Below are 278,413 nucleotides of genomic sequence, written 5' to 3' on the forward strand. Positions count from 1 at the left end.
AGTCGTAAAGCAGGAGACACAGAAAAGGACATTAAAACTGGATAAAGCTGTAAGAAGCCATAAAGAAAAGCAAGCGCCCTGGCAGCTCCCGTATCTACGTGGGCAGCTCTCACTCCCAGGACTGTCTCTGGCCAAATCCCACAGTGCAGAGGGCAGTGAGCAGCTCTCGCGCTGCGTGGCCTGAGGGCGCTCAGCCCAACCGATCTCCTTCCCAGGCGAAGCTGCAAACGAGTGTGTTTCAAATCAATGTGACATTAACCACGCTTTGGTGCAGAATTCCCTTCTACCCCCGTTTCCTCAGGATAACACGAAGCGGCAGCAGCACTTGTCCGTCCTTAGGGACGGAGAGGTGCTGCGGAGCTGTCGCGGGGACGAGCAGGAGGTCACTGGCCTAAATCCATCACCAACGCGAGGAACCGCCACCATACGGAAGGTGTGCCTTGATGCGAGGCTGCCCAGAGACGCTGACGCCAGCCCGGTGACACGGGGACACTGTAAATCCCACTCCCACTCCTCCGCACCAGCCCCAGTTACACCTTCCCCAGGGCATCATCTTGCCTCCACCCCAAGCCTTGTCCAGAACCAGACCTATGAGTTTGGGGGCTAAACATCTCCCTCCTGGGCAAGCAGAGAAGGAGGGTCCCCAAAACCACTGCCACCCACCAAGGCAGAGTGCAGGCGGGTCCCAAGCACAGTCCCAGGGGGATGAACTGGGATGCTGCCACCTGGGGGTGTGGGGACCTTCCCCCCGACCCAGTTCAGCTGCCCAGGAGACTCGTTCGTCCTTACCATAGATGCCACCATCTAAAATTTTCTCCATTTAAAATCTTTTCCCTCCTGCCCGTAGCGACACCCCACCATCCCTCCTTCCTCCTGCAGCAGCTTCGCTGCCGATGCTGAATTCATTCTGCATTCAGCTCCTTGCTTTGTTCCTTTTCATTAAAAAAAAATATAATCATCCAGCTTATTAATGGGTTTCTGGCAATGGGAACGGGAGAGAAAGCCTCAGGCGGAGCCACATGAGATTTGGGGGGCGAACAGGGGACGTCGGTGCCACCTTGCACCACGACCCGGTGGCTCTGTGCACGCCGCGGCACCACTGCCGTGTCCCGTTTGCTCCTTCCCCGACACCTCTGCTTAACGGTGACGCTTGAGGCAGAAACGTCACAGAAATTGAATGGGGGAGCAAACACGGAGCGATAGGACTGAGTTCAGAAAAGCAAAGTGTTTTCTTGCAGGAAGGAAAGGGACGGAGCAGAGTGGGCGACTCCGGCTCTGCGTGCAGCTCCTGGGATGGGCTCGCGGCGCACACCGGGGTCGGGGGCTGCCTGGCTCTGCCCGCCTCATCCCAACCCACAAGGAAAATTCAGGTTTCCGTGGTAACTTTAGGGCGGCTGGAAGCATCGCCTCACTCGCGCCTGCCGGCAACTGGCCCCGCATCAGCCCCGCTGCCTCCCCAGGAGCCAGCGGCAGTGCAGGGTGCACCGGCAGGGATGCTCCTCGGGGTGACGGAGGGATGCGGCACGGCGGTCCCTGCAGCCAGCGGGATCCCAGTCAGGCACCTGCCACCAGCTGAGCGGCTTTTGTGGAAGAGAAACCCGCGTTTCCCGACTGCCGGAGGAAAGTGAGGCCGGGCATCGCCGCAGCCCAGCAGAGGAAATACCAGCAGCTCCTTCCCCACGTCCACTGCCGTGTACGGACACCCACTGGGAAAGGACTTGGGCTCTGGTTAAGCCCCAAGAGGTCCCAGGCAGGCGCAGACCCCCGTGAGCACCGTGACTCCTGGGAGAGCCCCGGGGCGTGAAGACAGGTGCAGACCAGCCTTGGTCCTGTCCCACCACCAGCAGCGGTACGAGCATTAGGGATGTAGGCTCCCGCAGCATCTCCACACCGGAGGACCCCCCTGGTCCCACACCCCCATGACACGGCTCAGAGCAGGGCAGACCCCTCCAGGAGCTCCCCGGGGGGCGGCGGCGGCCCCATGAGCTCCGTCCTACGGGCTCTCCTCCTCCCTTCGAAATGAGCACAAAGAGAAAGGCGGTTCAGCTCACACCTCGCTAATTGTTATTTGTGATACACCAGTAACATTTTAATTAATCTGAAGTCTTCAGCATAACAGCCACCCAAGGTACAAAGATAAACCAGAATAAACAGGGCTTGATTAAATACATAATTAATGTTCCACTAAACCCGGCATATATGAATATTAATTAGCAGGAACAGTCTGCAGTTTGGCATCTCCTGTCATTATCAATTTATTCTTTACATTGCCAGCCCCAGCTTTGGAACAAATTAACAAACCTTTCGCTTGCCGGCAGAGCCCACTAAATACAAATGGAGTGCGCGAGGCTCGTCTTTACGTTCAATTATCTCACCCGCACATTAACCGGCTTCCAGCACATTTGCCTGAAACCAAAGATAGACCCATTGCCAAGACCAAAACATGTTCATCCTTAAATGGGGCTCAAAGTAAATAAAACTTTTTCAAAGTAAATAAAACATTCTCTGCTGGCAATAAAAGAGGGAGCCCCTTCCCCACCAGTGGAGGAGAACAGGGCCAGACCCGGTGCTTGCAAGGGTTTTCAGCTCCGGATGGAGGGATTTGGTAGAGTTTGGGCTCAGCGGTGAAACACGACAGGTTTCAGAGGAGGAAGACCACCTACAGTCCATCAGAGGCACTTGGGCAGACCAGAGGTCTGGAAGGTGCCCATGGCCAGGAGCAGTGCCCTCCCGGCCGCATCCTCCTCGCTGCAGCAGCCCCAGTATCGCATCCCACCCCGAGGCACGGGAAGCTTTATGAAGACACGGCTGGGACAGAAAACCCTTGGGAAGCCCCTGGACAACCTCTGGCGACATGCTCCCCGTGAGCGCGTTGGGACCGCAGGGAAGCGGAACCAGCACCAGACACAGCACCAGAGCCGTGCGCCGCTGCCGAAGCCAGTGCCAAGCGATTTTGCAAGCCCAGGGGCCGGGCGAGCCGGCATCCCGTGCCTGGGAGCCGTGCCGTGGCGTCGAGCATCCTCAGCTTCTCGGCTCAGCACCTCCCACCTCCTCCCGCAGCACCGGCACTGCCGCCCTGCATGTGAACCGAGGTGTCATTACGCCACAGGAGTCGGCGCTAATTATAGTTTCAGCCTTTCCGCTCGCTGGGATGATAATTGAGGGAGAGCATTACAGTGTTTCCAAACCCGGCTCTGCAGGCAGGGGCAGCAGCAGATCGGAGAAGCGCCGCCGGCGCTGCCGAGGCTTTGCTGGGGAAGCCAAGCCGAGCCCCGTCCCGCTGCGCAGCCGGAGCCTGGACCACCTTCTGCTGCTTCACGCAAGAAAGACCAGAGCCCTCAGCAATGAGCAGGGCAGGACACAAAGCTCCCGTTTGCCTCACAATGTGAATCATTTCTCAGGGTGAAGCGGGTGCCGGCATGCGGTGACCTGCGCTGGGCAGCACCGCGGCAGACGTGGGCTCGAGGACAACCTCAGTGACCTGGAACCTCTGGATGACTTTGGGCGAAGCCCCGTGAAAAGGAGGGCGTTGGTGGCCGCCATCCGCGAGCGGCCGCACCGAGCACAAACAGCCACTCTCACCCACCCAGCGCTGCGGAGCTGCTGGAAAGGGATGTGGCCAGCACCAGCAGAAGGGGGACTTTGGGGACAGGGTTTGGCAGGGACAGACACCCCGCGGCGACCCAGAGACCCCCACGGAGACGAGCCGAGCCTCCGGGCAGGGGCCAAGCAGCAGAGCCATCCGTGGGCCACCACTCTCACACACCTTCTCGGGATATTAAGCTTTAATATTGTGACCTTTAAGATGCAAAAGGGAATTTCTGAGCCTCTGTAGCCGTCCGAGGGTGGCTTTGTGCTCTGACAGAAGCGATGACAGGTCAGACGGGTGTCTCTGTGGCAGCCAGGGCCGTGTTGCCATTAACCTATTGCTACGGGTGATGCTTTCTCCTCTCCTCTACGAAACTTCCTTTTTTTCTTTTCCCCAGTGACAGAGGCCGGAATCCCCAGCCGACACGGCCAGAGGCAGAAGACGTGCTCACCACCCGGCCCTTCACCCCGCCTCCCCGACACTTCGTTTGAAAGATGAAATCCAATTACGGTTCGCTCGGTGCAAACGCTTCCCCTTTATTTTTTGTGTGCATGTGGCTAATTTAAAGCTCCCTGCTTGCCTGGTCTGCCAGGCATCTGCCTCCCCCGGCAATACATGGAGCTGAACTAAAGCATCTGAGTTATCCACCTATAATTAGAAAAAAAAAAAGGGGGGATGAAAAGAGGAAAATCCATGGGACCAGGAGCACCCAAGGGCGCTGGGAACCAATGAGCGGCTGGAACGAAGCAATTACTGCCCAGCGACAGGCAAGCAGCAGCGGGGCTGGAAGGGGGGCAGCTCACAAACGCTCGAGGAGAAGAACACCCATGCGCATCCCGACTCGGGCTCCACGGCAGCCCACCGCGTGTCGGCTCTGACTCCTTCCTGCCCCTCAATCCGGGGGTGCCCGTGCAGGGGGAGAACCACAGGCTCCGTTACAGCCCCGTAACAGAGCCCTCTCGCCCGGGAAGCCTAACCAGTGATGGAATTTAAGACGGCTGCCCTGGCATCGGATAAAAGTCGCACTCGGAAAAGCACATGTGAGGACGCCAGGCAGCTCCCCGTCCCCGGCGCTGGCGGTTAAAGCGAGCCCCGTGCCGCAGCAGCTCCCACGGCTGACAATAGCCACCTCTTCGCCAACAAGCCACGCGTTCGCACCAGCTCAGAAACCACGGCTCTTCCAAAGGCGCTCCTCGTTTCTCCCCTAGTTTAGAGATCCGAGTTATGCAGAAAAGCCTTTTCCTTTTCCCCCTGCACACCCTCCCCCACAGGCTACAACCTGAGACAGGCAGAGACTGAGCGGAGATGGGAAAAAGAAAAGGGGAGGGGAAGGAGAAGAGGAGGAGAAGGGAGGGGAGAGGCAACCAGGACAGCGAGTGCTTGAAAAGGTTGCCTTATATTACTTTCAACATCACCAAGAATTGCAAAGCGGCTGAGCGTCCTCAGCTATTACAAATTTATCTCATCTTTTTCCTTTTTATCGCATCTTTTTCTGTAGTCTCAAAGCCCAGCCCCTGGCAAGACGCAGCCCTCCAAGACTCCGGCCTCTGCGGTTTTCCATCTATTGGCAAACTCCATCCCTTGAATACGAAAACCCCAATTGTACGTGCTCCCGCAGAGCGGCAGCGCTTTAAGAGGCATCCCTTGCCAGTACATAGACCAGGCGAGAAATGAAAAGAGAGCAGAATTTGTTGTCTTTACAGCGTCATCTTTCTCGGTATACTCTCAGATTTGCAATTTTCGCCCACGACAGGCTGGCAACGGCGAGTGGGGCTCCAGATGTTCACAGACGCAGTAACGAGCCCGAGCCCCCAGGCTCCCCCCGAGCCCCCGCCTCGAAGGGGGGTTCGGCTGCCGAGACCTTACCTGGCTCAGCCCTACCGAGGGCGCGAGATTTGACCCGATAAATCTCACCAAAAGGCACCCACTCAGCAAGAAAAAGAAGGCAGAGGAAGCGGCAGCCCCGTGCGCTCCTCCCGGGATGGCAGCGGGAAGAGGCTGTCCACGAGCTGGGATGGAGGGACAGACAGACAGGACTTACCTGGGATGTTGTGGATGGTTATGGCGAGGATCATCAGCATAATCCGCCTCCAGCTGCTGCTGCCGGCTGTCGGGGCACCGTCCCTGGCCGCGGGGAGCACCGGGGGGCCGTCGGGCAGGCTGGACCCCACACCCTTCCTCCTCTGATAGGGCTCCCCGTTCTCGCCTTTGTCTGGGGGTACAAAACACAGCTGGGTCAGCCGAGAGGGAGACAGACGGACAACTGGGCATCTCCCACCTCCCCTCCCAGAAGGAAAAAGCAGAGAGAAGGAAAAACGCTGACTGAAGCAGGGCTGAAGGTGTGTTGCCCCCCCACAGGCTTCGTTTCAGGTTAGGGTAAGGGGTTTTCCCCCCCGCAGACTACAGAGCCCATAGGTCAGGGAGACCCTGAGGCAAAGCAGAAGTTCACCCTCTGCCTCCTCCGGGGACCCGCTCCCGGCCCCGCACAGCTCCCCAGCATCACCCCCGCCTGCAGACCCAGAGTCCTGGTCTGGCCGGGACGAGCTCTGGGGCCAGTGGCTGACGAGGATGAGGAGGACAGAGCTGCTGGGCAGCAGCCGCAGGGACCCGCAGTGAGACCGTGTCCATCCGTGTCCCCCCAACCCCAAACCTGGCAGGTCTTGCAGCATTGCCCTCGCTGCTGAAGGAAAACCCTGCAACACTTCATTTTGATTTCACCCCGGTCACAAAAAGGAGTGAGCTGAGCTGTATTTAGCAACTATTTGTTCCGCTACCACAAGATTTGCTGCTGCCATTTGCTCAGACATCCCCAGATAACCCCGGGCTCTCCCGGACCTCTGCTCCCAGCAGGACCATCACTATCAGCTCTATTTCAACCAGTTATTTAAAAACACGCCACTAAAACCCGAGCCCCGGTTAGGGCTGTGAAGGGCGGAACGAGCGCCAGGCAGCACCGCGATAAAGCCGACATGCGCTGAGCCCTTCGCTGTCCACCTTCGGTGCGAAAAGGTGAAGGGAAGCCAAGAAACGAGCACAAATTCCCGAACCTCACACAGCAACAGCTACAGCTTCATGTTAAAGATGATTTGACATTTAGACCAAACAATTCTCTCCCCTCGGATTCACAGAATTCTCTCTCCTGTCCCTTGACCAACCCACCCCAAGACTTTTTTTTTCGCAGACGCAGTGTAAGGAGCCGTCTGAAACCGTTTTGACCGAATGCCAACTGCTTCCCCCGCCGTTTGGAGGCAGGACGATGCCCGACCGTCACGCTGCGCGTTGCACAGTGCGCGTTTCCAGCGCCAATTAACAACCGCAGCGTTAAGAGGGCTCACGCAAATTGACACAAGGGGTCACCTTGGGAAAGCGGGGGTGTCAGCGGCACTCCGCGGCTTGCCGTCTGTACTACAAAAACGGACATGCAAAGGCATCCTGAAACAGTCCTCAACAATGCAGAAAATAAAAACGAGAATTTAATGTATTTTGGTACTGAAAAACCAGGGCAAAGACTAAAATGCCACTCGACAGCAGTGGCAGCAGGCGGCTCTCCGGCAGGTTCCCTCCTGCCACCCCCTGTGCCACGGGAGCATCCCCGCACGGCGTCACCAGGGCTGCAAACCGCGACACCCGTCACTCTCATGCTTTTCCCCAAAAGGCCACAGCCGCTCTGCAAACAGAGCAAGATGCCGCACAGATAAATATTGTCCTTGTCATTAGCCGTACGGAGCCAGACACTCTCTGTCCCCAAATCCTAGCCCAGTCAATAACGCGCAGTAACATTTGATGGCAGAGCTCCATTCCAGCCCGCGGGGACAAAGATAAATATTTTTGTTTTAAGCAATGGCAAGGACAACCAGATCCAGCGGAGCGGCTTGCCCAGTTCACCACAGGAATGCCGGCGCAGCTGTACCGCGGCACGACGGACCCCCGGCAATGGGGCAGCCAAGGCTGAAGCCACTTATAGATGAAATTCCCTTCTTCTGCCAGAGCACCGGATTACTTTAATTGCTTGGCACGCATCCCTCCGGCCCCGCAAACAGCCTTGTCCTCAGCTGCCCCGGCCACCGACGCTGACCCATGGACCTACACCCAGCGCACTGCCGGCAGAGCAACGGGCAGGCGTTCACACCACGGCACCGTCCCTGGGCTGCCCCCGGGCTCCCGGCACCGCTCGCGCTGCAGGACCACCTACGCGCAACCCAGGGCACCGCGAGGATGCAGAGAGGTGCAGGAATCCCCCTCTGGCGTCAAGGGCTGCCCAGGGAGGAGGGAAAACGGTTTGGGTGACATAGAATCACAGCATCTCCCAGATTGGAAAAGCCCTGTAAGATCATCTAGTCCAACCCTTAACCTAACGCTGACAACCCACCACTAAACCACGTCCCTCAGCGCTATATCTACACCACCCTTAAACCCCTCCGGGGATGGGGACTCCCCCACTGCCCCGGGTAACACGTTCCAACGCCTGATGACCCTCTCAGTAAAGAAAACCTTCCCAATATCCAACCTAAGCTTCCCTTGGCACAACTTGAAGCCATTTCCTCTTGTTCCGTCACCTGTAACTTGACAGACCAGGTCGACTCCCCCCTCTCTGCCCCCTCCTGTCAGGGAGCTGTAGGGAGCGAGAAGGTCTCCCCTCAGCCTCCTCTTCTCCAGCCTCAACCCCCCCCAGGGCCCTCAGCTGCTCCTCATAAGTTCTCCAGACCCTTCTCCTTGTGCTCCAGACCCCTCACCAGCTCCGTCGCCCTTCTCTGGACACACTCCAACACCTCAACGTCCTTCTTGTGGTGAGGGGCCCAAAACTGAACGCAGTACTCAAGACGTGGCCACACCAGTGCCGAGTACGGGGGTAAAATCACCTCCCTGGTCCTGCTGGCCACACCACTCCCGATACAGACATTTAGAGAAGAGCACTTACGCTCAAGTAGCAAAACACCAGTGTTTCTCCCTTTATAGAAAGCAACAAGTGTTAAATAAAAGCAGGAGCGGCCGCGCCGCGCGACAGCCCGGGCAGCGGAGGCTCTTGAGGCAGTTTTTGCGAGGTACAAACGCAGGACGCAAGCCGAAAGCAGAGGTTTCGGTGTCTGCTGGGGCAGCTTTGCTTTTTCAAGTATCTGCTGGGGAAAGCGGGAAAAACACAGAACGTAATGTCAGCGAATGTTCTTAAATCAGGCCAAAACCGCCGCCCGCTGACAGTGCAGCGGCGCCTCCGCTGCGCTCTCCTCTCGCAGCACCAGCTAAGAGCAGCGGTGCTGCCACCAGGCAGGACTCTCCATCACGGGCAATTTGCTTCTATTTTGTTTGTTTGTTTGTTTGTTTTGCTTTTTCTTTTCGCTCATCCCACAATGTGACCTGGTCCAGTCTGTCCGTAGCATTTCTGACTTCAAAACTGCGCTTAAAACCAAACCCAGCCGCTGACTCGAGAGAAGCACGTGCCATCCAAGCAAGTACGAGACTGCGTCCAACACATCTTCCTCTGCGATCTTAGATCTTCCTTTTCCTCTTTCTCACCTACCCCAGTTCCAGCTGGGACAAGGCTTAGGCTGGAGCCTGCCTCCTCCTCCTCTTTCTCCTTCTTCTCCTCCTCCTCCTCTTCTTCCTCCTCTTCCTCCTCCTCCTTCTTCTCCTCCTCTTTCTCCTTCTTCTCCTCCTCCTCCTCCTCTTCCTCCTCCTCCTTCTTCTCCTCCTCCTCTTTCTCCTTCTTCTCCTCCTCCTCCTCTTCTTCCTCCTCTTCCTCCTCCTCCTTCTTCTCCTCCTCCTCTTTCTCCTTCTTCTCCTCCTCCTCCTCTTCCCCTTCTTTCTCCTCTTCCTCTTCCTCCTCCTTCTTCTCCTCCTCCTCTTCTCCTTCTTTCTCCTCTTCCTCCCCCTCCTCCTTCTCTTCCTCCTCTTTCTCCTTCTTCTTCTCCTCCTCCTCCTCTTCCTCTTCTTCCTCCTCTTCCTCCTCCTCCCCAGATTCATCCAACCTCTCCTTCCAGCTACAGCAATGCACGTAACAACCCACCAAGTCAAGGAACCATCCATCCCCCCACGTTGCTGCTCCAGCCAAGTCCTTGACCACATCATCCCTCATCTTCTCTGAGATAAACTCAACCAAATGAGTAGATCCAGGGATTTGCTTTATCATGGGAAGATCATTACCGTAGGGCTGGTGCCCGTGTGCTCCCAGGCAGGGGGTGGGCATGGGAGGCAGGAGAACCTCACCCAGAGCCCCGGCTGGAAACCCCACACATCCCCACGGTTTAGGCAGAATAAGCCAAAAAATGAAAAAAAAAAATCAAACCCTCCCAGCTGCTCTTCACTTGGCACTTTGCAGAACGCAGATAAACCAAATGTCATCAGCCTTTCCAAAATCTTAACTTTTGGGCTCTGAACAAAACAACTCTGCCTCAGCATCTGCTCCACTCGCAATGACGTTAATTCGTGTGTCCCCCGTCCTCCCCTCTCCCTTTCGGGTGATTCTCATGCACCGTTACCTGGGGGATGGCAGCTCTGCCCAGACTGGTGGCAGGGAGGGGACACTTGCGGTGGCACGATGCCCAGGATGGCTCGCTGTCCCCTGGGGATGCCCGTGGAGCCCCCGGGAAGGGAAGAGCCCCCTCCTGCTCCAGCGTGGCCCAGCAAGGGCGATGCACTCACACACGGAAACTCCCAGCGCTCGGAGCTGTTGGTTTATCGGGTTTTTTATTGCCTTATTCCAGTCGCACTTTCTGCTTATTTCCCTTGTCCCCGGATTTGATGGGTTCACCGCGAAACCGCGCTGTCCCCCAGGACAAGGCTTTTGCCAACGTTTAAACATCAAAGCGGAGCTTTTCCAGCTCCCTCCTCCAGGCTTTGAGCTCTGCTCCCTCAGTTCCTATCTGTGGGTGAATTTTCGTTGAGAAAAAACACGGTTTGCTGAACGCCGGGCCACGAGCACGGGGGAGAGCCCCGGAGAGGAGCTCTTGAGCGCCACGGAGGGACGCAGCTGCGCCTCAGGACTGTCCGTAACTGCGGAGAGCAGATGGCCAAGAGCATCAGACACCAACATCCCACTCAGCCCCACAGAGGAGCAGAGCGAGGGATGCAACAGCCAGGGTTCATCTCCTTGGGTCGCGTAACCAGGGAAGCTTCGGCTATATATTGCCCTGGTGGCCAAGAAGGCCAATGGCATCCTGGGGGGCATCAAGCAGAGTGTGGCCAGCGGGTCAAGGGAGGTCATCCTCCCCCTCCGCTCTGCCCCGGGGAGGCCACATCTGGAGCACTGTGTCCGGTTCGGGGCTCCCCGGGTCAAGAAGGACAGGGAACTGCTGGAGAGGGTCCAGCAAAGGGCTACGGAGATGATGAGGGGACTGGAGTGTCTTTCTGCTGAGGACAGGCTGAGGGACGTGGGGCTTCTGAGTCTGGAGAAGAGAAGACTGAGGGGGATCTTCTCAACGCTTATCAATCCCCAAAGGGCGGGTGCCGGGGGATGGGAACAGTCTGTTTCCAGTGGTGCCCAGTGACAGGACAAGAGGGAACGGGCACAAACGTGACCATGGGCAGTTCCATCTCACCCCGAGGAGGGACTTCTCTCCTGTGCGGGCGGCAGAGCACTGGCACAGCTGCCCAGAGACGGGGGGAGTCTCCCCCTCTGGAGCCATTCCAAACCCGCCTGGAGGTGTCCTGTGCCACTGCTGGAGGTGCCCCTCCTCTGGCGGGGGGTGGCACTGGGGGGGCTCCAGAGGGCCCTTCTGACCCCACCACCCTGGGATGCTGGGATTCCCTTTCTGTTGAGAATTACCACGGTGCTTCGGCAATGCTCTCTCTCCATTATCAAATTTCCAGAAAAGATGTGTATTTCACGGATCTCACTAACGAACGCAAACGCGCGGCCCAGCTCCGCCGCTTAGCTCCAGCCTGCCGCCTGCTACGGCATCCGCGCAGCCCCTGCGTGCAGCTATCGCTTCTAGTAAATACAATATCATTTTTTTAATTTTCCTCCCAAGCAGTCTACTTGTCCTATTGAAAAAACTCCTGGTGAAAATTAAGACTTTTCACAAGTGTGTTCGAAGCAAGCTGTAAAACGGGAGACCGCCGCAGCCCCTGGCTCGTTCGCTACGGCACACAACCCCGCACAACAAAAAAAGGCACCGACGAAGCACCGGGCGCCTGACCCCATCCTTCCACCCACAGCGTACCTGTAAGGACCACGAAGCCACCAGCCAGCTTGTCCCCACTGCCCCTTTTTTGCTAAAACCAGCCGAAAAGGGTCACACGCGGCTGCAATATCCACCCTCGCTTGGCAACGCGCCTCCGAGGACAGCGGTGACAAAGGCCAGCGGGGATGTCAACGGTGCCTACGGGGGGAAAACTGTGGGAAATAAACTGAATAGATGCAGCTTTTATAAGGGAAGCGCAGAGGGTGGTTTAGATGGACATTTTGAAGGCAAAATTGCCTTTCATACAAATTACCGGTGCATCAGCAGAGGATAAAGGCAGCAACACCCAAACCAGGGAGACAACCGCAGCCTAATTTTCCCAGTGGTGTCACATATAACAGCGAGACTACAAACCGCACATGGGTCAAGCACTGTGTTTTGCTTCCAATCGCTGTGGGGAAAGGGGGGGAAAAAAAAAAAGAAAAAAAAAGAAGAAAGAAAGAAAAAAAAGGATAATTACAGTGGAGTGATGATACCAGCTCACGGCGTCGGACACGGCACGGGAGGGGACTGTGCGGCTGTCACACAAAATGCAGCACCCAGAGCGCTCCCAGCTTGAAACGCCGCATCTTGTGCAGGCTAAGGGGAACAAAACAGTAATTACGGCTAAACACGGACTTGGCCGGGAATCAGGAAAGCCTCAATAGCAAATTGGAGTAGCGATAAGAGCAGAACAAGGGGTGGTTTTTAAAGAATAGCTGACACAATCAGACAAGGGTACTTGCAAGAACGTTGCCAAGACAATTATGTGGCAAATAATTATCTGTGCCACATACGCGATTTTAAATCTTGTTCACAAAAAAGTCCTCTATATATTCTACTCAATTTATCATTATTGAATTTCTTAGTAAAGCTGTAGGGCAAAGATTCTGCCAAAAGTTTAATTACATATGTGCAGCCTGCTGCATTTTTCATATCCTCTGCAGCCAGCACGGGAAAAAGATAAATGGCTTTGAGTATGGCTTAAACTGCTGGTGAAATATACAAACCAACTGGCTTCTTATCAGCATGTGAAATGGCTTTTTATTTTTGATTATTTCTTAATGAAAACTGTTTGCATTAGCCGTGAGCTCAGCTTTATTGCACTCGCAAGCGGTACACAAACAGACGATACACTATTTATTCTCTGTGCTCAAAAAAACCCCTCTCTTTACTGCAGCACTTCAGCTCCTGAACTCAAACCAAAGCCTATGGAGCTCTCTAGCTTTCCACATCTGCTTTACAGCCCTTCTCCTCCTCTCTAATCAGCTTTAGCCGTGCCTCTCTCCTCCTACAGCTCTCTAACGCTTCAAGCTCAACGTGCCCAACCAGGCTGCCGAGCCGGCCACGGGGCTACTTAACTCCCCCCTCAGCAAATTCTCTGTGTGAGGAGCCCACACAACCCCTCTCAGGTGGCCTGAGACCCATTTTGGTCTTAATTCAGCTGCAACCCCCCCCCTTCCATCCCAGCCCCACAGCAGTGGGGAGCTCCAGCGTGCCGGGGGGGAGAGATGGGCTGGGGGGCTGGAGGAAGCCGGTCCCCCCCGGCAGAGGCACACTCTCCCAGGCAGCATCCCCGCCTCTCCTTCAGTATCCCCCCATCTCCTTCAGCATCCCCCCATCTCCTCCTTCAGCATCCCCACATCTCCTTCAGCATCCCCCATCTCCTTCAGCATCCCCCCATCTCCTTCTTCCTCCACGCTGATGGGAATCCAGAGCCTCCCTTGGCTGAAGATGCTGGAAGGAAAATCATTTACAGCTCCAAAATCCTTCTGCATCTTGTCCCCATCCATTTCCCCATCAAATTCTTGCAACGAGACTCTGCCTCACCACGATGGGACCTGGACCAGCCAGTGGCCGAGGGAGGGACCTCTGGGCTCTCCCAGCAACACCAGTCCCTCACCAGGGGCTCCAGGGTTTCTTCCTTCAGATTGAACTTGCAAAGGATAAATTTGTAAAAATTCATTTATCAGAATTTGTCAACTCCCATCTCTAAAGCGCGGGAGAAGGGAAGGAGTGACAGTGCCAAGCGCGGATGCACAATAGACTTATTTAAATCTGTGATTTAACGGCCGCGCGCCGGCTATTTGTAAAAATCGTTTGGTGTTGATGTGCATGGGAACAAGGCGAAGGAAGAAAAGCATCAAATGCTGTTATTTTGAAAGCCTCCACCCAGCCGCATCTCCGGCTCTCTCTTCTGTTTCTGTAACATCCATTACAGCTGCACCCCCTAAACACAGGTAACAACCGGGCTGCCGAGTCCCCCTCGGCTCCTCCACACCCCACACCCCCCTCCTCGTTGCTGCCAGCGCCTGGAAATCTGTATTGCGCGTTACGGCCACTCGGTTAGAACCAGGAGAGCCGAGCAAGCCCGGGCTGACCCCTCGTGGGGGTGGGGTAGGGAAGAAAAAGAGATTTGCTAAAGAAAACGATAACACACGTAGCTGACATCTCTTCTCAAGGCGCAGAAAATAATTGCATGTTAAATTCTCTCCCCTAATGGCTGAGATAAATCAAAATTACTTGGAAAATTTCTAAGATTCCCAAAGGCCCCATAGTCAATCCGAGCCCCTTACGGAAACGCTTGCCCAAACCGCAAACGTGCCGCTATTAACAGCTCTCCCTTGGCAAACCCAAGCCCTTTCCCCGCTCCACTTGTCTCCATAAACCCTCGACGCCCCATTAATTTTAAGCAGGTGTAACAAATGCTTCGTGGCAGTTGGGCTTCAGCCCTGTGCCACGCGGGTCCCATCAGCGCTTCCACCCCCGACTCCACCTCTGCGCCGCCCGCCGCGGCATCGCCGCTCGCCCGCGGCGCCCACGGCCGCAGCCTGGCAGCAGAGGCACCGCCGCGGCTCTGCGGGGACCCTGGCGGGGGGATTAGAGGGAGAACCAGCCCGGTACGGAGCATCCCTCCTCCGTCTGGAGGCTGCAGAAGGCGGCCCGTGCTGCCGGTGGGAGGCCGGTGGCACCGTCCCCCAGCACACCCCTCCAGGCGTGGACCAGTGTGCACCATCCCTTTCTCCCCAGCCTCTCATTTTCCTTCGTTTTTTGGACCATGAGGAAACCCCAGAAGAGAAACTGCATCAAAATCAACAGCCGCAGCCCTCGGGAAGCGGAGCCAGACACGCGCGCGCTCCCAGTGGCACCCACGCAGCGCTCCGCTCTACAGCATCTGTCTGCCGAGGACATCACCCTCATCTTTCTTCCTCTTCGTTTCCTTTTTTTTTTTTTCGAGGCTTTTTTTCAAGGATTACTGGCAGCACCTGTGCCTGAAGCCATCGGTCCCACTGCTCTGCCCGGCACCGAGTGCCCATCCCATAGGGCAGACGTAGCGGCAGCTACTCCTGGCGCAGGCTGGCGGCCAGCCATGGGCTCCTCCTCCTCCCAAACCTCTCCCCGTCCTCGTTCTCCTCATCCTCCCTGTGCCGCCGCCGCCGGAATTTCAGGGAGCACAGAAGGTCCTCGGTGCTAAAGAGCAGATGGGTGTTAAGAGCATCTGCTCCCTGCCGCCGCGCCGGCACACTGCTCTTACCTGACACCTCCATAAGAGCTTTTAATTACTGGAAGTAATTAAGCACAGCACCTCTTAGGGGATAACCGCTCTCCCCTTCACAGACAGGTACGGGGAGAGGCAGCGAGCGCTGCGGGCTGCGAGGGAGGCGGAGGGGAGCCGGCGGGAGCCCTGGGGTCGCACGTCTCTGCTCCCACCAGGGCTGACGGCCCCGATCAGAGGGGCTGGGAATAAAACTGCCAAGGGAAAAGGTTCTCTTTGAAGGAATGAGTCCCCAAAGCAAGGAAAACCCAGCTCCTGGGAAGTCTGCACGCAGAGAACAAAGCTGCTGAACAAAGAGGTCCCCACAGTTGTCCATCTATGGTCAAAATAAGGGTATTTTAAAAATAACCCAGCATTTATTTACTGCTAGCACAAGCTCGGTCTGCTCCAGCAGAGAGCACGGGCTGCCCCGGTTGCGGGTGCCCAAGCAGAGCCCAGTGCCACCAACCCCGCCACCGCGCCGGCTGTCGTGGTGGGGATGGGACACCCGTGACGCCCATGTGCACGCTGCGGTGACTGCAACCCCTGCCCGTTGGCATGATCTCACCCCTCCAGCCCCCCGTACGTAACAAATTCATTTTCCAATGTTTCTGGCAGATAAAAGAGGTCCCCGCATCTGCTCAGGCTTTCAGCAAGGAAGATAAATAGAGTGTCATGACTCACTGTCTATTAGGCGCCTTCATTTATCCAAGCGTGCACAGGAGCTTTCATAAAAGGTTGTTTAATTCAGCATGACTGACTACCACTTGCTCTCAGACACACGATTATTGCCGGGATCCGTCTGAAGTTTGGAGTCAGGAGGACGCCGGAGCACGCCAGCCCGCCCCACGCCGGCACCAGCCCCACCACATCCCTCCTCCACCCCAGTTCCAAAGAGAGCATCAGCTACTGCATCCCTCTTCCACCCCAGTTCCAAAAAGAGCATCAGCACCCAGCAAAAGGCAGCCTGATACCCAAACCCCAGCTCAAACATCCCACCAGTAACATCCCAACCCTAAAAAGAGACCTTTCAGCACTCCCCCGGGACCCAGGGCACCTCCTTCTTGCACAGCTCCCTATTGCTCCAGAGCATCCTTGCTGGTGCCGCACCACTTCGTGCCCCTTCCCAGCCTCCCCCCACATTGCAAGCACCACCTTTGTCCCTCCAAACATTGATCCTAACGCACGAACTTCTCCCCCGCCGCTCCAGTGATCCATCACGGAGCCTCGCGTGAAATGACTGCTCCAGCCCTCTGTGTGCCATCAGTTATCCACAGCAGCCTGAGAAAGGCAGACACGCCACGCATAGATCTTGCTTGCTGCCCCACTTTATCTCCCACCGCCGGTGATCCTTCAAGCTGCCGTATAATTCCCGTACCTGGGAAAGCTCCCGTCGTCCCAGAGAGCTGCCAGCGTGCATTTGGGTGTGTTTTCCTATGGGAAAATGAATGTGTAACGCAGCTCTTCCTTCAGAGGGAAATGCAATAGAGAGAAGGAACAGCACAGGTTGGCCAAAGTCAGCCCGGACAAACCAACCCTTTGGAAATCTCAGTTGGGTGAATTAAAGCAGCACCTTATTCCTCCAGAGCCGGAGGGATTCACTCTCACAGACCCCAAACCCCTGTTCACAGCAGTGTCGATGGCACAGCAGCTTTTTCCATGAGGACGTGGGGGACGGTGGCCGCGGCACACGTGGGGTCTGCTGGAGGAGGGTCCCTCGCTGCACCCGCTGTGCCGGGGGGATGCTCGGGAGGGAGATCCCAGCACTGGGAACCACCCGAACCCCACCACTGCATCACTGGGAAACGTCCCCGGTAAGGCACGGGACTGCACAGTGAACAGTGCCACCGCGGCTACTGCCCGGTGAAGGACCGAAAGCCGAGTGACAGAGGTGACACAGCATCAGCCGGGCACGTGGTGGCTGCCCGCAGTGACGACAAGGCCAAGGCACCGCTCACCCCTCCGGCGACACAGGCTGTCAGAGGACAGGAGGAATGCCAAAAACCTCACCCCGCGACGTTTGCGGTGTTTAACGATTAATTTCTTGGGCAAGAGCGACAGCACGATGTTAAATGTAATTACATGCACCAGGTCCTTTTAAGCAAACTAATTCACGCTAACTTCCAAGAGCTCTTTAAAGAGTTCCCAGTAGATAAAGTGCATCGCTGAATCATTTTATGCTGAAATTTTACACATTTGAGTTAATTTAATCACTTCATTTCAGAGAGTTGAGCTATGTTCGGATCTCTGATCCTCGGCAGAGAACAGCTTCTGATCTGAGCAAGATCAGACGCAGCAAATCTCTGAAGGAAGGAAAAAAAATAATCAATCTCATTCCCTGCTTAAAAAATAAACAGGAATTTTTATCAGGAGCTACAAGGGGACCAGGCAGTCCTCCTGCGCCAGGTCCAAATGTTAATCTTGCGGCGCCGGGGGCGGCCAGGGGGATGGGGCTCACGCCGGCCCTCCTCCGAGCAGCCCGAGGCGCGGTGGGACACCACCACGCGCTCAGCGGAGCCGTCTGCTGCCGTCACCGCAGGGTCCCCCCATCGTCCCAGCAAGCCAACGAGGCAACTCTGCCTCCTGCCCAAGGATGCTCCGGCATCATCCCGCTCCGCACACACCTGCATCTCAATCCGCTTCTTACCGCCACATCATACTCCAGCTCACCTTCCCGGTCCGCTTCGCTCCCGCCTATTTTTTTTTTTTTTTAAATTAGAGCTGAATGAAAGTATGGAAATCCACGGAGCAGAAACTGAGGCCGGCAGAGTCTCCAGGAGCGGTTATCAGTACAAACGTGACCACGCTGTTGGCATCCCAGAGTGAACAGAACGGCCGTTATTGCCGTTCGCTTTTTGTCACATCTCACAGCACCTCCAAGAAGCCAAATTAGAGACAAGCAAGATGAGCTGCTCAGTTCCCGCTCTCCATCATCCCCCTTATCCTTTCACTCCAGCATAACCAGCGTTCAAAGTCACCTCCTCCTCTTACATTCAGGTTTCGGCTGGAGAAACTCTCTTTGCAAATTAATTACATTTGTTGGAAAATAAAAATCAATGAATAAATGCATCAGTGCCCAGAGGTTTAACTAGAGCTGGACGCGACACAGTGGAGCGGTGCCCGTAACCACAGCCGAGCGCCACTGGTACCACCAAGCTGGAGGCAGGAACTGCCCTGCCCCGAACCCAACGTTTCTCCAAGCAGCATCTTTCCCAAATTATCGCCTTTCTTTTGCTGACGAGGCTTCCTGGCGCAGGGCACAGTTGGGAGATATTCTAAAGCAAAACCTCTTCAAACCCAGTGGTGTGGAGACTGTGACGGGCTGAGCGAGACCCCCCGAAGGGCAGGGGGCTCCGGGGGGGCAACTTCACCCTCCCTCACCTGCTCCGCGCCGTGGGGTCCGGTACCCACGGACCCTCCTCGGCCATGAAGGCATCTTGGGGGGCTCCACCGAGCAGTTTTGGGGGGCTCTGGTGCTGCAGGCGCCATCCTCTGCGCCTCGGCCAGCCGCTCCGCAGGGGAATTTACACACCGGGACAGGGGGGCAGGATCCGACCTCATCCCCCCGAGCTGCGGAGCCACGCACCAACCTCGGGCTGCCCCCACGCTTAACGGGATGGGGTGCCCGCCGCGGGGGATGCATCCCGCCCCGGGACCCGGCTCTCTCCCCTGCAGCGACATACAGGGTCTCGGGGGGGATCCTCCCCTTGAAGCTGAACAGCTGTTAGCCCAACATCCCAAATTACGAACGGAGGGTACCCAAATGACCCCCACTGCCACCCAGATCCACCAGCACAGCCTCCAGTGTTAAAGGAATAATTACAGGTGGCACCAGAGGTAATGACTTTTACGCCAGATGTTTCCCCAGCACGCGCCGGGCCCCGGCAAGCCAGTTCCCGGAGAGGGTTTCCCCCGTCAGCGGCTTCACGCACCACATAAATAATAAAACCACATCTGGAAGGAACACATCTGGGCTTCCCAGCCTCTCCCCCCGCCAGCCGCAGCCCGACGTGAGGGAAAGGCACCGATCCCTCCGGATCCGCGGCTGTCACGGCCGGGCAGCCCGAAGGCACGCTGGGGAAAAGGGGCCATTCGCACAGCCTGAAAATAAAACGAACAAATAATCGATTTCTGAGGAAAATAAATAAAGCGCTCCTTTGTTCTCAGCAGCTCAGCCCTCGGACTTACAAAAATCAATCCCGGCTCCCCCCCCACACACACACCTCCTGAAGGGACAAGCTGGTTGGATTTTTGCCCGCTCTCCTGGCAAAACCAAAGCGCCACACTGATTTCAGGAGCACCATCCATCACCCCCTGTGCACCGCGGAGGGGGGAGAGTTTCGGGGGGTGATATCCTGACGGTACTGCACACACAGAAGCTACCCCCGTGATCCACAGAAACAAATTCCAGCAGAAAACCAGTTTGTTTGGGTTTTTTTTGTAAATAAAGCAGATTTCAAACAGATTTGGGGATGGAAAGGGATGTGGCAGCACTGCCCAGCACTGCCACGGCTGGTGGGGGGCTCACGCCGTGGGACCCCACAGGGGTTTTGTTCCTCCCACGGGACCTCACTGCATCCGCATCCCCTTCCCAAACCCCGCAGCGATGCTGAGACAGCGGGGCTGGATCCCAACGGCACTCCCAGGCACGCTCCCACCCCAACAGCCGGTCCACAACCCAGGGATGCTCATTAGCCGGTATGTAATGAGCACCCGGGAAGGTGCAGGAGATTCCACTTCCCGCACTCCGGAGGCACCCGCCCGCTGCAGCGGGGCAATGCCCAAAGGGAAGAAAGCTGATTTGAGCTGAGCCCCACCAGAAGAGCAGCAGACGCGTTCCCACATTAGCGGAAGGATCCCAGCCTGTTTCTTCTGCCTGACAGCACTATCCAGCCTACTATTAAATTTTTAATTTTCCTATTTTAGGTAGTCCTTAGGGTAAAACCAGAAAAGCAAAACCGGGGGCTCAACCCTCGGCGCTGTATTGTGAAACGGAGGATTCATCAACAGCCTCAGCTGCAAGATGAGGCGCTTCACTTCGGGTCTGGGCTTTTTTCCCTTCAATAAATTCTGATTTATGGATCTGGGCTGAACATCTCAGAAAAGAAAACTCCTGTCTCTAGCAGAGACTTTAAGCAGAAACAGGCTGTGTAGCTCCAGCCTTCGGCTCCCGCCATCCAGGACGGCTCAAGGGGGTCATGACGGCCCATCTCGCACCGGGAATCCCCTGCGCTCACCCCAAGCCCTGCAGCAAGGACGTGCCAATTTTCCAGGGGTTTGACCACATCTGCCCCTGCAGAGGGTTATCACAAGCCCTGGCCATGCAGAGCACAAAGCCGTGCCCATCATCATCCTCACCACCCACCAGGCTCGAGCTCACCGCAGTCGGTGGGGATGGAGCAGAGGGGATGCTCCGGCGGGGCTCCGGTCCTCAACATTTAGAGGATCCGCAGGACCCCCTCTCCCGGGGATCGCTCTCTGCTCACACGGAGCCCTGGAGCTGGGGGAGGACAGCAAATACCTCTCGAAAATCAATTTAAAAAAAAAAAAGGGATCTGAACCACCACCGGCGTTTATGACAGGAAGGAGCTGGGTTCTTTTTTTTCTCCTCTGAATCCAAAGCAAATCGATCTCTGGCAGCCCGGGGTGGGAAGAAGGGGATGACTCAGCCGGCAGAACGGCACTAAGCTCTCCTTCCTCCACCGCGGTGCGGGAATTCAGCTGGGAAGCGCACACACACACACAAAAAAAAAAAAAGTAATCCATTTCTTAAATTTTCCTCTAGTATTTCAGTAAAGGATTATTTTAAACAGCCTTTATCTGCCTTTGCATGGAAAAGCCCTCAGCGCTAAGCCTCCCAGACAACTCCTGTTTCCAGTGGAGGGTATTCCTGATCCTTACACCAGAGGTACCCTGATGCCTACGACACGTGGAGACACAGCGCTGGGGCTCATCCTGCTCTCCCCAAAGACCAACCCCAGAACCAAACCAGCAAAACACCGATGCAGCGCAGAAAACGACGGACATTTTGCAGGGCTCTCGCACCCGGCGGCGAGGCACCTTCCCAGGCACGGCCAATACCCCCGAGGCCGGCGCGGCGGCGGCTCTGAGCAGGCTGAGGTCTCCTCTGAAGCTAAGGAAATGTTAAGAGGCAAGCGCGCCAGCCACCTCGCCACACGCCGGGAAAGCTGCCAGGGCTCCACCTGGAAAAGGATGCGCAACTTCACCATAAAATGTTCTTCTACAAATTGCATCTTCCTGGGATGGGATACCGGGGGACAGTCCCCGTTTGCACGCCGGAGAGAGACTCCCGGGCAGAAAGAGCCTAACAAATATTTTACTGATTATTTTTAAATTTGAGCATCGCTTGCGGACGCCCTAAACCCCCACTGCCCACTTCGCTTGCCGGGAAAGCACCACGCCGCAGCCCGTGGCCACAGCCTCTCCTACAAAGGGGAGAGCCACCCCTTGGCAGCAAAATAAATAAATAAATAAATAAGTAAGCACCGTTTTAATTACACGTAATTGGGAATTCAGTGCTATTTCATACTGACTTTAAGGCGGTTCGCACCATCTGCTGTCGCAGATACATCTCAGGGCTTTGAAGGGAATCAATCTCAGCTTTGCTGCCTCTCTCCAGATGCCCTCGAGGCCGGAGCTGTCGCGGAGCAGCGTGTGCCACGGAGGGCATCACCCGCTCCGCTCCCACCCGCGAGGGCAGAACGGGGGCCCGGGGCGACTGCTCTGCTGTTACGTGGAGACACGCAGATGGCAATGAATGCGCTTGAGCTGCAGGGCTCGCAGATAACAGTTTAAAGAACAGAGAGTCTCAGTTTAAGCTCACAAGAAGCACAGATGAGAAACCACCAACTCTTTAAAAAGGAAAAAAAGGACCTTTTTCTGCGGAGGTCCCAAGCGAAGCGCTACGCCGCACTGCCGCCTCCGTCCCCGCAGCGGCTGCGATGCCTTCAGAGCCAGCAGCGGGTCCTGCCGGGCTGCCACCGGTGTCCCCCCAACTCCAGCCCGGGCCATGGTGATGGGGACGCTCGGGGGAGCGCGTCCTTGTCACCCCTCCCTCGCAGGCAGCTGCCAGGCTTGGCTCCTGCTCTGCGTGCTGGGGCTGTTCCAGTCCCACCAACCCTCCCGCTTCCACAGCCTACGGAAAAATAAGACAGAAAAAGCCCGATTTGAGATCTCTGCTCAGATGCTGCAGCTTTTCTGCATCCAAACCCGGACGAAGTAACTCCCACTGCAGCCGCCGAAGGGGATGCTGGAGGACACAGCGCTTCCCCGGATCCTGCTCGAGCCGGGAACAGCCTATTTCTGTGCCGAGCAGCCAAGGGAAAAACACCCACGAGCCCAACAATAACCCACCCAAGCCAGGCTGAACGCTGTTTGCCCCCCGCGTGGGGATGAAATAAAGCCCTCATTTGCAGCAGCCCACCGAGGGGGACGTTACGTGCCGGACGGGCTGTCTGAGCGGCTAAAGCATGGCACGGGCTCAGCTTGAAACCAAACGTCATTTCGGTCCAGCGGTGCCTATGTGAAAAGCAGAAAGACACTCTCTGATTGGGGTTATTTATGCGGCAGCTCTCCCGCCGGCCCCGCAGCCCGGCACGGCTGGTGTGCACAACCTGCCCCAGCCCGGGGGGGGGCTCCCGGCCGGCCCCGCATCCCCCCCTCCCTGTGTCCCGGCCACAAAGCACGTTTCCAACCGGGTCCCCCGGGCATCGCTAAATGGCTTTGGGATGCAGCAGGCAGCAGCAGGCAGATTGGAGGCAGAGCAGCTGCTTCAAAGCCCTTCTCCCTTTCAAGGAAACAGGCAGATGAAGGAGGAGGAGGGGGGGGATGCTCTGCTGTTCGGGTTCCCTCCTCAGGAACGGCGCCAGCAGGAGCTCCCGCTCTTTAGATGCTGAAAACTTCAAATTAGAGCTATTGCAGAAGTCCAGGCGCTGAGACAGCTTCAATCACGGTCTCTGTCTTATTAGGCGGCGGGGACCCGGCGCGGGGCAGGGGGGGCTGGAGCGCAGCCCTCATTACCTCTGCCCTCGCACAGCTTTTTGCTTCAAATATGTAAAAATCACCCTGTAACCATGTGGCATCTCCCGCTCCAACCCTGGGTGCTGCCGCTCCAGCCAGCCTGGCGTGGGGGGAGCCACAGCGCTGTTCCCCAGGGAGCGCTTTGAACCCATGGTCATCCCAGAGCCATGGACCAGTTCCCGGTGGTCCCGGGTCTCCCGGTGGCCACGGGTGGTGGCACAGAGCCGGGACCGGGGTGCACTGGGGGAAACGCAGCCTGGGTTGGTTGAGGAAGAGGCCACCAACCCCTGCACAGCACTGACCGCACCGGGCATCATCGTCGTTCCCAGAGGTGGGGAGAAACCAGCTGCCAAAAAGCACCCCAGGATTTTGATGGTATAAAATCACGACTTGGAAAGGCCTTAATATTTCCTTCCTGCATCAGACACCCTCTGTGGCTCAACACCACCATCCTGCAGGGCCGTGGGCAGGAGCCGTCCTCCCGCATCCCACGGGGACTGGGGCAGAGAGGACACCCATGGGCTCCCCACAGGCTGAGTGCCACCTCCCAGCACAGGGACCCCGGGAAGGCGCCCACCTCTGCCACGGAGCATCGCTGGCTAGTTGCCATGTCACAGAGCAGTGTCTCCCTCCCTCCCAGCTGTCCTGTCGGGATCACAGAATCACGGAATGGTTTGGGTTGGAAGGGACCTTGAAGACCATCCAGTGCCACCCCCTGCCCTGGGCAGGGCCACCTCCCCCCAGCCCAGGGTGCTCCCAGCCCCGTCCAACCTGGCCTTGAACACCTCCAGGGATGCACATGGACAGAAGATGACGTTGAAAATCTTGATACCGCTGAAGTCATCCCGGTGGCACCGCAGCGCAGGAGGCGACGGCTGCGCCGCAGCAGCTCCCTGTTCTGCAGAACTCTCACAACAGAAGAGGCTTCTTCCAAATATGTTCCAAACCCTTCCGATGAGCGACACTTGGCATGTCCCTCAACGCCTTTGTCCCAGGAGCACCTCCATCCCACAGCGCCCACCCAGCACCCACCAGCCCCGCACTGGTTTAAAGAGCAATTTTAACATAAGCCCACCAGCCCCACTGATTTAAAGAGCAATTATAGCATAAACGTGGCTTTTATCCAAACAATCAATACTCGTATCTGGGAAAGCTTCCTGGCAGGGAGGGAGGAAATAAAACATTGATTTTTAGTGAAAAGGCATATTCCATCATCCTGTGCCATATACCACGTGGAAAAGGATAAAAGAGAGGCCTGGACACGAACAAGTGTCTCAGGACACGGTGAACTGGAATGAAAATGTGTTGAAATCAGATGGGAAAGAAATCATCAGCACAAATCACATCAGAACCAGTGATTAGGGAAAGTGAAACCGCTGCCTTCAGAGAGAAAAAAAGGTTCCCGACCCTCCACGCTGGAAGGGCGATACAAACTGGAGCCAAACTGGTGGGAAAGAGCAGAACCCACTGGGCACAGCCTCCTCCAGCAGCAGCGGTGCGGGAGACCTCGCCAAATCCCCAACCCGCCAGCCCCAAAGCAGAAACAAGATCAAAGTCTTAATGAACCCATCTTTTGGGGGCACAGGCTCAGCTCCACAAAGGCATTCGAGCACCCGAACACCCGCCGGTCCCAGCTGGGACACGGGGCCCCGGCCCACCACTTTCTCACCATCCCTCAGCAGCTCAGGAACCGTTTGCGCAGCCCTGCAAAGAGGCAAAGCCCCGCACAAGCGCTTCATGCTTTTAGGCAATAAAAATACGGTTCACGGTGTTCCCGGCGCCCGGAGAACAGCTGCCGTGCCGCTGAGGTCTGCGCTTGCGCGGAGCAGAAGCGGAGCCGGGATGCTGCCAGCGCGCCCCAACCACCGTGGCACAGGGCGAGGATTAAAAATCCCAAAGCAGCACAGGCTTTTACCTAAATCGATCCCTTGACGGCTGCATTGCAGAGAAGAGAACGAGTCACCTGAAAGGGTGACCAGAACCACACAGCAAATTACCATATATATATATGGATATATATACACACACGTATATATGGATATATATACACACATATATATCTATCTCTGTCTCCGTAACATGGTCAAACTGCCCTGCACGGACGCCCTGGGGCTGGGGACCACTTCAAGGCCCTCCCCTCGCTCTGTTTTGGGATCACCCCAATCTCTGCCCCGTCGTTGCAAACCCCGTAACACGCACCTTCACTCTCCTGAAGCCACAGTCGATCCGCAATGACACAGCCGGGCTATGGCTTTCTATACACTTTGTCATCCTTAAAAACATCTGTTTAGTTTGAATGTGGGGAATAGCCCTTTTTTTTTTTTCTTTTATGCAGTCTATTCCTTTTCCTTCAGAGTAGTGATGATGGCCTTCCGACACTTCATGGTACATGCCCTGGCATCACGCCTTGGCTAACATCGCTGCCATAGCGCAGAGTGACTGCTAGAGCTCCTGATTGTCATTTCACTCCTCCAAAGCATCCTTAGGGTGACTAAAAATTATTCCCATCCCCATTCAACTAAAGAACCATAGCTAGAAAATAAATTAATTACTGCGCTTATTGAATGAAGCCAAAACAACATCCACTCCAGAGGCAACGATAGTGATTGTTAGTTCAGTTTAATAAACCCTGAAATTTAAGGTTTTCCCGAATACAGCTGCAGTGGAGCGGTGGTTCTCCCAAACTCCACTTGTGCTAATTCCCTTCCAGCCTGGAACGGGGCTGAGACAGGATCCGAGCCCTCCAGCCAGCTCCCGACCCGCAGGACGGCCACTCCAGGAAGACGCAGGTTTGATGCAACACACATCTCTGCAGATGTTCCTCAGGGGCCGTTTCAACGCCCTATTACCTCGCTGAGTAAGAAGAGTTATTACTAGAGGACTAATTACAGCACCAGCGCCTGTCCCCGTACACGCTCGCCCGGCCCCTGCAGCATCACCACCACCGAGCGCCGCGCCGCAGCCGTCGCGCTACCCGCACCGACCTCCCGGGGATGGGAATGGGTTTGTGAGGAGCCTATTCCATACTGCCGCAGAATTAAAAAGATTTTGCAGATTGTCAGGTGTAGCCAGGAAATGCAAGCTCCTTGATAATATTGTATAGAGTTAACGAGGCTCAATTTGGGAAATGACTCCTCTGATGAACGGCCGTAAGCACCGCCAAAAGCCTCTCTGCAGCTTCCACGCTTGCCGACGGAGCCGATTTCAGCGCGTGGGTCCTAACCGGCGCATCATTCAACAGGCTTTAATAAGCCTCGCAGATTAACAAATCCCCCTGAAGCAGAAGGAGCGCAGAGTGGAGCAGCGAGTGCGTCGAGCACGGTGCTGCCCCCGTCCCCGGCACCCCCGGGTTCCCCGGTGCGCACGTGCAGGTGCCGGCGCCGGCTGAGGTCTGCCAAGGAGCCGCCCCTCCGGCACCCTCATGTGCAGCAGGCACGAAGATGCTTCAGATGAGGAACCTGCTGCGTGCACAGACTTACCCTTCCCTCTCTGCTTGATAACTGCATTTTTACAGGCAAAAGTCAGGGGTAGACCCTCCAGCGGCCAGCAAAGCAAGCCACGTCCTCGTGCTGTTAAATCTGTGCCCGTGTTGACACAGGCAGGATGAGAAGCTTACAGGAAAAGCCACTTCACAGAATCATGGAATGGTTTGGGTTGGAAGGGACCTTGAAGATCATCCAGTGCCACCCCCTGCCCTGGGCAGGGACACCTCCCCCCAGCCCAAGGTGCTCCCAGCCCCGTCCAACCCGGCCTTGAGCACCTCCAGGGATGGGGCAGCCACAGCTCCTCGGGGCACCCTGCGCCAGGGGCTCACCGCCCTCAGAGTGAAAAGTTCCTTCCTTGTATTTAATCTAAATCTACCTTCTTCCAGTTTGAAGCCACTTCAAAGACAAAAGCCCTCTCAGGTCCCAGGTAGTGTCCGTCCCCTCCCGCGCGAGGCATTGCACATCCTCCACAGTGGCTCCTGCAGGGCACAACTCAGTCCTCCAGCGATGCCACCAGCGTGGGTGGGCACCGAATCCCTAGCAAGCTCATTTTGCGTTGGCCTCTTCCACCCACACCATCTCCCTTGGAAAGCTCAAATGCCACCCGCAGGTCCCACAGAAGGGTCCCCATCTTGACAAGCAGACAATGGAAATAAGGCTGTAGCTCTCCTGCAACTCTGATAGTTGAAGAGAATGAAACCGAGAAGCCTGTAGCTAGACTAAGCCCTTCTGGACATGTTTCATTCAGGAGGACGCTGGATGAAGCCCAGGAAAGGATGCGTTAACAAGAAGCCATGAAAGACAACACTTGCAAAGGACAGCAGGAAGCGGTACGAGATGCCAAGAGCACATTTCACAGGCGCAGATGTCAGCTGCGGAGAGGGACGGTTGTTTCCTCTCAGCCCAGTGCTTCTCCCTGCCCAGGCGGTTGTGAAAGCAGCAAGTGTGGAGGCAGCTCATGCCTCCACGGGCAGATAAAGCAGCTGTCCACACTTGCCAGCAGCTCTCACGCTCATTACAGCGCTGTTCAACCAAGAATGAAGCAAAGGACAAAGCAACAAAATGTTATGCCAGGCTTATCCTGAGAAGCTGTTCCTCATGCGCCCCCAAGCTCTGACAGCCTTCCAGCTCAAGACTTCTCTTCGAAAGGTCCAACAACCTTCCAACTCCAACTCAAGGCTTCTCCTCCTCCTCAAAGGGTCCGACAACCTTCCAACTCAAGACTTCTCCTCTTCAAAGGGTCTGACAACCTTCCAACTCCAACTCAAGGCTTCTCCTCCTCCTCAAAGGGTCCGACAACCTTCCAGCTCAAGACACCTGGTCTTCAAAGGGTCCAACAACCTTCCAACTCCAACTCAAGGCTTCTCCTCCTCCTCAAAGGGTCCGACAACCTTCCAACTCAAGACTTCTCCTCTTCGAAGGGTCCAACAACCTTCCAACTCCAACTCAAGACTTCTCCTCCTCCTCAAAGGGCAGCAGAACTCTCTAAAGACATACTGCTAACTCAAGAGTATTTTGAAAAAAAACCTACCCAAAGAATTTGGAAGTCATTTTGCCGGTGCTGCTGCAGCCTGGTTCTCCTCCTCCTCCTCCCTATTAGTAATAACGTGAGCAGCATGATGTGTGAAAACAGGCTCCACTCCCCCCGCAAGGTGCAACTGAGCAACAGCCACCAGATGGGATATGCAACAGCAGGATCCCCATCTCGAGAGCCCGCGGAGGTGGAGAAGGGCAGTCCTGACACAGCACGGGTCACCCAGAGCCGGGGCGCTCTCCCAGTAGGTCACAAGCTGACGTTTCCTTAGGGATCAGGCTCTTTGGCGTTGGAAATCCTAACGACTCACAGCCAGAGCACCCCACTGAATGGGGTGGTTTATTTGCTGCAGGCTGCGGTAAGTGTAGGAGTGCAGAACTGGGTCCTCTGCAAATATAGCCAAGACAACAGAAGACACTGACGCCCGGTGACAGTGCCGACCAAGAGCAAAGCAGAACAAACCACCAGGTCGCATTTAGCCCCGTAAAGTCAAAATTCGTAATCCAAGGAGCAAGGCTGCAACCGGAGCAACAGGGGTACAGCCCTACGTGCGAAGAAGGCATTTCATCAGTTTATGAGGGATTATGTGCCCCGATTTTATTTATTTTTTTGAAGCTCTGCGTTCATAAATTCCCGTTTAGTCATGACTATAAAAACCAACCACGGAACCCAGCCTGACAAGGGTGGTCAATAACCATTTGAAACGCTCCAGAAAGGGACATTAGGATGTTTTCAAATCAATACAGACATTGCTAGAGGCATTCATCATCGAGGCTGGCTATTAAACCTCAAAATGAATTGATGCCTTTTGAAAGTGGCAGTTTTCCAGACCAAGCACGGTGTGAACATGTCAACGTTTTTACAAATATAGTCGGAACCACCTGAAACCAGTGAACATCCCATTTTGCAGAAGGAGCCTCGTGTTATATAAGTTGCGACGATTTAATGAACCTTTCGGATGCACACGCGAGGCTCCGGCTGAATATTAACCCAATGAATCACGACGGGTTTCATGGCTGGAGAGGCTTTATACATCATCCCTCCTTCACGGCCTCCGCTTCTGCTCAGGGAAGGAGGGAACGAGGAGAAAATTTACTGGGTGAGCATCAGGAAACCACTCGTGCTCTTATGATGGGAACTGGCCATTTCTATGGAGGAGTTTTCCCCTCGGCAGCGGGGGACAGCGGCAGAGCGGGACACCCTGAAGAAGCTGGGACGAGGCTGGACTTTCTGAAACCAGCCCGTACACCAGCAGTAACAGAGCAAAAAAGTGAATTTTCTGGCCGCAAGGTCACAACCGGAGACAGAGGCAAACCATACCCCCGCGCTGCCTGAAGCGTCGGTACCAATCCCGCAGCTCAGCTCACGTTCTCCCTTTCATTGGTCTCTAAGGGGTTTCGCCGCCTCTTTTATCTCCCCGGCTCCCTTCCTCCCTTTCATCAGGAGTTTACTGCATCATTACGGGACTTGAACTGCCTGGGCACTGATGAAAGAGATGCTACGTGAGCAGGGTCTGCTCCCTCTGCTCTGCAGCCCCTCCAGCAGCCCTGGTACACGATAACGTCCTTTGAAGGGGAAAAATAAAGCAAAAATGGAAAAAAAGATAAAAATCACAGCCTTGAGAAGGAGGTAGAAAATTAGAGCAGAGGCTGAGGGATGCTGCCGAAAGGGGCCCAGCGGGTCTCAGGCAGCGCAGCAGGATGGACCCACGCCGGGCCTGGCCTTGGCAGTCCCCCGATTCACTCCGGGGCTTCCCCAGCCGAAACACCGCCGGAGCCTCCACAGCATCGCAGCTGGTTTGGTGCAGCAGCTCAAATTTAAGGAAAAAGCCATAAATTCTATGTCATGAGTTTTCCCTATGATACCCCCAAACCTCACGGCTCATTTAAGCAACAAGTTTAATGAAATTTCATTTCTTAAGTACACTTTTTCAAACACCAATTTTCCAATTACTAAACCCATCCGGATTTCCTTACTGAACGTCTACGCAGGAACACCACAGTACCACTTCCTAAATCAGGCCCCACCGAAAGTCGATCGAGACATTAAAACGAACCCCGATTCCCCTTAACAACATCAGTGACTTAACAGCGGTGGCAGCAGGACGCCAGAAGTGCAGCACATCCCCTCGGCACAGGCGTCCGTGCGTCTGGGAGGGCCGATGAGCGAGCAGAGATGCTGCCAGTTAGCCAGGTACTTCAGAAGACATTTATTTGAGGCGTGGGTTAGCAGCCAGCTCTGAGACTACTACTCTTACCCCCCTCGGGCCAGAGCTGTGCCGGCCATGGAGGATGCTCCCAGCTGAGCACCAAAGGGATATCTGGTATTTCACTCCGGGCACTCTACGGCCACGTCGCTGTGAACTCACTCCTCTGCCCCGGCGCACCGCGAAAGCACGTCCTTGGACACAAGATCTTCCACCTGCAATACGGCAGCGGGGATGTTAAAGCGAAGAGCGGAGGCGGCTGCTGGGGAACATCGTTGCCCTCCCACTCCGCTCCGTAATCTGATTTAGAGCGACGTGAATCATTCGGCACCAGGACACGGTAAAGAATCAACACGCCTGACTGTTAAATATACAGTTTGTGGGAGCATGAGTCACAGCTCAGGTTTCGAGGTGCAATGCTGTATGTAAAGCCTTTCTGAGAACTACCCAAGAACACCGCGCACGTAGCCGCGATTTCAGGGGTCAGACCTGGTCTCCCAGCCCCGCAGCCCACGGTCACCCTGCCGAAACTATTTCCCCCGGTTTCAGCGTCGAGGGGTTCACGCGGGCTGAGCCGGGGGGCTTTGGGGAGCAGGGCAGCCCCCCGGCAGGGAGGGCACAGCCGCCAGGTCCCTGCGCGGCACCCAAAGGGGCTTCCCTGGCACCCCAAGGGATGAGCAAACCCTCCTCAGCTTTATCCCAAGCCGTTCCAAGGGAGGCAGAGAAAGCCGGATTACATCCCTTGCGTAGCCAGATGTATTAAAGACAAGGCTGGGTTCGCTTTCGTTTGTCGTAATTAAAGCTTAGTGATTATCCCACTCGTCAAACACCGAGTCTAGACACAGCCTTTTCGCTGCAATTCATACCAAATCCGCCCATACTCCATTCCACACGGATACGTGTGCCGTACTTCACGCTTCCACCAGGCAGCCGCTGTCGGCAGCGCCCGTAAAGATCCCGTTTCGTTCAGCCTCGACACCCGCAACAGCTACAGCAGCAGCGGGCAGGAGAGGAGCTGGAGGAGGAGAGGAGAGGAGAGATGCGGAGGGAGAGGGGGGGTCTCCCAGCCCTGCCCGGATGGCACCGTGCCCCCTCCCTCCCTACAACCAACTGGCAAGGGATGGGAAACCACGGGAGCTGGGGTGATGGGGAAGAACGGAGGTACCCAACCATGCTGCTGACTGCGGGGGGGGGAGGGGCAGAACGAGACTTTTTTTTCTCCCAACAGAGCAGATAAAGGATGAGTCTAACTACTGCGTTCCCTCCACTTCCCTTCCCACAGGTCTAAACCAAACCTTCTCACTTGCTGAGCGCGGCGACAAGGACCCCACCGCCCCAGCGGGACCGCACAGCCGCTCCGGCTCCAGCCTCTCACGCAGCCACGTTAAACACGCGTTTACCTCTCTCAGCCTCGGGGACGCAGGGCCCCGGAGAGCTGCATGTTTACACGTTCTCCGGCCACCTCCACACCACCTCCCCTGCTCCCCACCACCACCCCCGGGCAGTAAAGCCAACTGCAAAACAAGGCAGCCGTGTGCTTTGGGATTTGTTGTTGTTGTTGTTGTTTTCACAGCTTTAGCGATTTTAAAACATGTAAATATGAAGGAAGGGTCAATGATTCAACAGTGATTAAGTCTGAAATATTCCGCTTAGTACCCATTAAACTTTGAAAATACCCGTTATGTTCCCAGAGCGTTCCCCAGAGCGCAGCCAAGCGGTACCCAGAGCTGGGGAAAGCCGCCTTCTCGGGAGGCTTGAGGTATCTTGTGAAAATACCAAGTTCGTTTCAGGAAGCACGAGACAATAAAAGAATTAACATATTGTAGATTTTTAACACCATTTCCCCAGACAGAGGAAAAACAACGAAGTCTAATGGAAATTTTCTATTCTCAAAACCATTTGCACTGTTATTGTTTGCAACTAAGAGAAGATGAAAACACAAAACCCCAGCAGCTCCAGCTTCTGAAAATTGCAGGGCTGCCTACTTTTTTTTTTTCTTGAAGAATAAAATTAAACCGCACCTGGGATGTAAAGTTTCCACCTTACAAAAATATCGAAAACCTTGCAAGAGGCTCTCAGCCTGCGGGGCGAGAGCAGCCTTCAAGCTCGCACTCGCCCCAGGAGCTGGAAGACACCCAGGACCCAAAGCCCATTGGGTCTCGCACAAAACTTGTAGCACGGAAATCCAAGCTGCTATTTCAAGGCCCGAAAAATACTGCGGATTTGAAACACTTTATGAAACATGCAATTAAGCAATGCAGTTAAATAACGGAGCCTGATTTAAGAGCCTAACGCTATTCTTTGCGAAAAGAAGGATCCTTTCTCCATCTCAATCTGCTCCCAATTGTACTCAAGATATTGTAAACCGCTATTTCGGTTTCTCTCCAACCAAGAAAAAGCAGAGGAGCAAAAAGATTAATTCACTAAATTACGTTTTCTTTGTCTACTGAAACTCTGCTATTAAGCAGAGGAAAAGCAAATGGTGGTGCCTCAGAGGCAGGAGGTATCCCCACGCAGCCGGGTGCGCCGGTGGCCACCACCCGTCCCATACCCACACCCGGGACCTGGGGGAGCCTGACGAGGTTCCACCACTTGGACTAAAAGGTTCCTTCTTTAAAAATCTATTTAAGGAGCAAACAGCTGCCAACAAGACATTTTATTCCATACTTTGGCAGCTACAATTCTATTAACCTCCAAAATGAGGAGTGACAGCGTGACTGCCAGTCCTAGTCTATAATTAGGGAGGGCCACCGCGGGTCAGCGTCGCGGGGCACCTTCAACGTGGCGTAAGTTGGCAAGGGTAGGGCTCGGGCAAGCTGCGCCCACGCTGAGAAGAAACTTATCTCAAGCTAAGCTGATGATTTCATTTCCCCGGTGAATGAGATATCTAATTATCAATAATTCATAGGCACAGACAGACGTGCAAGTGGTTTTGAGAACTGAAGTAGAAACAGAAGTAATGATTCTTGGAAGAAGAGCCAGCGGAGAGACAGATCCAGAGAGGGAAGGGAAGGTGCACTTTGCATGCACATGTCAAAACCAATCTAATTTCAATCACATACGTGACAGTCTAGGTGCCAGTTTAAGGGGGGCATTTTCCCCGTACACTCTGCGGTTGGTATATGACAGGATGCTTGCCTGCATGGAGCCCAGCTCTACCTATCCGGATGGACAGCTCGCTCTCGTAGTCCAGCTGATGGGCAGGTTCATGCTCATATTTTTCTTTCACCGCTCGTTGGTCGCAGCTCAAGGCAAACGCTGCGTGGGGAGGTCCGCTGAAACCCTGCAAGGCAAGGCAGACATTGTAAGGCTTTTCCCGCATTTCCCCATCAGCCTTCTCCCAGCCCCATCCCTGGGGACCGCTCCGGCATCTGTGTGGTTGGGAAGCCCACGGGGGCATGTGTCACAGCAGCTTCCCACAGCTGCATGGAAACACATCTTTCGGGTTCCCTCCTCCCTCTGCAGACCATCCAGCCGGTTAGGTCTAAATGTGCATTTCCCGCAGAAACATCAAGAACGGGGTTAGGAGGAGCTGTGGGCCAAGGAGCACGGGGCTAAAGAGGGAAAGCCACAACCCATGTGCGTTAACAGCAAGAAACGCAGTTCCAGAAACACAAAGAAATGCGATTCCATAAACGCAACTCCCTCCAAAATCAACCCGGAGGAGACCAGCAGACAAGGAGGGATGTTCACTGCTCTCAACGCTGCCGAGCCGCTCGCAGAGGGTCGAGCTGCTGCGTTGACCTCTGCAGAAATCTACTTTGCCGCAGGGCACCATTTCTTCAATGTGGCTTGAGTCTGCGAGGGGAATGGTTCGTTCAAAATTGAACCCATTTGAGCAGCAGATGAAACACTGCGTTCACAACCACCCTGTGTTATTTCAACGGGACTTGTCCAGATGGCCCGACGAAACTTCAGACTCACTTGGAACATGTTCCTGCACCATTTGTAACCTCCAGAAAGCAGAGAGGGACGGCCAAAACCAATACCGTCCCGCTATGCGCCAAGTCTGCAGGGAATCGGAGCAGACGCCCTGTGGCAAGGGGGACCACGCTGCTCCCATCACAGCTCGCGAAAACCCGCCGCCACCGAGGATGTGCCAGAGTCTTTATCGACATTGGCCAAAAAAACCTGGCAGACACCGTTTGTGCCTTTCCCCCATGGTGCTGGGCAGGCGGCAGGAATGCCTGCATCTCTGGATGTCCGCAGGCTGCTCAAACCCACCCAGAGACAGCTACAAACCCCATAGGGAACGCGGGGTTAGAGGCGTCACTGCACAGCTGAGAGAAGGGAACGCGTCCCACGGCGGTGGCTGCCTGACCTGGTGTAAGCAGCTCTACCCAAAACACAGGGAGCGGGACCCCGAGTGCCCGTCTCCTCGCAGGGTTGGGAACCACCCCCCGGGAGCAGCCGCAGGGATGGACCCGGCGCCGCCAGCCGGGAACGTGGGTGTAGCTGTTGGATTGATGGAGCAGAATAAACGAACATACGCTCAACGGCCGTAATGAGAGACTTGATGGGTAAGGTCACGTTAAACAAAAATAAAGGTTAAAGATGAATATCTAGATCATCTATTCTCCCATCATTTGCATAATACAGTCTGACCAGTGCTATTAATACTAATCACATATCTGCTACCTGCTCTCTACTGCAGTTTAATCAGGGTGCTTTCACCTCCGCTCACCCAGCAATTACAAGATGCACCGATGAGGCACTCTCGTTTAACTGCCCCTGGGAGAAGGGAGACCCACACCACCCCACGGGAGACACCACCACCTCCGCACCGCATCTCACAACCAGGAGCTGGAAGAGCAGGTAGAAATACAAGTGTTTTCCAGCAAAACCTGGATGACAGAGGAAAGAGGGGAACTTCAGCATCACGACCTGACTCAGAAAAGGCAGGAAGAGACCAAGAATGGAAACTCCCGGGCTCACTCTGCTGCCACACCTCTGCAGCGTGGTCTCCCTCCGTCCAGGAGAGTCCGGTCCCGCTGAAGCTAAAGGGGTTTTCATTTCTGGAAAGCGAGTAGCATCGCTTTCTGGAAAACACCAGCCTGAGGAGAGGCAAGGATGGGAATTTGAAGCTGAAGAAGTAAAGCCTCAGCTTTACACACCCGGGAAGGGCGTGCAAGCGTTGCACGGGGCTCTCCAGCCCTGCCCCACTGCCCTTGTCTCGGACTTTGGGAACGCCAGGTTTCACAGAGCAGAAGGCTCTGCTTCCACACGGCTCCTACCAGCAGTTGGTTAAATGAGCTACAAACACTGCACCAGCAGCTTTGGAGGCTTTATCGCCACCAGATTTGTGGCTTCCCCCCAGCCCAAAGACAGCTGCCTCTCAACTGCAACATCTCGGCTCAGGCAGGGAAGCGAGCCCGGGGCACGGCCAGAGCCCGCAGGACTCTGCAAGCCACAATAACCCAACCACGGGGAAAAGAAATCACTCGGAGGAGCACGAGCAGGCGGGTGACATTCAGCGTGTGCCCTCTATTACCATTGCCCGGCTACAGATACAAACAAGCAAAGTCCTTGCCAGGATGAGACCCCTCGTCTCAAGGTCTGCGGTCCCGGCGAGAAGCCTCCCACGGCTATTTTCTGTGCCGCCGTCCTCAGCACGTCAAACTCTTATCGACGTGGGACCCGCGAATCTGCTTGCACTGCAACGGAGGCAAACTTGAAGATACTGCAGATGCTTATTGTGCGGTCAGGTCATGTCCCTGTTGGCAGGCACAAACGCGCACTGCCGGCAATTCGAAAAAAATATTAGCGACCTTCAGTAAAGCACACGATTTATTCCAACTGTGATTGCTCTGAGTCATTTCAGTCCGGTCCCTGCATGAGTCCCATAATTGGAATGTGTCAGTGGGTTAAAAAAGCATTAGAAAGAGAAGAGGAAAGTCAACCCACATTAATTAGTTCATGCCACTAATTAGCGTTAACTGAAATAACCACGGGGGCTGATTATTTCAAAAAGCCTGATGCAATGAGAGATTTGGACAGGAAGACCCGTGGAGCTTGGAGGGAAACTATTCTGGGATGCGGGAGTCCCCACCGCGCTGGGTTCTGCTCGCAGAGCTACAGCCGAAATGTCATTACATTGTTGCGGCCCCGCGAGTAAAAGCCAACGAGAAAAAATAGGTATCTCTGCAGACAGCAGAGCAGAACCCCACACTCCACACATCACCAGCCTAAATGGGCAGATCTGCTTTTGTTACCCCAAAACTGCAGCAATCCTGGATTAATCTGCACGGAAAGGTGCCCCTCTCCTGCCAGCATCCCGGGATCCATGGGATCACCCCAGTGCTGCAGGGCAATGGGGTGAGACGGGGAGGAGGCAGTTGCTGGCTTTTAGATGAAGCGAGGATTTGGGATTGCATCCCACTGCCCAGCCGACCTCCGGCACATGTCACCGACTGAACCGAATCCAATTTCAAAGAGAAATGAAGAGCGAGTGACACCTTTAAGAAATAATCTGCTCTTCCCCACCTGACCGGCGAAGGAGAATAAATTAATAAAGAAAACGTGATGACAAAACCTGACAGTCCGGCTTTGGGTAGATCATTTAGCACAGAATCTGGAGGTGCCGCCCGTCAGCGGGGCTCGGGGACGGTCGGTGACACCGCTCTTCCCATGGAACACCTCCCTGGCTTTAACCCAGCACCCGCCTGGGCAGCGCTGGAGCGGGATCCGCAAAGCCACAGGAGACAAAGACCGTAACGAACCAAATAATGGCAGAAAGCACCTCAACATGAAAGAGAAATAGAATAAATATTACGACCTTATTAAAAAAGAAATTAAAAACGTTCCTAACGTGTCCAGGAGCTAACACAGGGACAAGAAGAGACAGTTACAAGCCGTGCTTTGATGGCACCCACAGGCTCCCATTTCACACTTATTAAAAGAGAGAAAGTGATAACGGATCAGCGATCAGAAAGCGATAAGAGAAAGAAAAGAGGGACGGGGAGCAAGGAGAGGAAGGGGAGACGCTGCCCGTCCCCAGCCCATCTCCACGGCCGCAGGGATGGACACAGTGTCTCGGCGTGTCCCCCCCACGCCCCTGGCGAGCTCGTGGCGAGCTCTGCGCATCAGCCGCTCGCTCGGCTCCGCTCCTTCTGCACGTCTGCACAGAGCCCGACACCTCTGGGGACGGAGACAAAGGCTGTGCAGCAACAAAGCAGCGAGTCCCCAGCTTTTCCGAGGCAGATAAACGCTTTTATGTTAAAAACATGAAATAAGACCGGGTAGGAAGAGCGCTCCCTTAGAAAGCTCTTAGTTATCAGAGAGCGCCCATTTGCATGTAAAACATCGGGCTGGTATTTTGTTATTTGAAACAACATACGAAGGGCTCGACGCTCCCACGTGAACCCCGCCGGCTGTGAATCCCCGTGCCGGCAGCGCTCAGTCGTAACCCACCGGCGGCTGGCGAAGGCGCGAGCGATGGCGACCGCCCCGCGCTCCCCCACCCTCCCTGGGCACCCTTCGGTCTCACCTCCCCGGCCCTCGGCCGGCCACGCTGCTCCCACGGTCCCCGCAGGGTGGCTCGAGGGCAGCACCAGCAGTCTCCGGGGAAGCCGGTGGTCCCGTGGGACCAGCCCTGCCGCCGCGGGGGCAGAAGGCAGGTCCTCCATCTCACGCCCGCGCTTCTCCAAAGCCCTCCTCATCTCAAACCACTTTTTTTTTTAATAATAACAATTAAAAAAGCCAACCACCACCTGGCTCCATTGCTTCCCATCCCAGCAGACTGCTGGAGCAAACGCCAGGCTGGGGGTCCTTACAAAGGCCCCGCGGGGACCAGAAGCTGGTGGTCATCAGAGCAGTTGGGTGGGTGAGGACAGACCAGGGACGGGGTTTAAAAGCTGCGGCGAGTTGTGCTGCCAGAAGCCACGATGCCACCAGGCATCCCTCTAAAAACTCATCAGCCAGCTCCACGTTTCCCCCAGCACAGCATCTCCAAAAACAACGCATCCCCCCACCTCTTCCAGAGGGAAAAAAATTATGGGTTTGGTCAATATTGACGCGGCAGGAAGGGACGGGTGTCGGGAAGGGGCTAGCAGTCACGCGTCTAAGAGGACGTGAATTGCAGCTCCTCTCAAAGCCAGCACCACTGGCAACCCCCTGCTTAAAACACTAAAATAAACAATTCAAGTGCAACCTTAAATCCTCCATGCACTTAAAAGGCCCTTCTCCACGCTGAAGTGGGTGCAGTCATATTTCTGATTTATAGCACCCAATACTCAGCTCCGGGACACAAGCACATCTCCCTTATTTCTGTTCCCGCGGTGCCTGGCAGCCCCGTGCCACAGCCCAGCTGCGTCCCACCAGCAGCACCCAACCAGCGGGTTGCTCAGACTGTGCCCCCATAAATTGAGGATAAACCCGGGGCCACCCAGCACGCCCCGGACCACTGCTCCGGCTCTGGCTGCCAGAGGCACAAACAGCAAGCAGCCCCAACCCCACGTCAACAAAACCACACGTAATGAAGATGGAAAGCTGAATCTATTCTCATATGTACGTTTAAGGGTCTCCGAGTGTTTCAGGTACATCTCGGTTTGCATTTTAATTTGGAGATTGCTAATGACGAAGCAGCGGTAATGGGCAGTGCAGACAGAAAGGCACCTCAACGGCAATTCATTTGGGACTTCCCAACGAAGCCGGGTCAGCGCCGTCTATCACGATGTGAAACGGATTTGCCCTCCAGAGTTCAACTGCCTGAAGTTTCCCAAAACTGAAACCACAGCGTGTGCAACCAGAGGCCGCGGTCAGGACCGTCCTCCAAAGCCTCAAAGTGCTGCCAAACACAACGGCAGGAGAAGATTAACAGCACCAGAGAAAGGGAATGGAAAAGATTAGCACCCAGGAAGCACCGCAGGAGGACTTGCCCTGGTGGTGGGCATCAACAGCTCTTGGGGGGCTACGAATCCAACTCAAGCCCTCATCCCAACAGCCAGGTCCCATATATGTCCTTGTCCCCCTGCAATGCCAGTGGCAGAAGCGGCTCCAGAGCAGAGAGCTGCATCACCGGTGGGTCAGGATCCCCTTGCCACCAGTAAGGGAATTGCTCTGTGATCACGGCCAGAGCCCCTGTGGAAATTCGCCAACTCCGGCTCACTCAGCACCAGGCGGGAGTGGGGTGACCCCGAGCGGGGTTGAAAACTGGCTGGGACAGAGCTCAGAGGGTTGTGGTTAGTGGCGCTGTCGTGGTTTAGGCCAAATCCACCACTGGGGACCCGCAGAGTCTAGTTGGAGGTCTGTGACAAGTGGTGTTCCCCAGGAGTCAGTACTGGGTCCAGTCCTGTTCAATATATTCATCAATGACCTGGATGAAGGGATGGAGTGTACCATCAGCGAATTTGCTGATGACACAAAACTGGGAGGAGTAGCTGCGCCGCCATACAGCGTGACCTGGACAGGCTGGAGAGCTGGGCAGAGAGGAACCTTATGAAGTTCAACAAGGGCAGTGTAGGGTACTGCATCTGGGGAGGAATAACCCCGTGCAGGTTGGGGGCTGACCTGCCAGAGAGCGGCTCTGTGAAAAGGGACCTGGGAGTCCTGGGGGACAACAGGATGCCCATGAGCCAGTGATGTGCCCTGGTGGCCAAGAAGGCCAATGGCATCCTGGGGGGCATCAAGCAGAGTGTGGCCAGCGGGTCAAGGGAGGTCATCCTCCCCCTCTACTCTGCCCTGGGGAGGCCACATCTGGAGCACTGTGTCCAGTTCGGGGCTCCCCGGGTCAAGAAGGACAGGGAACTGCTGGAGAAAGTCCAGCAAAGGGCTACAGAGATGATGAGGGGACTGGAGCGTCTTTCTGCTGAGGACAGGCTGAGGGCCGTGGGGCTTCTGAGTCTGGAGAAGAGAAGACTGAGGGGGGACCTTATCAACGCTTATCAATCCTCAAAGGGAGGGTGCTGGGGGGATTGGAACAGTCTTTTTTGAGTGGTGCCCAGTGACAGGACAAGAGGGAACGGGCACAAACGTGACCATGGGCAGTTCCATCTCACCCCAAGGAGGGACTTCTCTCCTGTGCGGGCGGCAGAGCACTGGCACAGCTGCCCAGAGAGGGGGGGAGTCTCCCCCTCTGGAGCCATTCCAAACCCGCCTGGACGTGTCCTGTGCCACTGCTGGAGGTGCCCCTGCTCTGGCGGGGGGTGGCACTGGGGGGGCTCCAGAGGGCCCTTCTGACCCCACCACCCTGGGATTCTGGGATTCCGTGAGCACGGGTTCAACCTCAGAGCCAAATGATCGATCCGGCAATCGCTTACCGCGAGAGCATCCTCCTGAAACCCAACTTCCTAGGAGGAACAGACCCTGAGGGCCTGATCCTGCCACCTGCCGAGCACCGCAGCCCTCCCCGCGGCTCAGCCGTGTGTGATCCCCGCAGTGCCAGCCCCGCTGCCTGCACCAGCAACACCGACATTGTTCCGGAGCCGTGGCAGCAGGCATGGGGGGGAGAAGCCTGGGGGCTTCCCGCTTCCCACACCGAGCATCTTCCATCTGGCTCCTCCAGCCCCGCGTCCTCCCCCGGCCCGGCAGGCAGCCCTGCCTGCAGCAGGCAGAAGGTTTGTAGCTATGGCAGCACTGCCGCGGGAATTGGGAAGAAGGAAAGGTTCATCCGCAGACAAAAATTGTGGTGTTTTCACGGCAGATCGGCTCCAGCGGCATCTCACGAGCAGACCTCATCAGGCTGGGAGGCCTTTCTTGTCCTGACGGCACAGCCAGTGGCACCACGAAACCACAGACTTCCCCTAATATCCGCGAACAGGGAAGCTTAAGTGAATATTAAGGAAGGCTGGTATCAGTTTATCTGTAACTAATGTCATATTATTGCAAGTACATTTTATTCAGTGCTAATTACCAGCCGCTTTGATAACTCATCATTCTTGAAAATTGCAAACAGCATCTTTAATCACCGGCCTCTGCTGACGAGCGGTGAGGGCAGGAGGAATAAATCACCTGCCTCCTGTGTCACCAGGAGCACGGGGACAGCCGGGGTGTCCCCAGCGCAGCCTCGGCCGTGGGGGCTCCCCAGGAACTGCCTCATCCTACAGCAGCGATGGGGAGACCCTTGGCCGTGCTGAAAGCCGCAGCTCTGTCACGATCTGACAATGCCAAGCACAGAAACACTAAGTCTGGCAGTGCAGAAGAGAAGGCTGAGAGGGGATCCCATTGATGCTTATCAGTATCTCCGGGGCGGGTGGCAAGAGAAGGGGGGCAGACTCTTCAGTGGTGCCCAGTGACAGGACAAGGGGCAACAGGCACAAACTGGAACACATGAAATTCCATCTGAATGAGAGGAAAAACTTCTTTCCTTTGAGAGTGGCAGAGCACTGGCACAGGCTGCCCAGAGAGGTGGGGGAGTCTCCTTCTCTGGAGACTTTCAAAACCCGCCTGGACATGTCCTGTGCAACTGCTGGAGGTGCTCCTGCTCTGGCGGGGGGTTGGACAAGATCATAGAATCACAGAATGGTTTGGGTTGGAAGGGACCTAGAAGATCACCTAGTGCTACCCCCTGCCCTGGGCAGGGACACCTCCCCCCAGCCCAGGTTGCTCCCAGCCCCATCCAACCCGGCCTTGAACACCCCCAGGGATGGGGCAGCCACAGCTTCTTGGGGCACCCTGCGCCAGGGGCTCACCGCCCGCACAGTCAGAAATTTCTGCCTCAGATCTCATCTCAATCTCCCCTTTTCCAGTGTAAAACTATCACCCCTCATCCCATTGCTCCCCTCCCTGGTCAGGAGTCCCTCCCCAGCTTTCTTGTAGGCCCCCTTCAGATACTGCAAGGGGCTCTGAGGTCTCCACGGAACCTTCTCCTCTCCAGGCTGACCCCCCCACCTCTCCCCGCCTGTCCTCCCAGCAGAGGGGCTCCAGCCCTCCCAGCAGCTCCGGGGCCTCCTCTGGCCCCGCTCCAACAGCTCCGTGTCTTTCCTCTGTTGGGGGCTCCAGAGCTGGAGGCAGCACTGTGGGGGGGTCTCCCCAGAGCAGAGCGCAGCAGAGGGGCAGAGTCCCCCCCTCGCCCTGCTGGCCACACTTCTGCTGAGGCGGCCCAGGATGCGGTCGGCCTTGTGGGCTGCGATGGCGCATGGCCGGCTCATGCTGAGCTTCTCCTCACTCAGCACCCCCAGGGCCTTCTCCTCAGGGCGGCTCTCCCGCCATTCCCCGCCCAGCCTGGAGCTGTGCTCGGCATTGCCCCGACCCAGAGGGAGGACCCTGCACTTGGCCTGCTTGAACTGCGGGAGGTTGGCACGGGCCCACCTCTCCAGCCTGTGCCGCTCCCTCTGCGTGGCATCCCTCCCCTCCAGCATGTCTACCTCGCCACATGTGGAGATGATATCTTTATCAATGACCTCGATGAGGGGACCGAATTCACCCTCAGTAAGTTCACAGATGACACTAGGCTAGGCGGGTGTGTTGATCTGCTTGAGGGTAGGTTGGCTCTGCAGAGGGATCTGGACAGACTGGACCGATGGGCCAAGACCAATGGTATGAGGTTCAACAGGGCCAAGTGCCGGGTCCTGCACTTGGGTCGCACCAACCCCATGCAGTGCTACAGGATTGGGGCAGAGTGGCTGGAAAGCTGCCTGGCAGAAAAGGACCCGGGGGTGTTGGTGGACAGCCGGCTGAATATGAGCCGGCAGTGTGCCCAGGTGGCCAAGAAGGCCAACAGCACCCTGGCCTGTATCAGGAATAGTGCGGTGAGCAGGACTGGGGCAGTGATCATCCCCCTGTACTCAGCACTGGTGAGGCCCCACCTCAAGTACTGCATTCAGTTTTGGGCCCCTCACTACAAGAAGGACATTGAGGTGTTGGAGCGTGTCCAGAGAAGAGCTACAAAGCTGGTGAGGGGTCTGGAGGACAAATCTTATGAGGAACAACTGAGGGAACTGGGGGTGTTCAGCCTGGAGAAGAGGAGGCTGAGGGGAGACCTTATCACCCTCTACAACTACCTGAAAGGAGGCTGTAGAGAGGTGGGGGCTGACCTCTTCTCCCTGGTGACAAGTGATAGGACGAGAGGAAAAGGGTTTAAGTTATGTCAGGGCAGGTTTAGATTGGATATCAGGAAACACTTTTTCACTGAAAGGGTTATTAAACATTGGAAGAGGCTGCCCAGGGAGGGGGTGGATTCGCCATCCCTGGAGGTGTTTAAAAAAAGGGTAGAGGTGGTACTTGGGGACGTGGTTTATAAGTGGTTTTATCAGGGTAGGTTAATGTTTGGACTTGATGATCTTAAAGGTCCCTTCCAACCTCAACGATTCTATGATTCTGTGATCTCCAGAGGTCCCTGCCAACCCCTGTCAGCCCGGGATTCTGTAACCCAAGGGAGGGAGGAAGGCAAATTGATCAAAACCCACCCCAAACCCTCAAACAAACCAAACCTGCTCTCCAACAGGAACAAGAGGGACGCATCCCGCAGCCCCAGGCAAACGCAGCCCACCCTTCCCAGCGGAGGATGCTGGTACCCACTCCCAGCCAGGATACGGCACGGCCAGACCCCCAAGAGCATCACTGCAGGGGAGCGGGCACGCACCGCCGGCGCCGGCACCAGCCCCACCGAGAGCCACGCGAGGGGAGCCAGGCACCGGCAAATCCATCTTTTTGGCCAAAGCAATGTTGATACTAAAGAGAAACGTACCGATTTTTTTCTCGTTGGTGCGTTTGGGGCTTTGGGCTTTCCAGGAGGGAGGAAAAACACAGCAGGAATGTTGCTGGCACCCGGTGTGGGAAGGCGACGGCACGGGGCCGGGTGAGCACTGCCCGGGAGGAGGGAAGGCACACACAATTCCCAGGCTCCCCGGGACACCCAGGGGGTTTGTTGCAAAACGTGATGTTTTGCAATAGTGATGTTTTGCACGGCAGAAAGGAGGTCGTTTTTGTAACCTTTGCCATTACAAAAAACCAAAAGCACAAGAGTATTTTTGGCTGCTTTCACCATGCAACCTCGCAAAAAAAAAACAAACAAAAAACCAAACAACTTGTTAAACCAACAAAACCCACCTCTGTGGCAGCGGGAGACGGGTTTCGTGTCACCAACCTCCTGTCGACCAGGACGCCTGGAGAAACCTCAAAACACAACCAACACATTTATTTTTCAAAGGACCGGTTGCTCCAGGCAGAGTTTTTGAGCACACGAGTGCTGTCCACCAAAACCAGTTAGGACGCATATACGCTTCCAGCTGTTTGCTGGGAGGAAACTCGCCTGTTACAGCCAAGCTCACAGCCAGATCCTAAGCGATATTTTCCTACGGGATATTTTCCTAAGGACTGCCCCACACACCACCAGTGCCTCGACACCCGCGGCTCGCTCAGCAGGACACGGCAGAGAGGTTTGTGGCATCAAGTCAGCACTACAATATGAGATTTTAATTGTTAGCAATAAACCTTTAAGTCACAGATGGGATTAACGAGAGCTTTTTCTCCACATGCTTATTAAAGCCTAATGGAGACCAGCTTCGCCTCTTTTCTCTCTCCCTGCCCCCTTCCCACCTTGTATATTTGTAGCGTGGCAACATGTATTTTTACAGTCCTTTATTATGCAAGGCTTTTTGCAAGGCTAAGAGAAAAAGCAAACAAAACTTCAATTAACAGCTCATTTTTACACAATATTCTCCTCGGTAATGATTTGCTATCAGCGCAGATTGAATTAATGGGAAAGGGCGAACCAAAGCGGACGACTGCTGCTGCGGGGTGGGAAGTCGGGAGCCGCGGGAGGGGAAGGGCGAGGGCTCCTCGGAGGGCTGCCGGGATGCAGCAGCTCCGTCAACGATCCATCACCCCTCAAACGAAGAGCCGCACCATGCCGGTGCTGCCTAATTACATTACATTAAAACACAACTTCCGTTAGAGCCGCAATTAGCAATGCGGACGTGCACCAGTGCCCGGCAGACGGAGGGAGAAGCAGTGCTGCTGCTCCCCACATCCCCCCCTCGAGCATCACGGCCTCCGGGGACCCAGCCCGCAGCCACCTCCTTCCCAAGGCCGTGGTTTCTGCTCTTTTTTTTTTCCTCTCCTCTCCACATCTCACGCATCCCCTAATTACCAAAATAGCACCAAAACCCAAGGGAGATGCCGACTCCTCGCCTCGTCTGCGGGAGCCGGGGCAGAGCCAGGGGAGCCTCAAACGCCTTCCTGAAGCACAGGGCAATAAATCCATGTTCTCTTCAGCTGGTGCAATTAATTTGTTAAGTCATTACAGAAGACAGAGGCGCAAATAAGGGACAAGGCACTTCCTAATTTACCACCACCAAGAAGCTAACCAACTTAGAATCACAGAATCGTCTAGGTTGGAAGGGACCTTTATGATCATCGTGTCCAACCATCGACCTAATGCTGCCAAAGCCACACTAAATCATGTCCCGAGAACTTCCCCTTCCTTTGAAAGGTCAGGACTGTCCCATGGGCCACTGCTGAGTTTTGAGCTGGGGAACGGGCCGGTTCCCCCCCAGCCCACCCCACGGGCAGGGCTCACCATGGGCTTTCCCAGGGAACTCATCTGGGCACTGGACTCCAACCAAGACAACCTCAAGCCCAGAAATCCAGCTCTGAAACAGCCCTCACAGCAGTTACTTATATGTGTCGTATGTCCCTCACCTATAAAAAGTCTTGACAGGCCTTAAAAAACACGAACGAAACATAAACCAACAGCAAGACACCTTCCCAAGCCTGAAAGAGCCTGGAACGGGAAGAGGCGACTCATCCAGTCAGTTTTTCAGTTCGCATTAGCTCTGAAGCCTGCGGGCAACAGATTAGAGTCACAACCCCTTCACCGCCTCACTGATAATTAGAGCACGATGTGGGGAGACAGGAAAACACATCACGAAGGTATTCACACCCTGAGCGTGGCACACCCCGATGTACCCCCCACCCTGAGGACACACCACCCCGTGGCCACATGCCCTGAGCATCGCCTGGGTGCAACAGCAGAGACACCCCATGGTCCAAACGCTGGCAGAGGAGCCTCAGCCAGGCTGAGCAGAAAGGAACAAAGCAGAAAGGTCCTCCCTCTGGGTCGGGGCAATGCCGAGCACAGCTCCAGGCTGGGCGGGGAATGGCGGGAGAGCCGCCCTGAGGAGAAGGCCCTGTGGGTGCTGAGTGTGGAGAAGTTCACCATGAGCCGGCCATGCGCCATCGCAGCCCACAAGGCCGACCGCATCCTGGGCCGCCTCAGCAGAAGTGTGGCCAGCAGGGCGAGGGGGGGACTCTGCCCCTCTGCTGCGCTCTGCTCTGGGGAGACCCCCCCACAGTGCTGCCTCCAGCTCTGGAGCCCCCAACAGAGGAAAGACACGGAGCTGTTGGAGCGGGGCCAGAGGAGGCCCCGGAGCTGCTGGGAGGGCTGGAGCCCCTCTGCTGGGAGGACAGGCGGGGAGAGGTGGGGGGGTCAGCCTGGAGAGGAGAAGGTTCCGTGGAGACCTCAGAGCCCCTTCCAGTGCCTAAAGAGGCTCCAGCAGAGCCAGGGAGGGACTCTGGATCAGGGAGGGGAGCCATGGGACGAGGGGGAACAGTTTTACACTGAAAGAAGGGATATTTAGATGAGATATTAGGAATAAATTCTCTCCTGTGCGGGTGGTGAGCCCCTGGCGCAGGGTGCCCCGAGAAGCTGTGGCTGCCCCATCCCTGGGGGTGTTCAAGGCCGGGTTGGACGGGGCTTGGGGCAACCTGGGCTGGGGGGAGGTGTCCCTGCCCGGGGCAGGGGGGTGGGACTGGATGGTCTTCAAGGTCCCTTCCAACCTAAACAGTTCTATGATTCTATGAACAAGTCGGTTTTGCCCCAATTCCCCAGCAGCATGCCCCTCTCTGGCGAGTCACCAGCCTATTAACAAGGTACAACATTCCACCAGATTAAGTGCAAATGTCTATTTGATGCCACTCACCCATAGCCACCCACAGCACCTACAAGCCGGCCTGCACTGTTTGCACTGAGGGGTGGCCACCGGTTTACCCCTCCACCTGCAACCACAGGCGTCGAGGGGACTGTCCTTCCCGGGGAACATACGCACACAAGAGGCCCAAACCTGAGTCTTTACAGCTCGTCTTCAAAGCAGGCACCGTGTCAAGTTGCTCTGGGTGAGTCAGAGTTTACCCCGGGAGCGTGTTGGCATTGTGCTGCAGCTATAGATCTGTGCGTGTATGCTTTCCGTGATCTCCGTGGAAGCAGCCTTCGGCTCCCTGACAGTCACCACCCGACCAACCGCAGCCTCGCTCGCTGCTTCGCTGGCGTTTTAATGGCAGGTTCGCTTTTCACAGCAGAGGCATTAATTTGGGGTTACGCTACGAGCAAATTCAAAGGCAGATTTTAAAATCAAAGAACAGGCGAGGAACCATCCGCAGCACTCAGCGTGCCCACGGATAAACGGTGGCTCATTCGAGCGTTCGGGATAAGAGCATAGATGCTGCAGGAGCGAGTCTTACGGTGATGCCATCTCAGGGCAGCCGGCTCTGCCCCACGAACCGGCACGGTGATAGCAGGAAAGGGAGGCAGAGGACTCCCAAATCCTCCCCCGAGCCCACCGGGATGCAGGCAGGGTGCAGAGCGTCACTGCAGCAAGGGAAGGAGCTTGAAGTTTCTCGAGCATCACCACCAGCTTTTAGAGCCCAGGAGGTTCCCCACCATCAGAGCCCATCGGAGCTGCAGCACAGGTGCCACCGCAGGGGGGGTGACACCACAGGGGGGTGCCCAGCACCCACGTCCCCTCCACCCCACGCCGGGCTGCGAGCAGCAGGTCAGCACCCACTCCCTGCCCTCCCCCTGGGAGCTCACTGCCTGCTTTCTGCTTATTCCGCAACTAAATCTTAACGTAACAAAAAGAGTGCTCAAATTTAATCAGCAAAAAGGTCAGACACAGCCCTGGATCTGGCAGAACCCCCCACGAGAGTGATGCATCCCTCCCCACGGTGCCAGCCAGACTCTTCTAGGGGGGAGATCTGCTATTCCAGTATGCTTTTTCTCTTGGAAAATTTATTCTCCTTTACAATTCTGAGCCAGGCCCCAGATAGTAATTGAAATTAAATCAGCAAATGCTGAACCACGGCAGAGAGAAAAGCCCTGTGTTACATTACCAGCCTTATCAGTCGGCAATACCTGCCCAAGGCAGCCAGCGGGGAAAGAGGTGCTTTATCACAGGCGCATAACGGAGAAGAGACTGGTGAAGAAACGTGTTATCTAGCGCAGGAGCTCATTGAACGGCAAATTCAGCCAGGTTTTCTCAGTCCCTGTTTTTTTACCGCAGGGTTTTTTTTCCACCTCCTCGCTCCTGGTTTTTTTTTTTTCCCACCTCCACGACCCCGCTGTCAGTGCCGAACTGCTCCGGATCTCAGCTGCTCTCAGCGCTGTTGGCGATTGTCCCCCTAAACCCACGGGGGTGGGTGGGAGGGGATTTAACCCCGACTCAGATTCAAAGCATCCCTGCTCTTCAGCTCCAGCTTTGGGGCTTCAAACGTAATGTTATTTTGAAATGCTTAATGCATAATAAGAGAGAGAATTATAATTAAGAGCAGTTGACAAATTGCACTCTGGAAGTAAATAACCCTTTACCTCCATTAATAAAACAAAATCCTTTTCTGAAAATTAGTATAATTACAACCTTGTGCCTTTGGGTTTCTTTTTTTTTTTTTTTTTTTTGCAAATAATTTCATCCTATCCAGTGACAACTGGATTTCAATCACTAAAACCACTGCCTGTGGCCAGGGCTGGGGGTGGGAAGCAGGTGGGCTTCCCACACATCATAGGGACAAACAGATTTCAGATTTTTAAGTAAACCCTTAGAGGTGTCTGGGTGCCGGCCTCAAGAAGGGGGGCTCTAACAAGAGACTTTCAGAGGGTCCCATGGGTGGGCTTTGTGGTCAGCACCAGGGACCACATTGGAAATCCTCCCCGGGACAGGACATGAGGGAGCCGGTCCCAGGCATCAGTCCCATACAGATCCACGGATGGCCTCGAGGAAGAGTTGGGTTGGGCTTATTTGATATATTGATAAAAATCATACCCAGGTAACTCCATTTATCGAGAGCCGGAAGGGAAAGGACCTTTCCCAAGAGAAGGCCAAGTTGGACGGGGCTTTGAGCAACCTGGTCTAGTGGGAGATGTTCCTGCCCACAGCGGGGGGGTGGAACTGGATGGTCTTTAAGGTTCCTTCCAACCCAAACCATTTATGATTCTAAGGCTTTGTTACGTTCCCTGATAAGGCTCCCAAAAAAAGGTTTCTCTTCCTCAGTCATCACAGCCGGATCCTTCCTTCCTTCCAGAGCCAGTGGAAAAGGGCCAGAATGCCGCAAAACAAAACAAACAGAAGGGTTGCTATTTATTTTCCCTTAAGCAAAGGAAATCGGAGCAAACCAGGAATGAGTGAGTCAAGCTGTGGCTCACGCAAGCCCATGTCAACCGAGTCCCTCCTGGTCCGTCCTCACCCCGCTGCAAGGCAAAGGCTCGGCTCCTGCAGCCCCTGCACAGGCAGGACAGGGATGCGGGCTGGGCTCGGGCAGCATCCATCTGCCGAGGGGTACAAAAGCACAGCGATGGCAGCATCGCTCCCGCTTCGAGGGGGGCAAACCCCCAGCCCAGGGCAGCAGGAGCACAGCACAGACACGGCTTTGCGGTCATGCATTCCCGCGGCCGCCCATTCCCGCTTTCTGCATCCAGGCATCTCCACGCCGGCTCAGCGATGCCAAGATGCGGGAAGGCTTTGCAGGCAGCGGGAGCATGGACCAGGAGAGCCTGAACACAATCTGCATGTAAAAAAAAGGGGTAGAGTCACTTTGCACACCGCAGACCACCAAAGCCACCTCACTGGAACTCCTTTATTTGGTCATTTTCTCAAGATTACGTGGCCCAAGACGTGCCAGGCTGAGCTCGGTGAGACGCCAGCCATGCCACCGGGTCCCCGGGCTGCTCTGGACAGCGTCTCAATCCCATGCTCAAAAATTTAATAAGCCAGAAAATACACATGCCCCACACGCAGGCATGTCCTTTGGTTAATGCTCGAATTGAAAAATCCTCTACTTACCATGGCAATGAGGATGTGCAGCTAATTAACTTTCTAGGAGTCACAGATGAACAGGAAAAAGCACATTAAGAACGGGAACTTGTGATGGGCATGTCTCGGAGGAATCAGCAAATTGCATAAGAGAAACCTTTATTCCGATTATAAATTAACATCAGCGACAAGACCCAGCGCATTTTTCCTGCCTCATGAAATAATTAACCCATCAAATCCAGCTCCATGCAAATCAGAAGGGAGAGCAGTATTAAAAGCTTTCCATCTTCAGCGGGTGGAAGCACGTACACTGCCGGCACCAAGCCGAGAGGATCACCAACATCCTCCAACTGCACCCACGGCACTAACGATCACCCTGCCTCGTTACCCTGGTACACCAGCTACGTGCTAGGAATCACTACCTAATGATACCTAATCACTACCCCCAAAAAAAAAGATGCTGCCCATGGTCTCATCCAGCTGTGGTTCAGCCTCAAGAAAAAAATTGCAATTTGAAATAACGTGCGACTCTGCCCGGAGCGGCCGTGATGGTCTCTCCTCCCCCTCCCGCAGCTCCCCCATCCACGTGCTCTTCTCGGCTTTCCCTCAGTACGTGACTTGCACAGATTTAGAAAGCAAAATATACATCCTGGAGGCACATTCCGAGCCATACGACAGACACCACCATTCTTAAACAGGAGAGTATCCCTCGGATATCTGTTTATCCAGTCCTCAAATCCTTCCCAAGGGTGCTCGCCAAAAATAGCCTAAAATTCACTCTGCAAAATACCCACTCCCCGACTAGATTCCAAAAAGGCTTGCGAGCCTCGAATTGCAAAAATAGAAGAGGGCAGGAGCACAACGCAATTACGTTTTGAGAGGGTTAACGGGATCCAACCTCCTACTACGAACATCCGCACACCCGCACCCGCTCCACTCTCATCCATCCCACGTGAAGATCCTCAGCCTGCTCCTGAAAACCATTACGCAGCTGCAGTCCACAGCCCAAAAATATATTTTGGAACGGGTAGGAAACACGAGCTCCGCAGCCCAGGGAGGGGTTTTGGCCACACGGGTCCTTCCCACCTGTGCCGGCACCTGCAGAGCACACACCAACCCAGGCGAGAGGCTTTTAAGAGGCACTTTAGTTACTATTTGTTTTAAATCTAAGGAATGGTTCACCCATCACATGCAGCTTTATTGATTTACTCTGTGGTCTGAAAAAAGCCAACAACAACAACAACAACAAAAAAAAACAACAAACCCTGTATCTAGCTGACAAGAGGAAAAAAAAAAAAAAGAAAGAAAATCCATTTGAGATGGTATTTCCAGGACAGAATTACAGCCCTGGCTCCCCATCCTCCCGTCCCCCATCATCTTTTACATGAGAAGTATTGGCAGACTCCGAGTTATAACTGAGTAATGGCCCATCAACTCTCTCCCTGGATTATATATTAACTCCCGCTTCTCCCGTAACATCTGCCCTCCTCTCCCTCCCCGGAGCCACCATCAGCTCTCCCGGGGGAGCCCCCGGGGCTCCCAGAGCCCGCAGCACCCATCCGGGTCCTGCGCCGAGCTCAGCTCCGGCCGCAGACCTGCACCCACTGCGATGACAGCGAGAGCGCTGCTTTCCGCACACGGACAGATGTTTGAGCAAAATGAAGCCTCGAGGTAGAGGAGATGAAGCTGATTAAGCCTCATTATCCTATTTAGCGTAATGATCACGGAGCCAAGAGGACGTCATGCAGCCGGGGAGCGGAAAGAATAACGTTCTTTAATAAAAGCGCGTTTGCAGGTGGGCAGGCAGGTACGGCCAGGGTTCATTACTCCTGGCTACGGCCAGCCCTTCTCCTCTCCCCTGCCCTTGCCACATTCCCAGTCCCACCAGCATCCCCCATCTGTGAATTCCCGCTTGCTCAGAGGAGCATTTAGGGGCAGCGATCCGGAAAAGGCAGGAGCGAGGGAGCTCCTGGAAGCCATGGCTTCGACACGGGCACTCTGCTGTGCCTGGACTGAGCATCCCACCCAAAGCCCACCCGCATGGGCAGGGAACCCCTCATGGGAACCCCTCATGGGAACCCCAACAGCACCCTCTGGGAGAGGTGTTGGGGATCCGGTAGCTCGAAGACAAAGGCAACACACGTGCACGTGAAAATTCAGGAGCAAAAGCAGCCAGAGACTGCCTGAAAACCGGAGCCAGGGCTGGACGCATCCTCTGGCTCTTGCGGGATTCCTCCGGGAAGAGGGAGGCTGAAGCAAGAAACCCATCACGGAAACCCAATAAAACATCAAACTCTGAACAAAACCCAGCCAAGTCAGCAGAGCTGCAAGACAGATTTGAAGGATGAGAATAATAATACTTAATTCCAGCGTTCTTACGTGTTACAGTAGACCCAAAAATAGCTGCTGGGCGATCAGGGACCTACTGTGCTGAGCAGCGTCTTTAAGTAAGCTCTCCCTCAAAGGCTTCAGGTCTTGGCATCAACAACCCTCAGCCCCAACACTTTTTAGTAAAGGCAATAGAGTCTCGTATACCCCCCATCATCTGCCCCTCTCCATCCAGAAGCCTCCTCAAATACCAGCCGAAAGCCAAAGTTATTTAAATAAGTAGCCGTAAGGTTGAACTAGAGTGAAGGAAGGAGAGAAACCTGTTGCAGCATCACTGGGGCGAAGGAGGGAAGAGACAGAGGGGATGTTTGATAGCGATTTAAGACATTCCACAAACTACAGCATCGTCGTGCTGCGGAACCAGCTCTGCCGCTGCCTCCCCAGCCGCCGAGCCCAGCGCCGCCGGGAAAGACACGCTTCGGCTGAACACAACGGGTGAGGAGACGGTTGCCAAAATAGGGAAGAGCCCCTTTTTTAAGACTCCTGAGGTCTGTTTCTGCAACGGTCTCGCTCTCCAAGCGCACCCCGGTGCCCCGCGGTGTTCTACCGTCCTCCACCAGCCGAGCCCGGTGCTCCCAGGGCAGCAGCTCCTCCTCCACAAACTCTGCTAAAGGATGAACAAACACATTAAAGGCTTCGTGCGAGAAAGGGAAACGGTGAAAGATAAAGATGTAATAGCTTAGATCTGTCTTTTGTAAGGAATTTAATGACTACAGCTGTTCGGCATCATTAACCAGTTTGTCTTGGAGGTTTAACCCTCCCATCGGTCGCAGCTCTGCCGCCGAGCAAACACTCGGGTACCACCGGAGCCGCGCAGCTCCCAGCGGGGCTGCGGCCGCAGCGAAGCCTCACTCCCTCCCCGGGGAGCCGGGCCGGGGTGATAAGGAGTCTTTTAAAAGCTTAAAAGCTTTTACTACCTGTTGCTATCCAGCAAAGCAATTATGGAGGAGTGCCAGGCAGAGAGCGTGCAAAGAGCAGCCTGCTAAAAACAGCCCCCTCGTCCTGCCCTCCTGGGGACAGCGTGCCCCACAGCCTCGCCAGCATCCCTTCTCCGCCTGACTTTAAGGGAACTGGGAGGGGGGGGAGGGGGGGGAACCCCAACCCTGAGATTTTTACAGATTTTGGGAAGGAGCAAGACTTGTTGGAAGTGAAGTGCAATGGCTTAACCCTCATGTGAGGCTCCTGAGAGAGAAGTTTGGGCTCTAGGTGAAGCAAGACACATCCTGAGCCAAACTCCCCTGCAAGCACAGCCCCAAGGGCGGCTCAAGACTGACCAGGCACTTGCTGATTTTTCATATTGACACGTTCAGCTTCACCCTCTACCCTTCTACAGCATCCCTCATAACTTTGCCAAATCTCCAGCTACACCATCCTCTTCCTACACCATCCCAAAAGCCCCTTTCCCTGCCCAGTGCGGGGTCTCAGACCAGCCCCAGGCACCGGCGCTGCTGCCTCGGGGCAGGGAGCCCCTGCCCGAGTTCTCCGGGGAAGGACAAGGAGCATTTTGCCCGTTCTCGGGCTGGAGGAGACACCCCAGCGTGGGGACACCCGCTTTTGCGGGAAGCGACACACACAAGCAGCAGCAGCATTAGCCACGGGCTGCAAACCCTCTTCCAGCTCAGCATCAGCACACGCACCAGAAGTCCCACAGGCGGCACAGTGCAAACAGCCGTGTCGAGCCGGAGGAGGCAACCGCTCCTCTCCTGCTGGCGTTTGAACTGGATTTCAAGCGAGATACGACTGTGTATTTTTCGTATATATTGTGCTGCTCCCTACAAGGCCGTCGCCACCGTGTGCGCGCGCGCCACCCTTGCCACCGCTCCATCCCGCTCTTTGCAACGCAAGAATCCCATCTCCCCCGACGCTCTTCCCCCTCCGCACGCTCCCACGTCAAAACGCAGCAGAGGAGAACGCCGGGCCGGCAGGAAGAAGTGCGTTTCGTGGTGCGACTGTTTGTCTGCCCTGTGGGGAAACATCAGCTCCGGGCAGCTGATCAAACACAGCCCGGGGCCCCCCCAGCACCCGGGCAATCACTGCGATGGCCAACGCCGGCAAGAGACCTCGTGTTATTGAGAGCAGAAGGAAAATTAAAAAAAAAAAAGGAAAAAAAAAGAAGCAGGGTGTGATGGCAAACAGCTTCCAAGGGCTCCGGCTGCCCCATGGAAACTCCCAGCGCATCCTGCGAAGGGTTGGGGAGCCCCGGGAAGAGGCAGGACACGGGCAGGCAGAGCGCAGACGGGGGGGAAGCAGGAGGCTTTCAGCCATTTGACACCGCTGTCGTTTCATTTATTTGTTCTTTACTCTAATGCATCCATTTGCAGTGGGAGCCACACGCGGTAATATCGAGCAATTTTCTTCATAACTGAGGATGCGTTTGACTGTACCTGTCATGAGGCTCAAAGCGCGGGAAGGGGGGGAAGGCTGATGCTGCGGGCTCCCCTGGACACCGGGGTTACCGGCTGTACCGCTCTTCACGCGGAAAGCCTCACACTCCTTACTCATAACCACAGATAATCTCCCCCTCTTCCACTAAAATAAAGAAAAAATTTAAAAAGCTCTTTGGAAGTTTTTGAAAATATCTTTACTGACAAAGCCATCCTTGTGGTTTCAGCTGTAAAAATCCAACAGCCTCCAATTTATTTATTTTTTTAATAATACTCCTTGACGGTAGGATGGTTCATTCAATTTTTGAAATGCTTAGAGGGTTGGCAGCCCTGCAAATTAAACCTCTGGGCTGAAACAGAAGGTCACACCCGAACTGCTTGCAAAGTGTTGCCAGCGAGAAGAACAAAAGCAGAAGCATGAAGAAAAAAAAAACACAAAAAAAACCAAAAAAGCACAGAGCCTAAAGCTGCACTCAGCAGTGGCAGAGCCACGCGGGGTCTCGGAGAACACATGGTTTCATTAAATCTGCGATAGAAACCAATCCGTACCCGGCTCCTGTCCCGGCAGAGGCGGAGGGAGAGCAGAACCCCCCGGCCCAGGAACACCTACTTACCAGCGCCGGGATGAGCAGGTCGGCGAAGTACACGAAAGCTGCTCCCAGGGCAAAGCCCACGGCCACCGGGAAGAATGCGAAGGCTCCGAAGCTGCCGGATTCCTCAGCCATGTCGATAGCCGGGGCCAGGAGGGACCAGTAGGAAGCGGCCAGCATGACCTGGGGGACAGAAGGGGAGCGGTGAGAACCACATAGGCACTGGTGCCATGAGAATCCGATGCCAGCCGTGGCACGGCAGCACCGCCGGCACCTCTGCCAGCAGCCCACCCTCCCGCCAAGGAAATCCCTATTCCCAGCCCCACGAGCTGCGCGGCCATCGCAACCCGGCAGAGCCATCAGCACCCGCTTCCCGAGGGAAAGAATCGCTCAAGGATGCGGCAGTGAGGGTTTCTTCCCCCCTCCGTTTTCACCAAGAGTATTTTTCTTGGCTCAAAAGTCTAAAGCAGCAAACGAACCACACAAGGTGATTTTCTGTTGGATTAGCACAGCCACAACAGCAGCAAAGGAGCAGGAAAACCACCCTCCCCTCGAGTGTTTTGCAGCAACAGGAGTGGGTCCGAGACCTCACGCCGGCATGGACGGCATCCACCCTGCACCCAGCCCCGGGCTCCTCCGCGGAGCGGGCAGGGGAGGAAGGAATCGCAGCCTTGACCTCCTGCGGGAAAAGAATAAGTATTGGATAACGCCTGGAGCCAAAGAGCCATCTCCAGGCCGAGCTGAGGGCACACCACGGCTTTGCGACACGGACTTCAGCCCGCTGCAGTTTAGGTGCCGAGGTCCCTGCCTCGCTACCCCAGACCACGGCAACCGCAGCGCCGCGGCTTTGCGGCTCCTCCGCTTCTGCGGAGGCCAACGCTCGGGCTGCGCCTGCCCCAGCGACCCAGGCAGAGCCCCCACGCCGGCAGGGGAACAAGTTCCCATCGTGAACAGCAACGCGCCGGCTCCCGGCAGAGACCAGCGCTGCCAGAGTCCTACCGGGGCAGTTCAAGAAAATAAACCTTTCAAGTGTCAGAGTGCTTTTTCTCTCGCTCGCTGCATGGCAGGGAGGGAGAAGAAACAACTACCCAAAAGACCACAGAAAAAAAAAAAAAAAAAAAAAAAAAAACACAAACAACAACACAATTTGGGGGTTGCGGAGGTCTCCAGTCCAGCCCGGCTCAGAGCAGGGCAGGCTTCGGAGCGGGTTGCTCAGGGTGTCACCCAGTGCAGAGAACAGAAAGCCACGCGAGGCACCAGTTTCACAAGCTTATACCAAAGAACATAATATTACCATGCATTTTATCCCCTTATCTCTTCCTCTCCTCTGCTGCACGGTGTACTGGGCTGGGTTAATTAAAAAGTCATCAGCCCTGAGCAGCAGCCCTGGCCCTGGTTCCTCTCCCCACAGCTCCACGGGAGCTCAGCTGTGAGCAGCGCTGAGGACCAGTCCCATCACACACTGGGAAGAAGCAAGTTAGGGAGAAAAGCACAGATGGGCTTAAAAAAAAAAAAATATATATATATATATATAAAATCACAGTGGACATCTGTGTTAGGCTTTGGGAACTGCCCTGTAGCAGCAAGGGCGAAGAAGTGCAGGGTCCACACCGCCTCGGGGTGGACAAGGCGATGCTCCGAGCCCCCTCCCAGCGCTGCCGGTCAGCATGGAAACACGTCAAAGGGGACCTTCCAATGGAGAAAGGGGTGGGGGATCAGGACCCAGCAGGAACGAGCAGAGCGAGCCGGGAGACGGCAGCGGGAGGGATGCTGCGAGGAAAGGTGAGCCCACCTCTCCGTCCAGCAGCTTCCCCGAGCGCCCCACAAAGTCCCCTTCGCAGGATGCTCGGAAGAGATGCCGCTCAGCTCGCTCGCACCGCACGAGTATTCGCCCGCAGAAGAGGAGTGCGTAACAAACTATTACATTTTAAATTACTTCTAACGAAGCAACGAGATGCCTATTGCTGTAGACACCGGTCCCTGAGGGATTGTGTAAACCTCAGCTCGCTATGAGTAAGAAGAAAGCAGGCTGTCATGTCAGGCTTAACCACGGCTGTCAAACTTCATATTTCAAATGCCACCTCCTTCAAAAAACAACCACACACCCCAACATGGAAACACAAGCAACAGGGAAAAGCTTTGCAGAATTATATTGTCATCTTATGTTAAGATATCATTTCCCCACGGAAAACAGAGGCCTGACACCGCTCAGCCTCCAGATCCCATCACCACCGGAGTCAGCAGAGCTCCCACCGGCTCCGGGGGAAGAAGATGACAGAGCCTAAAGCCACCCCAGCTGAAGGAGCAAACCGCGGGGCTGCGCCAACCGCCTTCACTTGCTTGGGAAGGAAAAGCGGTTTATTCCTACACCCTTTGATGCAGAGAAACCCCTCGATCCCAGTTGGTGGGGGAGCTGGAAGTCGTTGCCCTGCAGGAGCCAGCAGAAGTGATGATGTCCCCGTGCCTCCCCTCAGCCCGTCTCTGAGCTCAGGTGGGGGTTTGGGGACACGGGCTTGCCTGGGAGCCGCCGGGGTCCTGCTCAAGGGTGCCAACTCCTGCCCGCGCCGTCCAGCGCCAGAGCTGGCACTTACCCCTCTGCTTCAGCAGCATCCCTTATCAGATGATGCTCACGAGCTAACAAAAGGGTGAGGATTTCTGCCAGGGAGCTGACTTAAGCAACAACAAAAAAAAAACCCAAACAACAACAACAACAAAAAAAAAAAAATCAAATCACACTCAATTACAAATCTTTCTAATTGTCCAGCCAGTGACAGGAACCCAAACCCCACTAATGTCACCGAGCAAGCTGGTGCCAAAGGCAGGAATAAAAGAGAAAAAGGCTGCCTGGGCTCTCCTCACATCAATAAAACATGAAGCCACTTCGGCAGCGGGTAGGATTTTCCACGCAAAGCCTTCCCCTCGCGCCAGCCCTGCTCCGCTCAGCCCAGCCGCGGCGGGGAGCGGGGACCCACAGCGTGCCGCCCCGCTGGCACCGGGACACGCGCCTCCTGCCAAACTGGATTTGGACATTTTTGCAAAGAGACTCAGTGCTCCAGAGCCAAGATGCAACAACACCGCAAATCCACCAGCTCTTGGGAAAACAAGCTGCGGTTGATGGGGGAGGAGAAAGCACGCAGAAGGCAGCCGTGTATCTAAAGCATCCCCGGGTGTGGGGAGCCCAAACCCTTCCTGGGGATACATCGGTGTAACGGGAAACAAAACCCAGGCTCAAAACCCGACTGCCTCATGCCACAGCAAATGACTGAACCCGGGTCTGTGCCCTCATGGTGATGGAAAACCTTCAAAATGTGGCAGGGCAGCAGGATCTCTAACCACACCGTGCCCCCGACACCACTCCCAGGGCTTGATGGGTCTCCATCGCTGACCCCTGGGCACCAGCACCTCCTTCCAGGCAGGGGCTCCATGCGGGTGTCCTCCCAAACGCTGGGAGGGACCACCATTCCCCTCCACCCAGACCACAGAGCCAGCGCCGCGCCAGCTCAGCCCACGCGGGAGCCCTTATTCTGTTAATACCCCATAACCAGGACAGTGATCTTCGTCCCCAACCACGGGTGGTCCCGCCGGACCCCGGGGTGAGGGGCAGCGGTCCTCCACATCCGAATCCGGTATCGCACACCGCTGCATTAAAGTTAAAGCCCTCATCTCGTCCGCTGCAAGAGGCAACGTCTCATCGCAGCCCTGCCTGATCGAGAGGGGAACGGCAGCTTCAAGGGAAACAGCCCCGTCAGCGGCGTGCGGCCCCAAAAACCCCAAGCTGCTTACGAGCGAAGGAGATGCCCTGGGCAGGACAGGAAAGGAAAGCGGAAGGTGAGAGACTGGTGCAGGACACTTTCCCTGCCAAACTTTTTAGCTTGACTTCATTAAGGCTCCCAACACCGAGAACCAGCCTCAGCAGCCCCGTGTAAATCACTGATGCTGTTTTAAGCAGCACTGAAAGGGAGTATTCGACAGCAGATGTGCCCGGTGCAGTTTAAAGAGCGCGTCTTTACGATTTTCTGCTTCACCTGGGACAGAAGAAGAAATCAAACTGCGACCCAGGCAGAGGAACAGCCACGCGAGGCTGCAGGGAAGGAGGAGTGCCAGTGTTTATGTAGTGTTTGTGATGTCTGAGAGCACAGCACCTCCAGGATAACACCGAGATACCAGAGAACGTCTGAAAAAAAGGTCTTATTTAAGAATATCAAGATTTAAGAGAAAAGCCAGAATTCCACATCAGATGCCCAAGCAAGCGAAGCCTTGTCTCCATGGAAACACATCACCTCAGAGGCTTTCGCATACAAAACCCTCTATCATCCACGATTTCCAGAAAGGGAACTGAGGCAGAGAGAAGCAGTGGTACAGGGCTGGAAGAAGCTGAGCCCCACCACACTGCAGCCACCAGCCACACGGGTCCCCTTCACCCGAGATGACACGTCACATGCGGTCAGCTCGAGCCATGCCAAAAAAAAGGGGCTTTTTGCTTTGCAGTCGGGACGGTCCCGGCACACGCAGGGAGCTCTCCCGGCAAGCAGCAATTTCACCGCGTCCCCGGGCTCCCACCAGCTCCCCCAGCTCCGACGGCGCATCTGTGGCCGCAGCTTTCTGGATCCCATCCCAACCCCTCTGCATCCCGGACCGTCCTCCTCGAGGTCGCCTGGACATCCCTGCCCCACGTCCTCCTCCTGGCTCAGCAGCAGTAGAGAAGTTTTTAGTTCATTATGGTTTTATTTTGCTTTGCAAGCCCCCAGGCAAAGACGAGCAGGCAAATCATTACCAGCAGGAGAGAGACCCATCCGTTATACCCTGTTTCACCAGCGCCCCTGGTCTCAGAGAGCACCGTGCACCCTCCCTGGAACCCAGATGACTATCAGGGACGCTGAGCTGAGCACCAAAACAGCAAGGTTAGAAGCAATACCTGCCTCTGAAAGCACAGGAACCGGAGGTTTGCTGGCTCTGACAGAGCACAAGAGAAGTTTAATTAAACCCAGCAGCCCAGATTTCAGAGCAGAGATAAAGAGGTAGTTAAGTTCTGCCTCTCTCTACCCCAGCGCTCAGAGAAACAGCCCGTACGTATCTGCAAGAGATCTACATCAAAGACATGGTGTTTGCAACAGAAATCCCTTAGAGCAAGAGAAGCAGTCCGTGATGAGAGCAACGTCGCTGTCTGAAGACACTCTTCTTCCAGGGAGGGAGAGAGAGACACAACGGCACAAATAGATTCCAAAACCGGCTGCTCCCCGTCCTGCCCTTCCCCCTGCGCGAAGCCAACCTGCCAAAACACAGAGAGCTCGCGCTGCTCCTGAGCTTCCCTCGACAACCGGTTTCGCAGCGCGAAGCCTGGATGAGGCAGGAACGGCCGCTCGTCCCAGCCAGGCAGGAGGACCACACAGCCCGCCTGCGTCCCCTCTCCATGGCTGCCCGCTCGGGCACAGCCAGCCTCAGGCTTGCAGCCTGGGTGGCTCCAGCATCACATCCCACCTCCACCATCCCACTTCCACCCACAAGCTGGCCATGGTCCCTCCTGCCGAAGGGCTGGGACAGGAGGTGGTTTCTCCTCCAGCTTCTCCATGGACCCTTTGCAAAGCCACCGAGCGCACACATCACCAGCACTCTCCCTGTCTGCAGAGGGAGGAAAACACTTCTCACATTGTTAAAGCCTTTCGGGTAAGGATGAGGTAGAGACACAGCAGTCACACCGCCGGTCAAGCGATTACAGTGCTGCCCAGCTGGGAAAAGAAAAAAAACTTGCTAAAAACTCAGGGGGATCCTCTCTGCCTGGGGGTAACGTCCAGCAGAGCCCTCCTCAGCCCGGGCAGCCGCACAGGGGAAGCGGGAAGGTGCGGGGACGAGCGTGGCCCTTGCAGGGGGACACACCAACCCCTTGTCCGGCACAAGGCGAAGAGCTACGGGCACATCTGGAGCAAACCGAGAGAAAAAAGGAAGATGAAAGTTGCAACTTCTGGTGCTTTTGCCACATCACTGCCACCCAAAGACTCAACCACCGAGCAAGGACCCGCTCCCGAAGAGCCTCAAAGCACTGGTGGCACAATCACCCGTGGATCTGCGGCTCCTTCCTCCGCGAGAGCTGCGCTGGCCATGCAGCACCAGGGCAGGGCTGCGGCGGCCCCGGGTGACACAAGCAGCTCACCCCAACCCGCACCAGCCTCGGCAGCTCCGACCCATGAATGCGACCTAGAAACCTTCACAAATCGCAGCTCGTGGGTGGTTTATGTGGGATCTGCCACCACGGCTTTCCTCGCTGACGTTCCCCTCCAGACACTGCAGCAACCCCAGAAAAAAAAATTTCCCCTTTCCTGCTCCGAGCACAGCGAATTGAAAGAAGGTGGGGGAAAAGCAAATGTTTGCAGGACTTCTGCTTCACTGGCTGAGCCACACCTCTGCCGCACAGGGATGACTCAGTGCTCGGGGCAGGGTGACACAGTGGCCACGGCAAGGACGGCACCGCACCGTGCCGGGGCAGACACCCCGCCGTGCCCCGGTACCTCCCCAGCTGCAGGACGGTCGTGGCGGCGGCTTCGGGGGTAACAGCAGTGCCACGGGGAGGGGAGAGCCCATCCCACGCTGTCCCCGGCAGCATCTCCCCGACACCACAGAAGCGGCCCCGACTTGGCTCGCTGGGACGAGGGTGTGCCTTCCAGAGGAAAAACAGCTCAGAAAGCAAACCACAGAGGAAAGCTCCAGAACGGGCAATTCCTAACGCAAGTGATTCATTTATAAACGACGGCCCGAGAATCCCCTACAACAGACGAGTGGGATTATTCACACCATTAGCAGGTCGCAGGCACGTTCCAGGAAAGCTCGCTAGGGAGCAAACCGAGCGGCGCAGCATTTCACATCACCCACCGCGACAGGCTCTTGCTTGGTGCAGCCGGGTCTGCTTCAGGCATCGGGAACAGCAGAAGATCTGTGATCTCCAGAGCTGCAAAGAGTCAAACTGCGCCTCGATCAGCGGCGGCGCGGCGGCTGGGGGTGTCCAGGGAGGAAGGAGCCCCGCTCCGCGCGCAGCCTCGGCACGAGCGGCATTACTGTGCTGCGGGACACATTGCCCACGCTACCGGGCTTGCGGTTCACCTCGAAACCTGGCGGCATCACCCGCGCTCCAGGTGCCAGCGACACAGCCGGGGCACAGCGAGCGGGACCTGGCAGAGCCCCGCGCCCCGGTGCGCCCACCACACACCCTGGGGAGATGCACCTTCCACCCAGAGCTCATTCCCCGGGCTCTCAGGCACACTCCAGCACCTGAATTAAAACAGAGGTGATTTAACGGGTCCAAAAGAGCCTCCACCTGCTCCCCATCACCCCAGCAGCTGGGCAGCGGGAGAAGGTTTACATTCACAAGCCCCAACACAATTTCAAGCCACACAGTCTCATTTCTTCCTTCAAGAAAGATGCAATAAGCCCTACACATAGTGTGCACCCTCGATGTAGAGTCGCAGTGTCTTTATTCCCCTTTCTCCCAAGGGCTTAAAGCACCCACGTTCTGCAGGAGAAGCGCAAAGCAAGCTGCACAAATTAGCCCCCAGGACAAGGTTTCTCCTGCCCATCTTCATTGCACCGGTGCTACAGGAGGCGTGATTCAGAAGCCCACGGAAATGAAGAGTTTAACTCAAGAGCCAAATGCAGCATGGGCAGCTCAGCATCCCCGTGAACCCCCCCGTGCCACCTCCACCCTCAGCGAATGGGCACCGAGACATGACAAGACCTGACCAGCACCTCACCGTGCTCTTCCCCACCCCACCCGCACCTCAGGCAATTATCCAAAAAAACACTAATGCAAGTGGGCAACCAACCCACGCGCGGCAGGGCTCCAGAGGAAGCGGCGGGAGAACGCGGGCAGAGAAGAGGAGTGGCGGGATGCTGTACTTACCCCGGCAGCAAAGCCTAAGCTCCCATCTAGGATCCGCCTCTGAAAAGGAAAAAACGAAACAAAACACACCATTTACTCCTGGCAGAAGCAGCAGAGCGCAACCACACCACGACGCGCGCGGCGAGGGGAAGCCAGCTGCACCGCTGCCCCACTGAGATAGCTTTCTTCTCCCCATCTCCGCACCCCAAGTGATTTCTGTGCTTTGAGGGAAGAGCCGTGCTCCTCACGCAGAGGAGCCCCCCGTCCTGGGGCAATGGCACCCCACCATCACCAGGAGCCTACAGCCCGTCCTGGCTCCCTCAACGCACCTGCACTGCCCAGACTGGGTTCAGTCCGTCCAGTGCCTGCATCAAAACACCCTGAGGATGCCAAAAGGTAAACCAGAAACTCTCCTGCCCATCTGTGCACGCTGCCCTGCATTTGCCCCCCAAAAAGATTTCGATTCCTCTAATAAGAGGCTGCTATAAACAAAGCCATCACTCTCCCAGTAACCCAGCACGTAACCTGCCCACTTCACTCCCAGTGCAGTTTTTCTTCTTTAGCACATCGCCCTTCCCCAGAAAGAAAACCAACGTGCGACTGCAAAGGGACTCTCACTTTGCAACAAACTACTGAATAAATCATCACAAGAGAGAGGCATAAATAATAAATTCATCCGGGCAATTTTGAACACAACAGCAAGGGGGACCTCTAATTTTGGAATACAAGATGACTTAACGATCAGCACTTTGCTTGTTCTGAGCATGGGCTGACCCGAATCCTGCACCAGAGAAACCAGGTTACCGGAGGAGAACCTGCTGTTCCAAGCGCTGAGCCCTGCCTGCGGCTCTGCCCCATCTCCCGCACGCCGTGAGCTGCGCTACAGCACATACCACAGCCCGGAGTCAGGAATTTGATTTCCTTCTCTTCTGTGTTGACACACAGGAGAGAAATGAGCTGGATTTTTCTTCCTCCCATCCCAGGACCTCCCAGAGCCAATGTCAAGTCCCTCACATTTGGGACCAAGCAGTCAAACCCACCCACAAGCACAATGCAGCCCTCCACCGGACCCAATTTGCCTCCCAGGGACAGAGGACGTGATCCCGGCACCCACCTGCCCGCTGGAAAACACAAACACCAGCGCCGAGCCAGCTGCCGTCAGCCCCCAGGTGAAGAAGGTTCCCAGCACCGACTGGATCACCGGCCCGTGCCCCGGGATCATGCTGACCTAGGAGAGATGAGGTGTGTCAGGAGAAGTGCCTGGTGTTTAGACACAGTGAATAACCCCCAAATCCCTCCGCGGTTAATGGGGGAGCACCCCAAACCCCTCCTCAAAGGGGACAGAGTGAGCTTAACTACCCTCCCTGCACCGCCTCTCTGAACGTCTCTCTTCCCTCGAAGGAAGGCTTTGCAATTTAATCCCAGCTCAGCGGAGCAGGTGGGACCGGGGAGGGATGGGACACACCACATCCCACCCAGTGCATAACCCCACACTGATTTTGCAGACAAACGCAAAGAAACGGTGCTCAAACCACACCAAGCGAGGGGATGCTCGGTCCCACGTCCCCAGGCACCTGCATCACACCCCACTTCTTGGTGGCACTTATTTGTGCCCAAAACCTATTTCACTGGCGCTGAAGACAAACGCCCTCGCAGTACCCGGCTCGAGGCACCCCGGGACGATGCAAAAAGGGGAACAAGTCCCGGGACGGGGCATAAAACCACAGCTGAGGGCTGCGCAGAGCGAGGGGGGGAGGGGGGGGCTGAGCAGGGGGTTGTTGGGAGGGACCGCTGCCAAGAAAATACATGTATGTGCATAAAGATAGGCATACAAGCATATAAAAGTGCACATGTATTTATATATTTACATGTAAATATATAAAAAACCGCATATATTTATATATAAATGGATAAATACATAAGAAATACACACCCTCTCGCCTTCTTCCCCCCTCGAAGCCCCTCCCGGGCCCCAGCCCTGCCCCAGGGTCACTGCCAAACCTGCGGGAGGGTGGGCCCGGGTCAGACCCCCCCCCCCCTCGGCTGCCCCGGGTCATACACACACACACCCCCCCCCCGCGGGCTGCCCGGCCCCGAGGAGAGGGACACACACAACCACCCCCCTCCAGCAGCCCTCTCCCCCCGCCCCGGGCCCCAAGGGGGGGACCCCAACACCCCACCGGGCCCCCCCAAAACCCTACCGCGGAACACCCCAACCTGGGGCCGGCGCCCACGCATCCCCTAGGCCCTACAGCCGCCAAGCTGAGCACCCCCCGCCCCCCCGGAGCCCTCCGGCCCCACTCACCGCCCGGCGCTCCCCGCCGCGGCCCCGCCGCCACTTCCTGGTACCGGCACACGTGTCGGCGCCGTAGCCCCGCCCACCATCGGGGCCGCCGCCAATGGGAGCGCGGCGGGGGCGGGCCGCCCGCGGTTCTGCGTTTATGGGCGGGCGCGGCAGCGGGAGAGTGAGGCGGGCGGGTGTGCACGCGGGGCAAGGTGCGGGGGGGAGAGGTGGCACTGTCACCGCCACCCGCGGCGAGGTGACCCCAAGGCTGGGCTTCCCAAAAGCAGCTCCTGGTCTCTGGATTGAGGTGCCCTGAGAGCGTCCCTTCCTGCTACCCGGCTGCTGCTGAGCATGGCCCCGCCATTGGTGTGATGAGTTGTGCTCGTGCAGTGCAATCAGTCACGCTCATTAACAGCCAGAGGCTGCACCTTAATAACCTTCATAATCAGCACCTGGCAGCCTGCTGGAGACATCCCTCCTCCGTCCCCAGCACAGGGAGAGTGAATTGGGCACCGCCATGTCCTCTTCCACCCATTGATGTCCCCTCAAAACGTCATCACGGGGCAGGCGGTGGCCAAGCCTGCAGCCCGGGGTGGGCTGGGGGCAGAAGCAGCTCCAGCACCGATTCCCCCCCAGCAGCTCCACAGCATTGGCAGGAGGGATTTGGGCTTATGGCCACAGGGCAGAGGGAGCCAGAGCAGCCCCGGGGCTCGCTGGTGCCACCTGTGCGTGCCATGCCAGAAGGTGCAGGGGGTGGCAGAAGGACACATCCAGCTCTTCTGCAACATAACCCTTCTTTGTTAGAGTGTTTATCTTTTAACAGCCTTTGATCAGCCTCTCCTGCCACAGCTGGGAAAGGTCAAGGCCATTTGAAACCTCCCAGATTTAGGATTTAATCAATCTCACCCCCGTAATTGCCTGCATCCTTCATTAGCTCCCGTAACGAGGCAGCTGCAGTGCGAGGTGCCAGCTGGGAGGGACACGGGGACAGAGCAAACCGAGCTTCCCTTGCTGCCCCGGGGATCCCCGGCCAGCCGTGACGGAGGCGCTGGCAGGGCTGGGGACAGCTGGTGAGCCGGCGGGGCTGGCCGTGGGGACACTGCTGACACGGCAGCCCTGCACGCTGCCGTGGTCTGGGGGTGGCTGGCAGGGATGTCCCTGCCTGGGGACACGTGGGCAGCCCCGGGCAATGGGGACGGTTGTGATGGCAGTGAGGGTCTGTGCAGAAGCATCAGCAAAATCATCTCATCCCACCCCCCCGCTTCCTCGGTGTCACTTCTGTGTGCAGGGACATCTCTGTGTCACCTTTCCCAGGACAGGGTCCCACGCCGGGCAGATGGCAGTTACCCCCCCCGGCAAGGCAGTGCCAGGGGGACGGCAGCTCCTGCGTGGCCCCTGCCTGCGGCAGCACCGGGAAGGATGAGACCAGCCATCGCATCCATGCATTCCCTGGAGTCCCTAAAATGCATTTAAACAACAAAAGGGGCACAAATTCTTGTGCAATCTTTCTCCTTAAGATGCATGAGATGCTGCAAGGGGCAGCACCGCAGTCCCGGCTCCTGGGAGCCCTGGGGCCGGTGGGAAGCCAGGACCCAAACCCTGTTGTTTTCTTGCAATAAAACTCTGTCAGGATGCCTGGGGTAGCTGAGGCAGGCAGAGGGTGCAGGAGACAGCCCGGGGGCACCGCAGGCTGAGGCGGATTTGGAGATGCCCCAGACGTGCCTCTCGCTGGGCACGGCGAGCGGGGTCCCTCTGCTCCTGCCCTGTGTCCCCTTTGCGCAGGCTGGGCTCACCGCCGGGCTCTTTCCCAACGTACATTCACCCGCGTCAAGCTGGGGCAGTGGACGGAGCCAGCCTGGACCTGCACCAAGGCGGCTGCCAAGGGGACGAGGACATCCAGAAATGTCCCAGGGACAGGACACGGGAGCGGCGCAGGACCAGGCAGGGACACGCCATGCCCATCCCACGAGCTAATGGCAGCTGCTAGTCACAGGGCACAAAGGGACAACTTTACGCTTGTCCGCTGGCTTTAGGCTCGCTGTGAGAGGCGCGCTGGACGTGGTGCGAGGCTGGGGCAGCGCAGAGTCCCACCGGTGCTGAGCTCCGACCCGCGGCCGCTCCGAGTGAGGGGATGCGAGTACCAGTGGATGGATGCGTGCTGTAACCGACCCTGACGTTTCAGGCTGGCGCGGGTGGCCTGGCTGCCAAAGGCAGAGCGCTAAGGCCCCATTTAATGCGCCCGACCCTCCAGCCAGCCAGGCACAGCAGGGAGAGACACGGGCACGAGCAGAGATTTCGGGCCGCGGTTGCCAAAGGCTCATTAGCGTCAGGGCTTTCACCATATGATTCACGGGGAATGTGTGCAGCAGCTTTCACTGCAGCCCAGCCCCGGCACCCTCAGCGGAGATCAATAAACTAATTAGGGAGGCAAATAACAGCAGGGTGAGAATAAGAGATGTGGGAGTAGGAGGAAGGAGCCGCAGGGAGGTCTGGTGGGAGGGGGAGGCAGCCCCGGGGAAGGAGCCGGGTGTGGGGGTCCCCCAGCAGAGCCTCGAAAACCTGCATCCCGCAGGGTCTGGATGCTGCGGGGCGTGCGGGGATGCTCCCGCCTGCCGTGGCCGCAGGTGAAGGCGCCAGCGCCTCTCCCTCGCCATCAATCACTGCTGCAGACGCTGCCCGATTAAATCACGTCGTCCGGCAGCAACCAGCCTGGTTCTGCCCTGCCTCGGGGTCCAGGGAGACGGTCCAGGCCTGTTTGTCTGGCTAATTAGCACAAAGCAAAACCTGCCCCCATCCCAGGCATCCCTGTAAGTGAGCCAGGCAGCCTCCAGCCAGGCGTCAGCAGAGCCACCAAAGCCGCTCGTGGCTATTGGGCTGGAGATGGGAAGGGATAAGGGCACCACAGTCATCTCTGCCTGCGCTGGCGTTGTCCCTACGGCCACGGGGACAGCGGGGTCCCTCTGATTGCAGCGTGCTGGGGAGGAGCGGGCTTGGGCATGGCTGCCCCGTGCACAGAGGCTGAGCTGCTCGGGGCCGGCTCGTCACTGCAAAGGCGGTGACAAGTCCCGGGGCTCCTCGGGCCGGCACTGCACCCTGCGCGCTGGGAGGGGGGACGGTGACGGGGCCAGCGAAGCTGCCCGGCAGCACTTCGCTCCCTGCAAAGGTCCTTCCTGCCACATCGTGGGACACTGCAGCCGGGCACCCAGAGGAAAGGAGATGAGAGGGAACGTGGACCCCCTGGCACCTGTCCCCCAGCACAAATAGGGTCCAGAGCGATGGCCCGGCATTTCTGCCATCGGTCACTAACAGAGGTGACGGGGGGGACCGGCAGAAGGGCTGTGGGCAGAGCCACTCCTGAGGACAGCAATGGACAGGGGTGAGACAGGCAGGGCATTGCCAGGGACCTCCTGGCACCCACGTGGGATCCAAAAGTGGGTGACCGACCCTGTGTACCCCCATCTCTCCCCCAGCAGTGCGGGGCAGCTGCAGGAGGAGCAAGCTGCGGGGCAAATCCTCCCCCTCCTGACTGCGGGGGAACGGCAGCTGCCTCCCAGTTCCCCCCCAGTTCCCCTCCACCATCAGAGAGCCCCACCAATCCAACACAGACTCCTTCATTCCTGCAAAACGCCGAAGATGGCACTGCTTCCCCTCCGCGTTTCGGGGAGAAAGGCCGGCTCACCCTACCCCTCCCTTGGCAACCAAACCCCCAGCGCCTGACAACACTCATTTCCAGGACAGGGGTCGAAAGCGCTGTTTTCCACGGGGAGTCTTGCAGAACAGCTGGGAATGGATGGCAGGAAACTTGGAAGGACTTTAAAAACCGCTTTGCGGTCACGTAATCCCCGTGCCCCTCTCCCATGGGTTGTATCAGCCGCCGAAGCCGTGTGGGAAGGGGCCGCGCGTTTCTCCTCCATCCAGCCCCACCAGTAAATTGCTTTTCAGCAGAATGGATGCTTCCCAGGCTAAAGGACAAAGAGGAGTTTATCTGCCAGCACTAAACCAGCTGCTGGGGTACAGCATCTCTCCAAACCAGGGACCACCCAGGGATATAGATCACGCTCTACATTAGGCTTTAATTCAACCCAAAATCTAAGCAGAATAATAAAAAAAAAAAAATAAAAATCTTCAAAAGGCTCAAGCACAGCTTTCTGATTCAGCTTGCTGCTGCTGCGCTCCTCGCTGGGTGGATATCAGTGCAGATCAGCCCTTTAATACACACTGGCCCATCATTTCATTAGTTTTGGGGTTTTTTTAATGAAGATCAGATCTGGTTGTAGCCAAGCGAGCTTGCTGGCTGAATTCACACAGCTCCCTGGCCCCTGCAGCCATGGCCAGCCGCCCACGGAGGTGACAGCCCAGGGCAGAGGGCGGCTGAAGTCCTGACGCTCCGCAGGCAGCCCCGCAGCCGGCGAGAGGCACCCCGGGATCCCCGCACTCCCCCCGCTCCGCCTGCCCACCGCTCCAGCCCCCGGCACAGCGGGAAGACAATGCTCAGCACCGCGCTGGGAGAAACTGCTGCAGCGATGCGGCTTTGAGGGAAGGGCAGGGGCAGGACATCCCTCCCGGGCACAGGAACCAGCCGAGAGAGAGGATAAAACAACTGTGAAAAGGTCATGAGGCATCAAAACCCTCTCCCGTGCCACACTGGTGTGCTGCGCTCCCTCCTCCCCAGTGTCGGGGAACATCTCTGCTCTGCCTGCACCGCTGCCTGCGTTTCCAGCAGGCAGAGCGCGGCGGTGGTCCCCCTGCCCGGAGCAGCATCCTGGGTGACGCGCACAGGTGACACGCAATGGGGCACCCCATCCCCAGCGGGCAGCACCCCGCAGAGACCCGATCCCCCACCCGCATCAGCCAAACCATCTTCTTCCCTGTCCTCCCTCCTCACGCACTTTTACTGGGATATTGATTTCCACACGATTTGTTTCGGGAGAAGCTTTTTCCAGCCTCCTAAAGGTTTATGAGGCTGATCATGATTCTCCCTGGTGGACCTGGTGTCTTCAGATCCACCTTGGGAAGTGGATGGCTAAGTGCAAACAAGAACCTCTTGCCGCAATCAGCAGCCCGGCTCTGGGCTCTTTGTTCCACGTCACTCTTAATATCCTGCTTTCTATTGTCTCTTTGATAAGTGATGAAAATGGGGGGGGGGGGGGGGGGGGAGGAATAGGTATTATTTAATTGCTTTCAAGATCTCAAACAAACCAGAGCAGAGGTTATCTCTCCCAAACCTCTCTTTTTTGGTCGTCCTCCCCCATTGTTACTGGGCGACTGCAGAGGCTGTGGCAGTAGCCACCTGTATTGCACAAGTCCCCAGAGACCCCAAAGCTGTGGGCAATCACTGCATCACCTTCACGTCCCCCCAGGCCGTGCCAGGCCAGCAAGGACCCGTCTTCTCTTGCCTTTGGTGGCAAGGTGCCAAATCCTGGGGCCAAGGTACTTCCAGCTTCCCCGGAGACTTTGGGACTCTCAGACACCTCTTGGGGGTCTCCAGCGGGGTCACAGCATGGCCATCACACTGCCGTCGCCCTGCCCCATCCCTTCCCCCACGGTGGCCCTGGAGACACCAGGACAAGCTGAGCCCTTTGCACCGTCACTGGGGTCAATATGCAGAGAATCAGCCTCTGCGGCGGGAGCTGGGCAGCGAGGCCAAGGTCGCGCGAGGAAGGCGAAGGAGCTGAGGGGCGCAGGGTCCTGCGGGCTCTCTTCTGCTGGAAGCCCCGCGGAGCCGGGCAGGTCCCGCCATGCTCTGGGTGGAACCAGGGTCCCTGCGCCCACGCTGCGCCCACGCTGCCTGCTGCACAGCACCTCCGGCACGAACCCCTGGGACCCGCTCCGAGCCCTGGGCTTTGGACACCCCTCGCCATGCACCAACACCCTCTCGCGCAGGAGAGGCTCCTCCGTCAGGCGCAAAGCCCGGGCCCACACGGCCAGCCGGACCTACGGGAGCAGCACCCAGTGCCACGGGCAGCTGAGGGGCTCTGCTGGGCTGGCCGGGTGCGGGCAGGGCAGGGGGCACGGCAGGGCAGGCAGGGCAGGCAGGGTGGGCAGGAATGGGAGCAGGCAGGGTGGGCAGAGGAGGGTAGGGAGGGTGGGCAGAGCAGGCAGGCAGGGGAGCGAGCAGGTTGGGCAGGGAGAGGAGCAGGCAGGGGAGCAGGCAGGGTGGGCAGAGCAGGCAGGCGAGGGGGGGGAGGCAGGGGCGCAGGCAGGGAGGGCAGTGGGCAGGGTGGCTAGAGGAGGGCAGGCAGGGGAGCAGGCAGGGTGGGCAGCGTGGGCAGGCAGGGTGGGCAGCACGGGCAGGGAGGGTGGGCAGATCGGGCTGGCAGGGGGACAGAGTAGGCAGGTGAGCGGGCAGAGGCAGGGTGGGCAGCGCGGGCAGGCAGGGGAGCGGGCAGGCAGGGCGCAGGCAGGGCGCAGGCAGGGCGGGCAGCGCGGGCAGGGTGGGCAGCGCGGGCAGGCAGGGCGCAGGCAGCGCGGGCAGGGTGGGCAGCGCGGGCAGGGAGGGGAGCGGGCAGGCAGCGCGCAGGCAGGGCGGGCAGCGCGGGCAGGGAGGGGAGCGGGCAGGCAGCGCGCAGGCAGGGCGGGCAGGGCTGTCCCCGCCCCGGCCCCGCAGAGCCGCCCCGCGCGGGGCGGGGCGCAGCCGGTGCGCTGAGTCCGGCGGCGGAGCCGCGGCGGGGACGGCGGGCGCGGAGCGGAGCGGAGCGGTGCGGAGCGGAGCGGGCGGTCCCGGCGCCTCCCCGCTGCCCACCGGGCCGGGCCGGGCCGGGGCGCGGCGGCGGGCGCAGGTGAGCGGCGGGGCCGCGGCCGCGGCGGTGGGGAGCGCAGGGACGGATCCCGGGGAGGGGGGCGGAGGTGCGCCCCCGCCCCGAGCCCATCGCCCATCGCCCATCGCCCATCGCCCATCGCCCATCGCCCGCGGGAGCCGTCCCGGCTCGGGGCGCCCGTCCCGGCTCGGGTGGCGGCCGGGAAGGAAGGGGCGGGCGCCCCGCCGAACGGCAAGGGAAGGGAAAAGGGTTTCCCTCTGCCCTCGGTGCTCCCGGCGGCAGTCGCACCCACCCGGAGGACTCGCCGGTTGGATTTTGGGGAGTCGTAAGGAGTACGGTGCCGCCGGAGTCAGGAGGAGCTGCGGTGTGTCCACTGCTGGGCACCACACGGGCTCCAGAGTGGAGATGGGGAGGTGGTTTGGGGAAAGCCCTTCCAGGGAGCATCTCTCCCACAGAGCTTGGCAGCAGGACGGGCAAATCCTCCCCAGAAATCCCTTCATTTCTATGTATTCTCTGATTTCTAGAATCTTCTCCATCCCCAGGGCAAGGGAAGATGACATCTCGGATCCTCTGAACCAGCAGTGCCCAGGGACCAGCAGAGCCATGGAGCTGGAATACGAGCTGCCCAACGCCACCGCCTTCTGGTTCTCCCCGTCTTCCCCCTTCGACAACTTCTCCGTGGAAGCGCCCACCAACGCGTCGCAGAACGCCACAGGCCATCACTTCGACTTGACCAGCAACGCCATCCTCACCTTCATCTACTTCGTGGTCTGCATCATAGGGCTGTGCGGCAACACCCTGGTCATATATGTCATCCTCCGTTATGCCAAGATGAAGACCATCACCAACATCTACATCCTCAACCTGGCCATCGCAGACGAGCTCTTCATGCTGGGTTTGCCTTTCCTGGCCATGCAGGTTGCCCTGGTGCACTGGCCGTTCGGCAAAGCCATCTGCAGAATTGTCATGACGGTGGACGGGATTAACCAGTTCACCAGTATCTTCTGCTTGACGGTTATGAGCATTGACCGGTACCTGGCTGTCGTCCATCCCATTAAATCTGCCAAGTGGAGGCGGCCCAGGACAGCCAAAATGATCAATGTGGCCGTTTGGGGCGTCTCCCTGTTGGTGATCATGCCCATCATGATTTATGCTGGGGTGCAGCATAATCACGGCAGGAGTAGCTGCACCATCATCTGGCCGGGAGAGTCGGGCGCCTGGTACACGGGCTTCATCATCTACGCTTTCATCCTGGGCTTTCTGGTGCCTCTCACCATTATCTGCCTTTGCTACTTGTTCATCATTATCAAAGTCAAGTCCTCGGGCATCAGAGTGGGCTCCTCCAAGAGGAAAAAGTCTGAGAAGAAAGTCACCAGGATGGTCTCCATCGTGGTTGCTGTCTTCATCTTCTGCTGGCTCCCTTTCTACATCTTTAACGTCTCTTCAGTCTCCGTCCTGATTGTGCCCACGCCTGTCCTCAAGGGCATGTTCGACTTTGTGGTGGTCCTCAGTTACGCCAATAGCTGTGCCAACCCCATCCTTTATGCCTTCTTGTCCGACAACTTCAAGAAGAGCTTTCAGAATGTCCTCTGCCTGGTGAAGGTCAGCGGCATGGACGAGGCAGACCGGAGCGACAGCAAGCAGGACAAATCCAGGCTCAACGAGACCACAGAAACCCAAAGGACCCTGCTCAATGGTGACCTGCAGACGAGCATCTGAGGGGACAGCAGGGTTGTCCTTCCTTCGCTCTCCTCTCCCCACTTGCTCCCAGCTGCAGCGGGGTGGTGGCACGTACGGAGTCAGGGCAGGAGAGCCAGCTTAGGGGACAGCAGTGCGCACAGCGATGGGCGGCGGGGATCCTCGGCCAGGCTCCTCCTGAGCTGCTGACGGGTTGGCTTTCAAGCGCTGGGAAGGATACGGAATACGAGGAGCTGCCTCGCCAGGAAAACAAAGACAACTTGTAGCAATGCAGCGCATTTCCACACCGAAGTGCCACCGTGGGCAACAGCCACGGCCGGGGCGGCTCCGCTGGCTTCCCTGGCATTCCCCTCGGGGCTGGTTGGCTCTGGGTGCTCTGCCCCAGAAGGGGTGTTTGCACGTGGACACATGCACGCAGTGGGGCGACCTCAGGAGGGGCCAAGGCCACGGGTGTGTGCCACCGCAGAGATGCGCCGTCTTATAGCCAAGACCCAGTGGGAGCTCTCCTGAGAGCCCGAGCGTGCTCCCGCAGCCGCCCTCCCCCAGGAGACAGCGATATTTGGGGTTGCATTTTGCCCGTCTTCTAAGTTCCTCCATCGCCTCCCCTGAAGCCTCCCCGCTGCTGTTTGACTGCATCGCTTGCAGCGGCCGCCCTGCCTGGAGGTGGCACACCGGGACGGAGGCGGCTGCCCCACGGGAAGCAGCTCTGCCGCCCCGGCAGCCCGCAGCCCCTCGAGTCCCACCACGCTCCTACCCTGCCTCCTCCGGCCCCGCCGGCTCCGCTGCCGGAGAGCCCCTTCCCTCCTCCCGCCGTGACGTCACCTGCCCGCAGGTTTTCTCCTTGCGTGGAGGATTTCCCCCTTTTTCCCTCCCAAGTAGCCGCTGCCCCTCCTGCCACCCGCGTCTGCTCACGGTCCATCCCAGGCTGCGCCAGCAGCCGACATCACTGCTCTCCCCAGCGAGCCACAGCCGGGCTGGCTGAGCCGCCACGGCACGATCGCCCGGCACCAGTCCCTGGTGGGAAATCCTCGGAAGCGTTTAAACAGCAGAAAACCACCGGGGGTTTGGAGCATCCTGGCACAGGCAGCGGCACATCTTGCTGCTGCCGACGGCTCCTGCACCTGGGGGAGACACGGGCTTGTCCTGCACTGGCTCCGAGGATTGCTGGGGCTGCCGGCCCCACGGCACGCGGTGAGAGCATCGACCGGCCGCCGGTGACGCCTGCCCTGCTCCTTCCAGGCAAGTTACGCCGGAGGAAGGGGTGATGGAGAGGATGGGGGACAGGAGGGGAGGGGTGCTGGGGACTTGGCTCCGACCTTCATCCGAGCTGGAGGGACCGGGCAGAGCAGATGACGGGGCTTCCAGCACCAAGGCATGAGGAAGAGCGGGGCAGCACGCATCCAGCCCCCCTGTCCCTCTCCTGCACCACTGCGTGGGAAATGGGTGACACGGGGTGGTGGGTCTGGCCCAGCGTCCGCTGCATTTAGCTTCTCAAGACCATCCTGGAGCGCTCAGCTCTGCCCCTCTGGGTCAGTGCACAAAGCCGGGGCTCAGGACCCCTGACCGCCTGCTCCTGCCCCGGCAAAGCCACCCTCCTCGGCCAGCACAGCGGGAGCAGGAGGGAAAGCCCAGGGGAGAGGGAGAAGTGCCGTTTTCCTGCTAGAGCACCCCGAGCAGTTTCTGTGCCAGAAGCCAGACTCTGTTCACAGGCTCTCGCTCCAGAGCCGAGCCGTGGGAACGCAGTGGTTTAGGTGGAGAAAACAGCCCGGTCCCGTCCACACTCCCCTTTCCCATCCCACCCTGGCATTCCCACACCGGCCCCATGGCCAGTGGGCGCGGAGCCTTCACCTTGCGCTATGAGGATGAGCGTTGCCCACGGGGTGCCGCCCGCTTTGGGGTGCTGCCTTGCTCACCCACGTACCCCCAAGTCGATGTTCCGAGAGCGGCAGCTCTGGGAGAAGTTTTCCCATGGCTCTAACCCGGTCTCTGCAGCAAGTCCCTGCCCGGGGTATCACACATCCAGCTGTGCCCCCCCACCAACCCCCCAAAAAGAGCTCAGTGCCGGGCTCGACGCCTGCTCCCCATCCCAGCTGTCTCAGACACTGGTTCCGTGCGGCAGCGCCAGCACTGGGGACACAGTGCAGGGCTCAGGGGCTTTCTGCAGGGAAAGCAGAGTGTTGTCAGCGTTTATTTGCTTTTAACTATTTACTGCTCCTCCGAGGAACGTGTGTCTGCGCTCGCAGGCATCATGCGGGCTCAGCGCTGCCTGCCTGTCCCCTCGCTGCCTGCGCCGGGCTGTGCAGGCAGCTGCTCACCGAGCGCATCCCTGCGCCGGCTTCGTTAAGTAAAGCTGACCGCAGGCTCTGAGGCAGCGCAGGCTGCCCTGCTGATGCTGCAGGAATTAAAACAAGAGCAGCGTGTCACCCGACAGTGAAATATTGGATGGTGACGGCTGGGCCTGGTGCAGCCGGAGCGCTCTGTTCGGATACGGTTTCAGTGTCATCGCTGCAGCGATGCGTCAGCGGGGCTTTGGATATTTCATATTCGGTGGGTGGTGAAGGAGTTATTTGTGTGGAAAACCGGGGAGGCGGCGGGGAGGGGGGTGCGTTGAGCCCCCTGCCCATCACGGGAGCGGAGGTTCGCACCCCCCGGTACTCACCCTCGGCGGGGGCAGACCCAAACCTACCAGCGACCGGCTTCACCCCGGTCCTGTCCCTGCGAGCCCTGCCACCAATGCCCCGACTGACGATGGAGGGGGGGAGTGTGGGAGGTGATGTCTATTTCCAGTCACACACCCATGGGAGTCTCCAGCAGGAGCCCCCAGCTGAGAGCATCTCCTCTGCGCTGGTTTAATGTGAAAAATACTAAAAAGCCCATCTTTCTGTGCCCCAGGTTAGCTTTGTCCTGGTGAACCCCCCCCAGGCAGTGACCCTTCTGGCAGCTCAGGGCTCTGCAAGGGGGGCTGCGATCTGAAATACTCCGTTCCCCCCACTTTGCACCTAGGGACTGTCTTGGGCTGGGGGTAACAGGGCTGCAGGTAAGGAGCGAGGGGCACAAGGGGGCTGCCACCGACATCCCAGAGGCCAACAAGGTGGGATGCTGCAGGGCAGGAGCACAAGGTGGCTGCCGGGGGATGTCAGGGCACCCCACGGCCGCCCTGCCGCAGCTCACCCCGGGGGAAAGGGCAGGAGGGCAAAACGCACCGCCTCGGTGGAGCGAGCAGGGGAGGGAGCCGCAGCCGCTGCCCAACGCTCGCAGTAAAACCAGCAAAATAAAACCTTCAGCCGGTTCGTTGCTGACTAATAAACAGCAGCACTGTTGCTGCTGCGCGTAACAAAGTTTTCCTTCCCAGCCACTTGATTTTAGTGGGAACTTGACCTCATATTGGATCTGTTCTGAAAAGCCTCGCAGGGCTGCTGGCGGCGTAATGAGAAATCTCTCCCGGTTATTGCAGTGAATAGGCTGATGCTGCAAGTGCTGGAGTGGCTCCGCTGCTACTTCACACGCAGACTGTCCCCGGGCAAGTGAGATTAATTACAGCTCCCGCCTGCCCGGCCGGAGCAGCAGGAACAGATTTATCACAAATCGGGGGTGATTGGAAGTGCAGACCCACATATCCCATAGAGCTCCCCGGTGTGCCAGGAGCATGGATCCGGCCCCGCGCTGCTCGGAGCAGGGCTGGGGCTGGTCGCTTCGCTGCGGGGCTGCGCGTGCGATGAGGCTGCCTCAGTGGGGCTGTCATCGGTGGTGGGGCTGTCACCGGGGGTGTTTGCAGTGGGTCGCTCTTGCAAGAGACCACCAGTCCCAGCACTTGCGCAGCCCCCCCGAAGCCCATGAGAAGCCAACTCCCCCTCCTTGCCACTGGCGCCCCCCACCCCATGCAGACGAGGAGCCCCAGCGAGGCCGAGGGGCTGTTCCGCAGCTCTCCCGAGCCCCTGTGGGACCGACATGCATGGAGGCATCCTCACCGTCCCCGCTCCCTCAGCCCTCGGGGGGTTGATGCCTGTGGTGCCTGGCACTGTGGCTGGGCTGAGCATCGCCCCGGCCGTGCTTCCAGCTGTGCCCACCTCAGACCAGCTTGGCTCCTGGAGCTGGGATGGCCAGTGCCCCCCTGGTGATCAATAGCCAAATCCCATGCTGATGAGCTGGGAGAGGCTGGGTTTGGACCTGGAGCCTTCCTGTTGCATTTCTACAGCTCCTCATAATCAGCACCAATGCTGCCTTGGACTTCTTTAAAATAATTATCTCCTAATGAACTGCACTGGTCTCTGGAGGGCTCCCTGACTCTCTGTTCTGATGGGAAAAGCCTTGTCTTTGATGGAGACTCCATGGAGAGGTCTCTTCCCTCCCAGACTTGCACAAACGCCAGCAGCCTCATGGGCAGTCGTGCAGCCTGCGATCCGCAGCCAGCTCCATCACAGAGAGCTCCCAGGCTCCGGATCTGTGCCACTGCTTTAGAGCAGGGCTTGACCCTCCTGTCTCTGGGGGTTGTTTTCAGCCTTTGCTGGGAATGAGCTGCTTTCAAACTGCTCAGGGAGAGTCTCCGTCCCCGCTGCTGGGGCTGCACCGGCCACACACCCTGCCCAGGCTGCTCGAAGGGGGAATCGCCAGCAAGGGACGAGCAAAGGGCACAGCAGACCCCCAAACCGCCCTTCCCACCACTAGGTCTAAAACGGGAGCTGCCGCTTCCCAAGCCAAGGACACCTCTGCCCTTCCCTGCCCGCCTTGCACCCGTGTCTCCTGCCGGATTTCAGCCCACTCCGCACTTGCTCCAGGAACCAGACTGCAAAAATCCAGGGCAAGAGGACAGCCAGGCTCCAGCTGAGATTTGGGGGAACCAGCCTCAAGCCACACCCTGACCAGAAGGAGAATAGTGCTGCAAAGCCTGGGCGCTCCAGCCATCCCATCCCATCCCATCCCATCCCATCCCATCCCATCCCATCCCATCCCATCCCACCCCACCCCACGCCGTGCGGCCAGGAGGGAAGGGGTGGGTGATTGTACATATGTGTATATACTGGACCTGCCAGCAAAGGGGTTTATTATACTGACACTCCGCAGTCCGTGTTTTGCTGCGGCTGCTGGAGCAGCCCCTCCCTGTGCACACAGGAGCGAGTCGGACCCAGCCCCAGGGGCATCCCTTGGGTCCCCCTCACCCTCCCCGTGTGCCGTGGGGCTGGTGGCACCGTGCGTGAGCCGGAAGGGACCGCGGAGGCTGCTCCCACATTGACCGACAACTTCTGCAGGGCAAGGGAAGATGGGCTTTAGTCTCCACTAAACGCAAGAGCCCTTCCCTACCAAGCCGGGGCTGTAGCGATCCGGGGGTCGTGTCCGCCCCCAGCAGCACCGCACTGCGCTGCCCACCTCCTGTACATATACTCCTCTGTATCTATAGCTGTGCTCTGTATAGTGTGTGTGGGTCTGCTGTATGACACATGGTGACTGGAACGCACCCGAGAGCGTTTCTCTGCTATAAGTCTTGCTTTCCTCCATAGCAATCGTTTCTCAATGTCTCGGAGTGGAACTAAGCCTTCCCGCGGCAAAGGCCCCCGACCGCCACTGTCTGTGCCACAGGGAGGGAGTCACGGATGGGGTGGGAGGGAAGTAAAAGAGTTTTCCTACAGATTCTGATTCTGTGTGTGTGTGTCAGAGCTGGGCGGGAGCAGCGGGGTATAACCCAGGCTTGGATTCTTCCCCGGGAGGAGAAGAGGCAGCAGCCCTGGAGTCCCACCAAGGGACAACTCGCGCTCAGTCCTTCTCCCAAAACCAGTTCTTCCCACTGGTGAGCAACACACATGGTTCTTCACCTGTGGGGTTGTCTCAGATTTGGAGGGTGTATGCAGCAGAAGAGCTGCGTTTGCCCCAAAACCCCACAAGGTCAGTCCCTGGTCAGTACAAACTGGGGGCACTGAGGTACAGGCACATCTGTGCCAGCACCAGCTCCTCAACTGGCCGGGTCACTGATGATGCACGACCACAAATAGCCCTTCGATACAAGGGGGAGCAGAAACTCAGTCTGAACAGCCGGACAGGAGAAGCCCAGCAACACCTCTGGGCTGGGTTTGATGAGATCAGGGCATGTAAAGTGCCATCACTGGAGGTTTAATCTGCTGGAGAAGTCAGACCCAGGAGGGGGTGTGCACGCACAAGGGGGTGCGCTTAGAGAAAATGTACATTAATGGGGAGACACACTGATGTAAAGAAATAGGCTCTCTATAAATGAAAAGTCTGTCTCTGACCAGCTGCGGAGGCCGGCTTTGCCATCAACAGTTCCCATGCAAATAAACCCCTTCACTCCAAAACACCTATGATTTTTTTCTTTCCCTGCCCTAAATTTTATGGGATTTGAATACAACCTCTACCAGCAAAGCCCCAACAGCCTCCCAAGACCACTCACGCTCATTACACCAGCATCTCTGGTGGAGCTGGATGCTCTCCTGCCCGGCGGAGGCAGCCCTGCCCCTGGAGATCTGCCTCTCGCGGGGGAGCAGCAGATAGCTGGGGCAGGATTTTCCTCTGGGAGCAAGCATTTGTAAGAAAGCAATTACCACACTTGTTGCTACACTGCATTGTAGAGGGCTGAGTCAGCATTAGGTGCTAAACAGGTACGTTGGCTCCAGGGAGTTCTTCTGGTCAGATTTATATATAACTATATGTACACACAAGTACGTACAGAGAGATGGCTCCAGGTCTCTGTCAGAAAGATTAAGTCTTCACACGAAGGCTGATAGGAGAAAGGCAGTAACTGCCCAGGGAAGGTTTTGCAAACAAAAAACAGAGCGTGCTGATTTCATTCTGCCTCCACAGACTGAAAATATGCGAGATGATGGAAAGTGTAGGTATTGCAAGGTGGAGTTAGATAAAAAAAGAGAGAGAGGGAGAAATAAAACACTATTCAGAAGGGCCTTTGTATTTCCAGCGGGTACATTCCAGCTGTGCCCCCCCAGACACACTTTCACTCAGCATGATTTTGCCAAACCTGAGCAGGAGGGGCACTTGGTTTTTTTTTTTTATTAAAACCACACCAGATGGGGCCAGCGGCATTTTGCTGAAAGTATTTTGGGGGAAAATCTTGGTGCCCAGAGCAGGGCTGTTGGAGGGGTCCTCAGCACACCCCCAGCTGCAGCCTCACCATACCCCTGTCTGAACAGAGCTCTCCTGTTGCAGATGAAATATTTGACATGGTTATGACTTAGCTGCAATTCAAGGTTTATTAATGGTTTGAGGTGGATCAAAAGGTTGAATTTTGGCAGCACTCATTAACCAATTTGAGGATTAACAAGGTGATTCAGTAGAATACGTTATAATTAAAACACTGACTTAATTACAGATTCAAGAATGACAAGTCACACTAACTTACTACAAGGCATCCTAAATCAAAATGTATGTATGTACATATGTATAAACACAAAACATCCAAACACACACCATCCAAGGAGTCACACACATGCAGACAGGAAGAAATATTTGGATCCAGTGAAAGATACAGACACCCACGCTCCTGATGTGGATATTCAAACAGGTGGACAGGTAGAGGAGGATGGAAGAGGCTCACCGGTAGTTAAAATTTCCCTCTTCTCGAGTTTAGAGTAAATACTCACCACACATCGGCGTTCCTCAACAGGCAATAATTGAGCCTTGAGAAGTCTCACTTGGCCCTGGCCCTTCATCAGCTTTCTGGGCAGACGGTCTTTGCCCCAGCGGTGTCCCAGCTCCGGGGAGATGCTGGTCACAGCCCGCAGCAATCCGGGAGACCTCGAAGGGTCTCTCTTAGAGTCGCTGTTTACAGGGTCCCGGATAACTGACTGTCGTCAGGTGCTTTTCCATTTCGGCCCAACTCGGACAATGAAATACTCTGCTATTTTCCACCAGTCACACAAACCCAAACCTTGCTAGATTTTGAAGTTCTGGTACCCGCCCTCTGCTTTGGGCCATGACCCAGATATAGACGTCCCAGGCTGTCGTGGAGGGGGAAATTGCCAAAACGCCGGTGACACTCGGGTCCCCTTTCCCTATCCGTGCCCGGGAGGGAGCATCACACCGAGGACGGGGAGGGGGGCAGCTGCACCACCACACCTCCTAAACCGAAAAAGCCCCGTCAGGAGAACCCGGGGCTCGGCCCGCCCGCCTCCCCCCGCAGCTCCCCCGGCCTCGGGGCGCACACGGCGGGCGAGCCCCGCCGCCCTCCGCCTCCCCCTGGCGCTGCCGGGCCTGGGGGTGCGCCGGGCGGTCCCCTCAGGGGCCGATCCGCCGGAGGAGGGACACGGGAGCCCAGCGAGAGCCGCCCCGGCCCCGCTCCCCGGGGCCGCGCCGTTAGGGGCAGCCAGGCCGCAACCCGCCCCAGCTGCGGAGGGGCCTCCCGGGGTGCGTGGAGCGAGAGCGGCACCCGCAGGACGCGATATCCGGCCCCGGGAAACAGACATACACACACACACGAAAAAAAAAAAAAAAATTAAATCGGTGTTTTCTCCGCCCCCCCCCCCCCCCGCCCCCGAGCCGCGTCGCCATGGCAACAGCTCCCGGGCGCGGTCCTGCCCTGCACAAAGATGGCGGCGACAACCCGGAAGTGCTCTCCCCTTCCCGTCCTAAACATGGCGGCGGCGATGGCGGCTTCCACGTCGGCACCGCCCCGGTTCCGGGCTGGGGCGGCCATGGCGGCGCGGGGCGCGGAGGCCGAGGCTGAGGCGCTCTTCGAGGCGCATACGGCGGCCGAGCTGCGGGCGGTGGAGCGGCGGTTGCGGGCCGGCATCGAGCAGAAGCGGGAGGAACTGCGGCAGATGGTGGGCGAACGCTATCGCGACCTCATCGAAGCGGCCGACACCATCGCCGAGATGCGCCTCAGCGCCGAGCGCCTCCTGGGCGCCGTGCGGGGCCTGCAGCGGGGCGGCGCGGCCCGGCCCGGCCCGGCGGCTCCGGTGAGGGGGGCGAGGGGCGGCCCTGGAGCTCCGTCGATCCCCCGTTTTCCCTCCTGACCCCCCTTTTCTTTCTCTCCCCCTCCCCGTCCAGGTTCGGCCGCCGGCTCAGGAGAGCTTCTACCGGGCGGCGGCGCAGCTGAAGCTGCTGCTGGAGGTGCCCGAGAAAGTGTGGGGGGCCGTGGAGGGCGGCCGGTACCTGCCTGCCGCCCGGCTCCACCTGCTCGGGGGTCACCTCCGCCGCCAGCTGCAGCTGGAGGCGCCGCGGGCCCGCGGCAGCCCGGTCCTGGCCCGTTTCCCCATCCTGCTGCGGCAAGTGGCGGCCGCCAGCCACCTCAGGTGGGACAGCACGGCTGGCTCCTCGGCGGCCACCGGGAGGGCACATTGTAGGAGGAGGGTGGTGGGGCACTTTTGTAGAATGCTGGGTTGGAAGGGACCTTGAAGATCATCCAGTGCCACCCCCTGCCCCGGGCAGGGACACCTCCCCCCAGCCCAGGTTGCTCCCAGCCCCGTCCAACCCGGCCTTGAACGCCTCCAGGGATGGGGCAGCCACAGCTTCTCTGGGCAACCTTGGCCACTGCCTCACCACCCTCACAGTAAAGAATTTGTTCCTAATATCTCATCTAAATATCTACTCTTTCAGTTTAAAACCATTCCCCCTCAACCCATGGCTCCCCTCCCTGATCAAGAGCCCTCCCCAGCTCTCCTGGAGTCCCTTTAGACACTGGAAGGGGCTTTAAGGTCTCCTCAGAGACTTCTCCAGGCTGAACCCCCCCAACTCTCCCAGCCTGTCCTCCCAGCAGAGGGGCTCCAGCCCTCACAACATCTCCAGGGCCGCCTCTAGCCCTGCTCCAGCAGGTCTTCGTCCTCCTTCTGTTGGTGACCCCCCAAGCTGGAGGCAACACTGCAGGGTGGTCTCCTCAGAGCAGAGCGCAGGAGAGGGGCAGAGTTCCCCCCTCGACCTGCTAGCCGTGTTGCTGGGGATGCAGCCCTGGATGCAGTTGGCCAGATAGTTGACCCAGATAGTCCCACTTCTGTCTGGGGAAAATAACAGCCTCACTTGGTGGGTTATCACATAACCGCACCTGAATATCTCAGTCAAGCACCGAGACCAGTGACTGTCCGCCTTATTCCCTTGCCAGATCCACCATCCTGCAGGAGAGCAAGTCCTTGCTGAAGAACCAGACTGCATCAGACCAGGCAGTAGCAGAAGCCCTGTGTGCCATCATGCTCCTGGAGGACAGCTCTCCACGCCAGGCTCTTGCTGACTTCCTTCTGGCCAGGAAGCTGGCCATTCAGCAGCTTCTGAACCAGCCGCACCATGGTCAGTATGATGGGCTGCCTTCTTTTTAAAGTCAGGGTAACCCCCTTTGCTTCATCTCCCTCTTGCCCCGCAGAAGAGTGGTGGGTGTGTCCTGTAAAGCTCACGGTGGTGGGGATGCAACCATGTTGTGCCACTGCAGCGCTGTGGCTGACACCACTGGCAGTGTTTTGCCCCAGCGGCAAAATACTGCAAAAGTTAACAGTGCTCAGGAGGCTGAAAGGCATTTTTCTGCAGGTGCAGGTATAAAAGCTCAGGTGTGTTCACTGATGGAGCTGCTAACCACTACCCTGTACCAGGCTCACGCTCTCTTCTACACCATGCCTGAAGGGATGCCACCAGATCCAGCCCTGCCATGCGGCTTGCTCTTCTCCACCCTGGAGAGCACCACAGGCCAGCACCCAGCAGGTGAGTACCCGGGCAGCTCTGCCTTAAGCTGACATTTGCGGGCAGGAGACCAGCCCTGTGCTGATCCCCTGACCGCGTGCTTAGAGCAGCTTTCCAGAATCTGAAGAGCACCTACAAGAAAGCTGGAGAGGGACTTTTTACAAGGGCGTGGAGTGGTAGGACGAGGGGGAATGGCTTCAAACTGGAAGAGGGGAGATTTAGATGAGATATCAGGAAGAAATTTTTCACTGTGAGGGTGGTGAAGCACTGGCGCAGGTTACCCAGAGAAGCTGTAGCTGCCCCATCCCTGTTCAAGGCCAGGTTGGACAGGGCTTGGAGCAAACTGGGCTGGGGGGAGGTGTCCCTGCCCAGGGCAGGGGGTGGCACTGGATGGTCTTCAAGGTCCCTTCCAAATCTAACCATTCTATGATTCTACTTCCAGGGAGAGGTGGGGTTCTGGAGGAGGAGGTGAAGCTGAGCAGCTGGTTCAGGTACCTCCCAGAGTCCGTGGTGGAGTTCCAGCCAGCCCTGCGGACCCTGGCACACCCCATCAGCCAGGACTACCTCAGAGACACGCTGCAGAAGTGGATCGCCATGTGAGTGTGACAGCATTCCCTTTTGCAGTACTCTCCCAGACACCACTGGGCCCCTGTGCCAAGGCAGCAGCACAAGGCAAACCCTAGCTCGCCTGCTTCTTCGCTCACTCCAGCCAGGCTATGCTGGCTTCTTTGCTCAGCATCCCCTCTCACCAGCAGTAAAACAGCCAGAGGCAGCATAGCATTGTCCTAACAGCCAGGCTGTAACAGTCTGATATAACAGACCACCTGGGCTGCAAAAGGTATTTGTCTAAAGCCGCTTTACACTGCCATGACTGCCAGCAAACAAGCGCATGCCGGACCATTTGGCTCTTGGTCCAGCACATCCTTTCTCCTTGCTGCCTTTCCCAGGACCGGGGCGGGGGCAGGCAGACCCCATTTATAGAGTAGCCAGCTCCACTGCTTCCCACCTTGCCTTGCCCTCTGGGTGGGGACAGCCTGGCAACCCTGCCTGCCTCTTAACAGCCCCTTCTCAGTCCTGATGGAGCCAGCTGGTCTCTGCCTTCAGCTGCAGCCCCCCATGGCGCGCTTGCTGGCCATGGCATGTTTCCCCAGCAATCCTTCCCAGAGCCCCCACCTCCCCTCCCTGCCTGCTGGCTTTGCTGGAGTGCCATCCTCCCATATTCGACACCCACCACAGCCCAGGGTTCCTGCTGGTGAGCACATGGCTTTCCTGTGGAACCCCAGTGTGGGATCCAGGGTGCAGCTGCCTGGCAAAGAGGCAGAAGTACCCTCAGCTCTGCAGGTGATTCTGCAGGCAGAGCCTCTTACTGAGAGGTTAAGAATTCCCCCACGTTGATGTAGCTGATGTTCTCTCCTGCCTTCCCCGGGGCTGTGTCTGGGCAAGTCAGAGTGAAGGGAAACATTGCCTTCAGGTGCAGTGACGACATCAGGGCTGGGGTCAGCAACCTGCTCATCTACGTGAAGAGCATGAAAGGCCTCGCGGGGATTCGTGACGCTGTGTGGGAGCTGCTATCAAGCGAGTCCATAAGCCAGAACTGGGAGGCGTTGTGCCGTCGCCTTTTGGACAAGCCTGCTTCCTTCTGGGAGGACTTACTGCAGCAGCTGTTCCTGGACAGGCTAGAGGTGGGCGCTCTGCCATGGCAACTCATCGTGAGCCTTGCTGTGTGCCCCCTCTTGTTGTTTCAAATGGTCCACTGGTGCCTGTTAGCAGCACTAAGTGTGTATTTTCAGTGCTAGGTGGCAGCAGGCACACGTAAAAGGTGCTTTTTTTTCTTCCTCATTCTTTTCCAGACACTGACCAAAGAAGGGTTTGACTCCATCTCCGGCAGCTCCAAACAGCTGCTCACCTTAGCCCTGCAGGAACTTGAAGTCAAATCCAGCACCTCTGCCCTGAGCAAGCACATCCAGTTTGAACACAATGTGGCCCTATTCCTGTGGTCAGAGAGCTCCAGCGACCTGCCTTCCGATGCCGCCTGGGTGAGCGTGGCAAACCGTGGCCAGTTCGCCAAGAGCGGCCTGTCCATGAAGGCCCAGGTGCTCACCCCGTGCGTGCAGAGCTTCTGCTCAGCTCTGGACTCAAAGCTAAAGGCCAGGTTGGACGACCTCCTGTCCTACCTTCCCACGGACTCCTCGGCAGCCAAGGAGGCCGCTCCAATGGTGCAGCCGCGCTCTGCCTTTGACCGCTACGCCGACACCAGCACGGTGGAGGGGCTGCTCCGTGACCACTGCGTCGCCTGCATCCAGCACACACTGGGCTGCATGCGCGAAGAGCTCCAGAGTGCCCAGAGCCTGCTGCGGGGGCAGGCGGATGCTCCCAGCAATGCCAGACTCAATGCTGTCCTCTTCATGGCGAGACTCTGCCAGTCCCTGACCGAGCTCTGCCCTCACCTGAAGCAGTGTATCCTGGGCCAGTCGGGCAGCATGGAGATGGCGCTGAAGGAAACCCGCTCCACCAAGAAGCTGGGGAAGGGGAAAACCCAGGGAGTGACCCCCATGCAGGCCAAGTGGCAGGGGGTGAAGGCAGAGCTCCTGCAGCAGAGCCTGTTTGCTTACCAGATCTGGAGCTCAGCTGTCACCAAAGTAAGGAGCTGTTTCTCTCCTCACAGCTGCTTCCTGCGTGGGTTTCACTCGCTCAGCTCCTTGCGGTCAGCACTGCTCTTCCTTAGCTGGCTGCTGAGAGCTCGCCGCGCTGCTGCCACGCTGCTCAGGCAGCCTGCAGGGAGAGGAGGTGGCGGCAGCTTGGAGGTGGCATCCAGTGGGATGGTCTCCAGAAGAGTCATTTGAGGAGGAGCAGGGGGATGTTGGAGGCCGGTCTCTGCATGGGCAGGAGCAGGCTGCTCGTCCTTCGGTACTCCAGTTAGAGCTGTCTGTGACTGGGTGCTTTTATGTTTTGCATTCTAGGGTCTCGTTCAGTGCTTTACCCATACGTTGCTGCTTGACACAGCTGGCTCTGTCTTGGCCACAGCCACCAACTGGGATGAAATTGAAATTCAGGAGGAGACAGAGTCTGGAAACAGCGTAACATCAAAGATCCGGCTGCCTGTGCAGGTATGAGAAGCATCCTCTCGGTAAACAGAGAAGTGGTCTGCTGCGGGGAGAAAAGTGTTGGTTTCCAAACCACTGCTTTGTCAAATGGTGCTGACCTGCTGTGGAGTTTGCTTGGCGTTATGAGCAACGGGCACTCTCCAGTGCTCTTATTTGCTCTCTGAGATGCTCACCTCCTAAGGACAGAGGTCAGAGGAAGGAAATTAGGTAGTTGCTGCTGTATATTCAAATGAGTAAGATTGGCCCAGATCCTGTAAAACTGAGCCAAAGAAGGACTTATGCCTGGTTGATACACAGAGGCCCCCAGGAGAGAGATTTCATGGAAACTGTATGCCCTGAAGGACAGGGCTGTGCAAAGCCTAAGAGGACCCTGGCTTGCAGCTTTCCATAGGCGTGATGCTGGTGCAGGAATGACACTCACAGTGACAAAGCAGGTGGCAACCGCATGGAGGGAGAGGAGGGCCAGGGCAAGAGTGAGTTCTGTGTTTGCACAGTACTGGAGGAGCTCACAGGGCAATGGTTTTTTTTGTAGTGAACCTTATAAGGTGAATTTTGTTGATTCTGAAGGTAAAAGCAGCTGGCTGAGAGCTCTGGATAGCTGGGACGCCCAGGAGAAGAGCGGGGCAGTAAATAACAAGCCCAGGTAGCGGGTGGTCAGAGCAGGGTCAGTGGTGACAGAAGAGGCACAAGCAGTTCTGTTCTGACTGCACTCCAGTAAAAGTACTTGTGGGACTTTGAGGACTGCTATAACCAAAAGTCTGGCACGTCAGTAAATAAAAACCTGTGAGATACTTCAGCCATGCTGTGGGGGAAGTAGGTCTCGGCAGCAGAGCTTTGTGGTTGCTGAGGGAAGTAGGAAGCTCACATCGTGAGAACTGAAGCAATGTTGTGCCGCTAATAAAGCTGACGTAGCTTACAGACCACATGAAAATAACACTGTCTTAAACAGCCATCCTGGTACGTCCAATGCCTCCTCTTCAGCCTGTGCCAAGAGGTGAACCGGGTCGGTGGTCACACTCTTCCAAAAGTCACCTTGCAGGAGTTGCTGAGGACCTGCATGGCAGAAGTGCTTGCCGCCTATGAAAAGCTCGTGGAAGAGAAGCAGGAGAAGGTACGTGAGTAGGATCAGCCCTCGCTCCAGCTGGGGTGGGATGGGAGGGTCGCTGGGCACATGGTGATGCATACACTCCTGTCCCTCGGAACAGACAGCATCTGCCTGTGAAGGCTGGAAAAGGTGAGTGTATTCTTCCCCTGCGTCCCCCAAAAATGAGACAAAAAGGGATCAGACACCAGATTGCATGCCCAGAACGGTTCAGTTAGGTTGGTTGTTTCTTGGTGCTGGTGTTTTTAAATGTTTTCCCTGAAGCAGTCCTTTGACAGCCCTCTCTGCGTGAAGAGCCCTGTTCCTGACTGTCCTATTTGCAGAAAGCAGGCACCTTCCCCATGACCCAGAACAGAGCTCTGCAGTTACTCTACGATCTGCGATACCTGAGTATCATCTTGACGGTGAAGAGTGAGGAAGGAAAAACCAGCAGGATGAAGCATGACTCCAGGTGCGGCGCAGCTCTGCGGTTCAGATACTAGCAGTAGTTTGTGGGGCCCTAGAAGGGTTTGAACCGCCAGCCTTGCTGGCTGCCAGGAGGATGCCTGTGGGAGTGGTGCCTTTGGGCCTCATGGGAGAAGGGCAGTGCAGACTCTAAGCTCTGACATCTTCACCAATGCTAAGCTCATCCTCAAAATATAGAAGGAGGGGTGGGATTCTGCAGCTGAGAGCTTGGAGACAGCGGGCTGGTCCCCCTGCTTGTGTCCGCAGTGTGTCTGTAGAGCAGCAGGGATACCGTCAGAGGACGCCCTTGGAGAGAACAGTTAAGCTTCCACCCAAGAGTTAAAACCTTGTGTATGCTGCAGTCTTGAGAACTGAGGCATCTCTCTGAGACTTATGATGGGGAGAAGGTTCCTCTGCAACAGCAGATGGAGAAGGTTGTGTAATAGCTGGACACCCTTTAGGCAGCTGCTGTTCTGAGTAATTCCCGTTTTGCTTAGTCACCTCTTAGGGCCAAGTCCCTCACTGTTTTGGAGGGAGCAGTGAAACTGCCCTGTTGGCAGGAGCAGCCATCGGTACGATGTAAGCCCTGACAGGACTCCTCTGCTCTGTTTGTAGGATTGAGAAGGTGACCGACTTCCTGGAGGGACACATAGATCCATTTGACTTAGATGTTTTTACTCCACACTTGAATAGCAACCTTAATCGCCTGGTTCAGCGAACCTCCGTAAGTTCAAGGAAAAGGAAGGGATGGATCAGGAAGCAGGGCTGCAAAACCCGTTTTGAAGGGCAGCTGGGGTGGCTTTATAAACTGCTTAATGCCTAAAGATAACTACTGGCTCTTACTCGGAAATGGGAAGAGTATTTAAAGATAAGAGGAGCTTGCTGAGCTGGCTGCACGGCATGTAATCGTGCATGGAGTTGGCGAACTTTATCTAACAGGATTCACTGCAGCCTGCGCAATGCTAATTGGGTTACGTAGTGCTGAAACAGGCACAGAACTCAACTATGGTAATGACGAGCAGCGCCAATTAAAAGCAAGAGTTAGGAGAGACACTTTGTGTTCAAACTTGAAAGCAATCACAAGGGGCATGCCTGTAGACTCACCAGCAATGCAGTGTGTGGTCAGCTCTGCAGCTGCTGCCAAATACAGACAGCACCTTCCTGCCTTCTAGGTTCTCTTCGGCTTGCTGACAGGGACAGAGAACCAGTACACAAGCAGGAGTAGCACTCTCAGCTCCCAGGAGCTCCACAACATCTTGCCGTTAGCATCCAGCCAGATCAGGTAAGGTACTCGGCTCTTCTCTGCATTTTCATGTCTCTTTGGGAAGCGGGTCTAGAACTGCTGCTTCCCTGTGACCGGCCATATTTCCTTCTTCCATCTTTTAAGATTTGGACTTCTGCCACTGAGTATGTCGAGCTCACGAAAGAGCAAGTCTGCTACCAGGAGCACAGAAAGAGTTCAGGTTGGTAAAACTGAGCATTAGTAACTTTTTTGTCAGGGCTTATTCTCCCACCAACACTAGAGTTTACCAGGAAAGAAGAAAGTAGCCAAACAGTTAATATTTAACCTGACTTTTATTTGGGGTAAAATGAGAGAACCATTATGGCAACACAGCATGAGATGGTTTGGATTTCCCCTTGACCCTCAAAAAAACCCTGATGGCCCCTGGATTTTTGGGGCCCACTGCTCCATAGTAAAACATAGGCAATAACCACCATGAAAATGCAGTGAAGACTCATACAGATGAGGCATTTTGAGATCAATGCATAAAAGACAATTTGTTTAGAGATGACTGCAAGAAACATTGAAGGATACTAGCTAATTATTTTAACTCCTTTCCAGTGTGATGCTGATCCTTAACTCCTGACGAAGCCTGGCTTGGGTATTTAAGCCTGTGTGAACAGAGTGGCTTGCTTCTCCTGCAAAGGCTCTGTGTTGTCCTGTTTCCAAGTTCAATCAGTAGACAACCATTATATTGCTACGTTTCCCCTAGTTTAAAACATCTGCTTAAATAGAGCTCTCTATGCTGAGGATTGCGAGAGCCAAGGAATACCTCACTGCTACAGGAAGCAGTAATTAGTAATCTGCTTCCTTTAGCTATTATTAACCCAATAATCCATCAACTGGGACAGAAGAATAAATGTCTGGTATTATCAGAGCAGAGAGTGTTACCTGAGATGCTGACATTTACTCTGCAACTCTCGTTCTCCATTATTTGGAAGCATTAAGGACCAGATGTAGTCTAAGGGTTGTTTAAAAGCCCAAAACTTCACAATAAAGGTATTCTTTACCTCTTATACCTCAGCTGTAGTAGAGTGTAGAAGTGTGCAGTGATGTTTGGCTCACTCCTACCACTCCCCTCGCCTGCTGTGGTGGTACACCTATGTTCTGCGCTAGTCACACTTCTCAAAATCCCTGGCAGGTGTTTGCTCCTTTATATACTAAAACAGTCCAGGAGAGGTTAAAAGTCCACAGTTGCTCAAGAACAGCTCTGGGCAAGGGCTGTATTTCTACCATGCTGTTATCCCCTTGTTCTGAGAGCAACAGCCCCTTTTCCCCGCAGGGCATGGGGGGACATTGAATGACGTGTGGAAAGTTACCTGTTGCTATCAGCAGCAAGGCGCTGTGCTTCTGCCACTCAGAACTGCTGCTGTCTGCCTGTCACTAACCACCAGGAGTGACACCACCTAGGTTGTGGTTCAAGCTGCCTCAGAAGAGCTGTTCTGCTGTAGTCTACACCTCCTTGCAGCTACTATAGATGAGGGTACGGAGTAAGTCAAAGGTACGCTGTAATAGTTACTGATGCTTTTCTCTTTGAAAACTAACAGGTTCCACCTTCTGTACTCACAAGAGCAGAAGACGAGGCATCGCGCCCTGGCTCTTTGTTCAGGCAGCTTGTAGCGGAGGAGGAAGACACAGCTGCACCTTCTCTCTTCAAGCTGGGATGGCTTTCTGGCATGGCCAAGTGAGGCAATAAAACATAAAAAGTTTGGCTGTGTATTTGTCTTCACTGAGCTTGCTCTTTCCCCTTGGCAGGGACTGGTGACCCCTTCACTGGTATCCTTAGCCAGATCACAGTATGCCACTTGAACCAGGCACAGGTCAGGACTGTCCTTGCCCTCTGGCTGCTGGAACAGAGGTGTAGCTACTCTTTCACTTCCTATTCCTTAGAAGCTGTTAACCTTAAAGTCAAATTAAAGAAAAAAACACATTCACACTGTAACAGAAAACAAAACGTTTCACAGCTAAAAGTGGGTATTAGAGCATCTCTCCTTCAAGAGCCCCTCCCCAGGCTACTCTGTGCTCTTCTCCATCGGCACCATGACTCTGCTCTCTATGTGAGCACAGTGGGCACTGACATTTCAGCTTTCCTGGGTCTAGTTTCATATTTTTTTTCAGTACTGCAGCAGTACAGATCAAGTGAGATAAGGCTTGTCACACACTGAGCTGGGTGGAAAGTTCCCAGTTGGGGCATTCCTAAGGGATTCCAGTAATGGCACCTATTCTTACTGTCTTATTAACTCTAAATGCTCAAAAAAAATTATGTTGCCAGATAACTTTTTTACTAGTTTATTGAAATTAAAAAAGACTTATAAAACTGAAGATGAACGTTTGAGAGAACTTTACATAAAGCAACAAATTGCTAACAAACAGATTAGGCAGTCAATTGGAATTGGACATTTTGCAATCCTATAACACAGATGTGGATTCCTCAGTCTCCTCTTGACACGTACTTTATAACCACCCCAAAAACAATCCTATAAAAATTGCTTCAAAGCCCCTTTTGCATTGCAATAGTGCAGCAAACCACAAGTAAACAATTTCCTGTTAACCTGTTATTTCAAATATAGACTGAAAAGGCAACAGGCGTTTTGTGCAATTCCATTTTAACAAACTTTTAAGTTGAAATATCAAATCTACACAGTGCTGTCCCTTCACAGAAGGCAGGGAACTGCTGGTTCATCATGTAGGAAGGCGTCCCCGGCTCTGTAAGCTGTGAAAGTGTGCCTCCTTCAGGATCTGGTTGATGTGGAAGTAAGGACCTTGGCTTAGTGCAGACTGCTCATGGAAGGACTGAGAGGAGACAGGACTGGATCCTGCAATTATCGGGTTTAGGCTGGTTTCTGCACCGCACGCTCTGTCAGGGCTGTTGATGCTACTGCTACTACAGCTGCTGCTGCTGCCGCTATCGCTGCTGGAGGACTGAGACAAAGAGAAGGTTAACAGCAAAACACATTTTTCTCTCCTGTCCATAATGAAACACACTTCAGTTAAGCAAACCATCTTTACAGTAAGTCCCTCCCTTCCAGACTTTCAGGCTCATGTTCAGCCTGATGGACAAACATAAATCCACCAAGTGCTGTCTTGGCATTCATAGCTTCCGTTATTGCCAACACATGAAAAGCGTCACAGAGCTGAAGGGATGAGCAAGCCTTCACCCAGAGGTTCGCTGACCTCCAGTACATTGGATTTCAATCTTTCGCTTTTAGGCCCACCAGCTCTGCCCCCATGACCCACGTTAGCACTAGTGAAGTTTGCTGAATTCATCCGAGAATTGGAAAATAAAGAACATTCCTACTGAACTGCAGGTGTCAGTAAAGGCAGGCAGGGCACAAGGAAAAGTTTGTCACTTCTGTTCTAGCAGACATTTTAGGTAAGCACCATGCAAAGCATTTCCCTACAGGTCAATCTTTCTAAAATGAGATCTGAAGCATCCAAAGCAACAGGCTGTTAAAAACAAATGCAGCATGATACCCATTTTAAGTCTTTGAACACCTTGACATACATACAACTACTCTTCTCCCAGTTAAGTACTGGGATCACAATGTTAACTGGTAGTTTTCCATCACAATTTACTTGACATGACAGTGAAAGAGCAACAGGCATTAAAGACTTCCACATATAGAAAACTCATTTAGTTCACATAGAGGACAAGGCTCATTTGCCAGCATTTAGGATAAACACATTTAATGGAAGAGCATTAACCATCATTTTCAGTGTTTCAAAGACATAAAACTTTGGTTTACACCATTTGAAGGGCTGCTAATGAAAGGTTCCATTAGTTACAGCTGAAATATTTCATTACTGTGTGATATGCTGTTCAGGACAACACTGCAAATATTTAGGTGCTTAAGAATCAGAGAATGGCTACTTTGCCAACTCGCAAAAAGTAAATTCACAAAAGCAGCCAGTGTAAGTGACAACACCTAAAAAAAACCCCATATTTTTCTAAGTATTAAACTAAAAAAACACAGAAGTCAAAGCTGGGTGGCCACAGCAGAGGAAAACAAATTTAAAGAAGTCCACAGGAATTTAACAGGCAGCACCACATCCGGAAGGCCACGCTTTGGAGTAAATCTGAAGAATGGTGCAAACTGCACCCAACATGTCTGTCAACCAGCAGTGAGGAAGGCCCAGGAAGGCACTGTGTGAGTATTTGAGGTGGACAACATCTCAATGCCAACTGGAAACCCCACAGCACTGATTCCACAATCGATCGTGACAATTCAACCATATAAATTTCCTTGGTTTACTAAACACCAAAAATGCTTCAGTTCTGTTGTAGTACAGCAAGCAAGGCAGTGGCACCGAGGCTGCACCCGCGCTGGCGTGTTAGGTTCAGCTAGCAAGGAGGAAACAACAAAACACATGTGAAGTCATTCCTGAGGAAGCAGCAGATGTAACTACATGAGTAACCAGCTCCCCTTCCTAATGCTGCTAACACTAGAGAGGGGGAGAACACCAGAAGGACAGAGAGGAGCCATGAAATGGTGCTCGCTGGACCATCTCATTTTGCATAGAAGCACAAATATTGAAATGCAATGCTGTTACGCTGAACAAGTCACAGCAGCCTTGGAGAGAAACCCACCGCACAGGACACTTTGTTTCCTTTTAGTCTGTGTTCCTTACTGTTTTTCGTTACAGCCACCTTCTGAAAATCAAGGTAAAAATTGAAATGAGAACCTAGTATTACTTACTGCTAAAGTTTCACATCATAACAAACATTTTAGAGCTGTTAGTAATGATTATTTTATGCATGTCTGATTTTTTTAAAACTGAGACAGTGTCCTGGGACGTGCTTCCTACATCTAAGGCTGTTGACAGGTCTGGTTTGTCATACCCTCTTTATTTCCATTTCTCTAATGCAAAAATTCACTAGCACGTGAAGCCCGTTTATTGCCCAAATCACATCAAAGACCTACCATTTCCCCAGGCTGTGGTGCACACTCTGTTACGCATTTGGACTACAATTAGACAAAAAAAGAATCCTTAAAGTCATCATGTCAGCAATGACAGGCATCTACACAATGAAACAAAGTTTTAAGTGAAAGGGCAAAGGAAAGTAGCCCAATGAAAGTTTATGAGTACTTTAAGCATCAAAAGGACATCTTCATGGTTTACCTGACTCATTAGCTCCTCTTAACATCACACCAAGTAGCTATAGATAGAAGTTTTAAATAATTTCCAAACTATTGTCCCGCTAAATATATTAGTCTGCTGATCTATGACATAGCACCTCAATCATTCGTGACAGGAACTTAGGAAACAGCCATTCAGACCCTGCTGCTCTCAAAATCTTTCAAGATGAGTTTAACAGAGGCATAATCTGGTTTTAATTAGAATTTAAGACCAGCCCTTCCTCAATAGTGTAATACTGTAGAGTGGCATAGCTGCAATGCTAGACAAAAACTTTGATTTGAGAGAAGCAACTGCTGCTGTGCGTCAGCAATCTCCACCGACAACACAGTGGTGTTTCTAAGCTCTGGGGAATCCTGTCATCGGTCAGAACAACAAAGAGGAACCACAAGAAACGAGGTTTTACAGAAGAAAGTTATTCAGGAAGGAAAAGAGCTAGTCAGAACACTGCAGACTCCCTTCCTTCCCAGGGAAAATCAGAGCAAAGGGCTTTTCATTGGTGATTCCCCAGGTTGCAGAGCACAATTGTATATCCTCCTCATCCCATGAGCAGCTGCTCGCAGACGGCCTCTCACAGGATCCACTACAACTCTGCCTGCCCTCATGTACAGGGCAGCAATGACAGGAGAGTGGGAAGGGCCTTTGCTGAATTTACAAGTGAATACCAGGGAAAACAACACAGCTGACCTCTTCATAAACGGAGGACAGGCTGAACAGGAAGTGAAATGCCGTGGCAAATGCTCTGCTTCGATAATGTTTAATATTCGCTGTAGTTCTAGTCCAGCGTTTTCATTATGTGCCTGTTCATGGACTGAACTGCAAAGCAGAAGGTTACTGTCATCCTCAGGGTGGCTGTCACCTAGCAGCGTGGCAGTGGTTTGTTGTTCCAGGAGGAGCAGGAATTGCACATCGTTACAGCAATTTGCTAAGAAGCAGTGCTGATAGATACTGAGGAGAATCTCAATTTCCCTCCTGTAAAAGTCCGAGTCAAGGACACTGTGTACCCTGGATGAAAGGACAATCTAGTGGGAGAAAACAGCAATATCCTTTTGCATCGAATCTAGCTCAGGTGAGCAGTGGGATTCAAAGTGAGGGACTGAGGGGTAACATCACAGAACAGCCTGTGTTTGAACTGCCACTAAGACAAAAATCTCCCTTCATCTTACACATACTGCTGTCAGCTATGACAAGTAAGACAATAAAAAAAAGGGAAAAAAAGAAGAGAGACCCTGACAAAAGCCAAATCCAGTTTTAGTAATAGGGCTGCCTGATTTTTCAAACTGAGGTTTATAGTCTCTAAAGTAAACCACACTCTGCAACAGAAAACAGTCAACTTCCAACTGAAGGAAGGCAAAAGGAATCAGTACTTTAGATAATGTTTCACAAAAAGCACATGTGCATATGCCCTCACATGAAAAGCAATTCTCTCATGTACTCTTTGAGGTTACAAATTGCTCTCACACACACACACACACACACACTTTCGCTCCTAGTTCAGTATCCTAAAGCTAGTGAGGATTTGTAATCAGCATGAGCTGCCTTTGCAAATGGCAAAGAATCAGGAAACTAAATAAAAGTATTACAAATGGCCAAGAATTTCAAAGTGACATCAATCAGAAGCACTTGTGTGCTATAAGCACCAGAATTTCGCCATTTGGCACAGGAAGTCCTTAAAGAAACAGTCAAATAATACTGATTTAATCTCATGGTTTGAATTTCTGGGCATGCTCAACTCAGTGATCCAACATTACAAGAAAACAAGCAGAAAAAAAAAAAAAAAACAAACAAAAAAGCTCTATTCATCAGTAGATGACATTGTGAATTTTGCTCCCTTGAGAAAGGGAACATTGATTTTTGTAAAACTGTGTCCAGCAGACGCATTCCTCCACTTCAGCAACAACAGTAAGAAATTCTCCTTGCCTGCACATCAGGGTTTAATGTGTTAAAAACATACTTTTGTAATGCAAGTGCATGCATGAAGCAGGAGTCTTTAATGTTAGCCTCAGCAACTGAGCTCTGCACTGATTTCGCTGGTGGCAGGGCAGGCAGTGCACGCCCATGCTGTTCACTTGCAGGCACCCAAACAAACCAGCAGTTAAGGAGAGAGTTAAGGTCATCCACTTTTGTGTGGTCACTACAAGAATATTTCCATTTCTGCATTTTAGCGGCTTTGCCCAGTCAAACGCCAAGTGTTGATATGACAAGCAAAGGTGCTTCTGCCACTCACCATGAAGGTTTTTCCTGATATTCTTAATTTCATTACTCCTACTTCAATCCCTTGTTCCACACTAAATTCTTCCTCCTCCCGCCACAAAGCTCGTTTAGCCATTAACTATTCTACACTCGAAGAGGTGTTTAACCTGTTGGACAAGTGATTCAGTGTCAGATGGCAAGCAACTATTTATGGTTCTACCCGTTATACCCAAGAAGCAAAAACAACTTAATCCCAGCAAGTCATACTTCTGGCAAAACAGCAGTACAGGAACCAGGAACATTTTTCATCACAGCAAATTCACTCATGATGAACATCTCGGCTGTTAGGGCATTTTCCATACAAAATCACTGACTATCACGTCAGCTACATGTAAAGGTGTACTGCTTAAAAGAAAGTCTCCCTCACAAAAGGAACAGTGGGATACAGAACTTTGTATCATTTTAAATGTAAGTATACATTTGAAGCCATTACCATATGATAAAAGAGATGTTGCTCACAGTTACATAGCACAAAACATTTTCTGCAGTCAAAGTATAGTTAATGGTTCAATATAACTGCAATAGTTTGTAATTACTCATTACAGCCAATCTTTGGAGTGAGAGGGCTGTACAAAAAACAACAAGGATATTTCAAAAACCTTAAAAGAAATCTATTTGATGAATAAACCAGGAGGGAGCCTCTGCTCTGCACGCTCTTTTCCATGAACATTTTGCAACAGAACTACATTGCTAATTAGAAATGCACACAGTGAATTTTCAGATGATTAATACAGGCAACAATTCAGGAAATCTGGCAGCAGCTTGGAAATTGGCATTTTTTTAAGAAAAGAAATCTCACAGCTAGCAAATTGCACCATCCTAGAACACCTGTCATGTGAGCGATGAGAGAACAAGAGACAGTTTATCCCACGTCCAGCAAAAGATCATGGCAAATATGAGCAGAAACCAAAATAGTCTGAGTTCAAGCGTTTTAGCTATGAACGAGCAAGTCTTGCTCAAACTACCGAGCTCTATCAGAGCATTTTTTAAACATCAGATAAGCACTACTGCCTGCAACAGGCAATTTGTGTATCACATTAGTTGGAATTCTTTTTGACTTTCTACCACAAATAATCACATTACTATAAGTAAATGCAAAGTTGGAAGAGTGGACAGACAGACAAAGTGGCCACACACACTTGTAATCCACCCTAGTCACCTCCTCTGTTCTGGATACGCTACACCTCGTTTCAGGCAGCAAAACTAAAAGTGGCAGCAAATGTTTTTCTTGTTTCTTCACTTGGGTACTAGTTATCAGTATTTGAAATAGATTAACAGAAATATTCAGGCCAAAGATAACCAGGTTCACTGGAAAACATGCTGATTTCCAAACCACTTTTTACAGATTTCAATCTCTGAAGTACGTAACAGAGTCAGGCCTCGTGACCTCATACACAAAGCAAAAAAAAAAAAGTTTTCATTAACTACTCTCCATGAACAAAATTTCACAGAATATTCCAACCATTATTTAAATTCAGCATTAAAGGAAATGGAATTTGCCCAAGAAGGCTCTCACCTCAGTGTCCCAAGAGTCCTGAAGGACAGTATTCCTGGTACTACGTTTTGTCTGGGGGACATGACTGTCATCTTCATTGCCATTCCGTCTCCTCTTCCTGAAGAAAGTTCAGCGAAAAAGGAGAAAAAAAAATTAGCAGTCTACTGATATACCTTCTGTTTTGTTCTCTAAAGGCAATTCTACAAAAAAAGCAGGAAAACTTGATAAATGAATGATGTATCTAAACCTCTGATGTGGACTTTCACACTCTCTTTTTAGCTGTTCTCTACAAAATAGAGAGAAAATTATCATATTTCTCACAAAGAAGCCAAGCTGATATTTTTGCAGCTGTTTAAGGGACGTGGACCTACATCTGCTATTAAAACCAGCGCTAATCACCTTTCCAAATAAACCTGTTTGACAATTCTCAGCCTTGCAACTGCTCTCAGTATTCAGGCACATCTAAAAATAAGCCTGGGACTTTCAATGACGTTTGACAGGCTGAGAAAAGCACCCGGGAAGAGTGGCAGTGACTACACTTTCAATAAATACCCAATTACATTCATCTTGCTCACATAAGTCTGTAGTTAGGGCCTACAATGACTTTCTTTAGTCTCTCCACATTGACTTTGCATTTGATGTCAAGTCACATTCCTGAGCAACATTATTTTCCATGAAGAAAGTTTTGTCAGAAAACACCTCACGGATTACAACTCCTTCCCTATTTCTGATGTATTTGCCATCCTCTTATGACATCACCGCCGCTTCACAGCAGATCAACAGCAACCTAGAATTCCTACGAACCAACGCCCCTCACTGTCTGCAGAATTTTAATACTAATATCAAATGATTTTTCCCACCATACAAACACCACAGGTCAACCCGGACCTCAGCATGCTAGGCACTATCTAAAATATAGGATGGAGCTCTTTTGGTGGCTAAAAATTAACACATACTCAAATGAGTCAAAACAGCCTCAAGTGAGGTATTTATAACAATTTTTTCTTACAGACAAGCTTCAGCAGCAGACTCAGCTGCCAGTACTTGGTCCACGCCTACAGACCAGGAGCTGCCTCCTCGCTCTCCCATCCTTGGGAGGCCCACAGCACTCTCAACCATTGCCCACCACAGTCCATCAGGTTTTTCCTCCCCTAGGATCACTCTTCTAGAAGAGACATTCCCCCACTCGCTCAACATTTGCACTGTCTCTATATTCTTCTTTTTCTTAATGTCTCCAGCCCACAAGCAAACTCAATACCTCTGTCCCCCACGGCCTACCCTGCTGCCTCACAACTCCAAGCCCAGCTCCTACGCACTTCATGCTCTCTCCCGTTTCTCCCCTACCTCCTCCCCACCAAGCCGAGAAATGCTCCTCCAGCACACCTCGAGGCCCCCACATCCTCTGCATTCTCTACAACCGTTTGATTTTCCAAACCCCGCCAACCGCTCCCCGCCCCCAGCTACAGCTTAATCATTCATGACCGCCACACCCCCAGACCCAGTTTAACCCCTTCCAGAGATCAGGGGGACGCTCCCCTTCTTTCCCCCCATCCCTCACCCTCTTGCTCAAGCCAACCCCTCTAGGGCAGTGTGAACCACCCCCCCCTCAACCTCAGACCCTCCTCATGCCTCCCCCGGTCGCCACATAGCCTCCACGCTCCACAACCTCGCCCTCCAGTGCCCGACGGGTTGCCCCTTGCCCCGAGCCCTCTCCCCACCCACCGCCTCCCCTCAGGCCGCGCTCCCCTCCCCCACCTCCGGCTCGTCTCTCACCTCTGTCTCGCTCCCCGCTCGCTCGGCAGCGGTTGCCGGCAGCTCATGGCGAGCTGGGCTGAGCTTTACAAGGACGAGACGGAGCACAGCAAGAAGCTGCGGTGCGACCTAGCCCGGCGCGGCCCAGCCGCCCACCGCTGAGGAGAGACGTCCCACCGCTCGGCTCCAACGGCCGCTTCCGGCGTCTCCGCCTCCTGCGCATGCGCAACGCTCTCCCCAGGCCGGCCACGCCCCTAGCGCGTCACAGCCTGCGCCGGGAAGAGGCGAGCGCGCGTGCGCGCTGCGCGCGGCCGAGGCCCCCAGCGGGGGTGGCTGAGGCGCCGCCTGATGGTAAAGCGGCCCCGGGAGGACGGCGCGGTGCCGCCATGGCTGCGGCGCCGCCGGGGCAAGAGCTGTGCCCGCACTGCCACAAGCCCTTCAAGCGGCTCCGCTCCCACCTCCCGCACTGCAAGGCCGCGCCGAACTCAGCCCCCGGCCGCGCCCCGGGGCCAGACTTAGGCCGCGGCTCGGCCGCCACCAGCGCCCCGGGCCTAGGCCCTTTCCCGTCCGCCGGGCTCTCCGCGCCCGGGAGCGGCTCCGGTTCCGACAGAGCCGGCCCCGCTGCTGGGCCGGGAGCGGCCTGTAAGAGCAACAAGCAGTCGCCCAGCCCCGGCGTGGCCCCCCAGGAAGCGGCGGCCCGGAAGGGGAAGAAGGCCGCGGCCGAGCAGGGTGGAGGGTCCGGCATCGGGCTTCGCCGCCAGCCCGGCGGACGCCACGCAGAGCGGGATGTGGAGGCCGCCGTACAGGACATAGCCAAGTCCCTTGATTTGCTCCCCGAGGAGGTCAAAGATGTACCCGAAAAGCTGAGTAATGGAGTGAAAATAGTAATAGAGAAGCATCGTGCCAGGGTGATCAGGGAGAAGAGCGGTTCCAGGAGCAGGGGCGCTTCAGCTGGAAGCCACAGCACAGACAGGTCGCCTGTGGAAGGGCCGGATCCAGGTAGTGCTGCTGACCACACTAACGCAGCCCAGCCTGACCCACGGGAGGGAATAACTGTTCCAGAAGCCCCAAACACCGAGACGCACGACCTTGGAGCTGCGGAGAATGCATCTGCAAGCTCAAAGGGAGAAAAAGGCAGTAGTTCACAGGCAGCAAAAACACATGCACTTCGAGATTCTCTCAAAGCTCACTGCAGAAGTAGCCCCGGTGACCTTGTTCAGCAGGAGGGAATAGACAAAACCGTGACAGAAGAGAAGCAGATGTACCTAGAAGGTGGTGTGGAATATAAAGCCCCTCTTTCTGCTTTGCATACCAAGAACCTCCATCTGTCAGTGGTGGAGGGCTTCAAAGGTCACAATGAAGAGACATCCAAAAATTACCTAACCAGCATACAAAAGCTTCGAGAGGGCGAGAAGCAGATGGCTGTGGTTTCTGAGCCCATCCTGAATGCGAGGAGGGACACTGAGCTGGTGCTGGACCAGTTCTTGCTCCACACCTCCAAAAGCCAAGCCATCTGTCTATCCCAGGCCTCTGGCAGGAGCACACCGGCAGGTGCCCTGGGCTTGGAGTGGTTTCCAGACTTATATCCTAATTATCATGGGCTGAGTATTTTTCCAGGGAAGCCTTTCCAAGAGGGCGTGGAGATCATAACGAAGACACCAAAGGGCAATTTTTCAGACGGACAGCAAGGTAATGTGGGACAGAAAAGTCTGCTGCTGAGATTTACAGCACTGTCTGGCAAAACTGTCTGATGTGATTGGGAGAGGAGGGGTAGGAAATGCTAAGCTGCTGGGCTAGTCCAGAAAGGGATCCAGGAAGGATCCAAGGAGGTTAACTGTCCAATTCTCCCACCTGCAAAACCAATGGTTTGCATTTCTGTTTAGGTTTAAGACAGGCTGTTGCATGTTTGGGCTGGTGGAGCCAACTCGCTTTGTGGGAGAGACGATTCACTATTCCTTTCTGAGCAGTCAGTCCCAAGCCCAAGTCACTTGCAGCCATACCAGATACCAGCTTGGGGCTCACCACCCAGCGCAGGGAATGTGAGCACTACATGTGTTGCCCTCACTTTCCTACCTTTGACCGCTCTGACTTCTCATCTCACAGGTCTCCTCTCAGAAAGGCGTCTGATGGATGTAAGGCTGGGGGAGCTGCCTGCGTGGATGGCCACCTGCGACTTTTCTCCCCAGGGGCTGCTTGGAGGAGTGCAGAAAGGTGAGGCTAAATTCCTGGTTCTTGGGGCAGAATTGTCCCGCTTGCCTGATTTACTTGCTGCAGCCTAGTCCACGTGGCTAGTCTGGATCTGTATAAAGAAGTAAATAAATAGATCAAACCATTTGGCTTTGGAAAGTTACATGGAAACCAGGGAACTCCTAAGACCTGACCATGGTTTAACCTTTGCATTTCTGTTCCAACAGCCTGGAGCAGCTATTATGACAAATACATCAACGTGAAGAGGGGAGGACCAGCTGGGATCTCCATGCTGCTGGCTGGATACTGCCTCCTCAGCTATGGCTGGAACTATCAGCACATCAGTAAGATTTCCTTCTTGGTATCTGTCTTGTTTCAGGAATTCTCGCTTTTGCTGCAGGCAGAAAGTCTATTTGTCATTCATGTTAATTCAGGCTTTGAAATAATTGAAATACTTCACAGTTAAGACTACTGTCAGAGCTCAGAGAACAGTATTCTGACCTGGCTTAAGTAGGCAGAGGAATTTAGCTAATAAAGGTGGTGATAACAGTTGCTGATTCACAGCTTCTCCCTGGAGAGCACCAGGAACTGTCAGAAGCATTTTTAAACCCCGCACAGAGCAGAGGGAGGAGATGTTCCAACACCAAACGCCCAATTCTCTGGATTTGCTCATAACTGACAAGGGATTTACTGGTGTTAGTGTAGTTTCCCCAGCAGGACTTGCTCTCGCGCGCAGCTCTACAGCACAGAAACAGAGAGGGCGGCAGTCAGTCTCCTGCTTCTCACTGCTGGGCAAAGCACACTCACGTTGTCCCTGAGCGTAGCACTGTGCTAACAGTTCTGGGGTTTTTTTTCTGCACGTTTTTTCTAGAGTGTCATCGCTGGCGTAAATACCACTGAAGAAGCTGGAACAGCGCCCGAGGAATTGTCACAAATATTTGACCGGAGTCAGCAGAAGTGCTCACGACCAGTGTCCCAGCATGGATTCAGATCAGCAGAGGCCCATTTACTGTCAGAGGCAAGCTCTTTAATTGCTGAGGGGGCTGCTTTTCAGTCACCCTCCTGCAGCCAGTGGGGTGACGCTGACGGTAATAGCCTGCAGTCACTGCTCTGTGGTTCAGGCAGTATTTAGTACTGAAAGAAGAAACTGTTAGAGCTGCCCCTCAGGGGTCTGTTTGCTGTAGAGCTCCTGTAGTCTGCAAGAGCCCAAATCTCTCTCTTTGGGACTCCAAACACAGGACAACTCCTTGACCTGGACTGTTAGTATAGATTAATCAACGTTTATGTTGTAGTCAGTGTTTGGCAGTAAGATCTGTGATGGATTATGGTGGGGTGGGCTTAGGCCAGAATAACCATTTCCTTTAAGTCAGCGGAGTAATACCCGGCGCAGCCTCTCTTTTACTTACTCCTCTCCACAGAAAGCACGATGGGCTTTGCTACTGAGTGGCAGGAGAAGGGTGATCCCTGCAGGGCCCATAAAAAGGCCCCCAGCCCCTGCTTTGCTGTCAGCAGGGCACTGGTGGGACTGCCCGGGCTCTGAGGGAAGGGCCTGTGTGAAGGCATTAAAGCAGCAGCCCTCAGACCGCAGTGCCCTATTTCTAGAGGAAGAAAATCCATTGGATTAGCTGTTGTGCCCAAAGGGCAAACCAGTGTCTGCATCAGACAAATGAGGACAGTTATGAGAGTGCTAGTTGTAGCCTGCCATCACCAAACATGTCTGGGAAAGGACTGGTCATGTTACAGGCGTGAAGGGTAAAACAAAAAAGCCAAGGAAAAAAGAAATCTGAACTCTTCATTTAAAGAGCAGTGCAGTAGTACTGTGTCAGAGGTGTTTCACCAAAAACTCCCTCTCACCAGCAATAAAAGCCTTTGTGAATTTTCCTTTCCTGCTTGGTACTGTGTGTTCTCAAACATGGTGCTTCTTGGCCCCCCTTCACAGGGGATTGGCACACCCACACCCTCACCAGCCCCAGACACCGGCACAAGCTGGTCCCACACCCCTTCAAACCTGTGATTGCACAGTGACTGCTCCTGCTGCCCCATCCACGTGCAGCCGGCTGCGCGGGAGGGAACGGAGGCAGCTGTGAAGAGTCCAGTTTTGGTTGCATTGGGGAAGCTGCTATTTCTCTGCTGCTTGTGCAAAGAGCGGCGAGAGCTGGTGCTGAGCAAAGCCAACCAGCTTTTCTAGTCCAGCGACTGTCCTAACAGCCATCTCACTGGCTCCGTTGCGCTTTACGGTGTCCTCCTTTCGCAGTCCTTGTGGGACCACTGGAGTCACTTCCCCAGCAGGATTTCCATCTGAGTCTTCCCACACTTTCTGGCATAGTGACCTTTCTGTCTGCACTGGGGGGACAGGGGGAGGCAGCCATCAGTTTTGTGCTGGATCAACCCTGTGCTGTTTTCCCACATGTTCCTTGCCCTGTCGTTTCCCAGTGACTGGGCGAATGGAGCCATGCCTCATGGCACTGCTTTGTCCTACAAGCAGCGGCCCGAGACCTACTGCAACAATCCCCCAGCCCAGAGGGATGCAAGGGGCTCACTGCTCTGTTGGGCTATTCCACCGCATGCCAAGCATTTATTACCACAGAATTCCCTTCTCCCCACCATCACATGGAGTCAGATTATTTCAACCCAAGTACAGCCTCCTTCACTGCTGGTTCACACCCCAGCTTCCAGGGGGAAGCACGCTCCAGGGCCAAGAAACACAGCCCAGGGAGAAGGCAGACGCCTCGAGTCAAGGAAGCTATTTCAAGAGTGCTGTGGGAGTCCCCACACCACGTGCCGCCCCTCACCATAGCACTTCATGCCTTGGAGAGGCAAGACTGTTGCTCCCAGGCCTCCCAGTCCCCAAAACGCTCACCTTGAAGCAGATACCTGGTTCAAGCAGGCTCTGTGCACCCGGGGGGCAGCTATTGGTGTCCCGCAGCTGCGCTGCCAAGTGCTGGGTAGCACCAGCGACTGGTAGAGGGGGCTCCATGGGTGGCACGTCCTTGAATCCATTCTCTCCGCCGGCAGCTAGATCCAGCTGGGACAGCCCCCAGGGACAGCCAGCACCCTGAGGGGACATGGGGCAGGAGGGGCGGTTGGCATCTGCCATCCCACAAGAGCTGTGGGGCAGGGGGCAGCTGGTGCGTCACCCCCAACAGGCAGAGGCACAAGAGGGTTCGGCTCTAGAGGGAATGGCATAGGACCTTCCCTGCATCACCTTGGATGGATCCATGCTGCTCGTCATCAGCCCGGCCTTGAGGCTGGAGGGGGACAGAGGACAGGCAGTTACTCCCCTGGACATGGCGAGTGGTGCCTCCAGACCCTCCCATGGCCTCTCAGGGGTGTCCCAGGGCTCGGGCAGTTGGCACAGGCATCCCCATGGGGACCGGGGCTGTCCCCTGGCCACCCGCTGTAAACCCTGCGGTCACCAGCTCAGGCTGGACTTGAGGAGAGAGCAGAGGGGTCCAGTTAGATCAGACAAGGACCTAAAGCGCCCTTGTCCTTGACCCCGACACTGCAAGGGCTGCAGCCACCTCTGCAGCCTTGGAGAGGGGGCTGTCCCCCGCTGTCCCCCACTGTCTGCACACCGAGCCCCATACGTACTGCATGAATTTGCACTTTGGTCCTTCTGGGCAGAAGCCGACGAGGTAGTTGGTGCACATCACCCTCTGCATGTGCTTGTACTTGCACAGGGGACCTGCCATGCGGAGGACAGGTTCCTGTTTGCGGGGACAGAGCAGCACCTGCCGCCCCGCAGGGATTTTGGGAGCCCAGCTTTCCCCAGCAGCCCGGTTCCCCTGCAGCTATGTGGGACCTTTGCTGCCCCAAGCCCAAATCCCCACCGGGCACCCAGTGGCACTCCCAGGCAGTCCCCAAACAGCCCGCTGTGGTTCACCCCACTCCGAGTCTCCTCAGAGGTGGCAGGAGATTGGGCCAGCAGTGAGGTCTGGTCAGATTGGGTCACTGGTGGGTAGGGAACATGGGCAGCCTCTGCTCACCCCTGCACCCGTCCCGGCAGCTCACCGTGCCTGCAGAAACCACGGTCGTACCAGGGACAGCCCATGGTGCTGGCGGTGGCATCAACGTGCAGGAAGGGACAGTCCTTGTTGCTGCACTCCCCTGTGGGATTAAGGGATGGGACGGGTGGGACAACGCTCGCCCAAGCCAAACACAGTGGAAAGTCCTCAAGGTTGGGTTGGATGGGATGAACAGAGGTGCCCCAGGAGCACCCAGGCTTGGCCAGGACAGCGGTGGCCCTGGGTGGGTGCCAGTGGCATTTCTTCCCACAGACAGGAGGTGGCATCAGGCACTTGCTGGAGGCCAGACCCGAGGGACATGGGCGCTGGGGTGGGAGAGGCTCGCTGGGGTCCCCATCCCGCACCTACCAAACTTGGAGTAGAAATAGCACTCGGGCATCTTGGTCACGTCGTACTCGTGCAGGAAATCGCACCCATCACCCTTCTTGCAGAGCCCGCGCAGCCAGTGCTTGCACACCACCGTCTTCTCCCTGCCGACGTGCCGGAACGGGCACCGCACGCCTGCCCCCGGCACGCACCCGCCGTCAGAGCCTGCCCGTGTCCCGCAGCCCCCCCAGCCCTGCCTGCACCCAGGGACCCCCCAACCCAGTGTCCCCCACCTCCTTTGGCTTCGGATGTGCCGGAGCTAAAGGGGACCTGCAGGAGAGGTGGGGAGGGACTTTTTACAAGGGCATGGAGTGATAGGAGGAGGGGGAATGGCTTCAAACTGGAAGAGGGGAGATTTAGATGAGATATTAGGAAGGAATTCTCTCCTGTACGGGCAGTGAGCCCCCGGCGCAGGGTGCCCCGAGAAGCTGTGGCTGCCCCATCCCTGGAGGTGTTCAAGGCCGGGTTGGACGGGGCTGGGAGCAACCTGGGCTGGGGGGAGGTGGCCCTGCCCGGGGCAGGGGGGTGGGACTGGATGATCTTCAAGGTCCCTTCCAACCCAAACCATTCTGTGATTCTGTGTGGAGGAGATTTACAGCACCCACTGGGCACACAGGGCACGGTCCCCTGGGCACTACCAAGGTCTGTCTGCCCTGGAGGTGTTCATGCCCCCCCAGCACAGAAGGGGTGGGAGCACTTATCCAAAAGGCCAGGGAGACTGATGGTGCCCGGGCAGTGTTAGCATTTTGGGTCAAAACCTGCCAACCAACTGGCTATAGGGCCATGGAGCAATCTGCCACAGGCACGGACTGGTCACAGAGCACAGAGGGGCCCCAGCCAGCTCCCTGGTGTCCCCAGGGTCTTGCAGGGTGGTGTCAGCCCCATCCTCATCCCTTCCCAGCACTCACCTTTAGTGCACAGCCCTCGGTGGAAGAACTCACAGATGGCTGCCCCTGGCTCTGTGGGACAAAGCAGGGCAGGGAGAGCTTCACCCACCAGCCCTAGTGCTGGGACCACTGTGCCATGGAGGGCAGGAGCAGCTCGGCCCCCTCCACCAGCAGTCTCCAAAGAGCTGTGCCAGATGCATCCCCGAGGGAGCAATGCCCAGAGCCAGCCCGGCCTCAGGCAGGAGCCCAGGGAGGAGGCAGGACAAGAAGAATTGGGGCATTGTGGTGGGTGCAGCAAGAGCCAGGAGCACCAGCAAGGAGGAGAACCCCAACACCTCCTGTCCCCCTGCCACCCTCCAAGGATGCTACAGGACCCTGTCCCCAACTTACTGTCCATACCCGGAAAGGGCAGGGGCTGAACTCCTCGCTGCTGCTCCACATCAGCCTCCAAGTCAAACCTGATCTTCTCCACACCGGTCACCAGCTCCTGCATCGCCCCTGCTCCGGCAAGAAGCACCTCCAGCCCAGTGCAGGCAGGGAGCAGGGCTGCAAAGGGGCTGAGCCAAGAAAACCACACGTCTCCCAAGAGAGCACCACGCTCTGCAGGTCACCGCAGCCACCCTGGGCCCCAGGCAGCACTCAAAAGCCCTCCTCCCCTTCCCCAAGCCAGAGCAAAACCAGCACAGGCAGCAGCCCCGAGCACTCCATGTAGAGAGAGAGAAGCTGCCCACATCTGATCTCAATTTGCAGCCGTGATTGCCTGGTGCCGCAGCCCAGCTGCGGGGAGCTCAGCCCCGGGCCCCCATCGCATCCCTCGTAATTGCCTCTCTGCACAGACATCTGCTTTTCCTCCAGCCCCGGCGCTGGGGCAGAGCAGCTGGATCCCATCTCCCGGGGGTCTGCCGGGGCTGGCCAAGGGCTGGGTTAACCCCCTCTCACCGGGGCTGCTGCTCAGCCTCAGAGACAAACGTGGCCCGAGCGCGGTAACTAAACGCTCGATAGCAAGGGATGGATCCTGCGTGGGTTTTGTTGCACTCTGAGTGCTTTGAGCATTGCTGGGTGTGCAGTGGCACCGTCCCCAGCCCCGCTCCCCAGACCCTGGTGCCCGGCAGGACAGACCCACGTCCCTGGGCTCCTGGTGGGGACGGCCACATCACACCTTGCGCCCTGATAAGGAGCCCCTTCAGTCCTCACCACCAGGACGGGCACTTGCATGGCACGCCAGGCTGCAGCGGCACATGCCAGGCATGACCACGGTGCCACGCTGCTCACCGGGGCTGCCGGGTGCCCACCCAGAAAAGACAACGCAGCCCCCGGGTTCAACCTAATGCTCCGTCCCTCCTCCATCACACGGCTCCCACAGCCACGCGCATCCCCGACACGCGCCCGGAGCGACGTGGCCTGACACATCGGGGATGGAGACCTGCTCCCATTCTGTCACTAGCTATAAATGCACTGGACCAGCGCTGCCCGCCTGCCGGGGCGCTGCCTGCAGGGGCCGCGGCCGCAGCCCTGCGCCGGGTGCTGTGCACCGACGCGACACCGAGCGGTCATGCCGGCCGCATCCCGTGCCATGCCGGGTCCCACACGGAGTTGCTCCTCCCGTGCTGTGCAGATGGAGGGTTTTGGGGAGATGGTGGGTGCAGCCTGGCCGACCTGCCCTCCCCTGCAGCAGGCACTGGCCGGACACTACCAGCATTGCAGCAGTGTTGGCATCACTCCCCACTAGCCCAGGAGCCATTGAGCTGGCCCTGTGCTTGCTCACTCACGGTGTGCCGGAGCCACCATCCCGTCCCGTCGAGCGGGGCCATGTCCCCTGCACGCTCAGCGAGCCCGCGCGCGCTTTCTGCCCCGTCGGCTCGCGGCAGCGCGGTGCTGCCGAGCGGGAGGCTGGAGCTGACAGGCGTCACAAAGATCGCGATTGCCAAGTGATGGTGGCAGGCGGCCGGTGCCGGGTAGCCCCAGGGCCTCTCCCCTCTCCACGGCACCAGTGAGACCCCGGGCAGCGACGGGATCCCGGGAAGGGGTGCAAACCCCGGTGACCTGCCCCACTGCTTTGCATCAGAGCATCAGTAAGGGACAAGAGGTCCCCCCCAGCAGCCTGGGGACCCCACAGGAGACAGGGACCAGGACTGCGGGCTCAGGGGAGGGGTGCTGCGGGCAGGGGCAGGGCGCAGCGGCCCCGGGACCCTGGCACAGGACGGGGGATGCTGTGCTGCAGTGACCGCGGCAGAGGCAGCCCGGTGAGCTCAGAGCCACCAGCTGCAGCTGCTGTTGTTCTCCCCGACCCGGACAATAGCCCAATGTCCCACGCCGCGGGGTGTTGTGTCGGCTCTGGCGCACGCACAGGACCCCATTGTGTCCCTGCAGCGGCACAGCGCTCGCCTGCTCCCACCGGCTTCACCAGGGGAGATCCCTCCAGGATGACAGGGGCACCCAACCCCTCCTAGGGCTAGGAGATGTTGGGGAGGGGCAAATCCTTTCCTCCCCATCCAGCACCAGTGAGAACAGCCTGGCCAATGCTCCTGGCAGAGCCGTGCTCTCCACCTGCTTGGGGAAGGGCTCCGGGGCTGCTCCAGGCGCTTTGCTCCCAACCACGAGATGGGAGCGATCCCCCCTGCTCACCACACCAGATATGGTCCCTCCATCCACCCTCTCTGGGGTCAGGAGGGACCCCGATAGCCCCACGGGGCCGGGAGCACCCAGGGCAACCCCAGCACTGGCCCCCAGCCCATGGGAGTGGGGACAGCCAGTCCTGCCCCGCCATCGCCTTCCCCTCCTCCCGGCTGGCGGGGAGCGGGGCTGCGGGCAGCAGAGCGGCATCTTGGCAGAGCCGTCCCTTGGCAGGAACCCGCCTGGCCGGAGGGTCCCAGCCCAGAGCCAGATCCGGCCAGCGGGAGCTCACCCGCTTCCTCCCGCCGCAGGCAGCCCCGCGCGATGGGCAGATAAAGCACGGCCGCCGCAGGTGCCGAAACGCCGGCCAGGGCACCGGCCACCAGGCAGGACTCCAGCCAGGGACAGGGGCTGAGGAACGGTGGCAGCACAGAGAAAGTCGGTCCCCACCTGTGCAAGGGTGCAAACACACGTGTCCCCACGTGTCTCGCCCCCAGGAACTCAGGCCACTGCTGTCACTACTGTTTCCTTTTATTCTTTGCATTTGTACATACATGGTAAAAAAAATCCTCCTCTTCCACCCTCCTGTACCGGGCCAGCGTCGGCACTGCCCAGCCAGACCAGCCGGTGACAGCGGCCACCCGGTACGCAGGACACCAGGGCTCAGGGGAGGTCCCAGGCAATCCTCCCATGGGGGACAGACCCACGCTCCCATCGGCATCCCCAGCGGCAGCAGCCAGTGCCAGGGCTGGCCGGGGGGGGGCATCCCCGCGACCCCCGGGCTGTTTGGAGGGTCAAGTGTCTGGGATGGATCCGTCCATCCGAGGGATGGGGAGCGAGACCCCACCGCAGAATGGGGCTGGAGGCTCTTGGTCTGTGGAAGGTCCCCAAGAAAACCGGGGAGCTGGAGCCACCCACGGTCCTGGGGGCCCCCTCTGAGCTCCAGAGCCAAGTCCTTCCTCGTGGGAAATCTTCCCTCCATTAAAACCAAAAGTGAGAGTAAAGAAAGTTAAGTACAAATCAGAGAGCAGTAAAAACCGTACGGTGGAAAAAAAAATATATATATTACTAAAGGGGCTAAAACTTTGAAGCCTCGTCTTGTTTGATCCTATATTGCTTTACATGGGCAGGGAAGGTGGGGGGGGGGGGGGGGGGGGGGGGGGAAGAAAAGAGCTAATATTCAAAGTCCAAAAGAAAGAACCGAAATCAAGTCTGCTTCCCCTCCCGGGATGTGCTGGAGCTCTCTGGGAGCTGAGAGGTGTCGGGGCTGCCCCCGGCCCCGGGAGCAGAGCACTGTCCTGCCGCGGCGCGTCCACCGCCGGACGGGGAGAGGGAACGAGTGAGGAGTTGAGTCTTCCCCAGTGCCACCCAATGCAGCACCGGGGCATTCGGCCCCATGTCCAAACAACCGCAGATGAGAACCAGACCCCTTGGCTCGGCCGCCTGCCTTTTATACTCTGATCTCATCGTCGTCTTCGTCGGCGAACGAGAACTCCTTATCAGGGCGTTTTGGGGGGCCTCGGTGGCCCGGTGGCCCGGGGACGGGGCTGCGCTCCTCCGGGCCCGAGGCGCAGCTGGACGCCGAACTGCTGTCCCTGGGGCAGCGGCTGCCGGTGCCGCGGGACGGGCTCTGGCTCGGCGGGGCTGCCGCTGCCGCCACCACCGCCGCCACCACCGGGGAGCCAGGCAGAGCAGCATCCGCCTCCTCCTCACGGCTTTCCTCCGCCTCGGGGTCTTCGTCCTGCTCCCACTGCTCCTTATCCATGATGCTCAGGACGTCCCCGAGCATGGAGGGCCCCAGGTCGATGTGGAAGGACATGATGGACTCGGCATGCTTCATGCCCGCCCCGCTCTTGGCCACCACGACGGGCAGCTCTGTGATGTCCCCGAAGTCGCGCTCGTCCAAGCCGGGGCTCAGCGGCCCCGCGGCCGCCCCGTTCGGGCGCTGCTGCTCTTCGGGGCTCGCCTCCTCGGACAGCTTCTTGACGGGACTGGAGGAGAGGCTCTTGGGCAGCTGCCCCGCGCTCCTGTCCACCTCCTTCTCGTTGAGCTGGGGCAGGGAGACGGCGTTCTTCACGAAGAGGGCCGAGTCCCGCAGCGAACCCAGCATGTCCCGCCGGTCACCGCGCGTCACCGACTGCGAGCGCTTGCTGCTGCGGAAGCGGCGGGAGAGCAGGCTGGGTTTGGAGGCGCCCGGCTCCTCGCCCGCCTCCGGCCCCGGCTCCCCGGCCTTGCTGGTGAGGAAGGAGGTGTCCCCGAAGGCGTCCCCTGCCCGCCCCACGTGCATGGTGTGGCGGAAGTCCCCCAAGGGCGCGCTGATCATCTCGGCCGTCAGGTCGGCCCGCGAGCGCCGCTTGGAGTGGGCAGAGTTGGAGACGAGTTGCTTGAGGATCGGCATCGCCGCGGCGGGGAGGGCGGTTGTGCCGCGCTGCACCGGGGCGGCCGAGGTGGAGCCGCGCGTCCCACGGACCCGGTCGGTGCTTGTGCCTGGTGCTCCACGGATGGTCTCCCACGGTGTCACGGACAGGTCACTCCTAGGGGACAGGAGAGAGGGACACGGTCAGGTTTTGGGGACATGGATGGGCACAGCTGTGCCGACACCAGCCCTCACCCCTTCAGGCTGCAAAACACAACCCCGTCCCTGCCAGCAGCTCCGCTCCCCCGGGAGCAGCCCCCACGCAGGGCATCGCTCCCGGGGGGACAGCTCCCCAGACACCCCCGAGCTCCCCGCACCCCCTAAACAAGGGGGTCCCGGACCCCATCCACAGAGCAGACGTGCAGAAAGGGCCGCAGGAGAAAGACCCGGGCAGGGGAATGGTGCAGGACGATTCCCAACCCCATGCCCCATGTAAACGGGTACCAAAAGGGATGTGGGGCACCGCGGGCACCCACTGTCCCCTCCCCGGGCAGCCCCAGCCCGCCGGAGCGAGGCACAGCAGCGCTGGAGCCTCTGGGAGCCGCACGCCGAGAAGATGCCTGGGATTTTTTTTTTTTTTTTTTTTTAATTGGAAGAAAGCGGGGAGGAGCAGACGCCAGGAGGAATTGGAAACAGACGGCAGGAAGTGTGCGAGGAGGGCGTAGAGCCCCCGGGAGGCACCGCCAGCCAAGCAGCGTGCCGGGGGAAAGCAGGACGGGGACAGGCAGCCACCCCGCGGGTACCCCTTCACACTTGGTAGGACGGGGACGTGGGGACGCAGCACCTCAAAGGCCTCCGTGCTGCTCCTCACTACGCCCCGGCGCTGAGCCCACGCGCGGCTGTGCCCACGCTCCCCGGCCACCTCACTGTCACCGCTGTGACTCAGGGGTGGCAGCCGGCGGCAGAGATGACGAGGACCCTGGCTGACCAGGATGTGGACAGGCACCTTCCTCCTTCTGGTGGCCACCTCGGTGCCACCAGCTGGCCTGTCCAGCCCAGTGCCCGTGGCCCTGCAGGAGGGGACAAGGACAGCAGCCACGTCACTGCATCCCCTGCTTCCCTGGCGCCAGGCAGCCCCAGGTGGTCCCGGGAGAGGCTGACGGGGAGGAAGGGCTCGCGGCCGCCGGCTTCCTCCCTCTGGGCACCGCCAGCGACACCGCAGCCCTGTGACGTGCACAGGGAAGGGACCGATGCCCCTCCTCTGAGTGAGCCTCAGGGCTGGGGCCAGGGCCCCCCCCGTTGCCCACCCAGCCCCACGGTGCAGCTGAACGGCTCTGCGGGGTGGGCTGGAAGCGAGCCCCGGCCCCACAGCCCACAGGCAGTGATGGCAGCACGGTCCCAACACAAGGCAGCTCCATACCCGCTCAGCCGGACACCACCGGGGGCTGCAGCATCTGCCCCACAGCTCCCAGCACAGCCGGGAGAGGGCTCCCACCCCCATCCCTCCCCAAACCTGCCTGCGACGTCCCTCCGTCCCCCGCTGCGGCAGTGGGACCTCAGGCAGACTGCAGCCGGTCCAGTCCCGTGCAGGCAGGACGGACTCTGACCCCACACGGGTGCAAAGTCCCGGTGCCCAGCCCTCCCCTGCACAGCTTCCGTATGGGGCCGGCCATGGCAGGCGTGCCCCGCGGCACGGCACTGGCGGCACACGGCTGTGCTCCTCATCAATCCCAGTGCAGGATCCCACCATCCTGCGGCAGCGTGAGCCCTTCTCGGCAGGGCGACCGCCCGACTCTGCTGCGGCAGAGCCCTGGGGATGCGACGGCACACAGCGGGGGTCTGTCCAGGCAACCCCCCGGTTTGTCCCCATCAGCCCAGCGAAGAGAAGGAGCAGCCGCGACGCTTTCTCCGCACCCTCAAACCAGGAGCTGAGTGGACTCCTTCACCCCTCGCCCCATCCGAATGCAGAGGAGCAGCTCGCTGGAGCCCCGCTCCCCTCGCCAGCATCTCAGGCACGCGCGCTCAGCCGCGCCGTGTGCGTGGCACAGACGTTGTCCCCTTGCAAGGTCTCCTTTCAGGCCGACATTCCTCCAGCCTTTGGTTTTACATAAAACAAACACTCCCGGCGAGCTCCCCAGCTGGGCCAGGCAACCGTGCCGCTGATTTAGGCCATCTGGGGACTGTCCTTCCCTTGTATTTAGATTTCGGGGCCAAGTTCAGCATTTGTGAGATATTTTGCAAGCCGCGGCAAAGGGGCCACCGGGAGGTTGGAGCGTTACCGGCAGGCCGCGGCAGCCACCCAGGCCAGCAGCTCTCCATCACCGTCACGGCCTCTAAACAAGCCACCGCGTCCCTCCCTCGACGCTCCTGCCCACGATGCTTTCTCACGGCGGCCAAAAATCTCCCCGTCCCGCAACACTTCGCTCCCAGCTCAGTCCGAGAGGTGACGGCAGCGCGGTGGGACAGCGCTGCCCCCCACACAGCCCAGCTGCCGGCCCCGTCCTGCCCGGGGGGGAGCGGGACACAGAGCCCTTTTCTCCTCCTCTCGCCTGGGGAGAGGAGAGCAGATCCTGTGACATTCCCACTGCCGGCACTTTCACAAAGGAAACCAGGCCAGGGCGGCTTCACCGCCGCCGCCTCTCCAGCTACCTACCAGGGAAAGCCACTCTGTAACCGGAGAGATTTTGCCGGCGGGCTGGCAGGCAGCGCTGCCCGTCCTGGGGCAGCGAGCCCAGAACACGGCCAAGTTCCCAGCAGGGCTTCGGGGAAAGGGGAGGAGACGGGACCTGCAAGCAGGGGTCGAGGACAAGAGGGATAAAGTGAACCGACAGACCGTGCGCTGCATCCCACCCGCCCCCTCAGCCTTTTGGGACCAGGAGCACCGAGGAGCGAGAGCCTCAGGTCTTCGGGGACATGATTTCCCCTGCAAACGAGCGGCTGTTTGCAGGACAGCGGGGTCCCACAGCCAGCGTGGAGCGGGGGGACAGCCCCACTGCGCGCAGAGCAGGCAGCAGGGACCATGTGCCCTGATGCTGTGGGGCTTCCCACAAGACCCCCCCCCCCCCATCCTCCCCATCTCATCCCACTCAGCACCAGTCACCCACTGGGTCCAGAGGGCACCGGTGGCGTAAAGAAAGTGGCCGGTGCATGGGGGAAACGCCGAGTCCAGTCCCGCTCCCACACATCCCACCCCCGGCACGCTGAGAAAGCCAAACCCATGGATGGGGTGGGGGAAAAGCATCCCCGGCCGGCCCGGCTGGCTCCAAACGAGCCTCCCCGGCTTTGCCACCCAGAGCACCCCAGGCAGCACCCAAAGATCAGAGGATGCTCTCCCCACCCTGCCGGGTGCTGGGGCAGGGGCTGTGCTGGACCGGTTGGTCCCCCCCTGCCAGAAAGTGGGGCTGAGCAGCCGGTGGGTCCTCCCTGCGGCCGCCCGGGGCCAGGGAGAACCCCCACGCCGGGCAGGGAGGACCCGTCGGCTGCTCAGCCCCACTTTTTTGCTGCGCTGCCCCTCGGGGATCCGGCTCAGGCGGCCCTTTGATGTCACTACCTGGCAGACAGCCGCTGGAGACAGGACATGGATCACACCCTGCCACCGCCAGCCCCAGGAGGGGACCAGCCCACTGTCACACCCTCGCATCGGGTTCCCCAACAAGTCTTCCCAAACCCTGGGGGCAGACAGTCCTGTTAGCGTGGGCAGCCCAGGCGCCCCGGTGACCGCCTCCTCCCCGGCGAAGGTGACAGGTCTGGTCCTGTCCTTGGCACCGGGACGCTGCTGTAGTTCATCCGTGGGATGCGTGGAGCAGCCCCGGCACCGCCTCTGGAAGCGGAAAGGCAGCCGGCGGCGAGCGTCAGAGCCGGGGCCAACGAGACGGCTCGCCGGGGTGGGAGGCGAAGCTCGGCTCTCACCAGGGCTATCGGCACACCGACCAGAGCCAAGCCGGGAAATTCACCACCCCGGTGCCAAAAGCAGAGCAGTGCTCCCCGAGGGACTGCCGACGACCGGGAGCTAGCCAGAGTTCAGCAAGGAACTATTGGCAGGACACGCCAGAACACGCACAGGACCATAAATCCTCCTGCTACGGGGCCGCGAACCAGCCTGCGGCTCTCCAGGGCGAGGAGGGGACGTTTCCAGGGGGGGGAAAGGTTATCTCCTCGCTGGCCCCAGCTTCATCATCTCACAACAACAGGGACTGGCCGGGGTCCGACAGGATACCGGGGCTAAACAGACCTCCCGACCTCCGCCGGGCTCCAAATTCCTGCGGTTTCGCTGGGGTGGATGGGAAGTAAACAGGCAGGCTTCCCACGGCTCGGCCATGGCACCCTACCTGCTGGCAGGGCCCGGCACCCCGCAGCCGGCCGGCTTTGGGGGGGGGGGGGGGGAACGACGACATACACAGCGACCGCGGCAGCTGTTTGCGCTCACGACAAAACCCAGGGAACAAAGGGAGAGACCGCCGCGGTCAGCACTACGCTGCCAGCAGTGGGGCTGCCTGGGGGCAGCGGCGTGGGGCTGCCCGTTGGGGCTGGGGAGGGAGCCCCACCGCCGCGGCAGCTCACGGCACAGAGTCGGATGACTGACCCTGGTGATGGGGATTCACGTCAGCCTCGCTCTTCCCCCCCCACCCAGCACCCAAACCCACTGAACCTCCCGGGTGCTCAACCTCAGCTGGATTCACTCCATGGTCTCCGAGGGAGCTGCGTCCAAAACAGAGTTGTTTACTGAGGACCCAGCTTGGGAGAAAGCCCCGTCCTGGGGTGCAGACCCGCTGCCTCGCTCCGTGCCTCAGTTTCTCCCCCAAACCACTAACGATCCAACTCCCTTTCGAACAGATCTATAGATTTGGCACTCGGAAATATCTATACTTAACGCTGCTACCAGCGGGGTCAAACCAGGGCGGCGCGGGCTGCGTCCGGCTCCTCACCAGCAGTCGCTGCCCACCAGCCCCCGGTTCCGCGGGCACCGGAGCGGGTTTGGGAGCCCGTGTGCGGGGGTTGCAGAGCCAGGCAGGTCCCCCGCTCGCCGGGGCACCCCCCGGCAGCCGGCGTGGGTTCCCCGGGGCTGGCGAGCGGTGCGGGAGGGCAGGCTGGGAAGCCCCCAGCGCTGTCCCGGGCTGCCGGAGGAAGGGCCGGAGGGGGATTTCGGGCGGCTCTGACTCAGCCCCCGCCTGCGCCCAGCCCCGGCCGGCCCCGGGGTGCCGCTGGACCCGCTCCAGCTCGCCGGAGGATCGGCCTTTCCGAGAAGGGCCGCGGGTAGCCACCGCCCCGGCCGCGGCCACCGCCGGCTCCGGGCACGGCCAACCCCTTCGTGGGGTTCGGGAGACGCGGGCCAACGGTGGCCAGCGGTGGGATGGGGGGCGAAGCGGACCGGTGACCCCCCCACACGTTGGGCAAACGCCGCTCCGGCATCCTGTTAACCCCTTCGCCCACCCCACGCCGCGCACCGGCCCCACGCCCGGGGTGTGTGGGGTGGGGTGTGTGTGTGTGTGTGTGTAAGTGGGTGTTAGGGAGGGGGGGTCACCACCCACCCCCTCGCTACCGGAGAGGGGTTCGGGGCACCCCCGGGGACCCCGCCCGCCCGCACAATAGCCCAGCCGGGGCGCGGCTGCCTCCCCCCGCGCCAAGCCGAGCCGTGCCGGTGAACCGGGCCCCAGTGTGCCCGGGACCCCCCCATTCTCCCGCCGCCGCCCCCCTCCGTACCTGCGCGCCCGGGCCGCGCCGCCGGTCCATGGCCGAGCCGGAGCCGCGCCGCACCCCCCACTACCGCCGCGGCGGGCATGATGTCATCGCCCCGCCCGGGCCAATGGCGCGGCGCCACGTCACGGGGCAGTCCCACACCCTCCATTCAAACCCGAGTGGGGCGGGGGGGTGGAGGGGGCGGTGACCCCTTAGTCCCGGGCGCGGCCCCGCCCGTGGAGTGGGGGGGGTGTCCCCGAGTGGGGGACCCCGGCCCCCCCGTGGGGGTGTGGGGGGTGTCCCAGATCCCTTCCCTTGGGGGTGGGGGTGTCCCGAGTGGGGTTCCCGGGGGCAGAGCGAGGGGCTGGCTGCACCCCCGGCAGACTGGCGGGGGGGCTGGCAAGGTGGGGGGGCGACAGATTCTAATTAATTAAGGGGATTTAAGAGCCGAACTGAGCCACCCGGAGGAGGCGCGTTCAGCCCCGGGGCAGCCCCGATGCCCCCGTTCCACTCGTGACCGTGACACCCACGAGGCTGCAGCACCCACACTCGCCCTCCGCCGCCCCCCAGCTCCCTGTCCCCAGCCAGGGGGCAGCTCCCTGTCCCCGCTGCTCCACCCCCCTCGGCGGGTCGCAGGGCCCCTCCAGGCTGTGGGTGGATTGGGTGGTCTGTGGCCGGCGTGGGGGCACCGCGGCCACCCCGGCCCCCCGGTGCTGGCGATGAGCTGAAAGGGAGAGTGCAGGGCTGCACCGCCGCGCTTGGGGATTAAGGCGAGACCTTTGTGGGAGAAAAGGGGCGGGAGAGACGAGATTATCCCGAATCTGCCTAATGCAGCGTTTCTTGCATATTCCGGAGCGTCTGGTACCTCTGCGAGGGAGCCAGGCTGGGCCCTACGGGGGTGGCGAGTGGGGTGCTGGGATGCCCCAGCCATGCAACGCTGGGGTGCTGGGGCACAACGCCGAGGGGGATCGAAGATTTCTCATGTCACCGGTGCGAGGAGCTCCATTCCCCGGGCTCGGCAGCACCGACCCGGGGGCCGTGGCTGTGGCAGCACCAGGGCTGGGCAGCACCAGGCGCTTTGATGGCTCGTCTGGAGCAGACTCACTCCGCTGTGGGAAGGGCAGGAGGCCGCTCGTGGCATAACCACGGAGCCATGGCTCCTGCGAGCAGCGAAGACAAGCATGGCACTGCAGAGACGCTGGGGTTGGCACAGTGGAGAGGCTCCGCTGGACTGAGCACTGGGGCCAAACCACCCGGGGCACGGCTTCTGCCCGTAGCCCGGGGTTGTCCAGCACCACCCCACTTCCACCGGTGCCTGCAGTCTCCTTCCCAGGCTGTGCTGCTTCCTCAGCTCACACCAGTGCTGTTTTCATAGCCGGTTTGTTTGGCAAATTTTATTTTCCTTGCTTTCCATATGGGGAAACTGAGGCAGGAGGCAGCGGCCAGTGCCCACAGTTGAGCAGAGGTCCCCTGGGAGGCGCCGCTGGATGCAGCTGTGGTTTGTCAGTGGGTGAGGAGGAAGAGGAGGCTTTGCCAGAGCCCCAGCCGCCAGCTCTACCCACTTGCGTGGGGCCAGCGCGTGTTAATTGAAGGCTGGCACGGCACCAGCGCAGCACTGCTCACCTCACCTGACGCTGTCATGGGAGCACGGCGCTGGCTGAGACAGCGCAGTCAGGAGGGATTATCATCAGCCGACCGGTGGGAGCCGCTGGGAAAGGCCCCCGCGGGATGGCCTGACTCCGGCTGGGAAGAGCAGGCACCCACTCAACTTGAAAAACTGCCTGGGAGAGACAGGCCCCTTCCCCTCTCCTCCGCTGCAGCTCGGGCCAGGCAGAGCCGCGGGGCTGGATCCGGCCCTGGGGAGATGGCGGCAAGGTCGGGGCGCTGAGAGGTTCGGGAGCGGGCGGCTGCATCGCTCCCACCCCTCCTGAACCCCGCTGCCCATTCTTTTTTACTGCTTCTCAGCAGCTTTTGAAAGCAGAGAAGAAAAAAAAAAAGAAAAGGATTGAAAAGCACATTGAAAAGCAAGGCAGGGAGAAGCGCCCGAGTTTCCCGGCAGCCCCATCCCCTCCTCCTGCCGCCAGTGCCTGCCAGCTTTGTCTGCTGATGCTGCCTCGGCCGCGCAGGAGATGCTGCCGAGCCAGGAGGGTGCTTTCCCCGAGCCCCAGTGCTACGGCAGGGCATGGGGACCGCCATCCGGACACCCCAGGGTGCCAGGAATGGGGCATTGCCCCCACAGCCCCCCCAGACCCCTCCAGCCCCAGGGGCCAGAGATGGATCTGCCAGAAACATCCCCCGCAGCCCCACTAACCCCCACAGCCGTGGGGTTTCACCCCTTCCCCATGCCGTTCGCCCAAGGGTGAGCTGTTATCCAGCTAACCGGCACACCCCGGCAGGACCGCGCCGCCTGCTCCCTGCTGGCACCTGGGCACCCACGGGTGCATAGGTGAGTGCAGGGCAAGCGGCGTGCAGGTCGGAGCCTGCCGCGGGCAGGCTCTCCATGCAGCCTCCTGCCTTTCCCACCCACACGCTCCCCTGGCCGGCAGTGCCGAGGAACAGGCTCGCGCAACCCACCGCCTGCCCGGGAACCCATCGCCCGGCCACGGTGCAGCCGCCTTGGCTTCCCCCGGGGGATCCCACCTGGAGCGTGGCTGCCGCAGGGACCCACTGCGGCGGCAGCACCCATGGAAACCCCCTGCCCTGGCACAGCTTCGGCGCGGGGACCCCTTCGGCCAGGATGCCACGGCGTGTGCCGGGCACCCACGCCTGCGGGACAGGGTGCACAGACCTGGGTCCGTCCTCTCCGCCGCTCTCCTCTCCCCGCCGCCCTGGGAGGGCTCTGCTGCCGTCCCCGCCACCGGCGGCTCTGCCCGTGCCGCGAGCTTCGCAGCCTGGCACGGTGCAGGCGGCGGCAGGGCCTGGGGCACGCGGGGCTCTGAGGATGCGCCGAGTCCCGTCTAGCCCCCGGCGTGGCAAGAGGGGCTGTCCCTGTCCCCGCGACACTCAGCTCTGCCCCGGGAGCTGGCGGGGAATCAGGGAAATCTGGAGGAAAGGGAGAGCCGTGGCTGCAGGGCTGCTTCTCCTCCACTGCACACCGAGCCTTTCCCTGTGCTCTGATTACTCCTTGCTTGATGTAACCTCAACCTGGAGAATAAACTGTTACCGTCTGATGTCACCAACACCAACGCCGCTTCGGCAAAATAAACAAACATAAATCACAGAATTCAGCCCAGGTTTACAGGTCACAACCCCCGTTACTGGCACACAAACATCTCCCCAGTGCATCCGGGGCAGCGAGTGGGTACCGCTGCAGTGCCATCCCATCAGCACGCCGAGGTCTGGGGGTGCAGCTTCTCCCCTCTGCCCCTCTTCAACTTGCCAACCCCAATCAGTGAGCGGTGCTCTGCCCTTGGGAGAACCGCAGGCCACCGCCGAGCAGGAGTCGAGAGATACGTCAAGGCCAATTCGGTCCCCGGGGGCTGATTGCTGCCGACAGCTCGCCATGCCCGTCTGCCGCACGGAGCAGTCTGGAGTGCCGACAGCACAGGCAGCAGTGGGGCTGGGCACTGGCAGGCCAGACCTGCCCGGAGGTGCCGGAGTGGCAGGAGTGATTTTTGGAAAGAGCCGGTTGTGGCAGCAGCGTGGTGAAAGCCGAGATGGGAGAGAGGCGGCTGTGCTCGGCAGGGAGCACAGCACCTTCCCCTGCGAGCCCGGCCGGTGCAATTGCATCTGTGCCGTGGGGAAACTGAGGCAGCACAGGAGAGTGAGAGCTCCCGCCAATGCCACTGGCACTCAGCCCATCTCTGCGGTGCCCACACCGGGCTTTGTGCCCTGCACGTCCCCGAGGAGGTTCCCTGGGCAGCAGAGGGTGAACCCACCGCTGCGGTGGGATGTGGGATCCGCCGCTTCCTCGGGTGCTGCACCCCTTAGCCGTGGGAAACCACAAGCAGAAAGGGCTCATCCCGGCTTTGCCGCCGTCGCTGCCGCAGGGCCCCGGGCGCTCTGGCCACAGCCACACTGGTGGCTTCACCTCCCGGCGCGGCGCCAGCTCCAAACCTGCTGTGGATGTTGTGGCACCCTCCGGCTTCTCCTCCCCGTGGCCAGGGATGAGCCGGGGCCAGAGTGGGCAAGCGGGGCCCGGGATCTGCTCTGCCCCGGCTGCCGGGGCTGTGGCACGCCGCCGTGCCGCAGAGCACAGGCAGATCCCACGCAGGCACCTCCCGGGACCCGCATCCCGCTGTCCCGGCAATGGGGGACGTGTCCAGGGACCGTGTCGGTGCTCGCTGGGTTGCTGCTGCTCAGAGGGGCTGGCACATGCCCGGCGTGGGAGGGGAGCATCCCTCACACAAGCAGTGTCCCTCGCACGGGGAGCGTCCCTCGCACAGGCAGCATCCCTCGCACGGGGAGCTCGCCCGCGTTGCTCGACTCCCCAGACCTGCTCTGCCCCATGTCTCCGGGAGCTCCGTGTCCCAGCCCCGGTGGGAGGAAGGTCTCTCTTGCACAAGCCGGGATGCCTGGGGCTGGAGCTGGGCTGAAAACAAGGGGCAGGATTTGTCCAGCCAAAGGCAGACCACCACCGCCCCCCCCATTCTGTCCCCCCTGTGCCAACACCTCCACCCGAGCGGGGTGCTGGGGCTCCTTTGCTGCCCAGGGAGGGGATGAGCACCCCTGGGTGCTGCGCTGCCTTCGGCACCAGCTCAAATGAGGTCAGATGAGTCACCTGCCAGAAATGCCCTCCGCTCCCCGCCGGCTCTGGGGCCACGGTGACACGCCAACGTGGGGACGGCGCTTCTGCTGGTGGCTGCGGCTCGGGAGTGATGCCACCACAGCTTCCCCAGTTTCTCCCCAGCCCAGGGGATGGGTGAAAGTGGGAGGTTATGGCACTGGGTCTCGCACCCCCAGCTCAAACCAGTCCCCAAACATAGCGCCTGCAAAACGCTCCCTCTGGCAGCCCCACACCCTTGCCCACGCCGGGGTGAGGGTCCGGGCATGTGCCTGCAAGGGGCTCCGAGCCCCTGTCCCACCGGCAGCAGGGTCCTGCGGCAAAGGGGCTGTGCAGACCCCACAGCCCCCCGTCCTGGGAGCCCCCAGGCAAGGCAGCGGGTGCCGGTGCTTTGCCGGCGCTGTGGGCAGGATGAGCCCTCCCCAGTCCTCAGCTCCAGACCCACACTGTTTGCCACCAGAGGGGTGATGGGCAATGGAACCCAAGTGCGTCACCCGGATTTTCCTGCCAGGCCTGAAGGGCAGAGCAGGCAGCGCGGGCGGCTGCAAACCGCCCCAGGAGAAATCCCCAGTGCCGGCGATGCCAAAAGCGCCCGGTGCAGCGGGGTCACCTCCCTCCTCCCCTGTCCCACCACTGGGTCCCCTTTCCCTCCGACCACAGACCCCACTGCTCCGGGATGGAAACACGCAGGGATACGGCCATCACAGCTCCCCGCACGGTTCTGAGCACTGCAGCCTCCGGCACCCTCTGCCCGGTTCCTTCCCCGGTGCCGTAGGGCTGACACAAGCCCAGGACAGATGGACGCATCCCGCCAGCCCCTTTGCTGCGGCAGCAGGGCGACAGAGAGGTGAGACGGGCTGATCCTCAGGCTGTTTATTGGCATCTCCCTCGGCTCAGCCCCGGTGCCGCGGCCCCGCCGGGCTGGTTCCTGGCTCACTGGTAGGCACTGCGGGGGTTTTGCAATGCAGAGACCACCGAAACATCCCTGGAGCCCCCCCCCCTCCCCGGGCATCGCCACCCCACGTGCCCCTTATGCTCCCAGGCCTCTGCACAAAACCCCATTAAAAAAACCCCAAACCACCAGCAACGCAGAGGGGTGGCTACGGTCACCACATCGCCCCGTCTGAGCCCCTGCGCAGCCCCGGGGTGCAAAATCAGGGGGGACATCAGCACCATTTGCACTCTGGTGGGGCTCTGCTGGGGTTTAAGTCCTGGGTTCTCCTTGCGGGGGCTGCGCTGGGCCAGGCACAAACGAGGGGAGGAATTAATTGCCCCCTGTGTTCTGGCGCAGTGGCTGCCCCCTTCTCCCAAAACCTGGGGGATCCGGGGTAGGGGTTTCATGTCCAGAGGTTTTAACATCAGCAGAGCTCCTCTTCCCCTCTGCAATCGGGGGTCTCTGTGTCACCACTTGTCCCCATGTCCTGGGGGAGCCACGCGCAGAGGCTGGCGGAGGGTTTGGCACGGCGAGAGCCCCTGTTCCCAGCCCGGCAGCACCCACGGGACCCCGGCAAGGCCGGGAGCCACGGCAGATGCCAAGGGCGAAGTCCGGTGCCATCCCTCCGGCACCCTGAGCCTTCCCGCCCCACCTCGGCCGAGGAGTCTGGAACACAGGAAGCTTTGGCCGAAAAGAGGAGCTGGGTTTTGCTCCCCAGCCCCAGGGAAGGCGCTCGGCGTTCTGCTCCGGCGCTGCCGAGAAACCGAAACACCCACCGTGGCGCCGAGCTTGGGGCTGCTGCCCACCACAGCCCCGCTGCCATCCTCGGAGCCCCGTGGCCCTTCGGCCTCTCCGCTTCCTCCTCTTCTTCTCCCCTTCACTGCTTTTTGCTATTTTCTTAATTTCTTGGGGCTTTTCTTTTCTTTCTTTTTTTTTTTTCTTTTTTTTTTTTCTTTTTAATATTTTTTTTTCCTCCTGTTTGTTTTTGCTTCTGTTTAAATATCAAACGAAAGAAGAAAATCCGGCGATGGGGGCTCTGGAGCCGGGGGCCAGGCTGCTGGGCGGGCGGTAGAGGGTACCGGGCTGGCTGGGGGGGTTGCCGGGGGTCTGGGGGGTGGGAGTCCTGCTGGCTTTGGGGCGGAAGAGGCTGCCCTGCTGCGTGGAGGTGCTGTTGGAGAGGGGTACGTGGTCGGGCTCCCCCGAGTCGCTCTCGGTGTAGCTGTACGCCTGTGCCCGCGAGATGCCCTTCTGCTGCCGCCGCCACGAGTTGTAGTAAGTGGGGTCGCTGATGTAGTGGTTGACGAAGGAGTGGGCTTTCTGGTGGCCGGGGTCCACCTCGTACTCGCTGTCGCTGCCCTAAAGAACAGGATAGAGGGGGGGGTGAGCATGGGGTGGGGGGGCATCGCCCCCCAGCTCCAAAAATCGGTGCTATTTTGGCGAGCACATCCCAAAAGACTTTAGGGGCTGGGATGGCTGCAGCACCGCTGCGGTGGTTTTGCCTTTTCTTAAAGCAAAATAAAACCTCGTATAAAAGGCTTGCAGGGTCCTGGGGCCCCTTGTGGGGGGGTCCCTGAGGCTGTGATGCCCCCAGGCTGGTGGGGAGGGTGTTTTTGGGAGGCGGGTGCTGGCGGCCCTGCCTCTCCGCTGGCGGTAATTGGATTCAGCTTCCCCTCGCCGGCGCACAAAGGGCCCTTTGAGGCGGTGGGGAAGCTGCTCCGCGCCAGCTCCAGCTCCCGCCGCTCTTCACAGCTCCTCAAAAGCCACTCGAGCCCCGCTCAGGCAAGAGGGAGCGGAGCCGGCATCCGCCACGCGAAGGCAAAAGAAGCAGCCGGTGCAGGCAGCGAGGGGGGGTCCCGGTCCCTCTCCCGCCTGGGGACAGCTGTGGGGACCCCCAGGACCTTCCCCTGGGCTTCAGCCGCATCTTTTCAGCTGCCGCCCACCATCCATCCCGGGGGCAACGCTCCCGTGGCCTCCCCGGGGAGCTGCCCGCGGTCACACTCCTGCCCGGCCGCAGCTGCCCGTTTCTCCGGGAGGAGACAAAAGTGCCATTTTGCGGGGTTGGCAGAGCCGCGGCCGTTGCCACCAGCGACCTGGCAGCAGGACAGTCCCCAACCCCGCTGCCCTCCTGTCCCCAGCAGCCCTCGGGGACCCCCCCGCGGTGCCGCATCCCCAGCACAGGGGCCAGGGGCTGTGCCAGCTTTGCGCTGGGGCTGTGCCGCAACGCCACGGGGGGCGGCGCTGCCTAAAAGCGGGATGGGGCAGGGGAGCGGGACCGGCATTGCTTTTCCCAAACGTGCACCAGGACCTGCATCTTGGTGGGCAGAGAGCGGGGCCGATGGCCAGGGAGGGCTCCCAGCACCATCCACGCTGTCCCCCCCTGCCCCAGGTCACCGTCCTTGGGTGGTCACCTGAGAGTCGGAGACCTCGGAGGGTTTCTCCGTCAGGCTGCTGCTCTCGGCGGGGATCAGGTCGTTGTACTTGGTCACATCTTCATCCGAGTAGTGGAGGCTGCCGGGGCTGGGCCGCGGCGGGGACCTCGGGGAGAGGCAGATGCTCAGTGTGGGTCCCCCCATCGGGGCTGAGCCCAGCCACCCCCTGGGGCGGGCTCAGGGACCACCCCGAAGCCGTGCCGAGCCCCCCCACAAGGACCCCGCTCGTGGTCCGTGGGCTCTCAGGGATTCCCAGCTTTTCAGGCTGTTCAGCATCCTGACACAGCAGGGCTGGTGCAGAGGCTGCAGCTCGTGGCGGGGGGGACGTTGGGCAGAACAGGGTCATCCCCTCGGGGTGCCAGCCCTCCCCCAGCCCCACACCCATCCCACAGCGAGTGCATGATGGAGGGACGGGCATGATGGCTTAAAACACTCCCCCCTGCCCGGGGAGGGGGCTGTAGCGGGGTGGGGGTCCCTACCGGGTGTAGATGCCATTTTTCCGGCAGAAGGAGTTCTTGACGGAGAGGCGGCGGTTGTTGAGCTCCAGGGCAGGGAAGCTGCCCTCGTCCAGGCTCACCATCTCGCCGTGGCTCAGGGCGGTCGCCTTGGAGCCATTCCCTGCAGGGTGGGATGCTCAGACCCTCCCCGGGCAGCACAGCGTACACGCGGGGGGGGGGGGGGGGAGGGGCAGACCCCGCACAGGAGCTGGGGAATGGCCCGGGGACCAGCTCTGGCTTTGGAGAGACCAAAGCCCGGGGACGCCCGCGAGGTGCCAGTCTCGGGGCAGCGGCCGTGCATCAGCCCCGTGCCCAACGCCGCCGGCCGTGCCGAGCTTGCCCGCCTCGGCTCGCACCCTGACCCGCCCCATCGCCTCTGGCTCTCGGCTGGGCGGCTCTGTTTGCTTAACGAGGAGGTCTGGATTTTCCCCACAATTTGAGCCCTTGATACAGCTAAGAAAACAGAGCTGTGTTTGACTAATCCCAATGACCTCTGCCGAGCCCCCGGGCTGCCCTGCCTCCGCAGCCGACAGTGGGACAAGTCGCTTATTTAATCTTTAGCTCCCAGCGCTCTCCGGGAAGCCCACAGCATGTTTATCGGATGTCACCGGGTCTCTGGAGGAGCCGTGCCCCGAGGCAGGCTCCCACCGCCCCGCTCAGACCCCAAAGGCAGGCAGGGAAGCCCCAGAGAGGCTCCTACGGGGTCAGGGCTCTGCACCCCCCGGCTGGCACCCCGCAGGGTCCCATCATCACCCACCACACCCCCGGCACTCACCTGAGTCTGACTTCTTGGCATACTTCTTGCTCTGCCCGCGGATGATGAGGACGAAGACGAGCAGGAGGATGAAGATGAGCCCCACCAGGGCGATGACCACCAGGAACCACCACTCCTCGTAGAAGGGGTTGGCTTTCTGGGCTGGGGCACAGCAGGGACGATCAGAGGGGGACAGGCATGGTGGGCAAACCAGTATAGATGGGAGACCCCCCTGCAGGGCATGGGGTCACCTTGGGGAACTTTGTGTGAGACCTGGATCCACGCGAGGGAGCGGGATAAAGGGGACAATGGGGCTTTGCAAGGGGAGCAGTGGCAGATGCTGCTGGCAGCAGGATTTGGGGCTCTGCAGGAGCCAGGCAGGGCTGGGGAGATGGGTTTCAGCGATGGTGTCATGGTTTCAGCCGGGACAGAGTTAATTTTCTCCCTAGTAACTGCTGTGTTTTGGAATTAGTAGGAGAAAAATGTTGATAACGCATATTGTTTTAGTTGTTGCTAAGTAATGCTTACATTAAGTCAAGGACTTTTTCATCTTCCCAGGGAAGCTGAGAAGGAGCACAGACCGGACAAGGCGGCCAAAGGATTATTCCATACCATAGACATCACGCTCAGTATACGAACGGGGGTTGGCCAGGGAGCAGGAATCCACAATTGCTGCTTGGGACGGGTTGGGCAACCGATCACCGGCTGGCGAGCAATTCCATTGCATCACTCATTTTGTATATTCTTTTACCATAATAATAATTATTATTGTGACTTTCTCTTCTGTTACTGTTCTATTAAACTGTCTTTATCTCAACCCACAAGTTTTTCCCTTCTCTCCCTCTTCTTCCGATCCCACTGGCAGGGGGAGGAGTGAGGGAAGGGCTGTGTGGTCCTAGTTGCCGGCTGGGGTTAAACCACGACAGATGGCCATGAGAACAGCGCACCACTGGGGCTCTCCCCCCGACAGGAGGGAGGGCATCCCCCCGGGGACACCCGCATGCTGCCCCCGCTCTCTACCTGACACGGAGGGGGAAGGCGTGCTGGGGGTCCCGTAGCCATAGTCGTTCACGGCGATGACGCGGAAGTCGTAGCTGACGCCCTGCTTGAGGATGTCCATGCTGAAGGTGTAGGAGGTCACCTCCTTGGGGATGTCTTTGATGAGGATGTCCCAGAGCCCCTCGTCTGGAAGAGAGAAGGTGCCTGGGAGGGGGGGACAGTCTCTGCAGGACTCCCCAGGGCGAGAGGCTGATCTCCATCCAGGAGCGTGTGCCCCCCCGCCACGTGCCCTCCCGGTCCCAGCAGGCACCGAGCTCACTTGCTGCAGCATCATTAAAAAGCCATTAACAATGTACACGGCTGATCAATGGTCTGCCCCACTCACAGACGAGGCTAAAGTATCTCCCCGGGGACCTGCTCCCACCGCAGCCCCACAGCACCCCCAGCAGCCCCATGGGCTCACAGGAGCGAGGGGTTTCCCTCCCGGGTGCTGCCCCACCACGCAGGGAGCGGTACCAACCCCCGTTAGCGATCGATTGGGGCGTCTGAGCTGTGGTCTCTGCGGCAGGGAGAAATCATTAACTCGGGGCTGCAGGAGAGAGCGTGGCTGTGCCTGCGGGCTCCCTGCCGCGGGGATGGGGAGTCCCGGCTGCTGGCCCTGCCTGTCCCTGCCTGCACCGGAGGAGGGCTCTCCCATTTTGGGATAGACTTGGTAGCCCTCAAACCCCCTTGCCTGGCTGGGGGAGCGTCAGGACCTCCATGCCCACGAAAGCAGCAGCATGGACGGGTGCTGCTCTGCGGCTCGTCAGCCCCTTTCCATCAGCCCCAGTCAGGACCTGCCCAGCAGCGCCGTCCTCATGGACCAGGACATGGCCAACACTCCAGACACCCGCATCCTAATCCCCAACCCAGCCCATTGGGTGGTCTGGGAGAGGTCAGCGCTCCCTGCCTCAGTTTCCCTTTCTCTGTAACCCAAGGCACCGCCAGTAACAAGGTGGGGATGGAAAGCAGAGAAGAGCTGTAGTACCTGAAGGACGGGCTTCGATGACGTATCTGGTGATGGGCCCTTGGCCGGGGTCCCCACTCGACCAGTGGATGGTGATAGCTGAGCCGTAGCGGGAGATGAAGGGCTCGCCGGGGGGGCCGGGGGCACCTGGGGACCCACAGCAGAGCTGGAGGGTACCAACTGGCACACAGCCATTGCAGCCCCAGTGGCACTGGGGGAACTGTCCCCGTGGCATCTCCTCCCTTGCCCCAGCACGGCATCCCACACGTCCCCCCCTACCTTCCCCAGGCCCCGTGGTGATGTTCGCCTCAACGTCTGGCCCGTAGGCGAAGGTTTTGGCCCGGATCCGGAACCGGTACGTGACACCCTCGGCCAGGTCCTTCACCTTCATCCACAGCGGGCTGTTCCCCTTCACGTCCACCGTCACGATCTTACTGACGCCTGCAGGGACGGAGGCTGAGCTGGGTGCTCCCCAGAGCGCTCCCAGCTCCCCCCAATGGCCCCAGCCTCCCCCCAGCTCCCTGGCCATGCCCTCACCGTCCACAGGCATGCAGGGCTCGTAGACCAGCCTGTAGCCCTCAAGGATGCCGTTGGGCAGTGGCGGCGGCTCCCAGGACACGTTCACCGACGTGGTGGTCAGCTCACTGAATCGGATGGAGCCGGGGGCGCTGGGGGCTGAGAGGAGTGGAGTGGCCAGGGCCAGCTCAGCGCTCCCGGGGGACACCCCCGGCACCGAGCCAGCCCCACTCCCTGCCTCCACCCTAACGGGGCTGGAGCACTTGTCATCACCACCTCACACCACCCTGATGCCATCCCCCTGTGCCCCCATCCTCCTGCAGCGAAGACCCTGCCAGGGCTCTGCTCCGCACACAGCGGGGGGAATGAGTCTCCTCCTCGCCTCTCTCCTCCCAAGACCTTCATCCTTCTCAAGTCTCACACCAAGACCTTCACCTCCATGTCCCCCCCAACCTTCAAACCCTCTGGGGTGAGCCCGGGGCTCATATCTGCTCAGGACTGCAGGAGCCAGGGTGCAGCTGGGATGAAGGGGCATCAGCCAGACATCACTGGAGCTGGACCCATGGAGACACCTCCCCGCAGAGCCCAGGACAGGGGGCTGTGGATGCGACTGTGCTGAGCGAAGGGCTGGGGGCAGCCATGCCATGGGCCCCACCTGCCTGCTGTGTCCGTCCCTTGACTGGGGGGCTGCGGGGCCCGTCTCCCGCCGCGTTGAAGGCAGCGACGCTGACCCAGTAGGAAGTGTACCCCGTCAGGTTCTTCAGCTTCACCCCGTTCTCCGGCAAGAAAAGCGTCTTCACCCGCGCGCTCTCGTTCTGGCGCTGGGCCTCCCAGAAGTGGATCTGCAGGAGGAGGAGGGGGGATGGAGATCTGGGCGACGCACGGATCCAGCCCACCTCGCCTTCCCCAGGCCCTTCGCTCTGCCCAAACACCCCACACAGCCCTGCCCGGGCTCCAAAGCCCCTGTCCCAGAGAGGCTGAGGGCTCTGAGCACGCCAGAGGGAAAGGAACGGCCTCTCCTCCAGGACGGCCGGGCATCAGACACAACCCCCACTTGCAGTGGGCTCAGGGCCCAGCACCACTGCGCTGCAGACCGAGCACGCCGAGGTCACCATTGAGCTGTGCCTAATTCTCAAAGGACGGGGCTGAGCAGGAGGAACCGCCATGGATGTGGCCAAGGAGGTGCCCGAAGCACGGGACTTGGCAGCCCAGCAGCATCCCAGCTGCATCCCGGCAGCATCCCGGCAGCATCCCAGCCGCATCCCAGCCACATCCCGGCAGCATCCCAGCCGCATCCCGGCAGCATCCCGGCCGCATCCCGGCCGCATCCCGGCCGCATCCCGGCAGCATCCCGGCCGCATCCCGGCCGCATCCGAGGGCCGACGACGCCACCTGCCGCCCCGCGGGCGCTCAGCACCGGGATGGGACACCCGGCATCTCCCCGGGACACCCGGCATCTCCCCATAATCCCTTCCCCAACGGCAGGTGTAGCACCTCCCGGGGCACCCAGCATCTCCCAGGGCATCCAGCATCTCCCAGGACTCCCAGCATCTCCCCGGTACCCAACATCTCCCCAGATCCAACACCACATATTGCCTTTCCCAGGGGAACTCATCAACCTTCCAATGACACCCAGCATCTCCCCAGAACACCCAGTGTCCCTGAGCCCCGGCTCGGGGCCAGCTCCCGGGTGACAGGCTGCAGTACCTTGTAGCCCTGGATGTCCCCATTCTGGCTCTCGGCAGGTGGCGGTTCCCAGGTGACATCCAGCTGGGTGGCCGTGGCCGCCTGCACCGCCACGTTCTGTGGCGCGCCGGTGGGCACTGTGTTGAAGGAGGGGGACAGTGTGACGGCCCTGCTAGGACCAGGGTGGGGGAAAGCCCCCCTTGATGTGGGAGGACACATCGCCTTGTCTTGGCACACCAGGGGTGTTTAGGGAGGATGGGGGCCATGGGGATGCTGTGGCATGTAGAATAGGGTCCCAGGGCAGTCGAGCCCCCTCCCCTCCGGCAGCCCCTCGCAGGGCAGGGCCGTGCTGCTGGACTCACCCGCTTCACCCACAAAGACCTCCTGGGGGGGGCTGGGGGGCCCCTCGCCCACGGCGTTGTACACGCTCATGCGGATCTCGTAGCGCCGGTGCTTGCTCAGGTCTGCGGGGGAAAAAGGGGAGAAGGGGTAAGCGGGGCCCTCCCTGTGGCTGGCAGTGGGGGGGGTCCTGCTACCCCCGGGGGACCCGGCAGAGCCCCCCTCGCTGGGGAAGAGGGGGGTGTCCCCAAGGAGCAATATGAGGGGACAGGCAGAGGTGTCCCTGGGCACGGGGCATTTGGCTCACCCCGGTTCACCCCGAAGCACGGGCAGGCGCAGGGGAGGGACACACACGGGGGTGGCAGCGGGGAGGACACGCACGGGGTGGCAGGGAGGGGCAGGGGGAGCGGTGACTTACTGTCCAGCTCGTACTGGGTGAGGGAGACCTCGCTGAGGTTGTGCACGGCGTAGACGGCTGGGCGGCACGGGGCAGGGAGAGCGGGCAGCGGTTAGTCCCACACACAGCACCGCACGGGTGAGCTCCCACCTCCGAGCACCCACCCCAGCACAGCTGCCCACCGCAGGGTGGGCCAGCGGTCCCCTGCAAGGGCCCTGTCACCCCCAGGTGCCAACGCGACTGTCACAGCACCGAGGAGCCTTTCCACCCTCCCGCCCCATCCCCTGAGTGGCACACGCCAGGTCTGGGCATCGGGGTCTCCACGGGGGTCCGACCACAGCTGAGAGCAGTGGACGGGGCAAGGTCTGGTCTTGGGCTCTGCACTTGTCACTCGTGTCCCTGCTGTCCCCAGAGTGGATGTGACCCCGTTCCCTGCAGGGTCTGAGGATGGCAGCACACCCGGACACACACAGCGGGACATCACACAGACACCCATGTTAGGTGCAGACACACAGACACCCACTGCTGCAGGGACACGGGGCTGAGCACAGCGGGACTGAGCCAGTGACATCGCAGACAAGCGTGTTAGGGACCATGGGCCTGGTGGCCCGAGGGGACCGGTGACAGTTCCATGGGGCACAGCCTGACCCTGACGGATCCAGGAGACCCGGGAGAGGTCGTGGAGCGCGGGATGCTGCCCTGCCCCGTCCTCCACCCGCCACCACTCTGCCACCCCCCCCAGCCACACATCCCCGGGCTCAGCGGGACCGTAAGCACTCACGGGTGAGCTCGGCCCACGTGGCGCCGGGGTTGCCGATGCCGCGCAGGGTGAAGCCGCGCAGGCTGTCGTACACCAGCTCGCGGTAGCGGAGGCGGAAACCCAGCAGGATCCCGTTGATCTTGTCCTCGGCCGGGGGCTGCGGAGGGAGGACAGTGAGGGGCTGCTCTGACCCGGGGCTCCCCGGCACCCCAAGAGAGCTGTCCCCAGTACACCTCGGTGTCACCTCCCAAGGGGACGGGTGGCCGGTCCCGCAACACCCCACAAGGCAGCGGGGACAGTACCTGCCAGCGGATGAGCACCGATGTGGTGGTGTGCGGGGTGACGGAGAGGATGGTGGGGGCTTCCTCCGGGGCTGCGGGGGGAGAAGCGGGTGGTGAGGCTCCAGGGGCGCCCTGGGCACGGGGGGATGCCCAGGCAGGGGGGGGACCCTTTTCCCGTCCCCAGGAGCTGCAGCCCACGCTGACCTGCCTGCAGGGTGGTGAGTGACTCCGACTCCTCGCTGTACTCGCTGTCCCCAATGTCATTCGTTGCCTTCACGCGGAACTTGTAGGAGGTGAAGGGCTTCAGCCTGCGTGGGAGCGGAGCGGGATGGGGACAGTGAAGCCAGCAGGTGACCCCATGAGCCACCCTCCCTCCTTCCCGCAGTTGCCCAGTGCTTCCCAACCTTGGTGCAAGCACTTCCCACCATATGGGGAAACTGAGGCACGGGGCAACTGCCCAAAGCAGAGCCCATCATTTCCCCGGCTCCCCATCGCCCCACGTCACCGCTGAGGGCCGGCCCGTGCCATACCTGTCCACGACGAAGGCGGTGGCGTTGCGGCTGACGGAGGCGGAGTGCAGTGCCCACTCGCCGTCGGGCAGCTCGCGGGTCTGCACCGTGTAGTAGCGCACGGGGGAGAGCCCGTCGCTGCCCGGCTCCCAGGAGAGCAGCACGCTGCGGGCTCGCACCTCCTCCTGCTGCGCCAGCGGCTTCCCGGGGGGCTGCGGGCGGTCTGGGAGAGGCGAGGGGCTGGGAGCGCCGCGGGCACGCCGTGGGCACGCGCAGCCCCCCACCAGGGGCTGGATACCCCCCTGCCATTACCTCTCTTCTCCGTGGTCACCACGAGGGCTTCGGCCGCCTCGCCCCAGCCTTTGCGGGTCTGCGCCGCGATGCGGAAGAGGTAGGTGGCCTCGGGCTGGAGGCCAGTGGCCGTGTACTGCCGGGCGCTGGGCTCCAGCACCTCCACGGTGGCTGCGTTGGCCGTGGTGGTGTTGAGGCAGTGGGTGACCTGGTACGCTGCGGGGAAGGGAACGGCACGGTGGGGATGGCGGAGGGGACACCATCCGGGGCTCTCCCCGTGCACACCTCCCTTCTCCATCCCTGCCTATGCGCCGGGCCAGCAACGAGGGCATTTTGGCTCCTGGCACAGGGGAGCTCACGCACAGCCAGGGACCCAGCCCAGCCTGCTGAGCGGGGAAACCCCAGCCCCAGCGGCAACAGGCTCCGAGAGCCTCGGGGGGATGGCAGGGAGCGGGTCTCTGCCCCTCCACGTTGATCCCTGCTCCCACGGGACCTCTGCATCCCTCTGCAGAGCATCCCGGCGTGGCACAACCGGGATGGCTCCCCACCTACCCAGGATGATGCCGTTGGGCGCCACGGGTGGCTGCCAGACAAGCCGCACCGAGGTCGTCCTCACTTCGGGGAAGAGGATCCCCACGGGGGGCCCAGGCACTGGAGCGGGGGAGAGATGGGGTTCACCGGGGGATGCACAAGTGGGTGCAAAGTACCAGGCCCTGCACAAGCAGGGCTTGACCCTGGGAACCAGGAATGAGAACCCTGGGTGTCCCGGTCAGGGGGGAGAGGGACCACACCAGGGAACAAGGATGGGATGGGATGGGATGGGATGGGATGGGATGGGATGGGATGGGATGGGATGGGATGGGATGGAACGGGACGGGATGGAACGGGACGGGACGGGACAGGACAGGACAGGACAGGACGGGGAAGCCTTAGGCACCCAGGGGACCCCCCACCCCAGCCCATTTGGGTCTCTCTGCCCATCCAGGTGCTGTCACCCACCATCATCCAGCGTCCGCTCGAGGACTGGGGGCCGGCTGGGCACGCCGTCGCCGATCCTGGTGAAGGCCAGCACGCGGATCTCGTACAGCGTGTACTTGCCCAGCCCGCTCAGCTGGGCGCTGCGGGAGGCATTGCCCTCCGCCAGCCAGAACTGGACATGCGTGTCTGAGTCCTTCTCTTTGTACATCACCTGCAACAGACCCCATGTGACACGGCGGGGCAGGGCCACATCCCCTGGGTCCCCCCTGGGACCCCGCCGGCGATGGGGTAGGTGCTCACCTTGTAGCCCAGGATGAGGCCGTTGCAGTCCGCCTCAGGGATGTCACTCCATCGGACCAGCACGCTGCTGGAGGAGGTGGCCACTGCTGACACGTTGCTGGGGCCAGAGGAGGGCACTGGGGGTGAGATGAGAGCGGAGGTCAGCGGCTGGATCCAGCCGGGGTGGGTGCCCGGTCCCGGGGGTGAGCGGTGGTACCTGACTCCCGGGTGCGTCCCACCACCGAGTGGCTCCAGGGCCCCGAGCCGATGGCATTGAAGGCTTGGACCTGCACCCGGTACTCGGTCCACTCCTCCAGGTCCTCGATGGTGTACTCCCGCTCCACGCGGTCGTGGATGACGTGCATCGCCGGCTGCCCTCGCCCGTCCGAGCGTGCGTACCGGATCTTGTAGCCCACCGAGTCGGGGTTCCCGTTGTACTCCTGCTCCAGGAGGGGCTGACCCCAGCCGGCAGAGACAGGGACCGTCACTCCTGAGGTCCCACAGCCACCCCAGCTCCATCCCCCCTCGGCTCTCCACCCTCCTGCCTGCCCCCACAACCCCTGTGCCGTGGGCACAGACACACACCCCCCATAAGCCATAATCCCCCCCTCACCATCCAGCGCAGCCACAGGCTGGTCTCACTGGCCGTCCGCAGGGTGACATTGGCGGGCGCCACGTCGGGGGGTGCCTGGAGGGTCTGGATCCTCCGGGAGGGCAGGCTGGGGGGGCTGGTGCCCACGATGTTCACCTGCCGCATGCGGAAACTGAGAGGGGAGAGGGGGGGTCACGGCAGGGGGCGAGAGGGCTCCGGTCCCCCGAAGAGGACACCGTGGCATGGTCTCGGCCACTCGCCTGTAGTAGGTGTAGGGCTTCAGGTTGGGCACCTCCATGGAGCGGACGTCGGGCTCGTTAGCCAGCTGGTGGACGAGCCCCCACTCTTCGGCCTCGCCGCTTTGACCCACCTGTGGGATGGGAGTGGGGTGAGCTGCCCCCCAGCACCCCCTCACCTCCCCCCCGCACCCCGAGCCGCCCCATACCTGTGCCTCCACCTGCCAGCGGGAGATGGAGGTTTTGCCGTCGTAGCCCGGGCGAAACTGGAGGGTGACAGAGCGGGGTCCGATGTTGGAGATGCCCAGGTTGGTGGGGGCACCAGGAAGCTCTGTGGGGAGAGGGCAAGGTGGGTGGCATCACCTGCTCACCCCCAGCACCGGTGGCAGCCCGCCGGCATCCCCGTGCCACCGCGCTCACCTGGCGGCACCCCCGAGGAGATGGTGGAGGAGGAGACCTGGCCCTGGCCCTTGGAGGTCATGGCAGCCACCTCGATGGTGTAGGTGGTGAGGGCGGTGAGGCCGGTGACGCGGTACTCCAGCGTGACGTTGGGCAGGTAATGGGTCACCCGCGTGTTGGTGCGGTTGTACTCCTCCCAGGAGATCCGGTAGCCTGAAACACACCCCGTGCTGTCAGCCCCCCTCATCGCCCACCCCGAGGAGCTGTGTGGGGCCAGGGCAGATGCTGCGGGGTGGGAAGGGGACCAGGAGGAGATGCTGTGGGGCGGGAGATTGCTGTGGGGCAGGAAGGGGATCAGGAGGAGATGCTGTGGGGTGGGAAACCGACCAGGAGGAGATGCTGTAGGATGGGAGATGCTGTGGGGCAGGAAGGGGACCAGAAGATGTTGTGGGGTGGGAGATGCTGTGGGGCAGGAAGGGGACCAGAAGATGTTGTGGGGTGGGAGATGCTGCGGGGTGGGAAGGGGACCAGAAGATGCTGTGGGGTGGGAAACGGACTGGGAGGAGATGTTGTGGGGTGGGAGATGCTGCGGGGTGGGAGAAAGGGGGCCGATGCGGGAGCCGGGTACCCACCGGTGCTCCCTTACCCGTCAGGATGCCATTCTTCTCCACCGGCTCCTGCCAGCTGACCTTCAGGGACGTGTCCAGGATGTCACTGAAGCTGAGGTGTCCCACGGGGCCCGGCACTGCCCAAAGACGCCCAAGCTGAGCACGCAGCCCCGCACCCAACAGCAGGAGCCCTCAGCACCCATGGGACCCCTCAAGGAATGAGCGTGGAGGGGGCTCCCCTTGCATGGGGCTTCCCGGGGCGCAGCGGCACCCCCTTTCCACGTCCCTACCGGCAGCACCAGTGGGACCACGTCCCCCATCTGGGGGCTGCTCCCACCCTCCCCGGGAGCCACAGGTGGGCAGGGTCCGTCCCGTGGGAACGCAGAGCCTCCCCGTACCGTCCTCGTGGGTGCGCACCAGCTGGGGGGGGCTGCGCGGGCCGTCCCCCGGCGTGGTGAAGCACAGCACCGAGGTGAAGTACTCGGCGAATTTCCGCAGTCCCGCCACGTAGCCCACGTGGACGCTGTCCTGGAAGTTGGGCCGCACCGTCACCACCGTCGCCTCCTCCTCGTGCTCCGGCTCCCAGGCGATGAGCTGCGGGAAGAAGGAGCTGGGACACCGACGCCAGGCACCCATGTCCCCACTGTGCACATCGGTACCACAAACACCGTCCTACCGACACCTCCGGCCTCCTCTTATTTATTCAGAGCTGATTAAATATCAATTAATGGTGCAGGGAACACTTGATGCCTTTAACAGCGCCTGTTTACCCGTACGAGCCGATACGGAGCGCGCGCTTTGTGATTAACTCCCATTGATAACGGCGCGTAATCGCCCGCTCGCCTGCGTTTAGGAGGGATGTTTGGGCATTTAATTGGTATTGTGCAAGATAGCCTATAGCAACTTAATTAAACACTAATTAGGCCCTAAAAATACTAATCAAAAATACTAAGTGGCATTTAATAAGAATGTTAAATATCCTACTTGCTCCGGTTATCTCATTCAGCGGCAATTAAATTCCTGAACTTCTTTTGAGTGGATTAAGAAACAAGTTTAATGTTTTAATTCAATTTAATTAATGTAAATTTGAATTAATTGCAATTTGGAATTAATTACAGAGCATGGGAGGCTCCGAGCCCATGCAAGTGTTAAATCTCGGTAAATATTGTTTTAACAGCCAGGCTGGAACCAGTTGAAACCCGGGGTTTTGGCGAGGAGGAGTCGAGGCAGTTTGTGAAGGTCAGACGAGGAGTTTCCCCCCTGGCTGCCCCGTTTTTGGGGAGACCCGCGGGAATCGCCCCTCACCTTGTAGCCCTGGTTGATGCCGTTGATGAACTGGGGGCTGGGGGGGGTCCAGCTGAAGCGGATGGTGGTGGAGTTGGTGGCCTCGGTCTGCACGTTCCCCGGGGGCACGGTGGGGACTGCCGGGAAGAGAGGACGGCTCACAGCGGCTCCAGCTCCATGAGGTCCCCTCCACCAGCTGGGTGCCAGCCCTCTGGGACCCATGGCACCCAGGATGGTGCCCCTGGCGGGGCCAGCCCTGCCTGGCTCTGCAGCCCCTGGTCACCCCTCCCCACTACGTCCCAGTCCCCCTGGGTCCCCCAAACCCACCCTCCTGCCACCTGTCCCCATCAGCCCCATGACAGCCCATCACTTGGGGGGTGAACACCAAGCCCCTGCCCGTTCCTGCCTGTCCTTGCCTACCTCCCTGCAGCGTCCACTCGGTCACCTTCATGCTGTACACCCCCAGGCCAGCACTGTTGTACGCCGCCACCTCGATCTCATAGTTGGTCCAGATGATGAGGTCTTCCAGGAGCAGGTTGTTGACGTCGGCATTGGTGATGTTCTTGAACTGGTAGCCCACGGGCAGCCCGGCCAGGCAGTACCTGGGGACCAGGGGCCATCAGAGCTGCCTGGGACGCCGGGGATGGGACACCCGCGCTCCCCTACCAGGGCCTACCGGATGATGTAGCCCTTGAGGACACCGTTCTGGTGGCTCTCGGGGGGTGGCTGCCACTGGATCATGATGGACTGGTTGGTGCGGCCACTGGCGATTACGTTCTGGGGGGGAGCAGAGGGGGGCTCCTCCGGCAAGGACACCCTGCGGGGGACGAGGCAGGGGTGAGCACCCAGGGCCACCGGCCCCACCAGGACCCCCGGCCGTGGCTCACCTCTCCGTGTCCTTGCTGAACTGCCCCCTGCCCACGTCGTTCACGGCGCAGAGGCGGAACTGGTAGGAGCGAGCGGGGACCAAGCCCCGCACCACCACCGACGTCAACTCGGGGTCCACGCTGGCCAGCAGCACGGTCCAGGGCGCGTCTGCAGGGGGAGAGGGGGGCAGCGGGGTGGAGGACCCGACCCGCAGGACACCAGGATCTCTTGCCCGGCTAATGAGTCCCGTGGTCCCCACAGCACCCCTTGCCCACTGCCCCAGGGTGATGCTGAAGACCCGACTTTGCCCGGTGCCAGCCTCACCGGGGCCAGCAGTGCTGGGGAGGTGGGAGCAGCCTCTTACTGTTCTCGGACACCTCTACAACGTAGCGGAGCAGAGGGCTGTTGCCGTCGAAGGGCTTGGCCCAGGTGAGGTTGATGGCCCGTTTCTCCAGGGGGCTGAGGGCGGCCACGGGGCTCTCGGGGGCGTGGGGGAGCTGCCTGGACGGGGGGGGTTAGGGAGGGATGGTTAGGGAGAGGGGACAGCCTGGGGTGCCGGCGGGGATGAGGGGAGGGTCTCACCGGACGCGGAGGTGGGCGCTGCGCGAGTCGTTGCCACCGGCCGAGACCACCTTGCAGGTGTAGGTACCGATGTCACCCGACCAGGTCTGGGAGATGTGGAGGGTGCCCATCTCGTCCAGGCGCACCCGTGGGCCGCTCTCCGGGCTCAGCGGTGCCCCATCTTTCTCCCAGATGTACCTGTGCCGTCGGGGGGACACCCAGGAGTGCTGGCACCCTGCAGCTCCCCACAAGGAGAGGGGACCAGGGGTCCCACCGGCGTGCCGGGCTCCCCATGCGCAGGGCACCAGGTGGCACTGCAGGACCACCAGCGCAGGGCTGGGGACGGCGGCACCCACCATCTGCCTGCTCCCCCCCCCTCCCCCCAGGCAGGCAGCCAGGGGGTGCCCGGACCCCCCAACCCTCCCAGCCCCATCGCACGCACCTGACGTCCACGCTGGGGTCGTGGGTGACCCCGCAGCTCATGATGGCCTTGGTCCCCTTGATGACGCTCTGGTCCTGCGGCGGGTCGGTGATGCGTGTCCTTGCTGCGAGGGGACAGGATGAGGCACTGGCACTGCCCGGAGGGCTGCGGGGGGTGGCATCGGCAAGGGACAGCCCAAGTTTGCACCCATCCAAACGACCAGCCACGTGCCAGACCCCATCCTTGGCATCCCCGGAGAGCTCCATGCTGCACCATGCAGGGTGGGAGGCAGCGTCCACCGCCCGAGGAGCTGGGCAGGGTCCGTCCTGCACCGGGCACGCAGGCAGAGCCTGCCTGCCACAGAGCTGGGTGACACGGGCGCGCTGCGGGGGGGTGCCTTACCCCAGACGACCAGGTCGGCAGATGCCTCGTCCACGCCGCGGGAGTTGGTGGCCAGGCAGGTGTAGGTGCCGGCGTCGGCGAGGTGCGCGGGGCTGACGAGCAGGCTGCCCGACTCCAGCAGGGTGAAGCGTGGGAGCTGCACCGAGCCGCTGGCCAGGATCCGCTCCCCTGGGTGACACGGTGACCCCATCAGCTCCCAGCACCCCGGCCATCACCAAGCCTGGTGGCCACAGAGCCCAGTGGCCACCGAGCTCGAAGCAGATGCCCTGGGGCCGTGCGGGCAGGCAGGGACGGGCAGGGCAGATGCGGGGCTGGGAGGCAGCCTTGCCCGCACCCCAGTGTCCCCAGTCCCTTTACCTTTCTGCCACGTGATGGCCGGGCGCGGAGCCCCCGAGGTCTCGCAGTTGAGGATTACAGACATGCCATCAATCACCGTGCTGTCCTGCGGCCCCCTGGTGATGTTGGGGGCGATGCCTGCGAGGCAGACAGACACACAGCCACCCCTGAAGCCCCTCCTGGTGCCCAGCCTGGAGCTGAAATGCTCCCGGGGCATCGGGGGGGGGGGGAGTGTCCCATCCCCACAGGAGGGCTTCCTGGAGTCCCCAAGCTCCCTGTGGAGCTCAGCTGGGGGGTCCCAGGCATATCCCACCCACTGCCTGGGCTCCAGGGCGGGAGGGGGCTGGCACCTACTGGTCACAGCCAGGTACGTGGTGGTCTGCACCTCGCCGGCCGCGTTGCGGGCGAAGCACTGGAACATGCCGGTGTCATCGGGGACCAGCCCGCTGATCTGCAGGCTGCCGTCTGCCAGGAGCTGGAAGCGGGACAGCTTCTCCAGGCGGATGAGGGCAGCGTCCTTGTACCAGGCCATCTCGGGGGGCGGCACGCCTGCAAGGAGCCAGGGCCACGTCAGGAACGGGGCTGCGGTGGCACAGGGAGGGCGGCTGGAGAGTAGCTCACCTTTGGCTTGGCAGGGGATGGCCACCACCTTCTCCATCTCGGCCGTGATGTGCCTCTCCGGCTCCTTGATGAACTGTGGCGGCTCTACAAAGGGAAGCCCAGGGACGGGCAGGGGGTTGTGTTAGAGCTGAGGTCCTCTGGACCCACCACCAAACCACCCCCAGTGACTCCCGTCTGTCGCTTCCCCTCTCAGCCCCGGGGCTGAGACTGCCCCAACTCATTGCACGTGTGGTCTCAGCTGCCTGCAGCCAAGGTCTCACCCAGGACAGAGAGGAAGGCGCCCTCGGCCACGGCGGGCACGCTGCTGCTGCGGAGCACGGCCTCGCACTCGTAGTAGCCGCTGTCGCTCAGCGTGGGGTTGAGGATGGTGAGCCGGCGGCTGTAGTCGCTGATGCCGCTGGAGAGGGGCACCCCGTCCTTCTTCCAGATGATGTGCAGCTTGATCAGCGGCCTGGGGGGGTCAGGAGCACGTTGAGAGCCAGCCCCAGCCCCCATGGAGCCTCCCACCTCCCTCCATCCCGCGGGACCCAGGAGCCCTGGTGGGAAGGCACCGGGGGGCACCCAGCCCTGGGGCCGGGCGATGCCAACAGGGAGATGCCCCATCCCCATCCCATCCGCCCCGACGCTACTCACCTGGCATTGGCCACGCACTCCATGGTCACCTCTGAGGTCCCCGCCACCACGCTGGTGTTCCTGGGTGGGACAATGATGGTGGGTGCGATGGGATCAGCTGGGCCACCCACGTCTGGGGAGAAGGAGGCCAGAGGGACAACCATCAGCACCCATTGCCCCCTGCTCACCCCCCGGGTGCCTCAGCCCCCAGTGAGGCTCATGGGGCACCCAAAACCCTGTGCCCACTCTGCCTGGTGTGGAGAAGACAAAGGTGGCAGGGACCAAAGTGCCATGGGCTCTGCTGTCCCGTGGGAAGGAGGGACAGGTCCAGCCCGTCACCTTGGCATCAGGGTGCCTTCACAGCTCTCCCTATGCCCCCTCCTCCCGCGGGAGCCCGTGGCACCCCGCGGCACCAGCCTGGCTCCCAGCTGGTGTGGCAGCGCCGACTGGCCGGGAGGAGGGAGAAGGGGAGTATATAAAGCAAAATGATTGCAACAATAAAAAACCCTCATGTAGGCGCTGTAAAAATGCGATCGGCTTGAAAGCTGCTGATATAGCTGAATCCATAAACACGGGCTCCAGGTTGTTTATCGCGCACCGGGACGCCGAGGTACAGAAAAACAGATTAATGGGGCAGGAGGGGAAGGGGGACAGGCAGAGCCCTCCACGGAAAGGGATAAAGGCCCCACCGAACAGCGGGAGGGGAGATGGGATGAGAGTACCATCAGGACTGACGCCGCTTTGGGGCATCTTCCCTGGGATGCGCTGTCACCACCTGAACCCCTGGGCCGGGTCCTGCAGGGTGCAAGGGGACCGGAGGGACGGGGCCGCAGTGGTGTCCCCCAGGCAGGGGCTGATCCAGAGCAAGGTGGGCTGAGAGGGGCGGACGGGCGCGAGCGGGGCAGGGTTTCCCGCGGCAAAGCTGTTCCCGTTGGGGCCACATTGCACCATCCCGCAGCCCAGTCCCCGGGCACAGCCGGATCCAGCCCCGACAGCGGGGACGGCTCTGCCCCGGGATGTAATTAGCGCCTGCAGCACAGCCCAAAGTGCCTAAATAAATTTTGAGGCGGCTGAACTGTTAAGTCAGCAGAAGCCGGAGCCTCCGAAGAGATTTACTGCAAATTAAACTTGGGGGTGGGCCAGGCGGCGCGGGGGGAGCGGGGCCGGGGCGGGGGGAGGGCGATGCCCCCCACACTCACTGGCCACGGTCAGCGTGATGGGCTGGCTCGTCTTGTTGTCCCCATTCTTGTCATTCACCGCCTGCACGTAGTACCGTCCTGCATCCGGGGCCACCGTGGAGAGGATGACGAGGGTGTTCTCCAGCGTGATGGCTCTGTGGGGACGGGCGGGCGGCGTGAGACGGGGACGTGAACCCAACGGGGACACTGATGCGGGGAGCCGGGACCCTTGTTCCCCCACCGAGGACCCGCACCGGCCTCGGGGTACCCACGTGGGACGGGGACGACCCCCAGCCTTCCTCCCGCCTGCCCCAGGCACCAGCCCCCGGATTTGGGGGCCGGGACCATGCTGGGACCAAGCCCCACACCCCCCCGCACCGGCGGAGCACATCGGACGGTGCAGATTAATAGGACTTTTTCTTTTTTTTTTCCAGTTTTTTTTTTTTTTATGGAACGATCTAATCTACTGGAAACATAAAATGGTTTGGGGAATGTATTTTTTACCATTAAATACGAGATAAAGGAGTTTTATCTCCTCAATCCTGCTTTGCAAATAGAAAGGAGACCAGTTCAATTCCTGCATAATGTGGGTTACAAATTCAATTCCCGCAACGCTGCGTCTGCAGTGCCGGGCTCGCTGCTCCGGCGGCACCGGGACCTTGCCGCAGCCCCACGGGGACACCTGGCACACGCGTGTGCCGTGCCCAGCTCTGTCACACCAGCTGCCGCCCCAGCACGTGCTACACCCCTTTCGCCCGCCTTCCTCCCTCTTATTTTCATTTTTTTAAAAAAAAAATCATTTCCCCAGTGACAAACAGAGCCATTAGTCACTGAGCCCGTCTGGATTTTAGCACGATGTGCTCAAGACGTCTGTTAAAACATCCTTATTGCAAGGAGAACGGCAGCCGAGGGGAGAACGGCAGCCGAGGGGAGAACGGCAGCCCCCGTGGATGCCGGGGGGATAACAGGGGGATGGCTGGGGGATAACAGGGGGATACCGGGGGGGTGGCAGGGGGATGTCGGCGGGATGCCGGGGGAATGCCGGGGGGACTCACATGCGGCTGCTGGGGGAGATCTTCCGCCCGTCGCGAAACCAGGTGACCTGGGGCTGGGGGAAGCTGGCGATGCGGGGCGCACGGATGACGGCCGCCTCTCCGTGGGACACGCTCTGCTGCGCCTCGCTGTCCTCGAAGCTCCCCATGTCTGCGAAATGTGCGGGAGAACCATGTCAGGGGTCGGGGAGGGGCTGACAACGCGCCTGGGGACGCAGCAGGGTCTGGTCCCGGGTCCGGCTGGGGAGCAGGCTGGAGGCTACGGGGATGGGCTCGCCCAGGGGATGCAGAGGGGCTGCCCTGGGGTCTGCTCTCTGCTCCCCTCCTCGGCTGGGGCATGGGATGGTGGTGGGCACGCGCTCATACCAGGATCCGTCCCTGTGCTACCCGGAGCTGCACAGCCCCATCGCCCGCACGCCAAACCGGGGACCCCTGCCCATGTGTCCCCCACCAAGGCTGGGGTGCAGCCGCAGCGGGGAGGGCTCAGCCCCGGGGCCCTCCGGCATCTCTCCCTGCTCCAACCCACGGTTCAGCGCCGGGAGCATCCCAGCACGACCTTGGCTCCGCAACCCGCTGCCTCCATCGCTCCCAGACTGGGAGCGCACAGCAGTTGAGGAAAGCGGAGTGAAGCCGGGTGCACGGAGAAGGGGGGGTAGGGGATTTTTTATTGACTTCCCTTAATTGCTGTAATTAAAAACATGTAAAGAATCTTTTTTTAACGACTTTGCCATTATCATTAGTTGTTAGCACAGCTGCCTTATTAATTTCTCATTAGCTTCCTGATTTGTCACTTCTCCTCAGGAAGGGGTCTAAGGGGATGGGACTTGGGGGCGTCCCGGAGGGGAGGGGTGACAGAGAGGGGCAAGTCTCACAGGGCACAGGGACAGCATCCCCGGGCCTCAGCACCCTCCTGTCCTGCTTAACCCCCCCGTGGTGCCTCTCCATCACCCCCCGCAGCGCAGACCTCTGAGGTCTGGTCCATCCCGTTCAGGTCTGCTCGTTTGCAGGATCCGTGCCGAGCCCCGTGCCGAGCCCCCAGCCCGCCTGTCCCCGCTGCCGCGCTGATGGATGCGGCCGCTCGGCCCTGCGCGCTCCTGTTTGCATTCCGTAACGATCATAAACGGTGTTTGCTTTAAGCGCTCGATGAAGCCGGGGAGGAGCGGGGCCGTTTTCACACTGCAAAGTCTTTCACCCCTTCAGGGTGCCGGAGCCGCCTGCTCACACGCGGTGCTGTGGGTTTCCCGGTCCCGGCGCTCTCTGCCTACACCCCACGCTCTGCCCTGCCCATGGGGTGCCCCCCCTGCGCCCCCAACCACCACGGCCCGACCGGGCAGCGGGAGAAGCAGTGGCAGCCGCAGCCCCGTCCCTGCCAGCATCGCTCCCAGGGATGCTCCGCACTCGCGTGTGCTGGCCACGGGCTGCACCGCGCACCCGAGCCGTCCCACGGTGCCGTGCGCCAGGTGTCCCCGGCCGGTCCTCCGCCAAGCGGGGGCTGTCACTTACAGGCCACCTGCACCTCGGTCTGGCGCTGCAGCAGGGCTCCCATGCGGTTGCGGACGATGCAGCGGTAGAAGCCGGCGTGCGTGCGGTCCAGCGACGTGATCATGTACCTGTGGGAGAGAAGAGCCACCTCAGCACACGCCATGACTGACCACCATCCACCCCAGTGATGGAGGTGGGACATCCAAGTGACCCTCACAGCCCCCGGAGGAGGCTGCAGGTCCTACACAAGTCCCCCCTTTACTGCTGGGCAGCGACCCCTGCGCCAGGCGCCGGCTCCTTCCCCAAGGAGCAGCTGCTGGAGGGGGGTGTGCGCGTGTATGTGCACGTCTGAGCAAGTGTGTATGTGTGTGCGCACGTGTGCACGCTGGGGAGACAACACAGTGGCCCTCGCTGCCGCTGGCGGACTCATGGCCATGACACAGGAGGTGCTTTCACCGCACCACGCACACGGCATGAGCCACCGGCCATCGCCCGCCCGGCACAGGGGTGGACGGTGACTCACCGCCGCGAGCGGGAGGCGCTGGGCGAGTGGCCTCGAGCTGTCAAAAGCGGAGGCGGCTGCCAAGGACCGGGCACCCGCTGCCCTGACCCCTGCGCCGAGCCCCAGCGGTGCGCGGCAGAGGGGCGCCGGGGTCTGCTGCTGTCACTCCACCATGGTTCTGTGCGTGGCCAAGCCCGGCACTGCTGCGATTAGCCGGATCTGAGCCGCTTTATCATCCCCAGCGCCCAGCTGCTGCTCTTATCAGCCGCCAGCGCCAGCAGCTGATAAGCAGATAAAGGAAATAACCACGTCTCAACTCGCCCATCGCCCCTGAGCATCGCCTGGGTCCCCAAGCTGGACCCCGCTGCCACCAGACCACCCCCACCCCCAGGAGGGATGCAGGCACTCCTGCTCCATCACCCCCCGAAATAGGAGGTTGGACCCCCTCCCTGCCACCGGCCTCGCAGGCGGGTGACCCTGGGGGGATGAACAGGCACCGCAGCATCGCCTTCCCCGACGGGGAGCGCTGCGAGATAAAGCAGAAAGGGAATAAATAACTAAGCTCAACCCTCCTTGCCCAAAATCTAATCTTGCATTAAAACCTGCCGCGGGCTGTTTCGGCAGAGCTTTGTTTGTTCTTTTGATAACTGAGCGTAAATTAAACTTTCATAAGACACGAGAAGCACGTTCCCTCTGCCGGGGAGTGTGGCAGGCCCCTGTGCCCACCTCCCCGGTGTGGGAGATGGTGCCGGGGACACGGGGCTCCCGTCTCGCCCGGTGGCACCACCGAGCCGGGGTGGGCGCAGCGGGGCTGGCATCAAACCTGCTGACACCCACCCAACCCACGTGGCGTGCCGGGGGTCACCCGTCCCCGTGGGAGAAGGGAAGATGCCCTTTGGGGATGAGTCCTTGAGTGTCACAGCTGATATTTAAAAATGATCCCCAGAGGCTTTAAATAAGATATTTCAATTCCACGGAGCTGTCAGGGACTGATGCGGACACCAGGACTAATGGGCCCGCTCTCCTTGCAGTGTCCTCGTTAATAAATCACACGCGCACACAGTGACTCCTAAATATACACATGCACGCAGATGGACAGACGGACGGACGCTCGCTGATGCTCACCTGTCCGCACAGCAGCAGCAGAGGGGCACGTGCGGTCCCCACACTGACCCCCCCGTGCATCCCCCTGCCACGTCCTCGCTGCCACGTCCCCTCCAAACCCTCACCCCGGGAAGGGGCTGGAGCAGAGCCCCCGGCACAGCTCACGAGCCGCCCTGTGGGACCCAAACCGCCCCCACCCTCGGGGCTCACACGCGCCCACGCACGAAGTGCCCACTGATGCACGGCCCCACCGCGGCGCCTTGTCCCCACGCGCTGGGAGCCGGGACCCAGGACACCTCCGTGGGCACGGGGAGCCTTCGCCCCCCTGATGGGGACACTCCTGCAGCCCCAATTAATGGGTCCTGGTCCCCGTGCCACCGGAGCTGGGGAGCTATTACAGAGCGGAGCTTTTGCACACACCTAAGCGGCTGAAAATAGCCCAGAGAAAGGAAATCAATTACCGGGCGCAGCCTGGCCCGCAGTCATTAACCAAATACGAGCAGAGACTTTGTTCTCTGCCGCTCGGCTTCCACGGAGGCTTTTATCCAAGATCGCTCTGATTTGATTTCCTTCCCCCGTCACACCTGGCTGTAAGGGTACAGTAACCGATTTCACCCCCTGTGCTGTGGGCAGGAGGTGGAGGGGCTGAAGCGTGCAGCCCCAGCACCCCACGCAGCCCCCCCAGTATGAGCAATGGGAGCTGCCACGAGCCACAGCTGCTCCGCCGTGGCCAGGAGCTCCTGCTTCCACTGTGCCACCCAAGCAAGCGGCTCCTCTGCTTGGGGCCGGTCCTGCTGCCCAGTGCCTGTGGACACTGCCCCAACCGGGGTGGCTTTGCCCATCCACCAGTCCGGGGACACGTTTTGCACCGCTCGAGCCGGGTCGGAGGTCCGGCCGTGCTCCCAGCGCAGCCCCTTGCTGCTGATGCCGCCGTTTCAGGGGCTTGTTTGGTTTGTTTTTGAAGACGGAGGTTGACAGGGCATCGTCTGTGGGGAAAAGCACTTCCGAAGCGAGGACTGACTCGCGTTTCAAAAAAAAATGCACTGATGGAAAACAGCAGCGGTCTCCAGGCTCGGTCAGGAACCGGCTGTGCCCCGCTCGGCCCCGGGGTCAGGAGGGGCTCCGGAGCCAGGAGCCCCGTGCCGGGGGACCGGCGGGTTTGCAGAAGCCAGCGGAAGGCTTTGGCACCGGATCGATCTGAGGGATGGATGGGCTGCATGTCGGGAACAATGACCTCCCCCGTCCACCCACCCACCACCCGGCAGCTCCAGCGCCACGAGGCCGGGCAGGGCACGGCACCACCATCAGCCATCATTCCCCCCCCTCGCCGTGCCACCCTGGCAAGGCACCGGCAGCACCGATACGCACTGCACGCCGGGCTGCACGCGCCGCCTTGTTATTGTAGGGTTGCTGGCGGCACCGCGCAGCCCCTGAGCTCCGGCAGAGCGATGCCCCGGCCTCGGCGGATGCTCCCGACTCTATTATTGTAGGGTTGCTGAGAAGCGTGGGGCTGACGCTGCCGAATTATTATTAGATTGAGGGGGTGGAGAGGGGCCGGGAAAAGCATCAGCCAAAGCATTTGATCCATCAAACTGAAAGCCAGAAGAGTGCAGAAATCTGTGTGGCTCTTCCAATGCCGCCCAGTAACAGCAACAGCTGGATCGGATTTTGGATATAAGCACATTGGCACGGTCCCCTTTGATTAATATCCTCTATAACGACTAATTAATTCTAGAGGGGACGTGTATTTGAATAGTTACTGTGCGATAATGAAATGTCAAGTGAGCATTAAAACACACTTAGCAAAGGTTTAACGACTCCCAGCATCTGAGCCACGCGTCCCAGCACCTCCGCCCGCCCCCAGCCGCGGCGCTGGGCTGCCGCTCAATACCTTCTTAAATAACCCCCCCCAGTATTTCATCAGCCCCTGTTAACTGTATTATCGGATCTCAATTAGCTCCTGATTGGAAAGGGCTCTGTTTTGACACACGTGGCCGGAGCCGCCGCCTCTCCGCTTGCCAGAAGTGTTTTCCTTTGGTCAGGGGAATTTCGCGGGCACCGGCAGCCCTGTAAATCGCCGCCTCAATTGGCCCTGCCAGAACAATGAGCCACTTAATAATTAATGCCCACGTATTAATCTGCCACCTTCCTGCAGAGCAGGGAGGGGAACAAGCGCACAACCTCCAGGGATGGAGCTTCCACAGCTCCTCGGGGCACCCTGCGCCGGGGGCTCACCGCCCGCACAGGAGAGAATTTCTTCTCAATATCTCATCTAAGTCTCCCCTCTTCCAGTTTGAAGCCATTCCCCCTCCTCCTATCACTCCATGCCCATGTAAAAAGTCCCTCCCCAGTTCTCTTGGAGACCCTTTAGGCACTGGAAGGGGCTCTGAGGTCTCCCCGGAGCCTTCTCCTCTCCAGGCTGACCCCCCCACCTCTCCCCGCCTGTCCTCCCAGCAGAGGGGCTCCAGCCCTCCCAGCAGCTCCGGGGCCTCCTCTGGCCCCGCTCCAACAGCTCCGTGTCTTTCCTCTGTTGGGGGCTCCAGAGCTGGAGGCAGCACTGTGGGGGGGTCTCCCCAGAGCAGAGCGCAGCAGAGGGGCAGAGTCCCCCCCTCGCCCTGCTGGCCACACTTCTGCTGAGGCGGCCCAGGATGCGGTCGGCCTTGTGGGCTGCGATGGCGCATGGCCGGCTCATGCTGAGCTTCTCCTCACTCAGCACCCCCAGGGCCTTCTCCTCAGGGCGGCTCTCCCGCCATTCCCCGCCCAGCCTGGAGCTGTGCTCGGCATTGCCCCGACCCAGAGGGAGGACCCTGCACTTGGCCTGCTTGAACTGCGGGAGGTTGGCACGGGCCCACCTCTCCAGCCTGCGCCGCTCCCTCTGCGTGGCATCCCTCCCCTCCCGCCTCTCTGCCTCGCCACACAGCTCGGTGTCATCGGCAAACTTGCGGAGGGTGCGCTCCATCCCACTGTCCGTGACTCCGACAAAGATGTTGAACAGCACGGGTCCCAGTACCAACGCTGAAGGAAGGTCACAGCATGGAGATCCCCTCCATCGCCTCCCCCTCGTGTGCCTCCTGCCGGCCCTGATGCCCGCACGGCTCCCCGGCGATGCCGCCCTGTGCCCGCCAATCACTGCCAGTTACTCACGCCAACCCCCCTGTGTCCCCCTCAAAGCCAAACATGGCACAGAGAAAGGCAGGAGATGCACAAGCATCACCGGCAAAGCCCACCCTGTGCTACCCATTACGGCTCGGCGCTGCCTCACCGGCTCTCCCGGGGGCTTTGCCACACACGGCAATGCCAAACGTGAAGCCGGCCAGACTGGAGCCACAGCTCACTGCTGGGCTCCCACTCACCCTGGCTTAAGCCCCTCTGATGTTCATCAGCTCCCATCAATTATACTATATTACTGGATGGCAATTAGCTGCCCAGGGGAGAGGGCTGTGCTGTGCTTCGCACCTGCGCTGGCAAAGACCTGGTCCAGCCAGAGCAGGGACGTGCTCCCGGCGAGCAGCGGCACAGGTCGGGGTCCCAGCAGGGAACTGGGGGTGAGCCGCCCCGTTTGCCCCCAGGTCTGTGGTTTTGAGAGGGTCCCGGCCCCATGTTTTACATAATTTGGGGACAAAGTACAGGCATCAAACATCTGAGGTCCTCAAAAGGCCATAAAGGCTTGGGGGGGTCCCGCGTGTGCAGCGCGCCGTGTTTCCTGCATCCCTGGGGGACACGCACCCCAAAGCATCCCAACCCAGCGACGGGGGGGTCAAAACAGCCCCAAACCCGCCCCTCCTCACTGAGCCTATGAAGGGCGGCTCCTGCCCACCCCCCCACGCTTAGAAGCAGATGGGGATGGGTGGAAGGCACCACATGCTGGAAAACCAACCCCAGGGCTTGCATGGTCGTGGCGAGGCGCCGTGGGGCTGCGCTGTGCCCGAGAAACCCACGGCAGCGCCGGAGGCTCAGTCGTGCCAACCCTGGTTTGCTGGGGGGAGCAAAGCCAGCAAGCGTCGGAGATGTAATTACACTTTCCTGGGCTCCGAGCTCCCGGCAAAGGGGATCTGAGCTCTTGGGAAGAGGTGGGGGATCCTTTAGTAGCTGCTGGGCTCCCGCACCAGCTGCGGAGGGACATGGGGAGAAGAAAGAGAGGTGATTTAGTAGCTAGAAGATGCATCTCTACGGATGGGAGTCTGTCCAGAGGTAATCTATGTGTAAGGTAATTTCCGAAGGCAGCAGGACTCGATGCAACCCTTAATAGGACAATCTCATGTGATAAATTACCAGACCCAACTAATCTGCATGTTAAATTTCTTGTATGAGAAATAAATAGCCTCAATTCACCAGAGAAGCGCTTTCCTTCCGAGGATTTCATTAAAGACATCAAGCTGCCTGATTTGCATGTTATGATTCCTCGTACGAGGAGAAGTCAGGCTCGGGAGAGCTCGCAGGAGAGCCCAGCGCCGGCGAGATTATGCAGGGAAAAACAGAGTTGGCCCCGGAGAGCGCCGCGCCGGCGTGCCAGGGCACGGGAGCGGAGCGCGCCGCCAAGCCGCCACCGCCCGCCCTGCCGTCACCTTAACGAAGGTCACTACGGGCATGGGAGGGGACGGGGCTTTGCTGTGGGGTCCCCGGGCGTGGGAGGCAGCTGGGGTCCCAGGGGAGAGCTGTCTCCGCGCAGCCCCCACAGCAGCAGGTAAAGGAGGCAGCGAGTGGGTGAAGGCAGGCTGGTCCCCAACCCACCACGGTCCCCAGGGACGCTCCCAGGGGGAGATGGCTCCACGCACACAGACAGGGCCAGGCTGGTCCCCGATCCCCCGTGGTCCCCAGGGATGCTTCCGAGGGGGGATGGCTCCACACACACACAGAGCCAGGCTGGTCCCCAGTCCCTCCGTGGTCCCTGATCACACCCGATCCCCAGGGATGCTCCTGAGGGAGGATGACTCCACATGCACATGGAGCCAAGCTGGTCCCCGATCCCCCCACGGTTCCCAGGGATGCTCCCGAGGGGTCGGCTCCACCTGCACGCAGCAGGACTGCCTTGGCCCTTGCCGGCCCATGGCCAGGGGACCCGCCAAGCCCGCTCCCCACCTGCCCTTCGCCGCACGCCAACAAGTCTCTCCGGTAGCAAGCTGGCGGCTCAATCACTGCAGGAAGGAAAGGGCGGTCGCCATGGAAACACGCTGCCAAACTGGGAGAGCGGCTCCTTCACTCAAAAGGCGGCATAAGCTTGTCTGACCATCAGACGAGGATGAAGTGGGGTGGTTCACAGGGAGCGCAGTGGCCAAGGGGGCACGAGCCCCAGCCCGCAGCCCCCAGAAAAACGGATAAAATGCACAAGGGCAATAGCAGCCGGCGGTGCCGGCGGGATGCCCTGCTGCAGGAGAGGATTTGCAGGGCAGCAGTGAGGATGCTGAGGCCGAAACGCTTGGTGACACACCATTCTGGCTGGGAACCGTGAAGTGATGCCACCGAGTCCGGGTGGCTCCCTGGGCACGGCCTCCCTGCAGCACATGGTCCTGCTGCAAAACACGGTGCATCCTGTCACGGGCACGGCCAGGCCCTGGGGAAGGTCCCTCCTGCCCCTGGAGTGGGACACACCATGGGGCATGTGCCAGCCCTGAGCTGGGGGGGACCGGCTGTACCCCACAGCCCCTCACCCACGCTGCCGATGCACCCCCAGCCATTCCTGGCCCCGGCACAGACAGGAGCATCCCTGAGCCTCCCCGGCCATCAGCACCAGCCCTCCCCTCTCCAAGGATTACTCTGTTTCTAAACTCGTTAACTTTTAATTACTACCTTCCCACTGCCTGAGCAGGCTGGCTCCGTGCCACCGACATCTCTATTAAAATTCAATTTCTGCCCATCATAACTAATTTTGGTACTTCGCCTTCCTCACCGGCAGCCTTCAATTCCAGGCAAGATGTCCAAACTCTCATCTCGACACACTAACTCCCTGCGGAGACGCGGGGACAGGCAGCGCGCGGCGGGCAAGAACGGAGCTGGTGCTGGCAGGTCGCGTCCTCGCCGCGGAGAGGACGGGTTAAAGCCAGGCAGCGATTTGCATAGAGGCTGTTTGCTTCATTAGCCGCGGCTGGGTTTGTTTGGGTTTTCCCCACGTGTTCGTTTATTTTCTCGCTTCCTTCCTTAATCCTTTCTGGCTGGATGCTGGAGCCGGAGGCGGGCGCCGGGGGCGCCGAGGAAAGGGAAGTCACCTTGGTGTGGGGATGGGGGGCTCCAGAGCTGCCGGGCAGGGACAGGAGCGCTGTCCCCTTTCTCACAGAAGGGTAAACTGAGGCATGGAGCGAGCCCAGGGGTGCCCCAGGAGTCCCTGCTCTGCGTTCGGAGGTGCCCCCCAGGCAGAGCCAGGGGTCGGGGTCCTGATGTCTTTCTCCTGCCCAGCACTGCGCGGAGCCCCTGCAGGGGCTCTGCGTCCCCCCCATCCTGCTGTCACCGCCGTCCCCACCACCCCACTTAAGGGCTGACATTTTGCATTATTCCCACTGCAGCCAATGCGACTCCTGACAGGGCGGGAGCTGTGGGAGCTGCGGGGTTCAACAGGTCTCTGAGCTTCGACCCCAGGGCTGGGGACAAGGGACCTGTCCCACGGGGCACCCGGCACTGCTGCAAACACCCGACACCGAGCCTGGGGCACGGGGGGCATCGCCGAGCTGCAGCCACCACGCGTTGGTGGGGGACGGCCCCCATTGTCCCCATGGAGGGCCACTGCTCCTGCAGCCAGCACAGCACCGTGGCGGGGAGGGGACCCAGCATGGCACACGGTGCCGGGGAGGGGACGTCACCCAGCCACATTGTCTGCGTTCCTGGCACCCCGGAGCAGCCCCGCGTTGCTACAGCAACTCGAAGCCTTTGGATTCAATGCTTTTAAACTGGGAATGGCTTGTCTCAGGCTGAATTATTGATTAAAACAGAGAGGATGACACACGCACACAGAAAAGACGGCGAGAGGTGCCCGGCTTGATTTAAAGGCGAGCTCCAAGCGGGCAGTGACGCGGGGTCGGCCGCTGTGCCGCAGGATTAGCCGGCGCACAGGGATGGATGCTCAAACCTGGGGCCATCTCTCGTGCCGCCCTTTCTTGCTCCTTCCCCCCGGTCGGGCCGTTCTCGGGGAGCCACGAGCCGGCCGAGATCTGCGGGGCCGGTGGTTAATCCCACTCGTGAAAACACCTCCTCTCCCCGATGTTGACCTGCTTAAACCCACTATTTACTCTCCAAACAGAGGCGGCAGCTCCCGGCACACCAAACGCTGCCGCCGCGCCACCCGTCTCCCCGGGACGGCATCCCCTCGCAGGGGGACCAGTGATGCCCTCTGTGCCGCGGTGGCTGCCGGCAGGGACGGGTGCGCCGGGTGGGATTCTCCCCGGGTGCTCAGCGGTGGCGGTGGTGGTGGCGGTGACTCACCTGTACTCCAGGGAGAACTTGGTCAGCTCCCGGCTGTTGTGCAGCCACTTGAACTCGAGGGGCCAGCTGCCCTCCGCCATGCACGTCAGCACCAGGCGGTTCCCCTCCAGGTGGACCTGGCTCCGCACCGGCTCCGTCTTAAAGTACGGGGAGACATCGTCTGCGGAGAGAGGAGGGAAACGGGGTGAGAGACATGCCCGGCCCCATGGCCTGCCGGCCCCACGGCAGTAGGACCACTTCATCACGGCCACAACCATCACCCAGCAGCACGTGGGCAGGGGGGATGCTGGCGGCCACCTCCCCGTCCCCCTGTCCCTGCCAGGGCCACCAGGCCCCTCCACTGGCCATTGTCCCCCCCCGAGCCACTTCACAAGCCTACGGACAAGAGCTTAGCCCATCTAGGGTTTATCTAAGCTGCTTGCTTTGCTTTATTCCCGGCTGCCTTTGTAGCGTTTCAGAAGCACGGAGCTTTTAACTCGGGGGGGTGAAGGGGGCGGAGGGGCTGGGAACGGAGTGAGACACAAACACTTACTCCTCTCCTGTTTTATTTGCTAAGTAAAACTATAAATCGAAACACACAGCTCCATTTTCTGCTTAACAAATGGAAGCCCTTTTACTTCAAAGACACATTCATATTCCCCAGCAGCTTTCAAGTGCGCTTTCAATCACGGCTTTGGGTTTTTTCTTTGGGGTAGGGCTTTGCTTTCTTGTGTGCGCGAGCTGAATTCCTGCCACGGCTCTCCGCACCATGAGCCGGCACCAAAGCGGTGCCCGCGGCCGTGGGCTCAGCCTGCTCCAGTGCCCCCACCGCCCTGGGGGGTGTCACGAGTTTGCAGGAGCTCAGAGGCAGCCGGACACCCCCAGACCCACCCTCTCCTCTCCTGACCGGCAGTGCCCGGCTCCTGCACATCCCGGGGTGCCCGCTTGCCGCACCCACAGGGAAATGCCCATCTGATTTACACCCGGCTGCCCCGGCCTGCCTGTCCCCAGGGTGGGCACGGTGGCGCTAAATGCCAGGCGAGTCATTCGGCGGGGAAGGAGCAGCTGGTGGCTCCCTAATTTAATCCTCCTCTCTGACCTTCAGCAGCGCTGGCTGGCGCGGGCAGCCCTGATCCCGGCGCCCCTTATGCCGACCATTGGGGCACCCCAGAGCAGGCACGGGGCAGAGGGGCCGAACCCCGCAGCAGCCCAGCTCCCCAGCAAGCCCCAGACGCCGTGGGGCAGAGGGGTGCCCATGGGCACCGTGGCAGCCCCGGGTGGGGGGTTTGGCAGCGAGCTCGCGGCAGCCCCGCAGCAGCCGAGCTGCGGCTTTCGGGATGCCCGAGGAGTAAGGCATACACATGCCGCTGGGGCCGACCGAGGTGGGCTTGCGGGGACGTCCAGGGGCAGGATCTGTGCCTGTGCATGGCGTGTGCCACCTCCGTACGCGTGTGCCTGGGGGTGCGCACACGTGTCCCCACCGCGGCGTGGCAGGAGCTTGACCTGCAACGCCGGGGCTTCGCCCACGTCAGGCTGGAGACCTGTGGGATTACCGCAGCCCTCAGCTGTGGCTGTGGCACAGCCAAACACCGGCTCTGGGGCCAACCTCCTCCTGCATGAAACCAGTAAATGAGCCATGGACCAGAGCGGGGGGTCCGGCTGGGCTGATGCATCACTGCAGCGAGGACCCACGGCAAAATAGGCTGATCCCCGGGCACCGGCGGCGGTCACACACACATGGGCTGCACCGGAGAGCCGGACCGCAGGGCTGTGCTGCCGGGACCTGGCCAAGCACACCGGCACTGAGACCTGGCGTATTCAGTGCACATCCCCTGCAGAGCCCAGCACCCAGTGCCGGCAGTGGAGGCGTTTGGGAGGTGTTTGGGAGGCGTTTGGGAGGTGTTTGGGAGGCATTTGGGAGGCGGGGTGCTCCTGGCGCACCTTCCCCTGGGCCCGCACGCCGTTTGCATACATCCTAATTTGATTTTAAGCAGCTAAGGCTCATCTCGCTTTGAAGCGCCCGAGCCATCTGTTCTGCATTAAGGGGTGAAAAACGGCGCAGAGGAGGAGAGGCGGCTCCTAATTCCACTATTGATTGTGCGATCGTTACCCGCCAGCGAAGGTCACGGCAGCCACCTCGGACCGAGCAGCTCCCCGGTACACCCCACCGCCAGCCCCTCCGCTCCCCTGGGAAAGCCAAAACCACCCCAGCCGTGGGCAGGGGACAGCGGGGTTGGGGGTCCCGGGCGCATCGGGCATCCCATGCAGGAGGCGGAGAGGGCACTGAGCTCTGGATCCCAGCACAGCGCCGGGGCCGGGGGCAGCAGGAGGAGCGGAGGAACCCCGGGAGGGGAACAGGACTGGTAGTGCCGATGTCTCCGGAGAGGCCTCCAGGAATGAGACAGGCCGTCCCCGACGTTCACCTGCCCACCAGCTCCCCAGCGGCCGCCTGCGCCGGCTCCCACCTCCGGCACGATGCGCCACGGCTCGGAGAGGAGAAGGGTGGGGGGTCCTGGTGCCGAGCACCGCTGCACCCCCCCCGCAGCCCTCCTGGCCTCCGTTTCCCTCTGCTCCCCGGCACACTGGGGGGACATCATCTCTCCTGCCATCCCAGCAGCACCACCAAACGCGGGGTGCACAGGGGTGCCCACCACCTCCCCGACCCACGGCAGAGCCAGCATGGACAGGGGCTGCGATTCTCCCAGTCCCGGACCCGGCGGGAGGTTTCCCAGTGCGCGGCAGCCACGTCGCCCCCCAAAACGAAGGGTCATTATGGCTAATTCCGCCTCTCCCCCATCTGTTGTGACTGTTTACACTCCACTTGCTAATTAGAGACTAATTAGTTGGTGCAGAAATTCATCACTTTCCAAACACAGGCAGCAGCGAGAGGCGTCCCCGGGAACATCTGCACATCTGCCGGCGGCACGGGCCGACGCTGAGCTCCCCGGGTGCCGCGCCACGCTGTGCCGTGCCACGCCGTGCTGCGCCGGCTACGCCAGCCCAGCGCGCTCCCCTCCATGCAGAGAGGTGCCACCAAACCACGCCATCCCCACCCTGCCCACAACGGCCCCCACAGCACCGGTGACACCAGGGCTCAGCACCTCCGGTGAGCGGTGCTGCCTCCGGGCTGAGCCGTACCAGCCGAGCTGCCGGCGGTGACGGATGGGATGAATGGGATGCCAAGCGCTGGCAACAGGGAAGGGGGACGAGGAGCAGGGACGACTCTGGCACTCTCCCTCCGCTGCCGATGACATTTTAATGCCAGGGCCTCGCAAGGCACTAATCCTGCCTAATGGGATCAAAATCTTTGCCCCTGCACTGTATTTACATAAGGGCCGCCGGGAGCTGGGTCTGAGCCCGGTGCATTAGCGCCGGGGAGGGGGTGCAGATGTAGGGCAGGGGGCCCCCGTCTCACCAAAAGAGCAGTAATGGATCCTAATTCCCGGGCGTAATGGGCAAGCTGGGAACTAAACCTCCCCCCCCCCCCCCCCTCTCCCCAGCTTCAAATCCCTCTTGATGGGAAGGGACGGGGAGTTTTAAGCCCGGAGGAATCCCGGAATGCCGGCCAAGGGCAGGGCTCTGCCGGGCAGCTGCTGGAGGGGAGGGGGGGGGAGGGGGGGGAAGAAGGGTGTGAACCCCCCTCCCAGCGCTCGATGAACCCCAGCAAGTGGAGACAAGATGGGAATGGGGACACGGGGCCCCCACAGCTCTGCCCCACTGTTGCCTGCCCCCCGCAAAGGACCGGCAGCTCGCAGGACACCCGGGTGCTTCTCCCATCTTTGCTGTGGATGCCTCGTGTGAGCACCGGCACAGTGACACCGGGGGGGACACTATGGTTCAGCCCTCGGGGACAAGGGGTGACATTCAGCCTCTCCGCTCCCCATCTCGTTAATTGGAAGCTGATCAGCCCGGCACCCGTTCCTGCTAATTGACACGAATCCGGGTGAGATACAGCAGGATGCGGCGGGCAGCCTCAGCCGAGCCGGTGGGATGCCCTGAATCCATCCCCCACTGCCCCTCTGGGCTCCAAGCACCCAACGGAGCCCAACCAGCACCGCGTACCGGTACCCAGCGCCATGCCCATCGCCTCAGCCGCCCCGCACCAACACACGACTCAGAGAAAATACCACAATCACCCCCTTCCCTTCCCCTCCAGCCCCTCTGTGGTCCGGCCAGGATGCGACCGGTGCAAAGGGACAGCCCCGGCAAGGGATTGCTCCGCTGCCTGCACCCCACCTCGACCACGGGAGGGGGGACAGAGCGGTGTCCCCACGTCCTCCAGGCTGTGCAGGGCTCTCCCCTGTCCCTCCCAGAGCATCGCTGCCCAGAAGGCAGGATGGCAGGGCGCCGGGGACGCTGGCACAGCCGCCCTGCACTACCGCTCCGGCCCCCCGTGCCCCCCCAGCACAGGGAGATGGAGCTAAATCTCTTCTGCATCAGGCTATCGCTGGCGCTCCGCAGCACGAAGAGATTAAAAAACAATAAAGAGAAAGCGAAACCCTCCGCTATAATTACCAGCCTTTAGCCGCCAGCGGAGGCAGGGAGGGCGGGAGGGAAGGAAAAAGGGGGGAAAAAGAAACAGAGAAGAAGAAATACACTAAAATTTTAATAGGAACCACTGCATTTAATTTAACGACACATTTTTTCAATTACCAGAATAATTGTTTTATTCATAAAACGAGTTTCAATAAAGAGGGTAATTTTCCTTTGTTTTTATTATTCATTTGTGTAACATATTCGTGGCGCAGTTCCCCGGCGCCGCAGCAGCCGCTCCGCATCTGGGGATGGGGAGAAGTTGGGGGGGGGGGGTGGGAGGGGGCTGTGCCAGCGTGGCAGGGAAGGGGTTAACAGCACCCGGGGGCACCCCACGGTCCCCCTGACACAGGTCACCCATGGGGGACCGCAACATCCCTGAGCCGCCCAGTGGGGTCACAGCCCCAGTTGGGTGCAATGAGAGATGGCCCCAGGGGACCCATCCCGGCCATGGCACGCTGTCCCCGGGGACAAACCACGGCCCCTCCGCGGCCACCCCGGGTGGGTGGCCCCCAGCCCAGGGACCTGGCCGGGGACAGGTGAGGCCCCGGGGCCACGCCGCTACCCCAGGAGCCGTCCCTTGGCTAAGTTAGGTTTTCTGCTTGTCAAACGCCGGCGTGCGGTTGGGAGGCATCAATTTTTCAGCGGCTGTTGGTAAAGTCATCGAGCTGATTAAATGGCACGTGTCCCCTGCGGGTACCGAGGGCACGGCCCCGCCGCAGGGACGGGAGCTGCTGCAATGCACCAGCGTGGCCCCCGGTACGGTACCCTCGGCGTCCCCACCACGGTCCCCCCCTGGGGCGGTGACGGGGGCCACGCAGGGCGAGCGGCCGGCAGGTGCTGGGGGATTAGCAGCACTCTCCACCGCTGCTGGAGCCATCAGTATTCCCGAGATGAGGCTTCATCCTCTTAATAAAAAGCAAACACAGAATTGAAATGCCGAACGCCCGCTGGCACCTGGGGAGCCACGGAGCACGGCGTGCCACCGAGCGGGGACTCAGGTGTCTGGGGGGACCTCAGCATCCACGGGGGGGGGGACCTCAGCATCCATGGGGGGAGACCCCAGGCGGGCACCGAGGACAAAGCCAAGCCCAGCACTGTGGTTGCACGGGCACCCTCGCTGAGCCCCACTCGCCCCCCTCCCAGCACCGGAGCAGGCACAAAGCAACCCTGAGCACAGACCCCCCGAAACTCGCTGCACGTGTGGTCCCCGCTTGCCAGCGCCCATCTGCTCCGCCGGCAGACGGCAGCCCCTGACCACGCCAGCCTCATCTGGCCACACTCCGGCAGAACACGTCCCCTTCAATTCATCGTCTCTCCCACCGTGACTTGATGCCAGCTTCAAATTTAGGGAAGGGGTGGCAGGGAAAGCACCAAACCCAGCCGCACGGCGATGGAGAAGCACCGGCAGAAGTGGGGATTGCAGCACCGGTGCGGCACCTCTCACCCACGGGGACATCAGAGCCCTGAGCATGGCTGTGCCATGACACCGCGCTGGCACGGGGCTCTTGGCAGAGCTCAGCTTTCATCTCACCGCCCGGCAAATGCAGGTTTGTCAGCAAAACCCACCAGCGAAGGGCTTTGGTGCCCCGCGGCAGCGTGCCGGGGCGCCGTGCCAAAGCGCCTTCGCTCCTCTCTAACCTGCCTGGCTCACGCCAACGTCCCCAGCGAAGCGTGGTGGCGGCGCGGCCCCGCGGGAGGAGCCGTGCGTGGCGGCAGGGAGGCACGGCACGGCACGGCATGGCACGGCACGGCGTGGCACGGCGCTGGGCTCGGCTCACTCAAACTGGGGGTGAAAGGCAGCACTGCTGCGGCGGGAGAAAACCCCCTTCCTGCAGCACCAGCCCCGCTCTGCCGGGACCCCCCCGGTCCCTCTGCACCCCCCAAAGCAGCACAGCTACAAGAACAGGGACGTGGTTGGCGGCTGAGGGACCCCCCGCTTGCACCAGGACCGGGTGGCGCCAGGGGCACGGGTGTCCCCCTGTCTCTCCCAGTGGCATGGGAAGGGGGTAGCTCCAGCCCCCGCCGCACGCTGCAGCCTCCCTGGGGCTCGCCCAGGGCCAGCAGCGGGGCAGGACGGCTCCATCCTCCCCAGCCCATCGCCCACCAGAGCCGGTACCCATCCCAGCACCCACCCTCAGTCCTGACCCCGGCGGAAAGGGCTGGCTCGGGAGCAGAGGGTCAGCCACGGGGGACACCCCAGCCATCCCCGGCTCCCCCCAGGCTGGGCTGGTGGCCGTGGGGTGCCGCAGGGCAGCCCTGGTCCCTGCTGGCACACGGAGCGGTGCCAAAGGCAGCCGGCACAATCCTGCCCATCTCAGCCCTCCGGCTCAGCCAGGCCACTCCGCACAACCCCACCCGTGCTGTGTCTTTTAATGTGAGATTTTTTTTTCTTTTTACTAAGAAAAAGACTTATAATTGCAGATGTGTGCATTAATGCTCGCTACTTACTTTCTTCCCTTCCTTCCTCGCTTTCCCCCTCCCCCCTCTTCCCCCCCACTGAGACCCAGAGCTTTAAAACTCTCCTTCTGGCTATTAATTAAAAGCAACCTCTCCACTATCATGAGTGTACTTGCCATAAATTAATAGCGGCCTTCTTAATCAAATCTTATCTCCTCTCCAAGCGCCCGCCGTGCCGTGCTGGGGTTGGTATCCCGATCCGCCCGGCCGTGAAATGCAATTTCCAATGCTCCGGTGGATGCGGCAGCTCTGCTCCATCTCCTCCTCCCTGCCCGTACCTGTGCCGGCCCGGCAGCACCGCCGCGGCTGAGAGGGAGGGAGACGGGCCCGGCACACTAACCGCGGAGGTGGCTCCCAAAAGACATGCTCCATTTCTCAGCCATTTACCGCGTTTACCCGCAGCCCCCGCGGACGGCACTCGCCTTCCTGCATTATTTAGAGGGCACAGCCTGAGCCAGGGGGTTCGGCGCTCGCCCGCGGCTCGAGGCTGCGAGAGCAATCAGGGAAATCCCGGGGCCGGGGGCATGGGAAAAAGGCACGGCCACGGCACAGCTTCTCAGGGGCGTCAGCCAAGAGCGATGCTCTTGGACCTGCAAGCTCACGGTGCTTCAGTTGCCGTCGCACACTGGAGAGCATCATCCCTCTGGTCCCCCCAGCACAGTTCCCCAGCCTGACCCCCCCCCACCCTGTCCCAGAGGCTTTCCCCTCTCCCCACCCACGCAGCACCTTCCCACCGCACCCCAAGTGCTGCCCTTTCCCAAGGACACGTGTGATCCCAGGATGACGATGAGGTCCCACGTGTCCCTGCCCGGCCCCACACGTGTCACCGTCCACCCCGGGCACAGCTCCCATCCGTCCCCGTGAGCCCAGCCGGGCTGCGGCAGACCCCAACCCCAGACCTCCCCTCCAGCCCCATACGAGCTGCCGCGGTTCCCCAGTCCCGCGGGGTTCCCAGTTAGCAAAGGTGAGCCGGGACAGAGCAGGACCTGAAAACGGTGCCCTACGGCTGCTGCTTCTCCATGTTGGGGCTGCTAATTACAGCCCTCTCCTTTGCTGCTCGGAAAACCCTGCGCTGGCTGCGATTTTCCCACTTCCAGAGGCAGCCCTGCCTCCCCGATGGTCTGAGACAGGCGCGGGGGGCTTCGGCTCCATCCCTCCCGCAGCACCACAGTCCAAACCGAGCCCCAGGCAAGGCGGGGGGGGGGACGTTGGGGGGCTGCAGCCGGGAGCTACGCCAAAAGGGAGCTGCTTCTCCTAAAGCGATTGCAGAGCGGAGCTAAGAGGGTTTTTAACCGAGGCAGAGCAGCCTGGAGAGCCTCCCTCTCTCGGCCCCAGTCACGCCGAGATCGCAGGAATAAAACCACCTCTGTTGCACGGAAGAGGAGCCGTTGGCAGGATGGAGCAGGGCTGCGCCGCCCGTGTTCCGAGGACGCAGGAGCATCTCGCAGCCGCCGCATCCCTCCAGCAGCAAACCCCCGAAGCCGAGCCGGGCACCGTGCCCCATCCTGCCCACGACCGGGCACCGGTGCAGCCCTCGGGGGGATGAGCCGGAGCAGGACGGTGCAGCTGAGAGGCTCCCGGGCTTCACGGGCACCCGGTGCCCTCACACTCTGCAACGACCTTGCTGCCGAAACGCATCCGTCTTTGCTCGGATGCTTCACGCTGAGCCCGGCAGACAGACTGCTCACAGCACGGCGAAGGGGCACAGGCAGTGGGGGGGTGGGGAGGGGGCTGCCAGCCCAGCCAAGGGCACGCTGCCCCTTGGGCACGGGCCACGGCTTCTGCCCACCCGGAGAGACACGGGTGGAACCGGGCGCCTTTCTCATCTCCACCCGCCCCTCCGTGTGTTTGCCCAATGGCACAAATTTCCTCGCAGAGGAAAAAGGTCTTCTCGGTGGTGGGGGAGCCCCCGGGAGATGGGGCCGACCCTGTCAAGCGTGTGTGCACGTCACCCGCGCGGCAAGAGGGGTCTGGCAAAGGAAGGGAGCCGGACCCGGCACTGTCACCCCAACAAGGAGCCGAGCTGGACCCGGCAGAGCACACAGCTCCGGCACCGCTGCCTCGCTCCCCTGCGCTTCCCTCGGAGGAGATTTGGGGTTTCTTACATGCCGTAAGCCGATTGCAGAGGTGTGTTAACTGGATTAGGTGGGAGGCTGAGAGAGACGCAGACCTGGAGGAGCTGCTCAGCGGAGCACGGCTCCTGCCCGTGTGTGACGCTGGCAGGATTTGCAGAGCCGGCTTTTAAACTGATTTTTTCCCCTTAAGCCTTTGGAAAGGTGAAGCTGCAGGAGGGACGTGGGCTCTGCCGCCTCCTCGCCCCGCGCGAAAATCCTGCAGGGCCCCGGCGTGGGCTGGCAGAGGGGTCACGTCCCCACGTCGGTCCCCGCAGCCACCCCTGCCCTCGGCTCCGGCACCGGGACGGGCACGGTGACACGGCACCGCCTTGGGCAGCACCCCCCTGGCTGGGCACCCGCAGCGCCTCGGGGAGCAGCACGGTGACCCCGAGCCCCCGCACGGCCCCGTCAGCACCCACCCACCCACGGCGAGAGCCCCGCGGGCAGCAGGCACCAGCTCGGCGCTCTCGGTGACAGCCCTGTGGTTAAATGCGAGCTGACCGCTACAGGGCACGGCCGGGGGGCGCATGGCCTCAGCACCCCCCTCCCCGGCTGCACCCAGCCCCGGGGAGCTGCCCAAATCCCCCTGCCCAGACCCAGCCCGGGGTAAATGGGACGCCGATGGGGACCGCGGCAATCCCTGCCGCAGGGATGCACGGAGCAACCCAGCGAACAACGTCCCCCACCTCCTCGTGCGGTCCCCAGCATCGGTGTCACCTGCGAAGCGCACAGCAGTTTTTGCCGGTGTCACACTTCATCCATCTCCGCCGGAGCCCTGCCGCAGCGCTTCCCGGCCTCGGGGCGGGTGAAGAGGCAGTGGGTGCAATTTCCAGGGCCAGCGGCGCTCGGCAAAGCCCAGGCAGAGCCCGGGAGCCCCAAACCCAGCCGAGGTGGCCCCGGCACGGCACACGGCCACATCTGCCGTGGCACAGCCAGCACAAGGCGGGACCCAGCCCCTCGCACCCCGTGGGATTGGCGCTGCCTGCCGGGGCCACGGCATCCCCCAGGACGGACAGATGGATGGACGGACGTCCTCCTCCTGCGCTGCCTCCCGCCAGGCCGGCGGGACACCCCGACTGCGCTGCCATCTCCCCTTCCTCCTCCTGCATCTGTCTCCAGGCCCATACTTATTTATTTATTTGTTAATTAACTGCTGTTTCCATAACAAACGCTCCAGCTTCTCCCAGCCTCCAACAGCCCTGGGGCTGGATTGTTAACTAGGATTTTAATTTGTTAATTAAAAGCAGAATGGCTCCATAACAAGCTCCTCTTCCGCAGCCAGGCTCTCGGAGGGCTCAGCGGGCCATCGGCTGAGCCAGCAGCATCGCCATGCCTGGAAGAACCTCCCCAGGGATGGGGCACACGGGGAGGGATGAGCACGGCTCCCCCGGGACAAGGGGTGTTTGCAAAAGGGACGTTGAGCCCCGCAGCACCACGGTGCCCGCTCAGGACCTCCCCTTCTCCCAACGGTGATGCCGGAGATGACGCCGCCTCATCCTGGCAATCCCAAACACAGCACAACCCCTGGCACATGTCCCCAGCCATCAGAGGGTCCCAAACCTGGAGACCGACCTCCCTCCTTCCATCACGGCAGAGACGGGGCCGTGCCAGCGTCATCCCCTCTCAGCTCCCACGCGTCTGGCCGAGGACTGCAGCCCAGGGCATCCCTCGGTGCCGACGTGCGCCAGGTAAGGCCAGGGATGCTCCTGGAGCCAAGGGAGAGACGTCAGCCCTGGCCGGGGAACAGCGGGAGGCTGGGAACAGAGCGGGGCTGTGTGCCTGCCCGTCCCTGCCTGCCCTCGCACACCCAGCCCCGCTGCCCGCCTGGAAAAAACAACATTTCCCCTGGCGGCAAACCCCAAACAGACGCACACACGGCACCGTTGTGTGTTGCCAGCCCACGAGCCCGGGACTGGGAGGGGGGCAACAAGCAGAGCTTTGTGCTCTGAAGCTCCGCGCAGTCCCTACGGACCCCCGCATCGGACCCCCGCGCCTGGCCCCCAGCAAACCCCCCCCCACGGAGCCGCGGGGAGCTGCAAGGGACCCGCAGCAAAAGGGCGATGCAGGGATGCTCCTGGGGGGACAGGAGAGCCCCCAGCCCGGAGGCACGTCCCCAGGAGTGCCCGGCTGCGGGGTGGCACAGCCAGACGTCACCACGGGCTGCAGCGAGGCTGTCCCCCCGCCGAGCACGTGCCCACATAGGGCGCAGCCCTGTCCCCAGCTGAGGATGTTTTAACCAGCTCCAGGCTCCGGCCAAAACTCCTTCTCCAGCAAACTCCTTCCGATGCCACAAATCCTCCCGACCCCGCGATTACGCAGCTCCGCCGTATCTGGGTCACCGCTGTGAGTCACGGACACCAGGAGAGTGACTCAACGCAATTAGAGGGGCCGGATCCTGCGGCTGATCTCCCCCCTCCAGGAGAGACTCCGAAATGGCGAAGAGGGGAAGGACAGACGGACGGGCATCACCTCCAGACAGACAGACATTCTCCAGGCAGGAAGAGAGGGTGAACACGCATCCCCCTCCCCACAGGCTGGGAGGGGTGGAGGGACCCTTCCCGGCCCCAAAAGGCTTCACGGGCAGGACCAGAGCTTCCCCGCAAGGGTTTGGCAGGAACGGGCCCCCACAACCAGCTGCCAAGTGACGTGGGGGTCCCCACAGCCCCGGACCCCAACCCCGGGGCGGTCCCAGCACCGGGTGGGATGGATGGCACACGAGCCCGGTGCAGCACAGCACAGCTCCAAGGCTGGATTTGGCCCCCTCGGGGCGCGTCGAGTGTATCCTCCAGGTATTCCTGGAGGGCGACCACAACTCTGGGCTGCGGTGGCTCCCAGGGCCAGCGCGGCCGAGGAGGGGTGGGAAAGCAAAGCCACCACCAGAGCCCCGATAACACCTGGGATGTCACTTCTACAAGGGGCGTCTGTCCCCCACTCATCGCCCCCGGGCTCCTGCGGCCCCCCGCATCCCCCAGCCACGCAGGATGCTCAGCACAGCCCTCACCCTGCGGCCGCCCTCGCAGCCAGCCAGCCGCTTTCCAGCCTCGCCGCGAGAATCTCCACCAGGCGGCATTTCCCAACTGGGAGAAAAAAAAAAAAAAAAAATACAGTGGGGAAAGAAAAACACAAGACAGAAACCACAAGAAAAACCCCACTCAGCCTTTCCCATGGCGCTGACGCAACGAAGTCGCCAGCCCCGCGGGATGGAAAACACTTGGCCAGCTCCCCACCCCTCCATGCCGAGCGGGACGGGACGAAGGCGCTGGCGGCCGCGGTCCCCCTCCCCGCAGCACGGCCCCGAGCCAGCAGGCACCGGGCACTCCCCGATTTACTGGGGTGTTGCTCAGACATCCTTTTTTCCAAAGTATTAATTAGTCATTGCATTGCTCACTCGAAGCATAAATAGCTGTAGCATGACAGCGAACATGAGTTTTCCTTGGAAAAAAAACCTTTTCCACAGCTTTTCCTTCCCAGACACCCCTGTTCGCAGATGGGGGGACGGGAATAAGTCGCAGCCTGGCAATCCCCCCCCCCCCCCCCCCCCCGCCATCCACGACAGCCCTGAATTTCCAGGGCAGAGAAGCGAACTCTGTTCATTGCACTTATTTACACACTTGTGGCTCTCGGGGCCAGAGGGGCTTTTCCAGCCAACGCCGCCGCGCCGGGCCAGCGATTCCAGCAGCGACGCCAGCGCCGCTGCCCAGCCTGACGTGAAGCTTATGGGGAGAAGCCAAGCGAGCGAGATTCCACCACCGCCCCAGGTGAAGGGCTCCGGCAGCTCATTGCCCCCGCTCACTGCATGTGCCTTGTTTCCACCCTCCACTGCACAGCTCCGCTCCCCCCGCTGCCCTCCCAGCCCTTCTTTCCACCACGCAAGCGAGGAAAATAGAGAAAAAAGGGGAGATGAAGGCGCCCATCACCTTCCTCCCCTTGCACCCCACGCGTGCAGGCAGAGGCTGGGTGCTCAGCTCTTCCCGGTGCTCAGCCGGTGGGGAGGGTTCTCCCAATGCCAGAGCTCTGAATTAAACATACCACCCTAATGAGTTGATTTTATTAGTTTGCGAATGCATTGAGAACTCATTATCAAAATAAACATCAATTCACTCCACCGAGCGCGGTGCTGCGCACACCGCACGCCCCGGCAGCGCCGCAGCTGGGGCCGCACGCGGCTCCCCCGCCCCGAAACGCGTCGCCGGTCCCCTCTGCACCCCATCTCCGGCACCGGGACGGGACAGGGGGGTCGCAGGGGCAGCGGGCACCTGCCCTGCAAAGCCCTTTGCACCGCGAGGTTTGCTTCTCCCTCTGGGCTGCGGGGTTCAGGCCGGGACCCCGGTGTTGCCGCTTGCTGGGGTGGGACAGCCCCGAGCTCCCGCCAACCCAGCACGGGCTGTGCGACGTCCCCCGGGACCCGCTCGGTAAGAAGCCAAGATGTGACCCCTCCGGGCAGGCAGAAACCCCCACCCTGCCCCAGGGTCTCTCGCAGACCCCGCAAGCACCCCCGGGAGCCTGCGCTGCACCCAGGGGGGGCTTCGGCAGACCCCAAGGCCCCCCCGGGGACAGCCAGGGCAGGAGGCACCAGGGCGGCCCCGGGGAGCCAGCGCCGAGCCCCTCTCCGGCAGAGCCGGGGTGCCGAGGCGTGAAGCAGGGGCGCAGCGGGCGCATTGTCCGGCTCGGCAGGATGTGCTCCCTTTGGAAACAGCAGCTAATCCCATTTCATCCCCCTTCATGGCTATCAGCTGTTTTTCAGGCATTCGGGAGGCGGGTCGCTGAAACCAGAGCTATTGTGTCCGCTGCGCCCCAGCCCCCTCCGTCCATCCCTCCCTCCTTTCCATCCCTCCATCCCAGCTGCACCAGGCCAGGATCCCACAGCGTGTCCGCACCCAGCTCCCACCCCGGCACCATTCCCCGCCGGATCTTCATGGACTGCTGGGAGATGGTGGACCCACACAGGACCCGCTCCCCTTCGCCTTCCCCCAGGCTCTCATGGTGCAGCCAAGGAGGAAGAGGAGGAGGAGAGGAAGCACAGAGCATCCCACCATGCGCAGACCCACGGGCACAGGCTGAGCCCTGGGGACCACCACCTGCCCAGCCCGGTGCTCGATGGCTCCCCGCCGGGGAGACGCAGGCTCCCTGCAGGAGGGCGATGAATAAGGAACATAAATGACCCCGTAAAACCCCAGTTAATGCCCAGCCCCTGCCCTAGATTCAGCCGGGTTTCCTCACCCAGCCACGGCTCGCAGCCAGTGAACTGGGACGGGCTGGGGAGGGGGACGGCCCTGCAGGATGGGGACGGAGGGGGACATGCTCCTCCAGCCACCCCGGGGAAATGCCCTCCGGCGCAGGCGATTCACATGCCCAGGAGTGGGCACAGGCGCCCTGATCAATGACAGGGCTCTAAAAATAGCGTTTCCCTTCATCAGCTTGTTGTGATCCATGAACACAGCCGTGCTGCTGAGCACCGGGGGGGGCTGCACCCCATCGCTGGGTCTCCCACCGGCTGGGGGGACCCGCTGGCCACAGGGGACAGCCAGAGCCTTCCCCCCACGCCATGCGTGTCTCTGCTCCCCACGAGGCACAAGGGACACCCACGCTCGCACGCCAGGCGCAGCAGGACCCCGCCAGGCACCCTGACCCCTGCCAGCTTTGCAGGGGGACCCGCGCGTCCTGCAGAAACCCCTCCAAGGACCAGCGCTGCCGCCGAGGAACGCACGTCCCACTCCTCGCCCCGGCAGGACCCCGGGCATCGCTGCTGCGCGGAGCCGGGAGGATTCAAGGTTACAGACGAGGACTCGCAGGTTGTCGTCTCACCCAGCAGTGCAAAAAAGCAATTAGCTCTCGCAGCTAAAATTAGCTCAGCGGTTTCTTCCTGCTAATGGTCAAACTCATCAAGGTTTCCCTACGCCGGGGGCCTCGGCACCTCTGCGTGGGCAGGCAGTGATTGATGAGAGCTGACGGAGCCGCTCACGAGCACCTGGGGTACACGGGGCAGCAGGACACCCGCCAGCGCCACATCCCGGTCCCCTTCCCACCGCCGCCTCTGCCGGCTGCCTCAGTTTCCCCCCCCCGTCACAAAGAGATGGCTCCTGGCACGGACAGCCGGCCCGGAGCTGCCACGCTCCGAGGTGGATGATGGGGATGATAACTGCTGGCATGGGTGACTTCGGCAGGGGAAAGAGGGGGCAGCATTCCTGGAATCGCCACCGCGCCATCCCTGCCGGCAGCCGGGATGCCCAGCTGCTGGCACGCGGCGGCAGCTGGTCCCAGTGCCCAGGGCCTTCCCCAGCCCAGGGTGGCTGCTGGCCAGGAGGTGACACCAATCCACGCTGAGGAGGTGACAACCCGGAGCAGCCGGCAGATGCCTGTCACAGCATCCCCAGGGATGGCCCCGCACGAAGCTGAGAGCCCCCCCCAGCACCCCAAGACCCCATTCCCGGGAAGAGGGGGGAAAGAGGGGGGGGAAGGCCAGGGGGCACAGCCGCCCCATGAGAGCGGGGAGACAAAGGGGACCAGGGACCAGCTGCAGCCCGGAATGTCCCCTGCCCTCGGCCCCGTTCCCAGGGATCAGGTTTCCCAGTTCCCAGGCAACCCGAGCCCGGCACGGCTCTCCAGGCACAGGCATTCCTGCACCCCGCGGGGCTGGGGGCAAAGGGGGGGGGCCGAGGGGGCCCCCGTCTTCCCCGGGCGCGGGCAGGTGGGGGGGGCGACAGGCAGGGGAGAAAGGGTGGAAGGCAAAGCATCGCTGGGAGCAACATGGGGGGGATGCACCCCCAGAGCATCGCTGGCACCAAGGTGGGGGATGCAGCCCCACGGCATCGCTGGGAGCAACACGGGGGGATGCACCCCCAGAGCACCACTGGGAGCAACACGGGGGGATGCACCCCCAGAGCACCACTGGGAGCAACACGGGGGGATGCACCCCCAGAGCACCACTGGGAACAACACGGGGGGATGCACCCCCAGAGCACCACTGGGAGCCAGGGGATGCACCACCATGGGGAGTGATGGGGGGGATGCACCCCCAAGGCATTGCAGGGAGCCACGTGGGGGGACGCAGCCCCATGGCATCACGGGGAGCCACGTGGGGGGGACGCACCCTGACAGCCGGCCCCCAGCCCCATGGCCGGGGCGCCCAGGGCTGTGCCCACACCGGCGGCATTGCTGGCGTGCCCACGGCACGAGGGATGCCAAGCAGGGCCGGCAAGACAGCGAGCTGCTGCCAGCACATTCCTGCCTGCCGGGGGAGCGAGGGGTGGCAGGAATGCACCCCAAGTCCGGATCCACCTCCACGGACGGCTCTGGGGACGCAGAGGGGAGGAACCCCAAAGCCAAGCGGCAGCCGCGGGGATGGGGAGGTCCCTGGCATTACCACCGCATCCCCAGCCGCTCGGAGCAACCCCGGCCCCGTGTCCTCCCCGGCAGCTCCATGTAACGCTCCCCTGTGCAGGAGGGGGGTTATCTGCTCCCAGGACACCCCTTTGTCCCCAGCACCCACCACCCTGAGCCAGCGCAGTCCCACGAGGGTGCAGGGTCCCCACGGGCACTTTGGAAGACCAAGGCCCGGTGCCACACGCAGGAGTTGCGCGGCACGGGCAGAGCGCCGCGGCCACCGGCCCCTCCGCACCGCCCTGAGCCCACGCACCGGCCCCGGCACGACCATGGGGGCTCAGATCGCCCTTCGTTAGCACGATCACATCACCACTGACAGCAGCATATTTATGACTGGCCCGGCACTGACCATTTTTCACCCAGCGAGACACGACTTGCTAACGAGCTCAGGGAGGTAACGAGGGCTCAGAAGTGAAGGGACCTGCCGCTCGCCCACCCCGGCTGGGACCCAGCACCCACAGCTCTGCACCCCAGCCTGCGCTGCCTCTGCAAAATATCAACGCATCCCCAAAGAGTTTGTGTAGGGCCTACAGTAATGTGCGTTGTGGCTGGAGCTCATCCCCGGGCAGGAACCAGCCACGGTGGGGCTCAGCTCCAGGCACAGCTGGGGACAAGGACACGGTTCATAAAGACCCACGCAGGGTCACTCCTCATCACGCCAACCCGCTGGCACCCCGCGAGCCAGCCTCCCTCCTCCCGGGTTTAATTATCAGCATTTTCCCAGGTTCATAAGCAACCCGCACCCGCCTGCCTCCCTTCTTCCCCCTCCTCCAGCTCCTTCATTTGCTCCCACCGAGCAGAAACGCCACCGCAGCCCCATCCCCATGGGACGGGCAGCACTGGGCACTGCCACCCTGGCCCCTGCCGGGAGCCGCTCAGCTGCCCCCAGCTATCCCAGTCCAGCGATGGGTGCCCAACCGTGCCGGCAGCTCTGGTGGGTACGAGCCCCCCCGCCACCCTCCTCCCCGCTGGCACTGCCCGTTCTCCCCCAGGGAGATGGCTCCCCGCCCGCGGGCACGGTGGCGTACCCCAGTGCTGCGGTGGCTCGGATCACCCCGAGCCTTTGGGGACCAGCCAGGGCAGCAAGCGCAGCGATGGGGCACGGCCACACGGGCTGCCTGGGATGTGACCGTAAACCCCCCCCCCCCCCGCCACACAGTTATCAGGTCATCAAAATTTCATTGCTGTGCCTGGTCACTAATGGCTTCCAAAGCAGCATCAAATTTTAATCTTCCCTTCCTCTCCCCTAAAAGCCACTTTCCTTCCTGAGCCGGAGCTTTGCACGAGGCCACCGGCTGATGTGCCGGCCACGCTCGCGGAGAAGGGGGAGCCGGGGCAGGAGACACCCACGCTCGGCCATCCCTTCCCCGGCAGCACCTTTCGCAGATGTCCTGGTGTGAGCCCCTCACCAGCACCACATCCCCAGGAGGGAGCAGGGGCTCGTCCCCCTCCCGCTCTGCCCCGCGGGGCTCCGCGCACGCGGACGTGCCCAGGCACCACGCGTGGGTGCCAGAAGCTGCCGGCACTCCCTGACTCCAGCCTCTAATAAGCCTCTTTGGTGGAAGCTGCCTGTCTCCGGCCCCTGCCCCAAATCCCGTCTGGAACCTTAAGCCTCCCAAATCCCTCCTGGGACTGGCCGCAGCCTCCTCAATCCCATTAGAGGTGCTGTGCCAGCGCAGGGGGTCCTGGGCTGTGCCCCCCAGCCCTGGGTGGGAGAGAAACCGCATCCTGGGGGTCACAAAATCTACAAGAAGTGGGGAGGAGAGGGCTCAGACCCCCAGACACCCCCTCCCAGCTCTTGGAGGGTCCTTTATTGTCCTGCTCAATCAGCCGAGGGCACTTTTGCTGCTGGGGCACAGCTGGCAGCAGCAGGATGCCCGTGTCCCCCCCGGCCGTGGCACCGGCGCTCGGCCCCGGCACAGGTCGCACTGCGACACAGCTCCCGCCCGGGCGGCGCTGACAGATTAGCCTTCCACCCAGCACCGCATTCGGCTCCGGGTAATTAGCGCCAGGCCCCTAATCAATAAGTTATTTTTTGCCGTGGGTAATTAATAATTACGCAGCACAGCCGGGCTGTAATTAAACTTCCATCCCCTCTCTCCCCGGCAGCGCAGGGCCTTTGTTTTACCAACTGCAGGTATTAAAGTGTTTCATCCCGCGCCCGGGGACCCCCCCCGCGCCCTGGCCAGGGAGGTCTCGCGCCATCCCCTCCTCCTTCCCTTCTCCATTGATCCCATTTTCTTTGGCTGCCGGAATCAATAGCGCCGGCACAAAGCGCTGCCGGCCTCGGCTCCCGCGGCCCCTCGCCGCCAGCCCTGCGGGGATGCCCACGCCGGGCTGCGCTGCCCACCCCACCGCCGCGGGGCTGCGCCGGAGGCCGAAGCCGGGCACGCCGCCCGCATGCCGGCTCCTTCACCAGCTCCAACGGGCGAGTGGCGGCAGCCCACGCATGCCGGGCACCGCAGCCGGGGAGGTGACCCTGCCAGCGCGTCCCCGGTGCCACCCGCGGCAGGGGAGAGGGGGACGTGCCAGGCTTCGGCAATGCTCCCCCTCCCACCGCGGGCAGCCACCGCTCGTGCTCACGCTTGCCACGCAGCGCCGGGGCCGGGCGCCGAGCAATGTCACGCCGCCCGCGAGGACGTGACACGCGCCACAGGGAGCCGAAGCCGCAAAGGTCGGCTCCTGCACCAGGAGAAGGGAGCAAAGCCCCTTCCCCACCGCTCGGGAGGGCTGAAGCACAGACAGCCCCACATCTCCCACCCCACAGCGAGACCCCGGAACCCCACAGACAAACAGAAGGAGATTCGGTCACACCAGGAGCCCGTCCCGCAGGCGGGGAACAAACGGACCACGGGGAACCCGCCAGCCGGAGACGCCAGCCAGGAGAAGAGAAACTCGGCAAGGGAGTGAATCAATCAAAGAGACCTTCACAGCTCCCCACACAGGGCCTGCCCGGATAATATACTGCCGCTTTAGATGTTATGTTCTGAACTTAATTACTGAGAAATTATAGCAGTGCTGGGGGAGGCTCAAGGGGGAGCGGGAAGACGGGAGCGCACAGGGACTTCTGGCTCCACTTGCTGCCACAAACAAGGGCAAGAAATGTCGCGGGTGAGGACCCCCAGCACTACACCCCACTGTGTCGTGTGTCCCCCCCAGTTTCGCAGCCTGGATCCGCCCGGTCCAAGCGGTGGGGACGGAGGCAGCCGTGCTGCAGCCCTGCCCGCCGGGAGCCTCCTCTGCAGCCTCGCAGGGAGCCTCGCTGCTGGGGAGGGGATGGGACCCCAGGGTCCCCCTGGCATCCCTGAACCCCAACTGCACCCCAAAGGGCCACAAACTATTTCTACAGCCCTCTCTGGTAGTGGAGCTGCTAAAAACAGACTGTGCCGTGCCAGAGCACCGGAGGCGAGGAACAGAGCTCACCCTGCCCAGCGGTACGGCGTCACCCCAAGGGCCAGCGGGGGCACAGGGAGCCCCGGGCACCCCCGGGGGCTCAGGGCTGCAGACCCCCTCCAGCCCCAGCCCCCCGCCCGGCCTGACCAGCCAGCTGGAGGTCGAGTGGGACCAACACCATGGCAAGAGCTGCTCCCCGGGGGCTCCCCAAACTCACATCCCAGGTCTTGTGGTTCAACGGGGTGGTCCCTCAGGAGGGGGTCAAATAGGTGCCTTCCCCCCCACCATCCCCAGGGGATGCTCAGCCTCCCAAGAGGCCCAGGGCAGTCTCTACCCCACGCTCAGGGCAACGTTTCCCCCCCCCCATCCCCATCCCGGGGGCAGTTATGGAGTGGGGGGGGGGGGGGAGGAGGCAGAGCCGAGCCGTGCTGCTCGCCCCCACCGAGCCCCCCCCGGACACCACGCTGCGCTCAGCACCGCCGGGCCCCGGGCCCCAGCTCCAGGGGGGGCTTCTTGAACCCCATCGATGTTCTGCCCCCCACCCCCGGCAAGAGCTCCAGGGCCGCCTCCCCCCTCGGCTGGCACAATGCTTCCCCGGCGCGGGAGGGTGGGATGAGGGGAGCAGCGCCGGGACCTCCCCCCCCCCCCAACCCTCCGCGATGCATCTCCAGCATCCAGGTCGGAGCTGGAGGGTACCCCCCATCCCTCCCCCGCATCCCCTTACCTTGGGCGCCGGCTCCCGGGGGGGCGGGCAGGGCGAGCACCGCGAAGCACAGCAGCCCCCAGCTCCCGAGCCGGGCCATGGCTCCGCCGAGACGGAGTCGGGAGATGTTGGCGTGGGGGGGGGTGAGGGGGAGGAGGGGGGAAGACGACAACTTCCCCGACTTTATAATCCGGGCGGCTCCGGCGGCGGTCCCCGCTGCTCACCGGGCACCGGGGGCGTCCTGCGGGCTCCGGCGGAGGGACCCCCGCAGCAGCGCTGCTCCGGGGTGTGGGGGGACGAGGCGGAGATGACGGGGTGAAAGGCTCCTCGCAGGGCGGGGAGGGGGGTCCGCAGGCAGCTCCCCACCATGTGCAACTTCCCCGGGGACGTGGGGAGCCGGGACCCCTCAATCCGGAGCGGGGCCGGCAGCCGAGCCCCTCCCCAAGCGTTGCGCCCCGCGTCAGGGAAGGGGACGGGAAGCGCCGGGCTGCGCTCCCCCGGCCCCTCCTGCCCGCCCGGGCACCATGGGGGCCGCGTCCCCGCCGCTCCCGGAGCCGAGCGCACCGCAGCCGCTGAAAAGTTTGGGGTCCGAGGGCGGGGGGCGGCGGGGGCCCCTCCCCAGAGCTCAGCTCCTGCCTGGGGACATCCCCGCCTCGGCGGCTCCGGGCGACGGGGGGGCGCCTCTCCCCCCGTTGCGCCCCGGCACCCGCGGGGAACCGGGGAAAAGTGCGGCGGCGGCGCTCTGCGGCGCGGGGTCCCGCTCGGAGCCGCCGGCGGTGCGCGGCGGGCGGGCTGGCGGGCGCCGCGCCGTCCCCTTTGGGCGCTCCGGCCGGCTGCCTGCTGCTCCTGCGCGGCTCGGCGGCGGAGTGAGCCGCGGCGGCGGGGCTCGGCGGAGCCGGGGGCAGCCCGAGCCGGGGAGGCGGGGAGACGGCGCGGCTCCGAGCGCTACCCAGCGGCCGCGGCCGGGCGCGCACGGAGCGGCGGGGGAGGGGGGGGGGGGGAGCGGGCGCGGCGGGCGCGTCCCCCCCGGCCGCCCCTGGTTCGTGCGGAGCGGGAGGGTCCTGTCGTTCCCCCCCTCCCTTCCCCCGGCTGTGGAAGCAGCAGCTCCCTTCTGCAGCTTTCGCCTCTCCAAGCGCCCCCCACCCCGCGCAGCCCCCGGCCCCTCCGACAGCCCTCAAACCATCAGCGCCTGCGCCCTGGGAAGGGGACACAGCCCGTCCCCGGGGTAACTCGAAAGCAGAACTCGTTCCACAGGATTATCAAAGCAAACATTTTAGGGTTCTCAAAAAAACAGGAGCTCAAACCCCAGAGATGAGCTAGCAGCACCTCCCAGATAACACACCACCTCTTCAGGTCTGCTCCTGCAATTCCTCAAGCCCCAATCTCCCAACAGGATCAAGCCTTGAACGCACATGCTTCAGAAACGGCTGTGTTTTAAGCCAGTACAGCACCTTGCATTCAGTGGGGGAGAGCAGCTCAGTCAGGGCTGCTACCGAGCATTAACACCCAAGGACCTACACCATCTGCACAGAAGGAAATATCCACCCCGAATGCTGGATCAGCCTCCTGAGCGCACACAGTACCTCTGAGCCAAGGGACCTACAGGGATCAGGGTGAAATGAAAGCGTGAGCAGATTAGCCTGAAGCCAGGCCCGGCACAGCCAGGTCAAATCAGGGCAGGGACGGAGGGAGCACTCTCCCACACGCATCGACACAACCGTGTGCGTTAGTGCCCGGGCACCGGTGTGCATTTCCACTACATTATATGCACTCACGTGTAAATCATGCCCAATCCTCGGGGGGGGGACAATGCCTGTGTGCACGTTGCATATTCGGAGAGCTACTGCCAAATTTCCCATCGACCTCTTGAAGAGAGACTGAACAATAACCCAGCACTTGCCCACCCCAGCATTAATCAGCTCCGTGGCTGGCATTCTCAACTGAGATGACGGGGATCGATGTGCTGTGGGAGGCTGCAATCCTGGCTCGCCCCTCGAGGAGGTGTTTCCCAGTGCGGGCTGGAACAAGCAGAGGGAGGAAGGCTGCCCTGCCAGGGGTGAGCTCAGCCCCCTGCGCTGGGCTCGGACCCCACTCCCCAGGCACCAACACAGGTGCTGCAGCGGAGAGCAGCCGCGATAATGCTCAGCACACTCCCAAGCCCCTGCGGGATCGGGGCTTTGTTCCATAAAGAACAGGAATTCCTGTCTCCAGGGCCATAAATTCAGCGCCTGCCCCTGGTGCCGGCACTGATTTATGGTTATTACAATTAATCTTGCCGAGGTGCGAGCCATTTATTACCCACTTGCACAGGTACCTGGTTCCTTACAGTCACCCGGGCAGAGTGGCTGAGCTTTGATCTCGCAGCAACGCTCCCACCAGAGCACATCCTCCCCCCTGGCCCCGGTAGCACAGCCCTGCCTGCTCCGTACCAGCTCTTCCCTGCCCAAAGCCATCCAAGCGGGAGCAAGTTCCAGCACGCAACAACCACAGCTGTTTCCAGGAGTGGGTGGAAGAGCCGAGAGCTGTCCTGTACAGCGTTGGCACATCCCGGGGATCAGAGAGGGCAGCGGACTCTGGTGGCACCCACATTGCCACCTACACGGTGACCCTGAGAACATGCCAGGCCATGCCCGGGTGGGAGAGCGCAACCCCCCCGTGCTGCTGGCTCACCCCTGCCCCACACAGGGCAGCCCCATCTCTCCATCTCCCATGAGTTTTGCCCCGATCCTCCAGGAACATCACATGGCATACTGAGAATCTCAACTTCTGAGCCACAATTTGGGGCAGCGTCAGTCGTAATTACAGCGGGAATCACAGCAATGCACGCACACAGACCAGATGTCAGCCACGTCGCGTGAGTCCCGCCTCTCCGAGGCTCTTCTGGAGGGGGTGAAGATGCGCAGGTCCCCAAGTGCACATCAAGATTTGGGCGTTTGAGCTCCTCTCTAGCAATCCCCGACACCAGCGCAGGGGGCTCCAGCCCCCAAAGGCAGCAGCACATCCACCGGCTGCTGCTGGAGACCTCGGCTAATGAGGGGTTCTCCTCGCGCCGCCGCCGCACCGGCCCCACGGGCAGCAGAAACCCGCCTCAGGCCTATTTGTAGATTTGAAAGCTGTTATTTTGCCTCGTGCTTGAAGAGGGCGCATCAAAGTCAAACCCAAAATACGTCGCCGGGCTTGAATTAAAAACTCTGGTCTGAAACCAAGGCGAGTTCCAAAAAAAGATCAAGGCGTTATTTGAAATGTAAAAGTCTTTGCTGGGATGTCAGGCACTTCGGGGACTTCGGGTCAATGCTATCCAAAGGACAAGAGCCAAGAGCTGCCTTCGGCCGTCCTCAGCATCCCTCATCTTCCTTGGACGAGGCACCGGCGCTCTCAGCAGCATCGCTGTTCCTCGAGCACAAGAGCAGCATCCCACGGGGAGCACCGCGCTCCCTGCTCCGGGAAGGGGCTGGGAAGCGCAAGGAGAGATGAGGTCGGAAGCGCTGCCCGCGAGTGAGAGACTCCAGGAGCTCAGTCATTTTCCACTATCAAAGGGGAGAGGAGGCAGATGTAACCACAGGCTGTCGGCACCGGCACAGGGAAGAGCAATTGGATAATGGAGGCTCTGCAGCCTTGCAGACAGAGGTATAACAAGCTCCCACGGGCAGGAGCTGAAGCCAGACCTATCCAGACTAGCAATAAGGTGCACGTTTCTAACGGTGAGGATAATTGACTGGCTGCAGCAAGGCTCCCCAATACTTTTTCGTAATTAAGATTGGAAGGGGCGTTTTAATTTCTCCAGAAGCAGCTGCTCTCCTGGAAGAGTTAATTCAAGGTAGTGCTGTAGAACACAAGCAGTCTTTGCGATCTGTTAGCGCTTCTTTTTAAGCTTGGGCTTCCGAGAGGTCCCTTCTCCCCAGGAGAGCTGTGGTGTGGGGCGAGACGCAGCCGCCGCACACCCCCGGGCCGTGGGGATGCTTCCCAGTCCCCGGGCAGGGCCACACGCAGGCACAGGCTCCATTTTCAGCAGGACTGAAGCTGCCTCCTCTTGAAAGGCATCACAGGGCTCCACGCTGCCCTCGGATGCTGGGAAGGGGTGTCCAAACCAGCTCGGAACAGAAACATCCTAAATATTTGATGCCTTCAAGAAAAATACGGAGAGAAAGAATAGCAACAGGAGCGAGCCCTCTCCTTCCTTCCAGCGCAGCTCCTCTTCCCAGCCCAGAGCTCTCCCCCAGCATCAGCTGCTTGGAGAATTTCAGCCCAATTAAGATCTTCCTCTGAGGCCAAAGCGAGATGGATGCGCACACCCCCGGTGCTGGGGCTGCAGCGCTGGGGGGCTCTGAGCTGGCAGAGAGCAGAGCGAGGGCATCTCCCCGGCAATGGCTGCAGGAGTCCCCGAGCAGGATCCAGCTCTCCAGACCTCAAACCAGGACACCCGGGAGAGTGGCGGTTTGGGAACGAGCCAAGAAGGGTCAGAGGCTTCCCAGGGAGACCAGCCCACAGCTGCCATGACTCCGCTCTGCCTCTGCGCCCACCGGTTCCCACCATCCCATGGGTCCACGTAAGCAGTCAGCCGCAGGGGTGGGGGGCAGCAGCCCTGACCCTCCCCAGACCCTGTCACCGGGGCCCATCACGCTGCTGACCACATCAGCAGCATCACGAGCATCTCCGCAGGAGCACCATGCCCAGTGCTCCCACCTCCCCGGGGTGGGACATGGGGACCGGCGGGGGAGGCTCAGCCCCATCCCCACTGAGCCCAACCACCCCTCGTTGCCCCCCAAACGCAAGGGTTTGGCACACGCAGCACCACTGGGCTGGGGACTCCCAAACCCACCACGGTGCAGAGACAGCGCTGGCGTTAAAGCTCTTTCTGCTGCTCCCAACCGCCTCTAATTGAGCGCCCCGAGACAGGCTGCGCACCTTCCCCTCCGCCGGCGAGCGGGAGGAGAGGAGGCATTAATCCCAGCAGCCATCCTCCTCCGGGGAAGCCGGCACGAACAGGAGCCTTTGCTCCAGCACAGAGCTTTTATCAGCCTTCCCGCAGCGCGGCCGGCTCTGCCGAGGAGCTCAGGGCAGCACGGCGAGAGCAGCTCACGCTGGCGGGGGGGACCCTCTCCCCCATGCAAAGAGCTGGAGGTTGGGGACCACGGCTGGACCCCCACACGCTGCTCCTGGCAAGAGGGTCTGTGAGCCCCCCCAGTGGGGAGGAAACACCATTTCCGCTGCTCCAGAACCCACAGCCCTTCCCCAGCCGGGGGCTGGCGCTGGCAAAGCCTCCTCCAGAGCATCTTCTGGAGGCCGCAGGGGAACAGCAGCATTTCTAAGTGTAAAACAACCCAAAGAGGCAGCCACGGGACCGGGAGCCCCGCAGCTCTCCGACACATCAACTGCTCCTCCACCACCCCGCAAAACTGAGTTTTGCTGTCTCTGCCAGCTGGAAAGACCCGAGAGGAGCCCCCCGGACGGGCCGCGGGGAGAGCTGGCTCTGCCACGTGCCGGCAGGGTAAAGGTGCGACCACGGCGAGCTCGGCACTGGCCCCGTGCCCCGAGACCACCAGCACAGAAACACGCGCTCCGCAGCACCACCACCCCCACACCCCCCCGTCAACAGTCCAGACCTCAAGGCTGATTTTTAAATCAGGAGATTAAAAATTTAAACTAAGGCGCTGGCTCATTTTAACATGATTTCTTAACATTTAAAGGCCACCTTCCTGAGCGTTTCTCGAGAACAGCAGCTGGGGACCAGCCGGGTTTGCTGGGGGCAGATCCAAGTCTCTCACTTAATCACACACTTCCAGGAGTTGAGATTTTAAAGGCGCCCACTGCTGAACCCCACACACCGGCCAGGGTCAGGCTGGGGGAGCCAGAACAACCCCCCCCCCCCCCCTCAGCCAGAGCATTGGCAGTAAACGCATTTCAGCTCCCCAGCTCCCGGCACACCTCAGTATCTGATGCTAAGAAGGGGCCTTTTTGCTGCGCTCTGCAGACCCAAAAGCGAAGGACTTGGGTAGATACCATCTCCCTCTTTAGGAGCACATATCCCCTCTGCTCACGCTCCCCCCAGCACCTCTGCCTTTGCAATCACTGCACTTAAGCACACACAGACCCACCTGCACCCACTGCAGCCCCACTCACACCCCACACCTCAGCAAGCAGCAGCTCACAAAAGCGGCAGAGCCCAAAGCCCTTCATACCGGTCCCCACCAGGTACCTCTCACATCTTGTCCCTCGCGGAAAGGGCCAACTCCAGCATCCCCTCACCCCGGCACAGGGCTGAGCATCCCCATCACACCCAACCACTGCCCTCCCCCCAGCCCTGCCGGGTCGGGCTCATTTAACCCCTCTGCATTAAGTCAGTGGATTTAATCCACCCGCGGGTTAAACCCCTCCAGCTGTGCGCAGGGAGCGACTGCAGCCCCCAGCCCACGGCTTCCCCGCTGACCGCGCTGTCACCCAGGGAAGGGGGAGCCCCATCCCCGACAGGGGGACAGGAGCCGCGCTGGGGGCTGCCACCCCCCCTGCAGGATCGGGCCCCTGGCTGGAGCAAGGGCAGGGGGCTGCTGGCTCCTTCCCCGCGTGCCCCCCCGTGTGCTTCTGCAGCACACATTAGTCCCTGATGTGATATAATTAGGAAGCTGCAGAGAAACCCCCAAAGCGGCCGGCTGCTCCCCGGGGCCATCAGGAGGGCGGCAGGGGACCGACCCCCCATGTCCTTGCCCCCTGCACCCCAGTCTCGCCGTGCCCACCGGGCTCAGTCCCGGCATCGGTGCTCCGGCCCCGCACGCTGCGGGGGCTCTCCAGCGTCCGGCGGGAGACCAGCACAGGGGGCTACAGGTGCTGCACTGATTTCCAGCACGAGAGGATTAGGTGATAAATAATGGATGATAATAGGAGAAATAGTAAATAATATATTTACAGACTTGCATAATGAATAACTCTGAGCACAGGCTGCTCGGGCGCTCGCCGGTGCCTGGCAGAGCCGGCTGCCGCAGCGCTGCCGAACCGGCAACAGGGAGTGGGCGTGAGTGGGGACCCAGGGAGGGGGATGCGGGGCTCTGCGGGGTTCCCAGAGCCTGTTCCCCACCCCACCCCCCCAAGACATCAGCCATTCACTCCCCTGATTGCATTCCCACAAACCCCCGGGGGCATTTTAGGGAGATGTAATTACCAGCTCCTCAATCAATCCTGTTAGCAGCAGCAAAACCTCAGAGCGAATTACTCCGCGCTCGTGGGCAAAAAATCTGGTTGGGATCAGGACTGTTGGGGGAACCCGGCAGGAGGGTCCAGCCCACGCCGAGCCCACCGGACCTGCTGGGTTCGCTGCTCCGGCCGGCTCTGCTCCGCTCCCCCCGGAGCTCCGGCTGCTCCCGGGGCCGGCGGGATGGGGGGGGGGGGGCAGCCCCGGGGGTCGCTGCACCCCGAGCGTCACCCTGCGTCACCCCAGGACGTAAGGGGAGCACGTAAATGCTCGGGAAATGGATTCCGGCTGGTTCCTGCCACATAATTACGCTCAATAAGGGGCCGTCGATGGGATTTGCTGTCAATTGTCACCCTGCACCGAGGGGGGGATGGGCTGCGCGAGAGCTGCTGACTCATTAAAAAATTAACGAAGAAGCGGAGACTGTGGGGTGATGGGGCAGGTCCGTGCTGCAGAGCTGCTCCACCGGCACGTTTCTTCCTGCACCGAACGGCCTCGTGGAACACAGGCGGAGAGACCCGGCTGCCGGGTCCAATTCCCAGCCCAACCTCGTAGGTGAAGGTTGACTTGGGGGGACCCCCCGCTCCTGTCCGTGCCTCAGTTTCCCCATGCCCACGGCCGGGGGAGTTCAGCCGGGTGAGGTCCAGCGCGGCGATGCCGTGGGTGAGACGGGGACCGGCACGGGATCACGTGGAAAGCCCTTCACAAATGGTTTGTGCCGCCGCCGTGCCGGCCGGGAGCGAGGCGGGGAGAGATCCGTCTTCCTGCCTGCCAGATAAAATGGCTACATTTCAGATAATTCCAGATAGTAAATTTTTTGAGTCCCTATAAGCTAAAATCAATATTGGCACAACTGTGCGTCATTAAAAACTAAATGAACATGACAAAGCCAAACTGCTGCCTATTAAACAAATGAGTTTTCTATCCACACAGGCACAGCGGGTTATTAAATTCTTTATTACAGGAGCATTGCTTTTTACAAAAGGGGGTGGGAACACGTCACCCTGCGAGGTGCGCTGCCGTGATGGAGCCGACGTGCGCCTGCCCTTCCCGTGACAGCGGGGACACACTGTACTGGGAGCAGAGCAATATATTGGGGCAGCCCTCAATGCAGGGACCGGCGTGGAGCAGCCCAGCCCCGGCCCCGCACTCAGTCCCATGGACCGGGTTTTGCCGCAACAAGGAAAATCCACCAGGATAAGACACCTCTGTGGTCTTCAGCCTTCAGACACAGGCTGGAGCGGGGGGTGAGTCCCCCCCAGCAAAGCGCTGCGGTGCTGGAGCTGCGCTGGATGCGGGGCCGGGTGACGCCGAAGTGATGGCAACGACGCAATGGGAACGCGGCGGCAATGTTACAGCAATGCAGCGGGAACACGGCGGCACCGCAACGGCACCGCGACAGCAACACAGCAGCGATGCAACGGCAATGCGATGGCAATGCCATGGCAATGCCATGGCAATGCGCCGGCTGCGCTCCCATGCGGGGTGGTGGGTCACCTCCCTCCCTCGCTCTTGAAAGCCGTGCAGGGGAGGACGGCTGCGCCCTGCCTTTTCAGCCCAAGTCTCGGAAGTCCTGGGAGTGCCCTCCATCCCCTGCGGAGACCGGGAGGAGCGGGCTCTGCCTGTCACCCTCCTCTGCCACCGTCACTCCCTGGTGTCACAGGGTACAGCCACGTTGGACACGCTCTGGCAGCAACCCGCTGTCTGTCCCCGTGTAATCGTTTCAGCGTCCTGATTGTGTCCAAGTTCTCACCGCACACCGGGAGGTATAAATATTAATAGGTGTGGGATGAGTGCTGGGGGGGAGAGGGCTGGGAGGGGAGCGGAGCGGGGGGAAGGGGCCGGGGTGGTTTGTCTGCGGTGTCCCCCCCCCACCTCCCACCCGCACCGACGCCGGCAGGAGCAGTGGCCGGGGGCTGAGCCGGGACGCACAGGGAAAGGTCAGCGTGCTCAGCCATGGAAAGGAGAGCGCTGGCGGGCAGCTGCTGGCTGAGTCTCTCCGACACATGCCAGCGGCTCCGGGGATGCTGGGGAAGTTCTTCCCATCACCTTCATCCAAGACAGAATCCCCCCCCCAACCCCCCTACCCCAAACACAGGCAGACACGGGGCCAGCGCGGTGCAGCGGGTGCTGGGCCAGCACCCACTCAGCAAGTCTGCACCCATCCACGTGTCGTTAGCACCAGCATCGCGTGATTCCGGGTGACACACGGTGACCTGAACCAGCCCCTGGCTGTGCCCTCCCCGGGGACAGACACCGATCTCGCCTGCTCGGTGCCGGCGCTGATGGAGATCTCTGCAGCGGCGTGCACCGAACGGTAGGGCGGGCTGGCTCGCCCTGGGTGCTGCTGCCCGCATCCTGCCCCCGGTGGGGCCGACAGCCCTCGGGACTGTCCAAAAGCAGGGACCAGCCGCGCTGCGGGCACGGGGGGAGCAGAGCCCCATGTCCCCGTCCCGTTCCCAGCTGAGCAGGCTGCCCTTCCCGGCTCCCAGAGACCCGCTCGGCTTTGGTGGTGGTGAACTGTGCCGACACGCAGATTTACACCTTCCCCAGCCGCCCGCTGCCCGTGGCACGCGAGGGCAGCTGCGGTGATTAATACTGGCGAGTCGCAGGCGAGACCTCCCTGGTCCCTCTGGCACATGCCACCGGCCTCGCCACAGCCCCGTGCCACCCCTCCGCTCCCCACCTCCACCCTCCGGCATGGCAGCATCCTCACCGCTCTGCGTGAGGAGCTGTGCCCTGCAGCACCGGCGCAGGATGCAGGCCAGCGCCATCGTCCAGCGTCCCGAAGCAGCTCAGGTCCTTGAATGCACCAGTGGCACCGAGCGCTGTCACTTGGGGACTGTCAGCAGAGTGTGAAGTTCACCTCTGCAAAGAGAAAAAAGTGACTCAGAAAGGAAAGCCGTGGCGGGAGGCGGAATGCAGGATCCGACCGCAGCCCCCGCCCCGAGTGATGCTCTGGCAGCGTGATGGGTGGCACGGCGGCACATGCACCGCATCCCGTATCTGGAGCAGCTCCGGCAGAGAGCTGGGAAGGAGCTGCACGTCCGGGGATGCCGGATGCAATCCCGCTGCAGGCAGGAGTCAATCACGTCCCTGTTGAAGAGAGGCAGAGCCGGCCGGGAGGGGTGGGAACTGTTGCGGGAAGTTTTATGGGGCCTGAATCAATCAGTGGGAATCCCATAAAAGTCGGTGGGTATAAATGGGCTCCTCGGATAGGTTTTGACATCCAATTGTCTTTTCCATTTCAGTTGTCATAAAGCTATGCACACCCATATATACAGCGCGAGCGAGTACACACACTCAGAAATACTGATGCGCGGCCACGTGTACAGCAAAGCGCGGCACACGTGCACGCAGGCACGGAGGTGCTCTGGACACATGGGACACACGGGAGACCCCCCGCTCCTGCCAAGGACGCGGGGATCTATTTACCTGCCGTTACCCACAGCAGGGGCAGGGGATGGGTGCCGGGGGATCAATTAGCGAGGCTGTTTAAAAAAAAAACTCATTTAAAGAAAAAAAATAAAATAAAAGACCCCTCCAGCACCTAAGCATCGCTGCTGCGTCCCAGTTGCATCCCGAGCAGCATGATCGAGGCTGCGAAGAACCCCCCCTCCTCCCGGCCAGCACCGCTCTCCGCGGAGACATCTCAGCTACAGGATTAGCCGCAAACTTAGATGAGCAAGCAGGTCGTACATCATCTCCGCATAAATCGTTTGCCGGGTGCGGGGACGTGAGCGTCGGGGCTCGGGGATGGGAGGGCGGCTCGTGCGCTTAAATGAAACGATGGGAAATTTGCACCGCTGAAGGCGAGCGGAGAAAATGCAAACCCGGAGTGACGGGGGGAAAGCGATGCCCGGCCGTGGCACCGAGGCAACACGTGGCTCCCAGCCCGCCCGCAGACTTTACATTGCTTTAATTTTGCCGGTGATTAATTGTCTCTGAAAGCGCCACAGCCTCTCCGTCACGCTGTCATGTGTCACCCTTGGTCGTGGCCAAGGACCCGTTCGGAGGATGAGGAGCAGCATCAGGCACGAGAGAGAAAGAAAAAGAGCTGGAGGAGGATCACTGCCTGGTGGTCCCGGCTCCGGGACAGGGGGGCTGGGGGGCCCAGGAGCGGGGGTACCCCCGCTCCTGGGCCCCCCAGCCCCCCTGCCCCGGAGCCGGGACCACCGAGGGAAGGTGACTCTGACACATCGCATTGCAGAACCGCTTCTGGATAAACAATTATGGATGATTTCCCTCTGCCCATCTGGCGCATGGAATGAGGTGTGCGGGAATGAAACACCCGTCTCCCGTGCCTCCTCTTCCTCCTCCTTCTCCGTTTTGGGCTGCAGCCCGTTCGTAAATGAGAGCTAAGGAAGATGGAAGGGCTGGGGGGAAGAAGGGGGGGGCTGCATGGTGCAGTGCGGTGCGGCTGCAAGCCACATCTTGGTGTTGCAACCATCCTCCTCATCATGCTCTGTGACGGAGACTCAGCATCCCTGGAGTCCCACGTCGGGGACCCGGCATCCCTGGGGTCCCACACTGGAGACCTGGCATCCCTGGGGTCTCACACTGAAGATCCAGCATCCCTGGGGTCCCATGCTGGAGGCTCGGCATCCCTGGGGTCCCATACTGGAGACCTGGTATCCCTGGGGTCCCACGCCAGAGACACGGCATCCCTTGGTGTCCCCTGCTGGAGACTTGACATCCCTGGGGTCCCATACTGAAGACCCGACATCCCTGGGGTCCCATGCTGGAGACCCGACATCCCTGGGGTCCCATACTGAAGACCCGACATCCCTTGGTGTCCCCTGCTGGAGACTTGACATCCGTGGGGTCCCATACTGGAAACCCTGCACCTCTGGGGTCCCATACTGAAGACCCGACATTGCTGGGGTCCCATACTGGAGACCCAACATCCCTGGGGTCTCACACTGAAGACCTGGCATCCCTGGGGTCCCACACCAGAGACCTGGCATCCCTGGAGTCCCATACTGGAGACCCAACATCCCTGGGGTCTCACACTGAAGATCCAGCATCCCTGGGGTCCCATGCTGGAGGCTCGGCATCCCTGGGGTCCCATACTGGAGACCTGGTATCCCTGGGGTCCCATGCCAGAGACACGGCATCCCTTGGTGTCCCATGCTGGAGACTTGACATCCCTGGGGTCCCATACTGGAGACCCGACATCCCTGGGGTCCCATACTGGAGATCCTGCACCCAAAGACCCGACATTGCTGGGGTCCCATACTGGAGACCCAACATCCCTGGTGTCTCACACTGAAGACCTGGCATCTCTGGGGTCCCATACTGGAGACCCAACATCCGTTGGTGTCCCCTGCTGGAGACTTGACATCGCTGGGGTCCCATAATGGAAACCCTGCACCCCTGGGGTCCCATACTGAAGACCTGACATTGCTGGGGTCCCATACTGGAGACCCAACTTCCCTGGTGTCTCACACTGAAGACCTGGCATCCCTGGGGTCCCATACTGGAGACCCGACATCCCTGGGGTCCCACACCAGAGACCTGGCATCCCTGGAGTCCCATACTGGAGACCCAACATCCCTGGAGTCCCATACTGGAGACCCAACATCCCTGGGGTCTCACACTGAAGACCTGGCATCCCTGGGGTCCCATGCTGGAGACCCGACATCCCTGGGGTCCCATGCTGGAGACCCAACATCCCTGGGGTCTCACACTGAAGACCTGGCATCCCTGGGGTCCCATGCTGGAGACCTGGCATCCCTGGGGTCCCACACCAGCTGGCATGAGCACTCCCCAGCCAGTAACTCACAGCCGAGCCGCTGCCTTCCTTCAAAAGCCATCTCATCTGAGCGCACGGCCACGGCAAGAGGGATTTATCACTTCCCTGGGTGCCGGATCCCCTCTGCGGATAAGGTAGTTTATGCAAACAGATGCCAGCCTGTGTCGCCTTCTTATTTCTCTCTCCTCGACTCGCAGCTCATCATCGGTTACAGCGGTGACCAGTCACCTAAATCACCCAGCTTCGCTCTCGCTCCCTGCTCTGATTGATGCTGCCATTTTTCTTCTCTCCGAACAGCCACTCTCCGGCTGCGGCTCTGCGGGGACCCTGGGGAGGGAGAGGCTGTGCCCGAGGGGCTCTGAGGCGGCACCTAAGCCATGGGGCACTTTGGACCTGCAAAGGGGTCCCCAGAAACCTGCACCCCAGAGCTAATCCTCTTCGTTCAGAGCAGGCACCAGAAAGCACCACGTTCACGCTCAGCAGACATCGGCGTCCGCGCGCCCGGCTGTGCCCGCGGAGAATGGCCCGACAGATTAGCAGGGACTTGTTCACCGCCGCGGCTCCCCGGCTTGGCACAGGCTGCGGCACAGCCGCCCGCGGCCGGGCTCTGCCTCTTTGGCAAACAGCTGCTTCCTTCTGGCTGCCGTCAGGGCCGAGGGCTCGGAGCCGCCGAGAGCAGCCAGGCTGCTGGCAGGGCCGGGCAGCGGCGCTGCGGGCTCTGCGGCCACGAGAGGTACGGGCTGCTTTGGCACGAGGGCCGTAATTAAACTCACATCAGGGTCCTCTGACGTGCTGGGATGGGCAAGCGGCTCTCGCAGCCCAGCCAGCCTGGGCGGGATGCTCTGCCCTACCCGGCTTCGGCAGCGGATGGTGCTCGGCGTGCCCGCGCCACGCTCGCATGTGTTTTCTTGGTTAAGTGTTCAAGCGGAGGATGCCGGCGTCCCACCGGGGCTCCAGCACCACCACATACCCCTCCCGCAGAGCTGCAGGGGACGGGAAGGGGGGGACAGAGGGACCGTAGGCTGTGCCGGGTGCGAGCATCCCGACCCGAGTCCCTGCCCGAGCCCCGGCGCTGGCTGGCTGGCAGCCAAAGGAGGCTGGAGGGGGAATAAAAGCGCGTCGCCTCGCAGCATATGCACGCTAAGAGCGAGCGGTCCCCCGGGCAGCGCGGCGAGCAGCCGGGCGTGCGTGCGCGGAGAGCTGGCTGCTGGAGCCCGCATCCCCTGCCAGCGCCTGCCCGCGTTGACACGCTCTCGTCCCCTGCCAGGCTCCGTCACCGCCGGCTGCGCGGAGGGGGATGATGCGCACTGATCCGCGGTGCTGGGCTCAGCCCCTGGTGTCCGCGGCCAAGGATGTGGCACAGCCCCACGGCCCCAGGGGAGGCCAGTGCGGGGGAGGCAGCACTGGCTGCGGTGCAGGATGGAGCTGGATGTCCCCGTAGCCACCGTGACACCTAAAGGGGGGAACGGAGCTGTCTGAGCCCCCAGCTTGCTGCTGCCCATGGAAGGGAACCCAGCAGAGACAGCGAGGATGGGCAACTGGTGCCGGTTGTCCCCTGTGCCATGCAGATGTGACGGCCACGGGGACACACATCCCTGGGTGCTGGGGACAGTGGGACTGACTTAAATCAATTTTCAATGCACGTCCCCCTTCGCAAGGTCTCGTGTAACATTAAAATCTGACATCACCGGGGCTGGATCAGCCATCCTGCGCCACGGCTCCCCGCCGAGCAGGATCAGGCCCCGTGCCGCGTGCAGCCGCCAGCAATTCAGCCGCGCAAAAGGGGGTTTTGCAGGGCGGCACGCTCCCGCCGAGTCCATTTGCACCTCCCTGGCAGGGCGCTGCCAGCCCAGGCGAGGTGCGAATGAATCCCTCCCGCTCCCCCGACGTGCTCCCCTGCCACACGCCAGCGCTGCCCTCACGCTGCCCACCCTCGCCCGGCCACCAGCTCCTGCAGACCCCCACCCTGCGAGCCCCCATCCCCCGCGGGGGGCTCTCCGCCTGGCTGAGCTGCAGTCCCCAATGTCCCGCATGGCACTCCGGGACACCCCCCGCCTCCCCCCACCGGTGCCCGGGGCGGCGCTGGCACGGGCTCCCCGGTGCATACCAGTAACAAGCTTCTGTTAAATAATTTAATTCCTCAAATCGTTCCCTTTTCCCTCCGGTTTCGGTACACATTTGTCATCGTGCCATTAGGCAGACGCTTTGCTCGCACTTCATTTATTCATAAGCGCGGCCGCGGCTCAGGCGGCAGCGATGACGGCGGGGCTGAGCGCGATCGCTGGCATGGGACACGGCTGTCCCCAGCGCTCCCGGCTCTCACGGTGGCAGTGGGACAGTGCCGGCGCCGGGGTGACAGTGGAGGATGGGGCCTGCGTGCATCCCCCATCACCCCGGCTCGTCGCTTGCTCCCCCGTGTTGGGGGACAGATGGGGACACGTCGGGTCTGCGCCTGCTGCACCCCATCTCCCCACAGCAGCTTTGGGTGCCGGCAGGGAGGGGGACCCCCATTCGGCAGCGCAGAGGCAGCACCCGCCCGTGGCTCATGTCACCGTAAGCGATTCCTGTATGGAGCAGACGGTGACAAAGCAAAGCAAATAAGCCCATTATGGGACAGCACGCCGTCGGCCGGCCGGCCCCCCCGCCAGCACAGCGGCACACACCAGGCGAGCCGAGCCGGAGGGACGCGTGCCGCTGTGCCGCTGAAACACGTCCCAATTACGCGCTCTGTCGTGACAGCGCGCGTCACCAGATGAAAGGACTCAAAGACAGCCGTTCCGCAGCCTCTTCCTCCCCCACCAACACCCCATCCCTGCCAGTTTCCTCGTGCTGCCCGGCCCTGCGGGACGTATCCTGCCTCTTCCCAGTCTGGGCTCCCCTTCCCGCTGAGCTTTGCGAGACCAGCCCAAAGGCAAAGGGTGAATGCGCCCGTCACCGTGGCATCTGGGCTCTTCGGCCCCACTGGGGCCAGCGCTGCTCCTGGCCCTCAGAGATGCTGGAGACGAGCCTCTGTAGTCCCCGGGGCTGGAGCCATCTCATTTCTCATCTCTCATGACGCGTATGGGAGAAAGTCCCAGGGAGGAATTAAAGATAAAACATGGGGGAGCGGCGGGAGCTGCCGGTACCTCTCCGGCCCCGCTCCCGCTCGGCAGAGCCGCCGGGGGCTCCTCCTGCCACCATGCCGGGAGCCGCAACGGATGTGAAAAGCCATTAAAGGTCAGCAGGGAACAGCAGCCCCTTGGTGTTGAATGTCACCCACCCCACCGCAGAGCCGGGGGACCAGAGCCACGCTGTGCCACAGGGCATCTCTCTGTGCCTGTCCCACGGCCAACTGCTGGGTGCCTCTCCCGGAGGGGCAGTGCGGGATGGGGATGGGGATGGGGATAGGGATGGGGACGGCCGAGGCAGCTCCCGGGGAGGCCACCAAACACACACACACGGCCCTGTGCTCCTCTCGGGGTCCCTATGGGGCTGAGCACCCTTCGGGCTGCCACGCTCGAGCCCCCCGCCCCAGGTGGAGCATCCTCAGGTCCATCCGGGCCATGCTTGGTGTCACCACCATGGGCTGGAGGGGACGCGACTCGCCATGCACAGGCCAGCAGGCACTTGCAGGAGCACTGCTCAGCTAATTGCAGTAATTAGCCCATAATGAAGCAATTATTTGAGGATGTGGTGCCATGTGTTCCTGCAGGGGAGGAGGATGGGGGGGACACAACCTGCACATCTCGGAGCGGCGCAGCGGGCAGCGGGCACGGGCGGTGTGTCAAGCGGGGTGATGGAGGGGACAGGGGCATCACCCCAGCCCGCGCATCCCCCAAGGTGACCGAGGGGATGTGGGGGTCCCCTGAGCTGCTGCAAGGCAGAGAAATGGAAACTGGAGAGAACAGAGGCAGCCAGGGCTGGTGCCCCCTCCCCCCCCAGCTCCTCCCTGGCTGTCCAAGGTGTCCTCCCGCTCCATTCATTTTTCCATGAGACAGCAGTACGTCTCCAAACGAAGCCCCGATGCTGAGCAGGAGCGGCTGCGGCTGGCAGATGCCAGCACGGCACGCAGGCTGTGCCCGGCGGAGCTCGTCCTCCTGCAAACCACTCGGCAAACCCAACCGCCTGCCGTTCGCTCTGCCGTGCCACAGTCCTGCCCGGATGTGCCACCCGTCTGCCCCGGTGGCACGACGGTCACACACGTGGTGACAAAGTGCCATCCAGCTGCAACAGCAATTTACAGCACTGTAAAATTGCTGAGATGGGACGAATGCAACGCCTGGCTGCCGTGCCAGTCTCCCCTTGTGACGGCCCCCTGCCGGGTCCCTGTGCCGTGCCCTGGTGTCCCCACGCACAGAGCAGGGGCGGGCTGCATTTTCTCCATGAGCTTTTGCCCCGGGATGCCTGCACCTCCGTGACCCCCCAGCCCAAGGGAGATGCCGGACCCCCGCGGTGGGATGCTGCGGTGCTGGTGGGGAGGCGGCGGGAGGGATGGAGCCGGGCGGCTGCGCTGGCAGGCGCTGTGCGGACACGTTGCTCCGGAGGCATGTGCCGGTGCCGGAGCCAGGCGAGGGGCTGCAGCCAGCTGGCCGGCTCCTGCCTGCGCGGGCTGGCTCAGCGCCGGGCTCCATCTCTGCCTGCATGGCGGGGGCCAAGTTAACCCCCTGTGCGCAGAGAGGGGCCGGGGATGGCTGCAGCCCGCGGTGCAAAGGCATCGGCAGTGCCGGGAACTGCACCGGGGCCGTGGGTGCATTACCCCACCGGCAAGCGCTGCGGTGCCCGAACAACATGCCCGGGCACGGCCAGGGCATCCCCTCTCCTTTGGGCTCCCGGAGTGGCAGAGGTGCAGCTGGAGGTGGGGGGGCTCCGGGATCTCCCTTGGGGGCTGCCATCCCCCAACCCCCCCCCACTCACACCAACCCCACCGGAGCAGCCCGCAGTCAACAGCCGGGATTTCCCCGGGGTTCCCGTGCTGCTGGGGAAATCAGGGCTCATCCCAGCTCCGGGGAGGGACACGAGGAGCCACTGATGGTGTCACAGCTACCGGGGTGCCAGGTCCCACCCAGCCCCTCCGTGGCAGGAGCAGCCCCAGCCAGCGCCTCTGCACCGAGAGCCCTCGCTCAGCGGCACCCCGGCTGTGTCGGCACAGGCCAGGCTTGCGGCAGCAAAGCCCCCGGCACAGAGCGTGTGGCTCACAAGTGAATCGTGGCTCCGGCGGCGAAGGAGCGGACGGGAGGGAAATAAAAGCAAATGACATCAGTGCTGGCATGGGAGCCCACCCCGGCGTGCTATTTCGGGAAGGGCCGGGCCGGTTGCGTGGTTAAGCGCTTGCAGATGTTGCTTTGTTGCATCTCGCGGGGCTCCTTCCGCCGGCGCTGCCGGGCAGGGATGCTGCCAGCACCGGGGATGCAGTGGTGGGGCGGCACAGGGATCCCTTCTCCACCCCACAGCACTGGCTCCTGTCCCCGGGGACCAGGGGAGCCCCGGCAGCCCCAGCACAGCCTGGGTGGTGTTGGACACCGGGATCCGGCCCTTGTGCCGGGGTGGGGATGGTGATCCCCAGCACAGCCCTGCTGCCACCGCATCCCTCCGCCACGCGTGCCAGGGCAGCCCGGGGACCAGAGGTGGCAGCTGCGTGGGGGGACACAGGGTGCCCGGCTGGTCACCGGGACGTGGTGGCATCTCAAGGTGACTGTCAAGGGCAAGGAAACAGAAACCTGGCAGTTGCCATGGTTACCACCTAGCATCCACCAGCGCTGGCTCCAAGCACATGTAACGCCGGTCTTTAATCGCCGGGGTGGGTTGCAGGAGGAAAGGAAGGGCTGACGGCTCCCGGCTGCCACCACCGCAGCGCCATTTGGTATTGGGGAAACTGAGGCACAGCCCTGCCCTGCTGTCCCCACAGCCAGCACCAGCGGGGGCTCAGGCACCCTTCGCTGCACATTTGGGCGCTGACCCGGCCCTCCTTCCCTCAAGGGCAATTATGGTACGCCGCATTTGCACGGTGAACTCATCCTGTTGGGGTTTTTTGCAAGGCACAATTTGCGGGTGAAGGGATGCAGCCCGGCGAGCGCTCAGCCTGGACCAGGCTGGGGGGGCTTCGATGCACAGCGCCCCCCCAGTGCCGCTGCTGCTCGGCCATGTGGGGAGGATCTGAGCCCCCGGCAGAGGTCTGGACTCGGCTCCACTTGCCGAGGGCTGGAGCCCGGCTCAGAGCCGGGATCTGATCCCAGGTCTCCATCAGCCCCAGCATTACCCTCAAACCAAAAGAAAAAGCGGCTCGGGGTGGAACGAAGTCAAATGAAAGACGTGGCAGATGTTTCTCCTCTTCCCATTTCCCAGTTTACTACACTGGGCATGATGCTGGCGGGTCCCCGTCCTCGCTGCCGCCCATGTCACCCCACAGCAGGGGATGACAGGCACCACGGTGGCAGGTGGCATTTGCCAGCTGCCCCCCGGCCGCTGTGGGGAAATCAGCATCTCCGCCGCGACAGGCAGGAATAGCCCGTTCGTTAGCTGCCGCCAGATGTTCCTCTGCAGAATAATTTGATGGAAAAACAGGGAAGGGAGTGTGAGTTTTGCCAGCAACATCTTGCTTTAATAAAAAAATAAAAAAATTAAAAAAGCAGGAAATAATGTTGGAGGAAGGAAAGACGTGCCCAAGTTTATCCCCCTCCTGCACAGAAACGTGCATCCGCAGTGCTGGGCTGCGCTACTCGCCCCAAAGGGATGGCGGTATGAAATCCCATTTCCAAGCTTCACAGCCCGTCCCAGCCCCGAGGACCGTCCCGGCACCCCGAGGAGCCCCAGGGTGTTTGGGCAGGTGCCGCGCGGGCTGGCGATGCTCCGTGCTCCCCGGCCACGCAGGGGTTTCAGACCCGCCCACGCCACATCTGACACCGGGATTTACAGCCCGGCCGGGCGGCCAAGTCGCTCCGCAGACTCCGCGGAGGAGCCAAAGACAACACGGTCCCTGTCTGACCCGCCAGCAGCCTCCCCCGGGGGCTGCCTCCCGGCCTCACCGCCTCGGGGTGGCCTCGCCACAGCGGGGGGAGCACGGGTGCCCCTGCCCCAGCCAGCACCCGGGGGCACCCAGGTGACACCCATCCCCTTCCCTGGGGAAGGCAGAAAGCCCTAAAATCAGGCCAAGCCAAGGAGGAGGGGGTCATCCACGGGACTTGGCGTTCATAGCCGCCTTCCTGCCTCCGCACAGCCGGCTGCCACCAGGGACAGGATGGGAAAAGGAGCAATTAATAATGCAGGACACTGGCTCCAGCCACAGGGCCATGGGCGGGCTCCACATCCCCATCCCCATCCCACCCCAACCCAACCCCGCCCCATCTCCATCCCCATCCCAACCCCATCCCCATCCCATCCCCATCCCATCCCATCCCATCCCATCCCATCCCATCCCATCCCAACCTATCCCAACCCATCCCCATCCCCATCTCCATCTCTATCTCCATTCCATTCCATTCCTCCTCATCCCATCCCCATTTCCATCCCCATCCCATCCCATCCAATTTCATCCTATCCCCTTCTCCATCCCCTCCCATCCCACCCTTCCCATCCACATCTCCATTCCCATCCCCCTCCCATCCCATCCCATCCCATCCCATCCCATCCCATCCCATCCCATCCCATCCCTTCCCATCCACATCTACATCCCCATCCCAACCCCATCCCCATCCCATCCCATCCCATCCCATCCCATCCCATCCCATCCCGTCCCATCCCTTCCCATCCACATCTATATCCCCATCCCAACCCCATCCCCATCCCATCCCCATCCCATCCCATCCCATCCCATCGCATCCCATCCCAACCTATCCCAACCCATCCCCATCCCCATCTCCATCTCTATCTCTATCTCCATTCCATTCCATTCCTCCTCATCCCATCCCCATTTCCATCCCCATCCCCATCCCATCCCATCCAATTTCATCCTATCCCCTTCTCCATCCCCTCCCATCCCACCCCTTCCCATCCACATCTCCATTCCCATCCCCATCCCATCCCATCCCATCCCATCCCATCCCATCCCATCCCATCCCATCCCATCCCATCCCCATCGATGGTTCCTGCCACAGCCCAGGCTTGCTGCCTTGTCGCTCCTACCATTGAGCAGCTGCAAACAGGGATCGGGGAGTCAGGCTGGAGCAGGAGCAGGGCCGGGACAGACACCAAAAGGCATTGAGTTCCCCAAGGAGATAAAAAATCTCCTGGGAGAAGAGGGGGAAGGTGAAGAAAAGGGAACTAGTAGGGAAAAAAAAAGTTCAATCAGATTTGTAAAGGGCACAATTTACAAAATCCATCACATATTTTACTAGGCTGGGATTTACGGATTAGCCTGTAATACTTAGGTGGCTTTTTGTAATAAAACCCTGAGCTGCAGCAGCCTTGGGAAAGCAAGAAGGTGGAAGAAGTCTCCTCTACATCCCGCGCTCATTTTCCCAGCATTTCCTCCTTTTTTTTTTCTTTTTTTTCTCTTTTTTGATCTAGGCAGCCCCGTTAATCTGGGCTTTATCTGCCTATGGAGAAGGACTGAGCTCTTTATTGGATTTTTGTCAAGAATAAATGATTTAGTTTGGGATATTGTGGAAAAGGTTTCTCTGGTATTACACCATCCAATAAAGGAAACAGCGGGGATCAATTCCTTCCTTGCAACACGCTCAACAGGCTGCGGGAAATGTGCCCGGTGCCTCCGTGCCACTGCCGCAGGAGCCCAGGGACAGCGAGTACAGTGCAGGTATGGTGGGTATGGTGCAGGTAGGGTGGGTTTGGTGGGTATGGGGCAGGTATGGTGCAGGCAGGGTGGGTATGGTGCGGGTATGGTGGGTATGGGGCAGGTGTGGTGTGATTATGGTGGGTATGGTGTGGTTATGGTGGGTATGGTGCAGGCAGGGTGGGTATGGTGTGGTTATGGTGGGTATGGTGCAGGCAGGGTGGGTGTGGTGTGGTTATGGTGGGTATGGTGGGTATGGTGCAGGTGTGGTGAGGTTATGGTGGGTATGGTGTGGGTATGGTGGGTATGGTGCGGGTATGGTGGTTATGATGCACCGGGATCAAACCTAACCGATGAATGGGCAAAACCCGCCTGGAGGTGCTGAGGAGGACATCAGCGTGGGGTCACCAGGCACAAATGTCCCTGCTGGGGACAGGAGGGACAGGGCAGAGGGAGGGAAAGCGGAGGCGTGTTTCCCTTTCAGGCAGGATTATAAAACCCATCACTAAAGTTCTTCTTAATCGTCTTAGCACAGACCTCATTAGGGAAGTGAACTTCAGGGGACAGGAACTCGCCCCGTCCTTTCTTCCCCGGGCTCAGCCCAGGGGGGAGCAGGGTCTGCGCCCCCTCCTCGCCGCAATGCCACCGCGATGCCCCCGCGCCGCTGCGGCCCTGTCGCCCACCCGCGGCACCGTGCCGGGGTGGGTGGGCAGAGCCTTTGAAGAGCTGGAGATGAGTGGGTGTGCGTGTGTGCGCGATAGCGAGTTGTGAAGCCTCCTAATTAAGAAAATCCTTCGGGGAATGAAAATCCCTCGGCTGTCAGGTCTGTGTGGGAACGCCAACAGGCCGAGCCAAGGACCTTGGGGACAGGGGTTTCACCACCAGCGCCAGCAGCCCCTGCGAGGCCACCTCTGTCCCTGTCCCCATCCCCGTCCCTGTCCCATCAGTGATGCAGGCAGGGGTCCAGAGCTGCATCCCTGCCCACAGGCAGGAGACCCGGCTGCTCATCGGCATTGCATTGGGGAAAAGGCAGTGCTGCAGGACGGGGCCCTGGGGGCACCCCTGCCCGCAGGCACCCAGGCACGGGCATGAGGAGGTGCCCCGTCCCTGCCGGGTGCCAGGGCCCGATGCAGGGTGTGGAGGAGCCGCGCCGCCCGCCCCAGGGAGCGCGGTGAGTTATTGCTGCAGGAAAAGAAACTGCTAATAAATCCCCAGGCAGAAGCCAGGAAGGTTAAAACTCCATCTATAAAAGGAGATGATGATTTATAAAGTGGCATCCAACTCCTCTTCCCTGCTGTGGGGCTCTTGGGCTGTCGGCTGCCCGGAGAGGGAGAGCCGGGGCCACTGCCCGCCTGTGCCAGAGCTCACTGGGACACGGGGCTGTGGGCTCGCACTCGGCTGGTGATCCTGTGGGATGGAGGGGAGGGAAGGTGGCATGTGGCAGCCACCATCCCACCCCATCCTATCCCATCCCATCTCATCTCATCTCATCTCATCTCATCTCATCTCATCTCATCTCATCTCATCTCATCTCATCTCATCTCATCTCATCTCATCTCATCTCATCTCATCCCATCCCATCCCATCCCATCCCATCCCATCCCATCCCACCCCATCCCATCCCATCCCATCCCACCCCATCCCACCCCATTCCATCCCATCCCATCCCATCCCATCCCATCCCATCCCATCCCATCCCATCCCATCCCATCCCATCCCATCCCATCCCATCCATCCCATCCCATCCCATCCCATCCCATCCCATCCCATCCCATCCCATCCCATCCCATCCCATCCCATACCATACCATCCCATCCCATCCCATACCATACCATCCCATCCCATCCCATCCCATCCCATCCCATCCCATACCATACCATACCATCCCATACCATACCATACCATACCATACCATACCATACCATACCATACCATACCATCCTGTGACTCCAAGGGATGGAGAAGCACCTTGGGCAGCCCCGGGTGTCGGATGGGACCTGTAGCACCCGGGGATCGGGGCACCATGGCTGATGCTGCCCGAACAGCTTCACCCACCCCATTCCCACCACTGCTGTCCCGGCATCTCCTCCCGCCGTGCCACAGCTCCCACTGGGCACACACCGACGCACGGCAAATCGGAGGGAGAAAACGGAGGGGAAATGCAAGGCAGCCAGCGGAGCAGGAGAGCCCATAAGTCACCACTGCCCCGAGACGTTCATAAATAATGTACACGGCACAGGGCTGGGGAGTTTTTACCCAGTTAATTAATATGTACGGTGAGCGCACGCACGCTCCACACGACGGCAGGGCTCCCCCCTCGCTCCCAGTAAAAATACTTCTTGCAGGACTGACACATTTATTATTTCTCCCATAATTACCTTATTGTGAGCGTTTGTTAGAAAGCACCCTGGGAACGCCGGCCCCATGCCGGGCTCCCAGGCGGGTGCCGGCTTTGAAACGCTGGCGGAGAATTTTTTGCTCTGGAAAGTGGGTCAGGATCGGACCCGAGGCCTCCGCGCTGCAATGCCATGCATGGCCCAGTGCTGGGCTCCGCTCGAGCCGGCACACCGTCTCCCAGGTGGAGCGGTGAGGATGGGCAGGGGCTGCGCCGGGGCTGGACCCGCTGCGCCTGCCCGCAGACGGTGCCTCAGGCAGCTGCCTGGACTGGCAGCCAAAGGCATGGGTGCTGTGTGCGGGTGCCTCGCGGCCCCGGCACTTGGCAGCCTGTGCAGTGATGGGGTGGGATGGGATGGGATGGGAACGGAGATGGGGATGGGATGGGATGGGATGGGATGGGATGGGATGGGATGGGATGGGATGGGATGGGATGGGATGGGATGGGATGGGAAGGGGGAGGATGGAAAGGGGAGGAGGATGGGGATGGGATGGGATGGGATGGGATGGGATGGGATGGGGATGGGGATGGGGATGGGGATGGGATGGGATGGGGATGGGGATGGGGATGGGGATGGGGATGGGGATAAGATGGGATGAGGATGGGATGGGGATGGGATGGGATGGGATGGGGATGGGGATGGGGATAAGATGGGATGAGGATGGGATGGGGATGGGATGGGGATGGGATGGGATGGGGATGGGGATGGGGATGGGGATGGGATGGGATGGGATGGGATGGGATGGGATGGGATGGGATGGGATGGGATGGGATGGGGATGGGGATGGGATGGGATGGGGATGGGGATGGGGATGGGGATGGGGGTGGGGATGGGATGAGGATGGGATGGGGATGGGATGGGGATGGGATGGGATGGGGATGGGGATGGAAATGGGGATGGGATGGGATGGGATGGGATGGGATGGGGACAGGGATGGGGATGGGATGGGATGGGATGGGATGGGATGGGATGGGATGGGATGGGATGGGGATGGGGATGGGGATGGGGATAAGATGGGATGGGGATGGGATGGGATGGGATGGGAATGGGGATGGGATGGGGATGGGGATGGGGATGGGGATGGGAACGGGAACGGGAACTGGAACTGGAACAGGGCTGAGCGACTGCAGTGTGAGCTGTGAAAGTGGATATTAAAGGCTTTATTACAGGGTGACGCTTGCTAATTGCAGAGCTCCTTTCAGGGAGCCGGCAGCGGATGAGCTCGGGCGACAGCACCCAATTATTGCAGCTCAGCAGGGGGAAAAGGGAAAGAAAGGAAGAAAAGAAAGCACAATTATCAGGACCTCGTCTGTGGCACGCACAGGGCTGCAATTTCCGAGCAGACTCGCTTTGCCCGACTCGCTTTGCTCCCAATACCGAGCATGTGACAGCTTGCATTTATTTTTAAACGGGCAGTTGCCCATCTCTGCTTCCCGTCCTTCATCCCTGCCCTGCCGGGACAGGCTCCTTCATCCTATCGATGCTGGGACGTGCTCCTGCATCCCACCGATGCTCCCCCAAGCATCTCTGCCACCAGCTCAGCCCCGGCCCGCGGTGGGTACCAACACACTGCCCAACCGACCCCGCTGGGAGGCTACGATGCTTTTTCTCCCCCCCATCTCACTCGCTCCCACCTTTTCCTCCCAGAGCTGCTCCCGGCTCCGAAATCGCAGCCTTGTATATTAAAAAAGGTCAGATTTCAGCTCTTGTGAAGTAGTAAAAACCAGAGCAGCGTGAACAGACGCAGCCGCCCGTTTCTTGGGGGATCGGGAAGCCGGGGCACAAGAGGCGGTCCCGGTGCTGGGACCCGCTCGCCTCCGCCGCAGGGGGCTGGGGGTGGATGTTGCCATTTGTGCCTATTCCACATCACCACTTAGTAATTGACAATTAAATTTAATTACACCTTTAAGAAATAATAGTGTACGTTTGTTTAATGGGCCTGTCTGGAGCGGGGCAGCTTTTCTCCTTTGCCGTCTGCTCAATAAGGTGGATCACGGGGTGATGTTCGTGCCGCGGTGACACCGTTTGCCGGGCTGGGGTGCCAGGGGAGCAATGGCTCCGGGGATCCCACCACTCCGGCCTCGGCATGGGGAGGCGGCAACAGCGAGCCCAGCCCATGGTGCATCCCGCTTTGCCCAGGGGGATCCGGCAGCATCCGAAGGGTGCAATGCCATCGGATGCATTTGGACCCCGTGCTGGGGGATGCTTTCAGAAAGCTGAAGATGCCCCAGAATGGCTTAATTATTTATCTCCGTAAAAAAAAGGCGAGGCATGAAGCCGCCGCGCTGGCTTTAGCTGTTTCCATCTCTGCTCTTTTTGCCTTTTTTTTTTTTTTTAATTTTCTTTGAAACAATATCTCAGAGATCTCCCATTATTTGCTGCCTGATTTATGAATCCTTCAGACGCAATCACCGGTGGCTCTCAAGGTTTCTGCTGCAATTAGGGAGGTTTGAGAGAGAGAGAGCACAGGCAGGTGCTCGGCGGGAGCTCAGGCGGCCGCAGGTCTCAGCAATGCCGGGGCTCCACGGCCAGGGCTAACCGGGAGCTCAGCATCTCCCCGAGCCTGGCAGCCTCCACCCTCCCCATCCCCCTGATTCACACCCCTCCCTTTCTCTAATTAAAGATAATCACCTGCAATTACCTAATTAGCTATCTGATTTTTGCCCTCTGATCCCGTGCACATCGTGCTCCCTCGGGACGGGATTCTGCTCAGTGCCGTAAGCACCCGCACCGGGGCACGGCAAGGGGTGGCGAGCTCAGGGTGACACAGCACCCAGGCGTCCCCAGGCAGGGGACAAGGTGGGTGGCCAACCCTCCGAGTCCTCCCTTGCAGCCAGGTGCTTGCAGACCCCAGTGTCCCCATCCCCAGGCACTCCATGTCACCCTCCGATGGGGCGCGGGGACACGTGCCGGGGCTGCACCAGCATGGGGCCGGCGGCGGGTGCACCGGGGACCAGGGGCAAGGACACCCAGCCGGGGAGCGGAGCGATGCTCAAGGGATGAGCTCAAGGGATACTCAAGGAAGAGTTTGGCCAGAAGTGGGTGGGAAGGACAGAAGGAACCCATGGAGGCAGCGAGGACACAGGGACACCCCGGAATGCAGGGGATGGTCCCTGGGATCCCCCGGGGCCACCACGCTCCCAAGTGATGCAAACACGCCTGCAAGAGGTGACCGTGCAGAGATGTCCTCAGCATCCAAATATTCCCACTGGTGAAATCCAGGACCTGGGGAGGGACCGCGGCACTCGGCACAGCATCGTGGCCCTGCTCCAAGATACGGGCACGGAGCTGGCAGGGCCACTGCCTCCGGCTGGGGACGGGGACGACCCAGGCTGTTGGACACACCGCGCAACCACAGGAGAAAAATTAGGCCAAAGCGGGGCCCGGCTCCCTCTCTCCCTCCGAGTGATCATCACCCTCATTAAAAAACGACTAATTATTATTCTGGCTCATTAGCAATTATAAATCTCCAGCTCCGGTACTTCATTAAAAAAAATGACAAGTTAGCACTTAATTATATTCCCAGGCAGCCCAAAGGGTGGAGGCGTTAACCCCCCGCACCCTGCTGCCCGCCAGTGCCCACCAGTGCCGGCACCCACACCAGTGCCAGCACCCACACCAGCACCAGCACCCACACCAGCACCAGCACCCACACCAGCACCAGCACCAACACCTGCACCAGCACTGACACCAGCACGAGCACCAGTGCCAGCACCCACACCAGCACCAGCACCAACACCTGCACCAGCACCAGTGCCAGCACCAATACCAGCACCGGCACCAGAACCTGCATCAGTGCCAGCATCTGCACCAGCACTTGTGCCAGTGCCAGCACCCACTCCAGTGCCAACAACCACACCAGTACCAGCACCTGCACCAGCACCTACACCAGTGCCAGCACCCACACCAGGGCCTGCACCCATGCCAGCACTCACACTAGTGCCAAAACCCACACCAGTACCAGCACCCACACCAGTAACGGCACCCACACCAGCACCAGCACCTGCACCGGAGCCAGCACCCACACCAGTGCCAAAATCCACACCAGTACCAGCACCTGCACCAGCACCTGCACCAGTGATGGCACCCACACCAGCCAGCAACCCGGGTGAGAGGGCACTTTGGGCTCCCCCCTCCATGCTCCGCAGAGGGACACGGAGCCCCGGCATCCCCTTGGATGCTCGCCCTGCAGCAGCCGCGTGCCCTGGGCCGGCTGAGCCTCCTCCCGCATCACCCCGGGGAGAGGGGAACAGGGAGCAGGCAAGAAACCAGCCCGCGCACCCAGCATCCCCGGGGAGTTTACAGGAGGCAGCGAAACTACCCCTGCCCAGAGGGCAAAGCTGACCCCGGCCACGTGTCCCCGAGGAACGCCAGCTCCGTGTCACCGCCACCGCAGCCAACGATGCTGCAGGTCCCAGGGCAGAGGTTTGCAGGCAGCAGCCAGCAGCAAAGCCGACGTTTGGTGCAAAAGCTGACATTGGGGGTTGGAGGAGATGGCCTTTAAAGGTCCCTTCCAACCCAAACTATTCCATGATTCTAAAAGCAGAGCTGCGGCGGGGCAGGCAGCTGCCTGCATCCCCAGCACCGGGCTGCCTCGCCGGCGCGGCACATGGCACCCGCAGCCTGCAGCGAGCACCTTCCCGCTACCCGACGGATAATTGGCCACTAAATCCCTCCGGGGGAGAAATGGTGGGGAAAAAATTACAGCTGCGGAACTAGCTCTCCAAAATTATATCACCTTCTCTGACAGGATAATTGCTCCTTTTCCCCAAGATTTAATACGGATCTCACATCCTTAAACAGTTGTGTGTTATTTTAAGGGCTCCCAGTGTTTTTCCCTCCTCTCTCAGGTAGCGCGGGATACGGCAGCAGAGGTGGTGCCCCCCCCCCCAGGGCACAGCAAGCTATTTTGGGGTGGAAGACGGTGACAGTGGCACCGTGCATCTGTCCCGGGGGGGGGGGTGATGCCTGCGGTACCCAGCGGAGATGCAGGGGGGGTGATCCTGGTCCGGGTGTCACCAACATCTGCCGCGGACCAGCAAAGCCCCTGCCGCTGCAGCACCGGCGGCGTGCCTTGTTCTCCCGGCACTCTAATGGCTACATCAATATTATCTCGCCTGCAACTTGCCCTGTGACAGATATATTAATGACACGATGCAGAGCCCGCGCAGTGCCGGGGAAGGACATGCACAGCATACGGGGGGGGGGCGCAGACCCCGAGGACTCAGGCTGTTTTCAGCCCTGGTGCTCCTGGGAGCCAGGAACCCCTCCCCTAAGGCAGACCCCGATATTTTGGGGTGTCCGATGTGGAGCGCGTTCGATTCCCCGGGGTCTGGGCCAGATCCGTGTGCCCATTCCCAAACACTTGCCCCCAGGAAAACTCTCCCTCTGGCTTTCATCCAGACTTCGATCCTACAGACCCATCGCAGCGAGCGATAAATCAGCCTGTGGACGCAGGAGCCCGACGGAGGCGCCCGCCCGCGCTGCCACCGGCCGAGCCCCATCCATCACCGCCCCGCGCCTGACCCCGCTGTCTCCACCGTCCCTGCTGCCGCCTGCCACCTGCGTGTCCTGCTCGGGGACGGTGGCCCCTGCGCCCTCCCAGCCCCCGGTGATGCTCTGCCACGGGGACCGGGGGTACCCCCAGCAGCGCCAGCACGGCCCTGGGTGTTCCTTAGGTTTCCCACGCACGAGCCCCGGTGCCGCCAGCCAGAGCCGTAACCCGCCTCTCCGGCAAACCAACACACCTGCCCCGGCATCCATTCGGCAGCAGCTGGTGGCCGGCGTGCGGGAGCAGCTGGGAAGCGTGAGGAGCGTGCCGACGAGCGGGTCCCGGCAATCACCGTCCTCCCGCCGCCCCACACCTGCCCCACGCTGCCGCCAGCCCACTACCAGGCACGGGAGAGGCGAGGGGACCCCCGTGTCACCCCTGCTGTCTCCCCCCTCCGCACGCTGAGCCCACGCCAGCCATCCATCCAGGGCGAGGAAAAGCAGTCCTTGCTATTGCATGTGTTGCTTTGGAAATAAACCAGCCTTAAAACGCTTTGGGATTACAGTCAAGTGAGATCGAGTTGTTTAGGAGCCAGGGAGCATGAAAAGACGGCTCAGCAAGCGGCTTTCTGTCGTACAAGCCCCATTCAGAAGCAATTCGCAGCATTTGGGAGCCGCTGCCCGCTTACACCCCCGTGCCATTCACCAGCGCCCCCCAGCCGCGGGGACGGCGTGGGGCATGGCACCCTCCGGCACAGGTTGGCTTTGCTGCACCGAGCCACGGCGCGGCACCAGCCACAGCCACGGCCACAGGGACCTGCCAGCCCCGTCCTCGGGAGCCGGCTTGGGGCAGGACTGCAAGTCTGTAAATATATTATTTATTATTTCTATTACCCTTCTCCATTATTCATTGTTTAATTCACTGCTATTCTATTATTAACTCTCCCAAGTGCTTTGGCGATGCTCTGACATGAAAGAGGCACCGCGAAATTTCGCTTGCGTGCCGTGGTCCTCGCGCCGGCGCGGAGGCGGGTGCGGGATCGGTGGCCCCCGGCTCAGGTCTGGCTGTGCCCCATCAGTGGCCGTGGGGCTGGCTGGGGTCCGGCCGCTGAGCCCACAGCCGGAGCCCTCTCCCTACATGCCACGAAGCAAAATGGAGCGAAATATTTCCTAAAGCCTTCGCGGGCAGAATTTGGCTGTGCAACAGTCTTTTAACTGAATGAAAGTGGAGCTCTGCGTGTAACGCTGCCGCTGCCGCCTTCGCTGCCGGGGCACTCGCATCCAGGCACCTCCCCTGGGGGCTCGGTGGGTTTTGTCTCTGGTGGGGTCGGTGGGGCCGGTCACGGCTGAGCCCTTTCCGCTCCTCTCTCCCAACAAGACCTAAGGCACGGCTGCACGTCCGGACAGGGGGAAATTTGTAAAAAGAGCCAGGAACTTTGTTTTCCCTGAAAGTCACAATTTCTCAGGAAATGGCCTGAGCTCGGCTGCGTGGGCTCCTGCTGCCCCTGGGCTGCCGGCCCCGGGCAGCACCGTGGGGCAGGGGTGGCCGTCCCCAGCGGTCCCCTCACTGCCCCGGCATGTTCCCCGGTCCCCGCATTAATCTTCACCCGGGCAGCGAAGGAGTCAGCTGTGAGTTATACATCCTCCATCCAATTCCTGCTCTGCGGTCGGATGCGTCAGGGACCTCACCGAAGGGTCTGAGCCACCATGGGCACCCCAAAATACAAGAGCCCTCCTTATTCTTTGCTGGGGGACACTTTTGCCCATGAGTTTTCGCATGGCCAAACACCGCCAGCATGCGCTGCTGCTGCTGAGGAGCTTATCTGGGAGCCACGGGAGGGCGCGGGGCTGCTCAGCAAATAGCTGCGGCGTAATAGATGGGACACCCACGGAAACAAACACTTACAAATGACTCTGGCATTTACCTAAATGTCACGCTGGCTGCTCGGGTCCCCGGCTCCGCCGAGCTGGCAGAGGAGCCGCGCAGCGTTTCGGGGCAGTGGGAGGTGCTGCCCGGACCCCGGGAGCTGCGGGGACCCCTTGTCCACCCTGGCAGCCCCAGTCCCGGAGGCTCCTTCCCGTCTGACGGGTGCCCGTGCCGGCACAGCCCGCCCGGCAGTGCGCGTGTCCTTTTGGCAGAGCTCCATGAGAGAGCTCGGGAAGGCAAACCGCACGGATCCATCCCAAATCTCCTCGTCCATCATTCCTCTTCCCTGTCCCCCCAGGTGAAGGGCTGCCAAGTAGCTGCCGGCCTGGACTAGGAGTCCTCATTTATTCCGATTTATGCAAATGCATTCCTTCACCACCTTCGTTCATTCGTTTAGCCGGGCAGGCGATGGTTACAGTTCGCTGTGGGGTACCCAGGTTACACCCCAAGCACCAGCCTCCCCCCGCCTCTTGCTTTTCTGCTGAGATGGGCACATCTTTACGCAGGGCAGGATGTGTTCCATCCCCCAGGGCTCATCGGGGGCCGGGCGCGGTGGGGACCCAGAGAGGGGACGGGTGGCATCGAGGGATGCTCAGCCGGTGATGCAGACGGCGCTTCTCCCACACCATCTCCCTGCACGGCCGCATCCTGCCCTGGTGCCGCTGCAGGGGTTGAGCTCCCGGGGCACAGCGCTGGGGACCGCACCAGCTGCAGTGTGGCAGCACAGGGCAGCCCATCCTCCTCCTCGGGTGCTCACGGGAGATCCCACGGACAGGAGCCTGTGGATCCCCGCTCCCTTCGCTCCCGGCCGGCCGGAGACCTTTAGAAAGCATTAATGCCCGACACCATCCGTACCGCACGCTGCTGACAGCCCGTCACAGATTAACACCCGGGGCGGCCGCTTGCACGCAGCTCCGGCGGCTGCAGCGCGTCCCCGTATCGCCGCTGACAGCCACAGTCAATCTTCCGCTGCTGCAACTTGACGTTGGCTTTACCTGGGTGCGGAGCGTGGCCCTGCCAATGAACCTCGCCTCCCGCCGCCGTTACGGATGTGCTGGAGCAACAGGCGGGTCCCCGCTCCGAGCCGGGCTGCGGCCGCTCCCCAGAGGGACATTTGGGATGCTGGGGGGGGGGAGGGCGGTGAGCATCCCCCCGCAGAGACGGGGATGAGGGTTTCCCACGACCGCCCATGAGTCCTGGGCTCCTCCGCGCCCGCCCGCCGTCCCCGGGAGGATGTCTACTTTAAATTGCTCCGGTTAAATTATGCATTAGCTTTTTAAAGAGCCGTTTAAGCTTGGAGCAAGATACGGGTGGGGTTTTTTTTAGCAGCGCCTGATGCCCACCTCGGGCTGTTAAATTTAATCTCAGGCCAATCAGATGGGTCATAATTTCTCCCGTTCTTGAGACGTGGGAAGCGGCTCCTGTCCCGGCACATAGGCACCGCGGTGCCCATCGGCACAGGCTCTCCGGTTCGGGTGCCTCACTCCACCTCAGCTCGCTCCAGGATGAGCTTTTCGGGGTGATTTTCAATGAGGCAATGGGGGTGAGGCATCGTGGAGATGGTGAGACCCTGAGCCCTGCCGGCCCCTGCCCGCTGCCCGCCCGCCAGGGTGCACTGATACCAACGGCCAGGGGAGAGATGCTCATTAATTTGCTGGTGATTGCAGGGAGGACCGGGCTCTGCAGAAGCAGAGGCAGCATCCGGCACCAGGAACCTCTCCAGGTCTCCGTGGAGGTAATGGAGAAGGGGAAACAGCATCCCCCAACCCTCCCCGGGGAACAGGACCCGGTGCAGACCCCGGCGCGCTGGGGATGCTCTGGCACTGCGCCACAGCCGGAGCTCTGCTCCTCCGTCACACCTCCCGGTGTCACACGCTGCCACCAAACCTGCCCCCAGCCCCACGCTCTCCTCCGGCACCGGGGAGCCAGGATGGTGAGGAGACACTTTAATCTCAATCAATTAGAAATAAAGCAGTTCAAACGGCAGGGCAATAAAAGAACACTTTAATTTTAGAGCTAATTAAATATCAACAATTGGAATGCAGCAACAGACAGTTAACCTGGAGTAACCCATTATTTATAAGGAATATAATGCATTGACTGGGGGGATGAAGTGAGTTGTAGTCATTTTAATATCAGCTGTCACAGTCTAACTGTTCTCTTTTGTCTCACTCCAGCACAATCATCTTGCCGGCTTCCTCCGGGACCATTACCACTTCCCCGCTCGACAGAAGATTAATTAAGCTCAGGTCCCAGCAGAGGACGGGCACGCGTGCTCCTGTCCCTGCTCGGTGAACCGGGGTGACGCCGGGGCGCAGCCGGGGCTTCGGGGCTCCGCCGGCCCAGCCGAGCGAGGCGATGCCTTCAGCCCGAGGGTTCAGTTATAATTGCAACCCACCGACCGTCTGACAACTCATTAGAAGCTGTAAATTATTAATGGGGAGCGCTCGCGGCTCTGCTGTGTACCCCGCCACGCTGCGGTGGCTCCGGGGACGGACGGAGCCACGGTCCCAATGGGGGCCAGCTGGGAACAGCTCCCTTTGCGGGGTGCAGACACCCCAGCACCCCAAAACCTGCGGCAAAACCCTCTGCTCCCCATGCTGCCACAAGCCCCCAGCCCCCTGCACCGGGGAGCGGAGGCGCGTGGGGGAAATCCAGCCCCAGCGCAGCCCCCCGGGCGGTGTCCATGGGTGCCCCTCGCCGAGCCGGGAGGAGGGCAGGAGGGGATGCTCGGCCCCAGAAGAGCCGCTCCGCAGGGATGCGCATCCTCCCCGCAGCCCCCGAAGCCTCCGCCGCTGCCGCCCAGGCGCATTCGTCACGGGGCTTCGGCAACCTCCCGGCCTGCTGCGGGGAAGTTCATTTAATATGTGCAAAAGCGCTATTTAATTTAGCACATTTGTTAGATTTTTAATAGCTTCAGTGGCAGGGAGGAGCAGCGGGGACCGGAGAGCGAGTCCAACCGCCGCAGGCAGCCGCTGCCCGTGCCTGGGCTGCCGGGGGTCCCCGGCCAGCCCTAAGGGGACACGGGGCTGACGCGACACCACCAACCCCGCGCAGTTTCAGCCCCTGGAGACCTTCTACCAGCCAAATAATTTGCCGTGGAACGAACCCCCCCCGGCAGGGGCTGCGCCTCCGCTGCCGCTCTGCCCCGGCGTCGCTCCCGCAGCAGCAGCCGTCGGGCGAAAGGAAAACTCTCACATTCCCAAAATATGAATTTTCCTCTGCAAACGTTCCCTGAAACTCATTTTTGGTCTCGCCGGGGCACACTCCCAGAGCTCACGCTCAGCCGCCGCGCTGCCACCGTGCCACCCCCATGCCGCCACTGTGCCGCCCCCTTGGCCACCACCGTGCCACCCCCATGCCACTTGTCCTGCCATCCCCATCCCGGCCCCTCCGGCGTGTCCCCGTGCCGGGCTCCAGGCAGCTCGGCCGTGTCTCGCCAGCTCGTGCCCACACTTTTCCGTCCGCTCACCCGACGCAGCACCGGCAGGTTCCACGGGGAACGAGCCACCTCCGCCACAGCGGGGATGCCCCGTGCCGTGAGCAGCCGCCGCTCCTGCATTTAACAAGAGCTGCTGACAGTCAGAGTCCCGCTGACAGAATTATTCCCCCGTTAAAGCCATAGGTTGACTTTCCCTCTTAGTTATCCGCGCGTCCGGGCTGGCTGCGGCCGCTGGCCCCGCTGCGTCCCGGCTGCGCGCGGGATCATAGAACACCTCACGTTGGGAGGGAACCCACAAAGGTCATCAGGTCCAAATCCAACCATCGGGGATCTGACCCCCCCACCCCACAGGACCACGAGCTGCTGGGAGAGGGGAGGAATGGGGGAACTGGGGGGACGCAGCCGCAGAGGGGCGAGGAGCACCGTGGCACAAACCCAGGGCGCTTCGCTCCGCGCCGAGAAAATGTTGTGACTCTCAGTCGCCGGGCTTTTGTTACAGGTTTGATATATCGGCTTTGAAAGGAAAATGCCATCGTGTGACACACACACAGAGACACACACAAAAAAAAAAAAAAAAAAAAAAAAAAAAAAAAGTCGGGAAATTTACTTTGGGAAATGTCAAAATTAAACACTTCCAGAGCGAAATGTCTCACCAGCAAAAGGCTGGCAGCAAATCCCCCCTGCCGAGGCTGGCACCGCCACCGCGGCCCCGAGCACCACCGCTGCGGGGGGCAGCAATCTGCCACCGAGCCACCGGGGTCCCCGGCAGGAACGGCCGCGGGGGCCGGGGAAGGGCAGGGGGAGGGCGAACCCCCCCCCCCCCCGCCTGAGCCACCCCCTCATCCACAGCGTTTCCATGGGAGCTCGTCGCGGCCCTAATTACCGGGAAAAATCACAGCCCTTTTCCACCTGCCAAAGCAGGAGAGGGGCTGCTCTGAGTGGGAAGTTACGTGGGATTTCATTAGTATTATTATTGTTATTATTTAATTCTCAAGGTTGTAGGATTTACTGCCTGAGCTTACTTATTATCAGACCCAGCCAAATAAAAATGATAGATTCCTATGCCTGCTTTACAGCAGCTCTCGGTGGCTATTACGGTTGCTAAAAACGTTTTCTGTTCAAAAAAAAAAAAAAAAAAAAAGAAGAGGAAAGAAAGAAAAGGGAGAAGAAAAAGAGCAAAAGGAAAAATGCAATAGGAGCCAGGGAAATGATGGATTGCAGGAGATAATCCATCTTGTCAGCCTAGGACTACATAACCTTGATGTCAGCGGGTATTTTTCTCTGCCTGAGCTCTCCGGCTCGCCAGCGCCAGGACGGAGCCACGGCGTGCCGGAGCAAGCGGGGATGGCACAGGGGTGGCTCCCACCGCACCTCCGGAAAACTGCCGGGATTTGGGTGTTCCCCTCATTTCCCTGTCCTGCGTGGGGAGGGGGATGCGAATGTCCAGTCCGGGGTCCCCAGAGGGATTTGGGGGAGGATGGAGGCTGCAGGTGAGAGGTGGCAGGGTGTCTGGGGACAGCAGGGGACAGCGGGGGACTGTCCCCAGGCACGTCCCGGTGGCAGCACTGCCTGTGCTTTTTCCTCCCCTCAATCTCTTTTTGTCATCTGCCAGTCCCCCTCCCGCTCCCCCCCGCCGCCGCGCTCTCTTCCCCGCGTCTCTGCCATTTTTATCTAACGCTGGCCGTGAAAATTGGTGTGAAATAAAAAAAGGCATCTCTGCCCACAGATGAAATCAATTGATTTGGCAGGTCGCCCGTGGACACCTCCGAGCAGCACTTCCAATTTGCAGGACGGACGCCGGCTCGGTGCAGTTTCTTCCCTTTCTTCTCCTCCGTCTCCCCCACCCCTGCTTCTCCGCCCCGATTTTTTTTTTATTCTTCTGTCTTTCCAGTTTCCCTTTGATGTTCCTGTTATTTCTGCTTTCCACTTAATGGAAATCAGGCCTGGGTGGGTGGGGGTTGTTTGGGGAGTCTCTGCATACACGTTCCTGTCTCCTTTCATCAGAGGTGGCTCAGGGACGTTCTTGGTCCCGGCGTGGCGGGGGACAGGGGTGATTTTGGGGACTCCATGGGGCTGGGCAGGAGCTGTAGCATCCCCGTGCTGTGGGTCTCCGGTCTCTCACCTCCCACCCTGCCTCTGCCTGGTCTGGCTCTGTAGGTGGTCTCGGGGCTGGGGATGGCTTCCCAGGCTTGGGGCAGCCCCACACATGGCAGGACACAGAGAGGACCAGGAGAGGCTGCGCATGGTTCCGGCCCTGCCCTGGGCTCTGCTCCACCCCTCCTCCATTTCCATCCCTCCCCTATCTCCATCTCTCCTCTGTCTCCATCCCTCCCCTATCTCCATCCCTCCCCTATCTCCATCCCTCCTCCGTCTCCATCCCTCCCCTATCTCCATCCCTCCTCCGTCTCCATCCCTCCCCTATCTCCATCCCTCCTCCGTCTCCATCCCTCCCCTATTTCCATCCCTCCTCCATCTCCATCCCCTCTCCATCTCCATCTCTCCCCTGTCTCTGTTCCTCCTCCATCTCCGTCCCTCCTCTGTTTCCATCCCCCTTCCATCTTCATCCTGTCCCCCCCAGGGACCTGCTGGAGAACAGCAAAAATGGAGTCAAAAGGGTGTAAAACCACCTCTCCCAAGGCCGTGAGTGGCCAGACGGACTTTCCAGCCACAGACTGGCTGTGTGCATCCCAAAAACCCAGCAGCACACATCAGGGGCGGCAGCCTGGGCTGCCAGCTGGGATGCGGCCAGTCCCCCCTCTGACCATGGGGAACCCCGGCAAAAACCCGGCAATGGGGTGGGGAGAGCCGGGAGCGCAGCAGCCCCCGCACCGCGCTGCCGGGGACGCGTCTGGGCGGCTTCAGGAGAGCGCGGTCGGGAGGGAAACGCTTCTCTGAGCCACAACAGAGCCTCGGGGCTGGGAAAGCGGGAGCCCAGGGCTGCTGTCTGTCTGTCCATCTGTCCGCCTGTCTGTCTGTCCATCCCTGCAAAGGAGTTGCCCAGCAGGAAGGAAGTCACCTTAGCAAGGGGTCAATTAAATATGGTCCCCCTGGCCACAGGCGCCTCGGGGGCCGATGTGGTGGTGGCCGGCGGGCACGGGGAGCGCAGGGCCGGCAGCACCGGCTCCTGCCCGGCTCCTCCGCTGCCCTCCTGCCTGCGCAGGCAGGAGCTCGGCGGGGGTTCACGCGCGGGCAGGGGCAGCCTTGGTCCCAACCAACACCGGCCCAGTTATTTGCCCAGAAGTGAAATATTACACAACTCACTTCATTAGAGCTTTGAGGCAAATGTGACGTTAATCACGAAAACCTTGGTATTCTGCAGGAGACTTAAGCCCTGGAAGGGAAGGGGAAAAAAAAAAGAAAACACAACGCTTTCTTAGCATCGCTTTCATTTTACTTTGAGGTTAATAGAAGGCTAATTTGAAAGCACTCAGTTAATGAGAAAGCTAAAAATACTCCTCCCGTGCAGACCCTTCCTCCGTAGCGTCTGTCTCGGTGGCACTGGCTGCAGATGATGCTCCTCACAGCCTGGGGACACGGTGCCCCTCACCTGCCCCGTGTCCTTAACCCTCTCTGAAGGACATGGGTCCTTCGTGATGGAGGGACATGGTGGCTCGCTGGCCTCCCCAGCAGGGATGTGTCCCAGCCGCAGCTGGGGACGTGCCATGGCCCCCGGGCTGGCTCAGGCAGGGATGGGGCAGGAGGGGGAGACCCGTGCAGGGGTCTGCGGGGCTGTGGCTACGAGGACCTTGGGTTGGCCACACGTGGGGCAGGGGACAGGGGTGGGGACAGCTGGGGCTTGCAGCCACGCCATCACCCCCCCAAAAAGGAGCAGGGCTGTGGGGACCAGAGCACCCACAAAACATGAGCCTGCATCCGAGAGTCCCTGGCTGCCTCCCCGTCATCCAGAACACGCCGCTGCCGAGGGAATACGTTGTTTTCTGGTACATCACTCTGTGATGGGAAGCTAATGTTGTGTGGCCGGTTACAGCTCGGCCCCGGTGGCTCAGGGAGGGATAAAGTACAATCTGCCTTGGAAACACCCCAGGGAGCCCCGAGCCAACATGGGGGGCTCCCCCCTCACACCCCCTCACCCCACTGACACCCCCGTCCTCCGCGAGATGCCTTTGAACCCGCTGCAGCTCCCAAGGGACACCCGCGGGCACGGGGACAGCTGGAGAGGCAGGCGCCTGCCGTGCCACGGGGCCGGGGGACACCGGCTCAGCCACCCCATGCGTGAAACAGAGTTCATAAAGCTCCTCCGCCTCCCCCAGGTGTGTGCGTGGGCTCATCCACCTTTCAGCGCGTCCTGGTTTAATTTCCCCAGCAGTTCCCCGTTGCCCTCCGGGAGCAGCCGATGATGCTCTCCCGGCAGTAACGGGGAGCGGAGGGGATTTTCCAGCTGTGGGAGGGCTTGGGGCCATCTCTGCTTCATCCAGAGGCTCTGCCGGCCGCCTACCTGCTCCTTGCACGGGCACAGCTGCCAGATCCCGGTTTTCCATCACGGAGCCTGGACCGGCTCCAGGCTGGGCGGGGGGCTGGCGGGGGGCTGCCCACGTGTGCCGCTCAGCACCAGCCCCTGCCAGTTTGCACCCCTGGGAGCCAGCACCTTCGCCGGGGCTCCCGGCTCGCACGCAGTCACTTGGGATGCTGTTTAATTAGGAAATGATCCTCATGGAAAATTACGCATTGGAGTGCCTCAAATCTCGCACTCGTGGCTCGGCTCCAAACCGGTGGAAAAATCACCCAACTTTGAGGACAATTCCTCGAGATTTTCCTGGAGCTGCTGGTTGGGATGAGCGGCCGGCAGCCACATGGTCCCACGTACACGTGGCACAGGGCTGAGGACAGGAGAGCTGCCGATGCCCGGGGGTGTTGTCAGCCATCTGAAAAGAAGCCACCTCCCCTGCGCCCCGTATCTAAACTGCTTCTAAACTGAGGTCTGGAGGAGCCCTGGGGCCATGGTAACCACCCTGGTACCCCTGGGAGGTGCTGTGACGTGCTGAGAGATGCTGGGACATGCTGAGACATGCTGGGATGTGCCAGGAGAATCTGGGACATGCGGAGAGATGCTGGGAGATGCTGGGAGATGCTAGGAGATGCTGGGACATGCAGAGAGATGCTGGGAGATGCTGAGAGATGATAGGAGATACTGAGAGATGTTGGGAGATGCTGTGAGATGATAGGAGATGCTGAGAGATGATAGGAGATACTGAGAGATGTTGGGAGATGCTGTGAGATGATAGGAGATGCTGAGAGATGCTGGGAGATGCTGGGACATGCTGGGGGATGCTGGGAGATGCTGGAAGATGCCAAGAGATCCTGGGAAATGATAGAAGATTCTGAGAGATGCTGGGAGATACTGAGAGATGCTGGGAGATGCCAGGAGATGCTGGGAGGTGCTGGGACAAGGGGGGACATGCCAGGAGGTGCCCCAGCCGGCGGCAGAGGCAGCGGCAGGCGGCGAGCGGCTGGCCCTGCCCGTTGTCCCCAGCGCTCGCCTCTCCAAAGGTGCCCCAGAGATGCCAAAGCATTTACAGCAGGATGGAGTTCAGAAGGGCAGGGCTGAATTGCCTCCCCGGAATAAACGAGGAGACTTTAATCCCCTTTCTACAGAGCCACATTAAAGGGTTTCTCATTCTCCTTGCTGGAGAAAGGCCGTCCCTTTCCCCGTCTCTCTTCTCTGCTCCTCCGGAGACAGAGTCGCACATCTTTCCGCGGCGGCCCTTTGAGGAGGGCTGGTTGTGTTTAACCTCCGCTTCCCCGGACGATTAAGAAGCTTTATTGGGGGGACACGGTGAGATGCGAGGAGCGGGGGGAGGCACCGGGGGCACACACACCAGCACGCCAGCGGCTCCGCTGCTGCCACCGTCGCTCCCTCCAGCTCCCTGACTCCTACTGACGGTTTAATTTTCCTTGGGGTTGGGGGGGAGAAGAAAAGCACTAGATAATTGTAGCGGAATGGGCTGATAAGTAATGTTTGGTATCCTTTTTACAACCATTCCCCAGGGGCCCATTATGGTAATTTTTCTTCTATAACTGGCAAATTGTATAACAAGTCAGATGATAAACTAGCAAGCCAGGCAGAAATTTGCATTTTAATACAACTGTCTAAATCATTTCTCCACGTAGGGCCGGACAGGGCACTTCAGCCATTTCTGCTGCGCGGGGTGTTTCGGGGGTGAGGGTCGGGCCCCCCCTCGCTGGCCCTGGGGGGGGGTGCGTGGCCCCACGGCGTGCACGGGTGAGGGCCACACCGCGGGGCCACGGGCTGCCACGGGGCTGGGCGGGGGGAGAGGAGCCCCCCACCCACAGTGGCAGAGCCATTTACCGGAGCCTTTCCCGGGATGTGACGTCCCCAAGCCCTGTGTCACGGCGTCCCAAACCCCTGCGCCGTGACATCCCCAAGCCCTGCACCGTGATGTCCCCAAGCTCTGTCCTGCAACGTCCCCAAGCCCTGTGCCATGACATCCCAAAGTTCTGTGCTGTCACATCCCCAAGCCTGCACCGTGATGTCCCCAAGCTCTGTGCCACCACATCCTCAACCCTGTGCCATAACGTCCCCAAGCCCTGCACCGCAATGTCCCAAAGCTCTGTGCTGTGACATCCTCAAGCCCTGCACCGTGATGTCCCCAAGCTCTGTCCTGCAATGTCCCCACGCCTTGCAGCATGATGTCCCTGAGCCCTGTGCCATGATGTCCCCAATCCCTGTGCCATAACATCCCCAAGCTCTGTGCTGCAATGTCCCCAAGCCCTGCACCATAACATCCCTGAGCCCTGTGCCATAACGTCCCCAAGCCCTGCACCGCAATGTCCCAAAGCTCTGTGCTGTGACGTCCCCAAGCCCTGCACCATGATGTCCCCAAGCTCCAGGCTGCAATGTCCCCAGGCCCTGCACCATGATGTCCCCAAGCCTAGTGCCAGCTCCCCGTGCCCGTTCAGTGGGAGCTGTTATCAACCCATTCACTAGAAATCCGATAGTGGAACGCCAGGCTCCCCGACAGCTTTATAAATAGCTGCTTTGAGTCCAACAGGAACTTTTGATTAAAAAGAAAAGAATTAGAAAAAAAAAAAAAAAAAAAAACAAACAAGAAGAAGGATGAAGGAAAAAAACCTCTGGCTGGAGAAGCCATCAGCCGTCCCTCTGCGGCCACAGGGCACGTGTGGAGCCGCAGCATGGCGGCATGCAGGGCCATTAAGGCAGAGGCTTGTACCCGTCCCCGTTCTAATGTGAAACCTAATTAAGATTTTATAAACACTCACCCAACACAGAAAACTGCCACCACATTAGCAAGGCAAATAACACCCAAATTAAGTTATTTTCTTGCCTTGTTTTAGTCCAGTTTTTAATTAGGTGGCTGCTGAGACGTGGCGTGGCCCCGTGTAATCGTGTCACCGTGATTTATTAGTGCTCTTCGCTGCAGTTACTGCCGCCCTCCAACCTTGGCATCGCCGGTCGCAGATCGTCTCTTACGTGCCGGAGCACAGCGGGGAGACGAGGGGGTCCCTGTTCGGGTCCCTTTCCTGGTCCCCATGCCTGCGGTGGCTTGGGGACCCCCTCCTGCTGCCTCCCTCCCTGCTGCCTTCCCAGGGGAGGGGGAACCTGCCGGGTAATCACCACACCACTACAAAAAGGTTTTTAAAAAACAAACAAACAAACCAAAAAAAAAACCACAACAGACCTGAAAAGATTCTGCGTCGAAACTTTTAACAACAGGAAAGATGTTTTCAAACAAAGCCTGACGGTGCCACCGAACCTGCCGCACCGCGCTGCCGGCCGGTGGGGACGGTGGCAGGTCCCCGTGGGGCGCAGGGGAAGGAGCGATGTGCCGGGGCAGCAGCACCCGCTTTTTGGGATGGGAAAGAGGAAGGCAGGGCTGCGGGGCCGGCCGCCGGGCGCCAGCTCTGCAGAGGACGTTAAACCGGTTGCCACTGTCTTCCAGCATTAGCACAAGTGACACTCGTTTTGTACCCACATGTTTCCAGCGCGGAGCAGATGGCGAGAGTGCTGGATGCGATTCAGCGCCACTCCACGGCGCTTTGCCGAGCCGGGCGCCGCGACGGCAGAAAAGCCATATTTCCCTTTGATCCGCTGGGATATGCATTAGCTCGCAGCCAAAGGGCAGCGGGACTGTGACAGCCGCCAGCACCTTCCGTGCATCGCCCGGGCTCCGGGAACAACCCTGGCACACTCCCACGCCGCCGGGGCTTCGGCTGGCGTTGGCTTCGTTTGGGGCCTTACGGGATGCGCAGGTAATTACCAGCGACAACATTTGCATTGCCAAATTGCCTCTAACGGAGGAAGAAGGGGGAAGAAACAAGCTGGTTATTAAAAGGGGGCATTTACCAAACGGCGAGGACATCTCCTACGTGGCGCAGCGGCTGGGGCATGGGTGGCGGGTGCCATCCTGGGTGACAGCCGCCTGTTTTGGGAGAGGACCTGGCAACACCACTGGGACGCAGGGATGCGGCACCGGAGCCCCATCATGGGTCCACCCCGGATCGGGAATGGGATGCTCAGGCCCTTGCGAGGCTTTTGGGAGGTTTGCCTGGCACAGCCCCGTATGAGCGGGATGCCGGGGCTGGATCCATCCCTCCCGCCCCGGCAGAGCACGGCAGGTTTCCTCACCTCCCCCTTGCAGCCTGCCTGGCTCCTGCCAGCTCCGGTGCTGCTCCGTGATTGATGAAATAATTCAAGCCCGAATGACCGGGAGAGAGAAACACGAGCATGTCGTCCTTTTTCTTTATATAAAGGAAAAAAAAACCTCCCAGGGAGCTTTAACGGCGGAGTCAGGGAGGGGAGCCCCGGTGAAGTCCTGCCTGCCTGGGTCGGTGCGTGGTCCGGGGGGGCCCCACTGGTCATCCCCTCGCCCCGCCGCCGTCTCTGCTGATGGAGCGAGAGGGACGAAGTCGGGCAGAGGCACCTGTGATACGGGGCTGAGTGCCCCTGTGGCCTCAGACCCCCCCCGGCATCCCCGTCCCGCACCCTCCCCGCCGCCCCGCTCTCCCTGCCCCCTGGAACTCGCTGTTTTTTCACCACGCTTTGAAATCTCAGCTAATTTCGTGCCCCTCGTCAGGGCCGGTGCTTGGGCAGCGATTACAGCCAGAGCCAGGGGGGGTTCCTGCCCCGTTTGCCAACCCGCAGCCTGCGCCGCTGGCCGTGCCGGCAAAGAGCCGGGCTCACCGGGACGGATGCACCCCAAGGCCAGGCTTTGCCCGGGAGCTCTCCTGAGCATCCTGCTGCGGGCGGGAAAGCACCGGAGGGACAGGGAATCCTTTCCCTGAGCACCGGGGGCCGTGAATAATGAAAGAGGGATCCATAAGCAATTACATTCTAATTAATTAAGGATGATGGATAGAGAAGACCGGGTGACTCCACGCAAATCGCACAAGCTGTAAAGGGCTTCGCTCCTGCCACCATCAGATTGATTTGCTGGTTTGGAGGAGGGGAAAAAAAAAAAAAAAAAGAAGAAAAGGAGCTTCACATTATAACATTTACAGCCCCGGAGGTACCATCGCACCGCGGCTCCCTGGCTGCCTGCCCGAGCGGGGCGTCCCAGCCGGGCTGGCACTGGGGCTGGCACGTCCCCGTGCCGGCTGCCGGCTGCGGCAGTGGCGAGGGGTGCGCGGCACAGCGCCAGGGCAGCCGCGCCGCCACGGCCGCTTCGGGGGCAGAGGGATTTGGCTTTGCAAACCTCAGCCCCCGGGTTCGTTTGCGAACTCGCACACAAACTCCTAACGACCTGGCGGCAGCGCGGCTGCCGTTCGGCGTGACAGCCGGCACTCGGCTGAGGGCTCTTCTGTCAGCCGGTGCTGCAATTAATTAGTGCTCTGTCTTATTAGCGCTTTTATCTACTCAGCCCTGTGCAGTGCAAATGCGGCGCTGTTCCCCGTCTGAGGGGACGTGACGCCGTTCGGCGAAGGGCCCGGCGTGGAGGTTCGGCCGGAGGCTGCAGCCTGGTGGGGTCCCCCCCGCCGAGCCCCACACACCACCGTCCCCGAGCTGCCACCGACGCTGTGCCGCGGCACCGGGGTCACCACTCTGGGGGGGGCAGCCACCACTCTCCTCACTTTACACATTGCACGTTGCGCTCTGGCTCTTCACACCCGTCCACACGCATGCACACGCGCGCACAACCACACTTCCCCGCCTGCTCCCCTCCCGCTCCCGAGCAGCTCCGTTGCCGCGGCAGTGCCGGCGCATGGTCCCCGGCAAGTGGCTGTTGCTGCATTTCCTTGGAGACTAATTAAGGCGGCCGTGAGAGCCGGAACGCCCTGACCGGGGGAAGGTTAATGGCTCGCACCCGTCTCGCGCTCGGCGAGAGGAGGCTGCGGCTCAAGTCAACTCTGCAACATTAATTGCGGTATTGAGCGGCGCGGCGCGAGCGGCCCTGGAACTGTTCCTCGCCATTACATTAATGGTGTTGCCGTGTCTATATTCTTTAAGTAATTGGCAGCTTTTTCTAGGTCTCGTCCTCCATTTACTTTCACAGGACATTAGGAAGCTTTGTGTACGACGGCTTTGCAAAGCCCAATTCCCACGTTAAGTGGGATTGTGCGGAAAAGCAGCCGGTAATAAGGTGATGGACAAAAGGAAGGAGCAGCAGCACCGGCAGCGACATTCCTTCCCGAAGGAAAAAACTCACCAACCGGGACCACAGGGCGGCCAGAGCCGGGTGTCAGGGATGGACGTGGCCGTCAAGAGAGGAGCCCCCAAATCCCTGGGCAGGAACACATGGAATGTGCTCCGGGTGAGAGGAGAGCAGTATGGCTGCTTCGCTGTTGGAGGAACTGGGATGCAGAGGTGAGGGACGGGATGGGACAGGACGGGGCGGGATGGGATGGGATGGGATGGGATGGGATGGGATGGGATGGGATGGGACGGGGACGGCATGGGACGGGGACGGGGATGGGATGGGATGGGATGGGATGGGATGGGATGGGATGGGGATGGGATGGGATGGCATGGCATGGCATGGCATGGCATGGCATGGCATGGCATGGCATGGGATGGGATGGGATGGGATGGGATGGCATGGGATGGGATGGGACGGGGTGGGGCAGGATGGGACGGGGTGGGGCAGGATGGGATGGGATGGCATGGGATGGGATGGCATGGGATGGCATGGGATGGCATGGGATGGCATGGGACAGGGTGGGGCAGGATGAGATGGGATGGGATGGGATGGGATGGGATGGGATGGGATGGGATGGGATGGGATGGGATGGGATGGGGCAGGGCGGGATGAGATGGGATGGGACGGGACGGGACGGGACGGGACGGGACGGGACGGGATGGGATGGGATGGGATGGGATGGGATGGGATGGGACGGGACAGGAAGTGCCATGATTTTGGATGTCAGCTGAGCCATGCCTGGAAACTCGCCGCTGTTCAGAGGTGACAGGCAGGTTGTCCCTGCTCGGCAGAGCCGGCGCGGCGTGCCATGCCTGTGAGCTGTGCCAGAGGGCTGCAGGCACCGGGCTGCCCGGCGGGGAGGCTGCGCTGCTGGTTAGCATTCTCCCGGGGAGCTCAGCGGGTAATTACACACAGATTAAAAATGTAAGCAAAAGCAATTTTTCTTCCTCACAAGTCTGGGCAGAGACGTGTGACCTGGTGCCGAGGGGGAGGAAGGAGCCACGCTCGCTCCGCAGCATCCTGCGCCTCGGGGGGAAAGCTGGGTGCTGCACCCCACAGCCCTGCACCCCAGGGCCCACAGAGGGGTCCCAGTGGGCCACACTCCTCCATCCCCATCCTCTTCCTCTACCTCCACAGGTCCAAGCTGCTGGACCCTCCTTGAACCCGGGCTCTTCCCTCCATGGTGGCATCTAGCAGGCTTCAAAGAGCAGCCAAGGGAGCGAGCTTCTGGTGCAAAGGGCACGCTCGGTGCTCCAAGATCATTCCCTTTCCATGATCACTGGCTTTTAGTGGCCCAGGGAAGGAAAAGTGTTGTTTAAGAAAAAGCATATTTTAAAAAAAAATTGCCACCATCCCTTTAATTAAGCGATAAAATGAGTCAGAGCGTGAGGAACTGCACACTAATTCATCCTGAAGACTTTGGGCACCAGGCCAGGAGGATCCTTTTACTGCAGCAATAAAATTTCATTAAAAAATGTTTTATTTTAACTTTTTTTTTAAACACTTGCTAATTTAACCAAGAGGCTAAAAAGTTATGAGCAGGGAAAGCTGTCTTCTACAAACTTGCCGCCACAGGAGCCCCGGCACCGCTCGCTTCCCACACGCTCCCTTCCAGCAGCCGGGGAACCGCTTGAGCCACCACTTCCCTTTTCCATTCCTATATTTTAATCCAAAATTATTTTATTGCCCAGTGAAGAAAAAAAAAAAAGAAAGCGCATAAGTAGTCATTTATTAACAGCTATAAGTATCATTAGGCAGAGATATGTGGTAAAATATAGATTACACCGGGAAGAACCAAGTATCCGAGTGCCATTTTTCCTGTTCAGCATGTCATTACACATCCCGTCGTGGCATATCACAGCGATGATTAGTAGCATCAAATGACTTCTGAAAAATGATTATGTGCCATTAAAAACATTAGTCTGTCTGAAACCAGCACAAACAAATGGCCGTGCTGGGGATGAGTCATTAGCTCTGGGGCTGGGGGATGTGACGGGAATCCCGGAGACGCAGTGGGTGCAACCGGAGGGTGCTGTGGTGGCACCTTGGGAATGAGGGTGCTGCAAACGCCGGCGGGATAAAAGCTGACAGACCAAGTGCCAGGCTGGCTGGGTGCTGGGCCGGTGGCTGGAGGGACCCATAGGGAGGACGGTCGCAGGATGGGTGTAGGAGTCACCTGCAAATGACTCCTCTCCCTGCAGGTCCCAGACGTGGGGCTCCCCCTGCTCTGCACTCAGCTCACCCCACTCTATCTTTCCCTTTCACCATTTTCGACTCCAGAATGTGGCCCAGGTATCTCCTCACCCTGGCACAGACTTGTCTGCACGTACCGTTGCATCAGCTCCACCGCCTCAGCCCAACACTCCAACCCATCACCCCAGCCCCTTTGCCCCCAAGGCCATTGCCTCATCTCCATCACCCCACTCCGTTGCCCTGGCTCCACCCAAACCATCACCCAAGCCCCATCACGCCAACCCATTAGCCCAATCCATCACCTCAACCCATTTCCCTGGCTCCAACCCATGACCATGGCTCCGTCACGTCAACCCATCATCCCAATCCATTGCCCTGACTCCATAATCCCAGCCCATCCAACACATCGCCCTGGCCTCATCACTTCAACCCATCAACCCAATGCATCACCCCAAACTATTGCCCTGGCTCTGTTACCCCAACCCATCACCCCAGCTCCATCACCGCAGTTCCATTACCCCAGCCCATCACCACAACCCATCACCCCAACTCCATCACCCCAACCCACCAGCCCAGTCCATCACCCCAGCTCCATCATGCCAACCCATGACCCCAGCTCCACCACCCCAGCACCACCACACCAACCCATCACCCCACCCAATCACCCCAGCTCCATCACCCCAACTCCATCATGCCAACCCCAGCTCCATCACCCCAACCCACCAGCCCAGCCCATCACCCTGCCCTCCCCACCCCACAGCCCTGCCCACGCCACGCCAGCCCACTGCTGGCACTTCGCTCCCTGCTGTCGCCACTTTAAGAGGACATAAATCCAGTTAGTACATCTAAAGAAGAAAAATCAAAATGTCACATCTGTGGAGACGGTTCAATTGAAGGGGTATTGATTGTCACAGAGAATATTCTCACTTTATTCACCTACTTAGTCCCTTCCCCTAGGCACATATGAATTCATCAAACATTGTCACACCACATAATAATACTTGTTCCCGGGTGTTGTTGCAGCAGCTCAGACTTTGTCCTGCCTTCCTGGGCAAGGAGGAATTTAGGGAAGAAAGACTTCGCCGGCAGAACAGACGCGTGACGGCGGCCGAGGTGCAAATTAACCCTCCCGCAGCTGAGGGAGGACTCGAACCCCCTCACCGCAGTCGTGCGCAGGACTGCCTGGGCTTTGTTCCGGGTTCCTTGGGGTTTTCGGTGAAGGGTATGAAAATAAGTTGGGGAGAAAAGACGTTTTCCCTTTGTTTGCAGCCTTTTATTGCCGTGTCTTCGCTGGCTCATGCCCCGGGAGCCCTTCGGAGCAGGAACCGGCAGAGCGGGGACACGGCGGCTCCTCCCCTTCTCTGGAGCGGAAACAGGGCAGCGAAGGAGAAAATACAACTGGAACAGAGAATTAGACGAGAAGGAAAGGCCACGGATCCGGCAGCGTGTGTCGGGAGGAAAGCAGATACCTCCTCCCCAGCCAGCCCTGCTGCCACACCGGGGTCCCACATCCCGGGGACGCCCGGTGGGAGCGTGGGGTGCACGGCCGTGCTCCCCAGAGACCCTCACTGGGGCAGAGCCGCAGCCGCCGGACACGGCACAGAGCGCCGGGGTCACGCTCAGGTGCTGCCATTGCAGATTGCTAATTCTTGCCAGGTAAAACGTTGCTGCTAATTACAATTCCCAATTAAGAAAGGCTGGATGAGGTGGTGTGGCTCAGGGATGCAACTGCTGAGGGCCACGCTGGAGGCTCCGTGCTGGTGCTGCTGCTATGGAGGCTGCAACATCTTGTTGGGGTGGGCAGGATGCTGGTGGGGTGAGCCTGTCCTGGACCCCAAACGAAGGGGCTGGGTCACGCTAACACACCTCCCTGGGGGTGTGACGGGCTCCCTGAAGGCTGGTGACCCATGGCACATCCCACGTGGTGCCGCTGAGCCCAACCATGGAGCTCCTCCGTGTGTCCTTTGCCCCGCAGGGAGCTGAGCCGCCTGCTGCCACCGCTGTCCTCGTCCACGTGGGTGGTGGCAGCCACCAGCCCTTGTCTTCAGGTTGAAACAAATTGGAAGCGTGAACTGGTGCCTCTAACCATGTTTATTATTCATATTATTTGTGCGTTGATCTGATTCTGTGTAATGATTTAATCTGTTAATGGCCCCTGATTCAATCTGCTCCTCTCCGCTTTAATCTCCTTTTGCCGTTTGCACCTGATTTGCTGATTTATCTGACGGCCTTTTGGCAGCTCCGGGTCAGGTTCGCAGCTCTCGGCACGCCGCTGTGGCAGCTCACCGATGGGTGATGGCAGGATGCCGGCACAACGTGGCTGCGAAGGGCGAGGAGGAGGAGAAGGAGGAGGAGGAGGAGGAGGAAGAGGAGGAAGAGGAGGCAGCGGGTCCCTGCCCTGGGGGAAACCCTTTGGGGCTGCCCAAACTGAAGGATGCAGAGTGGGTCTGGGGTGTAGGGGAGCATCTGGGGAGGTCCCAGCTCCGTCACCACCCCTGGGCACCGCGGGACACGAAGGTGCCCCTGGGCACCGGCGCTGGATGGGCCCGGAGGGGTGCGCGGTGCCGCAGCCCCCCCACGCCTGGGCAGAGGCGGTTTCCATCGCACCTGATTTACAATTCATAACCTGGATTACGGTGGCGCGCAGCCCGCCGGGGCCGGTGTAATTTAGACCGAGGAAATATTGACAGTGTTTTCAATTCCCCTGACATCTCAGGGAGGGGGGATGGATGCCTTCCCCCCCGCCCCCGAGCCGGCGGCGGAGGAGAGGGGCTGGGGACCCCCCCGGCAGGGGGAGGGAAGGGGATGGGGGCACCGGCAGCCCACACTGCATCTCGGCTGCGCAGAAAGCTCTCCTGCTGCAGAGCCTCCACTGAGACCCCCCCGGGGAAGCGGCAGCTCCGGCACCGCCGGCACGCGGTGGCACGGTGATGCTCATCCCCTGCCCGCCTGCTGCCTGCCCGAGAGGCGCCCGCTGTGACATTGCCATTCCCCACCGCGCGCTGCCAGACCTCCAGGGCTGATTTATGGCGGTGCGAGGAGGCAATCAAGGCCCCGGCCTCCGAGGACGCGGCGGCGGCGGCTCCTCCGCTGCATTTTGACCAGGAGCAGGCAGCAGGCGCGGCGGCTGCATGCCAATGGGAGCCGGTCCCAGCCGGGGCCAGCGGCGCTCGGGGACGCAGCAGGTCCCCTGCCAGGAAGATGGATCTCTGCACTGGTACCCGGGGGATGCTCACGGCGGGGTGGAGGAGCGGGATGCGCTTCTGCTAACGGGGACATCATGCTGGGAGAGCTCTGGGGGACGCACAGAGCCACATGTAGCCGTAATGGGGCAGTAAGAAATGCCATCCGGTGGGGAAGGGTCTCCTCCATCTCCAAGCTGCAGTGGGAAGAAGGAGGGACAGTTGGGGATGGCACCAAATGGCCTATGGGATGGGGATGTGTGTACACCCCTCGGCCCCGGCCGTGCCAGCATGGGGCCAAGATGCCCCAGGAAAACCCCCACATGCTCTCCGCATCCCTCCGGGCTGGAGCCATCCTGGTGCAAAGCAAACGTCCCCCCAGCCAAAGACGATGGTGACAAATAATAGGATTTGTCACCAGTTCCTGGGAACATGCCAGAGCCGCGGAGCCTTTGACTTCACCTCCCGGGGAGTCCCGGGTGCCCTGTGCTCCCCTGCCTTGATCCTGGCACCGCCGAGCCCCGAACGGCAATTCCCGGCATCGGGCTGGTCTCTGTTCCGGCTCCTCTCGCCTGACGTGAAATGATTTTTGGAGGCAGTCGGTGGCGAGGGAGTACAGCTGCCGCTAAGTTATCCAAACGATTTATCTTAAGATTCATACAGAATTCATTGTGCGGGGAGCCTGGGCAATGTCGGCTTTTAATATTCATGCGGATTTGGAGGCAGTGTTAATCACAGGGTCTGACAATTTGCACTTCCCTTAATTGCCCGTGCAGCCGGCTCTGCCCGGACGCCACCCCTCGCCCCGCCGCCCCCCGGGGACCGCCGTGGGGTCCCACCACATCCCTGCTTGGCTTTTTTTTCCCCGTGCAATGCTTGCCATTGCTTGGCCGGTGTGGGTGGCTAGAGGTGGGCATGGGGTCAGCTGGGAGCACTGGGTGGTGCTGGAGGAGCTGCCCCCCGAGTCCCTGCTCAGAGCATCCCCAGCATCCCGGGGTGAGCATCGGTGCATCCCACTGCAGAGCACAGGGATGCGGAGCATCCGGCCCCCGGGGGCTCTCCCCATCCTCCCGTAGCGTGTCCCAGCGTGGGGGACGCAGGCAGAGCTGTGCCCTTGCTGCCGACCCGCCGGCTGCCGTCGTCCCCGTGGCTGGCGTTACCTGTCACCGCTGTCACTCCGCTCCCATCCAGCCAGCTGCCACCGCGCGGGGACAGAATACCAATGAGGCTCACGGAGCTGCAGGCTCGTGGGTGGCCCCTCCTCGCGGAGCGGCACGGCGGGCACCCCCGGGGACGGGGGACAAGGTGTGCCGGGAGCAGGGGTGGCAGCTGCCCCCAGTAAGGTGCTGAGACCCCTCCAGCTCATGACAGCCAGCGAGGTGGGACACAGAGCTGTCACCAGCACACGCAGCCTCCAGATCCTCTGGCAGGTCCCCACCTGCAGTGCTCTGCCACGGTCGGTGGCATGGCCATGGGGACATATCTGAGGCCACTTCCATCCCCCTTGGGGCCGTGAACCCCAAAGCCAGTGTCACCTCAGCATGAGCAGCACCACGAAGGAGCCCTGGCCAGCGCACGGGGCTGGGGACCCGCCAACCCCATCCATCCCCTCTGCAGAGCTGAAAAAACCCCAAAAGCCCCCAAAAGCTTTGGTGCCCCCCCTCGGAGGAGGCTCAGCCAAGGCGGCTGGCCGCGGTGCGGCTTTGGGTGGGTTTCAGCTGTCCTCGCGCTGTAATTGTCCTAATTAGATCTACATATTTTGATGAAGGTTTCACAAGGAAAAAAAAAAAAAAAAAGGCGTCAGGCAGGAGGAGATAATCGAATCGCAGATGACATTCCCATCACCCAGCCTCTCCGCACAGCCTCTGCTGCAGCCGAGTCGGAAAATTATGCATAAGGGGGGAGGAAAATTACCATAATCTTCCTCTGCAGGATGACACCAAATTCGGCTGGAGCTGCGCGGGGTGGCGGGGAGCCAGGCGGGCACCGCAGCTGCTCTGCCCTCGCCCCGACGGTGCCACCACCAATGCCACCCCTCAGTGCCACCCGCCTGCCCAGTCGACACGGACTGGGCCACCAGCATCCTCTGGGGTCCCAGCTCGGGGCCTTGGGGGTTGCCCACCCCTTGCACCCTCCCTCCTTGCAGCACCTATGGGGTGGTGGTCCTGGTATTTGCACCGCTGGGTCACCAACCGTGACTCCCCACGAAGGCAGGTGCAGGGGACATCGTGGGACACAACGCAGCACCTCGCACGCTGCCCTCTGCCCCTAACCAGGGCAAATCCCCTTTGCCGGTGGAGAGGGGCAAGCCGGGGGGCATCACCCTCAGCTCCCCCTGCTCGGGGACTGGGCAGGATGAGGCACTGGGGTCCATGGCCAGGGGTCCCCAGATGCCTCCTGGGGCCCATCCTGCAGCCAGCGGGTCCCCGGGGAGCCGGGCATGTCCTGCCCCTGGCAGGGGGATTGCCCACCACCCAAAACCGTGCTCCACCACCCTGCGCGGTGCCCCGTCCATGGCACGCTGCAGCTGATGCCCCGGGGAGCACCGGGGCTGAGCGGTGGGACTCGGCTCCTTTTTATCTCTCCGACTTCAGAGGGGGACCCCGGAGCCGGGCTGCGAGAGGGTCCCCCGGGGGGGGTGAGGCTGGCACCGGGGGGGCTGAGCGAGTGGAGCGTGCTGTAATGAAATGCAATTAAGATGGAGTTCTCTCCCTGTTCTCTCCACGTCTCCCCTGAGCTGCAGAAAAGCCCCCGTGGAGCGGCAGCGGCTGCGCCTCTGCAGAGCACCCAGTTCTGCCCGCGCCGGCATCCCGGGCCACGAGCTCCCGCTGTGCCGTGCCATGGAGCATGGCAGTGCCTGCTCCGCCAGAGAAATGGCACACGGTGCCGTCACACAGGGACCCCGGCAGCAGGAATGACACCGGCACCACCAGCTTCTCCCAGTACTGCCATGGGCACTGGTGAGTGGGGAGGACGGAGGGGAGCAGCCCTTTGCTGCCTGCATCGCTCATGCTGCCGGGTGGGATGCGCGGCTGGTTTCGGCTGGATGCGGCCACTGCCGGCGGCAGTGGGTCTGATGGCACAGCCAAACCACCACACTCACACCCACCCAGGCTCAGGGCGTTTATCCGCGTGGAAAATGCCTGAACTCCGGGAGCATGAGACGGGAAAGGGGGGGGCTGCACCTCCTTCCCCACCACTATCTCACCCTGCCTCTAAGTGGTCGGTCTCCTGGAAACAGATTCATTTTTCCTTTACTATTTAAAGGCAGGAAAGCCGGTCCCTCGCCCCAACATCGCCCGCTCTCCCCCGCATCATGGCACCTTCCCGTGGGCTTGCACGGGGACCGCTCCCCGCATCCCCACCCCAGCCAAAGCTCACCCCAGGTGAAGAAGCATCCTCACACACACCTCGGCCCCGTTCCCCCCAAGGGACCTCACCCCACAGCCCCCCCCGGGCCCTGCGGCCCCGTCCCGCATGGCCTCATGCTCCCACAGCCCCGCTGAGACCGGAGCAATTCATGACACAGGTGGCCAGACACAACGCTGGTGAGAGGACGGTGTGGGCTGCGCGTGGGGACCCCCACCACCTTCTGCTCTGCATCGCTTGGCTTTTTTTTTATCCCCTCAGTTTTGCTGCCCTGCCTCCCAGGGAGGGATGCTGAGCGCGGCCGGCGAGGGGGGGCCCAGGTATTAAATGGCTTTTCTTACTGCAACGCCACAACCCATTAACCCTCCCCGGCTCCAGCCTCTGCCGAACCTCCGAAACGGCTGACAGCGGCAAAGCAGGAGCCGCTCCGGGGCCAGATGCTGATCCCAGCTCCTGTGCGGCTGCTCCGCCCGGGCAGGATCCTGCCCAGCCCAGCCCTAATTAAAAAAAATATATATATTCAAGAGCTTCAAACGGCTCCCGATGCCTGCGGGAAAACTTCCAGCAGCGTTTATTCTCCTTTTTCCTGCTCCAGCCACACCATGATGCCGCCACTGAACACGACCACCCACCCCCCCTCCGGCTTTTTCCCCAGCTCTGTGTGCCCCCCTCCCCAAATTTGCTCCCTCCTTTTCAGGGCATTTCCATGAAAACAGGCTCTTTTGTTTCTTTGGAATTCATCTGCCTCCGCTGCCTGTTCCCCACCTCGAGCCCGCGCCCGCCTTTGTCCTCCGCAAATAAAGAACAAAAGGGGAAGAGACGGAGAAAATATGAGCTCGCCTCCAAATGGGCTTTTTTTTTTTCCCCCCAAGTCGTCCATGAAGCCTCGGATGCTCTTTAAGAGCGCGGCTGATGAATGCGAGGGCATGGGAGCTGCCATTAGGAGTGAATTGATCGGCTCTCGGCAGCGCGCTGCCAGGGCCCTTCGCTTTAAAACCCGAGAAAGGAAGAAAGAATGGGAAGGAAGGGGGAAAAAAGAGAGAAAAGGCCGAGTGATTGGAAAGAGTTTTCTGTCCCTGTTAATAATAAACGCATCCAGCAAATTGCACTCGTGCTCCAGAGCAGGTAATCGCGATGCAAGGCCTTTCTTCTCTGCGTCGGGGGGAGAAACTGGAGTAAACAGGGGGAAAAAATCAATTTCTGCTGCAGTTTGTTCCCTGAATAGGGGAATCTCCCAGCGAACGTGTCCTTTCATGTCTCCTATTACCTCTGCCAGCTCCCCACCTCCGCCACGCGTCGCCTGCCCGCACAAACGCGTTTGCACGGGAAAGAAGGACCCGAGATTCGGGAGAACAAAACAAGGGCTGGATGGCCGACGTCTGCGCCGGTGCAGTGCCTCCATGCTGGGACTGGCGCCGGAGGCCACACGGCGCGGGGACACGCTGCTCGGTGTGCACGTCTGAAGCACACGTGTCGGGCACCGGTATGCACGGCTCGGGCAGGCATGTCTCAGGCGTGCGCCGCTCGGGCACGCAGCACTTGAGCTGCATGCATGGCTCCGTCGTGCACGTCTCAGCCACACTCATCTCAGCCACTTTCATCGCAGCCACACACATCTCAAGCTTGCACATCCCGACCATGCACATCCCAACCATGCACATCCCAACCATGCACATCCCAACCATGCACATCCCAACCATGCACATCCCAGCCGTGCACATCCCAACCATGCACATCCCAGCCATGCACATCCCAACCATGCACATCCCAACCATGCACATCTCAGCCATGCACATCTCAGCCATGCACATCCCAACCATGCACATCCCAGCCATGCACATCCCAGCCATGCACGTCCCAGCCATGCACATCCCAGCCGTGCACATCCCAACCATGCACATCCCAACCGTGCACATCTCAGCCATGCACATCCCAACCATGCACATCCCAGCCGTGCACATCCCAACCATGCACGTCTCAGCCATGCACATCCCAAACATGCACATCCCAGCCATGCACATCCCAACCATGCACATCCCAACCATGCACATCTCAGCCATGCACATCTCAGCCATGCACATCCCAACCATGCACATCCCAGCCATGCACATCCCAGCCATGCACATCTCAGCCATGCACTTCCCAACCATGCACATCTCAGCCATGCACATCCCAACCATGCACGTCCCAGCCATGCACATCCCAGCCGTGCACATCCCAACCATGCACATCCCAACCGTGCACATCTCAGCCATGCACATCCCAACCATGCACATCCCAGCCGTGCACATCCCAACCATGCACGTCTCAGCCATGCACATCCCAAACATGCACATCCCAGCCATGCACATCCCAACCATGCACATCCCAACCATGCACATCTCAGCCATGCACATCTCAGCCATGCACATCCCAACCATGCACATCCCAGCCATGCACATCCCAGCCATGCACATCTCAGCCATGCACTTCCCAACCATGCACATCTCAGCCATGCACATCCCAACCATGCACATCCCAAACATGCACATCCCAGCCATGCACGTCTCAGCCATGCACATCCCAACCATGCACATCCCAACCATGCACGTCTCCATCTTTCACATGTCAGGCACGCATGCCTCAAGCCTGCATGTCTCAGCTATGCTCACCTCAGCCATGCACGTCTCAGGTATGCACATCTCGGCCATGCACGTCTTGGTCTGCCCCGGGGCTCAGCAGCCGTGGGGTGCAGCTGCACAGGCAGCTCCCCAGGGTGCCCGAGGTGGGACCATGCACCTCTGTGGACACATCTCCTGCACGTCTCCTGGCGTGCAGCTGGCGCATCGCCTCCCGGGGGACAATCCATGCCTCCCACGCTCTAACCACCCACAGTACCCGGAAACCGTGGGTTTTCCCCTGGGGACTGCCCAGGGCTGGCTCTCCTGTGCGTCCTTGGGGGGGCATCGGCAGCGCTGCTGCGGGAAGCTAGGAGCAAACATCTGGAGGTGTTGCATGGCGTCCATGAGCACGGTCGTGTCCCTGGGAAGAGCAAGAGGAGAAGGAAACCACCCGCACTTTGGGTGGACAGAGTGCTCCCCGGTCACCGGGGCGTGCTGGGGATGGGGAGAAGTGGAGATGCTCAGCTTCCAGCGGGATGCTCTGGAGCCCAGAGTGCAGAGTGAGGCCCCGGGGTCTGGGCGGTGGGCACCCAACGCTGCTGCGGTTCACCCTGAGGCTGCAGCGAGCATCCGCACGGTCGGCACCGGTCCGATAGCCTGGAGCTCACCCTGGTGCGCAGACGAGCTGCGGTTCCCCTTCCCGCGCCACCGCCGCCGCTCTCTCCCTCCACCAGGAAAAATGGCTTGCAACTCCGTTAAGGACAGTGTAATTATGCATCATAAAAATTCGGCTGCCCTTGCGCGTGTAAACACCGCTGTGACGGAGCACCCTTCCGCACGCAGCCCGGCTGGCTCGCTCAGCTCTCGGGCGAGCATGCGACGCGAGCTGCGGGGGCGCAGGGCGAGAGCGGGACGCGGTGCCGCCGCCAGCCCAAGGCGCCCGAGGTCAAGGCGAGCGGTGCTGAGGGCCGGAGCCCGCAGCAGGTTATCTTCGGCGGCTGTTTCACTTTGACTCACACCTTTGAGAGGAGGAGAGAGAAAAAGAAATCACGTCGGCTTTTTCGTCGGGTTTGGGGTTTTTTTTTTCATGCTTTGTTGTTGCCCCCCCCCCCCTCCCCACAGCCCCCAGTGCTGCCGCTGCTGATAAGGCAATACTATCTAATCGCCGGGTGACACACGCATCTCGCCGGCTGCCAACGCGCCGCTTAAACCCGCTCCTGCTAATAAACCCCCACGTGAGCTGCCGGGGGGCTGCCACCCGCGGCGGCCAGATCCCTGCTGTCCCCAAGGGGACGTGGCCCCGCCGGGCTCGGCGTGGGTACCACAGGGTGCCAGGGGCCAGATCCGGCATCCCGCATTTCCTCCATGTGGCTCCATCGACATCCACCTCGCCGGAGCCTCCCAGAGCTGCTGGAGGAGGAGGAGGAGGAGGAAGAGGAAGGCTCCTCGTAGAGCTGTTCACCAAACCCCATGCCGGGGGACTGTGCGGTGCCCCTGAGCCGGGGGGGGGGGGGGGGGTTAAACACAACCGCGATCCTGGCACGGCGCTTCCCGAGCAGAACCAGAAAGATTTTTTAATATAAAACTGGTAGCCAGCGGGTGAATTAAGGATGCTAATTGAATTTCATTAGGCAGAGGAGCCGGGCCGGTGGGAGGCAGGGAGGAAATGTATTTGATGTGTTTTAAAAGCCGCAGTTTCAGAATGTGGTGGGGTTTTTTTTTTTTTTTCCTTTTTTTAATTTAAAGCCAGTCGTAAAAAGATCCCGTCTTTGAGGAGCTAATGACTCTCATGAATTATTTTTGTTGATTTATACACCCACTCGGCTTTTAAATAATATTAATAAAGTAAAAGTGAATCTGTTCCCAGGCAGGAGTGGGAACGACGCTGCTGGGGGGGCGCAGGGGCCGTGGGACGGAGGGGATGGCCACTGCCTGACCCACACACCTCCCCCCGTCTCAAGCTGCCATGGTGAGGCGACACTGCGCTTTGGGCCAAAACCAGGCGATTTTGGAGGCCGCCGCGGTGTGCCGGCGTTCGCAGCCCCTCACCGGGGCCGGACGGTGCCTCACTCCCCTCGGCCGAGCATTAGTATTCCGCAACGGTGCCATAATGGGCACTTTTCATGCCGGTTTGGTTTTATTATTATGCCAAGAAGCTTGCTTAATTCTCTGCTGTCTTTCTTCTGCACTGTTGATTTACACTGTTAGTGTTTTAATTATACAATTCAGCACTCCTTAAAACATGAAAAACTGCTCAACTTTTGAAGCAATTAAAAGGCAGCGGAGTAGATCAGCCCATCAGAGATGAGATAAGTAAATCAAACAATTAAAAAACTCATTTGGTGGCAGGCGGAGGGGGGGAGGGGGGAGGAATTGTCCCACCCAACAAGCCTCCCCTCGGCGGCAGCCCCACAGCTCCCACCCCGGCTGCCGGATTCATCCCAGTAACCAGTCTTGGTGTGGTACTGGGAGCATCTGGTGGGAGTGGCACCGGGTGGGAGTGCTGTGGGATGCAGGGTGATGGGGACGGGGTGATGGGGACGGGGTGATGGGGACGGGGTGATGGGGATGGGGTGATGGGGACGGGGTGATGGGGATGAGGTGATGGAGATGGTGATGATGATGGGCATGGGTGGGCACACAGGAGCCGTGGTGGGACCACCGCTGGAGTCGAGGAGCAGCATCCCTGCAAAATCCACGCTGCCACGGCAGCGGGACACCCCCAGTACCCCTTCAGCCAGGAGCAGTGGGGCCGGAGAGGGGCGAGCCCGGGTGCAGGACCTGGAGAGAGCTGTCCCTTCCCCGGTGTCACCTTCCACTGTCCTTCTTCATCCTCCTTCTTTTTCCTTGTAACTTAATTCCATCGTTCAGGGGAGCTGCCAGCACCGACAAACTCGTGACCTGGAATTTTTGAGTGTCTGGGATGAGGCGGGATGCATCCACACTGCCGACATGAGACGCAGTGCCGCGACCTTCCGGTCCCCTCACGGGCACACGAGCACTGCCAACAGCATCACCCCACCAGCAGTAATTAAAAGCAGAAGGTAATTAATTATCCATCTCCAAAACCACCATGGCGGCAAGATCAGGAACCAGCAGGTAATTAATCTTTGGCAGCTTTGGCACCCAGCACCGGGACCGGGTGCCCACGGAGGGGGTTCACCCCATGGCATCGGGGCCCGGTCCCGGGAAAGGCTCCCCACGGCCCTGTCCCCATGGAAAAAGTCCTTCTGCGCCCACCCGGCGGGAGGGATGGAACCGGGGATCAAAGCTGCAAAGCTCCTCCTGGCACCCGCGGGAGCCGCAGCCCTTGTCCGTGCCGGGGACCCCTCGGGACACCCCCGGCCGTGGCAGGGACCCACCTCGCGGGGATGGCACCCTGTGATTTATGGGCTTCAATTTCCCCCAGTTCTCGCTTCCATCCCCGCAGCCGCGTCAGATGTTTGTCTCCCCCAATAGTTTATTCCCTTTTAATTTCAACGATCCATCAGGCAGTGATGACCGGAGCAGGGTGCTGGGTCAGGGTGCCACACGAGCCGCACAGGAGCCACCAGCTCCATCAATTCCCTTTTCCCACCCCGGGAACACCAGACCCGAAAAAGCCACCCCTGAGCCCCTCACTCCAGGTTATCACCCAACTGGGGGTTCCCTGCACGGCTGGGGGGTCCCTGGCACGGACTGAGGGGCTCCGGCGCTCTCGGCCATCACGGGGCACATGGTGTCACCTCCCCAGAGCTGGCACGGGGTGGGTGACCCCCCCCCCCCCAAAAAAGCCCCTCCAGCATGAGACTTCGGGGCAGAGCTGGAAACTGCTGCCAAGGGGAGGGCATGCACCCCCTGTCCCACCATCCCCAGTGTCCCCAGTGTCCCCATTGCACCCGATGACCCCATTGTCCCCATCCAAGCGTCAAAGCATCCACAAACCCAGGAGCACACCTCCCCCCTCAGCATCCCAAAAGGCCACTCCTGCCTCGCGTGGGGCTCAAGCAGGATGAGGACGGGGCGAGAGGGACCGAGAAGGTGCAGCGACAAGGACAGGAACGGGGTCCCTCGCCCCCGCCATCCTCCCCCATGGGTTCTTGCACGGTTTTGGGGTGGTATGGGGCTTTTGAGCGTGGCTGAAGCTCTCTCTTGTGGCAAAGCTGCTCCATTACAGCCCTACACGAGCCGTCGAGCCCCAGCATCTCTCGGGGGGGGGGGAGGGGGGGGGGAGGGGGGGGGCCCGGCGCAGGGCTTTAGCCCCCCCCCCCCCCGAGAGATGCTGGGGCTCGGGGGGCTTCAAACAGCCTGCCCAAGCGGCCATGTGGTGCACGGAGGGACCGGGGAGATCGGGAGGGACCGGTGCTCCCGGCATACCCTCCGTTAACCGGTGCAGGAAGGTGGGGGAGGGAAGCTGAGACCCCGCCAACTCATCGCAGGAGCCGCGGCCGCCATAGCGCTCGCGGCCCCGCCCTTTTCGTCCCTCCGCCCGAGCCGTAGCGGCGCCACCAAGGGGGCGGGGTTAAGGCCCGGATGCGGAAGTGCGCGCTCACTTCCGCTTTCTGCGTAGAGGCAGCTGCTGTGAGTACGGGGCGGCAGGGCCCCGGGGGGGGGATCTTGCGGGATCCGTCGCCATCCGCGGCAGTACGGGGCTGGACGGCCCCGGGGTCCGGTCGGGGGAGCAGAGGGGACGCGGAGCGACGCGATGGCGGGCGGGCGGGCGCGCGCGCGGGGCAAGCCGATGTTGGGCGGTTGTTGTTGAGCGTTGGGACTGGGCTGACGCCATTTTGGGTTGTTTCTGCCGCAGGTTGGAGCGCTCGGAGCCCGGCCCGGAACCATGGTGAGAAGAGGGGGACTGGGGAGGGCGAGGGTTATCTTTCATCTCGCTGGGAGCTGGGGGAAGTCTTCCCCCGGGGGTGAGGGAGCGTGGGGGTCTCCGGCTTGTGGGGTGGGGGGGTGCTGTCAGCGGCCTGCGGTGCTGGGGGTGACAGTGTCGACCCCCGCGTTGGCTTATGGCCGGGCCACGGTCCTGCTGTCGGAGGGAAGGCTTTCCCTGACCTGGGGCAGGTACTTGGGGGGGTTGTGTCTTGGCTGTGGGAGCAGGGGCTTTCCGGTGGGGGTGCTCACAGAGACCGGTGCATGAGCTGGGGAGTGAGCTCTTGGCTGTTCTGAAGCTGAAAGAGGGGAGATTTAAATCAGATTTCAGGAAGAAATTCATGACTGTGAGGGCAGTGAGCCCCTGGCGCAGGTTGCTCCGAGAAGCTGTGGCTGCCCTATCCCTGGAGGTGTTCAAGGCCAGGTTGGCCGGGGCTGGGAGCAACCTGGGCTTTAAGGTCTTTTTCAATCTAGACCATTCTGTGATTCTCCATATGCTGAATCTCTGTTTTGATTTTCAGCCTCGCAAGATTGAGGAGATTAAAGACTTTCTGCTGACAGCCAGGAGGAAGGATGCAAAGTGTGAGTGCTGAGGTTGCTGTGTGTGTCTCTGGGGAGGAGTGAGGTGGGATGCTCTGGCGCAGGAGCTCTCCTTCCCAGAGCAGGGCTGTGGGGCCGCTGTCTCCCCAGGGAAGCTGAGAAGCTCCTTGGCTTGAGAGCACTGAGGGATACGCAGGGTTAAGGATTTGGGCACAGTGTTGTTGACATTTACAGTGGGTTTTGCTCAGTGTTGAGTGAGGTCACTGCCTATGATCTAAAGCCTCGTTGGGCAGAGGGACGCGGTGATGGAACCCGCAGGTGAGGTGTGCTCTCGGGGGCTCGGGTCCAGGACTGGGCTTCTCCGGGGGCTGGTGCTCTCACATCCGCTCAACTATGCTTCTTCCGTGGCTGCTCCCCCTGGGGTGTTTTGGCCAAGCCCCAGCTGCGGCTCGCTGGAAACTATGTGCAGATACCACCTTGTCTCTGACTTGCTGTAGTCGTCAAAAAACTACAAGATGTCAAACGCTGGGGAGTCCTGTCAGAATGACAAGTGAATCACTCAAACACACATTTTCTTTAGTTGCAAATACAAAGACCGTTATAATTGAAACACCAGAAATGCCTTGTCTCAGTATTTAACAATGTGTGAAGAGTTTTCCCTCCTCTCGTGCTTATTTGGATCCAGCTGTCACGGAGAAGATGTGCTTTAACTCTGGAGATGTTTTTATCATTTACTAGTGTGGGCGAGAAGGGATAGTACAACACCGAAATGGTGTTGTAGCTGATGACGCCCCTTAGAAAGCATTTCCATGCCTTTTGACTTGCTCCGTGTTTTGTAGCAGCTCTTGTAATGCTGACTTGCGAGGGCTCTGCGGCAGGGAGGCAGAGGAACTGACCACAGCCCAGAGCGAGCTGCCTTGATAAAATGGCCTTAGGGGGATGTAAAGGAGATTGGAAGTGCTGGCTGCAGAGCTCGGAAGCTGCGTTACGAGTTCCAGTGCAGCGATTTGGTTGCAGAGGATGGCACGAGTAAACAAGCCTGGTGTGAACCATTCATGCTCCATTGAAAATTTGTGATGCAATAAATTTTGCACATTGCTTGTTGTAAACTGCTGCTGCAAAACAGAACGACCTCAAAGTAAAGCTGTTGGCTTTGAGAAACCTGCATGGCATCTCTGTGCAACGGCAGGCTGAATCCCCCGACTGGGGCAGTAGCTGTTAGTGACCACGGTGTAGGAAAAAAAAAAATATTAGTTTGGATTTAGTTTAGTGCCAGAGAGCGAGGCAGGGCTGCGAGCATCGTCCCGACTCGGGTGAGAAGTCGGTGTGGGGTTGCTGCTGTCCTGCTGACCTGTTTCTTAATCCCACAGCGGTCAAGATCAAGAAGAACAAGGACAATGTGAAATTCAAGGTGCGCTGCAGCCGGTACCTGTACACCCTGGTCATCACGGACAAGGAGAAGGCTGAGAAGCTGAAGCAGTCCCTGCCTCCAGGTACATCCCTTGGCGTCTGGAGGGAAGCATCCCATGCTGGGGGCAGCAGGCAGGCTGGATGGAGGTGGCCACTGTGGACTTCCTGCTGGCCAGTAGCCCTGTCCCAGCACATCTGCCCCCGTTCTGGGTTACTGACATGTTCAGACCACTCAGTTTTGCTGTTCCTGTCCCTGCAACCGATGCTGGAGGAGGTGCTGGTCCCTGGGCGGGTGGGCAGGGGGGGAGCGGAGCCTTTCCAACCATTAAGTCGTCTCTTTCTCCTCCCCAGGTTTGGCCGTGAAGGAGCTGAAATGAGCCGTGCACATGTAGGTTTCTCCACGTTTGTTACAGTAAATAAAAACCTGAAGTGTTCCCGGTGTCATGTTTGTCCTTTCCAACATCACCGCGCTCAAACCATTGGTGTTCTGGGGGTTTGGGAGCCAATTTCAGTCTGTGCTGTGGTGCGAGCAGCTGGTGGTCCCCTTCCTCGCGGCCCCATCCTGGGCAAAGGTCCCAGTGGTGTTAGCAGTGAACTTGAGGGGGACGAGGTCTGCCCCTATAGCAGGCAGGTGACGGGGTGTGATGCCCCTATAGCGAGGTGGCTGGGGTGCAGTACCCCTCTAGCAGGGATGTGAGGTGCTGTGATGCCCCTATAGCAGGGAGGATGGGGTGCAGTGCTCCTATAGCAGAGTGGTGACAGCGTGCAGTGCTCCTATGGCACAGCGGTGATGAAGTGTGATGCCCGTATAACAGGGAGGATGCAGTACCATGGCCCTATGGCAGGGTGGTGACGGGGTGCAGTGCCCCTATAGCAAGCAGGTAAGAGGGTGTGGTGCCCCTATAGCAGGGTGGGTGGGGTGCAGTATCCGGATAGCAGGAAGGTGACAGGATGTGATGCCCCTATAACGGGGAGAATGGGGTGCAGTACCCCTATAGCAACCAGGTAACGGGGTGCGGTGCCCCTATAGCAGAGGGATCACAGGATGCAGTGCCCCTGTAAGCAGGGGGGGCACAGGATGTAATGCCCCTATAGCAAGGAGGATGGGGTGCAGTGCCCCTATAGCAGGGAGGGGATGAGGGCAGCAGGGCCCGTATAGCAGGGGTGATGGGGTGCGGTACCCCTATAGCGGGGGGGGGACAGGGTGTGATGCCCTTGTAGGAGGGGACGGTGTGTGGTGCCCCTATAGGGAACACTGAGCTGTGACGGCGCGCGGTGCGCCCCCCCCCCCCCCCCCAGCACACAGTCCCCGACCCTGTGGGCGGGGCCGGGGGTTGGGGGCGTGTCGGTGGGCGGGGCCGGGCGGGCGGGCGGAGCCCCGCGGCGTGGCGGCGCGGCGCCCCCCGCCATCGGCGGCCCCAGCCCGGCCCCGGTCCCCGCCGCCGCCGCCCCCCGCCATGCCGCCCGCCCGCGCCGACTACCTGGCGCCTTGGTGGGCGGTGTGGCTGCACGGGCTGCCGCACCGCGGCCTGCGCCTCCAGCCCGTCCCCTCCGCCTTCCGACCGCGGGACCCCGACTACCAGCAGGTACCGACCCCGACACCCCTCCCCCCGCCCCCACCTCCGGCGGGACCCCGGAGGGAGGGACGGAACGGAGCCCTCCCCGGGCAGGGGTCTCGCTTGCCGGCGGGGCTCCCCTCCCCTCCCTTCCCTTCCCCATCTCCTCGTCCCTTTCATCCCGGCGCCAGCTCTGATCTCACGGCCGCACAAAGCGCCCTTCTTCCCCGGGGCAGGCAGCGGGGGCGCCGCCCCCCCTCCCCCCGCCGGGCCAGTCGGCACCGGCTCTGCTGGAGCCTCCACCGCTCTTCCCCCCCAACCCCCTTCCCGGGGGGGTCACCCCTCGTCTTGGCGCTGCGGGGACCCCGGCGGTGCCGCGCACCCGGCTCCAGCCCCCCTCCCCCCCCGGCATCCCAGGGCACAGAGAGCCGTGACCCCTAAATGGGGGGGGCGACGGCGACGGGGAGGTAGCGGCGGTGCCCCAAACCCCCCCTCGGAGGGGCTGCTGCACCCCAGCTCGGTGGCCCTGCGTGGAGATGGGGGATGCTTCCTCTTTCCCCGTGTGACCGTCCCGTGGGGCGCTGGACGTGGCCGCATCCTGCACGCCGCCGGGCGCTCTGCGGCATGTGACGGCCACGGGCGCTGACTGTCCCCTCTATCCTTCCCAGTCGCTGCTTTTCCTGGGCTTGGTGGCTGCCGTCTGCCTCGGCCTCAACCTCCTCTTCCTCACCGTCTACCTGATCTGCCTGTGCTGCTGCAAGAGGGACCAGGAGCCGGAGACCAAGCGGCCCCACTCCTGCTGCGTCACCTGGATGGCCGTCACCGCTGGGCTCATCTGCTGGTGAGGGTGGGGACCCCGTGCTGTCCCCTCATCACAGATGGGGCTCTACACTCCAGCCATAAGTCGCTTTAATGAGATCTGTGCCTTTAAATATAGTCCGTCCCTGCCTCCCTCCATGCCAGTGCTGGGGCAGCCCCAGGGACCGGCCACTGGCCAGCCCTGTCCCTGTCCCTGTCCCCACCGTGGCGGTGCCGCCTTCCGGGCTAATCCCGGGCAGGAGCGGGGCCGGGTCGCTAATCCCAGCCCGGAGCAGATGGCGGGCGGCAGCGTGACCCAGCTGGCAGGTCCCGCGTGCGCCCGGCCTTAATTGCGACCGGAGCAATTAGGCGAGGGGACACTTCTTTGCCCGGCAGCGCTCTGGTGGCTTTCCAAGCCCATCTCGGGTTTTGGCAGCCTGTTGCTGGGAGGACCCCCCGCCAGCCAGCCCGGGTGCCCCCCAGCAGGCCTGGCCCTGCAGGGGGGACGGGATGGGCCACGGCGCCCTTTCGCTGCCCGGCCACAACCCGCTCACCAGACAAAGGGGCTGGTTTTGCCTGGGCGGAGCGAGATGGCTGCCTGCGAGCGTTGTTCGGAGCAGGGAAATGGCACTAATGAGCTTGGCGTTCTCCCCCCGGGACCCCCCTCCCGGGTCCTCCCGCTCCTCCAGCCTCGGGGCGCCGCTGGCAGGCAGCAGGGGATGGTTCTGCATCTCTGCGGGGGCTTTGAAACCCCCCATGCTCCGACAGCCATGCTGAGTTTATTTGCAGCCGTTAAAAGCCTGATCGGGGCGAATGGGCCGGTGTCTTTCGGTTTTACCGGGGTCTGCCATGAGGAGGGGAGGCAGCACTGTGTGCGCCGGGCACGTGCCTGGCCAGGGCAGGGGCACGTCCATCCTCGGAGCCGGCTTCAGTCTCCAGCCCGGCTTCGTCTGCTGGCACACCCGGTGCCGGGGAGCACCAAAGCGGCCGCGGTGAGCTGGCCATGGGGCCTGGAGTCGCTGCGGCACAGCCCCCAGCCCCCCGCCTGCCTTCCCTCCTGGGGCTGAGCCCAGGAGCAGGTTTAATCGGAAGCAGCAGCACTTCCAGCAGATTCCCCTAATCTGCTTTGCCCGGCCCCTCCGCCCTCAATCTCTCGGGGTTTGTCAGGAGGAGCTTCAAACCTGCCGTGTCCTGCCCATGGAGTGGCTCCAGGCTCGAGTGTCCCCACGCCCCGTGAGCACCAGTGGGGAGCACATCACCACCACTGTACTGTCCCCGGTGCATCTGCTTTGGCTTCACCTTGCCACAGATGGAAGTCCCCCGAAACCAGGATGCTCCGGGAAGCATCCCCTGTCCCACCAGTGTCACCCCAAGGCAAGGCACCCATGTGGGGGTGAGCATTTCCCTCCCCTCTAATCGGGGGTCCCCTCTCTGCCCGCAGCACGGCCGTCGGCATCGGCTTCTATGGGAACAGCGAGACCAACGATGGGGTGTACCAGCTGCTCTACGCCCTGGACCATGCCAACCACACCCTGACCGGCATCGACTCGTTGGTAGGGCCGCGGGGCAGGGTCCCCCCATCCCACACCCTCCATTTCCCCCAGGGTCGCATTGATCCCCCATCCTGGGCCTGGTTAAAGCACTGGGGAAGGACGCATCCAGCTGGAGGGATCCAGACGTCCTGCGCTGCTGGCCGAGCCCCCGGGGCGGCCATGCCACACCGAGCATGGGAGGGTGACGTCACCCCACAGAATGGGTCCTTTGTGGCCAGGAAGGGCCGTGGCGGGGCTGTCCCAGAGTATGGATCCAGCTCGAGCAGGAGCGGTTGATGTGGGGCTGGCTTCCCATGGATGGGGCGAATGGCTCCGCTGGGTGCGGGTCTGACAGCGGGGAAGACCCCAGTGCCGTCCTGGTGGGACTGACCGTGCCGTTGTCCCCAGGTGGCGGGCACCACGCTGCAGATGCAGGTGGGCTTGGAGCAGCACTTGGCGCGGCTGAACGAGCTCCTGGCCGCGCGGGGGGACTACCTGCAGACCCTCAAGTTCATGCAGCAGTTGGCCGGCAGCATCGTCCTCCAGCTCTCGGGGCTGCCCATCTGGCGGGGCACCAGCGCTGACCTCACCACGCTGGCCGGCCACATCTCCTATGTCGAGTATTATCGGTAAGCAGGGCTGTGGGATGGCGCTGGGCTGCCGGAGCGTCTCCCGGTGGGGCTGGAGGAGGTGGGCACACGTGACAGAGCCTTTCTCTGCTCCCAGGTGGTTGGCTTATCTCCTCTTCTTCATCCTCGTCCTCACCGTCTGCCTCCTGGCCTGCCTGGGGCTGGCCAAGCGCTCCCGCTGCCTCCTCACCACGTGAGTACCCCGTGGCTGGGCTCGGCAGTGCCGGAGCCTCCCGGGAGGGGGGACAGAGCCAGACCCATGGCGTGCTCACCCCTCTCCCCGCAGGATGCTGTGCTGTGGGCTGCTGACCCTCATCCTCAGCTGGGCTTCCATGGCTGTGGACACGGCGGCGGCAGTGGTGAGTGGGGCCAGGAGGAGAGGGGCGGTACCGGCTGTGCTGCGGCACAGCCAAGTGCTGCGGGTGCCTGTCCCATCCTTCCGAGCCCCGACCATGTCCCTTTCATCCCCACAGGGCACCAGCGACTTCTGTGTAGCTCCAGATAAGTTCATCATGAACCAGACGGAGAGCGACATCAGCGCAGGTAAGGGCTGGCCACAGGGCATGGCACAAAGATGAGCTCGGGGCAGGGACCCCAGTGCTCCCCCAAAACCTGTGTGGAGGTTTGGGGCGGGGGGGGTTGCAGAGCTCCGTGCTGCCTGCCCCATGCTGCTCTCTGCCCGCCGGGGTGCTCACACCAACGTCTCCCGTTTGCTTTGCAGAGGTGGTTCACTATTACCTGTACTGTGACCAGAGCTTGAGCAACCCCTTCCAGCAGGTATGGGGGAGCTGGCACCCCGCTTTGCGCTGCTTGGGGCTGGGGGTGGCCTTGGGCAGCTCCGTGACCGCTCTGTGCTCCTCCCTTGCAGGCTCTCACCATCTTCCAGCGCTCGCTCACCACCATGCAGATCCAGATCCAGGGCCTGATACAGTTTGCACTGCCTCTCTTCCCCACGGCCGAGGTACAGGGTGGGGGGAGCTGGGGTCCTGTGCCCCGATTCTGCTCCCCATCCCGCCCAGCGCTGCTCTGACCCTCCCCCCCGGCCTCTCCTGCAGAAAGACCTGCTGGGGGTCCAGCAGCTCCTCAACTCCTCAGAGACCAGCCTGCACCAGCTCACGGCCATGCTGGACTGCCGGGGGCTGCACAAGGTGAGGGGGGGGCCGGGATAGGGGTATAAGGGTGTGTAGCTCCGGCTGTCGCCCTCCCCCCCCGCCCCCAGCCCTGTCCCATCCCCTCTCCTGCCGCAGGACTACCTGGACGCCCTTATCGGCATCTGCTACGACGGGGTAGAGGGTTTGCTCTACCTGGTCCTCTTCTCCTTGCTGGTGGCCGCCTCCTTCTCCACCATCATCTGCGCCACACCGCGCGCCTGGAAGCACTTCACCGGGAGGTGGGTCTGCCCGCACGGCCTTCACCGGCGGGCACGGGGCTGCGTGTGTGGCATGAGCTGGGCACGGGGCGGGGGGAACCGCCTTTGGGACCATAGGGATGAGCACTGGTGCATTGTCCCTGCAGGGACCGGGACTACGATGACATGGATGAGGAAGACCCCTTCAACCCGCAGGCACGTCGCATCGCCACCCACAACCCGGCCCGGGGGCAGCTCCGCAGCTTCTGCAGCTACAGCAGCAGCCTGGGCAGCCAGAGCAGCCTGCACCCCCCGGCGCAGACCATCTCCAACGCCCCCGTCTCCGAGTACATGTGAGGCCCCCTTCCTCGGAGGGGCTCACCCCGGGGTCCCCCCACCTCGGGGATGGAGCAGCGCCCCACATCGGGGGCACAGGACAATGGTGGGGGTCTTGCCATGCCCCCGACTCTGACAGGCTCTCCCCCTCCAGGAACCAAGCCGTGCTCTTCGGTGGAAACCCACGCTACGAGAACGTCCCCCTGATCGGCAGAGGCTCTCCTCCTCCCACGGTACGGTGGACGGCCGAGGCCAAGTCCTTCTTGTGATGCCCCGTGGGCCGGGGGGGCTCAGCCGGGTGGGCAGGAGCTCCTCTGCTTTGCTGGAAAGCCGCTCGCCTGAGGCACCGACGGGGTGGGGATGGGGACGGGTGGGCCTGGCCCCCTCCTGCCCTTGCAGAGGACGTGCCCTATCTGCGAGCACATCCCTCCTGCCCGTCTCGCTAACCCAGTTCCCGGCCGGCCCGCGGAGGCTGCAGGGAGAGGTCACCCGCCACGTGCTTGGAGGAGACCGAAATAGTCTTCCCTTCAGCTGATCTTCTCTGCTTTATTTCTTATTTATTCTGACTTTCAAAGGACACTTTCCACAGTCACCCAAGCATGTTTACATTTCCCCGCTGTTTGTGTAAGCCCACCCTGTCTGTTAACGCCTGCTTTATTTTTTTATTTCTTTTATTTTTTTTATATTTTTTGCATCAATTATTTTGGAGCTAAGTTGCCCATCAAGAGTAAGTTCAGCCACTTCCTTCTCCCTCTTCCTCCTCCTGGGGCAGCAGCTGGGTTCCCATCCTCCTTCCCCTCCTCGGTGCCTCCCTCCGTCCCCTTTCCCCTTTCCCGTGGGGCTGGTTTGATCTTGGGGAGAGCTTGGAAGCCTCGGGAGGGACGGGGCTGTGGTTTGTCCGCAGCACAGGCGCAAGAGGGGTTTGATTTGCAGCTTCCATGTGTTGGGATGGCTGGGAGTGGTCCCCATCTCCATCCCCTTCTCGGTGCAGTTTTTCCCTTTCCCTTTCTGACAGCATTTAATCTGCTTCGATGCCTTCATCCAAAGCAGTTATGTCCCCCTGGCTCACCCCTCGCGGTGGCACCGTGGTGGGGCCAGGGACGTGGCTCCGGTACGCTGCCGCGTCAGGGACACCACGCTCACCTCTTCCGGGGAAGATTTTTGCCATCAGGTGAAAGCGTGGAGCCGTGCCAGCGCGGGAGGCTGTAATCCGATTGCGCAGACCTGGCAGCTGGCGAGCCTCTTCCCCCAGGGATGGACGAATGAGGGGGAAGATTAATTTGAGCGCTTCTCCCCGCCCTGAATGGTCTAATTTAACCAGGATTCAGATCCCTGAGGAAAGACTTTCACGGTCCAAAATAACAAACTCGGAATAATCTTCCTTAATGCCTGGCCAGGGTGCCCCTCCCTCCCGCAAAATGCTGGAGACATTTAATTCTGCAGCATTGGCCGAGGGGGGGAGGCTGGAGATTTTGCCGTGGGCTTGCTGGTGCGGTGAGGGGACCTCATCCTGCTTGGGGAGCCCCGGGGGGTTCAGCCTGCGGCAGCTGCCAGCACAGGCACCCGGTGAGCCCTGGCACAGCCGGGGTAAGGTTTGTGTGTGGACAGGGAAGATCATGGGGCACAACCCAGCTCAGCTGCCGCAGAGACCCGGCCCCAGCCTGGGTCTCAGGGCTAAACCCCATCCCACTCCACCGCCGTGCCAGCCCAGCCGGTGCTTGCGGTGCCACTGTCCCCTACTGGCGCAGGGAGGAGAGCTCAAGCCCATCCCAGTGTGACTCCCTCGGGATCGGACACATCCAGGCTCAGTGACTGGGGCTGAATCTGCTGCCAGGCTGGAGTCGGGAAACTGAAGGATGAACCTGGCTGATGTCACAGCAGTGCAGGAAAGGGCAAAGCAAAGCTTGAGGCACTTGGCTGGGGGGTCTTTTGTCTTCCAGCCCTCGAAGAGGCTGGGAACAAGATCTGGCCCCCCTTACCCATGGCAGCCTGGCAGATTAATTGGGGATTAATACAAGTGGGAAGTAATCTTCCCTCTCCATCCTTGAGCTTTCTCTGGCGGCTCAGCAGCATGTGGCGGAGCAGGGTTGGGTTGGATGTGGCTGTCGGGGGCTTGGTGGGGTGGGACGTGGGTCAGGGGTGCGCTGACCCCCATGTCCTCTCCCCGCAGTACTCCCCGAGCATGCGAGCCACCTACCTGTCCGTCACCGATGAGCACGTCAGGCACCACAGCACCGAGTTCCCAGCCTAACGTGCTCACCCCGAGCAGCTCGCGGGAGGAGAAAATGCCACCGGCGTTTCTGTAATGGAAACCAAAGACACCTGGAAAAGACGCGGTGGGAAGCCCGGCAGCGGCTGGAAAACAAGCCCTGGTGTTGGGGAGCCCCCCGCGTGCTCTGCACACCCTCCTCTCCCCCTCGGCAGCTTCTGCTTGGAATCAAGTCTTCCTGCCTTACGGCTGACTGCGACTCTGGGGCTGAACGCCGGCCGGCAGCAGAACAGCACCGCAGCCGAGCTCCCTGTGCACTGGGAAGACCGGAGATGCTTCACACCTCTGCGTCGGCTTCTCCTTTCCCTTCCCATCTGCACCAGCTCGGGGATGTTTTACACCATGGAGGGGAGCCTTCTCCGGCTCCCTCTGCCTGGAGCGCCAAACCTGGGACCACGGGCTGCCCCCCAGCACCAGCCCCTCGGGGAGGGGTCCGGGCAGTGGCTCCTTCGCTCCCGTAGCAATGCAGTACCAACCACTAGTGATCCCAGCCCCTTCCCTGTGCCCACAAGTGGCTTTGCTACCCCCCAACTGCTCCCCTCTGCCACGTTCCTGCTCCGCACGGGCAGAGCCGGCTCCCCGTGCCCCCCTTGCTGCCCCCCCAAGCCAGAGCTGCCCTAGCCCCGGGTTCGGAGGCTGTAGCATTAGGGATGTTTTGGCCTCGCTGGTTTTCCTTTGCTTTGCTTCTGGGTTGTATGAGTTCTGTGCAGGGCAGAGGCACGGTTCGACTTGCTGCCTCTGTCCCAGACTGGTTTTACTGCAGTGCATGTTGGTAGCAGGTTTTCGGCTGGTCTGTAGGTTCTTTTTGGTGACGCGGCTCCCTGGGGTAGGCAGGCCAGCAGCGTGGGCTGGGGCAGGCTCCCCTCCTTCTGCAGGACACCCCTGGTGTAACCACAAATCCCCTGGGAGAGGGTTAGGGACTACTCTGGCATCCCTGGGGCAGGATGCGGTCTTGCCGCCATGCCTGACATTGCGAGCTGCTTCAGGCTAAGCAGCTCTGGGGGCCGAGGCACCAGGGGGAACTGGCATGAGCTGAACCAGATCCTTCATGACTGCCTGTTTCCGCATGGGCTAACTCAGGAGGATGTGAGCAAAGGCCCCTTCCCCACAGTTAGCCCCTCACTCACCACAGGCAGGGAGAGCCCCTGCTCCATCCCACCAACTGAGGATGGACCCAGATCTTCCAGTCCAAAGGGTGCAGCCAGGGTGATGGGTGTTTTACTGCCCAGTCACCCTTCTGGTCCCTCTCCCCCCGCCCAGGGCACGTTCAGCTCTCATAGCCACATTCGGCACCACGGCGGGGGCTTAGCCAGGGCTGGGTTTGCTCCAGGGCTCTTCCTCGCTGTGAAGGCTGTACCTTGCCAGGGGTGGGCAAAGGCTTTCCCTGTCTGATTGCAATTAGCAGCCGCCTCCTCTGTCACTGGTGGTGGTTATCCATCCCTTCCTCCCTGCTTTGGCTAACAGTGCTGCAGCCAGGCAGCACCCCAGGGTGGCCAGGCTGTCCCCCTCGGGCCAGCCGGGGGTTCTTACTTGATAGCAGTGACTCACTGTGTCTTTTAAAGGTAACTTGTACATACCCTTCAGTCCCCTAACGCCGTCTGTCCGTGTTACGTGTGACTAGCATTACTTGCTGTTGGAAACTTCCAGGGGACTGTTTGGTGGGGTTTTTTTTGGCTTTTAATGTTTCACTGTAATGGTACTGGTAGAAGAGCTGTTTTTAAACGCATGTGAACTAACCTCATTAGGACTCCATCTAGGAGCTGGAGTCCGGCCTGATTTGTATGTGCCCTTTGGGGAAATGACAATAAACACTTGTACTAAACTTACCTTCTCCTTGTGGGTTTCTCCGGGCCTTCATTGCTGCCCCTGCTCAGGCTGCTCTGCCAGCCTGGGACCCTCCATGGCTGGTGTGAACGCCTCGCTGCAGGCACCGGTCCCAGCATTTCTTTGCAGTCAAAAGCGTTTTTTGAATTGGGCTTAAATCCCGTGTCTGCAGGTTTCATAGAATCATAGAATTGTCAAGGTTGGAAAGGACCTTTGGGATCACCAAGTCCAACCATCAACATAACACTGCCAAACCCACCGCTAACCCATATCCCTCAGCACCACATCTGCCCGTCTTCTAAATCCCTCCGGGGACGGCGACCCCACCACTTCCCTGGGCAACCTGTTCCAGTGCTTGACAACCCTTTCTGTGAAGAACTTTTTCCTGATATCCATCTTAAACCTCCCCTGGTGCAACTTGAGGCTGTTTCCTCTTGTCCAGGTTGGACTGGTTTTGGCTGTGGCAGTGGCAGGGGGGTGGCTGGACGCATTTCGGGTGGGGAGCCAGGGGGCTCACGGGCTTTGGGGGTGCAGCTTGCCTAGACACGTGTCCTCGGGGCAAAGGGAGCCGGCTGCTGGCAGGCACCGGCCCTGGGGGGACCCAGGCCTCTGGGGCCCTGCAGCCATGTCTGTACGTTGCAGCCCGGGTCGGGCAACTCACGCCGGCCACAGGGTCGTCCTGGCGCCAGGAACCCAGCCTGCTCCCGCAGAAACGGCAGTGTTCCCTCCTGGCCGAGGGCCACTGCAGGAGGGGTTGGGGGGAGCAGAGAGGGGGCCCCACCATGGGCTGTGCTCCCACCGCCATGGCCCAGGCCTGCCCCACACAGACGGAGCTCAGCCTGCTTTCTGCAACCCCCACACACACACAGTCGGGGTGTGGGGCCGGCGCTGGCAGCAGAAACCTCTTCTCCTTTTGGAAGCCACTGCCGCGCCCCCAATCCCCTGTGCTAATTGCAAAGCCCCCCTTCATTAGCCAGGTTTTGCCCTCCCAACATGGCGGCAGGGGGGCTGCTGTCACGTGACACCACCGCCCTGCCCTCCCCAACATGGCGGTAAAGTCACGTGATCGCCCTCCGGCGTTGCCAGGCAACGGCAGACGCGGCCCTGCCGGTGGATCCCGGTGTGGCCGCACCGGAGACCAGGCCCCGTCCGGAGTCCTGGGTCCTCGGCAGGAGGGCGAGGGGTCCCCTGCCGCCCCCCCCCCGAGTCCCCTGCTCCCTTTCGGGGTCCCCCGCACAGGGCTAGGGGAGGAAGGGGCGCCCGCCGCCCCCTCTCAGGGCCACCATGGAGATCATCTACGTGTACACGCGGAAGCGCAGTGAGTTTGGCCGGCCCTGCAGCTTCTCCGACCGCCCGGCCAAGGTCAACGTGGACATCCCCCCCGACCCCAGCATGGCCAGCGGCTTCGTCCTGCGGAACCCTGTGGACAGCTACGTGCAGCACACCAGCGACATGTCGGAGCACGAGGCAAGGGCGGCCCGCCAGTCCTCATGGGCCTCCCAGGCTGCTGCCCTGCAGGGCAGCGCTGTACCAAGGGGGGAAAGGGGTGTTTTCCACCTTTTCGGCTCAAACTCTTGCTCTGTTTTCTCCATGCCACCCCCCAGGTCAACACCGAGCGGGTGGAGGTGGAATCCCGTGGTGTCAACCATGTCGAGGGCGGCTGGCCCAAAGACATCAACCCACAGGAGGTGGAACAAACCATCCGCTTCAGGAAGAAAGTGGAGAAAGATGAAAACTACATCAACACCATCATGCACCTTGGCGCCGTAAGGCCTTGCCCGTCTCCCCTCCCACTCCCAGAGGCCCCTTGCCCACCCGCTGCCGGTTCCCTCGCCCTGGCAGCTCCCCAGAGGCACAGCCTCTGTCTGCGCTTTCCCTGCAGCAGATGGAGCACTGCGTCAAGCAGAACAATGCCATCAACATCTACGAGGAGTACTTTGAAGAGGAGGAAATGGCAGAGGTGGAAGATGAGCCCCCCTCCGCAAAAACCATCAATGTCATCAGGTAGCACAACCAGCTGGGCTCACCAGGCTCTCCAGGTCCACAGCGGGATAGTGCATATTAAATTGCCATTGGAGGCAAAGGAGGTGGAAAACCCAGCAGCTTTAGGGTAGTGCTGGATCAGTTTATGGATGGTTGCTGCAGCCCCTCTGCTCCATAACTCCATCTGTTCCTCCCCTCCCTGCCCTCTGCCCTGCCCAGGCACTTTAGAGATGGGTACCACAGTCTGAGCATCTTCTAACAGTGCTTTAGACAGGAATTTTTTTTTTTTTAATGCTTGATAGATTATTTTCAAATGTCAGGGGCTGTTAGGTCACTTCTAGAAGTCAGATCCAGTAACATAATTGGATTCTTAGAAATGTATAACTGGAAAGACTTTATTAAATCATCAACTCTTCTCCCCCTGCCCATCCCCCAAGAGAATTGTTTCCTGCACTCAATGCTCAAGGGCTGCAGCTTGTTTTAATTGTGATTCCCACAGTTTCCTTTGGCAGAGAGTCATCCCAGGGTGTGACAGAGCTGTTAGCAAACTAACATCTTTCTTTGATGTCCTGTTATCGAAAAGGGATCCCAACATAACCAAGAGGACAGCCACGCATCTCTCCTGGCACCCCGACACATGCAAGAAACTGGCAGTGGCTTATTCCAGCCTGGAGTTCCAGCAAAACATGAAAGACATGAGCTTTGACTCATACATCTGGGATCTTGGTAAGGGGAAGGGAAGACTCAACAGCCCGTAATGCTGCGGCTGCGGAAGCACTTTGTGTCTTCAAAGCATGTAATGAAGCCTCACAGCACTCTGGAGGGGGTGAACAGGGGTTTGGTTTCTGCATTGCCCACAGATCAATGCAGAGAAGGGGAGAAATGGGACCTGAAAGCTGGCCAACAGGTGGAAAATAACCACTAAAATCCCACTACATGACTTCATGAGCTTGAGCGCCTGTGACCGCAACAGGCAGCCGAGCCACACACCTCTTATGTGGTTCTTGTGTTTATACGGTTCACTTGTGCTTGATTAAGAAAGAGGCAGCACAAGCCCAGGCTGAGAATTGCATTGTTCTCTCAAAAGCTCTCTCAGACCTGTTGTATTTTGGAGTGAAAAACACAAAGAAGAGGGTCAGGGTATCAGGGGCTGGGGTACCAGGGGTCTGTCCCCAGGCTGGCAGGCTCTCTTCCCTGGCTAAGGTGAGGCATCCTGGTGGCATGGCCAGATCACCAGCTTCTCCTCATCCAGCACGGCTGGGCAGGCACCGGCATGATGGGGAGCCAGGCGTGGAGGAGCAGGGTGCGGTATCGGGAGGCTGATTTAGAGGCAGGGGTGCTCGCCCTCCAGACTGCCTCTGCACTTTGCTCTTTACTCATCCCTTCTTGGCAGAAAACCCCAACAAGCCGGAGCTCGTTCTCAAGCCATCATCCCCTCTGGTGAGCCTGGAATACAACCCCAAAGACTCGCATGTACTGGTGGGAGGATGCTACAATGGGCAGATGGGTAAGGAAGATGGATTAGGCATGAGGCCATATTAATGAGACTTCATTTTAATTCGGCAAGAGCCTGGTTCCAGCACTGCTACGCTCACAAAGGGCGTAATGTCATTAGGGCTGCGGCTGGGAGTATCCCAAGTGCAGCCTGAAGCCCTGGGGCTTGGCGTTTGGAGAACAAGCATGTTCTCACCTAAGCAATTCGCAAGCACTGGGGGCAGTGAGGCAGCTGCGGCAGCAGCAAGAGCCTGACAGGGGTTACTGGATCAGACGGCACAGCAGCACGGGTCCTGTGCTCCTGCCTTGACCACAGCCTCATATCTTTGCATGGCAAAAGCCCAGGAGAGTTGCTGTCGTTGTGTGCACTGAATTGTTCTTGTGTTGTTGTTTCAAGTGCTTGGAAAAGGGCCCCTCTTTGCCAGCTTCATTTATAGCTCTGTTATTTACTTGGCCATGTGAGCCCTTTGATTTAATTGCTCTCATTTTGATGTTTTCCTTGCCATTTGCAGCAGCAATCAGATCTGACAGGGCATGCATTACGGGGCCGTTACTGCACGCTCCGCAGGTGATGGAGGGGAGGGATCTCACCCCGTCCTTTGCAGTGCTCCCCAGGCGCGTGGCACGGGCCCAGCAGAGCACACTCCGTCACATCCAATTGCTTAATTAGAAGTGAGCGAGAGGGAGTGTGTGCGTCTCGGTGCCACCAGGGCCCAACCGCCTAACCTTTGCTGAACTGCAGCCAGTCCTGCGCTGTGACTTGCCCTCTGTCACGCGTCAGAGGCAGAGATAGGGAAGGACGGCTGCTGCTGTCCGTAGGGGACCTGCCTTTGTTAGCCAGCACCCTTCGGGTACGCAGGAGGGGAGCACAGCTGAGGTCAGGTCACACAGGCTGGTTTTTAGCAGCGTTGCGTGTATGGGGGCTGGGGGCTGCTTAGACCATATCTGGTCCTGCTGCAACCTCTTGTGCAGAACAGGGGGAAACCGGGGGGATTTATTGCTTCTGGAGATTGCAGTGCATGTGCCACAGAGAGACGATTGCTGAAGAACTGCTGCAGCTATTTAATGTGTTACCACCACCTAGCTTGGCGTTTGCAGAAAATGCAAATTGCGTTTCCACTCAGACTGGGCATCACTGCGACTGATCCCAGCAGCAGGCTCCCACCCCGTGGGGTGTTTGCGTGATTCTTTGGGGTCTGGGAAGGGCAGGGGGAGCGCCCAGTGAGGTTTGCTGCCCGTTCTGGCTTGGGCAGTGGGGCAGCATCTCTTCAGGAAACACACGGCAAGCAAAGGAGCGGTGCAAGGGAGCCGGTGCAGATCTTGACAGCTCCTTTTCCTTCCCAGCTTACTGGGACACCAGGAAAGGGGGACTGCCTGTGGAGGTGTCCACCGTAGAGGTCAGCCACAGGGACCCTGTGTACGGAGCCATCTGGCTGCAGTCCAAAACGGGCACTGAGTGCTTCTCAGCCTCCACCGATGGGCAGGTAAAGGGCAGGGGCAGGGAAGGGTGCCACACACTCACACAGGGACCCCGCTGGCAGGCGCTGACAGCCCAAAAGAGCTTCCCCTGCTTCCTCTGCCCCTTGCTGGCTGTGGCAGCACGGGAACCAGGCCCCCAGGCTAGCAGCACAGACTGGCACAGGGCAGCTGCCTGGCTCCAGGGCACTCTGCTCCGCAGCAGGCATGGCTCAGCCGGGAGCAACCCCTGCCCCGCTGCTTGTCCCCTGCAGGTCCTGTGGTGGGACATCCGCAAGCTGTCTCAGCCCACCGAGTCGCTGGTCTTGGACATCACCCGGAAAGGGCTCCTGGAGAAGGCTCTGGGTGCCGTCACGCTGGAGTTCGAGCCCACCATGGTGAGCCTCTCTGCCCCGCCGTCAGGATCAGCCCACCCGCACACAGCCAGTACCCTAACCTGGGCAGGACTGTGAGCCAAGCCGAACAGAGCTGGGCAGGCAGTGCCCCGTCACCCCTGCGGGCAGGGCTCCAGGGACAAGGCACAAGCACCTGATGCCCAGAGTGACCCAGAGCACTGTGCTGCAGCTTGCATCGTGTTCTCACCTATCTTTAAGAATTAGGAGTTGATGTGCTCCCAAAACACAGGCACTTGCTGGCGTTTTGGTCTCTGTATCCCCCAGATCATGGTGGGTCCCAGGGCTTCCATTCTCCCCAGGCACTGGCTCCAGCAGCCTCCCCCCTGCTTGGACAGCAAAGCCCTTTGCTGCCCCACTGTCCCCTGCACCACGGGGTCCCCAGCCTGCTGACGGCTGCTCTCTCCTGCTCCCACCCTCAGCCCACCAAGTTCATGGTGGGCACAGAGCAAGGCATCGTCATCGCCTGCAACCGCAAGGCCAAGACACCCCCTGAAAAAATCACCAGCACCTACAGTGGCCACATTGGACCTGTCTACGCACTGGCCAGGAATCCTTTCTACCCCAAAATCTTCCTGACGGTTGGCGACTGGACTGCTCAGATCTGGTCAGAGGAGACTAAGGAATCGTCAATTATGTGGACCAAGTAAGTGTCGGTGTGCATGTTTCCCCTGTAAAAAATCTTCCTTTTTGTGGAAGAGCGTGTTTGGGGCAGACGACCAGCAGGGTCTGGTCTGCTCAGGTCAGGCAGGAGGAGGTGATGGGATGGTCACCAAGGCAGAGCAGTGCCAGCGTGGCCGAGGGTGCTGGAATGGAGGGTGCCCGTGCCTGGGCTGTTGGCTGAAGGCACTGCACGGGCAGCAGCCATGGGGCCAGGGGGATGCAGGCCATGAGCCCATGCCCGCTGCATCGGGTCTGCTGGCAGGTACCACCTCTCCTACCTGACAGACGGGTGCTGGAGCACCATGAGGCCGGCCGTCTTCTTCACCACCAGGTCGGACGGGACCCTGGACATCTGGGACTTCCTCTTCAAGCAGAATGACCCCTCTCTCAGCCTGAAGGTTGCGTCCCCAGCAGCTCCATGTCCCTCACCCTGGGAGGGGAGTGGGGGCTGCCCCTGGCCAGCGCCAGCAGCGGGGTGTTTGGCAGATCTGCCCAGCACAGAGCAGGCAGAGCCAGGGGACAGAGTCCCACCCTGCCTGCCCAGAGCTCGGGATGAGCTCCATCGAGGAACAGCTGTCCCCTCAGCCCTGAGCTGTGCCTCCAGCCCAGTGTGCCCCAAAATTTGTACATAGGCTCCTGTTATTGGCAGCCATGTGGATTTGCCTCTGCCAGCTTGTCCGGCCTGACTTCCCCCGTGGGGCATCACATCAGGGCTAAGTGCCACCACCCATACGTCCTTCTTCCCCAGGTCTGCAACGAGCCCCTCTCCAGCCTGCGCCTGCAGGACAACGGGTGCATTGTTGGCTGTGGCTCAAAGCTGGGCACCGTCACCCTGCTGGAAATTTCCTCTGGGCTTTGCACCCTCCAGAGGAACGAGAAGACCCTGGCCACCGCTGTACGTGAGCTTTGAGCCACAAGCTGCTGTGCCAGGTCACAGCAAAGCCCTCAGCACTGCTGGCACATCGCTGGTCCCATGCACAGTGGCTCTGCCAGCGAGCCCTGCGCTGTCCCTGTACACAGCCTGCTGTCCCGCAGGGTCCCCTGCTCACCCTGAACCCCTCAACCCACCCCCTGCCCTAGATGTTCGAGCGGGAGACGAAGCGAGAGAAGATCCTGGAGGCCCGGCACCGGGAAATGCGGCTGAAGGAGCGCGCCAGGTCGGAGGGCCAGGAGTCGGAGGTGGAGGAGAGGCTGGTGGAGAACCCCCAGGAGGTGCTCGACCGTGCCCGCCAGGAGTTCTTCAAGGTCATTGAAGCAGAGCTGCAGAGGAGGGCGCAGGCAGAGACCCAGTGTCCGCATGGCAAGGTACCGGGGATGGCACGGACTTCAGGGACTGCAGCCGCAGCAGGGACTCCATGCCATGGGGTGGGGGACAGGGGTCAGCCTCTGCCTTTCAGGATAAAGACCATGTGGGAGATGAGGCGGCTGCACAGGGGGAAGAGAGCCAGCTGCCCAAGGACAAGGAAGAGGAGGAGGAGGAGAAGGATGCTGCCAAGGTCAGCGCACTCCACCTTCACATGGCTTTCCCCCTCCTTGCTGCTCAATGGCTCATGTGGGTTGAGGCTGCTGTCCCCGAGCCAGGCTGGGCTCGTGGGGGCTCTGCCTCCGTGGGGTGGTGAGCAGCCCCACACAGCTCCCTGACCCCACGCCTCCTCCCTCCGCAGGAGCCATAGCCGAGACAGGACCGGTGGGTCACACAGAAACCTTCACAGATGCTCCCTGGCCCTTTGCCCTGTTGTTTTTGGTTTTTTCTTCTGGGTGAATAAACAGGAGTTTTCCGTGTCACATTTCCTGTTTTGTCACAGCAGGGTTGAGCAGAGGGTGGGAAAGTCGTGTTCTCTCACTCTTCATCCCCCCTCCTCGGGCCAGGCCACAGATCAGAGCCGGATGCTGGCTACGGTGGAGCACCCGTAGCAGCGGGGTGTCCCTCGGTGTGTCTGCAGCCCGAGGAGCAGGGCAGAGTAAGGCTGCTGGTGGTGGCAGCGGGGTCGTGGTGAGCCTCCGCAGCTGGGAGGGTGATGCTGAACAAAGCCCCCCACTCCCCCAGCCTGCTGATATCCCTGCGAGAGCAGCCTGCGGTCCCTGGGCCAGGGTTATCAGCGCTGGGTAAACACAGCACGGCCAGTATCCCCGAGCAGCCGCCCTGCCTGCTTACCCACCCGTCAATTATTAACAAGCTGCCGGTTGCACTCGCCCCACAGCACAGCTGTCGGCAGAGGGATGGGGCCATCGCACGGGTGGCACCCCGTGTGCCGGGACTGGGGGTGACCCTGGCAGGACCCTTCCCCAGGCTCTGCTTGGGGGGTGGAGAGTGGGCAGGAGCTGTTGAAGCCATCCTGCGTGTGCGGGGTGGACGCAGGGTGCGGGTCTTGTCCTGACGACACAGTCCCACCTGCTGCCATGGGACTCGGGGGGGGAACAGGGCTCCTGGTCCCCCAGCCCCGAGCTGAACGCTGCCATGTCCCGGCTCCCAGGTGGCGGAGCGCTGCCCGCAGGGCAGTTTCTTCCCCGGCTGTGGGAAGGGAGCCGGGCACTAGCCTTGCAGCTGAGACAAGTGCTTCATTAAGGGTCAGCCCTAATTGTACCAATAACAACCAATAACCCCAACCATGGTGTGGGGCCACAGCTGCAGCCAAGAGAGGGCAGGGAGCGTGGCTGGAGCCACACATGGTGCCAGCCGCTGTGTCAACAGGAGCCAGCCGTGCTGCCGGTGTCGTGTATAGCTCAACATCTCCAGGGGACAGGGGCAGACAAGTGGCTTGGGGATATGCAGCCTCCGGAGAGCTTCCCAGCCTGGCTGGGGGGGCACCCAGGCTCACAGCTCCCCCAGGAGGGCTGTGCCAGTGCCTAAGGAAGGAAGAGGGGAGAGCCAGGGCTTGGAGGTGCCCCACTGAGCCCTCCAACGAGCAGTGGGGGCACTTAGGGACAGGGCTGCAGCAAGGGGACAGTGTGGGAGTCAGCATGCCCCATGCACCCCTCATGGGCCACCTCTGCTCACGGAGTCCCCTCAGCGCCCGTGCCCCAGTGAGGATATGAAGGCTCCAGGGAACAGCGAGGAGCAGCAGCTGGCAGTGAGTCCTGGCCGGTGGCGGGTGGCACATTGTCCCCGAGGGGACCAGCACTACTGCCGAGGGCAGCGGGGACACCTGGATCCAGGGTACCCCACGGCTGCACCCCACAGGGCTGGGATGCAGCAGGAGGGGGTGATGGGAGGGGGACATGGTGGCTGGTGTGGCTTGCCTCTCCTGCCACCCCATGCAACGGCCGTCCCTGCCGCACCTTGGCCCCGCAGGGCTGGTTTTGCGGATGCTCTTGGGGGAACCTGGGGGGGTTCAGGTGCACAGAGACATGGCGACAGTCCCCCACTCCTGCTGTGCCACTGCGGGTTCACCCGCCCCGAGCCACGTCGACGAGGGGACAGGTGCCAGCAGGAGGGCACGCTGCCCGGCTGCCTTTTTAAGGCCGGTCCCAGCGGTGTTCGCTTTCGTCCCAGGAAAATGAACCTCTAATTACAGCGCCCGACATGGGGGGGGTCCCGGAGGCTGCGTCGACACTGCACCGCCTCAGCTGCCAGACCCTGCCGTGATGGCTCGTATGCAGGTCCGTGTCCCCGTGTCGCTGTCCCCATCCCCGCCACCCCACGCTCATCCCCAGTATCTCACAGGTGGCTCTTCGCATCCGTCCGATGAGTGCGGCTGAACTGGCGGAGGGGGCCAAGCCCATCGCCCACCGCGTGGACCAGCAGGTACGGCCTCCAGACGGGCACCCGTGGGTTTGTTGGGCACCGCCTGGCCCTGGAGCTTTGTGTCCCCCTCCCTGCCCCGTGCCCATCCATGGGGTCAATGGGGCCGGGTACCCCAGGGCAGGATGCGACCCTTGGTGCAGTGCATGCACGGGACATGTCCAGGAGCATCCAGTGATGCCCACATGTGCCAGGCATGGGGAGGGGGGACCCTGCAGCCTTGCAGCCACTGCAGGAGACCCTACAACAACAAAGCAGGAGGGTGGGAAACTCTGGGGGCTGTGGGTCAGGAGCAGCGCTGCCTGTCCCTGTCCTCAATCCTGGATGGAGGGGGGGGAGGGGGCATGCAAGGAGGGGGGCGAGGTGGAAGTAGGGCAGCAGCGGGGAAGCAGCTTGCTTTACAGGAAAGGTCAAAATCTGCATTCTAATGGGAGCCAGGGGACCCTGAGAGGGGCTATTTCGGGTGGGGACAGGGACACGCAGGGTCCCCGTGGGATGCCAGCACCCCCCCCACTGCCTTGCGGTACTCGGGCGATGGGGACCTTGGCGGACCACGCTGACAGAGGTGCCTTTGTGCCACCGTGTCCAGGTGGGTGCAGCGGGGCAGCCAGTCCGACAGGTCCCCTGGCACCACACACAGCGCTGCCTTTGAGCCCCAGCCCGGCCTGGGGACAAGGGGACCATTCAGAAGCACAAAGGGCCCCGCGCCGGCAGCACCAGCACCAGCCCGGGCACCTCCTGTGCCCTGGCATGGAGGGGACGCCGGTCCTGGCAAAGCAGGGGGGGGAATGCCCACGGGGTCCCACAAGGGCTCAGACCCACTGGGGAGCACATCCCGCATGCCAGGGTGCCCTCCCACCCATGCCAGGGTGCCCCCCTTGGCTCCAGCCCTGTTGTGTTTGCTGTGGGCGATGTGGGGTGCCCGGGCAGGAGCACGGGGGGAAGATGCCGCTCCGAGCGAGGATGCCTGGGCTCTGAAACTCAAGTCCCACTCAGGTCCCCCCAGGGCAGCAGGAGCCCGATCACCAGCGGGGTGATGTGCTCTCCCGTGGATCCCCTCGCCCACCGGCCGGGATGGAGCTGCTTGGCAGACAACAGCCATCCCGGTGCTCCCGAGGAGCTGTGCTGCGGGGACACCCCGCTCCCGGGGCTGCAGAAGGCGTCCTGGTGTGTCCGTCTGTCCATGCACGTCCTGGGGGAACTGTGTTCACAATGCCACCAGCCCATGGGGCTCCTGGCACCTTGTTACACCTCAGGGCCCAACTGGGTGCTAATTAGCACTGTTAACGACTGGAGGTGACCTCAGAGCTGTGGGTGCCCAGGGCTAGTGCGTGCCCCCCAGCCAGCCCCGCTCGTGGCCCCCAGCAGGTCGTGGTGCTGCGAGACCCCATGGAAGACCCCGATGACGTCCTGCGCGCCGGCCGCTCCCGGGAGAAGTCCTACGTCTTCAACATGGCCTTCGACTCCACGGCCACCCAGGTGGGTCCCTCGGGGCACAGGGGGGATGTGGGCTGGGGGAGGCAGGCTGGGGGGCCTGGGACAGCAGGTGGAGGTGAGGGACAGCAAGATGCACCCCACAGCCTCTCACCCTCCCGCAGGAGACTGTGTACCGTGCCACCACCCGGGGTCTCGTCACGGGTGTCATCTCTGGCTACAACGCCACCGTCTTCGCCTACGGCCCCACCGGTGAGGGTGTGGGGCCGGGGAGGGGGCCAGCCCCATGGCCATGGGGGGGTCCCGGCCCCAAGCAAGCCCCATCCTCTCCCCCAGGCTGTGGGAAGACCTACACCATGCTGGGCACCGACGGGGAACCCGGCATCTGCGCCCGCACCCTGGGCGACCTCTTCCAGGCCATCGAGGGAGCCAGCGGTGACACGGAGTACGAGGTCTCCATGTCCTACCTCGAGGTGCGGCAGGGAGCCGCGGGGACATCCCCCTCCCCGGAGAGGGCAGGGGACAGCGAGTGGCACATGGCCCCAGGCTGACCATCTTTGAACCCAGTGTGGGATGCTGCGTCCCCACGGGTCCCCACGCTGGGGGGAGACGTACCCAGCTCCTTCCCCCTGCCCAGATCTACAACGAGATGATCCGGGACCTGCTGAACCCCTCGCTGGGCTGCCTGCAGCTCCGAGAGGACGCCGGCGGCACCGTGCAGGTGGCTGGCATCACCGAAATCTCCGCCATCAGCGCCGAGGAGGTGAGCCAGAAGGTGCGCCCATGGGGTGTGGGGGCATCTGGCAAACCCCCCCTGCCCGGTGCTGCCCGTCTGCCCCAGGTCATGCGTCTGCTAGCGCAGGGGAACAGGCAGCGGACACAGGAGCCCACGGCCGCCAACCGCACCTCGTCCCGCTCCCATGCGGTGCTGCAGGTCACCGTGCGCCAGCGGCACCGGGGCGGGGGGCTGCGCTGCGGCCGCCTCTTCATGATCGACCTGGCGGGCTCCGAGCGGGCGGCACAGGTACAGCACCCCCTTTTGGGGCGCTGCAGGGCCGGGGAGCCCCCCCCCAGCCCCTCTTTTGCCAGGTTTTTCCCCCTGCCTTCCCCGCCCTGCCCAGACGCAGAACCGCGGGCAGAGGATGAAGGAGGGAGCCCACATCAACCGCTCGCTGCTGGCCCTGGGCAACTGCATCAAGGCTCTAAGCCACCAGGCGAGCACCAAGTACATCAATTACCGCGACAGCAAGCTGACCCGCCTGCTCAAGGTGCAGCTGGGGGTCCCGGCTCCCCCGCGGGGTCCGAGCTGGGGAGGGGGCACAGGCTGTCCCCCACCAGGCTGTCCCTCTCAGCTGTGTTCTCCACGGCCAGGACTCACTGGGGGGCAACAGCCACACGGTGATGATTGCCCACATCAGCCCGGCCAGCACTGCCTTTGAGGAGTCCCGCAGCACCCTCGCCTACGCCCATCGCGCCAAGAGCATCCGCACCATGGTAGGGACGGGAGCACGGGCACGCTCCTGCCCCGGGCATTAGCCCTCTCCTGGTCCCCTCCCTGAGCAGCCCTGGCCCTGCTGTCCCCCGACGGGGAGGGCGTGAGGAGCTCACTCCTACACTGCCCCACGGGTGCCCAGAGCAGGGGAACTGCTGAGGGCACTGCTCTGCCGGCTGTGGGATGCTCAGGACCTGCTCCATGGCCATGCACTGCTTGGGGACCCTGCTTGGGGACCCTATAGGCACCTGCACCACAGCCATGCACTGCTTGGGGACACTGCTTGGGGACCCTACAGGTGCCTGCTCCACAGGCTCTGCCTGGGGACTTTGTCTCGGAGTATGATCCCCAAGCATCTTTGGGGACCTGCTCCACCAGCCGTGCCCCGCTCAGGGACCCTGCTTGGGGCCGGGCTGTGCCGGGGCCGGGGGACACTCACACCGACCCTGTCCCAGGTGAGGCGCAACCTGCTCAGCGTCCCGTACCGCGTGGCGCAGTACGACAGCGTTGTGGCTGACCTGCGCGGGCAGATCCAGCGCCTCAAGGGCCAAAGGGACACCGAACCGGGGCAGGGCAAGCGCCGGGACACCCCTGACATCCAGGGTACAGCCCGGACCCCCCCTGCCCTCCCTCTTCCCCCCGGGGCTCAGCGCTGATGCCCCATCTCTCCAGCCCAGGTTCGGCTGCGCAGTGGCCGCTGTGCCCACCCGGAGCTGGGTCAGGGGGAGGGGGAGGCAGCCCTGTGCCGTCTCCTGCTCCGGCTGGAGGGCACCGCGCTGCACGCCCGGCATCTGCTCACCCTCACCCGGTACGTGGGTGCAAATCTCCCCTGGGGATGGGGCCCTCGGCGAGCCAGGCTGGGGGTGAGACCACCTCCTCCTCCTCCCCGCAGCAGCACACGGCGGGGCCAGCGGTGGAGCGAGGAGGGATGGGGGGAGCCAGACCGCCCCGGTGGCAGCGAGGGGGACTCGAACGCAGGGGACGAGCGGTTGGATGTGTCAGAGCCACCCGACGTGGCCGTTGCCCGCAACAGCATCGCGGCTCCGGTGGAGGAGCAGGGCAGGCTCTGGCAGCGGAAGGTTTGGGAGCTGAAACCCCATCACCAGGGAGCTGAGTTTGACAAGTCTCAGCCCAGCAGCCCTGGGGGGACATGGATACACACGGACTGGGGTGTTGGTGAGGGGCAAGGGGCCTTGGCAGGGATGCTGGTGCCACGGCAGGGATGCTGGCCATGGGCAGGAATGGTGACCCCGCGGCAGGGATGTTGATCCTGGCTGTGGGCAGGGACGGTGACCCCGCTGCATGCCAGCAGGCAGAGCTGGCACGACGCTTCCGGCAGAGCCAGCAGCATGCGCGGCAGCTGGAGGAGGCCCTGCGGCATCGGAGCAGCTCGGAGGAGCAGCGGGAGGTGCTGGCCCTGCTGTGCCGCCTGCACCAGCAGGAGATGGAGATGGCAGAGACACGCTCCCGCACCCTGCTGGAGGGTGGCCTCCGGCACCTGCCGGACGCTGCGGTGCAGTGCTTCGACCATCACCGGGCCCTCTGCACCCGCATCATCCAGCAGCAGCGGCAGCTCATCGCCGGTGCGTCCCTCCCGTGACTTCTGCCCTGACAAAGGAGTCTCTTCTGTGTTGTTGCTCTGGGAGTCCTGCAGTGTCACTGGGTTATTGCATTGGGATGAGTCATGGTGCAAAGTCCCCCCGGTGTCGTGACATAGCCACGACACTGCCACCTGAGCCGGCATGGCGTGGCGTGCAGGTGGGTTGATGCCCACCACCCTGCCCTCTCGCCGGCAGACCACCGGCTGTTGGTGCCACCGCCGCTGGAGGAGCTGTACAAGACCTACCAGCAGGAGCTGGCGGGGGACCCCAGGGACACTGTCACCCTCAAGGTAGGGCAGGGTGTCAGGGCACCCCCCACACCCCAGGCAGGGCACTCACACCCTGTCCCTGCCCAGGGCACGTCCCTGCCCAAGGTCCCGCAGGGGTCCGGCACAGAGAGCCTGCGGGATGCGGAGCGGGACAGCGTGTGGGGACGGAGCTGTGAGCACCCCACAGCGCTGCAGCATGATGCCCTCCCACCCCTGCGCCCCACGGGGGACAGGTACAGGGTGGGCATCACCACCCCCCATGGGCACAGGGCTGCTGCCATGGCAGAGGGTGAGGGTCGTCCCCTTTCCAGCAGCACCCCGACCCCCGTATTCAAGAAGACCCCATGGGCACAGCAGCTGGGGAGCACGACGGTGCCCACCCCACATCCCAGCCACGGCACAGCGGTCCAGGAGGTGAGGCACAGCAGTGCCCGCGGCACCGAAGCCCCGAGGTGGGGATGCTTATGTGTGCCGTGTGTCCCAGCAGGGCACACCACGGGCCAGCCTGAGCACCCGGCACGACTCCTCCCCGGGCAGCGGGACCAGCTCAGAGGCAGCGATGGCAGCGGGCAGGGGTGAGCCGAGCGGCCAGCGGGGTTGGGTGGGTGGCTGTGCCCTGCTGATGGTGCCACCATGCCGCAGAGCGCCGGGAGATATCAAGAACCACCGAGAGCATCATGGCTACGGCCACCCAGCGTGGGTCCCGCATCCCAGAGAGCACCCGCCCGCACCCACCGGGGCCCATGGAGGAGCGGGGTGGTCCCAGGCTGTGGCATGCCGGCAGCGAGGACAGCCTGGCAGGGACGGCCACCCGCTCCCTGGGGACCTGGCTGCAGGTGCGCAAGAAGGGCAGCAGGGAGCCGGGGAAGAGGGAGGAATCACTGGATGGCAGAAGGAGATCAAGGCGGTCACGGCCCTTCGAGGTGTCTGGCCGTGGGGTGGGTGCAGGCACGGGGGGGCCATGCCTGGGGAGGAGGGCAGGGTGGGAAGGCCACCCCCAGCTCCCCTTGGCATCCCTTTGCCCACCATCGGGGGCACCCCGTTGTCCCCCCCTGCACATCGCGGTTCCTCCCCAAAGCACCGTGCCCACAGACCCTCTCTCCGGCAGCCGGCGGCCCCCAGGGCCCCCCCCCCACCATCCAACGCGCTGCGGAGTCGCTCTGAGCACGCCGTACCGGTGCGGGTTCAGGCAGCCAGCACCCCGGGACCCCCCAAAGCCCTGCCCGGAGCAAAGCCCCCACGCTGCCAGCTGCCAGGTGAGCCCCTGGCTGGGGATGGGCTGCAGGGGCCATCGCCCCCCTCCCCGCGCCCCAGCCCAGGAGCCGGGGCTGCTGCTGAAGTGCCCCTTCCCCAGGTGCCGGGGTCCCGTCTCTGCCTGCCCCCCGCCAGCTCCCCGACACCCCCAGGAAGGGCCAGCGCCCGCGGCTCGGCTGCGTCACCGGGAATGCTGCCAGGGCCTCCGGCAAGGACGAACGGAGTCACCGCTACTGAGCCGAGCGCCTTGCCAGAGTGGGACCGGACCCCGTGGCAAGGCAGCGGGCTGAGCGCCCGCCCTGCCAGCCCCAGCACCACGCAGCATCCCCTGTGCCCGTGCAGCCCCCCGCTGCCAACCCCACTGCCGGGATGGCCCCTGTGGGTGCTCAGCACCCGGGGGATGCTGTCGGCCACCCAGCACTGCCGGTGAGGCTGCCTGGGCACAGGGCATCCAGACGGGTGTTTGTCCTTCCAAGGGGTTTTACATTAAAAGGAGACGTGAGACGGGGAGTGGTGTGACTGCTGTGCACAGCCGGATGTGCCCCTGCCCGTCCCTGGGGATGGAGAACCCCCCAAAGATGTCCCCACACTCCCCACTCTCGTTTTCTGCTTTTATTAGGAAGGGGGGTGAGGGGTGCCCGGGCAGGGATGGGGCAGCCACCGGCTGTGAGCGGGGACGGTGTCCCCCAAGCATTCTCTGCCGGGGGAGGCAGCCGGACCACCCGCCCCAGCTTGGGCACGCACCCAGCTAGCCACCGAGCCCTGGGGTGCTGCTGCTGGGGTACCCCTGCCGGCAGCCGGACCCAGCGCCGCGGCCTCATCGCCTGGCACAGAGGGACCCCAGTGCCACAGGGGTGGCATCACAGGAGGGCCGGGCTGTCCTTGTCCCCGTCCTCTCACCCATCGGGGTTTGTGAGCCCACGGCCGTGGGCTGCACATTTCACCTCCTGCACCACCAGTATGGGGCTGGGAGGCTCCCAGTGTCCCCAGTCCCCAGCTCCCCACAGGCACCCAGGGATAACAATGGGGACAGGACATGGCAGGGGGACAATCAGGGTGGGTGGTGGAGAGCAGCCCCAGGGCCCCCCCAGCGCGGGGACCTCCATCTACCTACGAGCAGGAGGACCAAGAGCAAACCTCCCCTGAGGGGCTGGGACCAGTCTGGCTGCGGGACCCGGATCTGCCTCGTTACTTCTTCGCCTTGATGAGGGAGTGGTAGATGGGTTTGATGATGATGTGGAGGTGCAGAGAGTTGTCAATGAGGTACTCGGAGGTGCGTTTCTGCAGGTCGGCATGGGCGAGGAAGTCGGCCACCTCGTCCGAGCTCTGGTGGAAGCTGTAGGCGTGCTTCACCAAGACACGGCCCTGCTGCCGAACACCCACCAGCACCGTCTTCTGGAAGCTGACGCCGGCAAAGTCGGGGCTGCTCATGGCCGGGGTGATGACGAGCCGGGGGCGACCATCCTCGATGCGCACCGGCTGGACGGCGCCCGAGACCGAGTCCGAGTAGACGGGGCGCAGGCTGACAGGCAGCCAGCGCGGCGAGAAGAGGACGTTCCAGGTCACCCGCTTACCGGCGTCGTGGCTGCTGGGACCCAGCTGGGTCTGGAAGCTGGTGCTACGGTCGTCCCGCGCCGGGTTGTTGATGACCCACTGGGACCCCCAGCTGGGCGCGAGGTAGTTGCGGGGCAGGAACATGCTGCAGTTGACGTCGAAATACTTGGCGAAATGGAGAGGGGAGGCGGCGTGGAACTGGAAAGCCTGGAAGAGCAGGTCCTGCACCGCGCCGTAGTGCCGCGCCAGCACTGCCGACTGCGCCTGCAGCCGAAAGAGCTGGCTGGGCGCTATCATGGGGTAGCGGATGGCACGCAGCACCCGCTTGGCCACAGGAGCCTCGGGCTGCCGGCGGCTCAGCCAGCCCTCCACGGCGGTGTAGAGCTCCAGCTCGCTGTGCAGCACCAGGTCGGAGCGCTCCAGCAGCAGCAGCAGCAGCTCCACGCTCACCGAGCCCCACTCGGCACTGCCCAGCACGGCCGAGAGGTTCCAGGCCAGGAACTGGAGGCAGCTCTCCTGCAGCGCCACGTCCCCGATGCGCACGGCGTAGTGGTACCAGCCCACGACGTGGCCCTGGCTCGACTCGCTGGCCAGGTGGGTCTTCATGTAGTCGGCCACACCGCGCTGCAGCCCCCACACCCGGTACTTGCTGGCCAGCTGGTGCATGGGGATGGCTTGGTGCAGCAGGATGGAGACCCCCCCGCAGTACAGGTACCTGGGGCAGAGTGCGGGGCGATGATGCTGGTGTACCCCGGATCCCCTTCCCAGCCCAGTCCCAGGCTCTGGCAGCGCAGTCCCCAAGGGAGCATCCTCCCTCCTGGGCTGCATCCACCCATTGAGGTCCCTGTGGTCCCCAAGTGAGCATTCTCCCTCCTGGGCTGTATCCCTCCAGGCATCCCATCCCATGGGGTCCCCATGGTCCCCAGGGAAACATCCTCCCTCCTGGGCTCTATCCCTCCAGGCATCTCCATCCCGTGGCGTCCTCGATGTCCCCAAAGGAGCATCCTCCCTCCTTGGCTGCATCCCTACCAGCATCCCCAACCCATGGGGTTCCCATGGTCCCTAGAGGAGCTGCATCCCCCCTGATGTCCCCATCCCATGGGGTCCCCACGTACCTGATAAACTTCTCAAAGAGCGCAGCAGTCTCGGGCGGCTCGTGCAGTGTGACGATGCTCTGGTTGCGCAGGAGGCTCTCAAAGACCTCGCTCTGGAGGCTGAGCAGCAGCTGGTGGGTGTGGAAGACCTTGGCCTCGTCGGAGGCGGCCGTGCGCACCCGCAGCACCGAGTCGCTGCCGTTGCCGTTCTGCAGCAGCTCCTGCAGCCGCTGCAGCAGTGTCAGCGAGTGGTTGATGGTGGCCGCCGTGGCGTCGCCGCTAAGGTCGGCTTTCTGGGCTGTGGGGAGATGGGACTGTCCCAGTGCTGCACCCCAGGAACCAGGAACGGGGTTCTGGGGCACAGCAGAGTGAGGCCCAGCCGTGGGGTGATGTGTGGTTAATGGGGGGCTGGAGAAGCCCAGTTCTGTGCACATCCTCCCTCAGCTCCCCCCGGTGCCGAAGGGCTGGCTGGTGCCAAGGGGCTGCTGGGAGGAAGAGGGGACATGGGGACATTTGTGTCCCTGGGAGCCAAAAACCTGCTTTTCAGCAGCAGAAGGGTTGAGACCATCATGTCCCAGGCTGGGACGTGCTGGGAAATGGCTCTGTGCCGGGCAGCACTGGATCGCAGCCCGGTCTGCCAGCCCCAATCCCACCCCCGGTGTGGGCAGAGCGAGTGCCGGGCATTGCCCCAGACCCCCCACATCCCAGACCGACACGTGGGGCACAGGAGAGATGGTGGGTGTGGGGAGCCAGGCATGCCCTGCCCCCCGCACCCGGGGACGGGGTCCCTGCGGTCCGAGCAGCCTGGGGACACCGGCTGCCCCGGCATCAACGCGGGTTGGTGCCACTGAGCAGGCAGCTGCCGTGCCGTGCCTGCTCCCGGTGGGATCCCTGCCTCCTCGCTGATCCCATGAACTCACACCTCCTGCCCGGCCACTTTTCACTCCCCTCCTTCAGCTGCGTGTTTCGGCAGCCCAGACTGGTCCCGGCTTGCATGACCGACCCCCCATGTCTGTGTCCCCACAGTGCCAGGCTCCCAGTGGGGATAGGGACCAAGACAGGGGTCTCCGTGCTCCTGCGAGCATGGGGAGCCTTCCTCCTTCTCCTCCTCTCCCTCATGCCTGGTGCAATTCCCACCCCCATCCCCAGAGCATCCTTCCCCCAGGGTGAATTTGGCCCCGTCTCTCTCAAATCCCATCTTGCCGGATGGTGAGCCGGCGGATTACCCTTCCCAGCGCCGGCTTAAGCCCGGCTGAGCAGGGATGGGGAAGGGGATCGGGAGCCCCTCGCCCTGCAGTGCCGGACATCACTGCCTGCGGCGCCGAGCTTTCCCTTGGGCAGCGGTGAGCACAGCGCGGCTCTCACCCCCGGCACCTCCCGGGGCACCGTGGGGCACAGCACATCCAGGAGCCACATCCATCCCTCCCCAGGAGCCACGACGGCTACTGGAGAGCCGTGCTCAGCCTCCCACGGGCATCGCTGGACACCCATGCCGCAGCCGAGCCCCACCTCAGCACCCGGCGAAGGCAGTGGGACCGACGGCACGGGGCACCCTCCACGCCTCCCCCCGCCACGGCCACCCTTACCGGCTTGCACGGTGAGGAGGAGGAGGAGGAAGGCAGTGGCAGCGCAGCCCCAGCGGCGGGCGGCCACGGGCCGGGTGCCCGTCAGCCTGGCCATGGCTTCGCAGGCGCATCTGCCGGGGCTCGGCGCGGTGCCCGCCTGGCGCTTATGTAGGCCAGGAGCCCTCCCAGCCCTCCCAGCCCGCGCCGCCACATCGATTGGTGGAAACTGGGACCGGCCGTTGCCAAGGGAACTGCTTCCAGCCCCCGTCCATCCCACCCTGACCCCAGACCCCAGCCCCGCATCCCGCAGGAGCATGACGGGGTGCCCCGGCAAGCCCCAGGCACGGCACGGGGGCATCTCCATTTACCGCCACTGGGCTCTGCCGTGCTGCAACCCCTTACCGTGCCGCAGCCCCATGCCGTGCCGCAGCCCCACGCATGGCCGCAGCCCTTTGTGCCGTCTTTTCATTCAGGGCACAGCTCGGCATGGCCTCCCTGCTGCTCCCCTCGTCTCATGGGTATTCATGCCGGCAGCAGCCCATCACCATGGCATCCGGGCTGCCGGCAGGAACCGCCTGCCCTTTTCCCAGCCTTTGCAGCCAAGAGGCTGCCTGTGCCGTGCGAGTGCCCTGTGCCGGCCTCTGCTGGCACCTCGCCCACCCCGACGGCTCTTGGGGGGCTTCGCAATGGGGCCAGGGTGGTATTTGCCTCCCCCCCTGCCCCCGGCAACCCCGGTGCCACATGTTGGGGCTGGTGTGGCTCAGGCACAGGGCTGAGGGTGGTGCTCGGTGCGCCCCCACCCTGCTCCCCGCTGCGGGAGGTGGGCACTCCTCTGTGCAGGAGCGTGTGCTGGTGCAGCCCGAGCAAGCGGGGTGGGAGCAGGGGGGGTCTGCACCCCACTTTTGGCCGTGGCCCCAGTGGCACCTTAGGGTGGGGAGCCAAGACAGGGACTCCCAGCCGGGATGCAGCCAGGGGGGACGGACCCCACAGATGGAGGCAGCCCAGCTCACATGGGCACGGCAGCCCCTTACCCACCACCAGGGCTCCCGGTGAAGGCGGCAGGGGGCTGCCAAGCCAGGCAGCCCCCCCCCCCCCCCGGCTCAGTGCTCCCTGGGCAGGAGCTGCCGGCAGCGCACTCCGCCGCGGCACTGCTGCACAAAGTCACGTCGGGGTGCAGCAGGACCCTGCATGGCACCCCCCCCTCCTGGGGACACCACCGGGGAGATGCTGTGACCTTCAGCAGGGTGGCAATGCCGGAGCCGCGCGGGGGGATATTAACCATTCCTGGTTATCGAGTATCTGTCTGGGCTAACGGGATTAGCGGCGGTGCCCATGGTATTGCAGCTTTGTGTTCAGCTGCCCAGCGAGGTGACAGCGTGGCACGGCTGGCAGCCGTTTCACACTCCACTCCTTCCCCAGGACCCACGGGGGGATGCCGTGCCGCAGCCGGCACTGCCAGCACTGGCACCCCGCAGCAGGAGGGATGGTGTGCCGCAGCCAGCGGGACAGGGCAGCAAGTGGTTCGTGGGGCGAAGGCGGCCAGTGGTGCATGCGGTGGGGTGGGACAGCGGTGGCCGGGGCTCCGCGCCGGGCAGGGGGGCTCCGGCCGAGCAGGGGGGTGCTCAGCCCATCTGTCCCTTTGCGTCAGCATGCCCGGCCCTGGCACGGTGCCGCCCGGTGCTGCCGCTGCGGCCGGGGGCTGCTTTTGTGCCGGCGAGGGCTTCTGAGGACAGGTTTGCTTTGGGCTCACGTGGAAGGCAGAGCCGGAGCGCCTGCGTCCCCAAGAAGGACAGGGACATGGCGCCAAGGAGCCCCATCCCTGAGCACAGCCGTGGCCTGGGGGGGGGAAGCAAGGGGCCCGGGCTTAGACGGGGTCTCCAGATGTTGAGCGTGGGCAGATGTTGCCGCAACAGCTCCCAGGGGGTGGGGATCACCCATCTGGCCCTGACCCACTGGGGACAAGCCACCCAGCCACCACTGTGCCATGCTCCTGCATCTCCCTGTCCCCTCACAGGGACAGGCAGGTGATGCCATGCCCGGCGTGGGACTGGGGCTCGAGCTCTGTGGCCCCGTGGGGCAGGGGGACCCCAAGAGTGCGGTGCAAACAGAGCTCACAGCTGGGGGGACGCATTCCTGCATCACGGCAGGGCGCAGGCCGACCGGGGGACGAGGGGCCCCCGCTGCGGCACAGCCGGTTAATGGCTCACCGCATCCACCGATGCTTCATTTAACCACCTGCCTGCAAAACAACAGCTTGCCGGGAGCCTGTGCCTGGTGAGCCACCGGCACAGTGCCAGCCCAGGCTGCACCCTGCCGGGGACTCTCATGTCCCCCGTGGGGGCATCAGCTGGCCACAGGGCAGGATGGCACGGGCAATGGGCCGTGGGGGGACACAAGGGACCGTGGTGCTGAGGTAACCAGAGGACAAGGCATCCAACCCCCAGCCCCTGGTGAGATGGAGAGAGCAGCTGTGCCGGCCCCGGTAATTGCGGCTGAGGCGGTGGAGGGTTGGCTCACCATAGCGACCCGTGCCAGGGCGTGCGTAGGGCATCGCCCCCACAGGCTGTGGGGCACCAGGGGGGGCAGGAGTTGGGGGCTAGATGGCCCCAGGGACAGGCAAGGGACATCAGCCTTCCCACCCCTGTCTGTGCTGCTGGGGAAACTGAGGCACAGGCGGTCTTTCCCTCTGGTTGGTCCATCAGTGTGCCCTCTGCACACCGGGGCTGTGCCGGTGGGTGCCCGGGCACGCACGGAGTGAAGCCCAGCAGGGCCACGCACGCGGTCACACAGGGATGCACTCACACAGACATGCTTGTGCGCACACTCACATGTGCACGCACACGTGCACACACACAGACCCACTCCCTGCCAGCCCCCAGCACCTAACCAGGCTTGGGCAGCCCCACCTGCCTGCACCCAGTCTGCCTTGGGGTGCACAGCAAACCCAGGAGAAATTTGGGCTCCAGCACCCAAAGGTGGGGAGCTGGGGGTCCGGGTGCGGGAGCGATGCGCCCCAGCTTGGTGACACAGGCCTTTGGGTATAACAGGGGGCCCAAACTGTCCCCAAGCACCCAGACCACCATCCCTATTGTTTTGGGGTGGGGACGAGCTCCGTCACGGTCACTCGGGGCTGGCACAGCATCCCAGGTGACCCCATCGCTGGCCCCCTAAGGAGCAGCAGGTCCTGGGGACGTCCTCCTGCCCCGCTAGCCCAGCCCGCGGCTCTGCCCACGCCACTCTCCCTCCGCCCCATGTCCCTCGCGGTTGGGCGATGCTGTGGGTGCCGGAGGGGACACGGCCACCGACGGGGACACAGCCACCGGTGAAGACACGGCCACTAGCGAGGACACGACCACCAGTGGGAAAACGGCCACCAACAGGGACACAGCCACCAGCGAGGACACGGACACCAGTGGTTCTCTGGGCTCAGGGAAGGTGGCACTGCACAGCCGGCGGGTGGCTTGGGGGCCACCGAGGTGAGAGCCCATCTCCCGCAGGGCTTGGGGAGCAGAACACCCGGCGGGGGGGGAAGGGGGGCAGAGGGGGACCAGAGCGGACCCAGACCCTCCAGCAGAGCAAACGGGATCTGGGCTGGGAAAGGGTTAACGCTCTCCCGCTGCAACTGCAGCGATCGATGCCCCAGTTCCCTGGGGGATGTGAAGGGACTGGACTTGCCCCTGCTGATTAGCCAGATCTAATTTGCAGTTAATTGGCATCCCCCTGCGCATCTCTCCCCGCTCCCACCCAGCCCCGGGCTCTGAGCTGGATCTCTGCTTCCACCCCGGCCGGGCACAGCGGCCAAGGGGCCCCCTCGCACACCCCCCACCGCGGGCACTGCTGGGGGCGGGGGGGGGGGGCAGAGCCATCGCTGGGGGGGGACCCGGAACGGGAGCACCGGCGGAGGGGAAAATGTGCCCCTCCCACCCCGGCCCCGAAGCCGTCCGGGGTCTGCGGTGTCTGGCACCGCGCCAGTTTGGGGTCCCTGTGGAGCCAGGGTCGGACTGGGACCCGAGTGATGCCCAATAGCCACCCCCCCGCCCCAGGGTTTAGGAGCCTCCCTGCACCTCACATCCCCCCCTGGGCTCAGGGAAGATCCTCCCCCCCCGCACCCCTCCCAGTGCTCAGCACCCCCCCGCACCCCGCAGCCTCCGCCGGCACTAGGACCCGGAGTCCGCGGTCTCCCTCGGGAGATGCTAATTTTGTGGCGGAGAGGTGTTTGACCAATCAGAACGCAGCGCTCACTTTTGGCCTCCCCATTCCTGGAGAACGCCTCTCTGATTGGGTAAAGCGTAGTCCCCTCTAGCCAATAGAAGCGCAAGGCTGGGGAGGGAGGTGGTGCCGCCCGGGTTTATGAATGGTCGGGCGCAGCGGGGGCCCGATCCGGGCGCGGGGCGCGGGTGGGGGCGCGGCGGCGGCCGCTTGAGGAGGCGCTGGCGAAGGACCCGGCTGGCGCCTGGGGATGGCCATGTCCCCCCTTCGCACCGCGGGGACCCCCTTCCTCCGGCACCCCCGGGTTCTCCCCACCACCGCTGGGTCCCGGCGGGTGGCACCCAGCCCGGGCCGGGAGCCAGGGCCTCACCCCCCCCGGGAAGCCGCCCAAGAACACGGTGTTTTAATCCGGTTTTCTTCAAGGCGATAAACGCGGCCAGAGGGGGATAAAAAAGGAGCATCTCCGGTAGCGCGGCCACCTTCCGCTGCGGGGATGAGGGTTGTCACCCCAATGTCCCCAGGGGGGCTGGATCCTGGGTCCCATATCCTGCAGCATCCGTGGACGGCGGGCAGCTCCAAAATGTGCCACGGCAGGCGGACTCTGGGGCAACTGCACCCGTGGGAGCCAACCTGCCCCGGGCCCCCCATGCCATGTCCCGGCTGAGCCCTCGGCCCCCTGACTCTCCCTGTCTCCCTTCACAGCCGGTCCGTGGCGGAAGGCGATGGTCCCGGTGCCCAACAGCACGGTGGCGGTGTGGGCTGGCGAGGCGGCACGGCCAGAGCTGGAGCGGTCACCCTGCATGGTTGGAGTCTTCCCCATCGTGTATTACAGCGTCCTGCTGGGGCTGGGGCTGCCAGGTGAGGGGGCTGGGGCAGGGGGGGCTGCCCCGGAGCGTGGGGGGCAGCACCCATCCTGCCTCATCTGAGCTCTGCACCCTCAGCTGCCAGCAGAGCCTCAGCTCCTGTCCCAGTCCTGGGGCTTCTGGGGACAGGGACAAGAGTCCTCAAGGTGGGGGGAAACCATCCTGCTCCCCACGGCCTCGGGATCGGCCCCAGCTGCGGTGCCCATAAAGCCCGGCCCCACGTGGCAGGTGCCGCAGCAGCAGGGACAGATGGTATTTGCGTTGCTTGGGCTGACACACGGAAGAGATTAACCAGCTCAGCAAATCCCCCCCGCACCGTGATATTTATAGCTCCCCACCCCAGCCAGGGCCTGGGGCTGCTCGCCCTGTGGCCCTGGGGGAGCCTGGGCACCCCCAGGGTCCCGGGTGCTGCAGGAGGGGGAGGGCTATGAGCCCCGGGGTCTCACCACTGCACATCCCTCCCCTCCCTCCAGTGAACGTCCTGACTGCTGTGGCCCTGTCCCGCCTGGCCACAAAGACCAAGAAGTCATCGTACTGGTACCTGCTGGCCCTGACCACCTCCGACATCCTTACCCAGGTCTTCATCATCTTTGTGGGCTTCATCCTGCAGACAGCCATCCTGGCCCGGGCGGTGCCCAGTGCCTTCATCCACACCGTGAACGTGCTGGAGTTCACAGCCAACCATGCCTCCATCTGGGTCACCGTCCTGCTGACCATAGATCGCTATGTGGCCCTGTGCCACCCACTGCGGTACCGCGCCGTCTCCTACCCACAGCGCACCCGCAAGATCATCGCAGCCGTCTTTGCCGTGGCTCTGGCCACGGGCATCCCCTTCTACTGGTGGCTGGATGTGTGGCGTGACGCCGACCCCCCCACCGCCCTGGACACGGTGCTCAAGTGGGTGCACTGTGTCACCATCTACTTTTTGCCCTGCAGCATCTTCTTGGCCACCAACTCCATCATCATCTGCAAGCTAAAGCACCAGAGGTGCTCGGGGGATGGTCGACCCCGCCTGAGCAAGACCACGGCACTCCTCCTGGCTGTCACCACTGTCTTCATCGTGCTCTGGGCTCCCCGGACCATCGTCATGATCTGGCACCTCTATGTGGCCTCGGTCAAGAGGGACTGGCGTGTGCACTTGGCCTTGGACATCGCCAACATGGTGGCTATGCTCAACACCACCCTCAACTTCTTCCTCTACTGCTTCGTCAGCCAGACCTTTCGCCGCACGGTGGGCGAAGTGCTCCGAGCCCACCTCTGGCACAGCCCCCGGCCCGGCAGCGGCCGCTTGCGCTCCCAGCCCTGAAACCGCTGGAGCTGCTGGCCGGCACGGCCCTCTGAGCCGGGGCTGCTGCCAGCCAGAGCAGCACTCGGCTGGGGGTCCCGGTGCTCACCCAGCCCCATGCACCACCCTGAGACCCAGCAAGACCCTGCCCCGGGAATGCTGCCCCAGTGATGTCTGCCCCCTGTGGAGTCGGGGGGGTAACGGGGGTGGTGGTGGCAAAAGGATGTGTCTGTGCCCAGCTGGCTGCGCTCATTTGGGGCCAGCAGGCTGCCCTGCCTGGTGGCAGCACCCACTGCACCCCGGGGACCCCTCCTGGAGGTGCACCAGGATGGGCAGCTCAGCCCTGCCCATGCTCAGCCCCTTGGGAGGCGCAGCGTTTGGCCCCCCGGGAAACTTGGCCTTGGGGCAGCAAGGACGTGCCCGAGCTCAGTGGCAGGAGCTGCTGCCTGCTCTGTGTGTGCCGCCCTGAGCCGGGCTCCTCTCGGGTCCTGCAGCCGTGGGCTTCCATGGCCAACCGCGGCCGGGGAGTGTCACTGTGCTCTCGGCTGCTCTCCTGCATCAGCTCCAGCTCCCGCTGAACCGACGCACCAAAGGTGCTGGGGAACCCAGTGGGCACAGCTGCCCCGTGGTGTGGGGTGACAGGCGCAGGTGAGCTCCTGCGGGCTCTGGTGAGGACACGGTGCTCGCTGGGT

The 278,413-nt window shown here is 60.5% G+C and overlaps 12 protein-coding genes across 13 annotated transcripts; 7 read left to right on the plus strand and 5 right to left on the minus strand.

The window, feature by feature from the left end:
* Positions 1-67,996: 67,996 nt before the first annotated feature.
* RPL38 (ribosomal protein L38) lies at positions 67,997-241,493 on the plus strand. 2 transcript variants are annotated; one of them, XM_082492387.1, is made up of 5 exons: positions 67,997-68,001; positions 239,042-239,074; positions 239,631-239,691; positions 241,020-241,142; positions 241,411-241,493. In XM_082492387.1, the coding sequence occupies exons 2-5, from the start codon at positions 239,072-239,074 to the stop codon at positions 241,434-241,436; spliced, it is 213 nt and encodes a 70-aa protein (XP_082348513.1). In that variant the 5' UTR covers positions 67,997-68,001; positions 239,042-239,071; the 3' UTR covers positions 241,437-241,493. The 2 variants fall into 2 exon arrangements, with proteins under 2 accessions (XP_082348513.1, XP_082348512.1); XM_082492386.1 differs by lacking the exon at positions 67,997-68,001 and adding an exon at positions 238,762-238,815.
* On the plus strand, positions 73,378-74,493 carry SSTR2 (somatostatin receptor 2; the record flags this gene model as incomplete). Its single annotated transcript, XM_082492182.1, has 1 exon — positions 73,378-74,493. One exon carries the CDS (start codon positions 73,378-73,380, stop codon positions 74,491-74,493), a length of 1,116 nt encoding a protein of 371 aa, XP_082348308.1.
* On the plus strand, positions 83,124-92,733 carry COG1 (component of oligomeric golgi complex 1; the record flags this gene model as incomplete). Its single annotated transcript, XM_082491982.1, is given in 14 exon segments — positions 83,124-83,423; positions 83,425-83,723; positions 84,527-84,708; positions 84,943-85,113; positions 85,535-85,688; positions 86,564-86,774; positions 86,943-87,731; positions 88,053-88,199; positions 89,146-89,307; positions 89,622-89,749; positions 90,358-90,466; positions 90,915-91,024; positions 91,130-91,205; positions 92,572-92,733. Coding segments are annotated over 14 exon segments (2,979 nt in total). The 3' UTR covers positions 92,713-92,733.
* VCF1 (VCP nuclear cofactor family member 1) lies at positions 93,300-102,161 on the minus strand. The gene is given in 8 exon segments (XM_082492108.1): positions 93,300-93,946; positions 95,613-95,675; positions 99,930-100,026; positions 101,682-101,746; positions 101,752-101,835; positions 101,837-101,915; positions 101,917-101,981; positions 101,983-102,161. Coding segments are annotated over 8 exon segments (759 nt in total). The 5' UTR covers positions 102,049-102,161; the 3' UTR covers positions 93,300-93,706.
* On the plus strand, positions 102,047-105,709 carry MTNAP1 (mitochondrial nucleoid associated protein 1; the record flags this gene model as incomplete). Its single annotated transcript, XM_082492318.1, has 4 exons — positions 102,047-103,349; positions 103,764-103,871; positions 104,075-104,191; positions 104,719-105,709. 4 exons carry the CDS (start codon positions 102,047-102,049, stop codon positions 104,745-104,747), a joined length of 1,557 nt encoding a protein of 518 aa, XP_082348444.1. The 3' UTR covers positions 104,748-105,709.
* On the minus strand, positions 106,122-109,618 carry CPSF4L (cleavage and polyadenylation specific factor 4 like; the record flags this gene model as incomplete). Its single annotated transcript, XM_082492319.1, has 8 exons — positions 106,122-106,190; positions 106,708-106,902; positions 107,053-107,095; positions 107,439-107,532; positions 107,859-107,954; positions 108,221-108,403; positions 109,147-109,197; positions 109,516-109,618. The coding sequence occupies 8 exons, from the start codon at positions 109,616-109,618 to the stop codon at positions 106,122-106,124; spliced, it is 834 nt and encodes a 277-aa protein (XP_082348445.1).
* CDC42EP4 (CDC42 effector protein 4) lies at positions 112,888-114,234 on the minus strand. The gene has a single exon (XM_082492142.1). It carries the CDS (start codon positions 114,134-114,136, stop codon positions 113,189-113,191), a length of 948 nt encoding a protein of 315 aa, XP_082348268.1. The 5' UTR covers positions 114,137-114,234; the 3' UTR covers positions 112,888-113,188.
* SDK2 (sidekick cell adhesion molecule 2) lies at positions 126,430-177,480 on the minus strand (the record flags this gene model as incomplete). The annotated part of the gene is made up of 45 exons (XM_082492320.1): positions 126,430-126,783; positions 127,836-127,962; positions 128,336-128,474; positions 129,129-129,269; positions 130,128-130,292; positions 131,134-131,259; positions 131,392-131,553; positions 131,650-131,787; positions 132,284-132,470; positions 133,336-133,451; positions 133,677-133,778; positions 134,072-134,128; positions 134,832-134,967; positions 135,113-135,183; positions 135,296-135,399; positions 135,622-135,823; positions 135,913-136,107; positions 136,444-136,542; positions 136,891-137,080; positions 137,170-137,285; positions 137,366-137,603; positions 137,762-137,912; positions 138,001-138,110; positions 138,186-138,307; positions 138,397-138,588; positions 139,022-139,120; positions 139,382-139,577; positions 140,289-140,404; positions 140,688-140,869; positions 140,944-141,084; positions 141,155-141,302; positions 141,499-141,635; positions 141,717-141,893; positions 142,138-142,240; positions 142,519-142,686; positions 142,876-142,992; positions 143,209-143,403; positions 143,476-143,559; positions 143,736-143,926; positions 144,109-144,220; positions 145,287-145,420; positions 146,321-146,468; positions 147,821-147,927; positions 156,816-156,975; positions 177,402-177,480. 45 exons carry the CDS (start codon positions 177,478-177,480, stop codon positions 126,430-126,432), a joined length of 6,534 nt encoding a protein of 2,177 aa, XP_082348446.1.
* A 996-nt stretch (positions 241,494-242,489) lies between the features above and the next one.
* Positions 242,490-249,509, plus strand: TTYH2 (tweety family member 2; the record flags this gene model as incomplete). The annotated part of the gene is made up of 14 exons (XM_082492414.1): positions 242,490-242,645; positions 243,284-243,456; positions 244,855-244,966; positions 245,354-245,574; positions 245,672-245,767; positions 245,861-245,933; positions 246,048-246,117; positions 246,296-246,351; positions 246,443-246,535; positions 246,630-246,722; positions 246,822-246,964; positions 247,090-247,275; positions 247,413-247,491; positions 249,429-249,509. The coding sequence occupies exons 1-14, from the start codon at positions 242,517-242,519 to the stop codon at positions 249,507-249,509; spliced, it is 1,605 nt and encodes a 534-aa protein (XP_082348540.1). The 5' UTR covers positions 242,490-242,516.
* Positions 249,510-252,635: 3,126 nt separating this feature from the next.
* Positions 252,636-267,388, plus strand: DNAI2 (dynein axonemal intermediate chain 2; the record flags this gene model as incomplete). Its single annotated transcript, XM_082492321.1, has 29 exons — positions 252,636-252,818; positions 252,956-253,117; positions 253,234-253,355; positions 253,918-254,060; positions 254,728-254,841; positions 256,173-256,312; positions 256,559-256,681; positions 257,119-257,342; positions 257,622-257,757; positions 258,108-258,254; positions 258,440-258,664; positions 258,757-258,855; positions 261,024-261,104; positions 262,470-262,580; positions 262,700-262,787; positions 262,872-263,008; positions 263,173-263,298; positions 263,377-263,559; positions 263,657-263,803; positions 263,907-264,029; positions 264,483-264,630; positions 264,700-264,835; positions 264,920-265,106; positions 265,340-265,610; positions 265,824-265,918; positions 266,209-266,311; positions 266,540-266,835; positions 267,006-267,153; positions 267,252-267,388. 29 exons carry the CDS (start codon positions 252,636-252,638, stop codon positions 267,386-267,388), a joined length of 4,335 nt encoding a protein of 1,444 aa, XP_082348447.1.
* Positions 267,389-268,150: 762 nt separating this feature from the next.
* BTBD17 (BTB domain containing 17) lies at positions 268,151-271,479 on the minus strand (the record flags this gene model as incomplete). The annotated part of the gene is made up of 3 exons (XM_082492126.1): positions 268,151-269,420; positions 269,821-270,097; positions 271,386-271,479. 3 exons carry the CDS (start codon positions 271,477-271,479, stop codon positions 268,340-268,342), a joined length of 1,452 nt encoding a protein of 483 aa, XP_082348252.1. The 3' UTR covers positions 268,151-268,339.
* Positions 271,480-276,052: 4,573 nt separating this feature from the next.
* Positions 276,053-277,742, plus strand: GPR142 (G protein-coupled receptor 142; the record flags this gene model as incomplete). The annotated part of the gene is made up of 2 exons (XM_082492389.1): positions 276,053-276,431; positions 276,910-277,742. Exons 1-2 carry the CDS (start codon positions 276,296-276,298, stop codon positions 277,740-277,742), a joined length of 969 nt encoding a protein of 322 aa, XP_082348515.1. The 5' UTR covers positions 276,053-276,295.
* Positions 277,743-278,413: the final 671 nt, after the last annotated feature.

The sequence above is a fragment of the Vanellus vanellus genome, assembly GCF_965231255.1.
Source record: "Vanellus vanellus genome assembly, chromosome: 17".
Lineage (NCBI taxonomy): Eukaryota > Metazoa > Chordata > Aves > Charadriiformes > Charadriidae > Vanellus > Vanellus vanellus.

Bases quoted from the DNA above. Each gene is read 5' to 3' on its own strand.
- CDC42EP4 (XM_082492142.1), bottom strand. From the start codon at position 114,136: ATGCCGATCCTCAAGCAACTCGTCTCCAACTCTGCCCACTCCAAGCGG.
- RPL38 (XM_082492386.1), top strand. From the start codon at position 238,768: ATGCGGAAGTGCGCGCTCACTTCCGCTTTCTGCGTAGAGGCAGCTGCT. The intron at 239,692-241,019 runs GTGAGTGCTGAG...TTAATCCCACAG, and splicing joins CAGGAGGAAGGATGCAAAGT to CGGTCAAGATCAAGAAGAAC. The intron at 241,143-241,410 runs GTACATCCCTTG...TCTCCTCCCCAG, and splicing joins GAAGCAGTCCCTGCCTCCAG to GTTTGGCCGTGAAGGAGCTG.